General features: G+C 42.8%; 6 protein-coding genes across 7 annotated transcripts; 1 reads left to right on the top strand and 5 right to left on the bottom strand.

The window, feature by feature from the left end:
• Positions 1 to 25,196: 25,196 nt before the first annotated feature.
• Positions 25,197 to 27,943, bottom strand: LOC120062332 (ADP/ATP translocase 2-like). Its single transcript, XM_039012216.1, has 4 exons — positions 27,732 to 27,943; positions 26,067 to 26,550; positions 25,806 to 25,946; positions 25,197 to 25,668 (listed from the first exon to the last, which is right to left on the bottom strand). The coding sequence occupies exons 1-4, from the start codon at positions 27,840 to 27,842 to the stop codon at positions 25,511 to 25,513; spliced, it is 894 nt and encodes a 297-aa protein (XP_038868144.1). The 5' UTR covers positions 27,843 to 27,943; the 3' UTR covers positions 25,197 to 25,510.
• Positions 27,944 to 29,020: 1,077 nt separating this feature from the next.
• Positions 29,021 to 39,202, bottom strand: LOC120062330 (solute carrier family 25 member 43-like). Its single transcript, XM_039012215.1, has 5 exons — positions 38,512 to 39,202; positions 33,026 to 33,267; positions 32,473 to 32,645; positions 30,785 to 30,919; positions 29,021 to 30,339 (listed from the first exon to the last, which is right to left on the bottom strand). The coding sequence occupies exons 1-5, from the start codon at positions 38,781 to 38,783 to the stop codon at positions 30,136 to 30,138; spliced, it is 1,026 nt and encodes a 341-aa protein (XP_038868143.1). The 5' UTR covers positions 38,784 to 39,202; the 3' UTR covers positions 29,021 to 30,135.
• Positions 39,203 to 53,567: 14,365 nt separating this feature from the next.
• LOC120062329 (ligand of Numb protein X 2-like) lies at positions 53,568 to 76,846 on the top strand. 2 transcript variants are annotated; one of them, XM_039012213.1, is made up of 10 exons: positions 53,568 to 53,800; positions 61,112 to 61,743; positions 62,670 to 62,866; positions 65,399 to 65,595; positions 71,463 to 71,900; positions 72,089 to 72,232; positions 73,176 to 73,350; positions 73,587 to 73,827; positions 74,063 to 74,221; positions 75,435 to 76,846. In XM_039012213.1, exons 2-10 carry the CDS (start codon positions 61,331 to 61,333, stop codon positions 75,568 to 75,570), a joined length of 2,100 nt encoding a protein of 699 aa, XP_038868141.1. In that variant the 5' UTR covers positions 53,568 to 53,800; positions 61,112 to 61,330; the 3' UTR covers positions 75,571 to 76,846. The 2 variants fall into 2 exon arrangements, with proteins under 2 accessions (XP_038868141.1, XP_038868142.1); XM_039012214.1 differs by lacking the exon at positions 53,568 to 53,800 and adding an exon at positions 60,025 to 60,169.
• A 4,362-nt stretch (positions 76,847 to 81,208) lies between these two features.
• Positions 81,209 to 85,279, bottom strand: LOC120062024 (cysteine-rich hydrophobic domain-containing protein 1-like). Its single transcript, XM_039011828.1, has 6 exons — positions 85,137 to 85,279; positions 84,163 to 84,217; positions 82,891 to 83,046; positions 82,470 to 82,526; positions 81,882 to 81,941; positions 81,209 to 81,698 (listed from the first exon to the last, which is right to left on the bottom strand). Exons 1-6 carry the CDS (start codon positions 85,277 to 85,279, stop codon positions 81,648 to 81,650), a joined length of 522 nt encoding a protein of 173 aa, XP_038867756.1. The 3' UTR covers positions 81,209 to 81,647.
• A 2,202-nt stretch (positions 85,280 to 87,481) lies between these two features.
• Positions 87,482 to 90,335, bottom strand: LOC120062112 (homeobox protein CDX-1-like). Its single transcript, XM_039011922.1, has 3 exons — positions 89,897 to 90,335; positions 87,824 to 87,969; positions 87,482 to 87,712 (listed from the first exon to the last, which is right to left on the bottom strand). The coding sequence occupies exons 1-3, from the start codon at positions 90,333 to 90,335 to the stop codon at positions 87,482 to 87,484; spliced, it is 816 nt and encodes a 271-aa protein (XP_038867850.1).
• Positions 90,336 to 104,154: 13,819 nt separating this feature from the next.
• On the bottom strand, positions 104,155 to 188,098 carry LOC120062328 (vascular endothelial growth factor receptor kdr-like). Its single transcript, XM_039012212.1, has 30 exons — positions 187,531 to 188,098; positions 171,697 to 171,784; positions 170,131 to 170,333; positions 168,034 to 168,161; positions 166,625 to 166,784; positions 166,388 to 166,524; positions 166,114 to 166,297; positions 165,513 to 165,639; positions 165,135 to 165,304; positions 163,480 to 163,636; positions 158,254 to 158,368; positions 151,434 to 151,542; positions 149,929 to 150,216; positions 149,511 to 149,657; positions 148,041 to 148,169; positions 146,566 to 146,672; positions 138,211 to 138,334; positions 137,577 to 137,681; positions 134,768 to 134,881; positions 134,503 to 134,591; positions 133,791 to 133,944; positions 132,552 to 132,649; positions 131,848 to 131,970; positions 131,216 to 131,327; positions 128,740 to 128,839; positions 122,518 to 122,623; positions 118,986 to 119,107; positions 117,798 to 117,876; positions 115,220 to 115,320; positions 104,155 to 106,656 (listed from the first exon to the last, which is right to left on the bottom strand). Exons 1-30 carry the CDS (start codon positions 187,589 to 187,591, stop codon positions 106,473 to 106,475), a joined length of 3,921 nt encoding a protein of 1,306 aa, XP_038868140.1. The 5' UTR covers positions 187,592 to 188,098; the 3' UTR covers positions 104,155 to 106,472.
• Between the last annotated feature and the right edge of the window lie 27,404 nt (positions 188,099 to 215,502).

Here is a 215,502-nt window from a genome sequence, read left to right as displayed (position 1 = left end):
CGCTCCATCCAGCTGACTCACCACCAGCTGGTTGAGGTTGTCAGGGTCTGAGAGCCACCGCACCAGCAGGTCCAGTACTGAGGGCATGGATAACAAAGTCAATGTGGTGGGATACCTACTACAGAGTAAAACCACATAGTAGTGGGACAAAACCATGTTCAATAAATACTAAACAAAAATATAAACTGCCCCATGTTTCATGAGCTGAAATAAAATATCTTATTTGGGAAGCTTATTTCTCTTAAATCTTGTACACATTTGTTTACATCCCTGTTTACATCCCTGCATTTCTCTTTTGCTAAGATAATCAATCCACCTGACTGGTGTGGCATTTCAAGAAGCTGATTAAACAGAATGGTAATTACACAGAAGCACCTTGTGCTGGGGACAATAAAAAGCCATTCTAAAATGTGCAGTTGTCTCACATAGGTATCTTTTGGTTATCACTACGGCAACAGCTTCCAGGAACGACACAATATTTACATCTTACAGTTATTCCGAAAGTAAGCAAAAGGAATAAATGACACAGATGTCTCAAATTGAGGGAGCGTGCAATTGGCATAATGACTGCAGGAATGTCCAATAGAGCTGTTGCCAGAGAATTGAATGTACATTTCTTAACATAAGCCGCCTCCAACGTTGTTTTATAGAATTTGGCAATACGTCCAACTGGATTCACAACTGCAAACTACTAGTATGGCATCGTGTGGGCGAGCGGTTTGCTGATGTCAACATTGTGAATAGAGTGCCCAATGGTGGCGGTGGGGTTATGGTATGGGCAGGCATAAGTTACAGACAATGAACACAATTGCATTTTATCGATGGCAATTTAAATGCACAGAGATGTCATGACAAGATCCTGAGGCCCATTGTAGTGCCATTCATCCGCCGCGATTACCTCATGTTTCAGCATGATAATGCACGGCCCCATGTCGCTAGGATCTGTACATAATTTCTGGAAGCTGAAAATGTCCCAGTTCTTTCATGGCCTGCATACTCACCAGACATGTCTGCCATTGGGAATGTTGGGGATGCTCTGGATCGAGGTGTACGACAGCGTGTTCCAGTTCCCGCCAATACCAAGCAACTTTGCACAGCCATTGAAGAGAACAACCTTCCACAGGCCACAATCAAAAGGCTGATCAACTCTATGTGAAGGGGATGCGTCACGCTGCATGAGGCAAATGGTGGTCACACCAGATATGGACTAGTTTTCTGATCCACGTCCCAACATTTTGTTCAAGGTATCTGTGACCAACAGATGCATATCTGTATTCCCAGTCATGTGAAATCCATAAATTAGGGCCTAATGAATTTATTTAATTTGACTGATTTCCTTCAATGAACCGTAACTCAGTAAAATCTTTGAAATTGTTGCATGTTGCGTTTCTATTTTTGCTCGTTTCTATTTTTGCTCAGTATATATAGATACCATTACAAAGCCATACATGTAAATTATCCAAGCCGTTTCACTGGCTCCTGTGATCAGAGCCACTGACCATTATAAAAAAAATATATATGTTTTATTGTCACATAGGTGCAGTGAAATGTGTTGTTCTACATTATCTGCAGGTTTCAATAACACATTGTGTTAGCTTTCCTCGAAAGGAGAGCCCTAGTTTAGTTACAGCATGGTATGTGCACTATTTCTAAACTCTATCCTTTACTCCTCATGATAGAATGATAAGAAACAATGGTTTCGTGCTAATTTTTTCTTTTTTCAAAACTTCAGTAAATGTGCTGAGAGAATACATGAGGCACTGATAGGCCTATATTGTGGGGCTTACCTTTTAAGGCAACTATCTCATTTAAGGCACAGTGGCTGACTGCCAGTCCCCATAGGGACTGTGGTAAAAGGTTTCGCACCAGTGCTTCAGAGAACACTCGAAGAACTTCAACCTCCTCTCCTCTAGAGCGGAACAATGGTTTTCTGACACACAGAGAGAGAGAGAACAAAACAGACAGACAAAATTAATAAAAATAGTCTATTTGGAATCATGACAAAGTGAGTAATAATACCTAGATTGATGATATTAGGACAGAGCATAACACATTGATAAGTGAGACATTCTATCACCGCAATACTTAATACAGGCCATTCTTCCATCATGTGACAACTTGCATAGTACCCTAGGTCACATTAAATCTTTTTTTTTTTTAAGTTTGAAATTCACAACCTAGGATGTTAATGATTTATCCAAAACAATCACATATACATAAACCACTTCAACAGTATAGGCAAGCGATACAGCTGTAGAACGGCAACTCAATATGGGTGATGACATAATCTATTGCTTCTATTGATATTCTACTAGCGACTTCAGGAGAGCCGTATTACCTATGAGACTGTTTGGCATTATGGAGGTGCTGGGTCAGGATGCGAATGCAGCCCACACTTGCAGCACAGATGTCAAAGTCTTTGCCTCTGCTGATGACTTGATCGATGACTTGGTCAAACTCCCTCCACAGCACCTGGTGCAGGAGCTGACTGTCACAGGGCTCAGGGACGCTGTACCAGGGGAGGACTAGCTGGGCGTAGGCACAGTCAAACACTGGGGAAAACGTACACTCAAAATCAACAAAGGCAATATAGTTGATGAAGACAAAAAAAAAATGTACATTTAAGTGCATTCGGAAAGTATTCAGACCCCTTCACTTTTTCCACATTACAGCCTTATTCTAAATTGTATTATTTTATTGTTTATCCGTCATCAATCTACACACAAAAGCCCATAATGACGAAGCCAAAACTGGTTTTTAGACATTTTTGCATATCTATTAAAAATAAAAAACAGAAATACCTTATTTGCACAAGTATTCAGACCCTTTGCTTTGAGACTTGAAATTTGGCTCAGGTGCATTAGGTTTCCATTGATCATCCTTTGGATGTTTCTACAACTTGAAGTCCACCTGTGGTAAATTCAATTGATTGGTCCCACAGTTGACCGTGCATGTCAGAGCAAAAATCGGCTTGATTCGGCGAGGTCGAAGGAATTGTACCTTGAGCTCCGAGACAGGATTATGTCGAGGCACAGATCTGGGGAAGGGTACCAAAAAACATTCTGCAGCATTGAAGGTCCCCAAGAACATGGTGGCCTACATTCTTAAATAGAAGTCTGGAACCACCAAGACTCTTCCTAGAGCTGGCCACCTGGCCAAACTGAGCAATCGGGGAGAAGGGCCTCGGTCAGGGAGGTGACCAAGAACCCAATGGTCAGTTTGACAGAGCTCCAGAGTTCCTCTGTGGAGATGGGAGAACATTCCAGAAGGACAACCAATCTCTGCAGCACTCCACCAATCAGGCCTTTATGGTAGAGTGGCCAGACGGATGCCACTCCTCAGTAAAAGGCACATGAAAGCCTGCTTGGAGTTTGGCAAAAGGAACCTGAAGGACTCTCAGACCATGAGAAAAAAGATTCTCTGGTCTGATGAAACAAAGATTGAACTCTTTGGCCTGAATGCCAAGTGTCATGTCTGGAGGAAACCAGGCACCACTCATCACCTGGCCAATCCATCCCTACGGTGACACATGGTGGTGGCAGCATCCTGCTGTGGGTATGTTTTTCAGCGGCAGGGAGACTAGTCAGGATTGAGGGAAAGATGAATGGAGCAAAGTACATAGAGATCCTTGATGAAAACCTGCTCCAGAGCGCTCAGGACCTTAGACTAGGGTGAAGGTTCACCTTCCAACAGGACAACAACCCTAAGCACACAGCCAAGTCAATGCAGGAGTGGCTTCCGGACAAGTCTCTGAATGTTGTTGAGTGGCCCAGCCAGAGCCCGGACTTGAAACCGATCGAACATCTCTGGAGAGACCTGAAAATAGCTGTGCAGCCACGCTACCCATCTAACCTGACAGAGCTTAAGAGGATCTGCAGAGAAGAATGGGATTAACTCCCCAAATACAGGTGTGCCAAGCTTGTAGTGTCATACCCAAGAACACCCGAGGCTGTAACTGCTGCCAAAGGTGCTTCAACAAAGTACTGAGTAAAGGGTCTGAATACTCATGTAAATATGATATTGCAGATTTAGTTTTTTATATACATTTGCAACAATTTCTAAAAAACTGTTTTTGCTTTGTCATTATGGGGAATTGTGTGTAGTTTGAGGGGGGGAAACGATTTAATACAATTTAGAATAAGGCTGTAACGTAACAAAATGTGTACTTTCTGAACACACTTCAAAAGAGCCCTGAGTATTGTAAGTGAAAGGCTACATTTTGTACTTATGATTTATTCAAAAGTGTCGGTTGAAGTGAGCTGGGAAATTCATTTTAGCAGGATTATCAAAAACACTTCCCGACAGAAAACAGTCCAAACCGGTCTGAGCATGCCTTATACAAAATATGCCAACCAACTCGTTCCATTTACAAGCAGAGCTTGGTAAAGCAACACCCGCTTTCCATAATCCACAGCACAGCACATTGAAAGAGTTATTTTTGAGTCCATTGCCTCAACATCTTGTCACCCAAGCCCCAGATCATGTAACATGAGATATGTCTGCAGCTGCATTGCTATCCTATTCAACTGTGTCACAGAATACAGAAGAACTACATTTGGCTGACCAAGTACACTAAGGAAAAGGGCAGAATGTTGGCTCAAAATGTTTTCGTTATTCGTCCTTGATCTTAACAATAGACTCCACTTTACAAATCTCTTACCCTGGCAGAAAGCCTGACAGGATTACTTACAAAAAAATGTCTAGGAACATTCTGGCAGGATCTCAAATTATGCAGAGCAAAATTGCACACCTTGCTGAAGAGATCTCTTCACATGGGGAAACTGTGTCTCCTGTGACGTTTCAGCTTTAGTGCTTGTTGTATCAGTCACATCACAACCTAAATGGTCGGTGGTTTCCTGTAAGACAATTCAGATACATTACAGTAGAGTTCAGTACAGTAAAGAGTACAGTACAGGACACAGTAAAGAGGTGATTATAGTGGTTGGACATCATTCATTCCTTGCCATGTAGATTAAGTAGAAAGATGTCTTAAGTTCATTTTCCATGTAAAAGGACCCATGAGCACTAACATGTGAAGTTGGGTGTCAGTTTGACTTCTTGTAAAACTGATTTAAAAAAGGGGTCTTAGAAAACATCGACCAGGAAAAAAAGGTAAAAAGGTATTTGAAATACATCAAAACCAGTGGAGGCTGCTGAGGGGAGGCCGGCTCATAATAATGGCTGCAACAGAGCATATGGAATTGCATCAAACACATGGAAACGATGCATTTGATACCATTCCAGCAATTCCGCTCAAGTCATTACCACGAGCCTGTTCTCTTTAATTAAGGTGCCACCAACCTCCTGTGATCAAAACACTACAATGTTGAGGTGAAGACCGCTGTCAATTAAAATCAACACATTTAGTTTAGTAAAAAAAAAAAATCTGCCTTCTGTATGTTTAAGACAGGTTGCCTTGTGCCTTGAAATTCTGTTACCAAAAACCCACATACCTTCAAGATATTTTCTAATTTCTCTCCTTCATGAGGGAGGATAATGAAAGTTCACAGAAGTAACAAGGTAGACCTATCAATTAGTTATAGTGTTGTTACTGATATCAATTTTGTTGATCATTTATTAAATGATGAAAACTAGAAATTCTGTTACCAAATCACTAACAGAATTTCGGAATCTCTGCAATTGAGCTACAATGGGAAATCATAGTAGTCAACGCCGGACGTCCATGGACGTTGACAAGCAGATTTCAACACCCACAGAAACCTGAACCGGCATAAATTTGGCCCTAACATAGACGTCCATGATAGGTTCAGATTTGGTTCCGTAAATCTGAACCAACCATAGACGTCTATGTTTCACAAGTTTGGGCAGCACTGTATAGTACAATAGAGTAGAGTTCAGTAGTGTAGAATAGAGTTCAGTACAGTGCACAGTAGAGCACACCTCTGTTGAATACACTATAATGTACTGTACTCTACTTTACTGTACAATACCCTACTGAGCTTTACTTTGATGTTAAGACTTGTGAAACATGATAGTCTATGATAGGTTAAGATTTGGCCCAGTCCGGACCAACATCATTTGTTCTTGTTTGGTGGCAGAGCTCAAATAAAGCTGCAATATGTAACTTTTTGGGTGACATGACCAAATTCACATAGAAATGTATGTTATAGATCTGTCATTCTCATCGAAAGCAAGTTTAAGAAGCAGTAGATCTGTTCTATGTGTGCTGTTTCTACGCTATGCTATTTCTGCATAGCACAGCTTTAAAATAATAACCAGTCTGTAGAATAATACCCAAATAGGCAAAGAAGGATATTGCATATTTCTACCTTTGCGTAACAGGTGGAAGTTTTGGATACATCACAATGAAGAGAACGACTTTCGTATCCATAATTATGCATTTCTGTGTAGTACACATCAGGGACCCGTGATGAAATTACATTTCCGCAAGTCTATTTGCAGGTGTCAATCCACTTCACTTAGCTAAATTTAAAGGTGCTACACATACTATTTATATGTATTTGTCCATAATATACCGGGCGCTAATAAAGCCCAACAGTGGAGGTGTCATAACACCCATAAAACCTAGCGGTCAAAGACTTAAATGATTCCAATAGGTTTTCACCATTCATTTTTCCCATAGGAGATTTTACAAACACTTAAAATAAGGGCTGTGTTTCTTGTAGGCTTACCCTGGTGTGACATTTTGATAACCATGTAAATCTCTCGGACAAGGGGACTTTTATCAATATTCTCTGGAGCGGCATCTGTTGTCAAAATGTTGTGACTTTGTGGTTGTGTTATCTAGCGGAAATCGCCCTGTTATTTCCTGGTTGCTAAAATACTGTTCGCTCAATTTCAGTTCACGTTTAAAAAAAAAGCAAGCACTGAATCGAGTAGGGAAGCATTGTACCATCTAAATCGCAAAATAGTTTTCACAGATGTTTGAAGCTGGTGGACCAAAACCGCCCACCACCTGTTCACAGCGATTTAGATGGTACAAGGATTACTGGGCAAGGGGGAACACCATTATTTCGCGGGTGTTGTAATAGCGCTCCTTTCTTCACCCATGTATCACCTTATTTTCCCCTCCACTTGTAAAAATATGGGCAATTTGCCACCGGCTATATATAGGACACGAGGAGGTCCATGTCAATAACTTTCCATTATAATTGTATACGTTTCATTTGACCCCACAACTACGACAACCATAATGTTTCATTGGCTAACGACTTAATAGATTGCAGAGAGGCAATCAGTTGAAATATTAAAATGTTTGGTGCTATTAATGAGTGAACATTGACATCACTGACATGAATCATAAACTGGTTACATTGTTTCTGTCATTTTGTAAACAAAAGTAACGTGCATGGCTCACTTGCCCTGTTACATTGAATCTCATTATGAGCTTTACATTGTAGCAATGATGATCTCTCGTGCAGATGAAAAAGTAGCACCTTACTGCAATTGAATAGTCAGTCATAACAAATGCATAGAATATTTAAATTACCTGGAATAAATCTTCTTCAGCCACATCGTCTGTCTGAGTTCCGCTTTCCCGCCTGGTCTTTATTAAAACATTTGGGGTTGATTGCCAAAATAGTAAACATAAAACAATTTGAGCCACTACTTGTCCGCGGTCAAATAAATACCACACAAACCCAAGAATGATGGCAATAGAGAAGCGCAACAGGTACATGTTCTATCTTTTCAAGACGCCAGTCTCATTCATTCAACTATTAAGTTTCCATTCAAGGTAGCTATTCAAAATTTTAGTCTAGGTCTTCATCTATAAAAACATTCATTCACAGAGGAAAGGCAAAGGTCATTTTCAACTTGCTTGTCTTGATAAAACATTAAAAGAAATAACTATACACCCCGAGGAGGGCTCTTCTTCTTCTTCTCCTTCTCCTTCAAAGTTTTATGGCAGACTACACCTGCTGGTGTATTGCCGCGGCCACTTCTTCTTCTTCGATGGGGTTTAACGGCGGTTGGCATCCAATGTTAATGGTGCATTACCGCCACCAGCTGGACGGGGTATTGAATAAGAAAAACAAAAAAAACATTCCATATTGCCGCCACCTACAGTACGGGGTCTTCTTTGATATTATGTCTGTCGGCAAACAAATGCTATAGGTGCATGCCCCCACCTACTGCTTTGGCTGTATATGAGGGTTCTGGTCAAAGGGAGTGTTTTGGTTGGGTATGCAACTGATTATGGTATGGCAGGCCATCTGTTGGGAGAAGGGTGCAATTGCGGACCGCAATTTGGGGGCGTTCCTGCATGTGGGCATTCCTGCATCTGCAGAAACCCCTCTTTATACTTGTATTGGTCCATTATTAAGTTAGGACAGGCGTTCTGTGGGTGGCACTGTGTGCTCTTTTTGAAGGATGGGTCCCAGTCTCTCGGGGGCCCTGGGATCCGGGGGGATGGGGTGGTGTACCGGTCACTGGGATGACAACCCAACTTGGGATGGGAGGAGGTTTTAGCATATGCAAAAGTGGAGAACAATTGGAGGTTTACTTAGTAGCAATGCAAATATCATGGTACAGCTATATGGACACTCAGTCATGACTTTAATGGTAAGCTTACAAACATATCTTATGATAAATATAATCAAAACTTGTTTCTCATTATGGTAAATGGTGAAATAAGTATAGCCAGTTATAAATGTAATGGCTTAGCAGATAATAAGAAAAGACGATCAGTGTTTTCCTGGCTAAAAGAGAAGGAATATAATATCTATTGTTTACAGGAAACTCATTCAATAATTTTAGATGAAGTTGTGTGGGGAAAGGAATGGTGGGGGGTGAAATATACTTCTCCCATGGGCAAAGAAACTCAAAAGGGGTGATGATATCAATTAACAATAATTTTGATCCGAATGTGCAAATTGTCCAAAACGATCCCCAAGGTAGATGGATTATTTCAAATATGTTATTGGCTCATTAATTAATTTATATGGTCCAAATAATGATGATCCACGCTTCTTTGTGCATATATACGTATATACATATATACTAATAAGTAATACAAGACTCTATTATTAGGGTGGCAGATTATAATACGGTTTTAAATACATCAATGGACTGTGAAGGACAATCAACAACAACAACAAAAATTATTGGTCACATACAAGTGTTTAGCAGATGTTATTGCGGGTGTAGCGAAATGCTTGTGCTTCTAGTTCCGACAATGCAACAATATCTAACAAGTAATATCTAACAATTTCACAACATATACCCAATTCACACAAATCTAAGTAAAGGAATGGAATTAAGAATATATGAATATATGGACAAGCAATGTCAGAGCTGCATAGACTAAGATACAGCAGAATAATATTAAATGCAGTATATACAGTTGAAGTCGGAAGTTTACATACACCTTAGCCAAATACATTTAAACTCAGTTTTTCACAATTCCTGACCTTTAATCCTAGCAAAAAGTTAGGATCACCACTTTATTTTAAGAATGTGAAATGTCAGAATAATAGTAGAGAGAATTATTTATTTCAGCTTTTATTTCTTTCATCGCATTCCCAGTGGGTCTGAAGTTTACATACACTCAATTTGTATTTGTCACGCCCTGACCGTAGAGAGCTTTTTATGTCTCTATTTTGGTTTGGTCAGGGTGTGATTTGGGTGGGCATTCTATGTTCATTTTCTATGTTTTGTATTTCTTTGTTGTTTGGCCGGTGTGGTTCTCAATCTGAGGCAGCTGTCTATCATTGTCTCTGATTGAGAACCATACATAGGTAGCTTTTTCCAACATGGATTTTGTGGGTAGTTGTTTTCTGTTTTTGTGTCTTCACCAGACAGAATTGTTTCGTGTTGTTACATTTTGTCTCAGTGGTCAGTTTTTTAAATAAATAATCATGAACACTTCCCACGCTGCGATTTGGTCCACACCTTCTTCATACGACGACCGTTACAGTATTTGGTAGCATTGCCTTTAAATTGTTTAACTTGGGTCAACGTTTTGGGCAGCCTTCCACAAGCTTCCCACAATAAGTTGGGTGAATTTTGGCCCATTCCTCCTGACAGAGCTGGTGTAACTGAGTCAGGTTTGTAGGCCTCTTTGCTCGCACACACTTCTGCCCTCAAATATTCTATAGGATTGAGGTCAGAGCTTTGTGATGGCCACTCCAATACCTTGACTTTGTTGTCCTTAAGCCAATTTGCCGCAACTTTGGAAGTATGCTTGGGGTCATTGTCCATTTGGAAGATCCATTTGCGACCAAGCTTTAACTTCCTGACTGATGTCTTGAGATGTTGCTTCAGTATATCCACATAATTTTCCTGCCTCATGATGCCATCTATTTTGTGAAGCGCACAAGCCCCTCCTGCAGCAAAGCACCCCCACAACATGATGCTGCCACCCCCGTGCTTCACGGTTGGGATGGTGTTCTTTGGCTTGCAAGCCTCCCCCTTTTTCCTCCAAACATAACGATGGTCATTATGGCCAAATAGTTATTTTTTTGTTTCCTCAGACCAGAGGAAAGTACGATCTTTGTCCACATGTGCAGTTGCAAACCGTAGTCTGGCTTTTTTATGGAGGTTTTGGAGCAGTGGCTTCTTCCTTGCTGAGCGACCTTTCAGGTTATGTCAATATAGAACTTGTTTTACTGTGGATATAGATACTTTGTACCTGTTTCCTCCAGCATCTTCACAAGGTCCTTTGCTGTTGTTCTGGGATTGATTTGCACTTTTCGCACCAAAGTATGTTCATCTCTTGGAGACAGAACGCATCTCCTTCCTGAGTGGTCCCATGGTGTTTATACTTGCGTACCATTGTTTGTACAAATGAACGTGGTACATTCAGGCGTTTGGAAATTGCTCCCAAGGATGAACCAGACTTGTGGAGGTCCACAATTTTTTTCTGAGGTCTTGGCTGATTTCTTTTGATTTTCCCATGATGTCAAGCAAAGAGGGACTGAGTTTGAAGGTAGGCCTTGAAATGCATCCACAGGTTCTGGAATTTTCCAAGCTGTTTAAAGGCACAGTCAACTTAGTGTATGTAAACTTCTGACCCACTGGAATTGTGATACAGTGAATTATAAGTGAAATAATCTGTCTGTAAACAATTGTTGGAAAAATTACTTGTGTCATGCACAAAGTAGATGTCCTAACCGACTTGACAAAACTATAGTTTGTTAACAAGAAATTTGTGGAGTGGTTGAAAAACGACTTTCAATGACTCCAACCTAAGTGTATGTAAACTTCCGACTTCAACTGTATGTCATTCTTGCTGGCGCCAAAAGTGAAAAAAGCGTTGATAGGGGACAGAATGCAGTTGGACCATCAAATAATTGGCATATACATTAGTCTTACAGAATTTCCACTTGGGCGAGAATATTGGAAATGTAATAAAACTTGTTTTTAACTAGGACAGAAGGATTTATAACAGACTTTTTTCCAAAATAACATAGATACAGCAGATCCTCTTATTGTATGGGACACTTTTAAATGTGCCTTCGAGACCATGCAATTCAATACTCATCTCTAAAACAAAATCACTTTAGGTCAAAAGAGTCCATAGTTAACAAAGGAAATAGAAGGACTAACAGTACAGATAGATAGCAAGAAAAAAAGAAATGTAGGAACGTATTCAAGAAAGATGAAGTGTAATATATTATAAAAATTAAGCAAACTGCATGCTAACAAAAATAATTTACTGAAACTTGTTACAAATGACAGAGTCACCCATGATTCACCAAACTATATTTTGAAAGATGAAGCAAAGTACTTTAAGCATATGTTTCTGTCTCCATCTCCACTAACCAAAGTTAATTGTTCTATTAATAATGTAAAATTAACAGCTGTACAGAAAGACTCATGTGAAGGCCAAATTACAGAGGAGGAACATTTTTGATGCAATTAAAGCCTTTAAGTCTGGGAAAACTCCTGGGCTGGAAGGCATACCAGTTGAGGTATACCAAACCTTTTTGATGTACTCAGATGACCGTTATTAGCATGTTTGAACCACTCCTATGAAAATGGCAGATTATCAGATACTTAACAAGAAAGTCTGATTTCATTATTACTGAAACAGGATCCAAGTGGTAAATATAAAGATCCAGTCCATTTAAAAAATTTGGAGGCCCTTACACTTCAGTGTTGTGATGCAAAAATTCTAGTAAAATGCATAGTGCATAGAATTAAAAAGTATTGTCGGATATTATTCATCCTAATCAGACAGGTTTTTTACATGTATAATACATTGGAGATAATATAAGACAAGTACTGGAAACAATAGAACACTGAAAAATCTGGGAAATCAGGCCTGGTATTCATAGCTGACTTTGAAAAGGCGTTTGATAAACTATGACTGGAATTTATATATAGTAATATGTGTCACATATCAGTTTGCCAACAACGTTTTAAAAAAAGAATACAACCTTGGTCTCTTTTTTGCTTTCTTGAGTAAGGCAGCCACAAAATGCAGGTGTTTCAGCCTAGCTCAGTGCTTTCTGTGGTGGTGGGGCAGCCAGCTAAAAATACGAAGCATAGGGGTTGGTAATGTTCTCTTGTTGTGCCGTGAATGGCACAGTGTTCTGTCACTCATGGGGACACTACGTCACCGCAAAATCTATGGGTAGAGCTCGAAAATTCATGCCCCTTGGGTGCTGCCATAGAGTTACATTAGAAGGGCCCATCTAAGAAGGCTCAAGGACATTGGCCACAGATAAAATGGCGTCAAATCGCATTATATCTACAGCAGCTTTGATTGGACTCTCAAAATCTTTGCTAGCAAGCTAGCAATCATCATCATGGATAAAGTCGATAATCTAGTGGCAAATCCTTTTCAATCCTTGTCATATGTAGAGAAATTATAGATTAAACGAATCCTAAACATTACACAACAAGTTGGAATTCGCAAATTCAACAATGAGTGTGTGAAGGAAATTAAACTTTGAAGAAACAGTCTTGAAAATGTTAATCTTGGCTTTGGTGTCATAAACAACCCTTGGTTCCTGCCTGTGCTGGTAAAGATATGAGGGGGGGCTGTCATGACCCTCCTCCTTAGGACCATCTGGCAGATCGCCGAGAATATGTTCTTAAATTATTCATTTTTTATCTTTATTTAACTAGGCAAGTCAGTTAAGAACAAATTCGTATTTACAATGACGGCCTACACCGGCCAAACCCGGACGATGCTGGGCCAATTGTGCATCGCCCTATGGGACTCCCAATCACGGCCGGTTGTGATACAGCCTGGAATCTAACCACGGTGTCTGTAGTGACGCCTCTAGCACTGAGATGCAGTGCTTTAGACCGCTGTGCCACTCGGAAGCCCAAGTTCTTCAATTTAAGATAGGACACGGTGCCAGACACATACCGGAACTAACCCTATGAACTAGGCCTATGTAACGTGTATGTAATCAGTATATAAGGGAACTAACGTGTCTTCCCCGGTAGAGCTCCTGATCGACATGTGTACTTGGTGCATTGAGTTGGTTGGATCCTCTCCAGCGCACTGATAATAAACAATGTGTCACGCCCTGACCATAGAGAGCCCTTGGTTCTCTATGGTGTAGTAGGTCAGGGCGTGACTAGGGGGTGATCTAGTATATCTATTTCTATGTTGGTGCTAATGTTGTTCCCAATTAGAGGCAGCTGTTTATCGTTGCCTCTGATTGGGGATCATTTCCCCACCTGTGTTTTGTGGGATATTGATTGTGTTTTGTGTTTTTGCACCACGTAGTCACGTTTCGTTGTTCGTTTATTGATTTATTGTTTTTGCTTTAAGTTTAACTTTTGAAATAAATATGTGGAACTCAACATACGCTGCGCCTTGGTCCCATTCTTACAACAACCGTGACACAGTGATTCATTTAAGATTGACTTTGAGTGTCCCTGTGTAAGAATATCCACAACAATTGGGCATCACGAATAGGATGATTGATTCTGCCTGCGGAGCTTTCCAGTGGTGGTCTGCGAGGAAAACCGGTGGCACATTTTATAAAGCGTGGGGGAAATTCCTGTCTGAACAAAAGTGGATTAGACCCGCCCAGACCAAACCCTTACTGTGAGCTGCCCAGGAGGAGACACATCATCCGCAAACAATTGAGGGACGGCAACTGATTTCAGTAACTCAATTTAAATTAATCTGTATAAAAATAAATGATAAAAAATAAATTTAAGGCGAGTAATGCATAAAAAGGTACCCATAGTCTTATAGAGAGAAGGCTATTCACTAGTTTTATGAGAAGACTAGAGCTAGGGCGTAATGGTACCATAGAAAGCCCCTCTGACAGCTGTCTGTTGGCATTTAGAAGAGAAGTGTTTTCGTGGTCTGCAGCCACTACAAATAACACAAGGTGTTTTTGAATACAGGGTGTTATTTACAGTACCAGTCAAAAGTTTGGACACACCTACTCATTCAAGGGGTTTTCTTTATTTTTACTATTTTCTACATTGTAGAATAATAGTGAAGACATCAAAACTATGAAATAACACATATGGAATCATGTAGTAACCCAAAAAGTTAAACAAATCAAAATATATTTCATATTTGAGATCCTTCAAAATAGCCACCCTTTGCCTTGATGACAGTTTTACACAGTCTTGGCATTCTCTAAACAAGCTTCACCTGGAATGCTTTTCAAACAGTTTTGAAGGAGTTCCCACATATGCTGAGCCCTTGTTGGCTGCTTTTCCTTCACTCTGCGGTCCAACTCATCCCAAACCACCTCAATTGGGTTGAGATCGGGTGATTGTGGAGGCCAGGTCATCTGACGCAGCACTCTATTACTCTCCATCTTGGTCAAATAGCCCTTACACAGCCTGGAGGTGTGTTGGGTCATTGTCCTGTTGAAGAACAAATGATAGTCCCACTAAGCGCAAACCAGATGGGATGGTGTATCGCTGCAGAATGCTGTGGTAGCCATGCTGTTTAAGTGTGCCTTGAATTGTAAATAAATATCTGACAGTGTCACCACGAAAGCACCCCCACACCATCACACCACCTCCTCCATGATTCACGGTGGGAACCACACATGCGGAGATCATCTGTTCACCTACTCTGCATCTCACAAAGACATGGCAGTTGAAATAAATCAAATATTTGGACTCATCAGACCAAAGGACAGATTTCCACTGGTCTAATGTCAATTGCTCATGTTTGTTGCCCCAAAGAAGTCTCTTCTTCTTATTGGTGTCCTTCAGTAGTGGTTCCTTTGCAGCAATTCGACCATGAAGGCCTGATTCACGCAGTCTCCTCTGAACAGTGGATGTTGAGATGTGTCTGTTACTTTAACTCTGTGAATCATTTATTTGGGCTGCAATTTCTGAGGCTGGTTACTCTAATGAATTTATACTCTGCAGTAGAGGTAACTCTGGGTCTTCCTTTCCTGTGGCGGTCCTCATGAGAGCCAGTTCCATCATAGCACTTGATGGTTTTTGCGACAGCACTTGAAGAAACTTTTAAAGTTCTTGAAATGTTACGGATTGACTGACCTTCATGTCTTAAAGTAATGATGGTCTGTCGTTTCTCTTTGCTTATTTGAGCTGTTCTTGCCGTAATATGGACTTGGTCTTTTATCAAATAGGGCTATCTTCTGTACCACTTCTACCTTGTCACAACACTATCAGGAATCAAGGTAAGACCCAAGTGCAGACTATGTGAAGTAACAATGTTTATTGTAACAACAGGGGAAGGCAAACGACAGGTCAAGGCAGGCAGGGGTCAATAATCCAGAGTAGGAGCAAGGTACAGGATGGCAGGCAGGCTCAGCGTCAGGTACAGGCAGAGTTCAGTAATCCATAAGTGGAGCAAAGGTACAGGATGGCAGGCAGGCTCAGGGATGGGCAGAGTAAAGGGTCAGGACAGGCAAGGGTCAAAAACCAGGAGGACGAGAAAAAGAGAGGCTGGGAAAAGACAGGAGCTGACAGGACGAACACTGGTAAGCTTGACAAACAAGACGAACTGGCACAGACAGACAGAAAACACAGGTATAAATACCCAGAGGGTAAGTGGGGAAGATGGGCAACACCTGGAGGGGGTGGAGACAAGCACAAGGACAGGGTGAAACAGATCAGGGCATGACGGTACCCCCCCCCCCCGTCTAGGGACGCCACCTGGCATTTCACCTGGGTAGATACCTGGTGGACTGGGGTGCCGGCGGTGAAAGTCGGCGATGAGGGCCGGGTCCAAGATGTCTTTAGCGGGAACCCAGCACTTCTCCTCCAGGTCATAACCCTCCCAGTCAACCAGGTCCTGTAAACCCCTGCCCCTTAGTCGAACCCTCAAGAGACGTCTCACCGTGTACTCAGGCTGGCCATCAATGACACATGAGGGGGATGGGCCTAGAAACAGAAGACAAGGGGCAGTCGGACATAGTTTTGACTCTAGACACAGAAAAGGTAGGAAAAGTACGGAGGGTACGGGGCAACAGAGGACGAACAGCAGAGGGGCTAATGATCTTGGCACGGGGGGAAAGGTCTCGGCTTCTTGGGGTGTAGCCGCGGCAATATAGTGGCGTGCCAGCGCCTCAGGCTTGACCTTCCTGGATACCGGTCGGAGCTGCGGAAGCGAAGTGGCCCGGACCTTTGGTAAATATGCAAATTCGATTCCCTGAGCCTTTGGTAAATATGCTAATTGTTTTTCAGGAAAAAGATGTTGGTAATGGTTTACAGTTACTCCAAATGGATTGAAGTTTTCCCCACCTCGAGTGATACATGTGTATTGCTGTTGTTGTCTGGTTTTCTTTGTTTTTGTCAGGCTTCAATAACAAATCTCACCAGATTGGGTCTGCTGGATAGTCAGGATTTCTCCCTAAGGATTAGCCCTCGAACTCTCTGACCCTGTAACTCTGCTGTGAGATCGCCAAGATGATAGGGGAGTATAAAAAAATGGTTTCAACTGTGTGTTGTTATTTTCTTTGACATTTGTTTTAGAAAACTGTATTAAGAATATTGGTAGTAATAATAATTTGTCATACAGTAAATAATTTCTCTGGATTTACTCAATCAGGTAGTAGTAATAATTTGTCTGGATTTCCTGAATCAGAAATGCCCTAAACTAAACTGTTGTTCTGGTCTGTCCTCTCTCTGGGTTATGGGGAAGGTGACCCCAGATGGTATCTAGATGTATGGAAGGGATCATTTGACCAAGAACAGTGTGAACCTCAACCGGCTTAAGTAATGGCGACAATGGCGTTCAGTATGGTCCTTCACCAGTTCTACCATGAGACCTGAGTCCAAGCCAGCAACCTGTACACAGCATCCAGTCGAAGCTATCAACTGCCTTTTCTCTCATGCCTTTCCGCTCAGGAGTGTGACATGAGTCCACGTGCAGTGAGCATGGAGAGAGAGATCCCGTCCAAACTTGCTGGTGTACTGGTAGGAAAATAGACTAGACTTAATGGACTGTAAAGGACAGTGGCGGCTCAGGTGAGAGACATTATCAAGGGCCATCCACTTTGAACATGTGCAATGGGGAGGACGAACTGAGACACTATCTGAAGAATAAAATGAAGAAATGCCAGAAGGATAAGTGCCCGGAGGAAGGGGGGTGGTCAACCGTGCCCGTAATTGATTTAGGCTTATCCCCCAAAAAATATTTGGGGTATTAGGTTGATTGTGGAGGTCTGCACACTGCAAAATGTATAGTAATTTAGATTAAGAGTGCATTGAGATACCAATATGTCATTACCGGAAGTGATGAGAATAGATAATGCTAGAAATACAAGATGAATATACTGTATGTAAATGTAAATGTACATTCTGCCAGTATCGGCGTGTACTAAGTTGAGGGTCTTAAATTAAAGTGATAGAACCAACGTGAAGCACTAAGGATGTCATTCTAAATTTGGGTTGGATAACTTATCAATAGTTATAATTATGATTTGGAAAGGCGTGGCTTCTAGAGACAGAGCTATGTCCCTAAATTATGAGGAGAGCCATTAGATTGTAGCAAGGTTGGTGTGAAACTGTTATAACGTCCTCTCTCTCTTCCCTGTGAAAGTCAATATGCATGTGCCCTAGACCAAATTCAAGTGATCTCTAGAGACATAGAGAAAATTGGAAATGCTAAAAGAATTGCGTAAATTGGCTCTGCAAAACAGAGAGGCTCTTGACTATCTTTTAGCAGGTCAAGGGGGCACTTGTGCAATAATTAGCAATGAAAGTTACACTTTTGTCCCAGATCACTCTTCTAATATGACTGATCTCACCGAATACATTGCCTCTGTTGCTAAGAATAATTCCCCACAACCAGAGTGGACACCTGCGACTTGGTTGGAATCCCTGTTTGGAAGTTGGGGATCCCAAATTGCTTAATCGGCTGCAGCGTGTTTTTTTTCTTAGTTTGTCTAAACAATGTTACTTAACATGTTCTGTATGTGTGTGTATTTTTGATGAATTCACATTCATTAATAGAAGTGTAACCTTTATTATGATGATAATATTACCATACTAATTACATTGTATAACCCAGAATGAAGGGCCTGAAATGATGAAGTGTCTGGTTTTATGTGTTGATTTCCCTTACTTTAATAGAAATAGGATATTGAAGTTAAAATATAATGCTTACCTTAAAATGTAATGATTATTATCACACAAGTGATAAAAGGGTGAAATGTGAAGGAAATTTGACTTTGTGAAGAAACAGTCTTGGTGTCATAAACAATCTTTGGTTCCTGCCTCTGCCTGGGAAAGATATGAGGGGGATGCGTCATGTCCTCCTCCTTAGGACCATCTGGCAATGAGTAGGTGTGTCCAAACTTTTGACTTGTACTGTATATACTTTTTCATATATATATGGGGGGTTGTACAGTCGTGGCCAAAAGTTTTGAGAATGACACATACAGTGGGGCAAAAAAGTATTTAGTCAGCCACCAATTGTGCAAGTTCTCCCACTTAAAAAGATGAGAGGCCTGTAATTTTCATCATAGGTACACTTCAACTATGACAGACAAAATGAGAAAAAAAATCCAGATAATCACATTGTAGGATTTTTAATGAATTTATTTGCAAATTATGGTAGAAAATAAGTATTTGGTCAATAACAAAAGTTTATCTCAATACTTTGTTATATACCCTTTGTTGGCAATGACAGAGGTCAAACGTTTTCTGTAAGGTTTTCACACACTGTTGCTGGTATTTTGGCCCATTCCTCCATGCAGATCTCCTGTAGAGCAGTGATGTTTTGGGGCTGTTGCTGGGCAACACGGACTTTCAACTCCCTCCAAAGATTTTCTGCCTAGTATATACAGTGGGGAGAACAAGTATTTGATACACTGCCGATTTTGCAGGTTTTCCTACTTACAAAGCATGTAGAGATCTGTAATTTATCATAGGTACACTTCAACTGTGAGAGACGGAATCTAAAACAAAAATCCAGAAAATCACATTGTATGATTTTTAAGTAATTAATTTGCATTTTATTGCATGACATAAGTATTTGATCACCTACCAACCAGTAAGATTTCCGGCTCTCACAGACCTGTTAGTTTTTCTTTAAGAAGCCCTCCTGTTCTCCACTCATTACCTGTATTAACTGCACCTGTTTGAACTCGTTACCTGTATAACAGACACCTGTCCACACACTCAATCAAACAGACTCCAACCTCTCCACAATGGCCAAGACCAGAGAGCTGTGTAAGGACATCAGGGATAAAATTGTAGACCTGCACAAAGCTCGCTTTGAGGACAATACAGTGCCACTGACACGGCCCGCTACCAAAACCTGCGGGCTCTCCTTCACTGCAGCCGAGGTGAGTAAAACATTTAAACATGTTAACCCTCGCAAGGCTGCAGGCCCAGACGGCATTCCCAGCCGCGTCCTCAGAGCATGCGCAGACCAGCTGGCTGGTGTGTTTACGGACATATTCAATCAATCCTTATCCCAGTCTGCTGTTCCCACATGCTTCAAGAGGGCCACCATTCTTCCTGTTCCCAAGAAAGCTAAGGTAACTGAGCTAAACGACTACCGCCCCGAAGCACTCACTTCCGTCATCATGAAGTGCTTTGAGAGACTAGTCAAGGACCATATCACCTCCACCCTACCTGACACCCTAGACCCACTCCAATTTGCTTACCGACCCAATAGGTCCACAGACGACGCAATCGCAACCACACTGCACACTGCCCTAACCCATCTGGACAAGAGGAATACCTATGTGAGAATGCTGTTCATCGACTACAGCTCAGCATTTAACACCATAGTACCCTCCAAACTCGTCATCAAGCTCGAGACCCTGGGTCTCGACCCCGCCCTGTGCAGCTGGGTACTGGACTTCCTGACGGGCCGCCCCCAGGTGGTAAGGGTAGGTAACAACATCTCCACCCCGCTGATCCTCAACACTGGGGCCCCACAAGGGTGCGTTCTGAGCCCTCTCCTGTACTCCCTGTTCACCCACGACTGCGTGGCCATGCACGCCTCCAACTCAATCATCAAGTTTGCGGACGACACTACAGTGGTAGGCTTGATTACCAACAACGACGAGACGGCCTACAGGGAGGAGGTGAGGCCCCTCGGAGTGTGGTGTCAGGAAAATAACCTCACACTCAACGTCAACAAAACAAAGGAGATGATTGTGGACTTCAGGAAACAGCAGAGGGAGTACCCCCCCTATCCACATCGACGGGACAGTAGTGGAGAGGGTAGTAAGTTTTAAGTTCCTCGGCGTACACATCACGGACAAACTGAATTGGTCCACCCACACAGACAGCGTTGTGAAGAAGGCGCAGCAGCGCCTCTTCAACCTCAGGAGGCTGAAGAAATTCGGCTTGTCACCAAAAGCACTCACAAACTTCTACAGATGCACAATCGAGAGTATCCTGTCGGGCTGTATCACCGCCTGGTACGGCAACTGCTCCGCCCACAACCGTAAGGCTCTCCAGAGGGTAGTGAGGTCTGCACAACGCATCACCGGGGGCAAACTACCTGCCCTCCAGGACACCTACACCACCCGATGTCACAGGAAGGCCATAAAGATCATCAAGGACAACAACCACCCGAGCCACTGCCTGTTCACCCCGCTATCATCCAGAAGGCGAGGTCTGTACAGGTGCATCAAAGCAGGGACCGAGAGACTGAAAAACAGCTTCTATCTCAAGGCCATCAGACTGTTAAACAGCCACCACTAACATTTAGCTGCTGCTGCCAACATACTGACTCAACTCCAGCCGGTTTAATAATGGGAATTTATGGAAATTTATGTAAAAATGTATCACTAGTCACTTTAAACAATGCCACTTAATATAATGTTTACATACCCTACATTACTCATCTCATATGTATATACTGTACTCTATACCATCTACTGCATCTTGCCTATGCCATTCTGTACCATCACTCATTCATATATCTTTATGTACATATTCTTTATCCCTTTACACTTGTGTGTATAAGGTAGTAGTTGTGGAATTGTTAGGTTAGATTACTCGTTGGTTATTACGGCATTGTCGGAACTAGAAGCACAAGCATTTCGCTACACTCGCATTAACATCTGCTAACCATGTGTATGTGACAAATAACATTTGATTTGATTTGTTGGGGCAGTATGCGAACTGTAGTGGGTCTAGGGTTTCTGGCATGATGGTTTTGATGTGAGCCATGACCAGCCTTTCAAAGCACTTCATGTCTACCGACGTGAGTGCTACGGGGCGGTAATCATTTAGGCAGGTTACATTCGCTTTCTTGGGCACAGGGACTATGGTGGTCTGTTTGAAACATGTAGGTATTACAGACTCAGTCAGTGAGAGGTTGAAAATGTCAGTGAAGACACATGCCAGTTGGTCCGCAAGTTGCAAGTGTAGTGCCAAACACAGACCTGAGACAGAGCTTGTTCAGGATGTGCTGCCTGAGGTGGACACTGGTCTGATTTATGGACCATATGAGGCTGGTGGGAGGAGCTATAGCAGGATGGGCTCATTGTAATGGCTGGAATGGAATAAATGGAACGAGGTCAAACATGTGGTTTCCATATGTTTGATCTGTTTGATACTATTCCATTGATTCCATTCAAGCCATTAGAATGAGCCTGTCCTCCTATAGCGCCTTCCACCAGCCTCCTCTTCTATAGACAGGCTGACCCATGAAAAAAAATGACTTGTCATGGCTACAAGAACATTGTTGTACAAGGGCAGTTTCTGGACACCTGAAGGAGGTCACTGATTCCCCAAGCCAACCAAAATAGCCATGTTTAAAAAAAAAAAATTGGTATGCTTTGTGGCTGCAATCAATGTATTGTTGTGGACACAAGTTCAAATTCAGGGAATCTGTCAAACTTCAACTATGCCTTTCTCAATAAGATACCCCACTAGCACAACTTTTACTTTATTTTATACAAAAAACGAAGGACCATTGTTTAAGTTTCTTTGCCATATGAGACTTTGTAATCAAATGATGTAAATCATGTTTGGATAAAAAAATGTTTCTCTCATGGAATGTAATTTATTGACCACTATAGATTTGTCATAGAAATCAAGTGTAGACATGTCAAGGAACGCATTTGGTCCATCATTTACGTTTATGTTGTTGGTGACCCACGCTTTGGTGCTATGCCAACAGTGTGCAAAGGATAGATAAAATGCTAGTAACATACATTCACCTCAGGATGGCACTCTATGCATTTCTACGACTGGCAGGTGAACCACAAATCACACTGGTGATGGTTAAACAAGTGTATAAAAATAAATACAGATCCCAAATACCATTTAAAATATGGAATAGAATTATAATATGAAATAAGTGTAGCCTAAATGAGCAACTGACGACGGATCAGCTCCTAGAGAGATATTACCACCTAGCTTGCAAATATTGAAGCGGTTCATTATAATGCTTACTAACCAATGAAAATGAACTAAATCACCAATTTGGCACATCATTGGGTACGCATTATATTTTCATTGGATTTGGCACATCAATTGGTAAACGTTATAATAATCCACTTTAAAATGTGCAACCGTAGGCGGTAATATCTCTCTAGGAGCTGATCCGTCGTCAGTATTGTGAAATAATTCTAACGTTAAGGCAAATGTTGAATGGAGAAAGCTGATCCGAGAGCAGCGTCCCCTTTCTTTTGATCCTTTCAGTATCGACACATGTTCCAACTATGCAGTTAGCGACCGTTCTCTCTGCGTGGTGTTTTGGGAAAGATGCATCATTAAACCACTGGTAAACCTACATTTCTTCACTATCGGGAAAACCGGCCCTGATTTGAACTCAATGTTGCCGTCCAATAATCACATTACTTTCATATCACTGACTAAACAGAGACGCGGCTGGATTTAGGGTGTGTAGCCTATTACGTCATTCACCAGGCAAGGACAGGATTATGCAACAGCAGCGCAGTCAGGAATGGATTCCGGCGCATGCCCCCAGTGGTGATGAGTAATCTGCTAAAACCATGTAATCCATCTGCACGATATGTTCTTTGACATTGGTTTTACACCAGTTAAGGGCAGATCAAACCAGTTTCACCTTTTGAAAAATGTGATCAGTAAATAATAATCACACCCCAAACCTGAAAACAGACTAATATTGTGAGTAATTGTAATATTGGCCGTTGTCCCTTTTTATTTTAATGACATCTTTCAAATTGGGATATATAGACAATTATTATTATTTTTTTTTTTTACAAATCAGTCCAAAGGTGTGGCACTGAAATGGTGCTAGTCTGAGCTCTCTCCTATGACCTCAAATGGATGTCAGTTTAATGACTCACGTGGACACAGCATAAATCTGACTGAATGCCACTGAGCCCCACTACTAAGTGACTCACTAATGCCTCCTAATTCAGTTGTAATGACGCAGAGGTGGAAAGGACATGCTGAAACATTACAAAGTTACCAGCCAAAGTTGTAGGTAGATCACCATTCCAGACCATTTCTGCCGTGACACTGACGCAATGGTTAGTGCGATCTGTAATCCTTGGGATGTCCCTATTCTAACCCAGGGGTGTCAAACTCATTCCATAGCGGGCCTAGAGTCTGCGAGTTTTATTTTTTCCCTTTCAATTAAGACCGGCAACCAGGTGAGGGGATTTCCTTACTTCATTAATTACAAGGGAGGAGTGAAAACCCGCAGACACTTGGCCCTCCATGGAATGAGTTTGACACGTGCCCTAACCTAACCATTTTAAACGTCAACTGGCTAGGGATGTCCCAAGGATCCCAAATAGCAAAGACCCTGATGCAATGGATTACTTCCTAAAAGTCCCACGCAGGAGTTAGGAAGATTACAGATACTTCATACCCTGCTGGGTAAATCACATGTAATCTGAGGCATCGTGAGCTAAATTAAGGGTGTCTGCCATTGAAGAACATCCTAGACACAATACACCTATAGAGTTCGTGACAGGCCTACTTCAGTAGTTGACTGTCTCCTCTACGCTAGTGAAGGTATCCCAAGGACAGGGATTATGACCTAATATATTGCAGCCAGCAGTGTAGTTGATATGAAAAGGGAAAGGAGCATCTGTACTCTTCTTGATGACACAAGTTTGGATAGGCACCAATTGGTCTTTACACCTGCTCCTATCACATATCTGGAAGAATCTCAGCCACGTCTCAAGACTTCAAACATGTCAGCACCCACTGATTTTATTTCTTAGTAGTGCTTTATTCCATTCAGGTTTGCCACCATTACAAGTTACCCTGCCATCTTGTCTGAAGGGAAAAGGGAGTTTGCAGTATGATCCAGTGAATTAACACTGTTTCTCTGCAATGTGGATTGGCACCCAAACTCACAGGTTCAACAATAAAATGGACAACTTTGAGCAGGGTTGTTATTTTGGTTAATCTACACAATTGGCCACACGTTATGGTCCAGCATCTCGAGTTCCGAGTCAGAAGAGGCTTGATGGGAGATAAAGTATGTTAAGAAGCCTGAAGTAATCCACTTCACCAGGTAATCCTGGATTCCTCAGCACCGGATGCCACTTAGTTTACAAATGAGTCAATTGTGTTCAAAGACACATTTTGATTAGGTAAAAACTTAAGCCACTGACTTGTCATAACTCCCTCTGCTACATTTTCTTTCATGTCGCCAGTGTTTGGAACCTTATCACCGGTTTGTATAGATTACACCAAGCCAGTCCAAGTTTGTCAGCTGACTTTGGCAGGAGTCCAACAACAACCGGCGAGTACAACCCAGAGATTAAGGTTACACCTCCAGGAATAAGACAAGCTGGCTCTCAAGAGAAGCCACATTGAAGGGAAGCCAGTTGAATCACTACACACCATTCAGGGTTGCTACTTCCAGACACAAAGTAAAAAGCTAATTGTAGGTTCATTCAGTAGGTTGCCTTTATTGTTACAGTATTGACAAAAAAAAAGACCATCTGGATGAAACGGGTTGATATCTAAAGATCTGGCATAGTTACCTTTGTTTTATGGGAATGACATTCTGGTGAGGGGGCAAACAAAACAAACATTGGGCCAATTAAAAAGTGCAGAACCAATTTTCCCAGTACAACTAGCACCGACATACTAGTTGGTCCCTATAAACAAGGTGGAATTTGACCGTCCTTCCAACTGTACAAGATATGTTACAGTTTAAACATCTCACAACATTTATGGTGGACATAAAAACAGTTTAGAGGACCTTCTTCAACTCATCGTACAAAACTAGCACGAAGGCACCACCCATGCCTCGGAGAACGTTGGACCAGGCTCCTTTGAAGAAGGCCTTGCCACCCTCATCCCTCGCGATCTTCTTCCAGCAGTCCATGGTGCCAGTGTACATGATGTCACCTGCAAAACACATGGAAAATAGGTCTTACCTCTGCCTTGGCTGAATGGTACGCACAAGATGTAGCTCAATGTTGTGGATAGCGTGACTGAATACACAACATAACAAAACTGACAAGTGCTCAAAAGTTTACAATTACCTCCTTTGCGCCCAGACTGCATCATCATGCGACGACGGACGGTATCAAAGGGGTAGGATGTAAGACCGGCGACTGCAGTCACAGACTGCGCGATGGCCCAGCTGACAAGGATGCTTGCGTTCTTTGGATCTGGCAGCATGCCTACAGAGAAAAAACAAGAGGATTAAAGTAGGCTCTAACATTCTTTGAAACAGACACTTGCAGATCCTCTACTCAAATATGATGATTGAGGCCTGTGCTCAGAGCAGCCCATGGACTCACCCTTGGCTGTGTCATAGACGCCGAAGTAAGAAGCTCTGTAAATGATGATGCCCTGGACAGACACGGAGAAGCCCTGGTACAGGCCCTTCAGACCATCAGCCTTGTAGATCTTCTTCAAGCAGTCACCCAGGCCATTGAACTCACGCCCAGCACCGGCCTTACCGACATCAGCAGCCAGTCGGGTTCTGGCGAAGTCGAGGGGGTACACAAAACACAGGGAGGTGGCTCCAGCAGCACCGCCAGAGGCCAGGTTACCAGCGAAGTATCTCCAGAACTGTTTCTTGTCCACGCCATCCAGGAAGATTTGCTTGTATTTGTCCTTGAATGCAAAGTTGAGGGCCTGGGTGGGGAAGTATCTGATGACGTTGGCCAAGTTGCCTCTCCAGAACGACAGGAAGCCCTGCTCCTTGGGGATACGGACGACGCAATCCATGATGCCCTTGTACTGCTTGTCAACGGTAATCTGTTTGCTAGCATGTTGCACCTGTAAACAAATAGACAAATCAAAATCCCACTCCTGCTTATACTATACATTTACGAAATATCAAACATTTGAAGAGAAAAGGAAACTGTTTAATGACAAACATGTCAAAAAGGCTTAGCTATATTGGGAGTTCAACATGTTGTGTGCCCTTCAATCATTGCACAATGTTCTTAGCAAAGTTGACAACTACCAACTAAATAAACAAAGACAAGTAGCCAACACCCCTGATGATGCTTCTCATGGTAATGAAACATGGGCAAACAAAATGTTTTGTCACATACACCAGAGCCTCAGCTAAATGTGTTCACAGGGTCACCCCTGGAGCAAATTAGGTTTAAGTGCATTGCTCAAGGGCACACCAGATCTTTCACCTTGTCGGCTCGGGTTTTAGAAGAAGCGACTTTCCGATTACTGGTTCAACACTGACAGCTTGGCTACCTGCCACCCCTAGGGCAAGCGCCAATCAAATTCCCTAGGGCAACATTGTGGATACCGGTACATGGATAGTAGTAGCTAAAATCAAGAAACTAGTCAGCACCAATCACATCTCGCCTTTCAACATTCACAATGCAGAAGAACCCGCCTCCGCACGAGCTTGGTGCTCGCTAGGCCTCAGTTCACACAGGATGAAGCCTCCGTTTGTTGCGACCTTGGCAATTTCTAGGGCCTAGTAACTACCAGCTGCGCCATATTTGATGGCAATGGGCAAGGACACAAATGTGAGTAGTAGGGATGACAATGATCATAAGACGAACACGGTGTCTTTTACAAGTCAACTTAACTTGCGTGGTTGCGAAATAGTCCTTGGCAACAAGCAAGCTTAAAGCTAGTTAAGCCAAATACCAAGACACCGGTCTACTACTGAACTGAGTCTCAAGTGATCTCACCGCACGCGAAGAGGGACCAAAATGGAAGGGTCACTCGCATCTTCGCAACGCACCAATGTCATTAGCCAAGTTAACGTTAGGAGCTCGCTAACTAGTTAACTTGCTGTCAATGTCACTAATAACATTAACGTTAGATATATTATTATAACTGACAATTGATAAATCTGTTTGACCATGCCATTTGATTTAAAAGAGCATTGCATTTTATTTCAAAGGAGATAGTGATCTTGAGAAACTACAGAGTCAAGGGCTAACATCAGTACATTACATTTCTGAAAAGCCAGTCAAACTTACCTGAAGAAGCAGCTTGATTCTTTCAATAGGGGCTACAGCTGTTTTGGAGATGGCAGCGGAAATACCACCAGCCAAGAAGTCCTTGCCGAACGAGATGACGGTCTCATTCATTTTCGGTTGTTATCGAGGACGTTGTTACAAGGAAACCTTCCCGTTCAACGAAAGGACTGCTGGGGTATACCGGCTCAGTCGAAATGGCCGATCCATTTAGTTGAGAGAGGATTTAATACCACTGTGTTCGCGAGACAAAACGGGAGCTGGAAGGCGGCATGCCATTGGTGCGCTAGTGGATTTAGTAGGCGGAAACCTATTTTAATGATTGTCCCCTCGCTTGAAAGATGAGAGATTTATCCCGTCTTCGTGAATTTGAATTAAACTGCGTTGTTGGCCTCTGCCAAAACTATTTCAAAATAAGCATTTAATGAATATCATACATGAAAGGTTGGCCTATAATACACACAAAAGTTATCCAAAGTTTAAAATAGTACTTTTTGCTTTCATGTCATTCAATAGGTTGTAGGTGCAGTACGCCTACATGGTTGATGGAGAGTGAATAACACTCATCAAACCTTGCTTATGCCTTACCAACTTTAGGTTGAGTTCTGGACCCAAGGTCATGTGAAAAGCATGGCAGCTTGGAGCAGCTGAAACTCCTGTCTACTATGTGTTAATCATCAGCTGTGAGAGCCAGAGGACACTTAGAGGGGGAAAAGGTCATCCCATTCACTACCAGGTTAAAATGTCCTTGACTCCGCAGTTTCTCAAAATTCCTTTTATATAAAATGCCATGGTCAAGCAGATCTGATATGTTATATTATGACATTGACACAACTTATCTCACAGTCCTACAACATGACAATGATAGTCAGTCCTGTGATCAAACTTCCTTGGGACAAAAAAAATGCATTTGCTCCTCAAATATCCATTACATCTTTTGGGAAAATTAAATGCTGCTGTCTACAGGCCTACTGTAATAAGGTGGTGGGGTCAGCTCACACTGGGGGAACAGTAGCTGATCAGGTTACAGTCACCTGACTAGGGTATTCTCTGTAGGGTGCACCTCTTAGAGCCTTTGAGATAGAAATCATGAAGGACAGAACCACATGTGTACACCCATTCTGTAATCTGTATTCAACATTTCCATCAGATACATTCTTCTGAATGTAGTGTTCTGCCAAATATGATACTGAGGGAGAGATTGCTCCATTCATTTCCTTTGTATAAGTACAAATGGAATTTGTGTTGTCATCCATACATTGTCAACCCATGTTCAGGAGAGCCACACCACCTTGCTTAGCAAAGGAATTTATTTGTGCATTACAATGACTGTTCAAGTGAAATTTACTTAAATGATTCTGAATCATCTCAATCTAAAACAATTCATTATACATTTGCATAGTTTCATCCATCAAATGTATTACATACCGTATACACGTAATCTTAAAAGGGGAATGGAAACACTTTAGGAGTTAGTTACAGTGAACTGGCATTCTAAAGCCTAGTGTTTCCTTTCCCCTTTAATTCTCAGTGACAATCTTATTGCTAGGTTCACAACACACACTGATACAGTATGTGCTATGAAAGTTAGCAACTGATTAATGTCTTCGACTCAGATACTTGTGTGAATAATTACATAATTAAAACAGTCATCAAAATAAGCCCTATAATTAATAAAGGAAACCTTAAGGCACATAAATATGACATACCCAAGTCCGTTAAAATCGTCATTACTACACTACAAATATAATGAAAAAAAGCATTCATTTGCATTGTAAGATAATTCCATTTTATAAACAGGTTTGTGCTTTGTGTTCCCCTTCATGGCCATTACGTAAGGCCAAGACCATTGTTAGAACCAGGTCATTGCCGTAACATTTAAAAATGGTAATTTAGCAGACGCTGTTATCAAGAGCGACTTACAGGAGCAATTAGGGTTAAGTGCCTTGCTCAATGGCACATCAGCACCTCAGGGATTCAAAACAGCAACCTTTCGCTTACTGTCCCAAAGCTCTTAGCCTCTAGGCTACCTGCAGCCCATAAGTATGAATAAACTGTAGTAAACACAGAACTGTCAAAAAACTATCATTAAAAAAAACTTTAACTCGGAATGAGGAATTGACGAACAAACAGTTTAAGTTTTTCCCATGTATTAAGTATAGAAGTGCAATTCCTATGATTGCATTGCAACTTTCAAATATCAATGGATCTACCTCTGATTCTGAAATGGTTGCTAATACACAAACACAAAGCTGTAAAAGACCTGACATCAACCAAATTGTCATCTTCAAAGCATTGAAGCATTCCAACAAATGTTCCTGACTCCTTTCCATCATCATTCAGACACTTTCCTATACTAATGATCATCATCCCCTTCAGAAATCCAGACGTTTTTGTTCCACCAGTTTTACCAGCGACTTCCTTGCTGTGACTGAAAACTCTTATTCTTCAGGTACCGTTTCACCTCTTCTACCTCAGTGGGGCCCATGCTCTGGTCCACCCCTGGTGCCAACTTATAGCTCAATGGAGACACAATGTACCCATTGCGGTACAGACAGACCTGCTTGCACATCTCAAAGCAGCTGAAGAGAAGGCCAAAGTAAGGGACAATCTAAGGAGGAAAAACAGAGAAGATGTCAGTGGGCTCAATAGCTTTTGAAGTGCCTCTGTATAAAATGTGAAGAGGTAGGTTAGAAACTGCCCTGGTAGTAGGGCCTGGTTATAATTATCTTGTCCACAATTGAATTGTTAGACTGTTCATGAGAGGAGATTTTACACCAGTAAACCAAACAACTTCACTGCCATCGTGAAAAGCCATTTGGAGATGAAAAATGAGCGGACCCACGGCAGCCAACTTGTAATATCCCTTTCGTGAATTACCCACAAAGCATCTCTCCCTCGGTTTAATATAGGTGTGTTGGCTGTATATTACCATCTCTACAGCAGACAGGACAGAGGAGGACTAGTAGAGGGGTGGGGGTTAGAGCACAATAAATCAGTACGATAATAGGCTAATGGAAAAATAAATAACGGGAACATGACTTAGGTTGTCATACCTTGACCATGTTGGCTGTGATGCCACTCCACAGTGTCAGGATGCCCTTGTTTCTGATCACCTGCCTGAAGCAGTCCAGCATTCCAGTGAAGTGGACATCGGCCCCACCGTAATGTGGGAGCCGAGGATTCTGGGCCTGGCGATAAACGAGGATAAAAATTCCTGATTAGAGGAGTTATGACACTTCATTATGTAATGTGAGCGTTTTACAGTTAGACCAGTTACTAGGAAAGTGACCCCGGAGAGCACCAATATAAATACATTTAGGATCAATAAATGACAGATATTTAGGACTAACTCATAAAAGGGTCAGTGCTATCCAAATTCTTTGGGACATCCCTACCCCTTTACCTTAACCATTTTAAATGTCTTCAATTGAAGTTGACATTGAAAATGGTACGGGTAAGGTTTATGGTAGAGATGTCCCAAGGATCCTGGATAGCACTGACCTTCATAAAAGTGTGTTTGTGATCCAAGTAGTAAGAGACTATGGAATGAATGGAATTATTCCATCAATGGAAATTCCTCAAATGTTTGATAATTGCGCAAACTGATCAGGGATCTGTGCTAAGGGACATTTGTAACTTGGATGTCGCATGACTCAATATTTTGATATAAGCAAATGAACTGAGCAAATGTGGGTGTGGTCTCAGGCAGTATTCTCACCGGATGTCCGTATCTGCACATCCCAAAACAAAATGTCCTCTCGCTTTATCAAGCATTAAACCACTTAACTGGCTCGGCACTGGATGCATTCTCATTTTAGAGGGCACTTCAATCCAAGAGAAGAACCTTCCCCAAAGACACAGTCCCAGGGCCTTTACAGATTTCAAAGTTTGAGTTTGTTAAGGAAATGCTATACTGGCTGCTGAGTGAAACAATAACTGCATCCATGCCTCAAGCAAGCTCCTTTAAAAACATTCTCGCTTATGGGTTGTGTCATCTGTTTCTACTTAACACTTCTTGTTTTATCCTAATCATCAGATAGACTTCTATGCAACATGTGACTAGAAATGATTTGTGGCTGCAGCCTTAGATTCATTTGAATGCATGTAGTTGTGTTGGTTCTGTATAACTGAAACTAGGCAGAGGGGATTAAAGAGAGGTTCAGTTTGTTTTATTGGCTTCTCAATTAGGAGTGTGCTTGTCCACTGTGTGATAGCTGCCAGCTATATTTAGAGAACTTATCTATATTGCAGGCAGACCCTGAACAGTGTTCACATTCTCAGCTGCCGTAGCACCTTGAGGTCCCTAACACGTTGATGAAAACAGATGTAGTATTCTGTCCTTCATAAAAGTCCTACTGAACCCTCTTATACATAGAGAGAAGGCCACGTGAGGAGAGACATTAACTTATACTTGGGCTCAAACTATGGTAACTTACATTTTAATAACTATTGTAAGTTATTGTTTGTTAATAAAGTGTACAAAGAAACTGTCTTCCTAATCTTATTTTAGAAACTTTGAAAGTGTAATTATATTTGTGGGATCATTTCTAAGCTTCTATGTTGCATTTTGTTTATAAAGTAGAAAAAAACAGATGCACTCAAGGGCTATTGTATAAAGGACAAGTGTTTTACTACCAGTGTGTACCGGTCATAGGTACCAGTACAAAAGTGTACAAATCCGCCACCTTATGGACAGATGTGGTATTACCAATCTGGTTACATCTCATAAAATGGCCCTTACCTGCATTTTCCTTTTCACAGTTTCAAAGGGGTAGGAGAAGGTTTGAGCTATTCCTGCCGCTAAGCAGCCATTTATGAAGTTCTGTAGTGGAGTGAAACGGAATTGGGGCTCCCGCCACAGCTTATCCAAGTTGACGTAGACTGCATAGCAACCAATGGAGAAGGGAAACGCACCTGTGGAAGAATAGATTCACAGTTACTAGCCATGCCAACACTGCCCCATAGAACAACCTAAATAAACTCTTGAAATAAATATTCTTTGTTTGGTTGTTCCAAATTTAAAAACTCAAGAGGTTGTAAGAGGGGCAAAGGGTGTTTCACAAGTAAGCAGACTACGAACACTTTATATAGTTATACCAGCGTTTCCCAAACTAAAAAGCTTGATGAGTTGATTATTTGAATCAGTTCTGTAGTACTAGGACAAAAAACAAAAACGTACACTCCTTAAGGTCCCCAGGACCGATTTTGGGAAACATTGAGTTACACTGAATCATTGTGTAGCTTTTCTTAGGAACATCTTTCTCCACATTTCTGTAGTATACAGACGTGTGTACCTAGGACTGTGAGAGAGAAGCCACTGTAGAGTGTTCGAAGGCCTTCGGTCTGGTATATCTTGGAGAGCGTGTGGACCACCCCCCTGTATGTGGGCTCTCTGCAGTTCTGAGCTATGAGGCGAGTCTCTGCCACCTCCAAAGGGTACGTGGCCAGTGCAGCACTTACACCAGCTAGCCCACCAGCTAAGATGGCCCTCCACTGAGAGATGTAGCCCAATTCATCCATGTGGAGGTGGACGATACTGGAAAGACAAAAAAACAGAGGTCAACGTTTGTTCTAAATAATTTTTATCTTGAAAATGTATTTACTTTCATCAATGCATGTGAGGCAGGTATAGCCAGTGAGTATATGTATGATTATGGCTTCATGTTTTTCAATACGATACTTCCAGAAATTATAGAAATAAGTAACTGTGTTACATAACTGTAACAGAGCATCTATTTCAAGAACAGCTTTAATAGAGAGTAAACATACTATGCAAATATCACATTCTCCATTGAGAATCCACCATAACACAGAATATTAAAGACATTCTCCAGCGATTTGTGAACATTTGCTATTGAAAAGTGATATTCCAAGTATAAATACAGTAAAATACACACTTAAAAAGGTAAAAACTAGTTCTGAGCTCCCCCCTTGTGCCAAGTCATATGTACCTTTTGTTAACACCTGATTTACTGAACCTCTACAGGATCGGGACGGTTGAGCTAACGTAAGCTAAAGCGATTAGCATGAGGTTGTAAGTAACAAGAAAATTTCCCAGGACATAGACATATCTGATATGGGCAGAAAGCTTACATTTTTGATAATCTAACTGCACTGTCCAATTTACAGTAGCTATTACAGTGAACGAATACCATGCTATTGTTTGAGGAGAGTACACAGTTAGGAACTTGAAGTTATTAATAAACCAAATTAGGCACATTTGGGCAGTCTTGATACAAAGTTTTGAACAGACATGCAATGGTTCATTGGATCAGTCTAAAACCTTGCACACACTGCTGCCATTTAGTGTCCAAAATCTAAATTGCGGCCTGGGCTGGAATAATACATTATGGCTTCCCTTGCATCTCTTGGTTTTACTTTGTATTATCTTTTACCAGTTCTAATGTGTTATATTCTCCTACATTAATTTCACATTTCCACAAACTTCAAAGTGTTTCCTTTCAAATGGAATCAAGAATATGCATAGCCTTAGGTCCTGAGCTACAGGCAGTTAGATTTGGGTATGTCAAGTGAAATGGTCAAGTGGGATTACACAACTAAAACCAGGGTGTTTTTCTCTGAAGTGACACCATAGTTGGCTGAGTTTTCAGAACCATCTGATTGGTCAAGAATAGATGGAATCTAAAAACACCTGAAGTGAGTTGGATTTAATAATTATAATGCTCCACGGTGGATCAACAATAATACCGGTTCCGCAGATGTGTTCATTTCAAACTACGTCTAGCTAAATAATCATATAATCTATCGGTCTTTGCAAATACAGTACCAGCCTAAAGTTGACACACCTACTCATTCAAGGGGTTTTTATTTTTACTATTTTCTACATTGTAGAATAATGAAGACATCAAAACTATGAAATAACACATATGGAATCATGTACTAACCCAAAAAAGTGTTAAACATATCAAAATATATTTAATATTCTTCAAAATAGCCACCCTTTGCCTTGACAGCTTTGCACACTCTTGGCACTCAACCAGCTTCACCTGGAATGCTTTTCCAACAGTTTTGAAGGAGTTCCCACATATGCTGAGTACTTGTTGGCTGCTTTTCCTTCACTCTATGGTCCAACTCAACCCAAACCATCTCAATTGGGTTGAGGTCGAGGGACTGTGGAGTCCAGGTCATCTGACGCATCATTCCATCACTCTCCTTCTTGGTCAAATAGCCCTTACACAGCCTGGAGGTGTGTTTTGGGTCATTGTCCTGTTGGAAAACAAATGATAGTCCCACTAAACGTGAACCAGATGGGATGGTTTATCACAGCAGAATGCTGTGGTAGCCATGCTGGTTAAGTGTGCCTTGAATTCTAAATAAATCACTGACGGTGTGGCGGTGCTTTGCTGGTAACACTATCACACCTCCTCCATGCTTCACAGTGGGAACCACACATGCAAAGATCATCCGTTCACCTACTCTGCATCTCAAAAACATGGCAATTGGAATCAAATCTCAAATTTGTACTCATCAGACCAAAGGACAGATTTCCACCAGTCTAATGTCCAATGCTCATGTTTTTTGGCCCAAGCAAGTCTTCTTATGTGTCCCTTAGTAGTGGTGAATCAGACCATGAAGTCCTGATTCACACAGTCTCCTCTGAACAGTTGATGTTGAGATGTCTGTGACTACCTCATGAAGCTAGTTGAGAGAATGCCAAGAGTGTGCAAAGCTGTCATTAAAGGCAGAGTGTGGCTACTTTGAAGAATCTCAAATATATTTTGATTTGTTTAACACTTTAGTTACTACATGATTCCATGTGTTATTTCATAGTTTAGTGGTCTTCTGTGTTATTCTACAATGTAGAATATAGTAAAAAATAAATAAAAACCCTGAAATGAGTAGGTGTGTCCAAACTTTTGACTGGTACTGTATGTAAACCCAGTAAAAAGACACGCTCGTTCTTTCTTTGTCCCAAACAAGCCCTTATCAGCCTGGTTGATTAATGTTAGCTAGCTAGCATGGTAATTACACTGATTTCAGTTACAGTTCATATAAGGATTTCACATGGTCACAGATACTTTAATTATTATTATTTTTATTTTTTATTATTTTATTTTTTATTAAAGGTAGGGGCGTGGATCAGAAAACCAGTCAGTATCTGGTGTGACCACCATTTGTCTCATGCAATTCGACACATCTCCTTTGAATAGAGATGATCAGGCTGTTGATTCTGGCCTGTGGAAGGCTGTCCCACAATGGTTGTGCGAAATTGCTGGATATTGGAGGGGAACTGGAATATGCTTTCGTACACGTCGATCCAGAGCATCCCAAACATGCTCAATGGGTGACATGTCTGGTGAGTATGCAGGCCATGGAAGAACTGGGACATTTTCAGCTGATAAATTCTTTAAAATGACATTGGAGGCAGCTTATGGTAGAGAAATGAACATTCAATTCTCTGGTAAGAGCTCTAGGGGACATTCCTGCATTCGGCATGCCAATTGCACAAACCTTGACACATGTGGCATTGTGTTGTGTGACAAAACTGCACATTTTAGAGTGGCCTTTTATGATCATGCTGTTTAATCAGCTTCTTGATTTGCCACACCTGTCAGGCAGATGGATTATCTTGGCAAGAGAGAAATGCTCACTAACAGGGTTGTAAACTAATTTGTGCACAACATGAGAAAAATAAGCTTTTTGTGAGTATAGAAAATGTTGCTCATGAAACCAACACTTTACATGTTGCATTTATATTTTTGTTCAGTATACTGCAGGGCAGCCAACTTTTGAAGAAAGCTTGGAGTGAGATTTGATAAGTGAATTTCATTGCCCCCTGGCACAATCCCTAGACTGGGGAGTTTTTTTTGTTTTTTTGTTTTGAAGCTAATTTCCTGCAATTCTATGTATTTTGACATGGCTTAGGCCTATAACCAGGGTGGAAAAGTAGGTGTATCATGATGCTTTGAACATTAAATGAACACTCAAAGTAGACCGCTTTGTTACATCAAGATTTTGGAGGAATGAAATGTAAAGTATGCTAATATTTTTTGTGGTTTGACACTTTATACATACAGTAATGAAATGAGATTGGGAAATGCTAGAAACCGTGGGAAGGTTGGAAGCAGGGATTGATCTCTGTTCTCAGGTGGAAAGCTGTATGAGACACGTGCCAGGGGAGTGTTACCACTACACCAAGTCTCTGCACAGGAAATATTAATGGTTGATGGCAACCAAATTATAGATTGCAGTCGTCTTGTCCATAGACTGCTTTCGAGGTAAGGACACAAACATTTTGTAATTTGGGTTAACTCCCTTTTTAAACAGTTCTGGAAGAAAATCCTGCTGGCTCCCCAGGAGGGTTGGCCTTCCCTGATCTATGTTTCCCAAGTGCTGGGTGTTTGAAAATGTTCTTGTTATAACAATTTCTCAAGATCACCCAACCTTCAAGAAGAATCTAATGAATATCAATATTCAGGTGGTGTATGCCTACTATAGTAGTTGAAGATATTTGCCATCATTTTACTCTACATAGACAAAATATGATGCGTTTGAGTTGTGAGTCCCCCTACCATCTCTGCTTTGCACAATACTAAAATGTCAAATTATATTTCATTCCTGTAGCATTTAATATCCAATGCCTTTTGTATGATTTAGTCAAAACTGTCCATTAATGCATTTTTGAAGCGATATCCTCAATTTTCAAAGAAACAAGTAGGGATATCAGATTTCAAATATGTGGTTATGCTGGCAAAAATAGGGAAGAAGTGGAATAAAGTGGAATAATAAATTTAGTGTGGGGAATAAGAGCCATGTTCTTGCTGACAAGCACAGTAATTACCCCATATTTTATCCCTTTGTTAAGAATGAGAATTGTTCCACTGATCAGACTAAATAAAGTAAATAGCTAGTAAAATATAGTTAAGAAAATATTACATAAATCTGCCACTACACTCTACCCAAGTTGTTTTATTTATTGTACCCCCTCTAGAATCAAATGTACACATTTAGGTTTACAATCTAACAAAATTATTTTCATAGTTACAAATCAGGTCACCCTACCAAACTTCCCTGCTAAAACACACTGTAGGTCTGTCTGCTTTTTCGTTGTCACAGCCTAAATGCCAATCACCAAACGAGGGGACTAATGCAAGAGTGGATTAAATCGACTTTAGAACATGCTGTCAAAAGGCTGCATTCTGCAATAGGGACGGGAGCAACCTAATTTTTAATAGCAACCTAATTTTGCTGACAACATTGTAGATAAAACAACGCTACCGAACATTACATTGAGGGGCGTTTCTTTAAAACGCGAATCCAATCCCCTTTATCCTTTACATAACTAGAGCAATCATATGCTTCAATGTGCCGCGGCAAGACAGGACATTGAGATTCCACTCGTGATTTTAAATTCCACTCGTGATTTTAAATTGCAGGCGCTCGGATTTCAAAACGATTTGGAGCACAGTTGAAAGTTAAAGCGCTGACTACACACTGGACTAATAAAAGCTGTACTTTTCAATAAGAGGGTCAAATGCGTGTGTCTCGGCTCTGATACTGCTAGTTCTAACGCAGGGGTGGGCAACTCTAGTCCTCGGGGCCTAATTTGTGTCACACATTTTCTCCACCCCGCGCAAACACAGCTGAATAATCAAATTCTAAAACTGAAGATACTGATTGTTTGAGTCAGGTGTGTTGGCTGGGGAAAAACTGACACAGGCCCCTGAGGACTGGAATTGCCAACACCTGCTCTAACGTTATAGATAGTTGTCTAAAATAAACGTATCATAACTCAAACACAAATTGCTTATTCACTCACTGTTTGTATGTTGCCAAATGGACGGCGCTGTAAGGAAACAGGCGGAGACAGGAGACGAGGTTTCCCTTCCAAAATCCTCGTAGGCCTTCATTCTGGTAGACGACAAGAAAGCTGTGCAGAAAGCCTTTTTTACAGTGAAATGTGCCTACTTGACTCTTGATTTTCACCAACTCCAAAGGCGACGTGACAGTTTTACTGAAAACTCCCGCAAAACCAACGCACATAAAGCCCTGAGAATTTGTCAGTCTGTCATCTGGTTTAACTGTTGCCATTACTCTAGCTCTGTATGTAACCGACTTCCCTAGCCGATTCTACTACCTCATCGGTAGATTGTCTGTAGGACCAGCAGCACCGCTTGTTTATCTAAGGCCAACTGAAAACAAAACCCAGTGGCACCGTCATCCGCAATTCTGATTCCTGTCACGTTGGTCTGAGGGGAGGGTGTACTGAGGGTTTTGTCTAGAAGGGATAAAGCTTTTGTCAAATTTGACTTTTCATATCAGGTTAATGAGAGTTTACGCAGCAGGTTAGGATAATTAAGTTACGATTAGTTAAAGGTGTAGGATTAGCTAAAATGCAAAAAACAAACATACTTTTTACATCACATTTGACAAAAGCTTTATTCTGTCTAGCAACCAGACATGGCCGATACTGAATGCACTGGACAGGCGTGGGGACATCAAGGTTCTCTTCCAGGAAAAAGTGTGTCCTCTGGTGGCTATTTAATGTATTAACGTTTTTTATTTTTATTTATTTAATTAACTAGGCATGTCAGTTTAAGAACTAATTAGTATTTACAATGATGGCCTAACTCAGCCAAACCCGAACCCGGACGACGCTGGTCCAATTGTCCGCCGCCCTATGGGACTCACAATCACGGCCAGTTGTGATAGAGCCTGGAATCAAACCAGGGTCTGTAGTGACGCCTCTAGCACTGTGATGCAGTGCTTTGACCGCTGCGCCACTCGGGAGCCCAAAATGTACTGTACTTTACCGCAGAGTTTCTAAACCCAGAAGCGCAACATCGCGAGAAAACTGGGAACGCTTGCGAAACAGACCAACCCAGGGTTTGGTATTTGAGAAGTGAAATGGTGTTAATTTTATCGAAATGTAAAGGCACAACCTAGATTGGAGCCAATGTATTATGTAGTTGAACGTATTATTACTCAAACCTCGTGAAAGTGAAAAAGTCGAAGTAGAGCGTTTGAGATGACGGCGTGCACATGCGCAGTTTGGCGCGTGACGAACGTTAGACCCGATGACGTAATTCTACGCATGAGTTTCGCTCGCCAACGTTGCCATGACATCGCCTACAAGCGTGATGAGGGATTTCTATTGTAGAAGCAGTTTTAGCTTATGTTCATACTGTACTGTCCTTGACTTACTATATTGTATAATGAAAAATGCACGAGCACCTAGTAGTAGGTCATAGGCCTATTTATAAATGATTCACTTATGTTACAGCCTCCTATGCATGAGTCATGACCCCAATTGCCTCAAAAAGATATGTCAAGCTAAGAGGTTCATAGATTTAACTATCTTCTTAATAATTCAAGGATGATTTGTGTTTATTTAAATTAGCCACAAACTCCATTGTTCACCGGATACAAATAGTTAATGAAGTCGTTCAGCTTCCACTAATGATCTGTTATTACAAGCATTCCACTTATTGTAAAGACCACTAGGGGGTAGTCTAAGCCCAGTAACTTTATGTTACTGGGGACATCAAGGTTCTCTTCCATTTTTTTTTGTCGCATACACATATTTAGCAGATGTTAATGGGAAAATGCTTGTGTTCCTAGCTCCAACAGTGCAGTAATATCTAACAATACACAACAATACACACGAATCTTAAAAGTAAAATGATGGAATTAAGAAATATAGAAATGTTAGGACGTGCAATGTCGGAGTCCGGAGAATAACATTTTTTATTAAAATAATAATAATATATATATACATATATACAAATATACAGTACCAGTCAAAAGTTTGGACACACCTACTCATTCAGGAATTCTTATTTGGGTTTAGGTAGGAATGCTTTGAATTAAGGGTGAAAAGTGATTAAAATGTGAATGACATACGTTGTCATATTTATTTTGAAACATCTATAAATTAGCCATACATGTATCCCCCTCTCATCAATTCCTTCTCTCCTATCTTGTAGTTCCTTTCCTGTTAAGGCCCATGTTTGTTTTCTGCCTGTGTCTGCCTGCTTGGAGCACCTCCCTCCCCTGCTGGGCTGACAACCTCAGCTGCCTGTGAAGAGCCACCTCCTGTCTGTGGCCACTTGGCTCATTCACAAAGGCTACTGGAATAACAGAGCCCTCCAGAGGAAATGACAGCCTGTTCAAAAGAGGTTTCTCCCCCCTTCTCGATCCTCCTCGCTCTGGGGCTTCACTGGGGGTGGGTGAGTGGGTGAGGTTTTACCACTAAATGCTGAGCTATTGATCTTGATGAAAATGGGGGAAAAGAGGATTGGCCTCGATTATGAATGATCAATTAATTAACATGTTTCACTCATTCATATTTCTATGGAAACTTTGTAGACTTAAATATAATTTATCATATTAGGTCAGGAACCGATAATAAGTCACCAAAGGCATTTCTGAAGTTAACACAACACTTTTTATATCTACATGCAGTAACTGCCTTTGTTGGAGATAGACAGGAGTCAGGCTTAAAATAATTGAACACTCTAATAACATCTAAGCGTGCGAAGGCGCTCGGTTTCAGAAGACTCCTCTTAACTCTGTCACCGTTCTCTAATTGAAGAATGTCAGAGTGGGAATGAGAATTTTCCCTGGTCGCAAGAGCAATAAAAGACCCAGTGCTTCCTTTGAAAGTGCTAGGAAAGACCCCTTTGATCTCACTGTCATATGCATGCGGTTCCTAATACAAGATAATGAGCTGGACGTCTTGAAAGATAGGTGGTGTGAAGTGTGCACGTGTGTGTGCTGCATCTTATCAGTTAGTGCCTGAGCGATTTAACAAGACACCCAAGGTATGTGTTGCCACACGATCTACGCTGTCTGAACCTCAGTGTCAACTGTCCCCTTCAATCACAATGTCATCACCCACAGCCCTTTGTATGAGACAGGAATAGAGCACTGGCTCTATCCTTTGCCCTCCTGCTTGCCCAGCTTTCTCCCTGAATAGGTATTTCCTCCCCTCTGAGGCGCGGGAGCCTCAGCCTTTCTTTCTCCACCGTCTCCACGTCCAAGGGCCTGACATATAGCAGCAGGAGGAGGCTGGGTGGGGCATTGTCATGCCATGTATGTCACGCGCAAATGTACTCTTGATCTTCCACGTTGAAGTGGGAGTGCTGGAGGAACTGCAACTGTGGTTTGGAATGTTGCTGGGTAATTATACTAGGCTGTAGGGGGCACCTGTGACCAGCGCTCGTGCAAACAGACCTGGGTTCCCCCTTCTCCTCACAGACTGGTGCCAGGCCCAGAGACTACTGCAATACAGTTCCCGCCTCATTATAATGTACAGGCACATCACAGGCCTGTGTTGGGAAGGGAGGGTGGGAAAGGGAGGATGGGGGGTGGGGACGGAGGGGTGTGGTGGGGACGGAGGGGGATGAAATAGTGGGAGAGATGAGGGATAAGCATAACCCAGGCACTGTGTCAACACCTCCGGCCTACAGTAGAGAGGACACACTCTGACCCACTTCACAGGAAGGAGAGAGAGTTGTTATGCACAGAAGCCCGCTTTTAAATGAATGGTTTCAGTAATGGGTTAACTGTGAAAGCTTACCGCTGATTGTTAGCAATGACCCACACACCACTGCAATGTAGTTGTGATTAATGAAGTGTTCTTCACCTTTTTTACTGCATACTACAAATTCAGATATAGGATATTTTACATCAGCCAGTGGATATTAATACATATACAAAGTATACAGTTGAAGTCGGAAGTTTACATACACTAAGGTTGGAGTCATTAAAACTAGTTTTTCAACCACTCCACAAATTTCTTGTTAACAAACTATAGTTTTGGCAAGTCGGTTAAGACATCTACTTTGTGCATGACACAAGTCATTCTTCCAACAATTGTTTACAGACAGATTATTTCACTTATAATTCACTGTATCACAAATTCCAGTGGGTCAGAGGTTCACATATACTAAATTGACTATGCCTTTAAACAGCTTGAAAAATTCAAGAAAATTATGTCATGGTTTTAGAAGCTTCTGATAGGCTAATTGACATAATTTGAGTTAATTGGAGGTGTACCTGTGGATGTATTTCAAGGCCTACCTTCAAACTCAGTGCCTCTTTGCTTGTCATCATGGGAAAATCAAAAGAAATCAGCCAAGACCTCAGAAAAAGAATTGTAGACCACCACAAGTCTGTTTCATCCTTGGGAGCAATTTCCAAACGCCTGAAGGGACCACATTCATCTGTACAAACAGTAGTACGCAAGTATAAACACCATGGGACCACGCAGCTGTCACACCACTCAGGAAGGAGACGCGTTCTGTCTAATAGAGATGAATGTACTTTAGTGCGAAAAGTGCAAAGCAATCCCAGAACAACAGCAAAGGACCTTGTGAAGATGCTGGAGGAAACAGGTACAAAAGTATCTATATCCATAGTAAAACGAGTCCTATATCGACATAACCTGAAAGGCCGCTCGGCAAGGAAGAAGCCACTGCTGCAAAACCGCCATAAAAAAGCCAGACTACGGTTTGCAACTGCACTTGGAGACAAAGATCGTACTTTTTGGAGAAATGTCCTCTGGTCTGATGAAACCAAAAATATAACTGTTTGGGCAAAATTCACCCAACTTATTGTGGGAGGCTACCTGAAACGTTTGACCCAAGTTAAACAATTTAAAGGCAATGCTACCAAATACTAATTGAGTATATGTAAACTTCTAACCCACTGGGAATGTGATGAAAGAAATTAAAGCTGAAATATATAATTCTTCTACTATTAAAGTGGTGATCCTAACTGACCTAAGACAGGGATTCTTTTGCTAGGATAAAATGTCAGGAATTGTGAAAAACTGAGTTTAAATGTATTTGGCTAAGGTGTATGGAAACTTCCGACTTCAACTGTAATAGCTTTTCAAAATCAAATAAAACCTTGGCTGACTTTCCTGAACGTTTTGTTTTATTTTGTTTTGGGAACATTCAATGAGAAATTACATGTCAAACAGTGTGTCCCTTTCCTGGTTGAAAAATGAGTCCATTTGCCTATTAATGAAAACAATTCATATATTCTTTTTGAAGAATACTAGATTTTATGTATTACTGTGTGTCTTACTACACGCTGATACTTGGTTGTGTCTTCAAAGATGCAAATTAAGGGGTAGCCCATTGTCTGTCTGTGAGGAGGAGGCTGGGTAGGGGGAGAGCTAACAGCTCTGGGCTTCTCCTGGCAGCTGGTGTCCTATCTTCACATGTACGACCAATAAATCAATATCAAATCTAAGGAACAGGAAGCCAGATGGCCTGCCCCCAGACCCCCTCGACCTAGCAGGTCAGAGCCCTCTCAGAACCACCATGGCTACTGTACAACCAGCCCATGGAAGCAAGCTCTTTGAAGACATAGACATTCAACAAGGATCCCATGAATAACTAAAGGGGACAAATAAGCTGTTACGACTCTTATCAAATCAGCGTTTGTGTTTCCATCCACATCAAAGGCTCAGGCCTGTTTGATGTTCAGCCCCACACCTTGATCCATCCCATGGACAGGTAGAGAGAGGTGGAGTAGTCCATTGAGAAGATGGGGGCCTTGTGGTGTCTCCACAGCTCTGGCCAAAGGGCAGTTGACCCAGACGAGGGGTCTGGCGGTGCCTCTCTTTCCCTAGGGTGCAATTGGCCCCCTTATTCTTACCTCAAGCTATGTAAGGCTGCCCTGTTGAGTACATACAGTTGAAGTCAGAAGTTTACATACACTTAGGTTGGAGTCATTAAAACTTGTTTTTCAACCACTCCACAAATTTCTTGTTAATTAACAAACTATAGTTATTACTTTGTGCATGACACAAGTCATTTTTCCAACAATTGTTTACAGACAGATTATTTCACTTATAATTCACTGTATCACAATTCCAGTGGGAATTGTGCCTTTAAACAGCTTGGAAAATTCAAGAAAATTATGTCATGGCTTTGGAAGCTTCTGACATCATTTGAGTTAATTGGAGGTGTACCTGTGGATGTATTTCAAGGCCTACCTTCAAACTCAGTGCCTCTTTGCTTGACATCATGGGAAAATCAAAAGAAATCAGCTAAGACCTCAGAAAAAAATGGTAGACCTCCACAAGTCTGGTTCATTTCCAAACGCATGAAGGTACCATGTTCACCTGTACAAACAATAGTACGCAAGTATAAACACCATGGTACCATGCAGCCGTCATACCGCTCAGGAAGGAGACGCGTTCTGTCTCCAAGAGATGAACATACTTTGGTGCGAAAAGTGCAAATCAATCCCAGAACAACAGCAAAGGACCTTGTGAAGATGCTGGAGGAAACAGGTACAAAAGTATCTATATCCACAGTAAAACGAGTCCTATATCGACATAACCTGAAAGGCCGCTCAGCAAGGAAGAAGCCACCTCTCCAAAACCGCCATAAAAAAGCCAGACTACGGTTTGCAACTGCACATGGGGACAAAGATCGTACTTTTTTGGAGAAATGTCCTCTGGTTTGATGAAACAAAAATAGAACTGTTTGGCCATAATGACCATCATTATGATTGGAGGAAAAAGGGGGAGGCTTGCAAGCCGAATAACACCATCCCAACCGTGAAGCACGGGGGTGGAAGCATCATGTTGTGGGGGTGCTTTGCTGCAGGAGGGACTGGTGCACTTCACAAAATAGATGGCATCATGAGGCAGAAAAATTATGTGGATATATTGAAGCAACATCTCAAGACATCAGTCATGAAGTTAAAGCTTGGTTGTAAATGGGTCTTCCAAATGGACAATGACCCCAAGCATACTTCCAAAGTTGTGGCAAATTGGCTGAAGGACAACAAAGTCAAGGTATTGGAGTAGCCATCACAAAGCCCTGACCTCAATCCCATAGAAAATTTGTGGGCAGAACTGAAAAAGCGTGTGCGAGCAAGGAGGCCTACAAACCTGACTCAGTTACACCAGCTCTGTCAGGAGGAATGGGCCAAAATTCACTCAACTTTTTGTGGGAAGCTTGTGGAAGGCTGCCTGAAACGTTTGACCCATGTTAAACATTTTAAAGGCAATGCTACCGAATACTAATTGAGTGTATGTGAACTTCTGTTCCACTGGGAATGTGATGAAAGAAATGAAAGCTGAAATAAATAATTCTCTCTACTATTATTCTGACATTTCACATTCTTAAAATAAAGTGGTGATCCTAACTGACCTAAAACAGGGAATTTTTACTAGGATTAAATGTCAGGGATTGTGAAAAACTGAGTTTAAATGTATTTGGCTGAGATGTATGTAAACTTCCGACTTCAACTGTACATGCCTCTGTAGATGCCATATTCAGACGAGCTATGTATTCACAGCTCTCATTTGACTGTGCAGCCAATAATTTTATACTAAATTAATAAGGTACCCTACTCTTTGCCTGTCTGATACTCAGTCACCATGACAACTCAATCAATCAGCAGATGTCACAAAGTGCTCATACAGAAACCCAGCTTAAAACCCCAAAGAGCAAGCGTTGCAGATGTAAAAGCACAGTGGTTAGGAAAAACTCCATAGAAAAGCAGGAACCTAGGAAAAACCCCAAAGAGAAGCCATGCTCTGAGGGGTGGCCAGTCTTCTTCTGGCTGTGCCTGGTGGAGATTATAAGAGTACATGGCCATTAAGGCCAGACCGTTCTTCCAGCTATTCAAACATTCATAGATGACCAGCAGGGTCAAATAATAATCACAGTGCTTATAGAGGGTGTAACAGGTATTTGTATTTGTATTTATTATGGATCCCCATTAGCTGCTGCCAATACAGCAGCTACTCTTCCTGGGGTCCAGCAAAATTAAGGCAGTTTATACAATTTTAAAAACATTACAATACATTCACAGATTTCACAACACACTGTGTGCCCTCAGGCCCTTACTGCACCACTACCACAGGTCAGCACCTCAGGAGTAAATGTCAGTTGGCTTTTCATAGCCGAGCCTTCAGAGGTCGAGACAGCAGGTGCAGTAGAGAGAGAGAGGGAGAGAGAGGGTCAAAACAACTGGCTTCTTTGAACCTTTCATTCATTTAGCGGAGATAGTGGAGAGGGTATAGGCTGCGGGGGTGGGAGGAGGAGGGTCGTCGATGAGGTCACCTTCCTAAACGCATCCCGCCAGACTCATCTTGATTTCTGTGTAAGTCAGTCAGGTTAAACAGTAGTTTGATTGAATGGCTGTTCACAGGCCAGTGTGAAATTCCAGCTCTATTGCAATGTGTGAGCAGGGAGGAGGGGTCTGCCCTGGCCTTTGTGTGGACCAAAGTCTGAGTGTGCAGCCCGCATTGTTAGAGCTCGACCGCCCAGCCCCTCAGACTCTCCCCAACCTGCTTGAGCAGCGTGACCATTTCCTTCATCCAGGGCAGGGCTAGGTCGTGACTTTGGTCACAAGTCCTCCCTGTCTGACTGTGCTGTCCTGCACGCCAATAAATACATGCAACGTTAGCCAGATGGACTGTTGTGACCTTACTGGGAAAAGGTAACTATTTAAATCCTAGTAAGACTGAGGAGAAGAGGTATGAACACAGGTACTGGTCAAGTAATATGGATAACTTGTATGCTTTTCTAAAAGCATTTAGGAGGTCAACCACTGACAGGATGACCTTAATGGTTGAATAAACCTGTGGGTCATGACTTAAATGGTTGAATACCCCTTGGGTCAATAGGTCCCAGCAGTGTGACAGTGGAGTCCGCACGGTCAAAGTGAGAGACATGTCACAAGCCCTAATAGTACTAATAGAGTGTAAAATATACAACCAGACTTACCAGTCGAAGATAACCTCTTGAATAACATTAATAATAGGCCCAGCTATTAGGCTAAGGAAGGTAAGGGGTAGAAAACAGCACCCCTCACTGGCTAACTCTGTCCTTAGGCAGGGGCTGCCTACCTTATCCAGGCAAGCCCTTGATATTGATAAGAGGAGGAAAGTCCAAAGTGCCACCAGGAGCAGCGTGGGCAGTTCAGGTCAACACAGTGCTGTGAGGGAGGCTGTCTTGAGAAGGGAGGAGGGAAGGATGAGAGGGATATTGCCTGAACAATCCCCCTGGGCCTTTGATCTCTGAGAGGCTGATAAGAGGTTACAGAGTGTCATACTGGGCGGACGAGCAGAGGGACACGGCAGGTACAAACAAGCACTCTGAGGGCTCTGAAGACAGCAAACAGTTACATAGGTCAGACTGTTGGGTGGGTTACTGGTCAAATTCAGGAGATGGAGGTTTTACACAACTTTCTCTCTCATAATACACAATCTGTGTGACGGTAAACTCTTTGGGGGCTCTATGCACTATGCACTAAAAGGATTATGGTTAAACAGTATGCACATGACTTTATACAGTCTAGTTGAACTTCTCTTCATGAACAATGACTACACTGTTTTTAAGATCTTCAAAAGCAATTCACTCAGCAAAGGTAGCTACTGGTGATCAATACAGGAACTGCTCATTTACTGAATTCAAGAAGCGGTATAAATGAAGTAGACAAAAAAAAAAGATATGGAGGATTTTTTTAAAGAAAAAGGAAAAGAAGGAGCCGACTCCACACACCACAAGTCTGTTGAAACGACTCCACACACCACGAGTCTGTTGAAACGACTCCACACACCACGAGTCTGTTGAAACGACTCCACACACCACGAGTCTGTTGAAACGACTCCACACACCACGAGTCTGTTGAAACGACTCCACACACCACGAGTCTGTTGAAACGACTCCACACACCACGAGTCTGTTGAAACGACTCCACACACCACGAGTCTGTTGAAACGACTCCACACACCATGAGTCTGTTGAAGGGACACTTGAATGTCACAGTATGTACACGTGGGGTTGCCCTCTGTAGTCTCTATGTGGTCATTGATTTAAATCAAATCAAATTATATTTGTCACATGCACTGAATACAACAGGTGTAGATCTTACCGTAAAATGCTTACTTACGAGCCCTTAACCAACAATGTAGTTTCAGAAATAGAGTTAATAAAATATTTACTAAATAAACTAAAGTTAAAAACAATTTACATAACAATAACGAGGCTATATACAGGGCTCAATGTGTGGGGGAACAGGTTAATCAAGGTAATTTGTAAAGTGACTATGCATAGATAATAAACAGCGAGTAGCAGCAGTGTAAAAACAAAGGGGGGGGGGGGGGGGGGTGTTCAATGTAATAGGTGGCCATTTAGGTGGCCATTTGATTAGTTTAGTTGTTCAGTAGTCTTATGGCTTGGGGGTAGAAGGTGTTAAGGAGCCTTTTGGTCCTAGACTTGGTGCTCCGATACTGCTTGCCGTGCGGTAGCAGAGAGAATTAAGGAGCCTTTTGGTCCTAGACTTGGTGCTCCGATACTGCTTGCCGTGCGGTAGCAGAGAGAACAGTCTATGATTTGGGTGACTGGAGTCTTTAACAATTTTTTGGGAATTTCTCTGACACCGCCTAGTATATAGGTCCTAGTTGTCAGGAAGCTTGACCCCAGTGATGTACTGGGCCGTACGCATTACCCTCTGTAGCACCTTCCGGTCAGATGCTGAGCAGTTGCCATACCAGGCAGTAATGCAACCGGTCAGGATGCTCTCGATGGTGCAGCTGTAGAACTTTTTGAGGATCTGGGGACACATGCTAAATCTTTCTCCTGGGGGGGAAAGGTGTTGTTGTGCCCTCTTCACAACTATCTTGGTGTGTTTGGACCATGATAGTTTGTTGGTGATGTGGACACAAAGGAACTTGAAACTCTAGACCCGCTCCACTTCAGTCCCGTCGATGTTAATGGGGGCCTGTTCGGCCCTTCTTTTCCTATAGTCCACGATCAGCTCCTTTGTCTTGCATTGAGAGAGATGTTGTTGTCTGGGCACCACACTGCCAGGTCTCTGACCTCTCTATAGGCTGTTTCATCGTTGTCAGTGATCAGGCCTACCGTTGTTGTGTCGTCAGCAAACTTAATGATGGTGTTGGAGTCGTGCTTGGCCACTCGGTCGTGGATGAACAGGGAGTATAGGAGGGTACTAAGCACGCACCCCTGAGGGGCCCTAGTGTTGAGGATCAGCGTGGCATTTAGGGCCTGCATGTGGAGGCCAGACAGAGCCTGGGGTTGGGAGTGCAAGCTGTGGTCTAAAACAAATGCCTTGCTGTCTAGCCCAGTGGTAGATGGGATGGAGGGGGTTCTGTTTGGTGAGGGAGGGAGGGCAGGACCGGGAGGAGGACTGCAGGTTAGTTCCCCCCCAGGCAATAGTTAAGCAATAGAGTGATATTCATTACACCTGCGCCTTGGTCTGTGTGTGTGTGTGTCTGTGTGCAGATGCAGGCCCAGGTCATATATTTAAACGGGTCACTTGTTTTAAGTAATTGGGATATCCTCCTCTGTGTAAAACAGCCATCACTCACCTTATATCCTCTTCTTTCCTTTGGCGCGTACATTTCTGATTTAAACCTTTTTTTAACAGGAATATTGTACAACAGTACAGCATTTCATTTTACTGCCCTAATCTAAAGGAAAATTCATAGGCCACTTTACATATCTCACTTAACTCCATATGTAAGCCTAACACCATATAACAGTAATTGACAGAACCAGATTGTGTACTATTTTTAAACATACAATATCCCATTACAGACATGGCGTATCAATTTGTAACATCCAAGCTCCAATAAAAAGGATCAAGACGTTAGGGGACTTCATTGTCAGCTCTGCCCTAAAGACATCAAAGGTGGAGTGAGAGTGCAGCTGCCCTCCCTGATGGTGTGAGTTTCTGCCCTCTCGCTGGCGCTGCGGCCAAGACAGTGTTTGTGTTGAGGATGTTTACCAATCCCAGGAAAGACAAACAGCTTCATTCTTGTTTGTGAGTCCCCTAGCTCAAACAGAGGGCCGTAGGTCCTTTGTGTTTGTGTGTGAGAGAGACAGAGGATGTGTTGCATTGTGTATATCTTGTCTCTTTTTTTCCCTTCTCTTTACTTCCAGCATTTCAAGTCAGCTGCCATGCCAGATTAATTGTAAATAAAATAAAATCAAACACAATTTTATTTGTCACATGCTTTGTAAACAGCAGATGTAGACTAACAGTGAGATGCTAACAGTGAGATGCTTACTTCCCCTTCCCAACAATGCAGAGAAAAAAGTGAAAAAGAATAACACAATGAGTAACGATGACTTGGCTATATACACAGGGTACCAGTATCGAGTCGCTGTGCAGGGGTACGAGATAATTGAGGTAGATCTGTACATATACTGTAGTTAGGGGTAAAGTGACTTGGCAAAAGGATAGATAATAAACAGTAGCAGCAGCGTATATGATGAGTCAAAAGAGTTAGTACAAAAAGGGTCAATGCAGATAGTCCGGCAAGCTATTTGGTTTACTATTTAGCAGTCTTACGGCTTGGGGGTAGCTGTTCGGGGTCCTGCTGGTTCCAGACGTGCATCGGTACCGCTTGCCGTTTACTGTGTGTTCTGGTGTGGTTCATAATAGAGCTTTATAATAGCAACAAAACAGATTAATTAATTTGGGCAAAATAAGATTGACATTTAGTCATCATAACAACTTGCAGTCATGCAGTAACTTGTTCATAACAACTTGCATCCTTGCAGAAACTTGTGCAAATGTATAACACCTTAATAAAAAAGACAGAAAAATACACAACATTTAAAAAAAAAAAATCCTTTAGAGAGGTACCCTTACTTGGGTCAGTGTGAAACAGCAACGCTTGGTCATTAAATGTAGGCTCAGCAAAATGACGTTGCCACGAGCAGCTCCACAGATATTGAAATGAGTGAGATGAAAGACTTCGCTCTCACACAGTCACACAGTATCTGTGCATGAGTTCGCTTCATGCAGTTCACAAGCGTGGTAGCCAGGGCACCAAAACAGAGAAGTTGAGCCTTGTGCTTCAACGCTCTTAGTTGTTGAGGGAATTGACCCACTATGCTGTATACTTTCTGTATCTACATCACATCACTGAGTCTATCTTTAAACATCACTGAGTCTATCTTTAACTTGTGTTAGTCATGCTACAATTGACCACATGGTGTCACTCTTACTCACCAAAGCTCATTCTCTTCAAGCAACGTGACAGTGTTAACAAGAGGCTCCTCATGCCTCTGTTCGATTCCAGTGGTCTACAGTAATTCACAAATGATTACCTCCCGCTGCTGGATATTGCAATTGTACCCTTGAATGTCAATCTTTAGATCTCTTCCATTGGATCTGTTGGTGGGAAGAAACAAAAAATGGTCTACGCTACAGTTAATAACAGAGTTCTAGATGTTTTTCTGAAGAGTGGGCTGTGATGTTATCACAAAACTGTTTAGAAATACATAGTATTGATCATGACAGTTAATTGAGGTTTGAAAGAATTAGGACACTACACATTTTTGGGATAAAAGTGTTGTTACACTAAACGATTTCATCCGGTGAGCACAACATGTCAACAAACGTCAGTCTTTGGATGTAGCTTTAACAGGCCTTAACAGAGAGGTTTTATGACGCAGAGACTTCCTTTCCATCCTGCAGGGGGTATGAAGCTAACACTGTTCATGTGTTAAAAGCCTTTTAACTGGCAGGGTCCCAAAGCAAGTATTATTACTTTATTGGGCACCATTCAGACGGCTCCTTTTCATTCAATGTGATTCTTCTTACCCATAAATCAGGGTTTGGGAGACACTGAAGGGAAAAGATAGCTTACAAACACTGTATTGTGTGTCACTTTTCTCACTCTCTAATGCAATGAGAGTTGAGAGAAACTGGGAATGTTATTACAATTGAAATGATCACAGTTACAATTTGTTCTCATAAAACTGTTATGGTCACACAACTCTGGAATCTCAATTGATCCTCAATTTATCATTCATACTCAATTGGTCATTACATTGTAGACTACTAGCAGAAAAATTGTCTTCAGCAGTAGGAACAATAAAAAAAAGTCCTTCCTTCCCCTGTTTCGGTAAAAAGCTAAGGGATGGGGCTGAAGCAATGTAACCACTCTCTAATTCATTGACAGATCTATGGATAAAAAGGACTAACCATCCATGATATCAAAAGGAGAGTTTTAAGCATGTTTTGAGGTTATACAGTGTTTGTTTACATTACATTTGTTTATAATCATTTGAGTAAAATAAGATTATATTTGGGTTCTGATGTCAAACTAAGCTCATGAGAAATTTCTAAATTATAATCTTCAAGAATCAATGTGTACATATCATTAATTTATAAGCCAAACAATGAATGTAGGAACTGCTGATTGACACTTAAGCATAAAATGGTCTTCAACATAGTGTTTATTTAGCTAATTAAAATCTACATTTCCCAAAATGTGTTTTATTAATTCCTAGGCTACAGTATAGGCTGCTACTATGTCAAAACTGAATCTGAACAAGGGACTGCCCTTGTTCATGCAGGTCCTTCCAACCCAACTTTGCTGTATAGTGACTTGTATCCTCTGCATCGTCAGGAAGGGCTCATAAACAAGCATTTCGCCGTAAAGTCTACAACAGTTGTATTCGGCGCATGTGACAAATACAATTTTATTTGGTGTTCAATAATTAAAGATAAAATGATACCTTTGCAGTGAGTGGTTTATGGCGATGGTTTATCACGCAATCCACGTGATACTGAGAAAGATTAATTGGAAAGTAAACAAAACATTTAAAAGTAACCTGGCTAATTTGAATCTCACTTTTACGTCAGATCCTACTTGTTTGTTGTTCGAAACTAGGAATATTGCCTGGAGCAAAGATGGAAGATAAATAAAGGTAGTTCACTCTGGCCATTTACCATTGAAAAAGAATGTCAGTTCCTGTCTACTTAAGGGGGTGGTTCTCCCATAGACACCAATGCGATAGCAGCTGGGTCTGGCCTACTTGGTTCATTGACTTCCATTGAAACATAAAACATGAGGGAGTGGGATGTCTCGCTGACTTTTCCATCTCTGGACTGTACAACCAACAACACCTGAGGCGGCGCATTGTGAAGAATGAGCTGTACTATTCACTCAGAAATATAACGTGTAGGATTATATTAATCGTTTCTAGCTTTATTATCGGAGCTTCTCGAGGCTATAGGCTACTTTATTCATAGCACGATTTCACGACTGTCTTTGTTTTATTACTTCCGGGAAAAATCCCTTCACTCAGGTAAGACGAGGAGTTTCGGTCTCGGCCATCTCTATGGTCTCGGCTCCCGCAAATTCTATTCTCTCATCAAACATGCTTGTTTTACATTTTTCAAATGTATTCTCACACATTTCATACAGTCCACCTATAGCATAATTGTATGAAAATATAGCCTAGCCTAACACATTCCAACTAATTAAAGGTAGCACATATCACCGGTTGTGTTGTTGAAGGTGAGAGAACGTAATGTGGCCAGTAAGTTTCTGTTTTTAGAGTGCGTAATGTTTCGCATTATTTTCCAGTGACTTGAGTAGACAAAATAATAGCCTATGCCATAAAATGTATAGGAGGGTTAACACGTAATAGATTTGCCATACGTGTGCAATGTATAAATGAAGGAAGGGGAATGTTCGCTCGGTTGTTAACCTCGTCATCAGCTGTTGGTGTCAGTGGGGACAGTGAATTATTTATGGTTTCTGACCAAGGAATTGACCAGCCCCAATGATGGCCTCTTTTCTACATTAACACCATGGTGCTAAAGCCTGTGTGTCAGCATTAAAAGTGGGCACTATCTGGTGAATGATGTAACATTATAGAATATAACTAGTTAAATAAAAAGAAACAGAAAAAGGTTTTATTCTATAGTACCAAGGCCGTGTTATTTACAGTGAATATTGAAATAATACAGAATATTGAAATGGTACATAATTTGACTTGAAGCATTTAAATAGAGGTAAAATAAGATTTGCTCATACAACCAGGATGTGCATGGCAATTTCAGACAGTCCTATTTGATTTTGAGGTGGTAGGGGCTACTGGTTAATGATGTTATTTTCGTTAATGCTGAGCTCCTCTCCATGGGAAACTGGTGTAATTTTTCCAAGAGCCTAAATCAAGAGGTTGGTGCAGCGGTCTAAGGCACTGCATCTCAGTGCTAGAGACTTCACTACAGACACCCTGGTTCGAATCCAGGCTGTATCACAACCGGTCGTGATTGGGAGTCCCGTCAGGGCGGTGCACATTTGGCCCAGCGTCATCCGGGTTAGGGTTTGGCCGGGGTAGGCCATCATTGTAAATACGAATTTGTTCTTAACTGGCTTCCCTAGAAAAAAAAGAAGATGGGCAATTCCACAGTAATGACTGTTTAAAATGTATGCCAAGGAAAAACCAAGTTTAACAAACCACATAACTATGCACAAGGACTACATTTAACAATTTCGACAGATTTTTTTTTACAAAAGCTAATTTAGTGGAAAAACTGTGCATATGTAAACTTTGTTCTTATGCGAACTCGTTTTTCAAAAACTCTTGTTAAATATCTGTAGTTTGTGACTACTATGATTTCCTATTGTAGCTAATTCAGTTGCAGTAATTGCGTTACAAATGTTTTGATAATTCTGTTAACAATTTGATATCATAAAAATAAATCACTATAACTAATTGGTAGGTCTACCGTTACTTGTTACTTCTGTGAACTTTCATTATCCTCCCTCCTCATGAGGGAGAGAAATTATAAAATATCTTCAAGATGTGTGTGTTTTTGGTAATGGAATTACAAGGCACAAGGCAATATTGCTTAAACTTACAGAAGGCTAACAATTTCTCCAAAACGAAATCTAAGTGTTGATATTAGTTGGCAGGGGTCTTTATGTCTACATTATTGTGTTTTCATGTATTTCTGATACCGTTTAAGACTTTTTCTGGTAGATGTTTTCTAAAACCTCCTTTCCATCTGTTTCCATCTCCTTTCCATCTGTTTCCATCTGTTTCCATCTGTTTCCATATCCTTTCCATCTGTTTCCATCTCCTTTCCATCTGTTTCCATCTCCTTTCCATCTGTTTCCATCTCCTTTCCATCCAAAAATCAAAGCCTTTACTTATGCCTAATTTTTAAGATGGACATTTTTGAAAAATGTATGTATGCCTTCATTTCCCCATAATATAGCTTTCACTTGGAAGAGGTACTTTCCTTTGAACCTGGGATAGAACCACATTGATTAATTCATGTTTTTATTTTTAATTCTCTCTGTATTGAATAGCAGACCTAAGTATATTTATGTGACCTATGACCTAGGAGGCCAGCTATTCTCTAGTTATGGATGGATATTCATAGATATTCATGATCAGAAGTTGATGTCTTGTTTCTGGAGCCCAGTGTGAAGTGTGCTCTTCAGACAGTGGTCCGCTACGGAACAGTGGGAGGATTAGAGCCTATGACTGTGCACTTTAACCTGGATGGGTCTCTGTAGCAGAGACTGTGGTACCAATGGGTACCATGCTCAAGGCTCCAGGGTGGGTAGCAATCATGCAACTGTCTGGTAGAAAGGGAGTGGGTAGATTATGAAGCAATGTGAATTTTAGGGGGGAGGTTTTCTGTTTTGGCATTGCTTGTATTTTCACTTTCAGTCAATCAGAGTCAAATCCTTCATGACAAACCCCTTTTATATGATTAAATACTGTCTCAGCCAAGGGAGTTGTTCTGTCTGCCTCATGGCTTTACCCCTGCATTCACTTCACGAGGGTGTGGCGGAACATGTGACATGGAGACACAATGGAAACATTTGTGAGGTGAGTTTTATTGTCAGTCAAATAGCAGTTATAACCACAGTAACTGAACAGCTGACAGTCCTGTCTGACTTAAAAGTTCAACTGGCTATGAATGACTGTAACTATGTGCGCTGAGAGTCGGGAAGCAAGTTCAGGGATTGAGTGTTTTAATAAAATAAATGGAAAATAATACAAAACAAGAAACACTAACAGCACACAGACATGAAACAGAAACAATGACGCCTGGGGAAGGAACCAAAGGGAGTGACATGTATAGGGAAGGTAATCAGGGAAGTGATGGAGACCAGGTGAGTCTGACGCGCAGGTGCGTGTAATGATGGTGACAGGTATGCGCCATAACGAGCAGCCTGGTGACCTAGAGGCCGGAGAGGGAGCACATGTGACAACAGCAAGTTGCATTGGAGAAAGGACACTTTAATGGTGAGCCAAGACATTTTTCCTAGAAAGCTTTGAATGTCACATGATTATTCATTGTTGTTTTTGGCATTTTCCCCCATCAAGGTGACTTTGTCAGCTTCAGAACATACCTTTCAACAGGATTCAACTTCACGTGAAAAGTTCAGTACTTAACAATGCAACATCACGTTGCCAATGTGAGAATGTATACCACTGCTGTCAAAGCATGTTTAGCCTGAGATAACGATTGACTAAGAATTATGAAAACATCAATACCACTGATGATTTTCCTCCTAGCAATTGCCTCCTAGCATTAGAAACCATTGATTAAAATATATGATATTGAACATTGAAGCTCCATGGGACTTCAGATCGGTTATACACGACAACATGCGCTTTTAGGAGATGAGTAGTTGAACAGACTTAATAAAGTTATAATATGAAAAAAGAATCAAAGAAAGGTTTATGTACAACCAGGGGATGTGTAAAGGCAGTAGTAATAACCAGGGGATGTGTACAGGGCAGTAGTAATAACCAGGGGACGTGTAAAGGCAGTAGTAATAACCAGGGGACGTGTAAAGGCAGCACTATTACCCAGGGGATGTGTAAAGGCAGTAGTAATAACCAGGGGATGTGTAAAGGCAGTAGTAATAACCAGGGGACGTGTAAAGGCAGTAGTAATAACCAGGGGACGTGTAAAGGCAGTAGTAATAACCAGGGGACGTGTAAAGGCAGTAGTAATAACCAGGGGATGTGTAAAGGCAGTAGTAATAACCAGGGGACGTGTAAAGGCAGCACTATTACCCAGGGGATGTGTAAAGGCAGTAGTAATAACCAGGGGATGTGTAAATGCAGTCATAATAACCAGGGGATGTGTAAAGGCAGTAGTAATAACCAGGAGACGTGTAAAAGCAGTAGTAATAACCCGGGAATGTGTAAAGGCAGTAGAAATAACCAGGGAATGTGTACAGGTAGTAGTAATAACCGGGGGATGTGTAAAGACAGTACTATTAACATAGTGATGTGTAAAGGCAGTAGTAATAACCAGGGAATGTGTACAGGTGGTAGTAATAACCGGGAGATGTGTAAAAGCAGCACTATTACCCAGGGGATGTGTAAAGGCAGTAGTAATAACCAGGGGATGTGTAAAGGCAGTAGTAATAACCAGGGGATGTGTAAAGGCAGTAGTAATAACCAGGGGATGTGTAAATGCAGTAGTAATAACCAGGGGATGTGTAAAGGCAGTAGTAATAACCAGGGGATGTGTAAAGGCAGCACTATTACCCAGGGGATGTGTAAATGCAGTAGTAATAACCAGGAGACGTGTAAAAGCAGTAGTAATAACCCGGGAATGTGTAAAGGCAGTAGTAATAACCAGGAGACGTGTAAAAGCAGCACTATTACCCAGGGGATGTGTAAAGGCAGTAGTAATAACCAGGGGATGTGTAAAGGCAGTAGTAATAACCAGGGGATGTGTAAATGCAGTAGTAATAACCAGGGGATGTGTAAAGGCAGCACTATTACCCAGGGGATGTGTAAATGCAGTAGTAATAACCAGGAGACGTGTAAAAGCAGTAGTAATAACCGGGGGATGTGTAAAGGCAGTAGTAATAACCAGGAGACGTGTAAAAGCAGTAGTAATAACCCGGGAATGTGTACAGGTAGTAGTAATAACCGGGGGATGTGTAAAGACAGTAGTATTAACCAGGTGATGTGTAAAGGCAGTAGTAATAACCAAGGGACTTTTAAAGGCAGTGGTAATAACCAGGGGATGTGTAGTGGCAGTAGTTATAACCAGGGGATTCTGTATGGTAGCTAGGCTTGTGGCGATATACCGTATATACCGGGGTATATAGACATACGGACGGTATGATTTTCAATACCGTAAAAACAAAATGGGTGCCACGCCACTGCTTATAAATACAAGTAAATTATCTAAGATGTGTCAAATAAATTATATCCAGCTCAGGGCTCCAGCTATGCATTTGGTTTGCTATTTGCTTGCTAGGTGGCAAGATCAAGCTTCTTGGTTACAGCAGAGACATTCAATCCCTTCCTGGATCAAGATCCATGTTGCTTAAATTATTTTGTGCGTCAAAAAATACAAGTAATAATAGCGTTTCTTGTGTGCACATCCAGTAATACCGTATACCCTGGTATGGTACAAAAACTGTATGACGGTATGAAAATCTGTATACCGCCCCAACCCTAATGGTAGCTAGTCTCACCCCTGCCATGAGCAGTGTGCATCCTTGAGGAACAGCCACAACATCGTAAACCACTGCAGTAGTGTGTGTCTAGGGGGGAGTGGACGTTGACACATGGCTTCCCAGCCGTCCCTACTTGGTATATGAGAGGGCCTGCACCATCCAGAAAGAGCTGGAGTGGAGGGGCTAAGGGGCTGAGCAGGCCATCCATCACATCCTGCCTGCCTGGCTCCTCAGTGGCCCACTGCCTTTAATAACAGCAAGTGCTGCCTCCTCAATGACACTCAATGGATCCTTACATTCCTTAAGACACATTCTCTGTCCAGCTTTCTCCTATTTAACATTTATAGACAATGTGCTTTTATGCTATGGCAAATATGCATATCAAAGATTATGAGGAATTTTATTTAGGCTAATCTCTGTCTTGGTCAGGCAAGTCTAAACATGCATGTGCTGAAAAGGAGGCATTCCACTCAAGTGGGTAGTGTTTGTTTTGTTATGTACAGAATTCCAATATAGGACACCCTTGACCTTCATCTGAAGTAGTCTCAGGTCAGATTGATTATTTGTAGAGCCATGGGGCCTGGTCATGTGAATTCCCAAATACTGTAAGTGGGGCAGAACCTTGGTTATGCTTCCTCCGCCCAGCCATAGGATCCATGATCCTTATCCATTACAAGATGAGGGATCACTTGAGTAACAAGAAAGAAAGTGGGCCGTCCTGTTTGACCTCAGGCTGTGTGTGTGTGTGTGTGTGTGTGTGTGTGTGTGTGTGTGTGTGTGTGTGTGTGTGTGTGTGTGTGTGTGTGTGTGTGTGTGTGTGTGTGTGTGTGTGTGTGTGTGTGTGTGTGTACACCAGCCTCAGTGTAATTGGTCAGCCCTCGGTTTGGTCTCCGAGTGTTTTGCCTGAGCTAGTGCGACATCAGCAGTCTTAGTCCCCCTCCACTCCTCCTCTCCCCCCTCTTCAGGAATCGACGGAGGCAGGCTGAACGCCTCTCTGCCGAGCTCCCCTGTGCCTAGTCACACCACTCCCCCTCAGTTTGCCACACACGCAAACACACACACACACAGATCCACTGACTGTGTGCCGGGATGTGGAGCTCAGGTTTCAGTCAGGCTGCAGGCAGCCAGTACAGCTGTTGGGTTTGAGGTTCTTGTTTGCATGCGGTGGCTGCCGACCGGCCCGGGGTTCTTGACAACGCTCATATCAGCTTCTCAGGTAGGTGGAACAAAGCTAATGACGAACAAGATAAAGAATCCGTCTGCTCTTTCACCTTGCTGACCTCTCAACGGGGTCAGAGAGGAGTGCTGGGACCGGTGAACGCAGGGAATCTGATCTTAACCATGTGACAAAGTGGAACAAGAAATGTTGGCATGTAAACACATCTCAGTATTTGCATCAGTAATGTTGGAGAGGCACTCCTACTCAGTGTACTTTGTAAACACAGGAGGCTGATGAGGGGAGGACGGCTCATAAAAACGTCCGGAACGGAGCAAATGGAATGGCGTAAACGTGAAACCATGTGTTTGATGTATTAGATACCATTCCACCGATTCCACTCCAGACATTACCACGAGCCCGTCCTCCCCAATCAAGGTGCCACCAACCTCCTGTGTTTGTAAGATGTTGATATATGCTTGTTAGTTTGTTTTGCAGTTTGTGGGTTTTACGATTCATTTGACGAGAGTGTTGATTGAAACGTACAAATCGGCTCCTTTTCTTTGCACATGTGTAGAGTTTGTTGCCAAAAAACCTGTTGCCGAAGAATGCATTTATAATCAGCCTCTCCTAAAGAGAGGGAATTAGTGGAGAGATTAGAAGCCTCACAGAGGGATGGAGACCTCTGCTGATTGGGCACGAGGGGGTCATTAGTGATGGGGATTGCATTTCTGCCCAGTTCATTCAGAGTTCTCATTCTCTCCCAGTGCCATGCCTTTGTTCCTACCATTAGCACGGTTTTCACTTTTAGTCATTTTTTCTCCTTTTCTCGCCTCATTTCATTTCCTTTAGTTCCTCAGGAAACCGGCTGAGAGGAAACAGCTGCGGCTGGCCTCCATATTGTTGCCGCTCTGTGGATTTGTAATTTCCTGTTGTACCGGTCGGTATGAGTAGGAAAAGTACCAACTCTAACAGCAGACCTCTTTGTGCTCCCCTCAACAGAAATCCAGGATGAAGACATGAGGAGGAGAGGACGAACAGTGGATCAGGGTTTCAACCTCAACCCTTTCAATGGATTCAGTCTGGGATGTTTGCCCCCTTATGAAATCATCTAAGCAGGCATTTCCTTTCTGGGATCAAGAGTGAGTGCAGGAACAGAGAAAGTTGGACAGTGGAACAAAGGAAGTTGAACTTGCTAGATAGCTATTCCAGCCAGTGGCCATGACGGAGCCCAATGTCCCCAACAGTAGCAGCAGCATCAGCAGTGCTGGCCTGGCATGGGCAAAGATGTGTAAGGACTGTGGCCAGCAGCATGAAGGGGGCCAGGAGAACCACCTGTATGAGTACCAGGATGAGGTAGATGATGAGCTGGTGTGCCACATCTGTCTGCAGCCCCTGCTGCGGCCCATGGACACGCCATGCGGACACACTTACTGCTTCCAGTGCCTCAGCAGCTTCCTGAAGGAGCAGGACTTCTGTCCCGTGGACCGCCAGCGGCTGCAGCTGCACCAGTGCCGGCCTTCCAGCCTGCTGGTCAGGAACCTGCTGGACAAGCTGACCGTGCTCTGCCCACACCACGCTGAGTGCCAGCAGCAGATGCAGCGGTGCGAGCTGCAGCCCCATCTGCACAACAGGTAAAGAGGGTTATGGCCAGGGCACAAGTGAGCAGGATTTGGAGATGGGAAAGATATTTTGTTTAGAGTTAGCTTAAAATGTCTGCTTTGCAGCAACAGTAAAAAAGCCAAAATAGGAACTGTCTTTTTACACTGGTTTAAATGTGTCTATTTCCCTCTGCCTGAATTTTTTTATGCCTATGCCTGACATGTATTTTCCTACGCAATTAATTTAGAGTTAATGAGTACACAGGCCTGTCAAATGTTAACCTAACATGGATACACTGACCATAAGTCAGTCACGTTTAGACTTCAATGAAATAGCTTTAATTACATAGTACCTGGACTCGAAGTAGAGGTTCAGTCTCAAATATCATACCCTCCGGGAGGAGTGTAATTTATGGATTAGTCTTCCCTTTCATCACGTGGCCAGTGTGGTGCTTATCATCTTAGTGGTTAGCGAGCAACAATGACGCAGTCAGGGTAAAGGTTGTTTTGTGATAGCTGGTCATGCTGCAGCCATCCGCCCAGTGCAAACAGAGAGGAGGCAAAGTTCAGACAGCAGGACCAGCAGCAGTAGCTCTCTCTCTGACTTAATCACACTCGACCTGTCCCCCCCTCAGACTCCCTGCAATGCAGTAAAATAGCCTCCTCATCTGCATAGCTCCTCTCCTCTTCCCATAGTCTCTCTCTCTTTAACTCCCTCACCAGTCACTAAATCTATTCATTTCCACACCTCTAGCTTGAGCCCCATTTGGCATTTTAGAATGATCCTCCTCACTGAAACAAATGAATAAACATCAAATCGTACTCTCTTTTTTTCTGGTGAATACTTTAGGTTACATTCACTGACTGTTTTGGACAAATGTCATGAGGGTTAAATAAAAGGACTGTTGAAGGTTGACCCCTCGTCTTCTTTCCCTTTCTCCCACTCCTCCCTCTCTCAGATGTCCTGTTTTCAGAAGGCTGAAGGAGGAGGCGGAGAGGAGGAAGAGACCCCACCGGAAAGCTCTTAAGGGGAACAGGGGCGAGGGGGAGTTGGATGCTGATGCCAAACACACCCCTACGATGACCCGCACCCCCACCCGGGGTGTCCTGCCAGAGCCTGGCCTCATCAACCCCGCCTTCGAAGAGAGCGAGGAGGGTAAGATGTCACACGTCACTCACTCCCTACTCTGCCCACACCGCAAACAGTTAGACGTCACACTGACGTCACTATGTCTGAAGTCTGATTTTATGTGTATGATAATGATAGTCTGTCAGTCTAAGTAAATAGCAGTGAGCTCCCATTGAAAACATTTTAACTTCTTAAGAATGGAAAAATCTATATCAGTTTAGGGCTGTGGCGGTCACGAAATGTTGTCAGCCGGTGATTGTTAAGCAAATAACTGCCGGTCTCACGGTAATTGACCGTTAATTAACATAAACACATTTAGCATTTCCTGGCTTCCACACACAGCCTACAAGCCACTGATACAGACCTTAGATTTATTATACTTTTTAAAATGTAGATGTTCCTATGTAATATAGCCTACACCTTCACAATAAATCCATTATTTATTTTAGACAGGCCTAAAGAATCATGATATGAAGAAAATGTAGTCTATTTCAGACGAACAGAATAGCATACTCTGAGTTGTCGTTATGTTAGGTCCTGATATGGCTATGCCATATGGCTGTGGGCTACACTAGTTCATTTAGCAGACAAGATTTGCTTAGAATTCCGTGGCATTATTTTATATAATTTTATAGTATGAAGAATAGAATTGAACAAAGCTGAATAAAATAGAAAGGATATGCCCCCTAAAAAATCCATTCCTTTTGCGGCCAGTGGCCGTTGTGCCCTTGGGCTAAATATAATAATTATAATTCCCTTATCCCTGAGTGCTGCATGCTCCGAAGCACCTCTCACTCACATGGCTCTCCATCAACTGATCGGGTATTTCTCACAGGCTACAAGTGAAGACAGACACATCGGGGACGCAACTGCGCGCGTCCTTATCCAATTCCGAGGTGCATATTGAAGATAATGGAAGAACTGTCCACATTTACTTTTCGTCAGCCAAGAAGATGAGTAGACCTAACGAACATCAAAAGCACTAGCCTATGTCAATCTACTATCCTCCTTAGTACAAAAGTTGACCAATTCTGTGCGAGAAATAAATATTCCAAACATAGTCTGGGACAGTTGTGGAATGCGCTAGATCCCAAATTAATACAACCACTAGCATAAAAACAAAACTTTTTTACACAACGTTGATAAACTATTAAGCTATTTCCTCACATTATGAGCGTAGCAATGCGCACACGACTATGATTCAAAAAAGTTGCAAAAAAAGGTATTGTTTCTTGCCTTACGCTGGGCATCATTCACAAGTGATAGGCTAATATTGTCACCCATCAGACTATTATTGATTTAATCTCGTCTTTACATACAGTATATTATTTAGTATATGTGTGAAATTTGTTTTGATTTAGAATGGACCATTATCATGCACCTGTCTCGGAACAGGGGCAGGGTAAAAATACATATAATCTATGCACTTGAATAGCGAATGGAGGACACTTTTCCCGTGGGTCATTTTCATGCCAGCCAGGTAGGCTATACTCCTGTTGTAAAGAAAAGCGATTTGCTTCATATTAGTAAAGTTGAGAAATAAATATAGTAGTCCTAGCCAATAGAAAGCTGATGGGACCCTCCTCTTTTTAATAGAGGCCATCACTCAGTTTTTTTTCGCGCAATTGCATAGCCTATAGAAATGTAGCACAACAAGAGCTCATGGGCTCTCATGAAGTGTTTGATTTGATTTTTGATTACATTTGCATTGATGCCAAAGTGATTAGAGGGAAAATAGAATGCTGAGTACCAGGCAGTTAGCAAGTTTGGTAGGCTACTAATGACCATCAACAGCATCAGAGCTTGGAGAAGCCTAATTACAGTGACTAAACGGTCACTTGGAATTTGACTGCCTTTGTGACTCGTGACCGCCAGTGTGGTGGTAATACAGTCACCGTACCAGCCCTAACAGTGTTAATTGGGTCAACGAAGATGTAAGGAGTTTATGAACGACCCAAGGGAACGGAAATGAGCGGAAACAGTCTGTCAGCTGTGTTGACTTGAAAACCCCAAACCCCTTTAATGTGGCCATCCCTGGCAAGAGAGCTGTCTAAGCTGGAGAAGAGGAGTATTGCTGACATCGTTAATTTAGCTGGGGGCTTTGGATTTCAGACACTCGGGCCAAATCATCGTCTGAACATTCAGAACGTGTATCAACCAGTCCTCCTACAGCTCCTCCCACCAGCCTCCCCTGGTATCAAATCTAAACTCTGTCTGGTCTAGCCTTAGAACCCCTTGAGCCATTTTGTAATCCAGTACCGTGGAACGAAGTTCATCAAAACAAAGTTACCTGGCAACTGGCGATTGATATCACAGAAATGATTACCTCATCGTGAGTGTTTCTTGGGGAATAGGTTGCTACCCGCCCTACTTGATTCAAAACCAGGGCTGTGTGTTGGAATCGGACACACAATAAAACCATGGACCATTGATGAAATGTGTTTGAGCATATATGAATCTGTGTGTGTGTGTCAGGTTGTATGTCTCAGGTTGTTTGTCTCTATATATGTAAACATGTGTACCTCCATTGCCCATGTCCGTCCCCTCGTCTCTCCACAGAGACCCCCCTGCGGTCCAGCCTGGTGGCCGAGACCAACGTGGTGGAGATGTTTCGGGAGCAGCAGGAAGAGGAGTTGGGCCTGCGTATCGTGGGAGGAAAGGACACGCCCCTGGGGAACATAGTAATCCAGGAGATCATCCGTGACTCATTGGCAGGCCATGACGGCAGGCTGGCCCCAGGGGACCACATTCTGGAGGTGAGACAGTTTCTTCACTGTAAATAAGAGGGATAATAGGTCACCTGGAAGATATGTTCAGTCCTCTCCCCTCCTTCCCATCCTCGTGTAGCTTTAGTGCTGTAGCTGTATACTTTGAAATGAACGCCTTGACGATGGTAATGGCTGCACTTTGTGTAGATAGTGCTTGTTAGGAAGCTTTGACCTATCCAGTCAGGATGCCCCCCCCAAAAAAACATACAGTGCCTTCAGAAAGTATTCATACCCCTTAAATTATTATTAATTTTAGCAAATCTATTGAAAATAAAATACATAAATATCTAATTTACATAAGTATTCACACCGCTGGGTCAATACTTTGTAGAAGCACCTTTGGCAGCAATTACAGCTGTGAGTCTTTCTGGGTACACACCTGGATTGAGCAACATTTGCCCATTATTCTTTTCAAAATTCTTCAAGCTCTGTCGCAAGAAAACCATTTTAAGGTCTTGCCGTAGATTTAAGTCCAAACTGTAACTCAGCCACTCAGGAACATTCACTGTCTTCTTGGTAAGCAACTCCAATGTAGATTTGGGCTTGTGTTTTAGGTTATTGTCCAGCTGATAGGTGAATTCATCACCCAGTGTCTAGTGGAAAGCAGACTGAACCAGGTTTTCCTCTAGGATTTTACCTGTGCTCAGCAACATTCCATTTTTTTTTTATCCTGAAAAACTCCCTAGTTCTTAACGATTACAAGCATACCCATAACATGATGCAGCCACCACTTGAAAATATGGAGTGTGGTACTCAGTAATGTGTTGTATTGGTTTTGCCCCCATCATAACACTTTGTATTCAGGACAAAAAGTTACTTTAGTGCCTTGTTGCAAACAGGATGCATGTTTTGGAATATATTTATTCTGTACAGGCTTCCTTCTTTTCACTGTCAATTAGGTTAGTACTGTGGAGTAACTACATAAAATGCTGTTGATCCATCCTCAGTTTTCCATTAAACTCTGTAACTGTTTAAAAAGTCACCATTGGCCTGTTGGTGAAAGGATGCCTGTATCTTTGTAGTGGCTGTGTATATTGATACACCATCAGATGTGTAATTAATAACATCACCATGCTCAAAGGGATATTCATTGTCTGCTTTTTAAATGTATACCCATCTACCAATTGTTGCCCTTCTTTGTGAGGTGTTTGAAAACCTGGTCTTTGTGGTTGAATCTGTGTTTGAAATGTACTGCTCAACTGTGGGACCTTACAGATAATTGTATGTGTGGGGTACAGAGATAAGGTAGTCATTCAGAAATCCTGTTAAACACTATTATTGCATACAGAGTCCATGCAACCTACGATGTGACTTGTTAAGAATTTTTTTACTCCTGAACTTATTTAGGCTTGCCACAACAAAGGGGTTGAATACTTAATGACTCAAGACATTTCAGCTTTTCATTTTTTATTAACTTGTAGAAATCAAAAAAAAAAAAATGTAATTCCTCTTTGACATTACGGCATAGGCCAGTGACATAAAATCTCAATTTAATCCATTTTAAGTTCAGGTTGTAACACAACAAAATGTGGAAAAAGTCAAGGGGTGTGAATACTTTTGGAAGGCCCTGTAAACCCACTTTCTTGATAGGATGGGTCTTATTTGGTTCCCTACAAATGAAAGTGGACACTAGTTGGTAGAGTAATGTGGCTATTTGTATATTCTGTGACCTTTCAGAATCTTAATGGTTTATTCAAATGGTACATTGTGGAGAGTAGATCCTGAACTATTTCAAAACAGATGTAAACAGTGCATTCACCTGGTTTTTATCCAGAGCGTACAACTAGGGTACAGAGATAGTACTGTATGTCTTTGAAGGGGGTTTCACAAAGATGCAGCTTCCTTTCTTCCCACGATCTTGCTCCCTCTCTCCTCCTTGGATTTCTCCTCCCCCCGGCTGTCCTGGAATGTGGCGGTGCTACTGTAAACTGAGCTGACACCAGTTCACTCTACTCTGGCAGGGGTGCAGGACAATGCCTGAGCCCATCTCTTCCTCTGAGCTGACCAATCAAAAAGGTGGAATTTGGAATGAAAACACCTCTCATCTAACCTCACTGGCTGCCTCGGGAGCAGTAATATAACCCCCCACTTTTTGGGTCTTTTGTGGACGGCTGGCTAGTGGCTATAAAGAGATACTGTATGCGTGAAGGAGCGGAGATTGCGTTCCTAATTTGTTGCAATTGAATCTCTCGCTTCCCCTTGAGTCGATCCATTGATTTTAAGAAGGGCTTCTCTTGGATGATGTTTGTAAAGCTGGAATTGCTCTAAATTGGGACCAACTATTTTGTACACCTATTCTACAGGAGGTCGGTACAATACAAGGATACCTTTTACCTTCAGTGCTCGGTTGTCTCCACAGGTCTGTCCCCAAACAATTTGATTTGCTGGTTTTAAGCATTAAACTTTCAAATAGCTCTTTGTTGACTGTTGCTGGGTGCTATTGTCCTCCATCAGCACCGGCCTGTACCCTTCCTGCTCTAAGCTCTCTCCTGGCCCCTTACACTAAGTCTGAATTTGTCCTGCTTGGTGACCTAAACTGGGACATGCTTAAACCACCTGACCAAGTCCTACAGAAATGGGACTCCCTAAATCTTTCTCAGATTATTACCAATCCCACAAGGTACGACTCCAAACACCCAGAAAAGGCTTCTCTCCTCAATGTTATCCTCACAAATAATCCTGATAGGTCATTACAGAAAACACCAGACTGATACCTTAGTGATCACTATTATACAGCCTGTGTTCGTAATGGCTGCTCAGTGAAACAACCTGTCCTGATTTGTCATAGACGCTTGCTAAAAAACTTTAATAAGCAAGCCTTCCATCATGATCTGGCCTCTGTAAAATGGTATAGAATCAGCTTGATCCCCTCTGTCGAAGACGCTTGGACCTTCTTTTTTGATATTTTCAGTGGTATTGTTAACAAACACGCCCCCATAAAGAAAATTACACTTAAAAACAGGTTCAGCCCCTGGTTCGACCGTGATCTTGCAGAGTTACTCCACCTCAAGAATTGCATTTGGAGAAAGGCTCGGCACATGCATACTCAGGCTGACTGGCTATCGTTCAGGCAAATGAGAAATAAGTGCACTCAGGCTGTCCAGAGGGCAAAAGTTAGTTACTTTAAGGAGCAGTTCTCTCTCTGTGGGTCTAACCCCAAGAAGTTCTGGAAAACGGTTAAAGACCTGGAGAATAAACCCTCCTCCTCACAGCTGCCCATGTCCCTTAATGTTGATGATGTGGTTGTTATTGACAAGAAGCACCATAACATCCATAACCGGAGCTCTTTAATCACAACTTCATTAAGTCAGGATCCCTATTTGACTCAGCTATGCCTCCTTGCCCGTCCAACATTTCCTCATCTCCCACCCTTTCTAATGCGACTATCCCTGATGCTTCTCCCACTTTTTCCCCTGCCCCGCTACAAAGTTTCTCCCTGCAGGCAGTCACTGAGTCCAAGGTGCTAAAGGAGCTCCTTAAACTTGACCCCATAAAACCATATGGGTCAGATTGTTTAGACCCTTTCTTCTTTAAGGTTGCTGCCCCATCATCGCGAAGCCTATCTCTGACCTTTTTAACCCGTCTCTCCTTTCTGGGGAGGTTCCCATTGCTTGGAAGGCAGCCACGGTTCATCCTTTATTTAAAAGGGGGAGATCAAGCTGATCCTAACTGTTATAGGCCTATTTCTATTTTGCCCTGTTTATCAAGTGTGTTGGAAAAACTTGTCAATAATCAACTGACTGGCTTTCTTGATGTCTATAGTATTCTCTCTGGTATGCAATCTGGTTTCCGCTCAGGTTATGGATGTGTCACTGCAACCTTAAAGGTCGTCAATGATGTCACCATTGCCCTTGATTCTAAACAATATTGTGCTGCTATTTTTATTGACTTGGCCAAAGCTTTTGATACGGTAGACCATTCCATTCTTGTGGGCCGGCGAAGGAGTATTGGTGTCTCTGAGGGGTCTTTGGCATGGTTAGCTAACTACCTCTCTCAAAGAGTGCAGTGTATAAAGTCAGAAAATCTGCTCTCTCAGCCACTGCCTGTCACCAAGGGAGTACCCCAAGGCTCGATCCTAGGCCCCAAGTTCTTTTCAATTTACATCAACAACATAGCTCAGGCAGTAGGAAGCTCTCTCATCCATTTATATGCAGATGATACAGTCTTATACTCAGCTGGCCCCTCCCCGGATTTTTGTATAAAATGCTCTACAACAAAGTCTTCTTAGTTTCCAACAAGCTTTCTCTATCCTTAACCTTGTTCTGAACACCTCCAAAACAAAGGTCATGTGGTTTGGTAAGAAGAATGCCCCTCTTCCCACAGGTTTTATTACTACCTCTGAGGGTTTAGAGCTTGAGGTAGTCACCTCATACAAGTACTTGGGAGTATGGCTAGACGGTGCACTGTCCTTCTCTCAGCACATATCAAAGCCGCAGGCTAAAGTTAAATCTAGACTTGGTTTCCTCTATCATAATCGCTCCTCTTTCACCCCAGCTGCCAAACTAACCCTGATTCAGATGACCATCCTACCCATGCTAGATTACAGAGACATAATTTATAGATCGGCAGGTAAGGGTGCTCTCGAGGGGCCGTCAGATTTGCCACCAATGCTCCTTATAGGACACATCACTGCACTCTATACTCCGTTGTAAACTGGTCATCTCTGTATACCCGTCGCAAGACCCACTGGTTGATGCTTATTTATAAAACACTCTTAGGCCTCACTCCCCCCTATCTGAGATATCTACTGCAGCCCTCATACCCCACATACAACACCCGTTCTGCCAGTCACATTCTATTAAAGGTCCCCAAAGCACACACATCCCTGGGTCGCTCCTCTTTTCAGTTCGCTGCAGCTAGCGACTGGAACGAGCTGCAACAAACACTCAAACTGGACAGTTTTATCGCAATCTCTTCATTCAAAGACTCAATCATGGACACTCTTACTAACAGTTGTGGCTGATTTGCATGATGTATTGTTGTCTCTACCTCCTTACCCTTTGTGCTGTTGTCTGTGCCCAATAATGTTTGTACCATGTTTTGTGCCTCTACCATGTTGTTGTTATGTTGTATTGCTGCCTTGCTATGTTGTTGTCTTAGGTCTCTCTTTATGTAGTGTTGTGTTGTCTCTCTTGTTATGATGTGTGTTTTGTCCTATATTTATATTGTATTTATTTTTTATTATTAATCCCAGGCCCCCGTCCCCGCAGGAGGCCTTTTTCCTTTTGGTATGCCGTCATTGTAAATAAGAATTTGTTCTTAACTGATTTGCCTAGTTCAATAAAGGTTTAAATTATTTATTTTTTAAATCAATGGAGGTACCTGCGTTTTTTGTATAGCACATGTCAAGGATAAATGTTTCCCCTATATGCATTTAGCAGCGGCGCACTGCCACTGCTAAATCGTGGCAGCCACTGCAAAAAATAATTAATAATTAAAATAATTTAATTTTTTTATAATAATAAAAATGTCATGGCAAGGCTCCCCCATTGATTTTGCCTTGTCACTTTATCCCTACCTAAATGTACATATCCACCTCAATTAACTCGTACCCCTGCACATCGACTCGGTACTCCCTGTATATAGCCAAGTTATCGTTACTCATTGTGTATTTATTCCTTGTGTTATTATTATACATTTTCTCTCTGCATTGTTGGGAAGGGCCCGTAAGTAAGCATTTCACTGTTCGTCTACACCTGTTGTTTACGAAGCATGTGACAAATAACATTTGATTGGATTTGAATTATATCTTGAAGAGGAAAAAAGTGGGACCAGTCAATTCCCACAGCTGTTGATACTCTGTGTATATTTAGTCCAGCTGCAGTGTTACTGACCATGTGGTGTTGTGTTTCTAGGTGAATGGCGTCAGCCTAGCCTCTATCCCACACGGCCGGGCCATCTCCGTGCTGCGGCGGCCATGTCCTTTGCTCAGACTCATCGTCATGCAGGAGAAGGGCTTCAACCCCCGTCACCCACAACGTCCTGGCCTCGAGCACCACCCGCCCCCCTCCCCCAACATGGCCACTGCCTCCCCTTCCTCTCACAGTCCCCACGGCACCGCCCACAGCCAGGGCACGGTGATCCAGGTGACGCTGGTAAAGAGGGACCGCTCGGATCCGCTGGGGATCAAACTGATCCGCAAGTCGGACGAGACTGGGATCTTCATTCTGGACCTGCTGGCGGGGGGGCTGGCAGCCAAGGACGGGAAACTATGTAACAATGACAAGGTGCTGGCCATCAACGGGCAAGATCTGAGACATGGCACCCCAGAGAGCGCAGCACAGATCATACAGGTATGTCTTATGTAGACAAGTTACAGCACGGCTATTTCACGGAGACCAAAGAATGGAAATAGGATTCATTATAATCCCTTAAAGAAACATTGACTTTTATGTTAGCAGACGTTCCCAGGATAGATTTGCTGGATGTGTATTGAATGTGAGACCTGAACGACGTGTGTGTATAATGTGTGTGTCTGCAGGCCAGTGAGGTGCGGGTGAACTTTGTGGTGATGAGGCAGCCGGAGCCCCAGGAGGAGGGGGGCAGCGGTGGAGAGGGGCAGGGCCGAGTGGCCAGGAGGGCTCCAGAACCCCAGTACTTCAGACGGCCCTCCACCTACATGAAGGTAAACAATCTCCTCCCCCGACGTTTAGAACTTACAAATCACTGTACCACAAACTGCTGTATATCTCAGTTAGTATTGTGTATGCTAGTGTAAGTTAGTGTGGACACACATGATTATAAGAGCCTGTCATGTTCACATAGTGTAAAGGTAATCATGGCACCACAGTCACACCCCAGCCCTCTGTTACCAGTCCAGACTACCTAGCACTTCCACAGAAGCCCTCCTCACTCAGACAGAGGTGAAAGGGGCCTTGGGAGCAGACAGACGCCTGTGTCCCTGTTCCAGAGATGAAAGCCCTTCTCTAGGGCCTGCTCACTCCAGATCAAAAGGCCCAGGGTGCTGCCTCACTCTGCCGCTGCGGGGCCACCACTACGTTTTGTTTGTTGCTTTGGGTGGCAGAGGATCAAAGCTGTTGGCAGTTAGCTTTCGCCTGCAGAGCCCAGGCTTTGAGTGTTACTTGGGGGGGGGGGGCGGTTCCCTGCTGGGGGAGGAAGAGGGAGGGCTCTCCTCCCCATCCCCTCTGAAGATTTACAGTCTCCAGAGAGCGAGAGAGAAACAAGGAAGCCGGCAGGAGCCGTGGATTTCGACACGTGCACTCCGCTACGAGAGTCAAGTGTCGACCTCTGGGTTCGAGTCCGCAGCTGCATCTGAGATGCTGCCTCACATAGGTTTGGACAAGCGGTTTCACAAGGAATCAATTAAGTCAAAAGATCCTTCTCACTTCTAGGTAATAGAGAGGGGAAGATAATAGCGGCACAGCCCAGAAGGGATGTAGTGTCAGGCAAATTGTGCCCGTCTTCTTTGACGCCAGTCTTCTCTGTTGGCCAGAAAGAATTCTTATGAAGTAGTTTTGATCTTAAGAACAGGAAGTCAATCTGAATGGACTACTGTATGCACCTAATGACTGTAAAGCAAATTAAGGGTTCTTCCTGGTTTTTCCCAGGATCCTCCAGGGGGCTTCTCCAGCCAGGAGAAGACAGTGAGTCTGAAGAAGGAACCGAGGCTCTCCCTAGGCATCACCATCGCTGGGGGGAGGGACTGCCGCAGCCGCTTGCCCATCTACATCACCAGTGTCCAGCCTGTTGGCTGCCTGCACCGAGACGGCACTATCAAAACAGGTACTCCTGCGATATTTGCTTTCCTACAACCACATGACAGTTTTCATTCCATACCTTGACCCCATGTAGTATGGCTAATGTTCAGATTTAAATGCCTACGGGGATATTTATGTTAGTGATGGGGAAGACAAAATGCATACCTCTTGCACATTTAACCGGAAGACCTTTTGATGTAAAACCAGCTTTGCATGCAGAGACTACGTTTTCTTGACTCGCTTCTGGTTTCGGTTGCCTAGGGGATGTCCTGATGAGCATCAATGGTGTGGATCTGACCCAGCTGACTTACAATGAGGCGGTGTCAGTGCTGAAGGCCCAGACGGCCCACTCCCAGGTAGTCCTCAGAGTCATCCAGACCATCTCAGAGGAGCCTGAGGGGGAGGGGGAGGCTGGCAAAGAGGAAATGGAGTCTGTGGAGAACCTAAGGGAGGATGATGTCAACTGGGCCCCGCTGTGGACCCACTGGCTGGGTCTGCCAAGGTAAACAACATTCTAATCATTGGTTTGGAAAATAACTCACCTCAAGTTTGCATGCCTTCAGTTCACATTCATCTGTGTCATAGTGAGTGATAATGTTCTGTACAGAATGAAAGAAATGAACCTATCAATTGTTTCAGGTAGCCATTTAAAACAATGGAGGTTTTCATTTTGTGCTTATGAAATGACACTGACACTTTAGAGATTCGAATTGGTCAACTTCCTCTCCTCCTTACAGTCACATGCACTGGTGCCGTAACATCGTGTTGCTGAAGACCAATCAGGAGAGCTGGGGCTTCAGCATTGTGGGTGGCTATGAGGAGAGCCACGGACAGCAGCCCTTCTTCATCAAGACCATCGTGCCTGGTACACCCGCCCACTTCGACGGACGCCTCAAGTGAGTTGCTTCACATGGACGATGCTAGTTTAATAATAAACCTCAGTGAGAAAATACGTGTCGTTACTATCTGTGTGGGTGAAATGGAGGAGAGGTGACGAGTTGTAAGGAGGGGGTTATGTTTCGGTAAGCCTGCAAAGTTATTTGATAAGTAGTATGTACTCCCTTTCAGGATTGAGGTCAATTCCAATTCAATTCAGAAAGTAAACCAAATTCCAATATCAAATTTTCCTCATTTAAAGCTGCAATATGTAATGTTTTGGGGGATCCAACCAAATCCACATAGAAATGTAGTTATAGATCTCATTTGTATTGAAAGTAAGTCTAAGCGATAGATCTGTTCTATGTGCGCTATCTCTATGTTAAGTTTCATTTTTGCTAGTTTTCCTTTCGGTTTTGTACACCAGCTTCAAATAGTTGAAAATACAATATTTTTTTATTGACAAGATATTGCACAGCAGTTTAGATGGTACAATGATTATCTACACTATACATTGCTTGTTTTGTCACATAAACTGTAATTAGGCAAACTATTAAAATCTTTGCAACCAGGAAATGGCAGAGCAATTCTGCATATTGCACATTTTAAAGCACACATCAATCTAAGTAACACAATTTAAAAAATCCCCTTCAAAATCCCTCTGTTTAAGCTAGAGATATGTTTTTGCATGGGCTGCGTCTCAATCCACCGTATCCTCCTGTCTGCATTGCACATCCGTGGTGGAAGGTGGCAGAGACCACAGCGGTGTTTGTCAGACCATGAGATATCCCAAAAATCAGTCTTCTCACGCAAACGTCTGAACGGTTTGGCCTAGAGGTTAAATGATTGAAGGGAGTTGGAATTTCAGTATACTTCCTGAATTTAAATGGAATTGACCCCAAACCTTCTTCTTTTTGTGCAGGCCTGCCTCTCCAAGGACAGGATTTAACAGAAATAAATACATGCTTTCAACATAAATTAAACTGAGTGTAGAGATGGAGCCAGCCTAGTCTCCAGGTTACATTAGATGTGTGATTCTCCTGTAGAAGTCCATTGTACTGTATTTAGACCTTACTGCACAGCTGTTAGGAGACTGATTAGAATTTGTTAACTGACTTGCCTAGTTAAATAAAATATAAAAATTAGGGTGGTGGGTAGGTCATTGTGTTACATGTATTGTACCCATCCCTGCCCCATGTTTACTGACTGTCCCTCCCTCTGGGTTGTCTCCAGGTGTGGTGATGAGATTGTAGCTGTGAACGGAGCCACCACGGTGGGCATGAACAACTCGTCCCTTATCCCCATGCTCAAACTGCAGAAGAATAAAGTTACACTGACTGTGGTGTCCTGGCCGGGGAGCCTGGTGTAGACACACACACACAAACACCCTGCCCTCCTCAGCTCATGTCTCCACTGAGTCTCTTGTCATCTCTGCACACAACACCCTAGAATCTCATTGGTGACATTCTTAGAAGGTTTGTTGTATTGTTATTTTCACCACATAATCTCTTCTGATGTGGATTGTAATATAAATGGTCAATTTGCACATTGCCCTAGCTGACTAGTGGGACTGAATTACACATGAGTTGATTCATTGCGTTGATTATTGTTGTTACTCAAAAGGGCAGTTGATGTGTGATTGTGAACAAATCGGGATAATCAGGGTGGAAGATTAATTGACAATCAATTAACTATATTTCAAGGTAAACTGGAAGGATCTTTATCGTTTGGAAGAATTGTTTTTACCCTGTGTCTTGAACGCTTTATGCATTTGTTTTCAGCAGATTTGACTTACTTGTTCAATACACATTTATGTTTGTTTTCCCACATTAGTTAATGATGATTTGAAAAAATGCTACTGGCCTATTTGTATTAGCCAAAACTGGGATATATATGTAGATCTCAGATTCCAAGTGAAAAGGGCCTAATTTAGGCTAGGAAATATGTATCCCTATCATTTCACAGTTAATGAAGAAAATTGATTTAATATACCAAATTTATTAGGAAAGGGAGACTGTTGACTATGTAGAAAGATGCCAGTCACACATGTACCCATCCTCTCCCAACACCTTTACCTTTTGTTTTTGTACTATTTAGATTTTAACAGATACTGTGTTGTTTTATCCATATATAAGGACATTCTAGTGGCTGCTGGTTTTTAATAATGATTTAGTTCCTAACTGTACTGTAGTCATCTCTTCAATTTCTGTGCAATGCATCATACCAAATGTCTTTGATTAATGTGGGTGCCTTGTACATGTTAAAGGACAAATCAAAGTTTGAACACTTGCCTTAATTGCCACAACCAAAAACATGTTCTTTAAGCTCCCACCTCTCACTTTCTTACCAATGAGAACGTGGAGGATCTGTTCATTATTATCCAGCATATTGTAGTTGTAATGTTCACAAGAGGAGGAGACCAGAGCTGCTGGCCTTAGTTGGAGCATTCATTAGATTCACTTCAACTGTTCTTTTCAGGGTGTCATAAAAACACTAGAGGTCTCATTGAATCCTGAGAATGTTATGGGAACCCTCTGTATAGTTTCATATTTCAGTTAAGGGAAATATAGGCATTATATATTGTGTAAATGGACCATCCCCTGTTTTGTAATGTTCTAAAACCTCAATAATATGTGTACTGTGTCTTTTTGTATTTTATACATAATATTTCCAAAGCACTTACAGCATCCCAGAAGAGCTTTACAATAACAGTACGGTTTTACAGTAGGCCTAGGTATGGGATTGAATATGTTTTCAAGTCCAGCACTTAAAAAAACAAGTATATTCCTGCATGGCCTTTCCCCCACAGGCCTGTGTTGTGCTATCCCCTCAATGGGGCTTGCTTTACTATTGGTACCCTGCTATCCTCTCAATGGGAATTGCTTTACTATTGGTACCCTGGCTCTGGCTGTACTGTGGCTGGGGGGATATCAGTCATCTGGAGTGGCATGATGCCACAGGAGCACTTTAGGAAGAATGTAAATCAAGACGATGGAATCGCAGAGTCGCAGAGCAAGCAGCACATTTGCTTTAAATCAACCCTGGCTCTCCAGCAAGGATCATGGCCTCAATTTCAGCTCAGTGAAAACTATAAGGGATGAAATGGTTGGTTAGAAACGGTTATATTAGTATCGTTATTGATCAATGAAAAGATTCTACTTGTTGCCTCTTGTTTTGTATCGTTACTGCAACGTGGTAATGAAAAGATCAGGCGTTATGGGTGTTTACTGCAGAGGATGTTGAGAAACAGCTGTTGTGCTAGAATACTGAGACGCCGGTAGAAACAGTTCTTCCCTTAGCTATCAATCATTCAAAAAGGTTGTTCTTGAATTGCGGTGGCATTTGCGTGTTTAGCCCTTTATCGTGACTCAGTTCCATTACATTACACATAAGAGTCATTGGACGAAGTTGCGTTCTGTAGGGGGAGTTGTTAAAAAAAAGCCCTGACGCTCATTCTGAACATTAACACGATTCGCTTGCAGTACAGGTTTTGAAAGCGTAAGAACAATTTAATAGCGACAAAAATTGTTTTTATTGATACGCACCTTCATAGGGTTAGTGTTCACACACTGCCATATCTCCATGTTACAGTGCTTGTTTACGGAAGACGGGCGGAATACAGAGGGACTAGCATGCTCGGAACACCTGTGTGTAATCGAGTCACGTTCAGATTTAGTTTTGGCTGCCAAAGCCAGTCTACCTCTGAAAATAACCTATAAGGTCCTTGAGGAGCAACGGTAGGCTCCTTAAGAGTATATCTCGGGCTATTGCGTCCTTTGTCTTTTCAACCATGAAGAACACTAAAATGACAAAAAGTTCTAGTTATTTATATAAGTTTGATTATATTGAACTGTTTTTCAATGATAAAACAATGCAAGTATTTAATATTGTATAGATCAATAAAAACATATAGCTATTAATATATAGTTTTAATTACTAGTATATCTGTCTTTTTATGTCATTGGTGTTACCGCTTTGAAAGTCACTCATTACAAATATACAAGGACCTTGAGCATTCCCTCCAGTAGCTAACTGTAGTCGGGGGAGGGGTCTATAAAGACAATTATTGGCTAATCACACCCTTTTAGTATGTCATACATTTGAGGACTCTAAATCCAGTGTCACTTGGGTGTTAGTCAATTTAAATGAAGGGACATTACATTGTGAGCTAAATTACTAACCATATCACTTTAGTAAATTATTTTTAAAGGGTTAATTACCTTAGATTTGAGCATCTGTGGCCTCCATTTAAGAACATCCTGAATTACCATTTGTTCATTGGTGTTGCTACTCCTACTGGTGGCACAATGTTATTATAATGGTAAAAATGATTTAAACGCATTATGCTGCCATGTTAGAGGATTTAGAATGGGAAGATTTCCCATAAGTAATGTGATGCATTTGTTACATAATGATGTGATTGCAAGTACACTCAATTAACTTCAACACTCGATATGTGATACTTTCAAAGCATTTAAATCATGTTTGCGGGGGAATATTGGTCCTTGTTTCTTCTTCTCATACTGCGATCAGGAAATTTGGAAATGTAGCTTTAAGGGTCAGATTTTATTAAACGAGACAATTTAGCCGAGACGTGACATGAATACAAAAGGATTAGACCTGCGGTGCACTGCTACACACTCATAGCTCATCTCCTCTCATAGTGTGTCAGTCTGCCCTCTGGAGGACAGAGGAAGAGAACCAGCCACCCATCTCCATATCTCTGAATTGTCACAAACTGCCTGAACTAAATCCCCCCAATTAGTTGTATATGATCTCTGATGGTAATGTTAGGCTTTTGGAAAGGGCACTAGAGGTCACACAACCCAAAGTGTGGTACTCCATTAGATACAGTAGGTGAAGTGAAGAAAGGCAACTTCCCTTGATCCTCTAGACCACAGGTGTCAAACTCATTCCACGGGGGGCCGAGTGTCTGCGGGTTTTCGCTCCTCCCTTGTACTTGATTGATGAATTAACATCACTAATTAGTTAGGAACTCCCCACACCTGGTTGTCTAGGGCTTTATTGAAAGGAAAAACCAAAAACCCGCAGACACTCGGCCCTCCGTGGAATGAGTTTGACACCTGTGCTCTAGACCCTTCAAACTCAACTCTGGACCTGGAAGTCAGTTCCACTGCATTTTTTTATTGTTCCCCTCTAATCAGGGACAATCAGTGCAATTAATTATCAGGTAGAACAGAAAACCAGCAGGCTCCGGACCTTGAGTACCCCTGCTTTAGACCTTTCCACATCCCAACTCCAATGGGACAATAAATCCAAGAACAAAGGGGTCTATAAAACAACACTCTACTCATTACAGTGAAGCCCACCACTCCAGTGTATGTATGGGGATTGTGATATAGCAACGTATTTGATTTTGGCCCCAAACTTAGGGGCCACAGTTCCATGTTGTGAAAGTGCTAGCTATTTATGGTAATCGTATTCCAGAGTTTTACAAATGTGTCAAGTAATTACAGGCCATCTTGTTAAGTTAACGATTCAACACCTTGTTAAACATGACAAATAGCCAGGTATCAGTAGCAGGCTCTGGCCAAAGTACATTACCACATGTCAATTAAGATGATCTGTATAACTTAGATGATGCTGAGTAATTCACCATATGGCAGTAAGGTAAGCATGTCAACATTTAATGTCAGCTTGTGGTTTTCAGTTGGACAGATGGACAAACTTGAAGACTCAAAGATTCAAAATCAACAATATATTTTAGCTTTCCATAGGTATTGAGTTGTCATAACAAACATTTACAAGTACTCTGTAACAGGGCCAATACTGGGAAGAGGGCCAGGGCTCTCCACAATACAAGTGAGCAGATGTCAGTCTTCACAACCACACCACTTCTCTGGCTGCGGTTCATCTACCATTCCAGAGGCACTATAATGCAGCAAAACTCTCAGCTACAAGTGAAGGAGACAACTCTGGACAAAATGAATAACAAAGGAAACGTTTATCTGAATATGTAATGTACTGTAGGTTGCACGTGGTTTATAACAACTAACAGAAAGACAAAACACAGTATAGGAAAATAAAAACTATAAAATGAACAAAGCTGCAATAAAAAGTTTGACAAAAAACAAGAGACATGGAGGTGCCAAGTTGGAGTCTGTTTCTAACAGTACATCATAAAGACAAGTAGCCATCTCACATTGAAATGGATGACACTTTTTTTTTAGTTGGCAAAATCACATAACATGCATCACTAGTATCATTGTAAAATTATTAAAAACCTCAGTTTGAAATCATTCTCTGAAATCCTGACATTTTGATAAACTCAAGTGCAATTTTCAATCCTAACTCTGGCATCACATACATTGTAAATGATATGGCTTACTAAGTAAACAGGTCCATATAAACTGGAAAGAGACATCTTTCATAAACAAAACTATGGTATAGCATTATCTTGGCAAAACAAATCAAAGATCTAAATAACAATGTAAACAACAGCATACCACTGTAGGCCTACAGTTTATACTAACATATTTACAGTTTTCTTTTTAAAGTTCCCTGTACAAAGGGTCATTTCTGAAATGATGAAAAAAAAAAAAAAAAAAAAACATGATGCGGACTTACATCATATGTTTGGCAAATTCAAGCATCCCATCTACTTTTTGTCACAGAGACGAATTGATTTGAGGAAAGTAACCCAAATAACCAGCATTTGAACTTGCTGAGCTACAAAATGTTTGTCTCCTGTCTTATATATAAAATGGCTTGTTTTACATAAGGCAAGGATGCTCTAGGATAAAGGGGTGTCAAATTAATTTTGCCCCGCGGGCTGCGGGTCGCACTTAAAATGTATTATATTTCCTTGCCATCAAAATTGGCTAAAAATAGTTTCAATGCTCCCGGACTGTCTAGCTTTCGTTTCAATGACTGTTAGAAAGCTGGACAGAGTGAAGAGACTATAAATGTAGGTCTATTATCATTACTACACAGTTTCCATTAGTTTTCCCTCATTTCAAATGTCCCAAAAATTATAATTACAACAATTTTTTTTTTTTTTTACTCAAACCACCCACGGATTGAATGTGCTCCGGCCCACGGGTCGTAGGTTTGACACCCCTGCTCTAGGAGGTGTCACATGTTTTCCCAAAGCAATAATGATATGATACATGGACTCAATTGATGATGGCTCTTTGGGCTAAATGCACTTTTCAACAGTGTTATTTTTTCAATCACTTGTTGTCATATATGTAACAAAAGCAAAGTATTAGTGTGCAACAAAGAGAGCATTTTTCTACTTCATCAGGAAATGTGCAAAATCTGCTCTAAAGAAAAGTGACAGTGTTGCAATTTGTAATGTACAAGGTACCGGGAGATGTAAGGGACACCGAGACACAGGTGCAGACCCTCATTCCAACATTTATACAAGGCACTAAGGATAGGAGTCAAGGGCCACACTGCAGGTCTCCCAACAGCCTCCTCAGCTCAGTCCGGTCGGAATATAGGATATTTGGGTAAGAATTCTATAAGAATTACCTGTGGAGGGAAAAGTTAATTTCATTTAACACTTTTCTTTCACCATTGAATATTTCCAGTAGGCACTCTTCTATAATACATTAATGCCCATATATTTTGACTCTGTTGTGATTTGAGTTTGTAATACTCAATAAGTTGGCAAGAATCATATTCTGTTTTAAGGGAGCATAAATGTACACTCACGTATTCCATCATATTGCTGCTTTCACATTTCCTTTTGCTGAGCTTCCAGTGCAGGCCCAGCTAGAGAGAAGAGGTGAAAGTGAGGACAGACAACACCCCGCGCGCGCGCACACACACACACACACACACACACACACACACACACACACACACACACACACACACACACACACACACACACACACACACACACACACACACACACACACACACACAGTCTGGTTAGCAAATCTGAGTGTGAGGGGAATTTAGGAACGCTTCAAACCATGTCTGGCTGGGGTCAGGTAGTGGCCAGACACCCTGAAGAGCTTCCTCCATTCTTCTGCTCAGTTACTAGCTGTCACTCATTGTTCCGAAACAAAACTAAATTAACATGCCTTTTACTGCTGACCTTTAGGTCTGGTCAGCCTCTGTCCACTATGTCAGATGAAAATAGCTTTGAGGGAAATTCGTTTTAAGGGTTAAAGTTGACATAATGAGTTAAAGACCATTATCCATCAGAAACCTGCTACTTTAACATCACTCAACCCTTCACAACTGACATAACTTGGTCTTTCAGACAGGTGCTAATATGCAATTTGTTCTTACCTTGTGATATAATTGGTTGTTTTCCCATTCTAACAACTTCTGAATAGATCTTCTCGCCTGTTGGGAAAGGAGCACATGCAATATCTTCTAGTATTAACCTCGACTTCAAACTCTTTTACAATTGACAACAACCTCAGTATTATGACAAAGAGCTGTTCATAGACTGAACTTCTACTTTTACCAGCTCGTAATTTCCACTTTGTTGTCAATAACACTGGGTTGGGGCACCACCTTTCAGTGATGTACCCTTCAGCAGTGCAACGTATCATTTCTACACAAAGACCCTAATTCCACACAGGTTGCCTGCTTAAGACCAATACGGCTGATTGCTAAACTAGTCCATGAGTAATAAGTGGACATGCTGATTTAGAGAGAGTGGGACTGTGCAGCACACATCACGTGAGGGCAGACTGAGACTTACTCTCTTGTTGAGGCATATAACGGGCCACAGACTGAAGCCCACCGTACAGCAACAGCACAGGCAGCCGCAAAGAAGCCACTTCACATTGACAGGCAACGTCTTCTTCAAGCAAGCGTTCACTCTGCTGATGCTGGTTTTAAACTCCTCTGGAGACACCTGGAAAAGAAGGGGGAGAAGGGAGGATGAAATGAACAGGAAGAATCAGACAGAGGAAAGAATGTGGTTGTAATGTATATAGCTTTTAATTTTATTATTGGCAATTCTCTCTCGGAGACAAATCAGATTCTTCATTATTTTCTATTATTTTGCGCTTAAAATCGTTTTCATCTGAAGCAGTAAGCAAAAACAAACCTCAAAGGGAAAGTAGGAGAACGACAACCATTCCTTTGCTCTAGTCTAATGTACTGACTGAAGTGAAAAATGGCACCAATTGTTTCAAGAAAAACCTGTACTGTGGTCTGTAGAATCAAAGAGCCTTAGAAAACAAACAGGTAGCCTAGATACTTGGAGATGCTTTCCAGAGATCAGATGAGATCTCTCACTAGTACGGCTGTAACTTGCTAACCAAGCTCTTGTCTATTCACGGCAGAGAGGAACTAAAGGGTGAGATAAGCTTAGTGCCTGTGGCAGCGGCCGTCCAAACAACATGAATGGATGCTCATTCCTCTCTGGGTCTGTACGCCATAAAACCGGGGTCGTAATATTTTATGACAGGATGCAAAGGTCTCTTTGCAAAGAGCGAAAGGCCTTAGAATAAGGGCCTACTGATCTGCACCCTTCAATCATCATAATTGTGACCTCTTCCATCACGTCACAATACTGGAGGGACTTTTTATTGCCCTGCACTTCCCTCAGCCTGCTCTTACCCCTTCAGCCTTTTTGTGTTGCAGTGTCCGACCCAGGAAGGTGCCCTTTCTTGTGTATGGCACAGTCTTTATTTCATTATTTTATCACCTGGAGCTGTGTCCTCCTGAACACTGGGCCCCCGACCAACTGGGCTCCAAAGACAGCTTACTCATTGACAGAGCTTCACTTCAGCTTTGGACGCACAGTGGTGTGTTGCTTGAAATGCATCAGCATCAGATAGAAGCCACTCAAGAGACTTGAAAGAGGTAATTCAGGGATGGTCTGATTTGTCAAAAGGGAAATAGAACAATAGAGCCACCATAATAGCTTAAATTGCTTGATTCACAGCCCAGTTTAAATCCGTTGGAAAGCCTAGCACAAGACATTGCTTAGGTAAAGTGCATACGAAGAATTTGGCTACTGTACCTTTCCCGTGAGAACTGAGGGAAACTCAGTGTCAAATTTGTTGCTCAATCCAAACCTGTCAAAAAGAGAAATACAAATGGTAAAGAAATTAAAAACTTTCCATTGAACATGTATAAAGTACTTCACTATGACTGGGCTGTCAAAGGAAACCTAGCAATGCTTTTTTATGGGGATGGAATTAGACACTTTGTACTCTCAATAAATAAATACCTATAAAATGTAGACCTTGTGCCTAACACTTTACAATGTCTACAGACAGCAGAAATAAACAAATTAATGTCCTGAATGACCTGTAATTTGTTTCATTATGTGAATAGCTTCCCCTGTCGAGACAATTCTATAGGATGACAAGGATACATCATATGCATAATGCAGTTGTGGACACTAGAAGAAGTATACATAAGTATTATGTCATCATTTGGCAAGGTAATAGGTGTTGTGTCCATTGCTGGTAAGCAGGGAACTATAAAACAGTAAACAGAATGTTAGGCTATGGATGGTAGCTAGCAAGCTTGTTGGAAATAATATGCTTGATTCATCACCACCATTTGAATAAGCCAGCGGCTGGCAAAATATTCACTACAGTGGTTAGCTATAGCTACTTATTGAATATCATGCAATTAATATTCGTTTGCTGGCTTGTCATTTTTGTTAAAGCAGATGCTTTCTCATTTCAGGCTAATTTGCAGAAACCCAGTGTACCTAACGTTAGGTAGCTAACTAGCTAGTAAACTATAAAGCAGGGAATAGCAGGTACGCAATAGATAACCCTAGCCTCGTCAATTAAGGCAAATGTAACAGTTAACGTTACGTCCTACGATAGGACCAGACAGCTAGCTGACTGTTATTGCCACGGCCTAGCTAGTAAGTTAGCTAGTAAGTTATATTTCACAGCAGGCATTGTTGTTAGCAGGCTAGCGTTAGCTAGTAACGGATTATAATGACAGCGTTAACAGTAGCTTTGAATTGCTTACACGGTGATGTGCCCGGACCCTCGCATAATCACAGGCTCTGAGCAATATCTAACAAGGTGTTCTTCACTCACTACCCGTTCATCTTCTTCGTCTAACTCATAGATTGTATCAAAGTCCGCCATGTTGGGTAGTAAGATGCTCATGACGTCTTCTTAACTGGCAGCATGACGTCAACAAGATATGCAAGGTGCTTTCAAGACAACTAGGAGCTCGGGGGGGGGGGGGGACGGGGACTAGCTCAAAACATGAAGTCAGAGATTTTCAGGAACTGGGAAGTCGGAAATCTCCGACTTCAATGCGTTCATGACTCCTGGGAACTCGAAAAAAAACGAACTTCGACTGGGGAAAAACTGTCTTAAACGGTCATCCAACTCTGAACTCTAAATCGGAAACTCGGGCATCTTTATAGAGCTCCGACTTTCCGAATTGGAATTCAGTTGGATGACCGTTTAAAACACTTTTTCCAGTCGAAGCTCGTTTTTTTCGAGTTCCCAGTAGTCATGAACGCATTGAAGTCGGAGATTTCCGACTTCCCAGTTCCTCGTTGTTTGAACGAAGCATCACACGACCACAAACATCCTCGGAAGCACTCAGTTTGAGTTCTGTAAATCTGTGTGCAAAAGTGAGGGATATCATGTCATATCACATAAGCTTATTATTTGGAAGAATACGATCAAATAGGCTTCCTAAACTAGCTAACAATTGCACAACTATAACTGTAGGCTACACACTCACTTGTTTATAGCATTTCATGGAAACCTATTATTGCCCATGTGACCTACAGATTTATCATCTGATTGAGGGTTAATTTACCCATATTCGATAAAGGATTAGGGCATACAAGTCATCATCCAAGTGCCATACAACAATAGTCCACAATTAGTTTATAAAAATTCTCATTTTGCATTTTGGCCTAGGCTAAACACCTTCTTACCAATTTATAAAATACTGGATTTGTCTTGTGGACAAGTAAATTGACCTCTGTCCAACAGGTTTGTTGAGGTTGTGCAGCACTTCTATACAGATCTCTTGCAAGTTTTTGGAATAGGCCTCGGCTATTTTATGAGGATGTTAATGTTTAATGACAGTCTTGGGTAACCTTTTTACAGGTTCATGATTGTAATCTATCCATACTACACTATGCACCCCATCGCAGCCCATAGACCAGACACCCAGCACACAATGGTTGAATCAACGTTGTTTCCATGTCATTTCAATAACATTATGTTGAACCAACGTGGAATAGACCTAGAACTGACGTCTGTGCCCAGTGGGTATAGTCTATATTACATCATAATGGCTCAAAGGTAAACATGAATTGAGAAGACAGTTTGACAGTTGTTAGTTGCTGTACTTGGACGAGCATAGTAGGCCTAGTCTACAAAAATCTAAAACTTGACACTAGAGTCCTTTACAAAAAGTAACTGTCTAAATTGCATGTATATTGCTTTGGCTAAATTAAGTTGCTTGGGCCAATTGCACTTTTTCTGGTGCAATTTATTGGACAATATCTTCCGATTTAATGTTACACACCAACAATCAAATGTTGCTTTTGACACATGCAGGGCTGACAGAATCCCATCCTAATAGTTTGGAAACGAAATAGAACGTTGATAAACTGACCTAATTTTTTTGCGGTTATAGGTATCAAATAATAAGAGTAGGTAAAACTATAAACAATGAAGTCTGTTTGAAAACAGTATACATACTCAGTCTGTTTTTTTGCAAAGTGAGCTATCCTTTTCCAGTCAATGAAATAAGTAGAAAAAGGTAACGTTAAAACACATTTTATTTACATTTTGAACATCAAACAAACGTTCTACCCGTATCTCACTTAAAACCTGATTCACTTGCCCCTGTAGAAAAAAGTTACGAAAGTGTGCTTTGCAATCAAATTGGAGCAGAAAATGCCTAGTTTGTCAAGCTATTATAAAAGCTCCAAATTAATGATATCCCTTTTCATTCCAGATAAACTTCAAATAAAATGTACCTGATTTTTTATTTTATTTACAAACACTTATACACTTCATTACATAGTCTACAGAAAATTATATTTATATCTCAATAACTCAGACACAAACAAACAATTTAAGCATTACATGTCTGAACCATATGTTGATTTTTGTATGTTTTTTTGAATTATTATTAGAACTATTCTATAAAAACTATATTTCAAGAGCCTCCAGCATTTTGTTGCAGTTATAAATCATCTTGTTTCTCGAAATCTCCTAATCCACAACATGTTCTTCAGGACGTTTGAATAATCCATTGGAATCCAAGTCTTGAGGAACGGTCCTTTCAGCGTGTTGGAGTGCTCAGTTATGTTGGATGGTCTAAATTCGATTCTACTGAGTGACAGTAACTTGCTGTATGTTCCTAATAGATGGCAAGTTGTTCATTCCGGGGGGTGGGTAGAGAGAGCCGTGAATATCCGACGGACTGAGTGAGCCTGGTACGGGCAGAGGACTCACTGAACCCGGGTCACTGTGCACTGATCCTCCACTGCCATCAGATCCCATTTTCTTTTTGATTAATTTCCTCTCCTTGGCTCTGCGATTTTGAAACCAGATCTTCACCTGTAAATGTAAAAGGAAAAACTTGTCAAAATTGTTATTCGTTTCGTATTTGATTTATCATTTGATTTGTCAAGTCTAGGGCCCTAATGCTCTATCAATTAATTGGTTTACCTGTCGTTCTGAAAGGCCAAGGTTCCCCGCAAGTTCTGACTTTCTTCTGATAGTGATGTAACGATTAAAATGGAATTCCTTCTCCAGTTCCAGTCTCTGGTGATCGGTGTAAACCACTCTGTATTTCTCCTTCGTTCTTGTTTTGCCTGAAATTGTGAGAAATTCAGAGGATTCAATAGGCTATGCTTCGTATGCCTAATATTTAAATAGCCGTCACACTGAACAACGAAAATGATGCAAAGCAACGATGCAATTTCATGGCATTAAAATTATTGATACATACAGGGGCAAATAGCTATTTAAACTCTAAAGTTAATTATTGTTTTAAATTCACCTTTAAATATGTAATTTTTAGTATTTATAGCAAGTAATATTAGAGAGGTAGGATAATCAACAGGCTACTTATCAAAACGCCTATTAAACTTTATACTTCGTTTATCTAATAACTCTCTAAATATGTATGACACGTCTTTAGGCGCTTTCAACTGAAGTGGTGGCTATCGTGTTAATCTAGATTGTGTTGCTTTGTTGGTAGCTATGCTAATCGAGCCACTGATCTTCTTTTGATGTCACTTTTTGAACAAACTGCAGAACAAAGAGTCTCAGAGATTTTACCTAAACTCCATTGATGTGTTAAGAGGCAACACACGACACATAAAGGAGTTACAAGGCAGACATTTCTCTAGCTTGGATCAGGTTGCTCTTGTAGATAAACCATAAACACGTCAGCACCTTTTCAGGTAGAAAATAATATTAGTCGTTTTGAACAACATTGAAACATTTTGATATTCATAGTTATAGCCTAGGTCATGCTTGGTAAGTTTTACAGGGCCAGAGATAGCCTCCTAGAATTAAACACTTGATAACAAATTTGATAGGCTTGCCTAACAAGAAAAATACACCTAGGCTATAAGATGGTATTTTCTGAATATTTAAATGTGGGTGGGGGGGATTTGACAAGTTAATAGGCTATAAAACAAAATTTACGAGTTAATAGGTTACTATGACTTAATTGATAAATATAGTCTACAATTAATGAATTCTATTATTTTTACACATTAAGAAATGTTGTGGTTTATTGCCCAGTTATAAAGCTTTGTATATATTCGTCAAATACATTTATTTGCTGTGAAAAACGCCACCCTTTCCGGCAATATAACTCTCGAAGAATGGGAGCCGAGGAAGACACTTTGGTGCATATCAAAGTAAAACGAGGTGTTGAAAGGGGTCGCCGCCTGAATTTGACGGATAACCCTCAAAACCAGAGACAATGTAGCAAGAAAAGTAGACCTCGCATCTAGTCGACGGGAGTAGAGAAATTAACATTACAAGTAGCACCTGGCGCCCTTTCTTGACACGTTCATCGTTTCCTCCACAAGGCTATAGGCCTGTATCAGAAAATAACTAAGATTGTTGTAATTGATATCATACTTTATCAGACCATTATCGCGATGGTAGGCTTACAGTTGCATTGCCCATAATTAATTTGATACGTTCGATCTAGTGCCTATCATTTTCCTATTTCCTCTTCTGTTTTGAGTCTGGTGCAATTTCCAATTTAGTGCCTTGAAGTTGCATCTTACATGTTTCAAAATAAGCCTAACACCAAACTGAATTATCAATTTCCAAACATTTCACATGCAACTGTGTAATTATGGTGACATCTCATTTAAAATGTGATTAGATGATTCGTTCTGAGACCACGAACAGTTACAAATTAAAGGAGAATTAGCTATTGTTAGCAATTCGTTACGAATATTACCTAAAATGTGCCCAAATGTACTCATTACGTCTTATGCATGAGGTTATTCGTTTTAACAGTGAGATGTATCACTTAAATTACGCAATTAATGTTTATATTGTATCCATTCTCTAAATACTACCTGTTGCACACGTTTATGAGCCAGCACAATTATGCATTTCCATGCAAGAGAAAACATAAAATGTCCGGCTCTTCTTAGGTAAATATGAAGATATAGTTTGACATGAGTTGAGGCTGTGCTCATTGCACGAATCATTTTAACAGTGGCATGCATGTCGTGACACAATATAGTTGCTTGTGACCTTTCTCACCCGTAGAAGATGATTGTACCGTTTTGCTCATCCACTGGTAAGAAGAATTGCGCCTTTCTCTATCCGGGGAAAGTTGAGCAACAGAAATATTATCTGGAGGTGGTTGCAATACTGCTGACCCTGGCGCGTGCATGGGATTGTATTCAGGTGAGCAATAGGAAGCTTGTCCCGGTGAGGAGTTGTTCATGGGCGTAGGAATAGTGTTTGGAGGCCCCAGACTATAGGCGCCCCAGTCCTCCCTCGGTGCGACATAAGGAGCTCCCCAAGCCCCCGAAGACTGTGTATGAGTATCCATGTTTGGCACATGATGGTATCCAGTAAAGTCGGAATATTGTGGCGTGGAAACAAAGTTCTGTGGTGGGATGTTGATTCCCGATCGTCTTACAGGTCCTTGGTGATACATGCTGCCTTCTTTATCCAAGAGGTATCCCACATACATGATTTGAAAAAAAAGTTACAAAAGTGACATTCAAGTCGACATAGTTTCCGGGCAACTCCTTCTGTAAATCTAAAAAACAATCCTCTTGCTATGGTTCTGATGTGTATAGTCCAATGGTGCTCCCCGAAATGAAATGCGAACTTGTTCCTGACTCTATACTGTCTCACATAATGTGGCGCTGTTGACAAGGTGGTGGTGCTAAAGGTATATTATGGTCTTCCTTCCTGACGTCAGATGAGTCTTCAAACCCTGACGATTTGCATTCAAAAGAAGAGTCAATAATGCTGCCAAACCCACTGTCCCCTAGCGCATTTTTTTTAACCTATCACCCCAAAAAGAGCAAACCCTGCACTTCAACTCTGAAATATTGGCGGCATGCATCAAAATATAATTGCAAAATTGAACTGCAACTTCACCAACAAACAATATGCTTAAATTAATATGCCCCTGATCACGTTGGGCCTTACACCTATCTCTTAGGCCTATGTATAATTGAAGTGTGCTTGAAATATATTTTCAATTTTCAACATTTGTATTTATTTAAGCCTACTCTGAAGCTGCATACATTATTCCTTAGAAAGTAAGATGTGATAGCCTGAGCCTAATTTTAATACAGGGCTATTACTGTGCTATAATACACTATAATTGTAGGCTACTAATGATATAAAGTGTAATTGTGGATGTCAGCTTCTTGATTGTGTTATTTTCATTGTGTTATGTGTCAGAGAATAATAAAAGACAGCATTAAACATTTACAGCGCTGTCAGAGCGTGCATGGTCACACTCCTCTCCTTTCGTTGAATGTCTTTGCGAACGCAACGTCTCCCACGCAACGTATCCCATGTCCGCAGCCACGTTTCACGCCTTCAGAGGCCGATCGTATTTGTTAAAGCTATTCACTTACAAAGGAGGTACAGCTAAGTATGATGATATTTTCTCCTGCAGCAAGGCGAACTATTCACATTCCTTCTAATTCGCACTTCATCACTTCAAGGTCGCACTTCGCAGCTAATTCCGGTTTAAAGGAACCTGAAGTATCACCTATGACTCAACGACAATGTGGTCTTGCTCCCGTGCGTGCCATTATATTTTGCATGATCTTGGTTGTTATCCATCCCTCTTTTGCAGAAGAGATTCCGTAATACATCTCAAATTAATTGCAATATCTACCATAAAACAAATCAACACAAATTGAATTTCAATTGTCAAACATATGCCTAGTCCCAGGCCTACTAATAACACATGTACCTTGGCCTACTAGGCTAACAGACATATACAACAAAATATACAATGTGGACCCATAGGATATCACTTCCAAGTTTTAATTAAAACACGTCTTGTTTCCAAAGCGGTCCTCGATGGTACAAAACAACAACACATGTAACTTGCCTAGTTAAATAACGGTTAAATAAAAAATGTATACAAATCATTATTAAAAGGCAAGACAAAATTACAAACAGACACATTACATTCATTTATATTGACATCCTAAAAAGTGGCGCATTTCAAATCAAATCAAATTTTATTTGTCACATACACATGTATTTCATGTATTTCCCTAACCTTAAAAAAACTATATATTTATTGCATCATCCCTGCTGCCCTATAGTTTTCCTCAAGCGTGCTTTTTTTCCGTTCAAAGTATGCAAAGTGTGGAAACAAATAGAGGTCTGTATGGCATCGGAATCTCATTGACCATACACTGATACAGAACAGGTGAATTGACGAACTATTCAGTAAGCAAGAAATTGCTTATTCCCTCAAGCCTTGGTGGAAGGATATTTTTGCTGAGATAATTGATGACCACTGCTCACTTGTGGATGCATACAGAACTTCCATCAGTGGCCAATCAGAGGTGAAATCCATCCCTAACAACTGTCATGTAGTCCCCTCAAGAGGGCACCATCTACCAGAGAATGAGATACTGTTCACCATGGAGTATGTTTGGCAACTTGTGCGCAAGACACTGATGCCTTCAGCAAAGGTACTTATCGAGAGCCATTTACAGTTCTAAAGTGCTGAATTTATATTACAATTCAAATAATTGCTTTACAGTAGGCCTGAATGGTGTACAAGTTCTCCCAGACTTTAACGGCAAAAATAATATTAATTACATTAAATGAAGAATTTTTTAAAATCCCCTACTGAAACCAACTCATCAGCTGATATCCCTCTGTATGTACCTTGATAAGTGCATTCCATAGGTTTGTACATTGCGTGCAACAGGATGTGTTGGAGTTACTTCGACATTTTTGGGGCACTTTTATGTATGTTTTTATGTGTGGATTTAGTTATAAATACGTGTAAATAGAATCTTCATACAAAGGTATTAATTACAGAACAGTGTAGTTTGTGCAGCTCCCTTTGACAACTGCTTGTCAGTGATTGCCCTCTGCTGGTGACAGAGTTAACCCCTCTTTGCACATTAATTCCTCTGTCTCTGTAAACCCAAAATCACTATGGAAATTTAACATATGTGGTAATGTAGTCTCAAAATGCCAACACTTCCATAAGTCCAATGAATCCATATTCTCTCTCTCTCTCTCTCTCTCTCTCTCTCTCTCTCTCTCTCTCTCTCTCTCTCTCTCTCTCTCTCTCTCTCTCTATATGTATATATATATATATATACAGTACCTGTCTAAAGTTTGGATACACCTACTCATTCCAGGGTTTTTCTTCATATTTACTATTTTCTACATTGTAGAATAATAGTGAATACATCAAAACCATGAAATAACACATGCAATCATGTAGTAACCAAAAAAGTGTTAAACAAATCAAAATATATTTTATATTTGAGACTCTTGAAAGTAGCCACCCTTTGCCTTGATGACAGCTTTGCACACTCTTGGCATTCTCTCAACAAGCTTCATGTGGTAGTCACCTGGAATGCATTTCAATTAACTCACACAAGGTGTGCCTTGTTAAAAGTTAAATAGTGGAATTTCTTTCCTTCTTAATGTGTTTTAGCCAGTCAGTTGTGTTGTGACAAGGTAGGACTGGTATACAGAAGATAGCCCTATTTGGTAAAAGACCAAGTCCATATTATGGTAAGAACAGCTCAAATAAGCAAAGAACAATGAAAGTCCTTCATTACTTTAAGACATGAAGGTAAGTCAATACGGAACATTTCAAGAACTTAAAAGTTTCTTCAAGTTCAGTCGCAAAAACATCAAGCACTGTGATGAAACTGTCTCTCACGAGGACCGCCACAGGAAAGCAAGACCCAGAGTTACCTCTGTTGCAGAGGATAAGTTCATTAGAGTTACCATACTCAGAAATTGCAGCCAAAATAAATGCTTGACGGAGTTCAAGTAACAGACACATCTCAATATCAACTGTTCAGAAGAGACTGCGTAAATCAGGCCTTCATGGTCGAATTGTTGCAAATAAACCACTACTAAAGGACACCAATAAGAAGAAGAGACTTGCTTGGGCGAAGAAACACGAGCAATGGACATTAGACCAGTGGAAATCTGTACTTTGATCTGATGAATCCAATTTTTAGATTTTTGGTTCCAACCGCCATGTCTTGTGAGATGCAGAGTAGGTGAACGGATGATCTCCGCATGTGTGGTTCCCATCGTGACCGCAGAGTAAAGGAAAAGCAGCCAACAAGTGCTCAGCATATGTGGAAACTTCTTCAAGACTGTTGGAAAAGCATTCCAGGTAAATCCCAAGAGTGTGCAAAGCTGTCATCAAGGCAAAGGGTGGCTACTTTAAAGAATATATTTTGATTTGTTTCACACTTTTTGGGTTACTACATGATTCCATATGTGTTATTTCACAGTTTTGATGTCTTCACTATTATTCTACAATGTAGAAAATAGTAACAATAAAGAAAAACCCTTGAATGAGTAGGTGTGTCCAAACTTTTGACTGGTACTGTAATGTAACAAAATGTGGAGTCAAGGGGTCTGAATACTTTCCGAAGGCACTGTATATACACAGAGTGTTCAAACCATTAAGAGCACCTTGCTAATATTGAATTGCACCCACTTTTCCCTTCAGAACACCCTCAATTCATCAGGGCATGGACTCTACAAGGTGTTGAAAGCGTTCCACAGGGATGCTGGCCGATGTTGAGTCCAATGCTTCCTACAGTTGTGTCAAGTTGGCTGGATGTCTTTGGGTGGTGGACCATTCTTGATACACACAGGAAACTGTTGAGCATTGAAAACCCTAGCAGCGTTGCAGTTCTTGACACAGTCAAACCGGTGTTCCTACACCTACTACCATACCCCTGTTCAAAGGCACTTAAATCTTTTGTCTTGCCTATTCACCCCCTGAATGGTACACACGTACAATTCATGTCTCAATTGTCTCAAGCCTAAAAAATCCTTCTTTAACCGGTCTCCTCCCCTTCATTTACACTTACTGAAGTGGATTTAACAAGTGACATCAATAAGGGATCATAGCTTTCACCTGGATTCACCTGGTCAGTTTATGTCATGGAAAGGGCAGGTGTTCCTGATGTTTTGTGTACTCGGTGAACATGTTATATGTCAGCGAGGTTTTGTTGGAGAAACTATGTTTAATATAACTAAATTATGTTGCAGGTGTTTTTAATGTTGTGTATCTCGTTTCTGCTACCATCCCAATATTGAACAGAAATCCGTCTTGAGATAAGGTTGGAGAAGCACAAGGTTTTAGTTGGTTGCATAAGTCCAGAGATGTTGTTGAGATGGACCCCAGGACATCACTGCAGGAGAAGTGCTCGAACATGACCCTGTGCTAGTATTTCTAGAGTCGCTGCTCTGACTGACCCATGTAAGGCCGATAGAGCAACAGACACTGGTTCTCAGTTTGTTGATGGGATGTAACGTCTTCACATGCACTCTCAAGTTCAAACAGGATGCTTGTTGAAGCCCAACTTAGGTTCAAGTATTTCAATCATTTTCTTCAGGGGATAACAGGAAAGGGGTGTTTTGCTAGCTTGTTGAAACAGCCTTTCCCTCCCTGTGTTTTATCATGAGATTTACAGTGAACACTTTGTGCGTCTACAGGACAGGATATGACAAGAGAAGTGAAGGATTTTCATAGAGGAAACATGTACAGGAAACTTCAAGTTGAAGACATCCCTCTCAGAGCACAATGTACTGTATGTGTATCAGCAGCTGCGCTTCCACTAGGTCCTGTCCTAGTCACCTATAGATTGATGAAACTTACTCTACACTGTTTAAGTGAGAGAAACAACTTACTCACAGGCTATAGTCATCAAGGAGTAATACAAGTATTTCATTCCATCAAATACAGTGCATTTCGGAAAGTATTCAGACCCCTTCACTTTTTCCACATTTTGTTACGTTACAGCCTTATTCTAAAATGTATTATTAAATAAAAAATGTTACTCATCAATCTACACACAATTTTACATTTTAAAATTAACCTTTATTTAACAGGTGTGTGCCTTTCCAAATCATGTCCAATCAATTGAATTTACTACAGGTGGACTCCAGTCAAGTTGTAGAAACATCTCAATGATGATCAATGGAAACAGGATGCACCTGAGCACAATTCTGAGTCTCATAGCAAAGGGTCTGAATGCTTACTTAAATAAGTTATTTAAATGTGCAAAAATGTTAAAAAAACTATTTTCGCTTTGTCATTATGGGGTATCCAGGCTGTATCACATTCGGCTGTGATTAGGAGTCCCATAGGGCGGCGCACAATTGGCCCAGCGTTGGCCGGGGTAGGCCATCATTGTAAATAATAATTTGTTCTTAACTGGCTTGCCTAGTTAATATAAGGTCCCACAGTTGACAGGGAATGTCAGAGCAAAACCCAAGCCATGAGGTCGAAGGAATTGTCTGTAGAGGTCCGAGACCGGATTGTGTCAAGGAACAGATCTGGGGAAGGGTACTAAGAACATAGTGGCCTCCATCATTCTTAATTGGGAGTCATTTGAAACCACCAAGACTCTTCCTAGAGCTGGCCCCCCAGCCGAACTAAGCAATTGGGTGAAAAGGGCCATGGTCAGGGAGGTGACCAAGAACCCGATGGTCACTGACAGAGCTCAAGAGTTCCTTTGTGGAGATGGGAGAACATTCCAGAAGGACAACCGTCTCTGCAGTGCTCCACCAATCAGGCCTTTATGGTAGAGTGGCCAGAAGGAAGCCACTCCTCAGTAAAAGGCACATGACAGCCCGCTTGAAGTTTGCCAAAAGACACCTAAAGGACTCTCAGACCATGAGAAACAAGATTCTCTGGTCTGATGAAACCAAGGTTGAACTCTTTGGCCTGAATGCCAAGCATCACGTCTAGAGGGAACCAGGCACCGCTCATCACCTGGCAAATACCATCCCTACGGTAAAGCATGGTGGTGGCAGCATCATGCTATAGGGATATTTTTCATCGGCAGGGACTGGGAGACTAGTCAGGATCAAGGGAAATATGAATTTAGTTTTTTATAAATTGATCAACATGACATTACATAACACTAATAACAACAAAAACATAACACTCAACAAGACAGCAAACAAGACAGCACCTTTCAACCATATATCAGTGGTTGGAATATTAAACAGCAAATAAAAACAAATAACAATACTTTTTTTTAAATGCAAAAAAACCCACAAATTATATATATATTTGTTCTAACTTATGCCCTAGCTTCTCACCCGCACGTCCCTTATATAATTCAAAAAGTGTTCCCATATCTTACTAAATTTCCCTTTCCTCTCCTGTAATTTTGCTATCATTGATTCATAAGATGCAGTCTCCACCATGAGTTTGAGCCAATCTGTTGATTTCGGACTATCTGCGCTCTTCCAGTTACGTAGTATGAGTCTAGCCGCAGTAAGAAAACCCACTGAGGCAAGACCAAACTCTTCTTTGCTAATACCTGGTGGTAAAATATATATATCCCCTAATAAGCACAGCTGTGGGGACTTACAGAGATATTATTGGTGAAAACTTACTCCAGAGCGCCAGGACCTCAGACTCAGACTGGGGAGTGGCTTCGGGACAAGTCTCTGAATGTCCTTGAGTGGCCCAGCCAGAGCCCGGACTTGAAACAGATCAAACATCTCTGGAGAGACCTGGAAATAGCTGTGCAGCGACGCTCCCCATCCAACCTCCCCAAATACAGGTGTGCCAAGCTTGTAGCATCATACCCAAGAAGACTCGAGGCTGTAATCGCTGCCAAAGGTGCTTCAACAAAGTACTGAATACATTTCCTTGTTTTTGAAAGAAAGTTTAAAAAATGGTCCATTAAAATAACATCAAATTGATCAGAAATACAGTGTAGACATTGTTAATGTTGTAAATGACTATTGTAGCTGGTTGAGTATCTGGAGCATCAGCATTTGTGGGTTCGATTACAGGCTCAAAATGGCCAGAAACAAACATGTTTTTTCTGAAACTCGTCAGTCTATTCTTGTTCTGAGAAATGAAGGCTATTCCATGCGAGAATTTGTCAAGAAACTGAAGATGTACTACTCCCTTCACAGAACAGCGCAAACTGGCTCTAATCAGAATAGAAAGAGGGGTGGGAGGCCCCTGTGCACAACTGAGCAAGAGGACAAGTACATTAGAGTGTCTAGTTGGAGAAACAGACGCCTCACAAGTCCTCAACTGGCAGCTTCATTAAATAGTACCCGCAAAACACCAGTCTCAACGTCAACAGTGAAGAGGCGACTACGGGATGCTGGCCTTCTAGGCAGAGTTGCAAAGAAAAAGCCATATCTCAGACTGGCCAATAAAAATAAAAGATTAAGATGGGCAAAAGAACACAGACACTGGAAAGAGGAAGATTGGGAAAAGGTGTGTTATGGAAAGACTAATCTAAGTTTGAGGTGTTCGGATCACAAAGAACATTCGTGAGACGTAGAAAAAATTTCAAGCATGGTGGAGTCAATGTGATGCTCTGGGGGTGCTTTGGTGGTGGTAAAGTGGGAGATTTCTACAGGGTCAAAGGGATCTTGAAGAAGGAAGGCTATCACTCCATTTTGCAATGCCATGCCATACCCTGTGGACGGTGCTTAATTGGTGCCAATTTCCTCCTACATCAGGACAATGGCCCAAAGCACAGCTCCAAACTATGCAATTACTATTTAGGGAAGTAGCAGCCAGCTGGTATTCTGTCTATAATGGAGTGGCCAGCACAGTCACCGGATCTCAACCCGATTGAGCTTTTGTGGGAGCAGCTTGACCGTGTGGTACGTAAGAAGTGCCCATCAAGCCAATCCAACCTGTGGGAGGTGCTTCAGGAAGCATGGGGTGAAATCTCTTCAGATTACCTCAACAAATTGGCAACTAATTTCATGTATGTTTTCATGGAAAACAAGGACATTTCTAAGTGACACAAAACTTTTGAAAGGTAGTGTATGTAAATGTGACATTTCAGTGATTTTATTTTATTTTATTCATTTGCAACAAAAAATAAAAAACTGTTTTTGCTTTGTCATTATGGAGTATTGTGTGTAGATTGATGAGGGGCAAAAAATATTTGATCAATTTTAGAATAAGGCTGTAAAGTAACAAAATGTGGAAAAAGTCAAGGGGTATGATTACTTTCCGAATGCACTGTAGCTTTGTCTAAATACTAGGCCATTGTAGGCCATTGTTGCTTTGGATAGAATGTGCTGGAAATGACTAATGACAACAAGCTAAAAGGAATGCAGAAAAACCGAGCATGATATGCATGTGTTCGACAAATGCACCTTAGAGCCAGCTCATTTCAAGACTGAATACTCTTCCAAATAAACAACAGCAAAGATCTCATTATATGTATGGTTCATCACTACTCATGTGTTGTGCATTAGGGAGATGAGATGGACATAGCTCAATTAGGATTTTAAAGAAAGATTTTGAAAAACAGATGAGCGGAACAATGGAATGTCTGTGTGGAAGTCTGTATTTGTATCAGAAAGGCATGCCATTGTGGGAAACACTAATCAACTCAAAGAGATATTGCACAATGTTTACTCTATTCATGGCGTGTTTCCCTCCTGTCGTTCTCTATTTGTGTATCTGCGGGTAAACTGAAAACTCACTACATGATTATCAGACAAACTGACTTAATCTGAAGATCTGCTTCCAGTTTTCACAAATATTACAGACTGCAGACTAAACTGGACTTGTAAACCTACATGATGGATTTGGTTTTCGTCCAAGATCTGTCAAAAACATCTTAGTCCTCACCGAAAATGTAATTGACTAAGTATGCCAACCATTAGCCAGAGAGAGAATGCCTGCATATTTATCCCTGCCAATCAAATGAAAAACTCAGTGAAACCAGCTCACCCGTGTTGCCACTGCATCAGGGAACACAGAGAGAACGCAGTGCTGAAACCATCAGGGGGGCATGGGAAAAATGCAGAGACTACCTTGCCATAATCAATTCCGAGGAACGCCGCAGCTATTTATGAGCACAAACCCAAGTTTGTGGCAGGCTGCGGCGCTAATCCTGGTTGCCCAGACCCCTCTGGCTGGGTCTGGTGGTGCTGAGGCTTCCATTCGGAAGACAACACATCCCGGCCGCCAACCCACCACCGCCTGCTCTGTGTCTAGGATGCTCCCTGTCAACTGGTCCCCATGTTGGACATCACATCACTACTTCCTGTTGTCTGTCAGCATCAACCAGCCGTCCTCAGATCTGTGATGGTGAACGTGCGGAGTTCGGTTTAGCCTAAACTCCTCTGGGTCTTATGCTACACAGTGCCAACATTTTCAGCACTTTTGTGTGGCTTAAATGATCATACATAATTCATGAATAAATGAATGAACGTGTAATCCCATCTCTTGTTTTCCCTTGTATTGATTTGCAGGCCATTCTCTTCAATGTCAGGCAACAGGGGCGGTCTGTTTAAGACAATGCAGTTACAGTAGAACAGCTTTTGGGGGATTCTGTGGTCCAAATCAAATGATAAATTGGAGGGCTTTTATTTCTAGACCTCATTCTGCTTTGCCTTGAAACACTCTCGCAGATGCAATGCATTTTCTTTGCAGTCTAAATGGATTTTAGAAGTTTAAGTGAAAAAAACAAAAAGTGAAGACATTTATGTTCCCTTTAAGCCCCAAACCTCAGTCACTGTTTGTAGAGGAACCAGCTAATGTTTGCTGGAACTCTGATGGTCTATACACACAGTGATTCTTTCTCACACCCGTACACCTTGTACTGCACCCCTGGAGTTTCCAAGTCCATTTTTGGGAGGAATCTTTATTTAGTTGCACTTATTGTTGCTTGTGATACTTCCTTGCTGCTTAAAGGTGGGGTGAAGCTCCAGCTAGTCTGTCTTTGCAGACAGCATCCGGGCCATTGTTCTGCTTCTAGGTGAGAGGAGGTGCGGACGTGACCCACAGTCCACCTTCTCGGGGCAAGGGGTCTGGGAATAGTTATTGGGCATTATTGTGTGGTGGATGGCTTCAAATGGGCACATGATAGGATTTCAAGCTGCTTTAATTTCCCCTTGATGAAGGGAATGTGTTTTGGCATGGTTTCAGAAGGCCCTCAATGTGTCGCCTCTGTTATAGTGATTAATGTAGAATTCTGCTACGAGGGGGGCGTCTGTATTTGTGGAAGTAGGATTTCAGGGAAGGGGGGAAATTTCATAAATACAATAGTTAAAGGAAAGAAAGGAAAACAGAGCTCAATAGGTGAGGCCCTTTAATTAGAGGCAAACTGGATGGGTTTTTTTAGGGTCCGTTTTTAGTTGTTGTTGCAGAGTCCATTGGGTTACCTGGGGCAACACACAAACTGTGACTAACAGCTTGTTTTGTGTTGGCTTACAGTCAAAGCATTGTATTAATGATGCTTCATCACAAGCCCTGGGTGCTTCAGATGGCAGATTTATGTGTTTTTTTGTCATCTCTGTGTAGGTGGTTTATTAGTCATGTTTCTGATCACCAGGCAAACAATATACTCTGGTGATGGTGGGCTATGCTCACGACCATGAGGAAAGCTGTTTTAGGGGCAACGTTCATGAGGAAAGCTGTTTTAGGGGCAACGTTCATGAGGAAAGCTGTTTTAGGGGCAATTTCACTGTACTATCAAGATGGATGTTTTGATTTGAGAGGTTCTGTTACGAAAGACCACCGCCACTCAATTTATTTGGTTTCTGCTTTAACAATGTTTTATGTCTTTACTGGCAGAGCAGTTCCAGTAATTACACATTTCTCCTAGATCTATCCACTCATTGCATCATACAGTGCATTCTGAGACTATTCAGACCCCTTGACTTTTTCCACATTTTGTTACGTTACTGCCTTATTCTAAAATGGATTTAAAGAAAATGTCCCCTCATAAATCTACGCACAATACCCCATAATAACAAAGCAAAAACACATTTTTGGGGAAATATCAAATTTACATAAGTATTCAGACCCTTAACTCAGTACTTTGTTGAAGCACCTTTGGCAGCGATTACAGCCTTGAGTCTTCTTGGGTATGACGCTACAAGTTTGGCAAACCTGTATTTGGGGAGTTTATCCCATTCTTCTCTGCAGATCCTCTCAAGCTCTGTCAGGTTGGATGGGGAGCGTAGATGCACAGCTATTTTCAGGTCTCTCCAGAGATGTTCGATCGGTTTCAAGTCAGAGACTTGTCCCGAAGCCACTCCTGCATTGTCTTGGCTGTGTGCTTAGGATCGTTGTCCTGTTGGAAGGTGAACCTTCGCCCCAGTCTGAGGTCCTGAGCTCTCTGGAGTAGGTTTTCATCAAAGAACTCTCTGCACTTTTCTCTGTTCATCTTTCCCCTGATCCTGACTAGTCTCCCAGTCCCTGCCTCTGAAAAACATCCCCACAGCATGATGCTGCCACCACCATGCTTCACCGTAGGGATGGTGCCAGGTTTCCTTGGCATTCAGGCCAAAGAGTTCAATCTGGGTTTCATCAGACCAGAGAATCTTGTTTCTCATGGTCTGAGAATCTTAGGTGCCTTTTGGCAAACTCCTAGCGGGCTGTCATGTGCCTTTTATTGAGGAGTGGCTTCCGTCTGGCCACTTTACCATAAAGGCCTGATTGGTGGAGTGTTGCTGAGATGGTTGTCCTTCTGGAAGGTTTTCCCATCTCCACAGAGGAACTCTGGGGCTTTGTCAGAGTGACTATCGGGTTCTTGGTCACCTCTCTGACCAATCCTGTCTCGGAGCTCTACGGACAATTCCTTCGACCTGATGGCTTGGTTTTTGCTCTGACATGCACTGTCAACTATGGGAACTTATATAGACAGGTGTGTGCCTTTCCAAATCATGTCCAATCAATTTAATGTACCACAAGTGGACTCCATTCAAGTTGTAGAAACATCTCAAGGATGATCAATGGAAACAGGATGCTCCTGAGCTGAATTTCGAGTCTCATAGCAAAGGGTCTGAATGCTTATGTAAATAAGGTATTTCAGTTTTTTATTTTTGATACATTTGCAAAACTTTCTAAAAACCTGTTTTCATTATGGGGTATTGTGTGTAGATTGCAGAATAATTTAAGCAATTTTAGAATAAGGCTGTAATGTATGAAACTGTGGAAAAATTCAAGGGGTCTGAATACTTTCCAACGGCACTGTAGTTTATTGCAGCAATGGTGTCACATTGAATTCTGCCTGTATTATAGTGCCATCCAAGGTTCATGGATGCATGTTAAAGGAATTGGTTTGTCGTATATTTTGAATTAACGCAATACAACTTCCATATCCATACCGTACAGTACACATTATGATAATATTTTATCAATATTCTGCACATTATTAGCTTCAAATGCAGTTTTTGCAATGTCAATTGTTTTAGGAGATTCCTATTTGACCTTACTCAGAAGTTATGACTGCTTAGTACTCACAAAGAGGCATTGTCTGTCCGGTGACCAGCCCTGAAGAAAGGCCCAGGGAGGTTTTCCTGCTTGTGTCTGTCTGTGGAAAACTACAGATGTATGATCTTAATTTGAGCCAGTTTGTTACAGCAGGAAAATAATCACACAGTAATAGGAAATGTGAACTATTACGTAAATTATAATTCATGGACATTTTTGTAGGGTTTGATACAGTTTTTGTTTGGGCAAATCAAGTCTGAAATTTAAAAGTGAAAATGACAAACTTTAGAAGCTTTTGAAAACTTTTGCATTTCCTGATCAAATTAAGATCCTACATCTGTACTAGGTGTGTGCGTAAATACGCAAACCCTGATGTGTTAAGGTCCCTAACCCCCAACATGCTTCTCATGTTTGTTTACACTCTATTTTCCAGAATCAGTTTACATCGGAGCTGAACTGCTTGGCTTGAGACTTCAATTATCCACTCCGTTGGTCCTGTACATCAGGAGTGTTTTTGTTAAGCATTCTCGATCACCTATCTGTAAACACAGTGAATCTCCAGAGTGATGAGCGGAGACAGTGGAGAGCCCAACCTGTACTGCATGGCGTTCCCAGTGGACACACCCTGTGCCAGTAACATGGGTCGGGGGGGGGGGGGGGGGGGGGGCACCGTGGCCTCGTAGGAAGCCCCCTGCGTGGTGACGTACCAGGATGATTAAGGGCCCCTTCCTTTCCCGCTTCGAGGGGCATTGTCCCGGTGACAGGTACATTTTGCCCCGCTCAGGAAGTGTGTCTCGCTGGTCCATGGAGCAGGACGAGGGGAGAGTAGCCTACTGATGACACACACCAACGGTGGACACACGCCTCACCCATCCCCACATTCCCAGCCAGAGACAAGTTGTGCTACACACATTTTTAGAGTCTGTACCGTTGTGCTAGGTGCTCAAATAGTGTTGATGACCTGGTGCCAGGACTTCAGAGGGTAGAAAACGGTAGAATGTCCTAGAGAAAGCTGAGGGTTGATATATTAATCAATGTTAGCAACTTCAGCAACTAGCAAAAAATATCTCTGGACTAGAAGTAATGCATAAATATATCGATCTTTATTCATTTATTCACTTCTTATGCTTAGTTAATAACACAAATACATTTAGAGTACAAAAATCTATATTTGATAGAAAACAAAACCAGTGCATACACTTTTTTCCTCCACAATGGACACAAGACCCAATCAGTCCACATTAACAATACAAACATCATTTGGCAGTATTTAAGGGTGTAGAGACAGCATTCATAATAAATCTTATAGAATTACGTATTGTGCGGCAAAGTATTATCTAGCAGTTTACACACACAAGCTATTCCCTCTCTCATATGTGTAACGAAACACTAGCTGGAGTGACTGGAATTTTGATTGAACCAAACATTTTGAATTATCCAAACCTTTAGACTCTTCATCCTGATCTTTTTCAGCCTTGTTTTAAAGGTAAGTACGTAGGCTAAACGTGCTAAAGGAGTCACCAGTATAGTGACCAGCCTGGTGATAACAAGTAGGTTACGTAGGCTAAACGTGCTAAAGGAGTCACCAGTATAGTGACCAGCCTGGTGATAACAAGTAGGTTACGTAGGCTAAACGTGCTAAAGGAGTCACCAGTATAGTGACCAGCCTGGTGATAACAAGTAGGATTCCTGGAGCCTGCCCTGCAAGCTTTAGTCACACTTTTAGCACAACAAAATGCATCAGTAACAGAAGATTTCCATTACAAACATTCCTGCTTACAAACAGTAAATTCCTTCATCTTTACTAATGTAATTATAGTGTATTCAGCAGTGCAAACGGAATATACATCTGGAATTAAATACTGGAATGTTACATATCGGGTTGTCAAGGAGGCAGCGGGTACAAATCCTTTGGTTAAATCTTCAGTGTGAAATTAATAAGTGACATTGTAGAATATAAACCTAAATAAATATGCATTGTTTATTTCACTGGTGCTTTCATAGACACTCTTCATATGAAATTGTAACCCAAGCTCATGTTTTTAACTAGCTTTGTACACATACAAATAAACCAGTCTCTCTCGTATCATCCAATTTCCCCTTTTCCACTCGGCCATAACAATAATACACAGAGTTAGTCCCATATCGGGATAGGGGAAGGAATCCAAATATAACTTTTCATTTCAAATGGCTTCACGGTAGAGATATAGTATTAAATCCAAAGCAGTGTGGTCTTCCTCTCTGTTCTGCCCTCTCATGTCCTCTTCATGCCTTGACCCCATTCAGAGACGCTGGGAGCTGGGATTCTATTGGCTGTTTAAGCTATTACTACTCAGACTGAGCCTAAGGGACTATGGGCCATATCCATCTACTGTAGACAACCCTGTCAACCCATGTGTCTCTCCATCTGAGTTGAAGGGAAAAAAGATTCCAAACAACAACAACATGTTGACTGGGAATACTGGAGATTGGAGTACTCAAGTGAAAAATCTTTTCAGACGGGCACATTCGATTATTCACAAACTGTTCCTGTAATCTGTCTGACAGGCTCTTTTTTTAAATCAGGAGCTTTAGCTCAAGTCAACCTGAGGAATATGCTTGAAAAGATCAAATTTGTGACACAAATATTTTGTCAACCTTATATCAATAATCATTACATAATAAAATAAAATAGCACATTACTTTCCAGTTTTCAATTCTATAAAATATTTGTACAGAAATAAAATAGTATCAATGAAAACACCCTAATTCTCCCATCTGATTTCCTTCTCATCTACATTTTGTATCCCCATGGTAACACATTTTTCATTTACACTACAGTATAAACTGCCAATAATACATTTCATGGGACTGTCATTCGTTACAAGTCTGGAATCGGTTGTGCTTCTTGGTGTTGTTCACAGTGGATTATAGGAATACCTGAGGCTGTCTATAGGTCTACAGAAGTCTATAGGGATCTTTCTATAGGTAGCTGTATGTGTGGCTATCAGAGTGAGCTATGGAGAAGGCCAGCAGTACATAGGCGAACCTCTGGGTCAGGCTGAGACCTTTACAGAAGAGGGGAGGCTCTTCTTCCTCCTTCCTGCAGAGTGGGCTGATGGGAAGCAGGCAGGCTAAGTGCAGATCTACAGTAAGTTGTCTCAGAGTGTCCCTAAGTAACAGATCTCACGTTGTAATAAAGCGTCTCAAACGTGTCTCTCTCTCAAGCCTCGGGGAGGAGGAGAAATGGAAGAAGTTAAAAAGAGGGAGGCAGCAGCCGTTTTACAGTGCGCTGTGAGGCCCGGAGACAGAGTCAGAACAGAGGAGAACAAAGGAAAGGCCTCGAGGCATTTAGTCAGATAGATTCTCCCTGGGGCGGAGGGTGGACGGAGGGGCGTCTCCCACGGCGACGGCGTGGGGCTACACAGGTGGGGTGGAGTAGCGCACTACATAGCTGTAGTCAGGGGGCGGGCTGTGGCACTCCAGACCGGGCTCCAGGGACGAGTCGTCCAGGGTGAAGTCCAGAGAGGAGACAGGATGAGGGTACTTGTCCTTCTCTCCCTCAGTCAGCACCGACTCCTTACTCCTACTCACTGCCTTCATCCTGGAGAGAGAGAGAGAGAGAGAGAGATGCAGCGAGAGAGAGAGAGACAGAGAGAGAGAGACAGAGACAGAGACAGAGAGAGAGAGAGAGAGAGAGAGAGAGAGAGAGAGAGACAGACAGACAGAGACAGAGAGACAGAGAGAAAAACAGCACATACATGGTTAATAACAGACTCAGTAAAATATAATTGACTTAGCTGCTGCCTTGGCAGGAACTAATGGGGATCCGTAAAATACAAAAATATAACAATAATGCATTTCCATGGTAATTGTTCATAAAGCATATCATCAATCACGTTCTCTGGCCTCTCTCACGGATGTTGACTTCTTCTACTCCCGTAAATGCTCCAAATATGAGTAATTGACTACTATTGTCTTCTGGTTGCTAGGAGTTTCCAGAACCTCTCTCACAGGGGCCAAGGTCGGCTCTCAGTGGGGTAAATCGCATGACTGACTGGCTGCATTGACTATGAGAGTGGTGAAATGACAGGGTGGTGTATTACAATGATTATATTCTAGAATGGATCAGTAAATGTTAGATTGGTGAGTCAAGTACTGACAACAATACTATCCCAAGCATTTCCACACATCTACAAGGAGAGAGAGAGAGCTAGAGAGAGAGAGATAGAGCTATAGAGAGAGAGAGCTCTACAGAGAGAGCTCTATAGAGAGAGCTATAGAGAGAGCTATAGAGAGAGCTATAGAGAGAGCTATAGAGAGAGCTATAGAGAGAGCTATAGTGAGAGCTATAGAGAGAGTGAGCGCTATAGAGAGAGCTATAAAGAGAGATATAGAGAGAGCTATAGAGAGCTATAGTGAGAGTTATAGTGAGAGCTAATGAGAGAGCTATAGAGAGAGCTATAGAGAGAGCTATAGAGAGAGCTATAGTGAGAGCTATAGAGAGAGCTATAGTGAGCACTATAAAGAGAACTATAGAGAGAGTGAGCGCTATAGAGAGAGCTATAAAGAGAGAGCTATAGAGAGAGCTATAGTGAGAGCTATAGAGAGATAGCTATAGACAGAGCTATAGAGAAAGCTATAAAGAGAGCTATAGAGAGAGCTATAGAGAGAGCTATAGTGAGAGCTATAGTGAGAGCTATAGAGAGAGCTATAGAGAGAGAGAGCTATAGAGAGAGCTATAGAGAGAGCTATAGAGAGAGAGCTATAGTGAGAGCTATAGTGAGAGCTATAGAGAAAGCTATAGAGAGAGAGCTATAGAGAGAGCTATATAGAGAGCTATAGAGAGAGCTATAGTGAGAGCTATAGAGAGAGCTAGTGAGAGCTATAGAGAGAGCTATAGTGAGAGCTATAGAGAGAGCTATAGTGAGAGCTATAGAGAGAGCTAGTGAGAGCTATAGAGAGAGCTATAGTGAGAGCTATAGAGAGAGTGAGCGCTATAGAGAGAGCTATAAAGAGAGCTATAGAGAGAGCTATAGAGAGCTATAGTGAGAGCTATAGAGAGAGCTATAGTAAGAGCTATAGTGAGAGCTATAGTGAGAGCTATAGAGAGAGCTATAGAGAGAGCTATAGACAGAGCTAAAGAGAGTGCTATAGAGAGAGAGCTATAGAGAGACCTATAGAGAGAGCTATAGACAGAGCTATAGAGAGAGCTATAGAGAGAGCTATATAGAGAGGGAGCTATAGAGAGAGCTATAGAGAGAGCTATAGAGAGAGCTATATAGAGAGCTATAGACAGAGCTATAGTGAGAGCTACAGAGAGCTACAGAGAGAGCTATATAGCGAGCTATAGAGAGCGCTATAGACAGAGCTATAGACAGAGCTACAATGAAAACTATAGAGAGAGCTATATAGAGAGCTATAGACAGAGCTATAGTGAGAGCTACAGAGAGAGCTACAGAGAGCGAGAGATATATATAGAGAGCTATAGTGAGAGCTACAGAGAGAGCTACAGAGAGAGCTATATAGAGAGCTATAGAGAGAGCTACAGAGAGAGCTACAGAGAAAGCCATAGAGAGAGCTATAGAGAGAGAGAGGGCGCTATAGAGAGAGTGAGAGCTATAGAGAGAGAGCGCTAGAGAGAGAGAGAGGACTAAAGATAGCGCTATAGAGAGAGAGAGGACTAGAGAGAGCACTATAGAAAGAACGCTAGAGAGAAAGAGAGGACTAGAGAGAGCGCTAGAGAGAGAGAGGACTAGAGAGAGCGCTATAGAGAGAGCGCTGGAGAGAGAGAGGACTAGAGAGAGCGCTAGAGAGAGAGCGCTGGAGAGAGAGAGAGGACTAAAGATAGCGCTATAGAGAGAGCGCTGGAGAGAGAGAGGACTAGAGAGAGCGCTAGAGAGAGAGCGCTGGAGAGAGAGAGAGGACTAGAGAGAGCGCTAGAGAGAGAGCGCTAGAGAGAGAGAGAGGACTAAAGATAGCGCTATAGAGAGAGCGCTGGAGAGAGAGCGCTAGAGAGAGGACTAGAGAGAGCGCTAGAGAGAGAGCGATAGAGAGAGAGGACTAGAGAGAGAGCTAGAGAGAGAGCGCTAGAGAGAGAGGACTAGAGATAGCGCTAGAGAGAGAGCGCTAGAGAGACAGGACTAGAGAGAGCGCTGGAGAGAGAGCGATAGAGAGAGAGGACTAGAGAGAGAGCTAGAGAGAGAGAGCGATAGAGAGAGAGGACTAGAGAGAGCGCTAGAGAGAGAGCGCTGGAGAGAGAGAGAGGACTAGAGAGAGCTCTATAGAAAGAGCGTTAGAGAGAGAGGACTAGAGAGAGCGCTAGAGAGAGAGTGATAGAGAGAGGACTAGAGAGAGAGCTAGAGAGAGAGAGCGATAGAGAGAGAGCGATAGAGAGAGAGCGCTATAGAAAGCGCGTTAGAGAGAGAGGACTAGAGAGAGCGATAGAGAGAGAGCGATAGAGAGAGAGGACTAGAGAGAGAGCTAGAGAGAGAGAGCGATAGAGAGAGAGCGATAGAGAGAGAGCGTTAGAGAGAGAGCGTTAGAGAGAGAGGACTAGAGAGAGCGCTAGAGAGAGAGCGATAGAGAGAGAGCGCTGGAGAGAGAGAGAGGACTAGAGAGAGCGCTAGAGAGAGAGCGCTAGAGAGAGAGCGCTGGAGAGAGAGAGAGGACTAGAGAGAGCGCTATAGAAAGAGCGTTAGAGAGAGAGGACTAGAGAGAGCGCTAGAGAGAGAGCGATAAAGAGAGAGGACTAGAGAGAGAGCTAGAGAGAGAGAGCGATAGAGAGAGAGAGGACTAGAGAGAGCGCTATAGAAAGAGCGTTAGAGAGAGAGGACTAGAGAGAGAGGACTAGAGAGAGCGCTAGAGAGAGAGCGATAGAGAGAGAGGACTAGAGAGAGAGCTAGAGAGAGAGAGCGATAGAGAGAGAGCGATAGAGAGAGAGCGTTAGAGAGAGAGCGTTAGAGAGAGAGCGTTAGAGAGAGAGGACTAGAGAGAGCGCTAGAGAGAGAGCGATAGAGAGAGAGCGCTGGAGAGAGAGAGGACTAGAGAGAGCGCTAGAGAGAGAGCGCTAGAGAGAGAGCGCTGGAGAGAGAGAGAGGACTAGAGAGATCGCTATAGAAAGAGCGTTAGAGAGAGAGGACTAGAGAGAGCGCTGGAGAGAGAGAGAGGACTAGAGAGAGTGCTATAGAAAGAGCGTTAGAGAGAGAGGACTAGAGAGAGCGCTAGAGAGAGAGCGATAGAGAGAGAGGACTAGAGAGAGAGCTAGAGAGAGAGAGCGATAGAGAGAGAGGACTAGAGAGAGCGCTAGAGAGAGAGCGCTGGAGAGAGAGAGAGGACTAGAGAGAGCGCTATAGAAAGAGCGTTAGAGAGAGAGGACTAGAGAGAGAGGACTAGAGAGAGCGCTAGAGAGAGAGAGCGATAGAGAGAGAGGACTAGAGAGAGAGCTAGAGAGAGAGAGCGATAGAGAGAGAGCGATAGAGAGAGAGCGCTATAGAAAGAGCGTTAGAGAGAGAGGACTAGAGAGAGCGCTAGAGAGAGAGCGATAGAGAGAGAGGACTAGAGAGCTAGAGAGAGCGAGCGATAGAGAGAGAGCGATAGAGAGAGAGCGTTAGAGAGAGAGGACTAGAGAGAGCGCTAGAGAGAGAGCGATAGAGAGAGAGGACTAGAGAGAGAGCGCTAGAGGGAGTGTTAGAGAGAGAGGACTAGAGAGAGCGCTATAGAGAGAGCACTATAGAGAGAGAGGACTAGAGAGAGAGCTAGAGAGAGAGAGCGATAGAGAGCGCTAGAGGGAGTGTTAGAGAGAGAGGACTAGAGAGAGCGATATAGAGAGAGCACTATAGAGAGAGAGGGCTAGAGAGAGAGCGATAGAGAGAGAGCGCTAGAGGGAGTGTTAGAGAGAGAGGACTAGAGAGAGAGGACTAGAGAGAGAGCGATAGAGAGAGAGCGATAGAGAGAGAGCGTTAGAGAGAGAGGACTAGAGAGAGCGATAGAGAGAGAGCGATAGAGAGAGAGCGATAGAGAGAGAGCAATAGAGAGAGAGCGCTAGAGGGAGTGTTAGAGAGAGAGGACTAGAGAGAGCGCTATAGAGAGAGCACTATAGAGAGAGAGGACTAGAGAGAGAGCTAGAGAGAGAGGACTAGAGAGAGAGCGATAGAGAGAGAGGACTAGAGAGAGCACTAGAGAGAGAGCGATAGAGAGAGAGCGCTAGAGGGAGTGTTAGAGAGAGAGGACTAGAGAGAGAGCGATAGAGAGAGAATTTGTACATTGTTACAACACTGTATATATATAATATAACATTTGTAATGTCTTTATTGTTTTGAAACTTCTGTATGTGTAATGTTTACTGTTAATTTGTATTGTTTATTTCACTTTTGTATAATATCTACCTCACTTGCTTTGGCAATGTTAACACATGTTTCCCATGCCAATAAAGCCCCTTGAATTGAATTGAATTGAATTGAGAGAGCGCTAGAGGGAGTGTTAGAGAGAGAGGACTAGAGAGAGCGCTAGAGAGAGAAGACTAGAGAGAGAGAGGACTAGAGAGAGAGCGCTAGAGAGAGAGAGCGATAGAGAGAGAGCGTTAGAGAGAGAGCGTTAGAGAGAGAGGACTAGAGAGAGCGCTAGAGAGAGAGCGATAGAGAGAGAGCGCTGGAGAGAGAGAGGACTAGAGAGAGCGCTAGAGAGAGAGCGCTAGAGAGAGAGCGCTGGAGAGAGAGAGAGGACTAGAGAGATCGCTATAGAAAGAGCGTTAGAGAGAGAGGACTAGAGAGAGCGCTGGAGAGAGAGAGAGGACTAGAGAGAGCGCTAGAGAGAGCGATAGAGAGAGAGGACTAGAGAGAGAGCTAGAGAGAGAGAGCGATAGAGAGAGAGGACTAGAGAGAGCGCTAGAGAGAGAGCGCTGGAGAGAGAGAGAGGACTAGAGAGAGCGCTATAGAAAGAGCGTTAGAGAGAGAGGACTAGAGAGAGAGGACTAGAGAGAGCGCTAGAGAGAGAGCGATAGAGAGAGAGGACTAGAGAGAGAGCTAGAGAGAGAGAGCGATAGAGAGAGAGCGATAGAGAGAGAGGACTAGAGAGAGCGCTAGAGAGAAAGCGATAGAGAGAGAGGACTAGAGAGCTAGAGAGAGCGAGCGATAGAGAGAGAGCGATAGAGAGAGAGCGTTAGAGAGAGAGGACTAGAGAGAGCGCTAGAGAGAGAGCGATAGAGAGAGAGGACTAGAGAGAGAGCGATAGAGAGAGAGCGCTAGAGGGAGTGTTAGAGAGAGAGGACTAGAGAGAGCGCTATAGAGAGAGCACTATAGAGAGAGAGGACTAGAGAGAGAGCTAGAGAGAGAGAGCGATAGAGAGCGCTAGAGGGAGTGTTAGAGAGAGAGGACTAGAGAGAGCGCTATAGAGAGAGCACTATAGAGAGAGAGGGCTAGAGAGAGAGCGATAGAGAGAGAGCGATAGAAAGAGAGCGCTAGAGGGAGTGTTAGAGAGAGAGAGGACTAGAGAGAGAGGACTAGAGAGAGAGCGATAGAGAGAGAGCGTTAGAGAGAGAGGACTAGAGAGAGCGATAGAGAGAGAGCGATAGAGAGAGAGCGATAGAGAGAGAGCAATAGAGAGAGAGCGCTAGAGGGAGTGTTAGAGAGAGAGGACTAGAGAGAGCGCTATAGAGAGAGCACTATAGAGAGAGAGGACTAGAGAGAGAGCTAGAGAGAGAGGACTAGAGAGAGAGCGATAGAGAGAGAGGACTAGAGAGAGCGCTAGAGAGAGAGCGATAGAGAGAGAGCGCTAGAGGGAGTGTTAGAGAGAGAGGACTAGAGAGAGAGCGATAGAGAGAGAGCGCTAGAGGGAGTGTTAGAGAGAGAGGACTAGAGAGAGCGCTAGAGAGAGAGGACTAGAGAGAGAGAGGACTAGAGAGAGAGCGCTAGAGAGAGAGAGCGATAGAGAGAGAGCGCTAGAGGGAGTGTTAGAGAGAGAGGACTAGAGAGAGCGCTATAGAGAGAGCACTATAGAGAGAGCGCTAGAGAGCGAGAGCTAGAGAGAGAGAGGACTAGAGAGAGCGCTAGAGAGAGAGAGAGGGAGCGCTAGAGAGAGCGCTAGAGAGAGAGCGCTAGAGAGAGAGACAGCACTATCGAGAGAGAGAGAGAGCAGAGAGAGAAAGAGAGAGAGAAAGAGAGAGAGAAGAGAGAGAGACAGAGAGAGAGAGAAGAGAGAGAGCAGAGAGAGAAGAGAGAGAGCAGAGAGAGAGAGAGAGAAGAGAAAGAGAGAGAAAGAGCAGAGAGAGAGAGAGCAGAGAGAGAGAGAGAGAGAGAGAGAGCTACTACAGCCCTCCCTTGTAAACCTCCAGAAGGGCAAAGGTGACAGTGATCGAGCGGCGACCCAGTGAGGGTTCTCTCCCCTCAATAAATAGATCATTCTCTGTATACCTCTGGTGACTGGTTCTCCCATGGCAGCGGCCATGGCAACATGGGTAAGGCTGTGGCTGTGCTCACAGGTTGTGGTCTCGTCACTCTCTGCCCAGCGTTGTGCATCACATAGGGGCACAGAGACGAGGGGAGCACTGTAAATGAGTTGATGGGTGTGTGGGGGTGGATTGTGGCTGGGAGGGTACAATGGTTGCCGAGGGAGAGGATCCAGAATGTTTTTAATCAAACATTCTCATCAACCTTCTGGTATGTTCATTTGGGGTTCGGAAGAGTTTCATTAATCGTGGTGAAAGCCACCGGCCGGCCCCATAAAAATGATATCAAACTCCCCTCGCCTTTTTATTTCACGCTCCCTTTCTGTCAGTTTAGGATTATTGCATAAAAAAAATTATCCTTTGTTAGCTGTCCTTGCTCATTTGAATATGCATTCGTACTAATCTTTTTTTTTGTCCAGGGAAGAGGTGTTTGTGAGCTGGGCATTTGAAAGATCTATATATATATATTTCACGCAATTCTGCTCCTTCAAGTACACAATGGATAATGTGTCATTTATGGCTGGGAGAGTATCTGCAGCCTAACCCGTCCTCAGCCCTGGTTCCTCTCTATTCCACAGGTACGACGGGTTATGACAAGGAGTGGTAGTAACTCTAAAAGTGGGTGGTTGCTCGCTGTATCACGAGAGTAAACTCTCTATAACCCGAACGCATCCCCTTGTTTACTCAGCTTGAACGCTGCTCGTTCTCTGAGCATGTTGAGGACCAGAGTGTAAGGAGAGAGAGCCCAGGGGTGTGACCTGCTACATTAACCCTGCGATTGGCCGACATTCAAAACGATAAACAATCTCTCAGACCTAAATCATCCACACAATGTACAGGCTGATCTGGGACAGTGGGTGTACAGTACATGCATAATTGAATGTTTTCTCTATCTGAACATCAGCTCTCAGGTCATTGCATAGTGGAGCCTCAAAGACGCAGGGCGATGGTAGACGTTTCCTCAGACACCACAGTCTGTTTATACCAGACCAGATAACATCCAGGGCGATGAGACACCTGAGTCCACAACTGTTCCTCAACCAATGACAGTGTTGTTCTGACGACATCTGTTATATTGACTCTGGACAGAGTCTGTATCACAAACCTCTTATGTCATCTCAAACTATGGCGGTTGATTGACGTATGAAACACTGCCTCTACTCTGAACCTTGACAAGTAAGCTGTCGGAGGACGTCTCAATCAGGCCCGGGCAGCCTTTTGGCGAACGCCAAAGCGAGTTTTAGTGCGTGCTCTTAAACCACCCAGGCACTGAGTCACACTTCCACTGGGCTTTTGTTCCCTGTCGTTTGGGTTGTCACCTTGGGGCAATATTCCTCTATTCCTATAGCACGCTTTCTTTTGACAAAAGTGAAGACCAGTCATTGAGGTTAAGGGGGTGAGAGGGACTGTGTGTGTGTGTGTGTGTGTGTGTGTGTGTGTATATGAGTGTGTGTGTATATGAGTGTGTGTGTGTATGAGTGTATATGAGTGTGTGTGTGTGACAATTCCAACGTCGACATTCCAGGCCAGCAGGTGGGTTTCCAGGGCAGGGCCAGCGGCCTTCCTCCCCTTTTCCCCCTGGCACTTTCTGCCTCCCCTAACTCTTTATCCTGCTTCTCTACCCCTCCCTGCCTCCAGTGCCTCTGCATGTGGCTCCTCTGCCTCTTTCTGCCTCAGCCTGTGTCTCTGGATGCTGTCAGTGACAGGGATAATGTGGACTCACGCCAGGGCCATGATGCTGAGTGGTCGGGCCAAGGACTCCAGGCGCTTCAGGGTGTTCATATCATCAGACGACAGGCCCATCCCACTGTCCGACTGGCCCCCCTGCACGTGCAGACAGAGGAAGGAAAATGGGAAAGAGAGGGATAGAGAGAGAGCGAGAGAGAGAGAGAGAGCGATAGAGGGAGAAACAAGGATGAGAGAGAGAAAGAGAAAGTGTCAGAGTCCACCAAAATGGTCTTACATGTCTATTCTTATAGGCCAGATGTTTTACACCCTACTGACGTGGCAGCTCTGTACGCGTGGTTCAGAGAAATCATCATGTTAGCACGGCAAACCAAAATTGGTTCTGTGAAAGTTCCCAGAACATTCATTAGGTCGTGGCAAATGTTCTCATAAGGCAAAAACTTTCCAGTCTGCTGATGATCATAGAATGTTTGTATAAAACATTCGCCCAATGTTGCGAGAACGTTCCTAGAAAAACATTTAATCTGTTCTTTAAAGGTTCCCATAATGTTTCATCAGGTGAATATTTTTTGCAACCTAAAATAAACATTGTAAATTCAGCAAAAAAAGAAACGTCCCTTTTTCAGGATCCTGTCTTTCATAGATAATTCGTAGAAATCCAAATAACTTCACAGATCTTCATTGTAAAGGGTTTAAACACTGTTTCCCATGCTTGTTCAATGAACCATAAACAATTAATGAACATGCACCTGTGGAACGGTCGTTAAGACACTAACAGCTTACAGACGGTAGGCAATTAAGGTCACAGTTATGAAAACTTAGGACACTAAAGAGGCCTTTCTACTGACTCTGAAAAACACCAATAGAAAGATGCCCAAGGTCCTTGCTCATCTGCGTGAATGTGCCTTAGGCATGCTGCAAGGAGGCATGAGGACTGCAGATGTGGCCAGGGCAATAAATTGCAATGTCCATATTGTGAGACGCCTAAGACAGCGCTACAGGGAGACAGGACGGACAGCTGATCGTCCTCGCAGTGGCAGACCACGTGTAACAACACCTGCACAGGATCGGTACATCCGAACATCACACCTGCGGGACAGGTACAAGATGGCAACAACAACTGCTCGAGTTACACCAGGAATGCACAATCCCTCCATCTGTGCTCAGACTGTCCGCAATAGGCTGAGAGAGGCTGGACTGAGGGCTTGTAGGCCTGTAAGGCAGCAACGTCGCCTATAGGCACAAACCCAACGTCGCTGGACCATTTAGGACTGGCAAAAAGTGCTCTTCACTGACGAGTCGCAGTTTTGTCTCACCAGGGGTGATGGTCGGATTCGCGTTTATCGTCGAAGGAATGAGCGTTACACCGAGGCCTGTACTCTGGAGCGGGATCGATTTGGAGGTGGAGGGTCCGTCATGGTCTGGGGCGGTGTGTCACAGCATCATCGGATTGAGCTTGTTGTCATTGCAGGCAATCTCAACGCTGTGCGTTACAGGGAAGACATCCTCCTCCCTCATGTGGTACCCTTCCTGCAGGCTCATCCTGACATGACCATCCAACATGACAATGCCACCAGCCATACTGCTCGTTCTGTGCGTGATTTCCTGCAAGACAGGAATGTCAGTGTTCTGCCATGGCCAGCGAAGAGCCCGGATCTAAATCCCATTGAGCACGTCTGGGACCCGTTGGATCAGAGAGTGAGGGCTAGGGCCATTCCCCCCCAGAAATGTCCGGGAACTTGCAGGTGCCTTGGTGGAAGAGTGGGGTAACATCTCAAAGCAAGAACTGACAAATCTGGTGCAGTCCATGAGGAGGAGATGCACTGCAGTACTTAATGCAGCTGGTGGCCACACCAGATACTGACTGTTGCTTTTGATTTTGACCCCTCCCTTTGTTCAGGGACACATTATTCAATTTCTGTTAGTCACATGTCTGTGGAACTTGTTCAGTTTGTCTCTGTTGTTGAATCTTGTTATGTTCATACAAATATTTACACATGTTAAGTTTGCTGAAAATAAACGCAGTTGACAGTGAGAGGACGTTTCTTTTTTTGCTGAGTTTATAATTATCCACACCACTGGACAGTTTTTTGTGTTTTGGGAACATATCTTTTGTGATGTTCCCACAATGTTTCCACCAGACTCTTCCCACAACCTAATGAAACATTCTGTAAACTTTTAAATTACAGATAAAATGTGTTCTGGGAACGTTCTTGCAACATCAGGCGAATGTTTTATACAATCATTGTATAATAATCAGCACGACTTGACAGTTTTTGTGTTATGAGAACATCTACCGCAACCTAACGAATGTTCTGGGTACTTTCACAGAACCAATTTTGGTTTGCTGGGAAAACATTAACACTCGGCTCCCGAGTGGCGCAGCGGTCTAAGGCACTGCATCTCAGTGCTAGAGGTGTCACTACAGACCCTGGATCGATTCCAACATTCTTTTAATGTTTTTGGGATGTTATCATGCTAATGTTAGATACAACCCTAACTAGAACTTCATGGGAATCTTAGCTAATGTTCTGGGAATGTTCCCGGTTTGCTGGGAGGTTTGGGTCACTTGCTGTTCAGCGTGAGAGTGGGATAGGGGTGATGGGTTAATTCACCTCATGGTTGTCGTTAGAACCGTTCTCCATGGTAACCTCATCAAAGGTCTTCACACTTGCTGGACGGATCTTAATGTTCCTGAAAGAAAACAATTTCTAAAGTCAGATCCTAATGTAGGAAAAATGTCCCAGTCAGGGAAATCCAAGATTACACAGGCGCCAAAAAGCATTGAAAAAACACAATAATCGGGAACATAATCAATTCAATCAACAATTACATAGTGTCGGGGGAATTGATCTTTAAAAATAAACCCTATTTTCTTGGCTTTCCAACACAGAGAGAATCAAATAACTGCTTAATTCAGCTTAAGGGATAACTGACATTAAAGCATTTTAATACATTCTCAATAAACCCACTCGTAGGACCTGTGAAAATACGAGGGTTTAACAAATATTATTTTAAGTGGACATATATCCTGGTGCAGGGTCTGTGGTTTGGGAGGAAAATCTTCGAAGGGGCCACAATGCTTTGGGCTCCCTCACCATCAGACTGCCAGTGTATATAGTTCTCATCCCAATCTTTATCAGGTCTTTCATTGTCCTCAAGCAGATCTACTTGCACTTCTTTAAGAGTAAGTACCTGACCCGCCAAGCAAAGCATATGTAAAGAAAATGGAGTGTGCTTTGGACAATGTACTGTATAAAGAGTGGGGAAATGATTGGTTGTTATCTTAACACTCAGTTCAGTTAAATATAACACAGATTTAAAGAGAGATTAACGTTACCATTAAGCCAAGATGCCCGTGGAGACATTACATTTCACTGTTGAAATTTCTCTATTAAATGGTATATAATGTACATAGACTTACGGCAGAATTCTTCAACTAAGCGCTCTTAAATATGTATATCGCTGAAGCGTTACAGATTGCGTGATAGAAATGTTAAGATAATTTCCCATTGAGCCGACTTATGCAGTGTTTACCGCGAATGCAGTCTGCACTAATGCGGGAACATTGCCTTTAGATTTCAATCACGCTGTAATGCTGAACTTCCACAATGCAGATTGAATAGAGCCCTAAATTGCAATACAATAAATGTGAGAACCTTATTCAATACTGTTGTGAGTCACAGGTGTGAGTGTGATCTTGTGTGTTAGGTTGAGGGTAATATCTCTCTGTTAGGTTGAGGGTAATATAGCTGGGTAATGTCGTGTACCGACTGGCCAGCTGACAGACTCATCCTTCTTACCAGGTGCTCCCTGAGTCGCGGTAAGAGAGTGGCCTGGTGTTGGTCTCCTCTGACAGGGCCGTATTGGAGGGGTCTCCCTCCTTAGACAGCAGGGCTGCTATAGGGATGTAATGCTTTCCCTCCTGAATGGACAGAAAGAGGAGAGAACACAACATGTCAGACCAGAGGCCTAGCTTGCAGCTATCATAGACGAGAGGTCTAGCTAGCAGCTATCATAGACCAGAGGCCTAGCTAGCAGCTATCATAGACTAGAGGCCTAGGTAACTGCTATCATAGACGAGAGGTCTAGCTAGCAGCTATCATAGACCAGAGGCCTAGCTAGCAGCTATCATAGACTAGAGGCCTAGGTAACTGCTACCATAGACGAGAGGCCTAGCTAGCAGCTATCATAGACTAGAGGCCTAGGTAACTGCTATCATAGACGAGAGGCCTAGCTAACTGCTATCATAGACCAAAGGCCTAGCTAGCAGCTATCATAGACCAGAGGCCTAGCTAGCAGCTATCATAGACCAAAGGCCTAGCTAGCAGCTATCATAGACCAGAGGCCTAGCTAACTGCTATCGTAGACCAGAGGCCTAGCTAACTGCTATCATAGACCAGAGGCCTAGCTAACTGCTATCGTAGACCAGAGGCCTAGCTAACTGCTATCATAGACGAGAGGCCTAGCTAGCAGCTATCATAGACTAGAGGCCTAGCTAACTGCTATCATAGCATGACGGAAAGCACATGTGTGTGATAAGCGTGTGAAGCTTAGGGAGATTTGAGCTTGATACTGTTCGTGTGCTTCACAAAAATCCATCCAGGACTAGCAGGGAATGTTGCCAAAGAAACCAAGGTCATGCCTAATAAATCCAATGTGGAATGTCTGAGGAGGGGGTGATGATGCTGGTGGAGACAACATCGCTGACTGGCCTGTAAAGGAATTAGTCTGTATGTAACAGACCTATATTAATGAAAGGGTTGAAATCCTCCCTGTTCAGCTCTTTTCTGTACTGTCAGGATGGGTTCCCATGAGGTTGGTTTTCAGCGAGAGTGATCTGTTATGTTATAGAGTGTTTTAGTTCTGTGGTTTTATTCTGATGGGAGGTCTGGCCTGCTATCATCTCTTTACTATCCCCACCACAGTCTGGTCTCATTTTAGTCCTGTCTGTGTGTGTCTGGGTCTGTCTGCAGTTAATGAACTATCTGGACCTGGGCCCAGTTGCATAAAACATCTTAAAAAAAAAAATATATATATATATTTTTTTTACCCCCTTTTTCTCCCCAATTTCGTGGTATCCAATTGTTAGTAATTACTATCTTGTCTCATCGCTACAACTTCCGTACGGGCTCGGGAGAGGCGAAGGTCGAAAGCCATGCGTCCTCCGAAACACAACCCAACCAAGCCACACTCCTTCTTAACACAGCGCGCATCCAACCCGGAAGCCAGCTGCACCAATGTGTCGGAGGAAACACCGTGCACCTGGCGACCTTGGTTAGCCCGGCCCGCCACAGGAGTCGCTGGTGCGCGATGGGACAAGGATATCCCTACCGGCCAAACCCTCCCTAACCCGGACGACGCTAGGCCAATTGTGCGTCGCCCCACGGACCTCCCGGTCGCGGCCGGCTGCGACAGGCATAAAACATCTTAAGTGTTACCTAAGTGAATTGTTTAATGACGTTGCATAGAGCCCCTCAAACATTTCCTTAGGTAAGGGCATACTTAAGGGGTTTTACGGTAGTTTCAAGGCATATACGGCAGAAAGAGTATCTGTTTACCATGGATACGGCCTGAGATCGCATGTATTCTGTGAGATGGCAAAATAGTACTTCTACAATCAAGACAGGATAACCAAATTGATTCAGAAGATAATAAAGCATGTTCTTGTAGGGATTTTTTCTCTCAACTTGTTTCTATTACTTTCTAGCACATCAAGCGAACTTACAGAGTAGCTAGCTATCTACGCAGCTACTATAGCTTTGTAGCCATGGATAGTGCACCTTCCATTGTTTAGCTAAGTAGCTAACTGTTAGCTAACTAGCTAGCTGGTTGATGTTTTCCTTTTGAAACCAGGGCAGAGGAAAGCAAGATTCACCTCCATTCTGAATGAAGCACCCGTAACTTGTTAACTTCATTTAAGGGGGAAATGCACCTTACAATATTTTGTGCAACTGACTTAAATTTAAGGAAACTTTAAGTTAAAATGAAAGCTAACTTAGGGTGTTTTATGCAACCGGGCCCTGGGCCTTATGTCTGGGAGAGAGGTGAAACTGGGAGCATGGCTGTAGATATCTGAGGAAGTCTCTTCCATTCTCTCAGTGACTTTGTTTTAAACTGTCTTTTAAACTCAAAGTTTTGGGCATTATAAGGACTTGATGGGAACCTATTGTTTTGTTCTCGCTGGGGAAACAGCCAATTTTCCATCAGCACTCACAATCGCTAATTTCCTTCTCCCTCTCTTGATTCCATCCCTCATTGTCAAAATCATTCCATTACCACAAAAGCAGCCCTTTCTTTATTGATAGTGAAGGAAAGTATAGCACAAGACTATGTTTTTGTGTCATGGTTTCATGGCCTAAATGATTTAGATGTGTTCAATCTGGTCATCTTTCAGCTGGTGGTTGGGGCTGGTGATGAGGAGTGATGGTAATGTGAAATCTGTAATCCTCCAGACCTTTGAGGACGATCTGTCAGTTTTTACGATCAAAAGTGATCCTCCTCATTCCCTGCTGGGTTTGGGATGTTTCCATTGTCATAAATGGCCGTTGTGCTCAAGTTCTCCAATGTTAAATCCTCCCCAAATGTACAGCCTCCCTCCCACATATACTACTGCTGCACTAAATTGACCACATTGTGAATACCTTAATACAGAGCTTATGATATTGCATCATATTAGTATTACTGTTGTTTTTCCTACAGTTTTGAAGTGCGGTTCCTCTTACGCGCTAGCTACTTTTTCAAAGGGAGCCGAGGGGGTTGTTGAGTGTGACTTCCCCTCCAAGTTCCCGTGAGCACCCCCCTGGGCCAGACCCCTTTGCATCATCTCCAGTCTGTAGTGCTTTACTCAGAGGAGCCTGAATAGTTGCAATTTGTGTGAGTTACCATCCAGAACCAGGGACTAATTTCATTGTTAAAAGTGGTTTTGTAAGGACAATGTGGCTCAAGTACTTCACTGGGTTTTAGCTTACCCCACGGAAGTGGTTTTGAGCTATTTGCCTAAACTTGACTTACTTAAACCCTTTTACTCTGTGAGGAGCATACGTCATCCACAAATGTTCTCCTCCACACTGTTTTGGCTCTTGCCTCAGCTACAGACATTTACTGGTCAGAAGAAAAACAGTACGTCACCACAAGCCTTAAGCACTTAGATGAAACAAGGCCCTATCCACAACTCAACTCCTCTGATCTCCAGGTCACCTTGAACCTGGTCTTCATCATGTGACACACCTTAACCCTTCATGGGTTCAACCACCTTCACCTAGTCACTCATTTCAGATTAGTGGTACCCTCACGGGTGGAAGGAATGATAGAACAAAGCCATGGGGATCTTACCTGCTGTACGCTGGCCTGTAGCAGGTCTCCTAGTCTCTCCACCAATTCAGTGAAGGTTGGCCGGTCTCCTGGCTCAGCCTGCCAGCAGTCCAACATGGTCTGGTATCTGAGGAAAAATACACATCATGTCATTATGCTGGCTCGCAAATGCACATTAATAACAAAGACACACTGTGTAGCTATACTGTTGAGCTAAACTCAAATAAATTATGGTAATAACATGATAATCGCAAGTATTCACATCCATATGGGTTGCTAGACTTGCTTCTCTCTGCAGTGCCTTGAGAAATTTAACCATAAGGCAAACAATACTCAATCTTTTACAATCAGGAGTGTTTTGACATTCATAGAAACCCAATGCTCTCCTCCTCCACCAGACAGGCCCTGTGTGTGTGTGGACGCTGACTGACACGAGAGATGACCTGTAGCTGGCATTCACCCAAATCAACTGTCATCTACAATACTCATATACCAAATATTTCATTTTCCAACGATCATCTGGTCTCTGGGGCTGTATCTCGTTCTCTAGGTCTCGGTGTGAACATTAGGAACCCCCACCCCTCAGCTCTTTGACGAGCTGTCAGCGTCTCTGCCCATGTGGGAAGACTCAGGGCCGTTATGTGCTGTGTTTTCACTGCAGCAGTGGCCTGTAAAAATGGCCGGACTCGGACGTGGAGGAATTCAGAGACGGAGCGCCGGCCGCTGCTGCTGTTTAAATCAAACCCCATAGCCAACGTGGTGAACGAGCTCGGCCGGGGTGTTGATGAATCCCTAGCTCGCTTCATACTATGGAGCGCGGCCCCCAAACACAGAGGCCCTTACGTAAACACAGCCAGGTGCCCATTAGCTCCATTATGTTCCTCTGATTGGCACCAGATTGAGTCAATTTGAGTTTGGAGAAAATTACAGTAAAAAGCAGATGGTCCATTACGCCCTCGATCCTCCCCCATACCCTCGCCTTTTGCCCTCTCCATCTGTGTTTGTATTCAGGACACCTAGACCTTGGCTTGGCAAGACGTCTCCTCTCCCCTCTGTGCGGTGGAGATTGGCTGGAGGAAGCGGCTGGGCTGTGATTCCCATGTTCATGAGTGTCCTTGGCCAGGTGGAGGGACTCCTAACATCCTCAGTGACAGGATGGAAGCCCAGAGTAGACCACCATGGCCCACATGGCCAACAAATCAAGAGGAGGGGATGTAGACAGCATTGTAGACAGCACAATTTCAACCCTGCTTCCTGTCTGCTTCGTAATGGGAAAAAATTGGTTCCACCCCTCTTCTGTCTCTTTAGGGAATACGCTGCCGTGGGGGGCCATTGTGGTGGTACGAATTCCAAAGTCCACTTCTCTCTTCCCTGCAGGAAAGCTGTGGGACGTTGGGAGGTGGACATCCGTTTTTCTTGATTCCTGCGTCTTGAGGAGCGTCTTGCACATTCTGATGAGGATGCATCAGATCGGAGCGCCGTTAGGCTGATGGAGGAAGTGGACTTTCCAATCTTCTAAACGGAGGGACACATTCCTGATGAGCCAGTGCAGCAGCAGCAGGGTAGATTTACCACCCCATATCGCCTGGCCCTACGGCCCCTTTCATCATCCATATAACGGAGGGTTGGGGTCAAGGTCAGGGGCTCTGGATCCCAGGCTCCCACACACATGATCAACATCAGGCCTGGGAGGCTCTGAGGAGAAGTGTGGGAGACAGGGGGGTATTACCCCTGTAGAATAGAGTGCGTACCGTGTGTACAATAGAGTGCGTGCGTTCCCATTTAAACTGATATCAGCAGGTTGTAGTTCATGGTTCCTTGGCATGAGCTTAGCAGAGTGTTATCTGCTCTCTCTATCTTAATTCGGTCAATGGAGCACTTTGCTTTGAACCAGAATTGAAAGGATCTTAGAGAGGAGAACTTGGCACCAGTGGGTCTGACTGGATCTACAGAGCTGCTATTTAGTTCTATTCCCAGTCCCCACGCTCTAAGACTCCAGTCTGGATCATATTTTTGCAGGTCAACTCTAATCACCATCTCCCATGTCTCCGTGATACATCCATTCAATTGGCTGCAGTTGGCACAAGATGTTTTAAACATTCTGGACATCCCGGTGGTAAAGGGTTATAAAACATAAGTACAGGATTGATCCTTTCCAAATGAATAAGACAGAGGGAGTTTAACTCCACCACGCTTTGTCACAAATTAAAACCAAACGCTACGCACAGAGACACACACACATAGATTGAGAGCAGTGCTCAGGGTGTGAGAGCGAGGGGTCCGTTGGGAGTAGGTTGTAAAACTCGCAGGGTTGGGTGCGTTACTTTCTAACTGTAATCCGTTACAGTTGCTAGTTACATATTCAAAATTGTAATTAGTAACGTCATTTTTGGATGACAAAAACTCTGTAACATAATCTGATTACTTTCAGTTACTTTTAGATTACTTTCCCCATAAGAGGCAATATTACCAATTGAAAAACATCTATTGCGGGATACATCAGTGTTAGAGTTTACATAGCTGGCCTTAAATGGATGTTGCATGTTATTTTATGGGTTGGTTATGTAGGCTTCTTCTAACCCATTGCTTTCTACTACAGATAATAATATATTAGCTAGGTAATATCTTTACATTAAAAAACAAAGTCTCTCAGATTTACAGTCATTCCAATTAATTTAACACACCTTGATCTTCAAGAATACGAATTGGAAATAAAATAATAAATAAAATGATTTGGGGCGTGCTTATATTTAGACTATTTCACACATGTTCAAGTGTGTATTAAAGCACATGTGTGAATTGGACATTTTTTATTATTATTATTATTTTTTGCATATTCCACTCTCCCTGAGACACCCTCGGAGAGTGGGGTCACAACCAGGGGCTGACATTATCAATGGCAGCCCTGGAGCAATTAAGGCTATGTGCCTTGCTCAAAGGCACATTGACCTATTTTCACCTTGTTGTCTTGGGGATTCTAACTAGCGGTCTGACCTTTCGGTTACTGGCCTAACTTTCTCACTGCTAGTTTACCTGCCACTACCTGGAAATATAGATTAGCCAAATTGTTTTACCGGAGCATAACCCAAAAACTAAAGACTAATTATACTACTCTGTTGTTTATGATTTTGTTGTCATGGAGCAAGGTTTCCCAAACTCGGTCCTGGGCCCCCCTGGGTGCATATTTTATTTTGTTGCCCTAGCACTACACAGCTGATTCAAATAATCAAAGCTTGATGATGAGTTGGTTAATTCAAATCAGCTGTGTTATGCTAGGGCAAAAAAATAAAATATGCACCCAGGGGGGCCCAGGACCGAGTTTGGGAAACCCTGTCATGGAGGACTGATTGGGCTCATTGCTTCAAGTTGAAAAATAAATGCTGCTCTCATGGAGTGGCATGCTTTGAGCAGTACCGATATCTCAATCATTTGCAGCTGTTGAAGTCTATCAAAAGTGTGCGAGTTTGAGCATTTGTCCATTAGGCCTATGGATATTAAACAAATTATATCAGCAAGAATTAGATTGAGCAATAAAAGCCCCACTCGTGGTCTTCTTAAATGAAACTTGTTGTTGACACTGTGGAGCACAATACCACGGAGGAGTTTAGAAGGGAGGAACTCCCTCAAACTTTGATTCCACAGGCTGGGATCCGCACTGTGCAGCTGTTGCAAAAGCACATTTTCAACTGTCTGTCCACTGGTCGCAAAAACAATGATTGATAGGCAGCTTAAACTTCTTGAATTCAACCATCATTGGGTTAAAATACACTTTTGTGAACAGCCATCCACAACAACCACAATTTGCAAGGCACAAAAAATAGCTAAATGAGAGAGTAGCAGAGTGATCCACATCTTTACACTATGTACAGTTGAAGTCAGAAGTTTACATACACTTAGGTTGGAGTCATTAAAACTCATTTTTCAACCACTCCACAAATTTCTTGTTAACAAACTATAGTTTTGGCAAGTCGGTTAGGACATCTACTTTGTGCATGACACAAGTCATTTTTCCAACAATTGTTTGTTGGAGGTGTACCTGTGGATGTATTTCAAGGCCTACCTTCAAACTCAGTGCTTCTTTGCTTGACATCATGGGGAAATCAAAAGAAATCCGCCAAGACCTCAGAAAAAAAATTGTAGACCTCCACAAGTCTGGTTCATCCTTGGGAGCAATTTCCAAATTTCCAATTTACTAGGATTAAATGTCAGGAATTGTGAAAAACTGAGTTCAAATGTATTTGGCTAAGGTGTATGTAAACTTCCGACTTCAAGTGTAGATACTATATCAATAATAAGGGATATCTGTATCGGCTACACTCTTAGAAAAAAGGGTTCCAAAAGGGTTCTGCGGCTATCCCCAAAGGAGAAGCCTTTTTGGTTCCAGGTAGAACTCTTTTGGGTCCCATGTAGAACCTTCTGTGGAAAGGGTTCTACATGGAACCCCAAAAGAGTTCTACCTAAAAAAAACAAAAGGGGTTCTTCAAAGGGTTCTCCTGTGGGGACAGTCGAAGGACCCTTTTTGGTTGTCGTGAGCATCTTCTTTTTCTAAGAGTGTACACCACTGCTGTCGTCCTTACCTCCAAGCGTTGTATGAAGTGTATGTATAATCTTTGGACGCCGACATCAGTCGTAAGACATTAGCCTAAAAAAGGCTATTCCTTCTCTTTTCACTCGATCCATCAAACACATTTTGTGAGTCATCATAGAGGTCTCTGACTTGTGGTCACACTTGCTCAGGGGGACCAAACAAAAATGTTTGTCTTTTTCAATTATGCTATTGTCTCATCGCTGCAACTCCCCAACGGGCTCGGGACAGGTCGAGTCATGCATCCGTGACCCGCCAAACCGCGCTCCTTAACACCTGCCCGCCAGCTGCAGCAATGTGTCGGAGGAATCACCGCTCAACTGACGATCGAAGTCAGCCTGCAGGCGTCCTACCCGCCATAAGGAGTCACTAGAGCATGATGAGCCAAGTAAAGACCCCCCGGCCAAACCCAACTGTGCGCCAACCTAAGAGATTCCCGGTCTCGGCCGGTTGTGACACAGCCTGGGATCGAACCCAGGTCTGTAGTGACACTACAAGCACTGCAATGCAGTGCCATAGACCGCTGTGCCACTCGGGAGGCCAATATTTTCCCTTTTTTCAATGTTGATTTGAATGTCATTGAAAAAACAGAAAGGTGTCATAGGTTCCTTTCTGAATTTAAAAGTAATCCTAGAAGTAATCATCTAGGTTTTCAAAAGTATCTGTAATCTGAATACAATATTTTTGCTGGTAACGTAACAGATTAAAGCTGCAGTTTAAAAAAAAATCTGTTACATGTAATCCATTACTCCCCAACCCTGTAAACTCGGACGTGTGCCATAGCCTGGGACAGTGAGTGAGAGAGAACCCCAGGACTTAGTCCTCCCTGCTGAGAAGCCACCCAGTCACCTCATAAAGGCAACAACAACCCCAGATCCCCCTGTCCAGTGACCTCATAAAGGCAACAACCCCAGCTCCTCCTGTTCAGTCCACCTCTCTGCTAGACTAACAGCACTGACACCACAGGGGCAGGAGAAACCACCCTAGACTCCCCCAAAGATATTCTGTTTCAGCAGCACCGTCCACATCTGCCCTGCGTCTGATCCCCCTTGTGTGGACAAGGGAGGGGAGTCTCCCGCTCCTTGCTCTCATTACCCTGTGTCCGGCTACCCCCTGGCCACTCCCCACTCCCACAGTCTTTAATGTGGGGCTCAATTACGACCGCATCGATGTCAGTCTGAAAACGGATCCGCACCTCGCCGCCCACCACACCCCTCGGTAAACTGCCAATCAGCAGCACCTGTCTCCCCTCCGCATTCAGAGCTGGATTACCCATGATGCCTATCAAGCCCTGTCACTCATTCAGACGAATGAAGGAGCAGATACAAGCACTCCTTTCAGCTCCAGTATATCGATATGGGAGGCTTTTCTTTACTGCCCTCTAATGTGTTGCCCTGAGTAAGAGTTCCTGGTGGATAATTACCCTCAGGAGAGGTTGGGGGATACGTTGAGAGGACTAGAGGCATGCGTCGGGGTCTTTACAAGTTTCACGAGCCAAGGGAGCTCGATGCATTATGCACTGCCAAGAGGTGAGAGAGCTTTCTGACATGGGCCACTCTTCAAACTGCAAGTGTGTTCTTTTTTTTGCCCTGAGTTAGATGGTGAGATTGGGGTTTGTATGTTAAGTAATGGAGTAACAAAGATCGCTTGATCCTTACATTTCAGAGGAGGAGTATTCCGGAGCTCTCATCCTGGTCCCTTCCTTCAGTCGGCAGCAGAAGTCCTCGTCGATGTGTAAGCCGGGATACGGAGAGGCACCTGGGGGGTGGGGGATTATCAGACACTTCAATCTCCCACACAGAGAGGGCCCGGATACTTTTCACAGATTAGACAAGAAAGCTTCATAAACAGTCAGTTAAGACTTCAACTGATTGACCTTGCACATGGACAATGTCATGACTCTCCTCACAACAACAATGATATTATTCACTGAATAACATCTAGAGACAGAAATATGATTTAATTGGACTATTGGGGCTGAAGTAAGACTCTTTCTAGAATAATTTGAATTTATGCTTGGCTCAGCCGAAATGAAAACAATAATACACGACTAAGCCAACTTGCATCGAATATCCAATCCAGTTGGGGTTTTGGAAAATATTGCCCACGCCATCTAATCCATAAACATGTCCAGACTCATGAACCAATATTTTCATGTACCCGACTGACATCCCTGACACAATATCAGATAGCATCGAAAGCTCCAGAGCACTATGTCGATACGATGTAACATCTACTAGTACGCCATGTTATACTTTCTCTCCATCACATCAACCGAACATGCTAAGTAAATAGGCAGATTACCGCGTAACACATGTCTAACACAGAAACCGAAGTGTAGTTGAAGGTTTGGCACCTAAACTAACAAGACGGTGAAAAAAAACACAAGGCAAAACTCAAGCTGCTAGACTGCGGGTCACGTTGCGATATGCATGTTCCAGCACCTTGGGACTGCAGCAAACTTTTGACCTCTAAACACCTATCTGTAACAGATTGCCAGACTTGAGTGTTTGAATTTTTTTTGCAGTTGTTTTCGTGTCCTAATTTATCTTTCTGAGACCATGTTAACACCACCCAGATGTGTGAGTGAGTGGTTCTTTGAAGGTATATGTAGTTCTGTGTGTGTGGTTCTGACAGAGAAAGATTACGGGAGAGTGAGAGAGAAAGAAAGAGAGAAAGAAAGAGAGCGAGAAAGAAAGGAAGAGCGAGAGAGAGAAAGAGAGAGAGAGAGAAAGAATGAGTGTTTGAATGCCCCCCATGTCTTGAGGTATTTGAAATGTCACACTTTCTTTTGGACCGAAGTCCTCGAAAATGATTGGCTTCATGGCAGAGGTTGAAGTGTAGATGCCCAATGAATCCTCAAGCCCTGAATCGATGTACTGTTCTTTCCTTACACTTTTGTAACATTTACTCTGAATGTTGTCCTTGCTACCTATGGTGACATTTGAGCATACAATATGTCATGTGGAGTCTTGCTATAGAACAGCTTGGTCGGGTGAGGTGCACGGTGCATAGACAGTCATGGACCTACATACAATGGCATTTTAAAGGTGTCAGTGGTTTCACAGCAGAGGCAAACATTTACATTGATCGGCTGCTTGGATACACGGCGTTTGCATTGCCAGCTGGGAAGGCAACGGCCGGCTTAAATGGGAGGTATTCTTTCTTTTTAATGGCCCTTGCCTGTGATAGAATTCACAGTCCAAGTTCACTAATGTTTTTGCAGGAGCAGCATGAAAATAGTTTTCGCAAGCTGACAATGCGCCCCTGTTTGTCCCAGAGGCACAATTACGCAGTAGCAGAAGCCAGTTATGACCCAGTGCATCTGGAGGAGCTGCATGGCTGGGGGCACCTTGCCTCGCCTGGCTAGCTGACTGGAGACTTGTCTCCTTGCTGAACCTTGCTGGCTGATGACAGAAAGAAACCTCTCCCTCCTTTGGAAGGAATACTGTGTGCAAAATTTTAAGATTATGTGTGCAAATAATTATACAGACAAGAGTTTTTTTCAAACTATTTTGTGACTATTTGATAAAAACAAATTATAAGCAGTAACATTTTTACTGAGTAATAAAAAAATCATAAATAGGGTCATAAGAATTCTCTGATATAAATCCATTACAGGCCAGAAAAGATCAAGTGTGCACCAAAGCAGTCTATGTTTGCAGTTTCATTAACAATCCTAAAACAATAGTCCTCGTAGACGTGATTCAGGACCTACACAACAGAGGAAATCTGCATTGAATAAGTCTGTATTGTTCCAAATGGCTGTGCACAGATGTTTGTTAATTTTTGCTCATTCATTCTGCTAACGGGGAGGTCAGGTGAGGTATTTGTTTTTGTATTTGTATTTATTATGGATGACCATTAGTTCCTGCCAAGGCAGCAGCTACTCTTCCTGGGTGGGGTCCAGCAAAATTAAGGCAGTTATACAATTTTAAAAACATTACAATACATTCATAACAGATTTCACAACACATTAAGTGTGTTCCCTCAGGCCCCTACTCTACTACCACATATCTACAACACAAAATCCATGTGTACGTGTGTGTATAGTGTGTATGTTATCGTGTGTGTGTATGCATGTGTCTGAGGGACTACAAGGCATGGTGAGTCATTCCTGGTATGTATATTTACCCAGAGAGAAGATCTCCCACATCAGAACTCCAAAGGACCACACATCGCTCTGAGTGGTGTAGATCTTATCAAAAATGGCCTCTGGCGCCATCCACTTGAGGGGCAGTCTGGCCTGTGAGGGGAGAGATGGAGATAAGAGACGAAAGCTCTTTTAAATGAGTATCTCATCTCACCTGTGTGACTGGCTGTCTCATCAATACCATCAATAACCAACCTGTCACATCTGAGGAGAAGCAGAAGGGCTTTTTGAGTAAAGTAGGGTAAATGCCCTCATGGCATAGTACTACCAAACATCCTCAACAACAAAACGTCCTCTAGTCTATGTAGACAGACACGTTTAATAAATATTCAGACAAACAGTGAAATCTGCCCAGAATATCTGGCATTTCCCAGATCTCCTGCATTTATTCGATCGCTCTTTTGTTTTTGCCAAGTCGGTAGTAACAGAACACGTGTTCTGGTTCTTTTCCATCAAGCTGAGTGTTTTTGAATGTCTCTCTCTCTCACACAACAGGCGATAATCGACGTCAAGTCGTTGGTGCGTTTCATCACGTGTAATTGACTTATTATGTCAGATGAATAGCAGCACAGCATAGCATTGTAAAATAGATCAGATTGCTGTTCATACTTACATCTCCTTTGCGAACGTAGTCTGGGTCTTTGTAGATGTCTCTGGCCAGTCCAAAATCGCATATCTTCACAACATTATTCTCAGACAGTAGGATGTTTCTTGCAGCCAGATCACGATGAATACACTAACAAAAGGAAGAGAAATCATCCAGTTAGATTTGGATTGACATCGATGCATGACTTTACATGAACGTTTGAGTTATGTGGACATATCTCAAGTTACGATTCAGCCTAATGTGATAAAGCATGGCTAGGACTATTTCCTGACCATGTGACCTGATAGGAAACACTCAATGCCCTGTGCATGTCAGCTAAGACAACCATATGGAACAGTCATCAATTGTATTCGGAATGCGAAGTGTTCCATACCCAGGTTAAAGCCTTCTCTCTAATATTGACAACAATGGGTTCACTAATTAGTACCATCCGCTCTCTCAGAGCTTGTGACAGACCTTTAAATCTGAATGAGTTTTAGACTGATTATAGCCAATAGACTCGCAAGGAACATAGTGTTCTATGAATAAAAAATGTGAACAAAACAACTTCCCCAGCTGTCAAAATACAACAGCCTTTTATTAAATCTAAAGTCAACTGGACTGAATAAAGCTTTATAAAGTGGTATTAGATTAATACCCAACATGTGTGTCACAAGACTACCTTTAGCAAAGTATTTTGATACTGTCATTTGCCTGGAGGAGGTGCATACCTTGCGTGAAGCCAGGAACTCCATGCCTTTTGCAACTTGGAAAATGTAGCAAATCAAATCTTCCATTGTCAGCACTCTCTTGTACAGATCCTCTGGCTCTGAGGGCAAAACGGAACATAAAGTGGAAATGAATACAAACTATTTTCATGAACATGATTTAGTACGGTGTAACACGTACAGTGAGCTCCAAAAGTTTTGGCATGAAATTATATGATACAATGACTATGAGGTTAAAGTGCAGACTGTCAGCTTTTATTTGATGGTATTTTCTTTATCCATATTAGGTGAACCGTTTAGAAATGACAGCACTTTTTGTACATAGTCCCCCATTTTAATGGAGCAAAAGTATTGGGACAAATTCACTTATGTCTATTAAAGTAGCCAAAAGTTAAAATAAAAAATGTAAATATAAAAATAAATAATAAATAAATTGGTTCCACATTCCTAGCACGCAATTATCACATTTGTCACATCAAGCTTGTGACTTTACCATTTTTATGCATTTGCAGTTTGTTTTGGTTGTGTTTCAGATTATTTTGTGCCCAATGTAAATTAATGGTAAATAATGTATTGTGTCATTTTGAAGTCACTTTTACTGTAAATAAGAATATACTTCTACATTAATGTGGATGCTACCATTATTACGGATAATCCTGAATGAATCGTGAATAATGGTGAGTGAGAAAATTACAGAGGCATAAATATCATACCCACCCCAAAATGCTAACCTCCCCTGTTATTGTAATGGTGAGAGGTTAGCATGTCTTGCAGGCATGACCTTTGTGCACCTGTAACTCTCACTCATCATTATTAACGATTCATTCAGGACTATCCGTAATCATGGTCGCATCTACATTAATGTGGAAGTGTTTAGAAACATATTCTATTCTTATTTACAACAAAAGTGACTCCAAAACGACAATACATTATTTACCATTCATATATATTGTTATATATTATATTTAAAATGGCCGACGCGCCAGCAGCAGGCAAACAGTCAGGACAGAGGAGGATGTCAACAGAGGCCTCCTCCTCCACTCCTTCTTTTCCTCCAGGCCCAGTGGGTATCAGCCCGGGGTTCCTGTCCTATCGATTTAATTTCTGAATAGGAGGAGGAAACGTCCCATCAGGCCCAGGGAAGAAAACAATCAGGGGGCATGGGAGTGTGGGTGGAGGTGAGAGGGAGGGGTGAAGGGGGCGGTGAGGGGAAGGAAGACGCTGTTGGCTCATTTAGTTTACCTTCCTCCTCTTCCTCTGAGTCGCAGTAGCTCTTATCTTCCACAAAGCCGGAGCTGGCCGAGCTTCCGGTGCTGGCCACGCTCTCCAGGCGCCGCTTGATGAGCTCGCTGAGGTCACAGCCCGACCCCGACGTCACCACCTTACCGTCCTGGCTCTGACATACGAGACACACACCAGATCAAAATTACAGATGCAAACCTTGAGTCACTTCAGAAAACGGTTCTTCTGACAATCTGGGGTTTTCCTATTAGGTTGAGAAATGTACTGAACCATAAAGGTTTTGACAGCTAAGTAGACTAAATCATGAAGGTTTTGACAGCTAAGTAGACTAAATCATGAAGGTTTTGACAGCTAAGTAGACTAAATCATGAAGGTTTTGACAGCTAAGTAGACTAAATCATGAAGGCTTTTGACAGCTAAGTAGACTAAATCATGAAGGATTTGACAGCTAAGTAGACTAAATCATGAAGGTTTTGACAGCTAAGTAGACTAAATCATGAAGGCTTTTGACAGCTAAGTAGACTAAATCATGAAGGTTTTGACAGCTAAGTAGACTAAATCATGAAGGCTTTTGACAGCTAAGTAGACTAAATCATGAAGGTTTTGACAGCTAAGTAGACTAAATCATGAAGGTTTTGACAGCTAAGTAGACTAAATCATGAAGGCTTTTGATTTGATGAGAAAGCAGGATTTCTGAAAGCTGCTGATTTACCTTATAAACGATGAAATCAGCCCTCTTGCTTCTCAAGTAGTTTGACAAGTTTCCATATTTGCAGTACTCCACTATCATCATCAATGGACCTGAGAAGAAAGAAGCACGGAATTCAAAGAAGATTCCAAACAAGTAATGATTCATAAACAGTAAAAACAGGATTTTCTCTGAGATTCCAACAATTTATAAACGTACTTCACAAATTGTATGCAAGTCATACAGTGTGACTAAGTTTAAACATAAGAGTTAACCCTCTCTCTCTCACCTCCAGGCTTGGTGCAGGCTCCCAGCAGGTTGACCACGTTCAGATGATGACCAATGTGGATCAGGATCTTCAGCTCCGACATCAGAGCCTTGCGCTCATTTGTCGTAGCTCCTCCTGTTTCAACATAAACACAGACTATTTACAGGGATGAAGGTTAAATGTACATGTCCTACTGCGGGGATACTGTTTCATACAACTCCACAAAAGAGTGGATGTATTTTGGACTTTAAATTAAATGTCATATAAATTCTTTATCTTCGTTTAAGATTACTCCAACTGATGTACGTTCATGGACGTCTGGAAACCAAACAGTATAGATGGAAAATAAAGAACAGATTTGTACGCATGCGGAGGAGATTTTAGATAGGCAAGACATTTTTCACATAAGGTAACATGATTATCTGCATGAGAACATTCAATGTGCAAGGTTAAGATGGTATGCAAAGATGGACAGCGGGAAATAAATTAAGTCATCATGGGAAAATATAGGACTTAAAACACAAACATCAGCATTCTCTCACATTAAATTAGATACTTGCATACATGAGGGCACAACCCAAAGCACAGCAATACATTACATCACAATAAACACTGCAGCACACATGGAGAGTCAATATGACAGTAACATTATTTTTTCCCAGAATATAAAATGCTGTTTTGTTTCTCAGTTGTATAGCCAGTCTACACATCATATAAGAGGCCGATATCTTGGTCAGGAATGCTATGAGGTCAGAGGGAGGGTTTTTCTTAACCACGTAAACTAAACACCATCAAAGTGACTCATCCTTTTTGGGGGGGGCATCGACGCAAAGATTAACGGTCCCTCTAAACCTCTCAGTAACATTGATCTCAAAGACTGTGGAATACCAACTAGTCAATGTTGGGTGGCAGCCTAATGCGTCCAATGTGCCTGTGTAATGTCTCTCTTTTATTATCTGAAAAGCTCTTCTGGACACAGGTGGTTGGAGTTAGCAACGGTACCAATAATGTCCCTAACTGATAAACAGAATGAAAACATTGACTGAACAAAATGGTGTTGCGAAATAATCTTGCTCTCAGCCATCACGGACTCCCTGGATGTGGTTTACTCTAACAGGGATTTTGGTCGATTTAAATAATGAATCAACGACTTGAATTTAAAAAATGAATGGAGAACTTCCGATGACCAAATTACCAAAAAATGGAGGGGAAAAAACGACCAAATTGTCCTCTAGTGGCCTCATGGGTGGAAGGTTATTCATATTTTCCATAATTTCATAATTAATAAACATGAATAAGCATGTTATATTTCAGTCTTCTGTGATGTATATAAAGTGTAATATTGGGATGCAAACTCAAAACTGAATACATTTCAACTCTATATCTGACATGGTACAGGTGTCTTCTTTTTAAAGCCCATAACCATGTGTGTGAGGTGTATACTTTATTTGTTTAGAACTACCAAGAAACACTCTGTGCGACCCTGATTTAGCCCACTGCAGTAAAAGGTTTTAAACAATGAATCAATTACTTGGATTTAAATAATAAATGGAGAACTTGTGAATTGTGGGACTGTACTTCTGCTCTGTCTTATGTTGGCTCATCACAGTGGTCCCAGTCTGCTCTGGAAGCTGGAGTTGACTGACGGTGAGTCTGCACGGAGGGTCAGTTTAGGGAAGTGAGCTGCTTTTCATTATGTTTGACCTGGGGGGCCTGGAGTAGAGCAGTAGAGCAGCGTAGCAGCAGCCGGCCTGGTGAGCTTGGTTCCTCCATGATTAATGGAAAGAGATGATTAATGCCTTGACACTGACAGAAATATCTAACAAATGGCCTGATTTATCATCCCCATGTAGCTAGATCTTTCACAACACCATCAGCATCCATCTGTGGTCCCATTACTCTACAGAGTTAGAGTTGAATATCCTAACAGAACCAGGAGGAAAGTTAGTTGGACCACATCAACCCTAAGGGGATACAGCCAGTGTCAGTGATATTGGGCTGAAATGTTTATTCTGCTAAGATCACTAGGTAAAATTCCTTGGACAGTCTCTCTCTCTCTTCCCCTCCCTCCCTCCCTCCCCTTCTCTCGGAGTCTCTCTCCTTCTGCATTGCTTTTTACTGCTTTTTACTCAATTGTTGATGGGATAAATATGCTCTGCCAGATTTAGAAAGACTGAAATGACCATCATTTATGGTGAACATAAATCATATGTGGGAAGCAGGTGGGGGGGGGGGGGGGGGGTCATTGTTTCCAATTGTTTGTGTATCTCCAAAGCATCTGGGTTACAATTATTAATAACCACTTTTATTTTTCAAACCTTTATTTTACAACTTTTTTATTTTTTACACTTTTAAACTTTTCAATCGCTAACACCAAATATAATGCTATCCTGATTCCTGTCATATCTGCAGACTGTCATCCTCATCAGGGACACCAAGGTCCTAATCTCACTCAGGCCAAACAGTGAGAAGCAGCCAACGCACGCCTCCTTTGAACAAATAGCCTGTGCGCGACTGTTAATTACACGCACGTGTGCTAGCACGGCTTTTGAATTCATATCATGCGCGAGAAACCAAATTGTCTGCTGAAATGACAGATGGCTGTTTTACATCTGTTACACCCAAAACAATGGATATTGTGTTTGTATTTGGCGAGGAGCACCTTTATCAGTACCATTTCCACCAGGTGTGAGCAAAAGGAAGCTATGTGGAAGACAGCCTGTATGACTTTTCAACATGGTTTTTCAACAGAAGTGCACATGAGAGTACTGTAAATTAGCATATATAAAATGTTCAGATGAAAGTCTTGATAATAATGTTTCTTCCATACCTTTCAGCATTTTGACGGCCACAGTCTTGCAGGTCGAGAGCTTGTCAATCCCAAAAGCAGAGGCCTCCACCACTTTCCCGAAGGCTCCATGGCCCAGAGTTTTGCCTGGAACAGAGAGCGAGAGAGAGAGAGGGGCCAGTGGGTTACAATAGGTCTACATGTAAATGAAAGTGGCTGGCCCCTGGGGAGTAGTACATCTGGTTGGGTCCTCTATCAGGGGAATTATGGGTAATTAAAACAACCTGCTGAGGTTCTGACCACTGGGCCCGTGAAGCGCTCCTCCAGGGGATTTATAGTGCCGTTAAGACCAGGCGACAGTGGAGGGTCGCTAATGAGCAAAGACGCTACACCCTCTTCACAGGGGGGTGACACCTCTGCCACATACCATCCTCTCTGGCACTATATTTCAATGTAATGGGCAAACAGGGTCACACAGTTTAAGAGGACCCAGAGTTATGGGTGCCACCTTATCACCATGACATTAACCTGTGGATGTGAAATGTAGGCTGGACAAGTAAATACGCTTACAGTAGGTGCCAATTCATGGTGCGTATAGGCCTTTGAGTTACAGCGTGGTCATGGTGAGTGACTTCTTAGATTGTACCAGTGCTGTATGGTGTAGTAAGGTACTCACCCAGTCTGAGGCGGTCTCGGGGAAACTCCCACTTGCTGCCATCGTACTGCAGGCGTTCACACTGCTCGTCCAGAGGACACTCGTCTGGGTCAATGATGATGGATGGACCCATCATGTAGTCCGGCTGGAAGGGGGGAGAATAAAATAGAATGAAATAGAATAGAATAAAATGGTGATGGAGCGCATTGTGCAGTAAGTATGTTAACTAAAAGACAAGAACACATGCTCTACTATCACTGTTAACATCAATATACTATTACGGAAACTATTCAAATCAAATCAACGTTTATTTGTCACATGCACAGAATACAACAGGTGTAAACCATTCAGAGAAATGCTTCCCCCCCCAAAATAAAATCCAGAATAGAATCTAAAAAAAGCATGGACTGGCCTCCCAAGTGGTGCAGTGGTCCAAGGCCCTGCATGGCAGTGCTAGCTGTGTCACTAGAGATTCTGGTCTTCCAGTCGCAGCCGGCCGCGACCAGGAGACCCATGGGGTGGCGCACAATTGGCCCAGCGTCGTCCATGTTAGGGGAGGGTTTGGCCCGGCAGGGATGCCCTTGTACGATCGCGCACTAGCGACTCCTGTGGCGGGCCGGGAGAAGTGTACGCTGACACGGTCGCCAGGTGCACGGTGTTTCCTCCGACACATTGGTAACGGCTGGCTTCCGGGTTAAGTGGGCATTGCGTCAAGAAGCAGCGCGGTTTGGTTGGGTTCTGCTTTGGGGGACATACGGCTCTCGACCTTTCGCCTCTCCCGAGTCCGTACGGGAGTTGCAGCGAAACAAAACAATACACGCAAATCCACCAAATCTAAAGAAAGGAATTAAGAAATATATATATGTATATATGTTAGAACGAGCAATGTCAGAATATAAATACAGTATACTGTATATGTACAGTGCATTCGGAAAGTATTCAGAACCTTTTTTCCCATTTTGATACGTTCGAAGGAATAGTCCATAGAGCTCCGAGACAGGATTGTGTCGAAGCACAGATCAGGGGAAGGGTACCAAAAAATGTCTGCAGCATTGAAGGTCCCAAAGAACACAATGGCCTCCATCAAATGGTAAAAGTTTGGAGCCACCAAGACTCTTCCTAGAGCTGGCCGCCTGGCCAAACTGAGCAATTTGAGGAGAAGGGCCTTGGTCAGGGAGGTGACCAAGAACCCGATGGTCACTCTGACAGAGCTCCAGAGTTCCTTTGTGGAGAAGGGAGAACCTTCCAGAAGGAGAACCATCTCTACAGAACTCCACCAATCAGGCCTTTATGGTAGAGTGGCCAGAAAAATGTCACTCCTCAGTAAAAGGCACATGACAGCCCGCTTGGAGTTTGCCAAAAGGCACCTAAGACTCTCAGGCCATGAGAAACAAAATTCTCTGGTCTGATGAAACCAAGGTTTGGCCTGAATGCCAAGGAAACCTGGCACCATCCCTACGGTGAAGCATAGTGGTGGCAGCATCATGCTGTGGGGATGTTTTTCAGCGGCAGGGACTGGGAGACTAGTCAGGATAGAGGGAAAGATGAACGGAGCGAAGTACAGAGAGTTCTTTGATGAAAACCTGCTCCAGAGCGCTCAGGACCTCAGACTGGGGCGAAGGTTCACCTTCCAACAGGACAACGATCCTAAGCCAACAGCCAAGACAACGCAGGAGTGGCTTCGGGACAAGTCTCAATGTCCTTGAGAGGCACAGCCAGAGCCCGGACTTGAACCCGATCGAACATCACTGGAGAGACATGAAAATAGCTGTGCAGTGACGCTCCCCATCCAACCTGACAGAGCTTGAGAGAATCTGCAGAGAAGAATGTGAGAAACACCCCAAATACAGGTGTGCCAAACTTATAGCGTCATACCCAAGAAGACTCGAGGCTGTAATCACTGCCAAAGATGCTTCAACAAAGTACTGAGTAAAGGGTCTGAATACTTACATAAATGTGATATTGAAGTTTTTTTTAAACTTCGTCATTATGGGGTATTGTGTGTAGATTGATGAAAACATACATATACATATATATTACACATGGAGTCCTTAAAACTAGTTTTTCAACAACTCCACAAATTTCTTGTTAACAAACTATAGTTTTGGCAAGTCAATTAGGACATCTACTTTGTGCATGACACAAGTCACAATTGTTTACAGACAGATTATTTAACTTATAATTCACTGTATCACAATTCCAGTGGGTCAGACGTTTACATACACTAAGTTGACTGTGCCTTTAAACAGCTTGGAAAATTCCAGAAAATGATGTCATGACTTTAGAAGCCTCTGATAGGCAAATTGATATCATTTGAGTCAATTGGAGGTGTACCTGTGGATTTATTTCAAGGCCTACCTTCAAACTCAGTGCCTTTTTGCTTGACATCATGGGAAAATCAAAGGAAATCAGCCAAGACCTCAGAAAAAAATTGTAGACCTCCACAAGTCTGGTTCATCCTTGGGAGCAATTTCCAAACACCTGAAGGTACCACGTTCATCTGTACAAACAACAGTATGCAAGTATAAACACCATGGGACCACACAGCCGTCATACCGCTCAGGAAGGAGACGCGTTCTGTCTCCTAGAGATGAACGTACTTTGGTGCGAAAAGTGCAAATCAATCCCAGAACAACAGCAAAGGACCATGTGAAGATGCTGGAGGAAACAGGTACAAAAGTATCTATATCCACAGTATCGACATAACCTGAAAGGCTGCTCAGCAAGGAAGAAGCCACTGCTCCAAAACCGCCATAAAAAAGCCAGACTACGGTTTGCAACTGCACATGGGGACAAAGATCGTACTTTTTTAGAAATGTCCTCTTGTCTGATGAAACAAAAATAGAACTGTTTGGCCATAATGACCATCGTTATGTTTGGAGGAAAAAGGGGGAGGCTTGCAAGCCGAAGAACACCATCCCAACCGTGAAACACGGGGGTGGCAGCATCATGTTGTGGGGGTGCTTTGCTGCAGGAGGGACTGGTGCACTTCACAAAATAGATGGCATCATCAGGCAGAAAAATTATGTGGATATATTGAAGCAACATCTCAAGACATCAGTCATGAAGTTAAAGCTTGGTTGTAAATGGGTCTTCCAAATGGACAATGACCCCAAGCATACTCCCAAAGTTGTGGCAAAATGGCTTAAGGACAACAATGTCAAGTTATTGGAGTGGCCATCACAACGCCCTGACCTCAATCTTATAGAAAATGTGTGGGCAGAACTGAAAAACCTGACTCAGTTACACCAGCTCTGTCAGGAGGAATGGGCCAAAATTCACCCAATTTATTGTGGGAAGCTTGTGGAAAGCTACCCGAAACGTTTGACCCAAGTTAAACAGTTTAAAGGCAATGCTACCAAATACTAATTGAGTGTATGTAATCTTCTGACCCACTGGGAATGTGATGAAATAAATAAAAGCTGAAATAAATCCTTCTCTCTACTATTATTCTGACATTTCACATTCTTAAAATAAAGTGGTGATCCTAACTGACCTAAGACAGGGAATTTTTACTTGGATTAAATGTCAGGAATTGTGAAAAACTGAGTTTAAATGTATTTGGCTAAGGTGTATATAAACTTCCGACTTCAACTGTACATATAAAGTGGGTAAAACAGTATGCAAACATTCTTAAAGTGCCCAGTGTTTTATAACTATGTACATACTGTAGGCCAGCAGCCTCTATGGTGCAGGGTAGGGTACCGGGTCGTAGCCAGGTAGTAACAGTGACTAAGATCAGGGCAGGGTACAGAGCGGAGGCTAACTAGTGGTGACTATTTAACAGTCTGATGGCCTGGATATAAGAGCTGTGTTTCAGTCTCTCGGTCCCAGCTGTGATGCACCTGTACGGCCTCCTCCATAGATGTTAGCAGGTGAACAGGCCGTGGTTCGTGTGGCTGAGGTCCTTGATGATCTTTTTGGCCTTCCTGTGAAACCGGGTGCTGTAGATGTTCTTGAAGGCAGGCAGGCAGTGTGCCCCTGGTGATGCGTTGAGCAGACTGCACTACCCTCTAGAGAGCCCTGCGGTTGTGGACGGTGCAGTTGCCGTACCAGGCAGTGATATAGCCCGGCAAGATGCTCTCAATACTGCATCTGTAGAAGTTTGTGAGGGTCTTAGGGGCCAAACCAAATTTCTTCAGTGTCCTGAGGTTGAAGAGATGTTGTTGCGCCTTCTTCACCATACTGTCTGTGCGGGTGGACCATTTCAAGTTGTTCGTGAAATGTATGCCGAGGAACTTGAAGCTTTTCACCCTTTTCACTGCGGCTCCGTAGGTGTGGATGAGGGTGCCCTCCTCCTTCTTTCTCCTGAAGTCCACGTTTAGCTCCTTCATTTTGTTGACATTGAGGGAGAGGTTATTTTCCTGGCACCACTCCGCCAGGGTCTCGTCGTTGTTGGTAATCAGGCCTACCACTGTTGTGTCGTCTTCAAACTTGGTGATTGAGTTGGAGACGTTCGTGGCCATGCAATCATGGGTAAACAGGGAGTTCAGGAAGGGGCTGAGCATGCACCCCTGTGGGGCCCCCGTGTTGAAGATCAGCGTAGTGGATGTGGTGTTGCCTACCTTTACCGCCTGCGGTCGGCCCATCAGGAAGTCCAGGACCCAGTTGCACAGGGAGGGGTTCACACCCAGTGCCCTGAGATTAATGATGAGCTTGGAGGACACGATGGGGTTGAAGGCTGAGCTGTAGTCGATGAACAGCATTCTTACATCAGTGATCATCTTGTCCAGATGGGATAGGGCATTGTGCAGTGTAATGGCGATTGCCTCATCCGTGGATCTGTTGATGCGGTATGCAAATTGTAATGGATCTAGGGTGTAGGGTAAGGTGGAGGTGATATGATCCTTAACTAGCCTCTCAAAGCACTTCATGATGACAGAAGTGAGTGCTACAGGCGATAGTCATTTAGTCAAATCAAAATCAAATCAAGTGTTTTCCTCAATGCAGTCGAAGAAGGTGTTTAGCTTGTCCGGGAGCAACGCGTTCATGTTCACGACATGGCTAGCTTTCCCTTTATAATCCGTCTGGAGTCCCTGCCACATACGTCTCGAGTCTGAGCCGTTGAATTGCGTCTCCACTTTGTCTCTGTACTGACGTTCAGTTACCTTCGCTTTCTTGGGTACAGGAACAATGGTGAACATCTTAAGCAAGTGGGGACAACAGACTGGGATAGGGAGAGATGTCCAGCGGCGGCGGCGGCACTGTGTTTTCCTCGAAGTGAGCAAAGAAGGTGTTTAGCTTGTCTGGGAGCAAGGCGTCAGTGTCCGCAATGTGGCTAGGTTTCCCTATGTAATCCGTGATTGTCTGGAGTCCATGCCACCTTTGTCTGAGCCGCTGAATTGCAACTCCACTTTGTCTCTGTATTGACGTTTTGCCTGTTTGATTGCCTTGCTGAGGGCATAGCAGGACTGGTTGTACTTGTCCATGAGGGTGTGTGTGTGTGTGTGTGTGTGTGTGTGTGTGTGTGTGTGTGTGTGTGTGTGTGTGTGTGTGTGTGTGTGTGTGTGTGTGTGTGTGTGTGTGTGTGTGTGTGTGTGAAAGTGTTAGTGTCTGTATCGTCAGTATGTGTATGTGTGTGTGTATATGTGTGTGTGTGCGCGAGAGTGAGAGTATAAGTGTTCAGAATAATGGAGCTGTTTGTAACAAATTTTACGTCTGTTAAGACGAGGGGTGGGGGTGTGTGTCTATTTGTCAATAAATGCTTGTGCACGATGTCTAATATTAAAGAAGTCTCGAGGTATTGCTCACCTGAGGTAGAAAACCTCATGAGAAGCTGTATACCAAACTATCTACCAAGAGAGTTCTCATCTATATTATTTGTAGCCGTCTATTTACCACCACAAACTGATGCTGGCACTAAGACCGCCCTCAGCGAGCTGTATAAGGGCCTAAGCAAACAAGAAAATGCTCATCCAGAAGGGGCACTCCTAGTGGCCGGGGACTTTAATGCAGGCAAACTTAAATCAATTTCATTGAGGAGTATACCACCTCAGTCACCGGCTTCATCAATAAGTGCATCGACGATGTCGTCCACACAGTGACTGTACATACATATCCCAACCGGAAGCCATGGATTACAGGCAACATCCCCACCGAGCTAAAGGCTAGAGCTGCCGTTTTCAAGGAGCGGGACACTAATCCAGATGCTTATAAGAAATCCTGCTATGCCCTCAGATGAACCATCAAACAGGCAAAGCGTCAATACAGGACTAAGATTGAATCCTACTACACCGGCTCTGTCGCTCGTCGGATGTGGCATGGCTTGCAAACTATTACGGACTACAAAGAAAAACCCAGCTGCGAGCTGGCCAGTGACGCGAGCCTACCAGATGAGCTAAATGCCTTTTATGCTTGCTTCAAGGCAAGCAACACTGAAGCATGTATGAGAGCATCAGCTGTTCCGGACGACTGTGTGATCACGCTCTCCATAGCCGATGTGAGCAAGACCTTTCAACGGGGCCAGACGGATTACCAGGATGTGTACTCAAAGCATGCGCGGACCAACTGGCAAGTGTCTTCACTGACATTTTCAAGCTCTCCATGACCGAGTCTATAATACCTACATGTTTTAAACAGACCACCATAGTCCCTGTGCCCAAGAAAGCGAAGGTAACCTGCCTAAATGATTACCGCCTCGTAGTACTCACGTCGGTAGCCATGATGTGCTTTGAAAGACTGGTCATGGCTCACATCAACACCACCATGCCAGAAACCCTAGACCCACTCCAATTCGCATACCGCCCCAATAGATCCACAGATGACGCAATCTCAATCGCACTCCACTTTGTCCTTTCCCACAGTGACAAAAGGAACACCTATATGAGAATGCTGTTCATTGACTACAGGTCAGCGTTCAACACCATAGTGCCCACAAAGCTCATCACTAAGCTAAGGACCCTGGGACCAAACACCTCCCTCTGCAAATGGATCCTGGACTTCCTGACGGGCTGGCCCCAGGTGGTAAGGATAGTCAACAACATATCTACCACGCTGATCCTCAACACTGGGGCCCCTCAGGGGTCTGTGCTTAGTCCCCTCCTGTACTCCATGTTCACCCACGACTGCGATGCCAAGCACTACTCCAACACCATCATTAAGTTTGCAATGACACAACAGTGGTAGGCCTGATCACCGACAACGATGAGACAGCCTATAGGGATGAGGTCAGGGACCTGGAAGTGTGGTGCCAGGACAACAATCTCTCCCTCAATTTGACAAAGGAACAAGACAAAGGAACAAAGGATCTGATTGTGGACTATGGGAAAAGGAGGGCCGTACAGGCCCCCATTAACATCGACGGGGCTGTAGTGGAGCAGGTTGAGAGTTTAAAGTTCCTTGGTGTCCACATCACCAATGAACTATCATGGTCCAAGCACACAAAGACAGTTGTGAAGAGGGTACGACAACACCTTTTCCCCCTCAGGAGACTGAAAAGATTTGGCATGGGTCCCCAGATCCTCAAAAAGTTCTACAGCTGCACCATCGAGAGCATCCTGACCGGTTGCATCACCGCCTGGTATGGCAACTTCTCGGCATCTGACCGTACAGAAACTCCAGCTGCTACTCGCTGCTTATTATCTATGCATAGTCACTTTACCCCTACCTACATGTCCAAATTACCTCGACCAACCTGTGCCCCCGCACATTGACTCGGTACCGGTACCCCCTGTATATAGCCTCGCTATTGTTATGTAATATTCTTGTGTTACTTTTTTATTATTTTTTTTACTTTATTTTATTTAGTAAATATTTTCTTAACTCTATTTCTTGAACTGCATTGTTGATTAAGGGCTTGTAAGAAAGCACTTCACGGTACACCTGTCGTATTCGGCGCATGTGAAAAATACAACTTTATTTTATTATATTTGAAGTGTGTGTGAGTGTGTGGATAGAGACCTATAAGTGTGCATAGAGTCAGTGCAGATAGAGTCAGTGCAGATAGAGTCAGTGTGTAGGTAGCCATTGATGAGCTATTCAGCAGTCTTATTGCTTGGAGACAGAAGCTGTCTCTGAACCTATTATTTCTCAACATGCAGTACACAAGCACTTCTCCAATGTCAGGAAATGTGGAAATCGTAAACATAGAGATAAAATTATCCAAAGTAAATTGCATTTCGCAAGAGAAATGACTCAGTGATGGCAGTTTGTGGAATTTGTATAACGAGATTGCTTCCACTCCTGAAACACATACAAAAACCTCAAAAATGTAGTGTGGGTGTTTGAATAGGTCTTGAGAAGAATTTTCTTTAAATGGCATGATGCAAAGTGCTCAGTGCAGTATCCAAACAGTTTACACTCTCAAATGTCTTCACAGTCAAGAAGAGTGAGAGACGCTAGAGAACTAGCTGTGATTGCAGGGAGATCTCTTGTTACCTTCCTCAGCTTGCGGATGAAGAGGATGAGCATGAGCCAGAGGAAGGTGGCAGCAGCTCCTGTACACACCAGGACGATCACCTCAATGTTGGGCTTCCCCTCATCACCTGGAAGGAGACCACAGGAACCGTTAGTCAACTGTTGTTGCATTGGGTGTTTTATATGCTTGTTGAAAAATGAATACGATATGATAACTGGCAACAAATATATACAGGGACATACACAACAGAGGAATGGTTTTGTTTGTATTACGACATATTAGAGTAACATGACACTGACCTACTTATGCAGAACTTGAAAGTCCATTTTGCCAAGTGAATCCAAGGACGGGAATTAAACAACGCATTTCTCTGAAAGTTCTTTTTTTTTTTTTCTAGATTAACTCATTTCCGACAAGTTGGGTACGCACTAAAAGTCAAAACACACTCCATTGTTTATTTCTTAGTTTGTTTTGGCTATGCATCCGACATTGTTGCACATTCATCTCACATTAAACTATTTTCTTAACTATCCATCTCAACATTCACTGTCCTAGCCATTCATAAAGCGTTACGAAGTTGTCAAAAAGTTTTGATAGAGTAATGCCACATTTTTGACATTTTCTTCTAGTAATGTAATGGATTGTGCTGACACTGGGGTTGGACGTTGAGGGAAATTGACATTTTCTTCTAGTAATGTAATGGATTGTGCTGACACTGGGGTTGGACGTTGAGGGAAATTGACATTTTCTTCTAGTAATGTAATGGATTGTGCTGACACTGGGGTTGGACGTTGAGGGAAATTGACATTTTTTAGGGGAACAGGAATTCATGTCTGGTGCCAAGTCTAGTCGTCAGAATACCGTCACATGACCTTGTCCCCCCCCCCCTCCCTCCCAGTCTGTGTCATCATGTTTCCAGTCCCATGGTTCTTTAACGAGAGGACTTCTCCCCTGGCCGTGCCCACAGTCATTAGTGGGAACTCTTCACACACTTCTTGCAGGTCACGTCCCATGGGTGGGGACCTCAGAGCTCCATGAGCCCCCCCCCCCCCCCCCCCCCCCCGGCCAGTGGAGGAATTCGCTGGGCATTCTTGGCAGACTCTTGGCTTCTCTCTCTGGGGAGAGTTTTCATATTGAAGTCTGGCCAGAGCTATTTGTACTGGTGACAAGAAAACATAGCCCAGTTTGGCCAAGAGCTGTGATTGGTCCGGCTTTGGCTGTGCTGGTTGAGTTCATGGTGTGTTTGTTCACTGGTGTGTTTGTTCATGGTGTGTTTGTTCATGGTGTGTTTGTTCATGGTGTGTTTGTTCACTGGTGTGGTTGAGTTCATGGTGTGTTTGTTCATGGTGTGTTTGTTCATGGTGTGTTTGTTCATGGTGTGTTTGTTCATGGTGTGGTTAATGTACTGTAGTTAGATTCATTGTGTTTCGCTACCAGCATGACATGGATTATCGTAAAGACCATAATGACGGAAATAAAGAGGTAAGTGACTCACCCACGACAGTGACGACAGCGCTGGCTTTCACACTCCCCTCATCGTTGCTGGCCAGACACTCGTACAAGCCCTCATCATCTTTCTTCACTCTCTCGATCGTCAGCACCCCATCCTCCCTCAGAGTAATACCTGGTACACAGCATGAAGTCTACAGCTCAGATTTTATGGAGAAAATTATAATAAAACACATTTCAGGGGATGGGGTGTAGATATATATATATATATATATATATATATATATATATATATATATATATATATATATATATATATATATATATAACACACACACACATATATATATATATATACACTACCATTCAAAAGTTTGGGGTCACTTAGAAATGTCCTTGTTTTCCATGAAAACATACATGAAATTAGTTTCAAAATGAATAGGAAATATAGTCAAGACGTTGACAAGGTTATAAATAATGATTTTTAATTGAAATAATAATTGTGTCCTTCAAACTTTGCTTTCGTCAAAGAATCCTCCATTTGCAGCAATTACAGCCTTGCAGACCTTTGGCATTCTAGTTGTCAATTTGTTGAGGTAATCTGAAGAGATTTCACCCCATGCTTCCTGAAGCACCTCCCACAAGTTGGATTGGCTTGATGGGCACTTCTTACGTACCATACGGTCAAGCTGCTCCCACAACAGCTCAATCGGGTTGAGATCCGGTGACTGTGCTGGCCACTCCATTATAGACAGAATACCAGCTGGCTGCTACTTCCCTAAATAGTTATTGCATGGTTTGGAGCTGTGCTTTGGGCCATTGTCCTGATGTAGGAGGAAATTGGCACCAATTAAGCACCGTCCACAGGGTATGGCATGGCATTGCAAAATGGAGTGATAGCCTTCCTTCTTCAAGATCCCTTTGACCCTGTAGAAATCTCCCACTTTAACACCACCAAAGCACCCCCAGACCATCACATTACCTCCACCATGCTTGACAGATGGCGTCAAGCACTCCTCCAGCATCTTTCATTTTTTCTGCATCTCACGAATGTTCTTCTTTGTGATCCGAACACCTCAAACTTAGATTCGTCTAAATGGACAACAATACTTAGTCTTCTACTTCCAGCTTCAGCTCCCCTCAAACCCCTCCCATCTATCTCTGAAGACCATCCTGTCCCACCCTTCAGCTCCCCTCAAACCCCTTCCATCTCTCTGAAGACCATCCAGTCCCACCCTTTAGCTCCCCTAAACCCCTCCCATCTATCTCTGAAGACCATCCAGTCCCACCCTTCAGCTCCCCTAAACCCCTCCCATCTATATCTGAAGACCATCCAGTCACACGCTTCAGCTCCCCTAAACCCCTCCCATCTATCTCTGAAGACCATCCAGTCCCACGCTTCAGCTCCCCTAAACCCCTCCCATCTATCTCTGAAGACCATCTAAAAACAATGAGTAGGGCCCGACCATGGAAACCTCAGGGCCCCTAATCACGAGTCATTTCCAGCAGTCCTTACCTGGACCCTCCTGTACTGGTAGCTTGTCTTTGTACCAGGTGATGTAGGGTGGCGGCACACCCAGGGCGTAGCAGGCCATAGTCAGAGTACTGCTGCTGTTTACATCCTGATTGGTCAGGTTCTGTCTCAGCCACGGCCTCTTCCTCTCTGAATCAACCACAAAAACATATCTGAATTAGATCACTCTGCTTTTCAAGACTTTCCCAGACAAACTCATCCCCTTACTGGGTTGCATAATCACGAGTGTGATTATATCCAGCAACAGTCACCTTTTACCGAAATACGATGTAATACAACCATATTACTCTTAGAAAGAGTTGAGCAATACCCGTATGACATGACAGTGGTGCGGCAATTACTGTTCTGATAGATCTCATTGATCACCCAGCAGGCAATACTCCTCCTGTCTCCTACTCACCATCCACAGTCAGCACAGTCTGGACTATGACCCTCTTGCTGTGGAGGTTACCCGCCCAGCACTGGTAGCCTGTTGTGTGACTCCTGGACACGTTGTGCAGGGAGAGGGAGAGAGAGATAGCGTAGGGGCTGAGCTGCAGGGCCGTGACGTTGTCGGGGGTGACAGTGTAGTTCTGAGGGTTGTGCCACTGCAGGTCTGTGTACAGGTACCGAGTGCCGCGACAAGTCAGAGTGACGTCATCACCCTCGATGGCAGTCTGGGGCTCGATGGCCAGGTGCTGAGGGTGATCTGGTGGGGGAGAGGGGAAAAACACATTAGGTCATAAGGAGTGTTAGAGCATCTTTTTTTGGGGGGGGGGTGGGGACACACCCCATTTGGGTACCTAGTAAAACTATCAAGCATAAGTATTGGTTAGATTATGCAATACATGAACACATTGTCCAGTATGTAAGTGGGTTACAAGAGCATCAATGTTACTACAACTCTCTCTTCTCACTCAGGGAGATAGACACGTAGCATGAGATAGTCAGCTGACTGAAGCTGTCCTATCCTGGGAAAGTACATCTCTAAAACATCAAGCTGCACATCACCATGTTAGGAATTTCAAATTTGCAGTTATTTCCTGTTTCATCACTGTGTTAATTGGAAGCAGGTTGGCGGTGTACAGCTGTCCATTAGGAGTCAGTCTGGGGGCCGGGCCTGAGGTGAGCCAGACTGCTCTGGGAAGCATTCTGTGTTCCGTAAAAGAAGACAGCTGTTATTACAATTCCGCCGTCCTCTTTTTCAGCAGCAATCCAGCGCTCTCAGTCACCTCCACCTCAGGAATGGTGGTACATTTCAGCGCTTCTTCCTGAAAATGATCTATATTCTCATCCGGGTCTTCAGAGTTTGGCATCATCAGCAGTGTCCCCAATCACAGTGTCACCACCATTCTCAATTCCAAACTATCATCAATCAGCTTTCAACTTCAAATCGTTCAAGTTTGTAATTTTTGAGGACAAAAAGTGATGACTGGTTGCATGGCCTGCCAGCTGATTTCTCTTGTCATTACACAACTGGACTAGATGGAATTTTCATTTCATGAACATTTGGAACTGTTCAGATGCATATAACAAGTGAATTATGCAGCAGCAGGCTCAAAGAAGAAGATGAATGACCGTTTGTTTTTAGACTGTAGCATATGGCTCAGGACGTTTGACCTCTTCCGTTCGGTCCTGAAGCCTGCCTGCTCCGGAGGAAGACTGTTTCAATTAATGTCCACCCGGAGCAGCTCTCCTTATTACACAATAGATCCTGTGCATTCTAGCGATTGCCTTGCGATTCATTACAGTGCATATGTGTAAGTCATTGGAAACTAAACGTCATGTATGTTACAGCTATTCTGTACGCCTGGCCCGTAGAAATAAAAACCAACCAGCATTTTGCCTTATGCTATACAAAAAATCTCCAATGTTGATCTTTCAACCAACTCCCCATGCTTTGTAGTGTTAGGTTGACCCACTTACCGTCCACATAGAAAGGGGTTCTCAGTGTGCAGGTGCCAAGTTCATTCTCGGCCACACAGGAGTAGATCCCCGAGAAGTGAGCCACTCCCACCACTAGCGTACTCACAGTCTATGGAGGAGAGAGAATAAGTCAATCATTAGATCTACAGTACAGCCAGCGAATGCTGTACCTATCTGCTGTACATGTCTCTCCTGCAAAATAGATTTCACCTCAGTGAGACCAACCTGTATAAATAAAGTTTCATTAACATTTTTCCGATTGGCTTCATTATACAGTACCAGTCAAAAGTTTGGTCACACCTACTCATTCAAGCATTTTTATTTATTTTTGGTATTTTCTTCATTGTAGAATAATAGTGAAGACATCAAAACTATGAAATAACACATATGGAATCATGTATCAACCAAAAAAGTGTTAAACAACTCAAAATATATTTTATATTTGAGATTCTTCAAAGTAGCCACCCTTTGCCTTGATGACAGCTTTGCACACTCTTGGCATTCTCTCAACCATCTTCATGAGGTAGTCACCTGGAATGCATTTCAATAAACAGGTGTGCCTTGTTAATTTGTGGAATTTCTTTCCTTCTTAATGCGTTTGAGCCAATCAGTTGTGTTGTGACAAGGTAGGGGTGGTATACAGAAGATAGCCCTATTTGGTAAAAGACCAAGTCCTTTTTATGGCAAGAACAGCTCAAATAAGCAAAGAGAAATGACAGTCCATCATTACTTTAGACATGAAGGTCAGTCAATCCAGAAAATTTCAAGAACATTGGAAAGTTTCTTTAAGTGCAGTCGCAAAAACCATCAAGCACTATGATGAAACTGGCTCTCATGAGGACCACCACAGGAAAGGAAGACCCAGCTTTACCTCTGCTGCAGAGGATAAGTTCATTAGAGTTACCAGCCTCAGAAATTGCAGCCCAAATAAATGCTTTACAATATTCAAGTAACAGACACATCTCAACATCAACTGTTCAGAGGAGACTGCTTGAATCAGGCCTTCATGGTCGAATTGCTGCAAAGAAACAACTACAAAAGGACACCAATAAGAAGAAGAGACTTGCTTGGGCCAAGAAACACAAAATCTGTCCTTTGGTTCCAACCGCCGTGTCTTTGTGAGATGCAGAATAGGTGAACGGATGATCAGCGCATGTGTAGTTCCCACCGTGAAGCATGGAGGAGGTAAGATGGTGCTTTGCTGGTGACACTGTCAGTGATTTATTTAGAATTCAAGGCGGACTTAACCAACATGGCTACCAGAGCATTCTGCAGCGATACGCCATCCCATCTGGTTTGTGCTTAGTGGGACTATTATTTGTTTTTCAACAGGACAATGACCCAACACACCTCCAGGCTGTGTAAGGGCTATTTGACCAAAAAGGAGCATGATGGAGTGCTGCATCAGATGACCTTATTTAACACTTTTTTGGTTACTACATGATTCCATATGTGTTATTTCATAGTTTTGATGTCTTCACTATTATTCTACAATGTAGAAAATAGCAAAAAATTAAGATAAACCCTGGAATGAGTAGGTGTGTCCAAACTTTTGACTGGTACTGTACCTCAGAAGACTTTCCATCAACACCAGTGTGGTTATTTGCCATTAGCAGGTGGGTCAGAGGTCTGCCTTAAGCCTGTTTTATTCTCTTGAGTTAGTTCACATTAATGGAAGGATACATCTGGACTTTTTAAAACCTGCCGCGTCTCTCCTAGCAGCACCGCTCCACAGAACGAGCGCCTGGCCCTCCATGTCATTTCCTGAAGAGCATTTACAATGCCACACTAGATTCTATCGCCGTTGGAGTGGAACCCATTTAACGGCTTAAGTAGACATAATAGTGAGTAAGATTTGGGCAAGGGGCCAGATTGCGTGGGGTTCTGTTTTGTGTTCAGAACGACATCTGTTTTCAGAGCAGCTACATCAAAGGTGCTGAATGCTGTGGCTGTATTGTCTAGGTGGTGTCAACTTCCTGGGTTTCTAGCGGCATTGTGCTCTGACCCTCAGAAACAGGGCTTTGGTAATGAGACTTGACTGTGTGTGACACATTTTCACTGTTTCAGTACGTTTTTAACATCCCAGCTCATATTGTGCGGTGTTTAAACATCTTTGGATGGAAAAGCTAGCTAAGTTGTTTAAAGTTGTGTTACGTTGTCTACCCTGAGTTGCGATGACATTGGTCAGAGTATTGATGGAGTAGTTGTGTGGTGTTGCGTTACTGCCATTACCAATGATAATGTAACTTGAGCTGGAAAACAGTTGTTTCAGAAAGTGCACTCTGTCCCTAAGTGGTGACTTGACCAGACGCACTGTGACCCTCTGAGGCCAGCCCTGCAGCCCTGACCAACACTTTACTCTCGTTCACGGGGCACGGCGATTTATGAGGGGTGACAGAGAGGAATTCACTCCCAACAAATCCCTCTCTTTTAAACCGCCGCTTGTTATCACTGACCCTTAGTCCTCACCCCTATAAAGCACCGGTGTTTGGGCCGCAAGCGCTTGTAAATAAGGAGAGCCTCCCTATTTATGTCAAACAGAGATTGGTAGTGCTGGAAGTGAATGAGGCTTAGGCTCTCTATTACTACTTGTGTATGTATACAATTAGCATGATTCTAAATGCCATCAACCATGTATCATCAGCCGGGGGAAACGCCTTCATAAATCTCCCTTTAGGGTAAAGCAGGAGAAATACCATTTAATAAAAGTTTACTACACCAGTATATGTGTTTGGGTAATGGCTAATTACCAGTATTTTCTTCACTGGTTGGTTTGCTTGTGCTGTTGAAATATTTATATGCTGACTGGATTTATGCCCCAATTTGACCCAGTGTGTTGGAACGGCTGTCTTTCAACTAATCCAATAGGCTTTTGGGGAAAGCAGTTGAGGCCTGCACTTAATTATGTTTGGGGTGAATGGTTTTGGTAACAAGCTCCCCTAGGATATGTGCTGCAATGTCTACAGTCTCCATGTTCAGCTTTGGGAACGCATGCCAAGATGTGGGCCATTTTCAGTGAGAGGAGATGTAACCATTACCTTCAGCTATACCATAATAATACAGATATGACAAAAACTATGAAAATAACATATTATTCCAATTTTCAAACTTAGTTTCAATATTTTCAAATCAAATCAAATGTTATTTGTCACATGCGCCGAATACAACCCTTAACCAATAATGGAGTTTATAGTAAATAGTTTTTACTAAATAAACTAAAGTGAAAAATCTAAAATCTAAAAGTAACACAAGAAAATTACTTAACAATAACTAAGCTATATACTAGGGATACCGGTACCGAGTCAATGTGCAGGGGTACAGGTTAGTCGAGGTAATTTGCAAAGTGACTATGCATAGATAATAAACAGCGAGTAGCAGCAGTGTAAATAGTCCGGGTGGCCATTTGATTAATTGTTCAGCAGTCTTATGGCTTGTGGGTAGAAGCTGTTAAGGAGTGCTTTGGTCTTACACGGAACCCAGACCGGCTACGCGCGTGCGCCATCGTGCATAAATGTATTTTGTCCCCCCACACCAAACGCGATCACAACACGCAGGTTAAAATATCAAAACAAACTCTGAACCAATGACATTAATTTGGGGACAGGTTGAAAAGCATTAAACATGTATGGCAATTTAGCTAATTAGCTTGCACTTGCTAGCTAATTTGTCCTATTTATCTAGCCTGCTGTTGCTAGCTAATTTGTTCTGGGATATAAACATTGAGTTGTTATTTTACCTGAAATGCACAAGGTCCTCTACTCCGACAATTAATCTACACATAAAACGGCCAACCGAATCGTTTCTAGTCATCTCTCCTCCTTCCCGGTTTTTTCATCTTTGAACTTATATGGTGAATGGCATCTAAACTTTCATAGTATTACCACGACAACCGGCAAAACATTTAGTCTTTCAATCACCCACGTGGGTATAACCAATGAGGAGATGGCACGTGGGTACCTGCTTCTATAAACCAATGAGGAGATGGGAGAGGCAGGACTTGCAGCGTGATCTGCGTCAGAAATAGGAATGACTTCTATTTTAGCCCTTGGCAACGCAGACGCTTGTTGACGCGCGCGAGCAGTGTGGGTGCAATAATTGAATAACATAGATTTCTAAATTTATTTTGCAACGCTCGCGCACGCGATGCTAGCGGTGTGGTCAGCCTATTAGGCATCAGCGTATTTGGTTTCAGCGTATTACAGCTGATCTGTTCACAGGTCAGTGGAGTTAGGAGGGAACCTATTAAAGGCCATTCTCCTCTGTCTGCACACGCATGGCTTGAGCCGTATGGCTGTATTGTGCCATCTACACGGAGCTCCACAGCCCTCAGTGATCCAACAGACAATGATCCAGTGATGTCAGAACAAACGCTGCTCTCTGGCTGAGCAGGCAGAGCCTTGGCTGGAGCTTCAGGCCTAGCTTCTTTAGATCCAATGACCTGCGTTTTGTCTGAGGGTGTTTTTCACTCCAGCAGGGTGAAATGAATGGTGTCTGTCAGTTGAAGGGCAGACGAATGAACGACTCAGGAGAGCAGCCCTGAAGAGAGCCAACATGCTTTTTCTTCATGGTAGTTCTGGCGCTCAACTTGCTTTGACTATAATTGAAGGCTAAGGGGCTTCTTTTAATCAAAAGCAAATAATGACAGATTTGATGGTCTATTTGTTGCTGACTATATATGATTTGACTTGTGAGTTGCTTATAAATGCCTGGCAGTTAAGACAGCGTTAACAATAAAGTGGGATTCCTTGTCATAAATATACCTACTGATATACAATAAATGTCCTTTACCATATATTGCTTTCCCCCTGTACATACTGTATTTTATACAACAATGTATAAATTAACTGTATTTACGATGTACTGTACTATATTTCATTATTGACCCTTGTGACCTAAATAATTATGGCCTTATTTATAAACTTTCTTGCCTAGCTAAAATATTAGAATCCTTGATTAATTCTCAGCTAAGATCTTCCTTATCTAAGAAATGTAATCATTAATGTACATCAGTCAGGTTTTAGACCAGGTCATAGCACTATCTCTGCTGCATCCCTAGTTATAAATGATGTGGTTAACTGTATGGATAAAAGGCAACATTGTGCTGCCCTCTTCATTGACCTGTCAAAGGCCTTCGATACTGTTGATCACTCGCTGCTAATTCAGAGGCTTTCCTTAATTGGCCTAGACCAGGCTGCATGTTATGGTTTAAAAATTACTTGACAGAAAGAACTCAACCATCTACCGATGGTGTTAAATTAGGTTTCCTGAATATTACAAAAGGTGTCCCGCAGGGGTCGATTCTGGGTCCTGTACTTTTTACTGTTTACATTAACAATATCGACTTGTCTGTAAAAAATTGTAACCTGTACTTGTATGCCGATGATACTGTTGTGTATGCTATTGCCCCCTCGGTTGACTAGGCTCTATCTGAACTACAGTCTGCCTTCATTGTATTAGAGAAAATCATTATTGACCTGAAATGAGTATTGAATGCAGGTAAAACTAAGTATATGTTGTCCTCTAGAGCGCATAAAAATAACTGATTATTTCAGCATATGTACTTTGGATGGTGTCCATATTGATCATGTCCCTGCTTACAAATATCTGGCCATATGGATAAATAAAAAGCTGTCTTTTAAAAAGCACATTGATGAGTTAGTTAAGAAGCTGAGAATAAAAATGGCTTCTTCTATAGAAATAGGTCCTGCCTCTCGCTAAATAGTAGAAAGCAGATTATTCAGTCGACGTTCCTATCGGTCCTAGACTATGCCACTTCATTCAAGCCGTTAGATGCAGTTTATCATAGAGCACAGTGCTTTATTACGGGCAACAATTTTAGTACTCATCACTGCATTCTCTACCAGAAAGTTGGCCTTCTTTGATTTCATGTAGGTTGATACATTGCTGTGTTGTCATCTATAAAGCAATTGTACAAAAACTCCCACTTTACCTAACGTCATTACTAAACTTAAGACAGGATTTACCACACCTGGTCTCAGGGACGGCTGCCTCTGGACATTCCTTTGCTCTCTACTGAGTTAGGTAAATCAGCTTTTAGTTTTCTTGCACATTATTTGTGGAACAATCTTCAAAACATTCTTAAAATGTCATGTTCTGGTGCCTCTAGGGCAATTCAGAAAGATGATAGAGGACCTTATTAGTGATGAATATGTTAGTTTTTTTTATGCCCGTGGTTTTCTTTCTGCTTACATTTTGTATTTATATTTTGATGTGTCTATTTTCTGAAAGTATTCAGACCCCTTGACATTTTCAACATTTTGTTATGTTACACCCTTACTCTAAAATTGATTTTAAAAATGTTTTTACTCAACACTCTACACATAATACCCAATAATGACTGATCAATTTTTTAAAAATTAAATAAAACAATTATAAATGCATATTGATGTTCCTTCCATAACTTTTGGCTACATTTACATAAGTCTAAAGTATTGCAGATAGAATGAACCATTATATAAAAGTTAAATAATAAGGCGTATTGTAAAGTGTAGATGTGGCGTCTCAAAGAGAACGATCGTGGAGAATCCCACTTCAGTGTTGATCTCTCAGAGAGCTCTCTCTCTCTATCTGGACATTTAATCTAGATCCCTTTTTCATATAAATCTTAAAGTAATTGTTGTATTGACTGACCCTAAAGGACTATTTTGTCATGGAAATTGATGCTCAGTATCAAACATGCATCATATATGACAAGCACACATACATGAATCATTGTTCTATGTTGTCCAACGTTAAGAAGTGTCAGTTTCTCTGAGTATATAACAAATCTAATGACATCAAAACTATACTATAAGCATACCTTGTTCTTCCCTTTTACCAGTTCAGTTTTGTTGTATATGTTCTCAATCCAGTTGTGTGAGTAGTTCCCCTTATCGTCCATTTGAACTGGGATTGGCTCAGTGTAAAGGGTACACCTATAGGACAGAGGAAACCAGTCATTACTGATCTAGATGAAACGGCTGCAGGTTACCTAAAGTATAAAGTCCGTTTCGAAAATTAGTACAGAACAGTGGACAAAACAGAAGACATCCTTTCCTATATTTCATTAGTGGGAATCAGAAATGACACTATGGACCAGCGAAAGCGGTACAAACAGTTTTACAACGTGTCGCTCTGAACGGTCAGGCATTTAGCCTTATGAGGCTCTGACTAACATTATAGATTTTGTGTGGCCTTTTAGGGCGAGTAACAGCCCAGGCTGCCTAGGCTTGTTAAACCAGACAAACACCAGCCAGCCTCTCCTCCTCTCCTCGCTTTCCTCCTGTCTACTGAGGGGAACAATCAGACTGATGAGGAGTGAGGCGGCCAGGCCAAGCGGGCTGGGAGGCAGGAGGAAACGGCAGGGTGATAGGAAGGGCTGTGCTATGCGTCACCTCGCACAGGAAACCCCCTCATTCTCTGACTAGAGAAGATAAGGCTAATCCCCAGACCTTGGTGGGTCAACAACAGACAGCTGATACCTTCTTACCCTGCTGCTGATAAAGAAAGAACCCTTCCTGCCTCCTTCACCTCTTCCATCCCTCTTTCTTGCTATCTAAAACGTTACGCTTCCCCAACCACAAGGGGACTGTGATTTATACGAGGTCTGATCCTGAAATGGTAAATGGTAAATTTGCAATGACAGGTACTGTACTTGAAGGGGGTCTGAACTGTATAAACAAACATTTGGCTCAATCTGCCTCCAACTAGGCTGTGGCTGGGCTGAAACCTCTATTTGATGCACCTCCCTCATTAGCTGTTGAAAAAACAGGCCCTTTTCAGCTTCAATCGTTTATGAGCAACTTTTTCCAATGCCAGAGCTGATTATCTTTAGGGCTGCAGAAATGAGGCACCTTGACACAGCTTGAACCTCCACCATAATTTCTGTTACAAATTTGGCAACCAGGAGTGTTATTTTATTATTTTAACGATATGATGGATAATTAACAGAAGCATTTGTCAAGTTACAGCGCCTGAAGTGTAACATAATTCAGGCCCTCCATTGTGAGGCCGTCCCGAGCCGTGTTTTTCTAGCGGTGTTGGGTCCTGATAACCAACACTTGATAACCCCGCAGTAATGGCCCATTGTTTGCCTTCGCCTCAGAAAGGACCCCTGCTGTCACTGACAGGGGTATGGCAGCTCTGGCTCTCAGGGAATGTTCATGTTGTTTATGAAGGTTCACTAGCCGCCCAATCACTCATAGCACAAGCTCTGTCCCGTTCAGCTTTATAAATATGGAACGCTGTTGGGTCTTTGCATGTCAAAAAACATATACTTCAAATAAGCTTGTTGACCAATCAGAACCTGGATATGACTACACGCCACATAATCATTTAACACGTTGATAACATTTTAAATATTACATATTGATTACACTATCACTCGTATTTCATATGTCACAGCGATTTACCGATACGTATGCTATGATGCTGGTAAAGTTTTGTCTCACACACCTGCCGCTGCGGCACAAGCTCTGGGACAGTGCTGGTCAGAAAAAAAAGATAGCTAGTTGATGGACGCAAAAATGTTCTTCCCCAAAAACATAGCAAAACGACATAATCTGTTTCAGTAGCTATAGTTAGTTAGCTGACTATCTAGCTAGGTGTCATCATCTAAAAGACCCCTAATTTATAAAACAGTTTGTATTTGATTAATGATGGTCGGACCCACCTATGTGAAGCTAGCCAAAATAATGATTGGCCCCAAAAGTGGAATTTGTATTTCGCCTTCAAAATAAAAGTCACTCATAGAACGTGATGCAAATTAAAACAAATCGTGGAATCATGCCATAATGGAATAGATCATGCTAAACAAGGTTGGAATGTTTGTTATATAAATTCAACAAAAGACAATGATTTGTTAATTTGACAAAAATCTGTTGAAATCACACTGGTTGTATTAGACTTTAGAATTGCATTGGGGGCATACTTATTTCACTGTAGAGCCTTACCTATGGATTGTGGATCAATGACATGGGGTATCAGTCTTCTCAGTGACACCCACAGAACACAATTGCGAAGAGATTACACAAATATTAGCATTTTAGCTCTTATTGCAGGACTCTCCAGAGGAAAAACAATACAACGTGGATGTTTTGGAGTCTGAGAACTCGGGAAGGAGGAAGACTTTGGGGAAAAAGCACTTGGGTACAGAGTAGACTGATATGCCATTTTATTGACCCCCAATCCTTATGTGAGGCTGTACAGTGCCATATGAAAGTCAATACGTACAATAGGGTGACTGGAGAGGTGATTTCCATTAGTCAAAGTCTCGCAATGAGAGCTAATATTTGTGTAAACTCTTCACAGTTGTGTTCTGTGGATGTCACTGAGTAGACTGATAACCCATTACATTGCTCCACATACCAACACTCCAACCTTGTTTAGCATTATCTAGTCTAAATATGGCATGATTCCACTATTTGTATCCATTTGCATCACGTTCAAAGAGGGACTTTTACTTGGAAGGCAAACCACAAATTCCACTATTGTGGCTTATCCTTATTGTGGCTAGCTTCACATAGGTGGGACTGCCCATCATTAATCAAATACGAACTGTCTTATAAATTGTTCATGTTGTTTATGAAGGTTCTCTAGCAGGTCGACATTCACGCCCATACCACACGCTCTGTCCCGTTCAGCTCTATAAAAGCTTGGGGAGTCTGAGACTAAAATATCCTCTCTCCCCACCCACAGAGCCACTGGCCACAAATGAGTGGGGAATTCTCCGGGGCTGCATTTCTTTGACAAATGTCTGTATTTTGGGACAGAGTCAATTAAATGGATGCAAGCCTGTTTCTGGAGAGGGAGCCTCGGGCTAGCCCGGTGGTTCTGGACTCCAGACTCACAGACTCAGTGTGTGTGTGTGTGCGCGTGTGCGCGCGTGTGTGTGTGTGTGTGTGTGTGTGTGTGTGTGTGTGTGTGTGTGTGTGTGTGTGTGTGTGTGTGTGTGTGTGTGTGTGTGTGTGTGTGTATGATCCAGTTCCAATACTCTGACAGCTGAGCTCAGCATCAACAAACCCTAATGTAACGCAGCAGGCGTAAAAGTCCTGATCAGAAGAAATAAACTGCCGGGGGAGGTTCTCTTCTGCACTGTTGAACCAATCCAGTAAATGCGGAGGAGGAGTTAAGATGGAGTGTTGCCTTGTTAACACCCAAAAGCGTAAGTCGCGTCAAAGGCTCTCTTTCCATTTCCCCTGAACACCTAATGCATCCGCTTGTTGCCGGCCCCCCTGAGGGTGATCAAACGTAAACACTCATCCAAAACATAACCAGGATGTGCGCTGGCAGGGACAATGCTGGTCTGCTTCACTAATCATGTCCATTGATAGAGACCAGAGAGAGGACAATAAATCTCAGGGTCTGTGTGGACATATGGACGATACGAGGATGTATGACTGTCTTGCACTTCCAAGAACCAAAACAATAAATTCAGAATACCCAGTTTATGTTACAGAAATAACTAGAAATGCGCAGTGACCCTCCCCGTGATCCGGTAGTTTCTGTCAGTCAGATGATTCTGTTGACTCAGAACATTTTGATTCATAGACTGGGTTTTTGAGAAAAAAGATATGACTTCATCACAGTTCGGAATTTAGTGCTTTGTTTCCTGGAAGTGGTGCCTTATGGTTGTTTCCTGGAAGTGGTGCCTTATGGTTGTTTCCTGGAAGTGGTGCCTTATGGTTGAGTCCTGGAAGTGCTGCCTTATGGTTGTTTCCTGGAAGTGGTGCCTTATGGTTGTTTCCAGGAAGTGGTGCCTTATTGTTGTTTCCAGGAAGTGGTGCCTTATGGTTGTTTCCAGGAAGTGGTGCCTTATGGTTGTTTCTTGGAAGTGGTGCCTTATGGTTGTTTCCTGGAAGTGCTGCCTTATGGTTGTTTCCTGGAAGTGGTGCCTTATGGTTGTTTCCTGGAAGTGGTGCCTTATGGTTGTTTCCTGGAAGTGGTGCCTTATGGTTGTTTCCTGGAAGTGGTGCCTTATGGTTGTTTCCAGGAAGTGGTGCCTTATGGTTGTTTCTTGGAAGTGGTGCCTTATGGTTGTTTCCTGGAAGTGGTGCCTTATGGTTGTTTCCTGGAAGTGGTGCCTTATGGTTGTTTCCTGGAAGTGGTGCCTTATGGTTGTTTCCTGGAAGTGGTGCCTTATGGTTGTTTCCAGGAAGTGGTGCCTTATGGTTGTTTCCAGGAAGTGGTGCCTTATGGTTGTTTCCAGGAAGTGGTGCCTTATGGTTGTTTCTTGGAAGTGGTGCCTTATGGTTGTTTCCTGGAAGTGGTGCCTTATGGTTGTTTCCTGGAAGTGCTGCCTTATGGTTGTTTCCTGGAAGTGGTGCCTTATGGTTGTTTCCAGGAAGTGGTGCGTTATGGTTGTTTCTTGGAAGTGGTGCCTTATTGTTGTTTCCAGGAAGTGGTGCCTTATGGTTGTTTCCAGGAAGTGGTGCCTTATGGTTGTTTCTTGGAAGTGGTGCCTTATGGTTGTTTCCAGGAAGTGGTGCCTTATGGTTGTTTCCTGGAAGTGGTGCCTTATGGTTGTTTCCTGGAAGTGCTGCCTTATGGTTGTTTCCTGGAAGTGCTGCCTTATGGTTGTTTCCTGGAAGTGGTGCCTTATGGTTGTTTCCTGGAAGTGGTGCCTTATGGTTGTTTCCTGGAAGTGGTGCCTTATGGTTGTTTCCTGGAAGTGGTGCCTTATGGTTGTTTCCTGGAAGTGGTGCCTTATGGTTGTTTCCTGGAAGTGGTGCCTTATGGTTGTTTCCTGGAAGTGGTGCGTTATGGTTGTGCAAGATATTGATACTACACAGTTCTAACATATTCTTATTGTTTACAATAAATAACAGAACATATCGAAGTACATCAGGAACGAAGGAACATTGTGAAAATTTAAAACAAGAAGTGCAGAACACAGAATTGTGTAACTGGAAGGCTCAAAGGCACTGACACCGTAGGTGAATACCAACAAAATGGTCTTCACAGTTTAGTTAACGATTTAGTTAATATAACCACCTGGATTACCCAGGATAAACAGCCTTGGATGGCTCACTCTTTGTTAGTGACTCACTCTTTGTTGGTGGGGTCAGGATGGCATGGTTGCCAGAGCCACGTGATGTCGGGCATGGGCACTCCAAAGGCGGTGCAGGTTAGCTGGTGCTGCTTGCCGAACATGTAGGGCTGCACATCCTCCGAGGCCACCTCCTCTTCGGAGATCTTTGGCCTCACTGTGGGAGACACATACACAAATACAGACAAAGAGATCAGACACTGTTGCATCAACAGTTACACCTGGCCATTGGCGGTAATAATGTCTTTATAATGAGAGAGAGGTTTGTCATCATGATGAATAACCATGGAAAAGGTCCCATGGACACCAGTTGTCTTCTAACCTCTGAGAGTCGGCTGTGAAGTGCTTGAAAAAGGTTGAGTAATTACATAGCCCTGATATCCTGGGGGTTGTCCATCACATCAGGGTGTCAGTGTCTCAGAGCTTGGTCCAGTCTCTACCCAGCTGCCTTTGGGCCAGATGTGGCCCTATGCCCCGTCCCAGGTCAGTGGATCAGCAGTGTGGGAGAGCACAGCAGTAATCAAAACCAGACTGACGGACTTACTGCCTGGATGCCACCTCAAGAGGAATGCTCTGCTCACATCAGTTAATCATTCTCCACCAGTCAGTGTGTGTGTTGTGTGTGTGCGTGCGTACATGTGTGCGAATGTGCAAAGTCGTGACATGGTTTCTCTCAGTAATGTCCTCAGTTCAAGCCCCGGCTGCTGAATCCATTTGAGATCTGGAACACTGGGGCTGGACTTCAAACGCTTGATGAACGATGTTTAAAATAGTTCCCTAACTGTTCCCAGGAATTTCCTTTATATTTCTCCTTCCATTGTTTGTGTCTGTGAGAGTGAGTATTTTTTTTGTCATTCCAATAATAATGATTCGTGGAGCAAACGGGAACGTGAGGGACTATAAATACAATTTATATGGGGCTGACCTTTACACTTTGGCAGAGTAAGGGGATTCTTGGATAATGTGCAGGGAACGGAATGGAATACTTTGTGATGCATTTTTTTGCCCCCCCATCGACAGCTTGGAGTAGTATCTGAGTGGCACATGTGCTGCTCAACACAGTTCTTAACGGCAAGCACATTGCACTCCCCGACTCTCCATCCAACCCACTATCAAAGCCCCATAACATAATACCGACCACGTTTATAACCGCTAGTGTTAACGACCATCAGTATTTACATGGCAATCATTACAATATATTTGTTTCAAATGCTATGCTAAATCATAAACAGTACACATATAGCCCTGTATCATGTTGTTTACATGAGCGGTGCTGTAGGCTACATACACATAAATAAATGTAATAAATGTAAATAAAGGTCTAGAGTGGGTAGAGTGAAGAGACAGGGCCATTTACACAACCCGCGAAGCCCCTTCAAAAAGAGCCTGGCTAATCAACACCAGCTGGCCCGGCTACGTCAATCCACTGCTGGAAACAACAAACCCCACAAGCCCCCAGGTTCCTGTCATGCTGGAGCTTTTGCTACCTGCAGCCCTGCACCAACCAGGGGGTACACAACCCAAAGTGCTGAGACTGCTCGAAATGCTGAGGCCCAAAGTCCAGGGCATTGCTTCATTTCCTCAGGATCGCCAGTCATTTGGAGGGATAAAGGACGGATATAAGACGGGATATCATGGGGATATAAGAGCTTTACCTTGGACTATCAGAGTGTAGCTGAGATTCCTGTAGAGGCCTCTCTCTTTGTTGCCCAGGGCGATGGTGAAGACCCCGGCATCCTTCTGCTTCAAGTCCTTGACGAAGAGGTTGTAGCCTGAAAACTCGTAACAGGTGGAGTTCTCGTTGATGGGGATGCCATCCTTATACCTGGGAATGGGATACACCCACATTTACTTTAGAAGTTCAGCAAATCGTAACATACTGATATGAAAGTTGTGATGATAATAGATCAGCAACTCTACGTCCCAAATCGAACACTCCAGTTTAGTGCACACAGTCACAACAGTGCCATTATATTCATCAGGAGTTGACAATACATTCAGTGAATAGTCCCAGCAACTGAACTCAGTCTTACCATGTCATAGTGTCGGGTGGTGGCAGTGCATTGACCTTGGGTTCAAACATCAGCTTGTTTCTACCCTCGGTGTAGACCACTCTCCTGGCCCGTTCATTCTTATAGGACACATTCAGGTATGGATGTTCTGAAATCACACAGAAGACCAATAGTGAGAGCATGAAAACAACTGTTGAAAAACAACACCATAAATATATTATAAATGAGATCATAAACTGGGTGGTTCGAGTCCTGAATGCTGATTGGCTGACAGCCGTGGTATATCAGACCGTATACCACAGGTATGACAAAATATTTATTTGTACTGCTCTAATTGCGTTGGTAACCAGTTTATAATAGCAATAAGGCACCTCGGGGGTTTGTGGTATATGGCCAATATACCACAGCTAAGGGCTGTATCCAGGCACTTCGCGTTGCGTCGTGACTAAGAACAGTCCTTAGCCTTGCTATATCGGCAATACACCACACCCCCTCTGGCCTTATTACTTGATCACACAATCGTTGCCGAAGATTAACATTACGATGGAGTTATGTCTGCCTCTGCCTTAGCTCAGTGAGACCTTGCCTTCACGCAGTACCAGTTCCTAACACAGTGACCCACCGTAGATGGTGACTTTGGCTGAGGCGTGCTTCTTGTTCCGCATCTCAGCGTTCCCTATATCAGCCGTGCACCTGTACACGCCCCTGTTGTCCATGGTGATGTTGGACAAGGTGATTGCTTTGTACATACTGGTGACCAAAGCTGGATCTTCTTTGGACTTGTTGATGATAGGGTTCCGATTGACCTGGGGACACAAAGGCACTCATCAACAACCCTGAAACAGCGGATTCATCGACCAGTAATCTTAAAGGATGTTGAGTGACTTAGAACTTACCATCCTCTTTGGGTATTCCCAAGTCAAGTTGATCCTTCCATTGAAGGTGGTCTCTGCGGAGCAGTTGAGGACCAGGCTATCTCCCACTAACAGCTTGATACGTCTTGGGTTGATCTTCACGTTCCTCAGCAAGATAGCTATGCAAGCAGAGATAGAAGGGAAGACACAGTGAATTATCACCATCAGTAGTTTCCCTGTCGCTCTAAGAGCTCAACAAGAAAAGGAGAAGATACTCACTAGTCCTCAGAGGGATGTATTTGGACTGGACCCGTTGGCCGTTGACGCTGGTGACACAGGTTAGGAGATTATAGGATTTGTAGGGACCGTATGGGATCTTGAAACCCATTTTGGGGTCCCATTCCTTCCCTTGTTCAACCTCCTTTGATAAGGATGGCCACTGAAAGAAGAGACAGGTAGAAAGGTGTTTATGAAGGGGCTTATATGTTTAGTGGAGCTTCTAGTTCTGCAGTCTTTAAAAAGCACTCAGCCAGTCAGACTGAAGTACGATGCGGGCAACTGGGTTTGGTATGAAACTCCACGCTCCAATGAGCTCAGCTGGCGACACCTGCCCGTCAGAACCGACATCTAATTCCTTTTTGCGGTTTTATGGAGTGTAACCATCGCAATTATCCACGCAGTGATGCGCGGAGCACTGTTGACTTTGAACAAAGGATGAAATGGATGGATGTGGCCAAGGCCTACTACTGCGGCTGTTTGTTCTCCAGCCAAGTGTTATGCTGCTAGGAGAGAGAGGGGAAGGAAGGAAGCAGGCAGGAAGGAGAAATGCCATAGATCTTCCAATAGCAAGGTCACACAACCCACTATCTTTGCCCTCTGAATAAGACTTGTTTGTCCATGTCCAAGGCATTGTGACACGCAGCTATATATCAACCCTGTGAATACAAACACAGCCATCTATTGTTGAGGGCGGTGGCTCTGAGCTGTGGCATCGTGAAGGAAAAGAGACACTCTGTTCACTGTTGCACGTGATTTATAGGAAGGCCGTCTCGTGTTAAAGGCTACTGCAAAAAGACAAGGAGCTTGGTCACATCGAGAGAGATTTCCTCCTAATATAATTGTATTAAAAATCACTTAACTATACCCAGGAGCATCATCGGCCTATTGTTTCCTCTGATTGGATATGGATTGTTTTTTAGATCCGCATTTCCTGGACAAGATGTTTAAAAAGAGGTCGTCTATATTTAGAGAGAGATTCTATTCCGAGGAAAATCTGTCTTGGAGGACCTTCCTGTTCTTAACAGGAAGCAGACAGGATGACTCCCTTTTCTGTCCCTGCCCCTGAGCCTCCCTTCTCCCTGGCCACTGTCCTCCGGCCGTTTCCGCATGCCTGAATGGCCTACCGTTTGATGGGTGTGAGAACTCCTATGTTGTCCATTGTGCAGAGGGCCTTTGTTTACCATGTCTCTTTGCGATCTTGGCTTTATAGATGTCTTTCAGACATTGTCAAGGTACACTCTGGTAAAGTAATCAATCTCATGCCCATACTATCTAATACAACTCGTCAACATTGCTAAGTCTCATAATAAATGTTAACATTTGCTCTACTTTGAAAGACAATGTGAATGATATGCCCATTTCAAATTACGTTTTAAGGTACAGAAACAAATGATCATGAAAAGTCTTACCGCTTCAAGAGTGACGATCTGGTCAGGAGAAGTTGTCCTACAGGGAATCACTAGGGTGGCTTCATGTCTGTAGCTAAACAGGGTGGATGGATTGCGGAAATGGTGCTCCACAAACGGATGTTTTTCATCTGTAGAACAAATCAGAAAATATCAATAATTATTTAAGGTCATAAGTTTATAATATCGTTTAATTTAACTAAATTATTTTGCTGTATTAAGTTGAAAGTTGTGGTCCTCAGCCTAAAGTGAAGCAGGAGAGAACATTTTCTTTTAAAATCAGGTTTTAAAAATCAGAGTGAGGGTAATGTTAGGCCATCCATCTCACACAGAGATCAAATAGAATTTTCCAGACCAGTGAGATCCGCTCCTACCCTAAACCCCCTCCTGCTCCTCCTGCTAGGTGCAGATCTGGATAAAGAAACAGGGTGGAGACGGAGCTATCATAGCTATCACAGCTCCAGTCTTTCTCACCAGGGCAGGCATCCAGAGCCTCTCTGACTGGCTGTTTCTTCACAGACCTGCTGTGGGAACTTCGTGGTTACACAAATACTTGAGTGATTTGTGGCAGGCTGAGCTGTTTAGGCATGATAAAGGGACTAGTATTTGAAAAATAAACAGGGAAAATGATGTAATAAACAGTTGAAGGGCTTTGAAAGAGTCCTGGTTAGACTAAACACTTGGCTACCAGGCTGTCAGATCGCCAGGGGAGACAGAGAGAGGAGTCAGGCTAGGACCTCAGTAGGAAGACACTCAACCTGTCCAGTGCTTTTCTGCGTCACAGTGTTACTTTGGCCACGAATATCAGCATTTGTTCTAAAGGTCAAACATTAAGAAAAAGTAGTGCACGCACATCACAGGAGCTGGAGAGAAATATGTGCTGGACAGAAATGTGTCCTGGAGAGAAATATGCCCTGGAGAGAAATATGTCCTGGACAGAAATATGTCCTGGACAGAAATATGTCCCGGAGAGATAGAAAGGACCTCTCTGTTTTTCTTCTAGAAACGGTTATTAATCAGGCTTGACATTCATATCTCTCTCTGCCCAGATATTCTCTGCCCATGAGACGTATCCCCACCACAGTCCCTCAGACTAAGACTAAGATTTTTAAAGGGACACTGATGTCAATCTCAACTATGACAATGTTTTAAGATATTTAGTGTTGTCCTGCATTGCTCTCACAGAGTAGAGCCAATTCTCCACGTTTTAAGGGAGGACTAGGCCTGTAACATGGGAGAGACCATAGCCGGTATCGTGAGAGGCTCCAGGACAGACTGACTGGAAAAACAGAAGCCGGAGGGAGCAGGAAATAATAGTCAATGACCAGGGCTTCCGATGCGATCACACTCTCCTTCCCTGTTCCAGAAGGAGTCGGGCAGCGGAGGAAAGCCTTCCTCTCTCTGTTAGAAGCACAACTCCTTCTGCCTGGCTTTGACTAAACCCCCCCCCCCCCCCCACACTTTTACATATACTCATATACCTGTAGTGACATCCTCTTTATAACATGTGGAGAGCTTGGCTTTTGTTGCTAGACTAAATTAGGTGTGGAATGGATGGAGCCTCTCCTTTATAATTATTATTTTTCTCTTATTAAAAAACTTTTTTGGGGGGGGGAAATCATGCAGGAAAACGTCAGGCTGTTCAGTGACCGTGGCCCTACCCTGGCCGTTAAGAGACTCTAAGTTTTGTTGTATTTGTTGGCTCTGTTTACATCACACTGCGCTGGAAGGTGTCGGCCCATTTAACATCACCACCCATTCATAGAGAGAATGTCTTGAACTTATGTTGCTGTGAAACAAACCAACTCAAACAAAAAAATGATGGAGGAAAACATCAAAAATGTGAAAAAGGTCCTTATCGGCGTTAAAGTTAACAGAATCCAACAACTGATTTAATGTGAGATCCCTTTCATTTCCATTTTCACACGCTGGATTTCAATGGACTTCATTGGAGAATGTCATTATAGAACTCAACAATGATGATCTACTCTGTCAGCATGTACATGTAAAGCAATTTGGGATGCAAATACAGTATTGTATGTATGAAAGGTGCTATACCATCATCGTTAGAATGTCTGAACGGTATAAAGCGGGTCTCACCTTTGACATATACGTAGGTAGAGCTGATGTGGGCGGAGGACTGGGCGTACCTGCAGCTGTAGAGCCCCGTGTCGTTTGGGATCAGGTTTCTCACCAGCAGCTTACTACAGTGGGCGTTCACCCGGGGCTCACACTCCTCCACATGAACCCCCTCCGAGGTCACGTTCCGCCAGGGCAGCCTCCAGTACAGCTGGGCCGCACCTCTGATAAAGACAGCAGAAGTTATCCATAAGAACTGACACAGGATCAGATATTATTTATTATCCCTAATGGTTAAGATTTAGATTGAGGATAGGGACATCTGATTGGAGATCTGTGGTTAAGGGCAACCTCTAAGTCAAGTGACAAAGTAAAGAGGGTCCATCTGAGAGGGTCAGCCAGACCACCTGCATCATCACTATCTTATTACCCTCCTACACCTCCTAGAGCTCTGGGTCGTCATCCTCAGGTCAGCATGCCATCACCAGGTCAAACACCTTCATTGTCTCACCTGATTTATGCACATAAACATGCTCTTACAGGGCACAGGCACCAGCTCTCAAGATTCAATCTCAGTATTACTTAGACATAGAATTTATAGTGAAATCAGTGTTAAATGCTGGCTTTGACCTGACTTGACTTTGATAGTGGCCCCTCCCCTCTGGACCTCTCAAGTTGTGTTTATTTGGAAGTGTTCGAAGGCCGTTCCAATAACCTGGAGTCATCTTGATAACAGGGACTTTTACATGGGAACATGGCTGGGATCTCTGGGACAATGTGTTCAAATAACACATTATCTCCAGTGTTCGTTTTTAAGGTCCCATTAAAAGCGATCCCGGTGGAGATTGAAACATGTCTCACTGCATACCACTGCCTCTGCCTACATTGCCTGGGGTCAAGAAACTCTCATCCAGAGGCCAGACCCATAGACAGTTATCGTCCGGGGCCTTTTTAGCACATGGCCTTGTAGGGAAGCGTTGCATTGGGCCACAGGGGTTAGCATTCCTGGCGTGCCTAGAAAATGATGCAAGGCTCTCTAAACGCTTAACAAATGTGTGAACTTCAGACAGACAGGGGTCCCACCGGCCCCCCGAAGGAAATTGGAACAGATTGATAAATTGGGACCACACTGGTTGCCTGGCTGGGAGAGTCACTGCCTATCTGCCTCTGTGGTCTGATGCTCCAGCAATCCTTTTCATATATACTCTCTCTCCTCTCTTTATCCTGGCCTAGCTGTCTAACGGGGCCAAATCAGAGCCTGGGTCTTTATTGCTTCAGTGATAGTCCAGAGAACAGCCATCAACTGGAGCAGGACCAGGCCTCACCTCCTGACTGACCCTGATCTAATGAATAACAGGGGGAGGGGGTTGCATGAACCTGTTGGTTTTTTGATGAAAGCCTTGCCAGGGAGTTGAGATTATTTCCTTTACCTCTGTCATCAAAATGAATGACACATTTTAACAGTCATCTCCCCCTTTGTTCTGTCCATATGACCTGACCAAGAAAAACTTGTGTGGTCAGGAACAACTCTTGTTGTTGGGGAACTTGACATTAAGTCTTTTGGTTCAGTGTGTGTGTGTATAATACCTGCAGGTGAGGTTGAGTGAATTCCCTGTGTGCAGAAGGTGTGTGTCCTCAGAGGGCAGCAGCAGAGGGGCTGGAAGGCTGACCTGACCTGTACAACAGAGAAACACACACACACACACACACATTCAGACATTGGCTAACACTCTGAGTCATTGGATACAAGAACACACTCTGAACACTTCAAAGTGGCGCTTCATAGTACTCTCATACAACAAATTACACCATGCCTCCATTTACAGTCAACCAGTTCCTCTCTCTCTATGAATCCTACAGTCTAACTCACCAGTGGTGTGATAAATGCATTGGGAGTTTTCTCCTGAGTACAACCCATGTGTATTCACTTAGTGCTGGTCTATTCTGCTGTGAGGGGGTGGGAGGTGTTTACGGGGCAGTCCGTGCAGAGTAGGATGCTGGAGGATACTGGTCTGGTCTGGTCTGATAGTGATGAGTTATGTGAGTGTGTTTGAGAGGAGTGGGTGTGAGGCAGATGAGAAGGGGAGGGGGGAGTAGGGGGGACATGGGGAGCAGCTGTGCCCCTCAGCCAGAGAGGTCACTCCAGTCAGAACCGGGGAGAACTGGGCAGACCCAGATGAGCTCCGCAACATGTCCACAAGTACTTCCTCCAGCTCAATCAGTCAATCTAGTTTGGTGGGGACTCTCTCTTCCTTTCTTTTTCCATTATATAACAATGCTGACACACACTTACAGTATATGGGCAGATTCACTTTTTGATTGACCTCTGACCTTGCTGCATGCGCTGTATTCTATTATTACATTTATAGAGAAGAGGAACAAAAGGGGAAGTTGAAACGGTGGATTAAAAATCCCAGTTGTTGGTGGGTCGGCTGAAGCTGTTGATAGGTGCTGCTCGCGGTGCTCAGCATAGGAAGCACTGTCATTCTCTCTGCTGTCCGTGAGTTGTGACCGTCTCACAAGTGATTTCCTTCCTTTGACTCTCTACTCCCCAAGCAGCTTGTGTACAGTCAACATGTGGTTTCCAGGCAAACACGTTTATAAAATGTTCTCTTTAAGAGCAAATGTCTGCCTGCCCAGCGCTGACAGTATCCAGAAAGACAATGGAATTACACAACAAGGCCAATTCCCTGGGTGGACTCCAGAAACATAGACACACACAAATGCAGGTGAACACACCAAACACACACGCATACACACTCAAAAGTACACAGAGTAGCAATTTGTTTTATTGTGGGGGTCTAAACAGCTGTTGTCCAAGAATGAACTGCCCATGCCAATGTTGGCACTCAATATCAACTTCCTTCCAAAATGTTGTAGCATCATTGTTTCATAGTCCAAGGTTATTTGGAGGGGAAGGGATGTGGTCAAAGGTTTTCAAAGTGATGAAAACATTCCTCTCAGTATGACAGAGTACTACCAGTATAGGGTCTAAGTATACTACGTCGCTCTCTTTAATACTTCTACTTCTGCGAAACATAATCAGAGATCAGAATCTCCAGACAAACACGTTATTAATAGTCTGTAGATATTACTCAGTTGTTATTGCCCATGTGTGTATTTACATATGGATAGATCGATGTACATAAACAAAGGCCTTGAAGAACTTGCCGGTGCATCTTGAACACGAGCTGAGAAAAAAGAATGTACACTGAGATTCCTAGAAAACTTTCCATTAATGTTTATATATATATATATATATTCCTAAAAAGCTTTATTTACGGTTCACAAATTGCCTCCAGGATGTTTAGGGTTGGACATGCATGGGTCCTTATTGGTGTCTGGGACACTACTGTTGATATTACGTTACCACGCTAAGGGATGGACCTAGAGAAATGCAACCACTATCATGGATGGTCATGGACTGAACATCCATGATATCAAAATGAGAGTTTTAACCATGTTTTGAGGTTATACAGTGTTTGTTTACATTTACATTGTTTACAAACATTGGAGTAAAACAAGCTTATATTTGGGGTTCTGATCAGGTACAACAGTTGAACTAAGCTCATGAGGCATTTATAAGTTATATTATTCAAGAATCAATGCGTATATTTCATGCATTTATAAGTTCAAAAATGAAGTCCAAAAATGAATGTAGCAACTTTGGAACCAAAAACAGTTTCCCCGCTCTGCACTATAACAAACTACAGATGGATGGTTCAGCAGGGGCCCCCGACAGCCCACTTAAAAAGCCCCCCCCCCCCCCCCCCCCGGCTTACCCCCTTCATCAAGCCCTCCACTCCCTGCCCTGTCCCTGTCTCTCTCCACCCACAGCCTCCCATCCCATCCTACCCCCACCTGCCTGCCCAGGCCCCCCGCCACAACCCCCCCGAACAGCTGTGTGCTGCATTCCTCCAGTGGAACGCCTGAAAATGCTAGAAATTGTGCTTGTTGTGCTGGTTCAGTTCAGAGGACCTGGTTTTCATTAGGAGACATTAAAGAAGAGGACAGACATGGAACCAGACCATGCCTCCATTTACAGTCAACCAGTTCCTCTCTCTCTAGGAATCCTACATCAATGCATTGGATTTTATGGACATGGAACCACTATCTGATGTCTCTCTAGGTTGCCATACTCAGCTCACTCTGCTGGCTGGTGTTGGGCTCTTGTGCAAGGTTATCAAACAGCAGTTGACATTGTCAGTGTTAGTCTGGGACCCCCATTCATAAGTCCCAAGCCTCCTGTGCAGAGCTGGGGCACCCTCAGCAGGGTCGGTACAAACTGGAAGCATCAGATTTTCAGAAGAAAAGCAAAGAAGATGCTTCCGGTTTCATTTGACCCCGCTCAGGTGTTTCTTTTACGCCTGGTACGTTACAGATGTAGGATTTTCATTTGATTACTCTTTTGTTGCTGAAAATTGTCCTGCAATGCAGGAAATGCTAACTTGTACTATAGGTTTAAAAAGGCTTCTAAAGTTTACAATTCCCACTTTTAAATGTCAGACTTGATTTGCCCTTATCAACCCCTATAAAACAAGTCCATTAACTATAATCAACATAATAATTCACATTTCCTGTTGCTGCAGGATTCTTTTCCTGCTGAAGCAAACTGGCTCAAATTAAGATCCTACACCTGTAGGTTATGTCACGTCCACCCCAGCTCCCCCTCTCCGGCGATACTCGTTATTACACACACCTGCCGCCATCGTTACACGCACCTGCACCTCATGAGAATCACCTGGACTCCATCACCTTCCTGATTACCTCCCCTATATCTGTCAATCCCTTTGGTTCATTTCTGTTTTTGTGTTTCATGTCTGTACGCTACTCGTGTTTCTTGTTTTGTTTTATGTTCCGTTATTTGTTACATTTAGTCTCTGTACTTGCTTCCCGATTCTTAGCGTACACGTTACAGGTTAAAGCTGGGAAAACAGCACAGGACATTGCAGTCGCTACATTTCTTGCAGTCGCTACATGACTTTTGCTCCCAAATGATGTGATTCCAAGTTCTATTCTGAAGTGTTTGTGGTCAAGCCAAACAGAAAACAAAGAACAGAGAACAAACAAGGCCTCCAAACAATGACCAATTCCAACATTGCTAATTTGACCGTTTTTAAACTAATCCAAACCCTATCTTTGTGTCTAGTCCCCATGGAAATCAGTGTGCTCTTGAAAAACCCCCAAATAGTTTCAGCTGTGCTGCCAAACACTTGTGTAATACAACAACTATCTCATGATGTTGAATCCTTTGGGTAAGAAACTGCTGAACCCAATGTGAATCTGCTTAAAGAGGAAGAGAGAGAGACAGAGAGAGAGAACAAAAGCAAGAGCGGGTGAGAGAACAAGAGTGGGAGTCTGAATGTGGCTGTGCCAGGCAGTCCGGGCTAGCGGCCAACAGCTCATGTCTGATACTATGTAATAAAACCCTATTTATTACGGTATGAGATGACTGTACTGTCACTGTGTTTGTGAGGAAATCCCCAGTCATACCTTAAAGTGCAGGGTATAATGTACGGAATTCCCTCATCTGCGGCTGGTACACGTCTCCCTGTGCTTCCCGTCCTACCATGTACCAGCAACGCCATCTCTGGAGTGAGGAGGAAATATCTTTTTTGGGGTCTTCAAGGCAAAAACAACAATGTGGAATAATGACTCCCTCGTTTAACCTTGCCACTCCATCTCTTTGTATGTCCAACATGGAGAACAAAGGGAGAGAGAGGATGGTGGGGGGGCGCACTCCTTTATGAAAGAGAAAGGTCAGAGGCTTGTGAGTCATCTTCGCTGCAGTGTGTCCATGGATATAGCAGAGAAGCACAACAGTAGTCAGCGGTAGTCAGTCAGTGGCCACTGACATGATCACTGGCTTCCTGTATCGCACTGTGGTGCTCAGGGCCACCATTTTTACCTCAATGGAACATTACAATATTTCCACATATTTATCACAATATATTTTGGTTAAGCAACTGGCTTTAATGCTGCTGTGAATTTCCCAGAAAAGGAACTTAAAATGTTCCATTTCCAGGCTTTACTGGCTCACAGTTGGTGGGCTATACTGGTTTTGTAAGGTTACATTGGGGTTAACCTGTCCTGTACTGTTATATTCCTCAAGTTCATTGCCTCATAGTGTGAGGATACAGCCATCCCGCTGAGATGTTGTTCTGAGACAGTGGTATTTCACGGTGAGTTGTCTCTAGTTTGAGTCTTTCAGAACAGAAAAACAGAAAGACAAACTCGCAAGATGTTTTATGCTCTGGTGGCAGATGTACAACAGAGACCTGAAAACCATGACAAGAGTACTGCCAAAAAAAGAAGTTGCTACTACTATTTACTGTGCAGTTAAGAGTTTCTAACTGTTGTGACTGCACTCTCACGCTGGGTCCTTCAGAAAGCACTGCACTCTGCCAACAATATGGTTAAGACAACAGTAAGAGAGAGTGACTTTTTTATTAGTCCGTAGATTAGCTTTGGGAGTTTGGAGACAGAATGCCTTAGCCTCCCCTTTAAAAAAGCTGAATAAAGGAACATCTGGCCAAGATGGGTGGCCAGTCAGCTTTTCCTGGTTATATAGAATTAAACGTGGTTAACTATAGGAAGATCCTGTATATTGAGATTCCTACAAGCTCTTCCACTGTGTAAGCCAGGAGGATTCTTGAAATTGAAATCCCATGCAGGTATTAAAACTAAATATACAGCTGGCTCAGCAAGAGAGATATATGTCTTATAGAGGGGGATGCTGCTATCATCCCTGTTAACAACAGCAATAGCAACTGAATAGCACCTTGGAATGACACTGCACTGGTGGCTATGTTGGCAGTCAATCAAAGAGAAACAGAGACGCTTGGTGTGTGTGTCAGGAGGAAAAGCAATAGGAAAGAGGATTTAGCAATTTCAAGCATCTACAGTGTAATCAACGCTTCCTATTTCACCTATCACCAGCATTGCCTTACAAATCCACCAACAATCTCAATGCTAAACAAAGTAGCACCACCAATACTATAATGGGAAGGGGATACCTAGTCAGTTGCATTCAACCGAAATGTGTGTTCTGCATTTAACCCAAGGAATAGATAGATGCCTGTTATTCAACTTAGTTGGGTTTATTTCAGATTGTAGAGGACAAATCACCCCCCCATCTCTGTGGTGCTGTACCGTACCTGTCCCACTGACCAAACCTCTCCACATCTGCCTCAGTCTTGAGATGAGTTTACTACGAATGGCTCTACCATACAGCCTACCGCCATGCAGAAACAATGGTCCACCTTTGCTCAGCCTCATTGTCTTGAGATTGGGGCTTGACATACATTGGTGCTTCACTGAGAGCGTAGCGTGTCACGTTTCCGTGACCTCTATTGGCCAGAACAATTCCAGGGTGCCTCCTGCCCTCCCCACCCCTTGTCTGTTTCTTCTTTGTGTTTTTCCCATGCTCTGCGTGTGGACAGTGAAGGAAATCTACTTGGAAACAGTGTAGATAAAGCTAGAGGGACTGAAAAATATTTGGACATTGGGAGGAAGACATATCTGTGTTGCACACCGGGCAAGACAGAATGTAGAGGAAGTACTGCTCCATCTTGTTTAGGGACAGATCGAAATGTACAGAATGGTTACCTGGAGGAAAATGGGGGAGGGTCATGCTTTTTCAATTTCAGTCAAGGGGAGGGTTTAGTATTTTTTTTAAATCTAGTCAAGGGGAGGGTCATGCCATTTTGTAATTGATGAAATGTCTATATTTCTCAGTGTTTAAAAAATAGTTGCTTATTAGGCTATATATTGATGTGTGCCCAATGCCGCCTCTGATCTCTGATTTTCTGCTGGCCGCGAAATATCAAATGCGCCTATAGGATATTTAGTGTGGTCTCAATCAAATGATTACATAGCCTATAGGCTATAGGCTACGAAGTGCATGCATTTCTAAAATAGCTGCTTTGGGATGGTGTAAATAAAACTAGGCTGCATTACACACTGCAATGAGTATTCCAATCCTGGGCCCCGGCCTGCTCTGCTCATGCTGATCAAAGAAAAATGTGTGTGCTGCCTAAGCAATGTCTGTGCTGTGTAAGCCTACTGTAGCAGTTCAGGAGGAGAGTCAAAGGCTTCTTCTGTTTTTATTTTATTTTTATTAGACCTAGTCCAAAAAATGCTATTTAAGAAATAAGAGGTAGGCCTACCTCTGTGACAGACAAAATTAGGCTATAGTGCTATATCCATAGATTTGTCGGTCAATTCCTCCACCCACCATGCACTCTTTAAATAGCCTACCTCTGTGTCAATGAAGGGCTGTTAAGTTAAAACCGAGACTTGAATTTAGGCGGTATGAGAGGGTATGCCATTGGTCTACGTTTATATTAAAGAAAATGGCAAAAAGCATTTGCTAGCTTAAGATTTGTAAGAAAATAAAACGGATCCAATTTAATGAAGTGATCTATAACAACGCTTTGGTCCGCAATACTATATTCTAGAAAGAACCTGTAAAATACTCGGGAAAGAAGTGACTCCGATGCATATGGGAACATATTGCTCAACATTATTGCTCAATGGGATTGACATCCAGGCTCTTCGCTGGCCATGGCAGAACACTGAGATTCCTGTTTTGCAAGAACGAGCAGTATGGCTGGTGGCATTGTCATGCTGGAGGGTCATGTCAGGATAAGCCTGCAGGAAGGGTACCACATGAGGGAGGAGGATGTCTTCCCTGTAATGCAGTGTTGAGATTGCCTGCAATCTCAGACCACGACGGACCCTCCACTTCCAAATATATCCCACTCCAGAGTACAGGCCTCGGTGTAACGCTCATTCCTTCGACGATAAACGCGAATCCGACCATCATCCCTGGTGAGACAAAACCACGACTCATCAGTGAAGAGCACTTTTTGCCAGTCCTGTCTGGTCCAGCGACAGTGGGTTTGTGCCCATAGGCGACGTTGTTGCTGGTGACGTCTGGTGAGGACCTGCCTTACAGGCCTACAAGCCCTCAGTCCAGCCTCTCTTAGCCTATTGCGGACAGTCTGAGCACTGATGGAGGGATTGTGCGTTCCTGGTGTAACTCGGGCAGTTGTTGTTGCCATCCTGTACCTGTCCCGCAGGTGTGATGTTCGGATGTACTGATCCTGTGCAGGTGTTGTTACACGTGGTCTGCCACTGCGAGGACGATCAGCTGTCCATCCTGTCTCCCTGTAGCACTGTCTTAGGCGTCTCACAGTACGGACATTGCAATTTATTGCCCTGGCCACATCTGCAGTCCTCATGCCTCCTTGCAGCATGCCTAAGGCACGTTCACGCAGATGAGCAGGGACACTGGGCATCTTTCTTTTGGTGTTTCTCAGAGTCAGTAGAAAGGCCTCTTTAGTGTCCTAAGTTTTCATAACTGTGACCTTAATTGCCTACCGTCTGTAAGCTGTTAGTGTCTTAACGACCGTTCCACAGTTGCATGTTCATCAATTGTTTATGGTTCATTGAACAAGCATGGGAAACAGTGTTTAAACCCTTTACAATGAAGATCTGTGAATTTATTTGGATTTTTACGAATTATCTTTGAAAAACAGGTTTCTTTTTTTGCTGTGTTTATATAGCTAGGTGTCGTCATATAAAATAACCCTTGTTCATAAGACAGTTCTTATTTGATTAATGGTGGTCGGACCCATCTATGTGAAGCTAGCCACAATAAGGATTAGCCACAAAAGTGGACTTTGCGGTTAGCATTCAAAATAAAAGTATGGCATAATTCTACTATTTATATTCATTTGCATCACTGTCAATGACACACTTTTATTTTAAAGGCAAACTGCAAATTCCACTATTGTGCCTAATCCTTATTGTGGCTAGCTTCACAACACATAACCCGGTCCGGTCGAGCCTCACTAGCCAGATGAAGTTAGCTCGCTGCTTATAACGTTACCTTTGGGCAACAGGGTTAAGGAGCTGGCTAGCTATTTATTTTCATGAACTGAAGTTTAATTTCAATAGGTGAACAACAAGTGGCAACCTAGCTAATACTTACTCGCAAGGATTCCTAAATCATTGCTAAGAATAATGAAAATGACTGCAGTTTCTACTGGTCATTGTTTTTATATATATATATATTTATATTGGTTGTATTGGTGCTAGCTAGGTACCAAGCTAAAGCTAGCTATCCCAGAAGTTGCGGTCAAACAAATAATGCTGTATTACCAACGCGTAATTGTAAACACATCTTTCGTGGCCGGTGTTGGCTTATTTGCAGACTTTTTTGTACAGCTTTGACAGTGCTACTGTATCTTATTTGACACGCAAAGACCCAAACGGCGTCTTTGCGTGTCAAAGGCTGGCTGGCTCTGGCGGATCCTGGCTGGCTGGCTCTGGCGGATCCTGGCTGGCTGGCTCTGGCGGATCCTGGCTGGCTGGCTCTGGCGGATCCTGGCTGGCTGGCTCTGGCGGCTCCTGGCTGGCTGGCTCTGGCAGCTCCTGACTGGCTGGCTCTGGCAGCTCCTGGCTGGCTGGCTCTGGCAGCTCCTGGCTGGCTGGCTCTGGCAGCTCCTGGCTGGCTGGCTCTGGCAGCTCCTGGCTGGACGGCTCTGGCAGCTCCTGGCTGGACGGCTCTGGCAGCTCCTGGCTGGACGGCTCTGGCAGCTCCTGGCTGGACGGCTCTGGCAGCTCCTGGCTGGACGGCTCTGGCTGGTCCTGGCTGGACGGCTCTGGCTGGTCCTGGCTGGATGGCTCTGGCTGGTCCTGGCTGGACAGCTCTGAAGGCTCAGTACAGACGGACAGCGCTGGGCAGGCAGACAGTTCAGACAGCGCTGGGAAGGCAGGCAGTTCAGACAGCGCTGGGAAGGCAGGCAGTTCAGACAGCGCTGGGAAGGCAGGCAGTTCAGACAGCGCTGGGAAGGCAGGCAGTTCAGACTCAGGCTGCGCTGGAGAGGAGGAAGGCTCTGACAGCGCTGGACAGGTGGGAGCAGCTGGAGAGACAACCCGGAGAGACAGCCTGGTGCGGGGGGCTGCCACCGGAGGACTGGTACGTGGAGGTGGCACCGGGTATACCGGACCGTGAAGGAGGACACGCGCTCTTGAGCACCGAGCCTCCCCAACCCTACCAGGTTGAATGGTCCCCGTAGCCCTGCCAGTGCGGCGAGGTGGAATAGCCCGCACTGGGCTATGCTGGCGAACCGGGGACACCATCTGTAAGGCTGGTGCCATGTACGCCGGCCCGAGGAGACGTACTGGAGGCCAGATATGTTGGGCCGGCTTCATGGCACCCGGCTCGATGCCCAACCTAGCCCTACCAGTGCGGCGAGGTGGAATAGCCCGCACTGGGCTAAGCACGCGTACTGGGGACACCGTGCGCTTTACCGCATAACACGGTGTCTGACCAGTACGACGCCCTCTCACTCCACGGTAAGCACGGGGAGTTGGCTCAGGTATCCTACCCGGCTTTGCCACACTCCGCGTGTCCCCCCCCCCAAGACATTTTTGGGTCTGACTCTCGGGCTCCCAACCGCGTCGCCGCGCTGCCTCCTCATACCAGCGCCTCTCTGCCTTCGCTGCCTCCAACTCCGCCTTGGGACGGCGATATTCCCCTGGCTGAGCCCAGGGTCCTTTGCCGTCCAGAATCTCTTCCCAAGTCCAGGAGTCCTGGGTCTTTTTCCGCTGCTGTTGCCGCCCTTCTCCACTCCGCTTGGTCCCTTGGTGGTGGGTGTTTCTGTTACGGCTATCGTCATATTCTTCCTCCTCCTCGGACGAGGAGAGGCGAGACGGATCGGACCAATACGCAGAGTGGTTAGTGTTCATAATGATTTATTAAAACGAAACTGAATAATGAATTACAAAACAAATAAACGAAGTGCATAAACCGATACAGTACCGTGTGGTGCAACAAACACAGACACGGAAACAAACACCCACAAAACACACGTGAAACCCAGGCTGCCTAAGTATGATTCTCAATCAGGGACAACGATTGACAGCTGTCTCTGATTGAGAATCATACCCGGCCGAACACAAACATCCCAACATAGAAAATCACACATAGACAAACCCACCCAACTCACGCCCTGACCAACTAAATAAATACAAGAAAAAGGAAAACAGGTCAGGAACGTGACAATATAAGCATGCACGGCAGCTTTGACATCGGTTTTTAACATCGGCGTTAAACTAGACATCGGGCAGATACCGATGTTGGCATTTTTAACTAATATCGTCCGATTCCAATAAGTTCACCGATATATCGTGCATCCCTAGTTTAAACCCAGACAGTTTTTGGGGAAACACTTCTCTTATTGGGTTAAGCAACGGAAGAAGAGTAGCCAGCAGTTAAAAATTACATTTTTCTGTGTCTAGGCCTACTCTGTCTGGGGTGGAAAGGTAGGCATAACTTTTGAAAGTACCATGCACAGATTCCTAATGACATTTCAGATTTAATTATTTTTGTTGCAAACAAAATTTGGCATTAGAGAAATATGATGAGATGAACACATAGGCCTAGCTCTCTGTCCATTCTTAGCCTGTGATTTCGGTAATTTTTGTGATATTAAAAAGATACTGCTAATATGTAAAATAATGTAGAATTGCATGAAATATTTATTAATGGTCCTGTGTTCTCAGACATGCAAATACAAGGATAGATTAATTCAATGCTTTTACAGATCTTTCCAACCCTACTCTTGTGGTGGTCTGCGAACCCACAACCTTCTGGCCCGAAGCCCTGTGCGCTATCAAAATTCCTGCAATGCCATGTAATGCTTACAGGACAAAAAACAGTTTTTAAAACTGCATATGTAAGGCTCTGGTCTGTCCAATAAGTGAGGATAAACAGTAGGCATGTTCTTTGCTATCCAATTTATGTGTTAATTATTATTTTGGTATAGGGGAGGGTCACTTGTTTTTTTTTAAGCGTTCAGGGATGGTTTGCATAAAAGATATCATTTCCATTTCAGAGGTCCAATTTTCTCCATGTAAGCCTTATTATAAATAATGTTCACTCCCTTATGTGGAGAGGCATCACGATCCTGGAACTGGCAAGTGATAACAATGTGGCTTACTTTGTGAAACACATTCTATTCTCAAGATGTTGAACAACCTTTCACTCTGGAGATCCGCATGACAACAATGCTGAAATAAATATTTTCACCATAACTGTAAACACTGGTTCTGTTTTCAAATATATTTCACCTCCTCCAGGGGCCTAGTTAACTGTAACACATCTGAGAACTCCACCAATGTCCAATACAGATTCTTAATACACAAAAAACTACATGAACAAATTTGAGATTAAGTGGGAACAGTCAACTTAATAAGGTGTAGATAATAAACTCTTAATTATATGTAATAAACTCATAGGTAGGGTAGGTATAGGTAATAAACTCATAGGTATAGGTAATAAACTCATAGGTAAGTATAAGTAATGAACTCAGGTAGTAATAAACTAAAAGGTAGGTATAGGTAATAAACTCATAGGTAGGTATAGGAAATAAACTCATAGGTATAGGCAATAAACTCATAGGTATAGGTAATACACTCATATGTATAGGCAACAAACAAATAGGTATAGGTAATAAACTCATCGGTATATGTAATAAACTCATACGTATAGGCAATAAACTCATAGGTAGGTATCGTAATAAACTCATAGGTAGGTTTAGGTAATAAACTCATGGGTAGTTATAGCTAATAAACTCATAAATAGGTATAGGCAATAAACTCATCGGTATAGGTAATAAACTCATATGTATAGGGAAAAAACTCATAGGTATAGGTAATAAACTCGTAGGTATAATTAATAAACTCATTAAGTAGGTATAGGTAATAAACTCATAGGTATAGGCATTAAACTCATAGGTATAGGTAATAAACTCGTAGGTATAATTAATAAACTCATAGGTATAGGCAATAAAGTCATAGGTAGGTATAGAGTACAAGTCAAAAGTTTGGACACACCTACTCATTCCAGGGTTTTTCTTTATTTTGACTATTTTCTACATTGTAGAATAATAGTGAAGACATTAGAACTATGAAATAACACATATTGAATCAAGTAGTAATCAAAAAAAGTGTTTTATATTTGGATTCTTAAAAGTAGCCACCCTTTGCATTGATTGGCATTCTCTCAACCAGCTTCATGAGGTAGTCACCTGGAATGCATTTCAATTAACAGGTGTGCCTTGTTAAAAGTTAATTTGTGGAATTTCTTTCCTTCTTAATGCGTTTGAGCCAATCAGTTGTGTTTTGACAAGATAGGGGTGGTATACAGAAGATAGCCCTATTTGGTAAAAGACCAAGTCCATATTATGGCAAGAAAAGCTCAAATAAGCAAAGAGAAATGACAGCATCATTACTTTAAGACATGAAGGTCAGTCAATGTGGAAAATTTCAAGAACTTTGAAAGTTTCTTCAAATGCAGTCGCAAAAACCATCAAGCGCTATGATGAAACTGGCAGGAAAGGAAGACCAAATTTCACCTCTGCTGATAAGGATAAGTTCATTAGAGTTCACTGCACCTCAGATTGCAGCCCAAATAAATGCTTCACAGAGTTCAAGTAACAGACATCTCAACATCAATTGTTCAGAGAAGACTGCATGAATCAGGCCTTCATGGTCAGATTGCTGCAAAGTAACCACTATTAAAGGACACCAATAATAAGAAGGTACTTGCTTGGGCCAAGAAACACGAGCAATGGCCATTAGACAGGTGGAAATCTGTCCTTTGGTCTGATGAGTCCAAATTGACATTTTTGGTTCCAACCGCCGTGTCTTTGTGAGATTCAGAGTAGGTGAATGGATGATCTCCTCATGTGTGGTTCCCACCATGAAGCATGGAGGAGGAGGTGTGATGGTGTGGGGGTGCTTTGCTGGTGACACTGTCAGTGATTTATTTAGAATTTAAGGCACACTTAACCAGCATGGCTACCATAGCATTCTGCAGTGATAAACCATCCATCCCATCTGGTTTGCACTTAGTAGGACTATCATTTGTTTTTGAACAGGTCAATGACTCAAAACACACCTCCAGGCTGTGTAAGGGCTATTTGACCAAGGAGGGTGCGTGATGGAGTGTTGCATCAGATGACCTGGCCTCCAAAATCACCCGACCTCAACCATATTGAGATGGTTTGGGATGAGTTGGACCACAGAGTGAAGAAAAAGCAGCCAACAAGTGCTCAGCATATGTGGGAACTCCTTCAAGACTGTTGTAAAAGCATTCCTCATGAAGCTGGTTGAGAGAATGCCAAGAATGTGCAAAGCTGTCCTCAAGGCAAAGGGTGGCTACTTTGAAGAATCTCAAATATAAAATATATTTTGATTTGTTGAACACTTTTTTGGTTACTACATGATTCCATGTGTGTGATTTCATAGTTTTGATGTCTTCACTATTATTCGACAATGTAGAAAATATTAAAATAAAGAAAAACCCTGGAATGAGTATGTGTCCAAACTTTTGACCAGTACTGTACAAAATAAAATCATAGGTAGGTATAGCTAATAAACTCATAGGTATAGGCAAAAAACTCATAGGTACATGCAATAACTCATAGGTAGGTATAAGTAATAAACTCATAGGTAGTCATAGGTAATAAACTCATAGGTAGGCATAGGTAATAAACTAATATGTAGAGGTAATAAACTCATAGGTAAAGGCAATAAACTCATAGGTATAGGCAATAACTCAAAGGTTGGAAAAGGTAATAAATTCATACAGTAGGTAGGTATAGGTAATAAACTGATAGGTAGTTATAGGCAATAAACTCATAGGTATAGGCAATAAACTCATAGGTATAGGTAATAATTCATAGGTAGGTATAGGGAATAAACTCATAGGTAGGTATAGGTAATAAACTCATAGGTAGGTATAGGTAATAAACTCATAGGTAGGCATAGGTAATAAACTCATAGGTAGGTATAAGTAATACAATCATAGGTATAGGTGATAAACTCTAATGTATAGGTAATAAAGGCATATGTATAGGCAATAAATGCATAGGTAGGAATAGGTAATAAACTCATAGGTAGGTATAGGTAATAAACGTATAGGTAGGCATAGGTAATAAACTCAAATGTATAGGTAACAAACTCATAGGTAGGTAAAGGTAATAAATTCATAGGTATAGGTAATAAACTCATAGATATACATAATAAACTCATAGGTAAGTATAGGTAATAAAATCATAGGTATAGGTAATAAACTCATAGGTATAGTTAATAAACTCATAGGTATAGGTAATAAACTCATAGATAGGTATATGAAATAAACTCATAGGTATAGGTAATAAACTCATAGGTATGCATAGGTAATAAACTCAGGTAGGTATAGGTAATACAATCATAGGTATAGGTAATAAACTCATAGGTATAGGCAATAAACTCAAAGGTAAAGGTAATAAATGAATAGATATACATAATAAACTCATATGTATAGGTATTAAACTCATAAGTATAGTTAATAAACTCATAGGTATAGGTAATAAACTCATAGTTAGGTATATGTAATAAACTCATAGGTATAGGTAAACTCATAGGTATAGTTAATACACTCATAGGTATAGGTAATAAACTCATAGGTATAGGTAATAAACTCATAGGTAGGTATAGGAAATTAACTCATAGGTATAGGCAATAAACTCATAGGTATAGGTAATAACTCATAGGTATGCATAGGTAATAACCTCATAGGTAAGTATAGGTAATAAACTCATAGGTAGGTATAGGAAATGAACTCATAGGTATAGGTAATAAACTCAAATAGGTAATACACTCATAGGTAGGTAAAGGTAACAAACTCATAGGTTGGTATAGGTAATAAACTCATAGGTGTAGGTAATAAACTCACAGGTATAGGTAATAAATTCACCCAGGTAACACACTACAGCAGCGTTTACTCAATTACATCCTCTCTTCAATGGAAAGTGACTACCTCTACTGGTGACAAGTTGTACTGCAATGTCCATACGTGTATGGATTCCTCACTGCCGAACCTCAACCTTGGATTGTTGGACGTTTCAATGAACTTGAATTATCATATTGACTCAATTTCAACGACATGGAATTTCAATCCCAAGAAACAACATGTGCATTCAACTTCAGCAACAGGTGACATTTTAACTCAGTTGGATTGTGTGATATGGTCATGCTTTAAGCAAGATTATCCTTGCCGCATCAACATCATATTTCGTAAAAGGGTACAAGTTCAAAACAAATTTAGTTAATCTCTTCAAACCATTCGAAACAAATTGAATAGAAAAACGCCTTCTACTCATTAATAAGCTGCATTCCAGCATAATAACAGACCAAATGTGAATATCAATCTTAATTTATTCATACAGGAAAATAAATCACCAAATGTAGAGGCATTAACTTTAAGTGACTTCAAGGAACATAATTATACTGCGGTCCAACTCGAATAGCCAAATAATAAAAGGAGAAACCTTCTCTGGATACATATGGAATAATTCTTACCGCTTATAGTTGTGATTAAATGAAAGACGACTGAGAGTTTGGCACAGTTGAGCGGGGCCATTCTGTCCACCACCGATGATACCCCCAGAAAATCCCAAGAAAGAGCCACAAGTGTTGGCTGAGAATAAAAAGCGATATAGTCTCTCAGGTAACAGTCCAAAAGTGATATAAATGAAAATATGTCCTTTTAGTTTTTAATCCAAAAAAATCCTTAGATCAAAATGTAAGAAACTCAGCAGTTTTCCACGTATCCCATAGCTTGTTTTGCAGGACAGCTCCCCTGTGCAGTTTTGGTTCCACTCTGACTAGTACTTGCAACTGAAGAGACAAATGAGTGCAGTCCCAGAGGGCAGGTGCGACCTGTGCGACGTTTTCCCCCCACTCTTTGGAACTGAGTGAAAGGAATTTAAACAAGCATTGCCACCAAGTGGGTGATTCTTAAAATATTTGGTAGAATAAAACAAAAGCCTCAGATTTCAAACAAACACAGAGCAAAATCAGCCATTCATCCTCTGAACAACGGTAGTGTAGATTAATTCATGTGCAACTGTCTGAGAATTTATTATCCCGCCCCTGTACTCAGCACTGCTTGCAGTCCACGCGCTGAGTCTTTATAGTGAAAAACAGAGGAAGGACGCAACGTCAAAGACAAACTGCAGTGACAGTGTGACGTTCTAGAATCACTTTCTACATTATTTCACTGTATATGACATGTGAATAGCCTACATAATTTTTTATATTTATTGATGACGTGTTGGCCTCACCTATTCTACATCAAACATTTGTATTGTTTTATTGGTTTTGAATGACGTGAAGAACCTTTGAAAGAATTCACTGACAGGAAGAGAAAGAATTTTAATGAACCAGTCAGACACCACAAACAGATGCATTTAGTGCAACATCAACATTACAGTGAATTTAAATTCTTGAATTTACTGTTTCACAATTCACCAACTTACACAGCCCTTTATTGCCCAAAACAAGTCACAATGTTGTATAAAGTGAATGTAAAACCAGCTACTTTGGTTTTGTGCCTGCCCTTGACCTTGATCAATTGAAAATAGCAATCCTAGTATCTAAAAGTAGAGATGATCTTGTCTGGGGTACCCATCAGCATGTCAGAGGTGTTTTTTTCTTTCAAAAAGTAAACAACCATTGTCATATCTGATAGAAGGTATCGGTCCGAATGTTTACAATAAATATTTGCTGGATTTATTTTTAACTTTGGAAACAGGATATGCAGCTTTTTATATCAAATGTAAATACCGGTAACACTCTGTACATGGCAGGAGACCTCTGTTCCCAAGCAGCACCCCATGGTGTGTGGATGTGCAGCAGACTGTTTTCCTCAATCACTGCAACAAATGGCTCTGGCAGCTCTCTGTGGCAGGAACTGTAAATAAGAACATCCTGCCTCACCTTTCCGCCCATCACAACTCAAGACCTGCATGACCTACCATTCTGAGGAGTTGAGCAGCAGTGCAGTACCGCAGAGCCAATCTGGGCTGTGTTCCCTCATGGCCCCTGGACAACTGATAGGTGAGACCCACTACTTACGCCGTGATCTGTGAAGAACAACATTCTTCCTTCCCCTGCAGTGGCAAAAATGGTGATATGGTACATGAGAACATGGGAAAGAATTGATAAAGCTCGAATTGTAGTGGGAGTAATGCCATTTGCTCTGCAAGTGTGTGTGATGACTTAACTCTCCCTCTAGATAGAAGGAATTAATCATGAATGTGACAGTATAATAAATGTCAAAACCCTTACCAGATTATTGAAGGTAAATAATATGTCCAGAAATGCAGGTTCAATCACTTTTACTGACGCACATAAGTCAATCATACATCAAGAATACCCTGTCCTGTGGTATGTTTTATGTCTACTTTTTCGATTTTACGTATCAATAAAAAAATCTAAAAGGTTGAAAAAAATAACTCATAGATTGGCCTACCACAAGATTATGGGCTACATAATCCTCTAAAGAGGCCATGATTATGGGCTACATAATCCTCTAAAGAGGCCATGATTATGGGCTACATAATCCTCTAAAGAGGCCATGATTATGGGCTGAGTGAAGAATAAATAGAGACATCTCACTGACCACAGATAATGGAAAGAGGACAAAAAGGCAGGAGCATATATTCAATTTGTATGTAATCTGACTTCATAATATGATGAAACAATGTTATTTTCTTCATCAAACCTTTTGTTCCTGACCACATGAGAACGTGTGAGACTGGTCATGTGGTCACCATGTTCCACCCAGAGTGAGGATCTAGCTGCTATGCAGTGTGTTCACTAATATGATGGAGTCTTCAGAGAACAGAGCACATTACCCTTGGGAAAGGGAGGGCAGCAAGATAAGACTCAGGCAGAAACAATTGGTGGAAGTGGAGAGCTGAAAGGAGAGGGGTTTTAAGACGTTTATTTTAGAATCTGCGGTAGGAAACACAATAAGGCCAGCTCTACACACGCAGCTTGCAGTCTTTCCTCTGTTCCAACAATAAAAGGCTTAGTAAAATGAGCGCAAGTAGCAACAAAGACTTTCTTCAGTGAGGCCCTGACCGCCGGTGACCAAATGACCATGATGGGAATAGGATGTAAATGATACCCCTCATTCAAAAAGTCTCTTTGTCATACGATGGCAAAGGAAGGTGGAAAACATCTTGACATATGCAGTACACTGCATTATGTCCTGGCCATCGGGTTATGTTCAGTTTGTTTTGATTGATGTTTACAAAGCATCATCCAACAATCATCCCTTGATTAATATGTAACTTTTACCTGTTCTAAACTTGACCTGGAGTAATTGGGAATTGCATTTTATGTAGGCGATGTCAAGACGTTTATATTAAAGTTATATTAAAGCCATTTGATAAAAAACATAAACATGATTAAAAGGTTGTTGTTTTTTCTTAATAGTTTATTATCCTCATTGCATCTTTATTAACCTACATAGACCATGGTGGATAGCCAGGCTCAGGGATAGGCAGCTGGTGGCCGCTGCCCCCTTTTTGTATTGCCCCCCCCCCCCAAAAAAGAAAAATACTTTTTTTGGAACTGAGTTGGGGTCTCAACATACTGTTGAGAGTTAGAATAGTAGAATACACAAGGTGCAATTTCAAAATTTGGTAGTGCATCAGCAGTTTTCTTGTTATGACAGTCAATTGGTGAATTAGTCTAGCGGCAAGCTACCTAAACTTGCAGTAATCATTACCGACCAGGTGGCCCCCATTGATTTGGTTAGCCAACAAAATTTCACATATGAATGAATGTGGGTAAGCAGACCTGTGAGCCACTGCGGCCCCTCATGAGTTCTTAATTTTTGTGGCCCCCACCCCCATCAACAATGCTCATCCCTGGCCTAGCTCAATAGACTGTATTTTGGATCAGAGCATAGATAGGCTACATTAATGACTGCCGTAGGCTGTTCAGTGCTCCAGTATATGACACCATCTTGTGGGTGTAAAATAGAATTGCACCAAAAGTTTTCACTAGAAGAGGGAAAGAACAGTATACTTTATTTTTCAGCTCTAAAACGTTTACATTCAATTTCATTTACAAAATAATTTTGACAAAAATAAACACTATTTCTATAAAAAGTGAATTAGGCCTGCCTGACAATTTGATGCTTCAATCCCTAAAGACAAATCTAGATTTCAGTCTGGCAGGTGGCTCACCTTCATTTTGGCTGCTCTCCACATCCCTGTGCAGTTCTTCATCACCTCACGAGAGTAGCTCGTGCTACGCCAAGATTACAGCTGTCATTGTGACATCTGACTGGAACATTAGCTAGCAGTTAACATTGACTTGCGAGATAATAGTTACGTTAGCTACTTAGTTACATTATTTGTATTTTTAACGCCATGTTACATTGAAACCTGACCCTGTCTGTCTCAAATGGGAAATGTGAGTTCATAGCTACTTTTTTCGAAATTTGAGAGCGAACTCTGTGTAGCAGAGATGGCAAATTAGCATTTAAAGCTACCTTCACTTTTTGCTGTGAAATACATGATTCATGCCATTGTCATCATCACTGACTTCTCCTTTTGTGACGTGTTCCTCCCTCCCCCCCTCCCTGTTTGTCGTCAGTGCTTCATGTGGCATGCAGACTGCTGTACTCCTGTGCAGGGTTGCCAGGTCTAGCTAAGAGTTTTAGCTCAATGACCACGCAAAAACCACCCAAAAGGCCTGAAAGCTAGCCCAATTTTTCAATATTTTATTGAGCCAATTAATTAGGGATATCAATGTAACTTGTAACTATGTTAGAAGCAAAATTCAGTTTATCAAAATAATAATTACTGCAAACTATGACATGACTGAATAAACAAATGTTAATATGTTGGAAGTGAAAAGATAATTTGCCGCCTCCTGAGTGACGCAGAGGTCCATGTCCCATTACCCTCTAGTGACTCCTGTGGCGGGCCGGGCGCAGTGAACGCTGACACTGTCACCAGGTGTACGGTGTTTCCTCCGACACATTGGTGCGGCTGGCTTCTGGGTTAAGTGAGCATTGTGTCAAGAAGCAGTGCGGCTTGGCGGGGTCGTGTTCCAAAGGACGCAGAGCTGTCGACCTTCGCCTCCTTCGCCTCTCCCGAGTCCGTACGGGAGGTGCAGCGATGGGACAAGACTGTAACTACCAATTGGATATCACGAAACTGAGGAGAAAAAGGGGTAAAAAAAAATCTATAATAATATATATTATTAAAAAAAGAGATAATTTGCCCCCATTTTCCATCAATGGATGTCAACTTATTGTCTGTTTCATATTAGTTCACTGTTTGCTGTTCTACATTTCATCATTGGAGAGGCCACTAAACTTTCATGGCCATTGTTTATTTGTGGTTGTCACCTCTGCCTTTTCTCTCCAAAGTGTTACTGTTTGCATCGTGTGTGTGCTTCACACCTATGTGAGTCACTGTACAGATAAAGTTTAGGCTTGGTGTTTTTACTTTACAGTTATGTCGTTTAGTAAATTTAGTCAACTGTAATTCTGGGTGTCTTACAACAATATATCCCTTTATTTTAGTCACCATAGAGTGGAGGATGCAGAGGATTTGGATGATGACGTTTGGTAGCCACCCCTCCCCAGCAAGCGCCCTTTCCTGTCAAGATCTTCACCCCCCACTGCTATGTCAATCATCCCGTCTGATAGCTTTACATCCACCACTCGACAAAGACCCCACTCCTCTTCAACCAACCCCATTGCAGGCCCTGGCACCACTCCCCTCTCTGCAAGATCATCTGGAGGTGCGGGGGCAGGGAGGAGATCTAGGCCTCAACAGAGAAGAGGGAGAGGCAGTGGAAGCAGCACAACAGAAGGAGATGAAACTGAGGACAGGTGGCATACATTCCTTGAAGATGATGAGGAGCCATTACAGTTTATGTTTAAACCCAAATGACCTGAAGTCCCAGTTGGTTAGTGATGAAACATACACCCCCTTACAGCTGTTTCACCTCTACTTTACCACCTCTGTACTAGGAACACAAATTAGTAATACCAACAAGTATGGGGACAAGAAGCATCAGGGGGGAAGGAAGATGTCCTGGAAATCTGTCACCATGGGTGACATGCTCAACTACATTTCCTTGGTGATTTACATGGGACTGGTAAAGGTATTAAGACTAGATGACAACTGGAGCAAGTCCCCACTCTATTGGTTCCAGTTCCCCACCTCCATCATGAGTGAAAACCGATTATTGGCCATCAACCGTACTCTTCACATGAGTGACCCACAAAAGGATTAGGAGAATGACCAGAAGAAGGGGACTGCAGGGTATGATCGTCTTGCAAGAGTCAAGCCCCTTACTTGGAAGTGGGTACAAGCTCTTTGTGGACAATTTTTATACTCCTCCCATGCTTTTCATAGACCTCTCGAAAAAGAAAAAATAGGGGCTTGTGGCACCATTCGTCCTAACAGAACCGGTTTCCCCAAGACCAAGGTAAACAACATGACACAGACATCGGAGAGGTGGACCATGTGTTGGATCAGGACTGACAAGCTGCTTTTTGTGAAATGGAAGGACACTAGGGAAGTAACCATGCTCACCACACAGCATAAGGCATTCAATAACAACCATGTCTCAAGGAGGGTGAAAAATGCCAATGGGGCATGGGTGAGGAAGAATGTCCCCATTCCTGTTTCTATGAAGGACTACAATGCCAGCATGGGCGGTGTCAACCTATCTGATGCTCTGATAGGCTACTACCAGGTCCTCCACAAGACCAGGAAGTGGTATAATACTTTTTTTTTTTACCACTTTGTGGACATTGCTACAGTAAATTCAGTAGGGCTCCCGAGTGGCGCAGCGGTCTAAGGCACTGCATCTCAGTGCTAGAGGCATCACTACAGACACCCTGGTTCAAATCCAGGCTGTATCGCAACCGTCCGGGATTGGGAGTCCCATAGGGCAGTGCTCAATTGGCCCAGCGTCGTCCGAGTTTGGCCAGTGTAGGCCATCATTGTAAATAAGAATTTGTTCTTAACTGGCTTGGCTAGTTAAATAAATCTCCACAAGCAGATAGCCAAAGTACCCCTCTCCCCCAGTTGGCCTTCCGAGAGCAGCTGGTATTGGTAATGGCTGAATTGGGGGCCCAAAGCAACCTCACAAACATCACAATACCCCCCAATCAAAGTGAGCGCCACTATCCAACACACATGCCAAAAGACAAAGAAAGAACTGCACAACTGCATTGCACAAAACACAGGGGTAAAAAAATTGTGAAATTCCAGTTCGCTTTTTTTTTCCTGGCAGAGAGGGACTGCTTCAAAGACTATCACGACGTGCACAAGCTATGGTGAAAGTGAAATCTAATCATCTACACCTAAAACCAACACGAATGCCATTTGTAAATAGTTCAGCTTATTTCTATTTTCAGTGAGGAACACGTGTGTAACTATCATGACACAAGGTGAGACCCAAATGCAGACACAGGAGGCAGATGGTTGGAGTATTACAATATTTATTAATCCAATAGGGGAAGGCAAGAGAATGGTCGTGGACAGGCAAAAGGGTCAAAACCAGTTCAGAGTCCAAAAGGTACCGAAGGGCAGGCAGAATCAAGGTCAGGGCAGGCAGGATGATCAGGCAGGTGGAAAGTAGTCCAGAGTCAGGTAGGGGTCAAAACCGGTCAAAACTAGCAAAAAGAGAATAGCAAAAGGAGTACGGGAAAAACACGCTGGTTGACTTGACTAACATACAAGACGAACTGGCACAGAGAGACAGGAAACACATGGATAAATACACTGGGGAAAATAAGCGACACCTGGAGGGGGTGGAGACATTCACAGGTGAAACAGACCCAGCACCTCTCCTCCGGGCCATAACCCTCCCAGTCAACCAGGTACCCCTGCCCCGTGGTCAAACCTTCAAGAGGTGTCTCACCGTATACGCTGGCTGGTCACCGATAACCCGGGGGGGAGGGATGGGCCTGGAAACAGAAGACAAAGGACAGTGAGATACAGGCTTAATCCTAGACACATGAAAGCTAGGGTGAATGCGGAGGGTACAGAGTAACACAAGACGGACAGCAGTGGAACTCAGGACTCTGGAGATAGGAAAAGGACCAATGAAACGAGGGGACAGTTTGCGGACTCTACCTGAAGGGGCAGGTCCCGTGTGGACAGCCATACCCTCTGCCCAATGTGGTAGTGGGGAGCTGGGGTCCGGCGACGGTCCACTTGTCGACGATACCTGGAGTTAGTCTTGAGAATAGCCGCCCGGCTCTTCTCCAGGTACGTCGACAGCGGCGGACAAACATCTGGGCCGAGGGTACGCTGACCTTCTGCTCTTGTTCAGGGAAGAGTGGAGGCTGATACCCCATGGAGCACTCGAAATGGAAGAGTCCCGTTGCAGAACTGGGAAGAGCGTTCCAGGTATACTCCACCGAGACCAGTTGACGGCTCCAGGTAGTGGGGTTGGTTGAGACCAGGCACCTTAAGGTGGTCTCCAGATCTTGGACTGACCGTTAGCTTGGGGATGGAATCCGGATGACAGGCTGGCCGACGAGAAGGCAGAATGCCTTCCAGAACTGAGACGAGAACTGAGGACCCCGATCAGAGACCATGTCTACCGTGAGTCCATAGATCCGGAAGACATGCTGCACCATAAGCTGGGCCGTCTCCTTGGCAGCAGGTAGTTTGGGGAGAGGGATGAAATGGGCGGCCTTGGAGAACCGGTCAACTACCGTCAGAATGACAGTGTTGCCATCAGACGGAGGGAGCCCAGTGACAAAGTCCAGAGATATATGAGACCAGGGACGATGAGGAACCAGTAGTGGCTGCGGGAGGCCAGAAGGAGCTTGCCGTGGAGTCTTGTTTTGAGCACACACAGTGCATGCAGTGACGAAGGCAGAGACATCAGGGACCATTGTGGGCCACCAGAAACGTTGTTGAAGGAAGGCTAGTGTACGACGGGACCCTGCCCCTCCACAGTACAGACAACAGTTATTATTCATCCTCCGTGAGGGCTCCCAAACTGATAGCCTAGTTCTTCCCAACTGCATAGGCTCAGGAGTATCCAACTCACCCGTCGAAGATTCACGAGAGAGCTCTGGTGGCTTCGACTCCTCTCGGAAGGGCTGCCTTCGGAAACTTCCGGATTCCATAGGAGGTGAACACGCCATATCGGGTGCACGAGTGTGCCCGAGACCAGACCTCCTCTCACTCTTGCGTTCCCTTAGACGTCCATCAATTTTAATGGTTAAGGCGATAAGGGAGTCGAGGTCCACCTGCTGTTCCCGAGCAGCTAGCTCATCCTTAACCTCCTCAGATAATCCGTGCAGAAAAGTATCGAAAAGAGACTCCGGATTCCAGGCATTCTCGGCGGCCAACGTGCGAAAGTAAACCGTGTAGTCTGCCACACTACGGGAGTTTTGACGTAAGTCGAGCAGTTTGCTGGCCACCTTTCTCCTGATTACCGGAGACTCAAAAACTTTTCTCACCTCTGCTATGAATTCCTCCAAATGCCCGCAAATGACAGATTGTTGTTCCCAAACTGCCATAGCCCAGGAGGGCGCCCTTCCCGACATAAGCGTAATTATATACGCTATCTTCGATCAGTCTGAAGAAAACGAAGATGGCTATAGCTCAAAGATAAGCGAGCACTGAGAAAGAAAACCCCGGAAGGCACCAGGATTCCCCGAATATCGCTCTGGAGGAGGTAAGCGGGGTTCACAGGGAGTCAGGATAGGCTGTACCAACTCACCACAGATAGGGGAAAATTACTGGGTGATTGGGGTTTATCAGAGGTGGCAGACAGTCTCTGAGCTAGCTCCCTGATTTGCTCCATAATAGCCTTTAACCCATGGTCGTGGCGTTCCGTCAAGGAACTGAGCCCTTCCAAAAGGCTCTGTAGCAACTCCTGATGTCTCCCAATGGTGGCTTCCTGCAGGGAGACAGCGTGGCAGAGCTGGTCAAAGTCTGCTGGGTCTGTCATGGCCAGTTTGTACTATCATGACACAAGGCGAGACCCAGATGCAGACACAGGAGGCAGATGGTTGGAGTATTTCAATATTTATTAATCCAATAGGGGAAGGCAAGAGAATGGTCGTGGACAGGCGAAAGGGTCAAAACCAGTTCAGAGTCCAAAAGGTACCAAAGGGCAGGCAGAATCAAGGTCAGGGCAGGCAGGATCATCAGGCAGGCGGAAAAGTAGTCCAGTCAGGCAGGTTTCAAAACCGGTAAGACTATCAAAAAGAGAATAGCAAAAGGAATACGAGGGGAAAAACGCTGGTTGACTCGACTAACATACAAGACGAACTGGCACAGAGAGGCAGGAAACACAGGGATAAATACACTGGGGAAAATAAGCGACACCTGGAGGGGGTGGAGACAATCACAGGGACAGGTGAAACAGATCAGGGCCTGACAGTAACCAAGTTTGTGTTTGATGATGGTCAAAGATCAAAGTAAAAAAAATAAAGTCAGGGTTCGAATCCAGGCTCTGTCGCAGCCGGCCGCGACAGGGAGACCCATGGGGCAGCGCACAATTGGCCCAGCATCGTCCATGTTAGGGGAGGGTTTGGCCGGCAGGGATTTTCTTGTCCCATCGCGAGCTAGCGACTCCTGTGGCAGGCCGGGCGTAGTGCACGCTGACATGGTCGCCAGGTGTACTGTGTTTCCCCCGAAACATTGGTGCGGCTGGCTTCCGGGTTAAGTGGGCATTGTGTCAAGAAGCAGTGCGGGTGGGTTGTGTTATGGAGGACGCACAGCTCTCGACCTTCGCCTCTCCCGAGTCCGTACGGGAGTTGCAGCGATGAGACAAGACTGTAACTACCAATTGGATACCATAAAATTGGGGAGAAAAAGGGGTAAAAAATTAATTAATAAATAAAGTCCAAATAAAACATAACAAAATGTAAGCTTGAATGACACTGTGTTGTTACAGTGAATGCTGGTTTGAGGCTGATGCCGTGCAGGTCTTTGTACACATGCAATATACACACACTCTCATTCAAATGCACACATGTGCACATACACGGACACACATGTAAATAGTGCCATACATGCACTCAAACATATTCAGTTGGCCTTGCTGTTATGATTTTAGTTGTCCTTGATGTCTTTTGTTTTTTGCATTGTTGTTTTCTGTTTTCCCTTTGTCTTTCTCTTTTGTTCATTTTGTTGGTTGTTGGTGCATTGGGGGACGGTCTTGGGGGGTGGGGAATTAATTTATTTTAAAAATTCAAGGGGAGGGTGGGTCTTGGATGGTTGAGGGGCAGCTCTTGGGGAACTGTGAGGAGGATCTTGGAGGGCTGGTGGCCTGGTGATTGGGAGCTTGGGCCGGTGGCTGATGGATCGCTGGTTCGGGTCCCCGTTTTTGACCTTGTAGGAGATCTGTCGACGTGCCCTTGAGCAGGGCGTTGAACCTTGTTGCTTCTGTGTGTCGCTCTGGATGGGAGGCTGTTAGATGACTAATGTGATGTAGTTGTTGAGCGGCTTCACTGCAAGTATATTGTATATTTTAAATATATATATTTTTTTTAAAAGATGACATTTTTATATATATTTTTAATGTATATCTGTTGCTTTTATATTGTTTTTGTAAACAGTTAATTTGTATGTGGGACTAATACTTTGGATATGCATAGGCTAAAAGTTCAGGCAATTTGGAGAGGTTGAAAAAACACTTGGATATCCCCTGTATGTCCCTGACACAACCACAATGTTTGAGAGAGGTTGTTGTTGTAGAAATTTTGTTTTTATAGTGAACAATAACTTTTAGGCACATCCAGTGTGCAAAACCAGTGCAATTACCACATTCGGACACTTTGGAGAGGTTGAAAGGACACTTGAATGTACCCTGGATACAGCCCGTAGCAGTGGCATATTGCCATATACCACAAACCCCTGAGGTACCTTATTGCAATTATAAACTGGTTACCAACTTAATTAGAGCAGTAATCTTCTCAGATTTCTGTCATAACACTCTGCCATAATACTGAATTCACATAATATATTCCATAACATTATTTGACCAGAGTTTGCAGACATTATACAGCCAACTTACATCCCGAGGCGATGGAGGGACAGACATCAACACATCGAAAGGAGATGTGGAGAAGGACCTGGTTTGAGTTATGTCTAATCAAGCAGAGGTACAACAATGTTAGGCTTATTTTTTAACTAAAAGTGACATTTTCACACACGAATTCAGTATTATGGCAGAGTGTTATGACAGAAATTTGAGAAGATTATCAGCTCTCTTATCTACTGTAGTCATCATAGGGTATAGTTTGACATATTCAAGTTTACTTTGACAGCAAGACTTATTAAGTTATCAGCTAGCTGGGTTCTTTTTTCAATCTAGCCAAGTTCTTCCTGTCTTGCTGGCCATCTGTAAAGAAACAAGAATTCGGAGTTTTAGTATAATTACAGTAACACAGACGTATGCCTTACAGCGCAGCGGTTTATTTCATGTGAGACGATTCACTGACAGGATATGTTTGCGCATAGCGCCCTCTATTGGATTATCAAGCACACAGGAGCAGGGTTGCCATGTTCGCGGTTTTCCTGAAATTGGGCTACTTTGAAAATGATGTCGCGGGTGAAAATGTATTAGTTGTAGGTTTTTGGGCTACTTGTATGTTGCCTTTTCTCAACAAAAAAAAAAATGTATTCCACTGTGAACTGCTGCTGCTGACTATCAGGCAAGTGGACATTTCTAATGGAAGTTATGGAACTCCTTCTCGTGCTTCTGTTATGGTGGAAAGTCCTCAATGAAACAGACCTTGAACGTGGAGAATGATACATTTGCATCTGTTGGCCATCAAGTAGGCTATTAATTTATATTCCATTGTAGGCTACCATTTGAGACAATAAATATGTTGAAATGACAATATCACTGGAGTCATTGCAAATCAATTTGTGCCACTTGTGTATCCTACCTGGAGCTGGCAAACTGATACAATAAATAGCCTATAACTTCAGTTTATTGCTGTTGTAGCCATGTGTTATTATGCTATTATTAATGGCTATGTTTAGTTGATTAAATTGGAAGTTATCAAAGCTCTATCGCAATTGCCGATCAGTTGTTAGAACGCATTAGATTGAAGGTAACAGTCAATCAGATAAAACAATTAACTAGAGATGGATTCACACTCCAACAAGTACAACGTTAGGATTAATTTTGAACTAAAAGTGACATTTTCACACACCTGTGTGAGGCAAAAAAATATGTATTACCCAGCTATAAGAGGAAATGTGTTTTCTGTTCACATATAGCTTTAACTTACTGATGTACTGGCACAAGATAAGTATCTCTCTCGTGCTATAACTTTGAAGTAGATTGTCCTACAATCTGTAAAAGTGTGAGGCCAGTTCCTTTTGGTTGAGATAAATAGCATTGACTGTAAATCAATTATGTTACTACACATAAAAGGAGGCATTACAGAAGCTCAACATCTGAAATACGTTACTTATTTTAATTACAGTATATTATAAATATCTACACAGTTTTCCAGACAGTTATGATATAGGGAAGATTAATATAAAATAGTCCTCTGGTGCTGAAGTGCAAGTAAGAGAGTACTGCAATTTATAGTTCTTTCACTAGTACTTCCTAGTTATTAGAAACAGCAACAGTTCCAATGTATCTAATTAGTCCTTAATTACAGTGCAGTACAGTAAGTTGCTGAAACCTTTCCCTTAGTCCAAGGTCCTGAGGCTCCTTGTCACTGACTATCTAGAGTAGGGCTCTTGTTGATACTCTTTAATATTAAGCTAGATTATTTTGCTTTCTATTAATACTTTGCAATTTGACAGGAAAGTGTGAATCCCTCTGGCCTCTAGCTCGAGATCAGAATTCTACTCAGATGTGGGGCTCAGGATGATCACATAAGAGCTGGTGAGTAGGACATTACCCTGCTTCTCTCTCTTTCTGCTCTTGAATGGCTTGGGTGGGAGTTTTATATCAATTTAAGGACTCCAAGTCCTCCATTTACAGTACTATATAATGCATTACCATTTCATATTGCTGTCTCCACTCAGGAGTGACATAGCTGCTGGAGTCTGAGGTTCCTCTGGAAGCCTCCAAGAACTTTGGGTACAGTAGAACTATTGAAAAAAGTGATATGTCATAGTCTGTTTGTGTTGTGATACAAGTCATTTTCCTGTCCCAGGCTAAGAACTTCTCAGAGGCTCTGGAGTGGTATTACTACTCAATGAGTTTCTACAGATGGAGCCCAACCTGGCTAAGCTTCAGAGGAACAAAGCCTCCTGCTTCCTGCACCTGCTGGACAAGGTGACTCAATACTGTGACAACACATACACACAGCATGTTGTAATGGTTACGTAAGAGATCATCAACGAAGGGCAATGCGTTCTATAGAAAAACATTCACGACGTGGAAGGTGCTTTCCACAACGTGGTAGCGTAGTGGAAATAACCTTCCACGGAGTTGCATTATTTTCCAGAGAACGCATAGAGCACCGAGTTGATTATCCCTTTTATACCATGGCTACAATTTAACACATTTGTCGCTAGAAATGTGTTCATTTGTCCGTATAAATGTTCAACATCCACTGAAGTAGCTAGAAAGTTTAATAGAGAGCTGCAGTGGTTGCCATGGTAACCAAACAAACAGACTTGCTAGTTTAGATAACCAAACCATCAGTCCTAGCTTGCCATTATGAGAATCGAATTCAACAATACCAATAATGTTTTCAATTCGTCTTTTGCTTTCAAAAGCATCTCAAACATAGAACATGTAAGAATGAACTATAGCCATTGAATTCTACCGTGCAAATATACCGTACATTATAGGGAAATAATACACATTCTACAATGCCCTTCAAGTCAATCAGAAACGAGTATTTAACAATGCCATGATATAAATATGCAATAAGGTCTGAGGGGGTGTGATATATGGGTGGCTAAGGGCCGTTCTTATGCACAACGCAACGGAGTGCCTGGACACAGCCCTTAGCCGTGGTATATTGGCCGTATATCACAAACCCCCGAGGTGCCTTATTGCTATTATAAACTTGTTACCAACGTAATTAGAGCAGTAAAAATATATGTTTTGTCATACCCATGGTATACGGTCTGATATACCATGGCTTTCAGCATTCAAGGCTCGAACCACCCAGTTTATAATGTATAGTAATCTTTCTGTGTGTACTTTTTGCATCCCTGAGTGTGCGTGTGTGTCAGGCCAAAGAAGCCACAAAGGAGGCAGAGAGACATGATCCAAACAGCATCTTCACTCAGTTCAGTGTTTACAAGACAGCATATTACATGTGTGGTGAGTTTGGGAGTTTTGGGATTGACTACATGTATCCAGGCCCTCTGTACTGCTCAGTCTGAAAACCTGTTTCTATCAGCTTCAGGGGCAGTGAAGGCCATCGGGACTCTGGCCCAAGGTCCTGTGACTAGCGAGGACAGACTGCTGGTGGCTGAGAACGCTGACTCCAACTACCATCAGTCTGGCTGCTCATATCGCTCTGGAGGTGAGTCCCCATTAGTGACCTACCTCTGGGAAGTATGGTGATAATGTTGGTGATGATAATGATGATGATGACAATTCTTGAAGGAGAACATACCCATCATCACCGTGAACAACAGGACACAGCCACGAAGGCTCTGGAGAGTTTGCGTGAAAACTCAAAAGATGAAGCTCAGGTCGTCACTGCTCTCAGGACATTTACTAACACACAAAATCAGTGAACTCTTGTCCAGCAAGATCGGAACACTTTATGTGAATCGTAATACATACATTATGTTATCATAAACATGAGATAACCTACAATGACAGTTGATTATGGCCATTTGTGTCACCAGTCTCCCACCATAAATGCATTATAAAGCATGTAAGCATTTTGCTACACCCGCAATAACATCTGCTAAACATGTGTATGTGACAAATAAACTGTGATTTGATGACACATGGTGCTGTGTAAGGTTTCAGTGAGGTTTCACTGTCTCCTAGATCCATTGACGTACATCTTCTTTCTCCTGTGAAATATGTGCATCTCAGTTCAGTGTTAGTAGGTGAAAGGAACTAGGTCCCCAGTCCTCATCATCGTTGTCTTTTATAGGCATTTGGTTCGACTGGTGCCATCAACAATAGAAGAAGCCAGTGAGGAGACAAGGCGAGATTGTATAATTCATCATGTTTAATGATATCTCATCAATGGTGTTTAAATGCTTAATTTCTACCAGGAGTGTGACATTTAAATACATTTGAGATTGTTAACGTTTAGAAAAAAATCCCTAACCCCAAATCCATTTTCTTTAAAAAATAAATAAAATCAGTGCCAAAAATGTAACTACCACTAACAGGTCTGGGTCATCATCATAAAGGCAAAAGAAAAAATCTACAAATAATGCAAAAATGCTGTAAATAGGATAAATTATTTGCCAAAGATATAAAGCGCTCCGCACGTCATCGTCGTTAAAAGTTGGAAAAATGGCAGAGTGAGACAGGGCAGCGACAGCAGCGAAGTCCTGTAGGGAAATACTTTGAGAAGTTAAATGAGAAGAAGGTGATGAATTGCAAACTTTGCGAGGTGGGATTGAGCTACAGTGGCAGTACAGGTGCAAACGTGAAAGGGAGGCACCGCGGGACCCAACCCGTTGCTGGCTGCAGTGCGGTAAGGGACGGAGTGAGAAAATCACAGGGCGGATTACAGAAATGATTGCAGTTGATATGCAGCCATTGTCAATGGTAGATGATGTCGGCTTCAATACCCTAATGGCATATCTAGAACCAGACTACAAGAGGCCATATCGAGAAAAAAATGTGAAGGCCCTGGTGGAGAAATTGTACAATGATTGCTCTGCAAGTACAAAGCGCAAGCTCTCAAACACCATACGTGGTGTTAACAACAAACTGTTGGATGTCTATGAACACACTGTCATACATCACTGCAACGAGCCAACACATTGATGAGAACTGGGACATGAAGTCCCATGGACTGACAACTGAGAACATGGAGGAGAGGCACACAACAGAGAACCTAAAACAGCATTAATACCATACGCTGCTCAATGGGTGGGGGACAGCAGTAGCGCCGTCCGTCCTCTACATATAGACATGCAAATCTGGATGTCCTGCTGTCATATCTAAAAATGGGTGAGTACAATGTATAACAATCCCACAGCTACATTCTTCTCTTCATATATGAGTTGCCTGAGGTAATGCTTTAGCACCGATTCTATTTTTATCTGCTGTGCAATACTTGGTTTTCACCACAACCAGTGTTTGTTGTCACCAGCACAGAAATGTAGAAAGTATCACAGCTCATCCCTGGGCCTAGCATGGCTGTGGAGCAGCAGTGCAAAGAGGGAGGCCAACTGGTTCACTAGCATGGCTGTGGAGCAGCAGTGCAAAGAGGGAGGCCAACTGGTTCACTAGCATGGCTGTGGAGCAGCAGAAAACAGAGGAGGCCAACTGGTTCACTAGCATGGCTGTGGAGCAGCAGCAAACAGAGGGAGGCCAACTGGTTCACTAGCATGCCAGTAGAGCAGCAGCAAACAGAGGGAGGCCAACTGGTTCACTAGCATGGCTGTGGAGCAGCAGCAAACAGAGGGAGGCCAACTGGTTCACTAGCATGGCTGTGGAGCAGCAGCAAACAGAGGGAGGCCAAGTGGTTCACTAGCCTGGCTGTGGAGCAGCAGAAAACAGAGAGAGGCCAACTGGTTCACTAGCATGGCTGTGGAGCAGCAGAAAACAGAGGGAGGCCAACTGGTTCACTAGCATGGCAGTAGAGCAGCAGCAAACAGAGGGAGGCCAACTGGTTCACTAGCCTGGCTGTGGAGCAGCAGAAAACAGAGGGAGGCCGACTGGTTCACTAGCCTGGCTGTGGAGCAGCAGAAAACAGAGGGAGGCCAACTGGTTCACTAGCATGGCTGTGGAGCAGCAGCAAACAGAGGGAGACCGACTGGTTCACTAGCATGGCTGTGGAGCAGCAGAAAACAGAGGGAGACCGACTGGTTCACTAGCATGGCTGTGGAGCAGCAGAAAACAGAGGGAGGCCAACTGGTTCACTAGCATGGCTGTGGAGCAGCAGCAAACAGAGGGAGGCCAACTGGTTCACTAGCATGGCTGTGGAGCAGCAGAAAACAGAGGGAGACCAACTGGTTCACTAGCATGGCAGTAGAGCAGCAGCAAACAGAGAGTGGCCAACTGGTTCACTAGCATGGCTGTGGAGCAGCAGCAAACAGAGGGAGGCCAACTGGTTCACTAGCATGGCTGTGGAGCAGCAGAAAACAGAGGGAGGCCAACTGGTTCACTAGCATGGCAGTAGAGCAGCAGCAAACAGAGAGTGGCCAACTGGTTCACTAGCATGGCTGTGGAGCAGCAGCAAACAGAGGGAGGCCAACTGGTTCACTAGCATGGCTGTGGAGCAGCAGCAAACAGAGGGAGGCCAAGTGGTTCACTAGCCTGGCTGTGGAGCAGCAGAAAACAGAGGGAGGCCAACTGGTTCACTAGCATGGCAGTAGAGCAGCAGCAAACAGAGGGAGGCCAACTGGTTCACTAGCATGGCTGTAGAGCAGCAGCAAACAGAGGGTGGCCAACTGGTTCACTAGCATGGCTGTGGAGCAGCAGCAAACAGAGGGAGGCCAACTGGTTCACTAGCATGGCTGTGGAGCAGCAGAACGTTAATATCTGGAGATATACTGTTATCTATCTTAATGTTGTACATTTATCTGGATCATCTTGCTATTTTACGAGTTACAGTGGCACCGTGAAAGCATCATAGTGCACTGTGCATTTTGTCTCGTTTTATTCCTGTGTGTGTGTGTGTGTGTGTTTGCGCCCACGTGCTTGTGTGTGCCCATGTGTGTCTTAGTTTGGAACTCTGCGCTGCAGTGAGAACAGCCCTGACAGGATGAGGGATTTCTTTGTGTTACCAGACAAATCCTCTTATTAGCATCGCTGGGAGAATAGGTCTGTATCTGTGCAGGTGTAGATCAATATAACCCACAGGGAATGAGTGTTGCCATAGATAAAGAAACATAAAGCCCTGCCGCTTCAGTACAAAACAACTTGGTCAGTCATTATATCCTCACTCCCACAAACACACAGACATGGACTTTCATGCAGGCACACTCCGTTAAATGCGTTCTCTCTGTGGTCCTTAATTTTATGGTCCTCTTAATATATATATATATATATATATATATATATAACGCAAGAAGGAAAGAAATTCCACAAATTAACAAGGCACACCTGTTAATTGAAATGCATTCCAGGTGACTATCTCATGAAGCTGGTTGAGAGAATGCCAAGAGTGTGCAAAGCTGTCATCAAGGCAAAGGGTGGCTACTTTGAAGAATCTCAAATATAAAATATATTTTGATTTGTTTAACACTTTTTTGGTTACTACATGATTCCATGTGTGTTATTTCATAGTTTTGATGTCTTCACTATTATTCTACAATGTAGAAAATAGTAAAAATAAAACCCTTTTATGAGTAGGTGTGTCCAAACTTTTGACTGGTACTCTATGTATGTTTATGTGTGTGTGTGGTAACCCTAGCTGTCCCAGTTCTGCCCCCTGGAACGGGCTGAGTAGACGTGCCTGTTGATAGCTGCTGCTGCCTCCGGAGCTCTGTAGGAAGTCTCCACACTCTGACCAGGTGCCACCCACTCTCCCTCAATCCCTCTCTGCCTGTCGTCAACATTTAGCTCCCTCTCCATCCACATGGATGGAAATTTACCAAGACCAACGAAGAGGAGAGTTGATTAACCGTGTTATCAGTGCCAGCGTAGGTGGTTATTTTAAATCCTGCTGTTACGGGTAGCGGCCACAATGTGGCGATGATGAATACTGAATGACAATGTCACTGTGTCTTCATGTTTAGACCAAGCAGCTGACACAAGCCCTGAAGATCTGCTGGGAGGTCCGGAAGACTCTTAAAGCCTCTAATTATACCTCCTCTTTCCATTCCATGCTATGCTTAGTTCTGGCATGATGTTGGATTACGTTGTGTGAGGAGAATAATCTGACATCATCCGATACGCACTCCCAGGGAACTTGTCCAAGGACCCAACAGACTCAACGACCCCAAGGTGGAGACAGTGCTGGAGCTGGATAACATTGAGACCAAGGTGTTGGAGACGATGGCAGGTGAAGTTCTCCTCATGTTCTCCTCATCCAGGCGTTGTTTGTTGTGATGAGTTTCTTCTGTTATGGACCCTCCTGCCCACTTCCCTCTGCTGTGTGAGAAGGCCTTGAGGATTGCTCTGTCTCTGTACAGAAAATGACCACAAACAGACCTGGCCCGCTGCAGGTGTGCCCATCTCATCTTCGATTCCATCAGGAAAAAAAAGGGGGAAAAAGCCTCACAATTTACAATTGGTCCACTAAATGGGTCCATCAGATACTGGTATATAATCCAGTCAGATATTTGCTGTGACAGAGCTCCAGTGTGTCCGTGCATAGGTTGCTCTCTCTCTCGCTCTTCCCCTCTCGCCTCTCAGCCAGCGTGTGCACAGCCTGATCCAGCTGTCACTGCAGAGTGGTGTGTCTAAGGCGGCGGCCCGTGTGCTGGAGGAGGATATGAGGGCTAATATGAGGATGGCCTGTCCATCATCACAGCCACAGTGAGTCAGCACCAATCACGCCCCCGCATCCCCCAGCACTGTCATTACCACCCCTCATCCTTTCGCCCCCCTCCGCCCACTGCTGCTGCCCTGAAAGCATCTCCTGTTTGTTTTTATCAATGGGCTTTCAGCACCACTTCAATTAGCAGATGCTTCCATTCACCATCCCCTTCCTGCCAATTTGAATGGTAATGTGCTGTACAAGCCATCACTCTGCTGTTGAACTAAGAGCTTTATTGAATGTTATTGAAGCATTACCAAGCTTTATGTTCACAGGCACATTTTCATATGCAGTTGCTACTCGAACCGTTGCCATGCATATTTTTCCATTACACCACCTTGAAATTGATACATTAAAACAAAACAATGGATGGACAAGTGCCTAAAAAGGACAAGTTTACCCAAAATCCAGAAACTACCAAGTGATTCAATACATTTAAACTAGTTCAGTGGAGTTTGCCCTCTCCCCCTCTCTCTCCCTGTAGTGCCGTCACGTGACTCGTGACGTTGCTGGATGCAGGCCTCGCTCCGCTCCATTGCCAGTCAATTCATGATTCAGAAATCGGCGAAGTTTGGACCAATTCATTGTTTTTATAAAGCGTATGGCCGAATTAGCTATTTTTCAGCTTTGGGTCAGGAAATGTCGTAGGTGAAATGTACACGTGTGATTATTTTATATAATTATTTTATGTAGCCGACCGCCACAGCAGTGGAGATGGATAACAACTGTGCATGTGTGCTCTCGGGGGAATCAATGCTACATAGAAACGGCACGTAATGCCCTAATTCGCAGATCGACAGAAAAGTGAATTTAACTTTACACATTATCAGTGGTGTAAAAATACTTTCAAGTACTATTTAAGTAGATTTTTTTGGTAGGTGTACTTCACTATTTATATTTTTGACAACTTTTACTTTTACTTCACTACATTCCTAAAGAAAATAATGTACTTTTTACTCCATACATTTTCCCTGACACCCCAAAGTACTCGTTACATTTTGAATGCTTAGCAGGACAGGAAAATGGTCCAATTCACACACTTATGAAGATAACATCCCTGGTCATCCCTACTACCTGATCTGGTGGATTCACTAAACACAAATGCTTCGTTTGTAAATGATGTCTGAGTGTCGGAGCGTGCCCCTAGTCAGTAAATTTAAAAAACAAGAAGATGGTGCCGTCTCTGGCTTGCTTAATATAAGGAATTTGAAATTATTTATACTTTTACTTATCAGACTTAAGTACATTTTAGCAATTACATTTACTTTTGACACTTAATTATATTTAAAACCAAATACTTTTAGACTTTTACTCAAGTAGTATTTTACTGGGTGACTCACTTTTACTTGAGCCATTTTCTATGAATGTATCTTTACTTTTACTCAGGTATGACAATTGGATACTTTTTTCACCACTGCACATTATACAAAGTAAATAACAACCTACAAATATGTCTGACGATGAAAACTTGCGAGTGATGAAGAAAACTACTGGAGGGGCACCCAGGTGTTATTGAACCATAGTTATTTGAGCCTGAGTATTCGGACGAAGAATTGAGGCAAATTGAGCTTCAGACATCTAGCCACCATAACAGTAGCTAGACCACAGCCCCAACCCATCCCCAGGATCACCACCCTTACAAAAAGCATTGCAGTTTTGAAACTGCAGTAAAAGTGCAGTAACCGCATTTGACTGTGGTATTTTGCACGCTGTAATTGCAGTTATACTGCACTCTAACTGCAATAACACTGCAAAATGACTGTTATTTTGGACGCAGTATTTGCAGCATACTGCAGTTATACTGTAATCTTTTTTCGGAAGGGCACAGACTGGTGGTGCAGTTGTGGCAATTGAGCTCCAATGCCTCGAATGAGGAATCTTTGTGCTGCAGATTATTCGAATATGTGACTACAATTCTTACAGAAATGGAGAAACGTGATGATGAGTTGCAGTTAGTTTGCTTTTGTGACGACAGGGATATTGCTGCCCACATAAACCCTGATGTCCTGAAAACATGTTTACATGTTGGAGACAGCTGGGCCAAATGGACAGTTCTCTACTGGGTAAGTAGCTAAACTTTACTTTATAGAATGATCGCTTATCATAAACCTCAATGAATGGGACGTTAGTGGATTTTATGTTTTCATATTAGCCCAAAACACTGAGTGTTCAAAACATTAAGAACATCTGCTCTTTCTTGACAGACAAACAGGGGGAGAGGGGAGTTGCAACTCAATATTAGGAATGTTCGGTAGCCTATGTTAATTTATTGCAATGTTTCTCCCCTCGTCATAAATACATAGTTTAACCGGAGAGCACCTAGGCCTACGCTAACCGGAGAGCACCTAGGCCTATGTCTACACGATATGGTGGAATGGTAAAAACACAATAAGAACACCTCGAACTTCAAGAATCAGGCTAGGCTACATACCTCCGCACGCTTGCTTTGTCGCTTTCTCTTCTCAAACGACTATTTGTATTCTGGCACTGCGCCAGATCCAGTCCATGGATCCAGTAACAACATCTGTATTTTTTGTATCCTTCGGGTTTCTGTCCCCATAATTTCAGACACCATATCTCGTTCATATGCATCGTCGCTGAAGTGCTTGCTACACACGCAGTGATGCAATGTTGGCTGCAGGAGTATTTACATCGTATTTACCATTTCGAATGGCTACTAGCCATCTTCTGCATCTCTCCATATCTTTTATCGGAAAACACTGAAATGTGGTGCCTTTTCCAGCCTTTCCAGTATGTGGTGCCTTTTCCAGCCTTTCCAGTATGTGGTGCCTTGATTTCCAGTATGTGGTGCCTTGATTTCCAGTATAAAGTGCAGCCCCGTACCAAATACCAGCTTACTCTTGCTGCCATCTCTTTATCCACTTTGCGTAACTAACTTTACCTGCGATACAGTATACCAGTGGCGACCCGCCATTCAGGGCAGGTGGGGCTGTTTTGAGCGCCACATTTTTAGCAAAAAGAAAGAAATAAATATATTTATTTTGGGGGGTCTTGCCTGTTTTGCATGTTATATTGGCATTAATACGTGTCACATATCTGTTTGAAAACAATGTAAAAAATATATAATTGAGTTAATAAAGCCAAATACAAACATGGACTCTTTTTTGTTTTCTTGAGTAAGGGAGCTCCAAAATGCAGCCTAGCTCAGTGCTTTCTGTGGTGGTGGGGCAAGCCAGCAGAAAATACGGAGCGCTGAGCCGTGATTGGCTCAGTGTTCTGTCACTCATGGGGACACTACGTCACCTCCAAGTCTAAGGGTAGAGCTTGAAAATTCTAGCCCCTTGGGTGCTGCCATATAGTTATATTAGAAGTAGCCATCGAAGAAGGCTCAAGGTCATTGGTCACAGATAAAATTACGTCAAATCACGTTATATCTACAGTAGCTTTGATTGGACTGAGGTCAATATCATACTTAGCTAGCAGTCATCATCATGAATCAAGTCAACAAATCTACTGGTAAATCCTTTTTAATCCTTGTCATATGAAGAGAAATAATGAAGAGAAACTATAGATAAAACGTATCAGTGCTCATCGGCCATTGGACATAAACCTTACACAACAAGTTGGAAATCGTAAATTCAATGAGTGGTTTGTAAGGAATCCGTGGCTAACTGCAAGCATTGCAAAGCAATCATTAGCCTGCTATTCAGGAGAGTGGCTGTGTGGTCCCAAGTCTAAGATTAAGGGTCTCTTTTCCTAGTTTAAAATGATAAACACTCAACATTGGCCATGCTGTTAATGAAGGATGATTTGTGCCGCGCTCAAAACAACAGTAAACTCGGAACTGCAAAATCTGACTTTAGTGAGTTCAAGACAACTGAGAACTCGAGAAAAATGAGCTACGACTGGGAAAATACGTTTTGAACTTTCATCCAACTCTGAATTGTAAATCGGGAACTCTGGCCTCTTTCTAGAGCTACGACCTGAAGATCACTGACGTCATCATGATTTGATCTTTTTTTTCCTCAGAGTTCCCAGTTGTCTTGAAAGCACCACAAATCCAGAGAATGCCAGACTTTGATTACAAAGTTTGATGACAAAATTTGCCCACAAAGGACCACTGTGCCACCTTCCTGTTCAAGTGAGCACATCACAACAAGGTGAGTCCAAAAATGTATTGTATGCTGCTGCATAAATTATGTAATATGCCAGCTACTGTAGCTAAGAAAGTAATACTGAGTGTATGTTGTGTAGTAAGCTGTTAGTAGCCCATGTGCCCCACCCTAATAATTTGGTTTATTTTCACATCTTAATTTTGCCTTCTGTTCTGACTTGGTGGTGCACATGTAGCCTATAACCAGTTTTTGAGAAATGTAATCATCGAATATTCATTGTCTGCTTTTATGCCCTCTTTATTTATTTTACGGTTCTGACTTGGTGTACAGGGAGAACACTGTAGGAACGGCCCATGTTCTGAATGCTGTCGCTGTACATATCAAAAGTGCTGAACAAATAGATATTGACTAGGTCAGTCCTAGCTCGCTCATTAATGTCTTAATCGAAATTACGGATTGCCTCTTATCCGCTTGTTGTCCCCTTATGTCATAGTTTGTACATTTCAATTGTCAGTAGAAACCACATTTGTTTAAGCAAGTCAGCCATATCTGCTATGTTTTTTTAAACGGCAGTAAATGAGGCTGAATGAACTGTTTCGCTGCCAGACAAGGCTCCGCCGATAGCCAGGTGTAGCAGTGGTAAGGTGTTGGGACAGCTTTATGTAGGCCCTAACAGTTTGTGGGCACCGTTTGTCACCGTTATAGTACAATTCATGTATTGTTTAGTGTTGTGTTGTGGCTTTGCTGGCATGCATCCCACTTTTTTTTTTATTCGCCCCACCAAGATTTATTTACATGCTAAAATCGCCACTGGGTATACCTAATTCTATCAACATTCGCATCAGCTCGTCCCTCACGAGCTCCATATAAGGTAATACCGAGACGTTTCTAAGTACACATTTAATTACTCAAAACAGGTAATACTTTTGACAAAAATAGTTAATTCGGCCATATGCTTTCAATAAAACAACGAATTTGTCCACACTGCGTGGATTTCTGAATAATGAATTCATTGTCAACGGAGCAGAGCACCGAGTCACGTGATCCGTTTTATCGTTGTCCAGACACTTAAACGACACACCCTATCCCCTCAGCCCTCAAATTAAGTGGACACTTCTGATGACGTATCATGACGTCTGACGAGTATACACTTGCAGGGCAAGGGAGGAAGGAATGATATAAAAATATATATTTTTTTTTTTTATTCAAATACAGATCAACAATTTATATTCTTACATCATACAAAACAGAACGCAGGTATTAATGAGAAAATACTGGAAAAAAACAAACAAATAAATAAAATAAAAAACAATTCTAATGCAATTGTAATCACTCTGAAAAAATCTTATTGTAATGATTTAGGAAAATGTTATTATTGTTATTGTTCACTAGGGTTAATGTTTTAATAAAATAGTTCAATTCAATCAAAAAATGTGTAATTTTGGTGTATAATTTTTGTTTGTGTATGAAGTATTTGGCAACAAGAATAAAAAAAAAATTACAATCATTTCAGTGGTCTTGTTATCATTGCAATAGTAACATATTATATCTTTCATGTCAAAAACATGGGCAGTGTTCATAATGGTAAATAAGTATTTTGGAAGGTTTTCACAAAATTCTGACACAAATTTACATTCAAAGAACAAGTGAGACAGATTCTCACCTTCTTTTTCATAGAAAATGCAGATGTCATCAATAGCCACAAATTTGGATATCAGAATTACATGGATATATCTTATGTAAAATTTTGAAGTGCACTTCCTTAACTTTGTTTGGTATACAGTATTTGTAAGGCCTTAACCATGTATTTTTCCAGACAATGTCAGGAATAAGCATGTTCCAGAAAAACTTTCCTCTCGGTGTAAGTTGGTTTTGTGAATGAAGAATTTGTCTTATATATTTATTACAACAAGATTTCTCAAGTAAGCCCACGCCTTCCAATCTGAGTTCTGGATAAACTTTGTGATCGTTACCAAAGCTAAGATGAGTTTTCATTCGTGTAGTTAGACCACTGGGAATGGCTTTGATCACAGAAATAAACTCTCTGAAAGGTATTGGAAACTCTTTCAATGTTATAAATTGTTCATATGTGAGAATATTACCCTTGTTGTCGAAAATATCCAGAACAAAGTCAATATTCCTCTCATGCCAGCTGGGGTAGAACAATGACTTATTCCTTATAGTTATGTCTGAATTATTCCACAAACAAGTTTTATGTGGGGAAAAATTGTGCAGGAAACATATTTTCCAGGCCATTAAAGCTTGTTGGTGAAACCTAGCCAATTTAGCAGGTAATCTTTCAGGAATATAATTACATTTCAGTCAAAATTGAAGACCTCCCAATTTATTAAACACATTATTTAGAATGAAATACCATATTGAATCAGTATTGATCAAACATTCTTTCAACCAGTTTATCTTGAAAGTGTTATTTATGTCAACAAAATCCAACACTTCCAGACCGCCTTCAGCTCTTTTGTTAGAAAGAACTGATTTTTTTAGTTTGTGAGACTTATTTTTCCAGATGAAGTCAAGAAAGGTCTTATTGATCTCTTTACAAGTAGCAGGATTTACACATAACGATAATGAGGGGTACACAAAACGGTACAGTCCCTCTCCCTTGGACAGAAGTACTCTCCCAAGTATAGAAAGATCTCTTTGTAGCCAATTATTAAATATATTTTTAGTTCTCTTAATTTTAGGAGAGAAATTCAAATGTTGTCTGACTAAGTGTTTTTTTGACAGATGTATTTGTAAATATTTAACACAGTCCTTTACAGGAATATTTTCTATTTCTTTATCATCCGAGTCAAATAAACATAAGATTTCACATTTAGAAACATTCAGTATTAATCCTGATGCAATAGAAAATGCAGTTATAGCATTAAGGGCATGGGCGACCTGGTCTTTGTCTCTTAAGAAAAGAGTAGTATCATCAGCCAGTTGGGAAATGTTTATTTCTTTGTTAAAAATGGTTAAGCCATACAAATTTGCATTATTCAGAATATCTAGAGATAGAAGTTCCACAACCAAAATGAATAAAAATGGGGAAATTGGGCATCCCTGTCGTACACTTCTGTTGATACTGAATCTATTGGAAGTATTAAGGTTTTCACATTTAGAATATTTTCGACAACAAGGGTAATATTCTAATAATCACAGAACTATTTATGTCTTTGTAAAACATGCAAATTACTTTAATAAAATTTTCACCAAATCCAAAAAGTTTAAGAGACCTAAAGAGAAATTCATGTTCAATTGTGTCAAAGGCTTTACAGAAGTCCAAAAATAAGACAACCGCATCTGAGTCAATTGCATCTGAATAATCTATAACGTCCAAGACTAAACGAATGTTAGAACTTATGTGACGGCCCTTCATAAATCCTGTTTGAGTCTCATTTATAATGGTATCTATTCCTTTCTTTAATCTTTTGGGATAAACCAGAGCAATCAATTTGTAATCAATATTTTAAAAGTAATTGGTCTCCAATTGCAATGAGAGAAGGGTCTTTATCGGGCTTTGGAATCAATGAAATAAGGCCCTGTTTCATAGTGGAGACCATTTCCCCATTTTTAATGCAATCTTGAAACATATTGAAAATTGGGTCTTCTATAGTAACTCCCAAAACTGTCTATAGAATTCAACTGACAGGCCATCAGGGCCAGGTGATTTCCCTTTTCTCATTGAATTCAGAGCCTCTCTAATTTCTTCAATTGACACAGGTGAATCACAAACTGAGTGGAAATCATCCTCAATTACAGGGACATAATTCTGAATGTGGCAAATGTAGCTTTCACAACCATCTTCCTGAAATTGAGAGCTGTAAAGGTTTTCATAAA

The sequence above is a fragment of the Salvelinus namaycush genome, chromosome 17 (assembly GCF_016432855.1).
Source record: "Salvelinus namaycush isolate Seneca chromosome 17, SaNama_1.0, whole genome shotgun sequence".
Classification (NCBI taxonomy): Eukaryota; Metazoa; Chordata; class Actinopteri; order Salmoniformes; family Salmonidae; genus Salvelinus; species Salvelinus namaycush.
This window is presented reverse-complemented; position numbering and strand designations above follow the sequence as displayed.

Coding starts and splice junctions, on each gene's coding strand:
- LOC120062024 (XM_039011828.1), bottom strand. CDS start 85,279: ATGAGCATCTTACTACCCAACATGGCGGACTTTGATACAATCTATGAG. Junction 84,218..85,136: donor GGGTCCGGGCACATCACCGT/GTAAGCAATTCA, acceptor TCTTTTTGACAG/GTTTGGATTGAGCAACAAAT. Junction 83,047..84,162: donor CCTCAGTTCTCACGGGAAAG/GTACAGTAGCCA, acceptor CTTCTTTTCCAG/GTGTCTCCAGAGGAGTTTAA.
- LOC120062112 (XM_039011922.1), bottom strand. CDS start 90,335: ATGTATGTGGGATACCTCTTGGATAAAGAAGGCAGCATGTATCACCAA. Junction 87,970..89,896: donor GGTACAATCATCTTCTACGG/GTGAGAAAGGTC, acceptor TCACAATTTCAG/GCAAAACAAGAACGAAGGAG. Junction 87,713..87,823: donor TTGGCCTTTCAGAACGACAG/GTAAACCAATTA, acceptor TTACATTTACAG/GTGAAGATCTGGTTTCAAAA.
- LOC120062329 (XM_039012213.1), top strand. CDS start 61,331: ATGACGGAGCCCAATGTCCCCAACAGTAGCAGCAGCATCAGCAGTGCT. Junction 62,867..65,398: donor CTTCGAAGAGAGCGAGGAGG/GTAAGATGTCAC, acceptor GTCTCTCCACAG/AGACCCCCCTGCGGTCCAGC. Junction 73,828..74,062: donor CACTGGCTGGGTCTGCCAAG/GTAAACAACATT, acceptor TCCTCCTTACAG/TCACATGCACTGGTGCCGTA.
- LOC120062330 (XM_039012215.1), bottom strand. CDS start 38,783: ATGGCAACAGTTAAACCAGATGACAGACTGACAAATTCTCAGGGCTTT. Junction 33,268..38,511: donor CATTTGGCAACATACAAACA/GTGAGTGAATAA, acceptor TTGTCTTTCCAG/TATCGTCCACCTCCACATGG. Junction 32,646..33,025: donor CTTCTCTCTCACAGTCCTAG/GTACACACGTCT, acceptor ATTCTTCCACAG/GTGCGTTTCCCTTCTCCATT.
- LOC120062332 (XM_039012216.1), bottom strand. CDS start 27,842: ATGAATGAGACCGTCATCTCGTTCGGCAAGGACTTCTTGGCTGGTGGT. Junction 26,551..27,731: donor GAATCAAGCTGCTTCTTCAG/GTAAGTTTGACT, acceptor ATTTGTTTACAG/GTGCAACATGCTAGCAAACA. Junction 25,669..25,805: donor GCAGTCTGGGCGCAAAGGAG/GTAATTGTAAAC, acceptor TGTGTTTTGCAG/GTGACATCATGTACACTGGC.
- LOC120062328 (XM_039012212.1), bottom strand. CDS start 187,591: ATGGCCCCGCTCAACTGTGCCAAACTCTCAGTCGTCTTTCATTTAATC. Junction 165,305..165,512: donor CCACCCGACACTATGACATG/GTAAGACTGAGT, acceptor TCCCATTCCCAG/GTATAAGGATGGCATCCCCA. Junction 128,840..131,215: donor GTGGGAGATCTTCTCTCTGG/GTAAATATACAT, acceptor CCCACCCCCCAG/GTGCCTCTCCGTATCCCGGC.